General features: G+C 39.4%; 25 protein-coding genes, 1 long non-coding RNA gene and 1 other non-coding gene across 51 annotated transcripts; 17 read left to right on the top strand and 10 right to left on the bottom strand.

The window, feature by feature from the left end:
• The first annotated feature begins 7,697 nt into the window (after window positions 1–7,697).
• On the top strand, window positions 7,698–8,684 carry LOC116265968 (pectinesterase inhibitor 7-like). Its single transcript, XM_031646989.2, has one exon. The coding sequence runs from the start codon at window positions 7,743–7,745 to the stop codon at window positions 8,370–8,372; it is 630 nt and encodes a 209-aa protein (XP_031502849.1). The 5' UTR covers window positions 7,698–7,742; the 3' UTR covers window positions 8,373–8,684.
• An 8,531-nt stretch (window positions 8,685–17,215) lies between these two features.
• Window positions 17,216–18,092, top strand: LOC116265307 (21 kDa protein-like). Its single transcript, XM_031645860.2, has one exon. It carries the CDS (start codon window positions 17,310–17,312, stop codon window positions 17,934–17,936), a length of 627 nt encoding a protein of 208 aa, XP_031501720.1. The 5' UTR covers window positions 17,216–17,309; the 3' UTR covers window positions 17,937–18,092.
• A 2,870-nt stretch (window positions 18,093–20,962) lies between these two features.
• Window positions 20,963–23,216, top strand: LOC116266158 (uncharacterized). Of its 2 annotated transcripts, none has more exons than XR_004175280.2 (4): window positions 20,963–21,637; window positions 22,243–22,428; window positions 22,650–22,833; window positions 22,922–23,216. It is a non-coding gene; the product is annotated as an uncharacterized LOC116266158 (long non-coding RNA). The 2 variants fall into 2 exon arrangements; XR_007575035.1 differs by having other exon boundaries at window positions 22,618–22,833.
• Window positions 23,217–24,246: 1,030 nt separating this feature from the next.
• LOC116266067 (aspartic proteinase CDR1-like) lies at window positions 24,247–25,772 on the bottom strand. The gene has a single exon (XM_031647145.2). It carries the CDS (start codon window positions 25,740–25,742, stop codon window positions 24,372–24,374), a length of 1,371 nt encoding a protein of 456 aa, XP_031503005.1. The 5' UTR covers window positions 25,743–25,772; the 3' UTR covers window positions 24,247–24,371.
• Window positions 25,773–35,404: 9,632 nt separating this feature from the next.
• On the top strand, window positions 35,405–36,239 carry LOC116265441 (21 kDa protein-like). Its single transcript, XM_031646033.2, has one exon. It carries the CDS (start codon window positions 35,560–35,562, stop codon window positions 36,178–36,180), a length of 621 nt encoding a protein of 206 aa, XP_031501893.1. The 5' UTR covers window positions 35,405–35,559; the 3' UTR covers window positions 36,181–36,239.
• A 3,843-nt stretch (window positions 36,240–40,082) lies between these two features.
• Window positions 40,083–43,472, bottom strand: LOC116265340 (uncharacterized). The gene is made up of 2 exons (XM_031645895.2): window positions 43,294–43,472; window positions 40,083–41,226 (listed from the first exon to the last, which is right to left on the bottom strand). Exon 2 carries the CDS (start codon window positions 41,205–41,207, stop codon window positions 40,287–40,289), a length of 921 nt encoding a protein of 306 aa, XP_031501755.1. The 5' UTR covers window positions 41,208–41,226; window positions 43,294–43,472; the 3' UTR covers window positions 40,083–40,286.
• A 10,650-nt stretch (window positions 43,473–54,122) lies between these two features.
• On the top strand, window positions 54,123–55,047 carry LOC116265391 (pectinesterase inhibitor 9-like). Its single transcript, XM_031645969.2, has one exon. It carries the CDS (start codon window positions 54,243–54,245, stop codon window positions 54,840–54,842), a length of 600 nt encoding a protein of 199 aa, XP_031501829.1. The 5' UTR covers window positions 54,123–54,242; the 3' UTR covers window positions 54,843–55,047.
• Window positions 55,048–62,704: 7,657 nt separating this feature from the next.
• LOC116265782 (mediator of RNA polymerase II transcription subunit 13) lies at window positions 62,705–92,496 on the bottom strand. Of its 3 annotated transcripts, XM_031646692.2 has the most exons (26): window positions 92,293–92,496; window positions 91,818–92,110; window positions 91,508–91,615; window positions 90,909–90,957; window positions 90,497–90,617; window positions 86,795–86,868; window positions 86,534–86,673; window positions 86,362–86,448; window positions 84,634–84,721; window positions 84,451–84,525; window positions 83,382–83,459; window positions 83,200–83,282; window positions 82,671–82,749; window positions 82,199–82,540; window positions 82,037–82,120; window positions 77,340–77,523; window positions 76,710–77,030; window positions 73,849–75,198; window positions 71,974–72,247; window positions 71,718–71,853; window positions 71,488–71,575; window positions 71,306–71,384; window positions 69,904–70,196; window positions 64,484–65,576; window positions 64,003–64,371; window positions 62,705–63,848 (listed from the first exon to the last, which is right to left on the bottom strand). In XM_031646692.2, exons 5-26 carry the CDS (start codon window positions 90,518–90,520, stop codon window positions 63,229–63,231), a joined length of 5,961 nt encoding a protein of 1,986 aa, XP_031502552.1. In that variant the 5' UTR covers window positions 90,521–90,617; window positions 90,909–90,957; window positions 91,508–91,615; window positions 91,818–92,110; window positions 92,293–92,496; the 3' UTR covers window positions 62,705–63,228. The 3 variants fall into 3 exon arrangements, with proteins under 3 accessions (XP_031502552.1, XP_031502551.1, XP_031502553.1); XM_031646691.2 differs by lacking the exon at window positions 90,909–90,957; XM_031646693.2 differs by lacking the exon at window positions 90,909–90,957 and having other exon boundaries at window positions 91,818–92,003.
• A 2,271-nt stretch (window positions 92,497–94,767) lies between these two features.
• LOC116265751 (uncharacterized) lies at window positions 94,768–99,237 on the top strand. Its single transcript, XM_031646610.2, has 3 exons — window positions 94,768–96,373; window positions 97,355–97,544; window positions 98,702–99,237. Exons 1-3 carry the CDS (start codon window positions 94,805–94,807, stop codon window positions 98,827–98,829), a joined length of 1,887 nt encoding a protein of 628 aa, XP_031502470.1. The 5' UTR covers window positions 94,768–94,804; the 3' UTR covers window positions 98,830–99,237.
• Window positions 98,968–102,284, top strand: LOC116265306 (pentatricopeptide repeat-containing protein At4g25270, chloroplastic-like). Its single transcript, XM_050080901.1, has 2 exons — window positions 98,968–99,109; window positions 99,239–102,284. The coding sequence occupies exon 2, from the start codon at window positions 100,375–100,377 to the stop codon at window positions 101,989–101,991; it is 1,617 nt and encodes a 538-aa protein (XP_049936858.1). The 5' UTR covers window positions 98,968–99,109; window positions 99,239–100,374; the 3' UTR covers window positions 101,992–102,284.
• Window positions 102,285–102,836: 552 nt separating this feature from the next.
• On the bottom strand, window positions 102,837–105,613 carry LOC116265426 (uncharacterized). 2 transcript variants are annotated; one of them, XM_031646014.2, is made up of 8 exons: window positions 105,353–105,613; window positions 105,083–105,229; window positions 104,889–104,986; window positions 103,759–103,831; window positions 103,603–103,663; window positions 103,423–103,508; window positions 103,253–103,342; window positions 102,837–103,177 (listed from the first exon to the last, which is right to left on the bottom strand). In XM_031646014.2, exons 1-8 carry the CDS (start codon window positions 105,452–105,454, stop codon window positions 103,115–103,117), a joined length of 720 nt encoding a protein of 239 aa, XP_031501874.1. In that variant the 5' UTR covers window positions 105,455–105,613; the 3' UTR covers window positions 102,837–103,114. The 2 variants fall into 2 exon arrangements, with proteins under 2 accessions (XP_031501874.1, XP_031501873.1); XM_031646013.2 differs by having other exon boundaries at window positions 105,338–105,598.
• Window positions 105,614–106,101: 488 nt separating this feature from the next.
• On the top strand, window positions 106,102–111,099 carry LOC116266054 (pentatricopeptide repeat-containing protein CRP1, chloroplastic-like). 8 transcript variants are annotated; one of them, XR_004175243.2, is made up of 6 exons: window positions 106,102–107,632; window positions 108,484–108,636; window positions 108,906–108,977; window positions 109,735–109,837; window positions 109,955–110,060; window positions 110,764–111,099. XR_004175243.2 is itself a non-coding variant. In XM_031647126.2 (5 exons), the coding sequence occupies exons 1-5, from the start codon at window positions 106,352–106,354 to the stop codon at window positions 109,960–109,962; spliced, it is 1,617 nt and encodes a 538-aa protein (XP_031502986.1). In that variant the 5' UTR covers window positions 106,102–106,351; the 3' UTR covers window positions 109,963–110,433. The 8 variants fall into 8 exon arrangements, 2 of the variants coding, with proteins under 2 accessions (XP_031502986.1, XP_031502985.1); XR_007574971.1 differs by having other exon boundaries at window positions 110,707–111,099; XR_004175242.2 differs by lacking the exon at window positions 110,764–111,099 and adding an exon at window positions 110,164–110,433.
• Window positions 111,100–113,397: 2,298 nt separating this feature from the next.
• On the top strand, window positions 113,398–116,980 carry LOC116265920 (vacuolar-processing enzyme beta-isozyme). Its single transcript, XM_031646919.2, has 8 exons — window positions 113,398–113,885; window positions 114,020–114,184; window positions 114,421–114,577; window positions 115,172–115,457; window positions 115,553–115,601; window positions 115,702–115,920; window positions 115,995–116,201; window positions 116,626–116,980. Exons 1-8 carry the CDS (start codon window positions 113,412–113,414, stop codon window positions 116,764–116,766), a joined length of 1,698 nt encoding a protein of 565 aa, XP_031502779.2. The 5' UTR covers window positions 113,398–113,411; the 3' UTR covers window positions 116,767–116,980.
• Window positions 116,981–118,763: 1,783 nt separating this feature from the next.
• LOC116266044 (plasmodesmata-located protein 8-like) lies at window positions 118,764–121,375 on the bottom strand. Its single transcript, XM_031647113.2, has 3 exons — window positions 120,590–121,375; window positions 119,202–119,309; window positions 118,764–119,056 (listed from the first exon to the last, which is right to left on the bottom strand). Exons 1-3 carry the CDS (start codon window positions 121,305–121,307, stop codon window positions 119,052–119,054), a joined length of 831 nt encoding a protein of 276 aa, XP_031502973.1. The 5' UTR covers window positions 121,308–121,375; the 3' UTR covers window positions 118,764–119,051.
• Window positions 121,376–123,102: 1,727 nt separating this feature from the next.
• On the top strand, window positions 123,103–128,114 carry LOC116266315 (hsp70-Hsp90 organizing protein 3). Its single transcript, XM_031647476.2, has 7 exons — window positions 123,103–124,256; window positions 125,876–126,164; window positions 126,939–127,024; window positions 127,217–127,440; window positions 127,529–127,595; window positions 127,700–127,759; window positions 127,856–128,114. The coding sequence occupies exons 1-7, from the start codon at window positions 123,342–123,344 to the stop codon at window positions 127,967–127,969; spliced, it is 1,755 nt and encodes a 584-aa protein (XP_031503336.1). The 5' UTR covers window positions 123,103–123,341; the 3' UTR covers window positions 127,970–128,114.
• A 1,469-nt stretch (window positions 128,115–129,583) lies between these two features.
• LOC116265193 (uncharacterized) lies at window positions 129,584–133,625 on the top strand. Its single transcript, XM_031645738.2, has 4 exons — window positions 129,584–130,117; window positions 130,434–130,487; window positions 132,245–132,370; window positions 133,143–133,625. The coding sequence occupies exons 1-4, from the start codon at window positions 129,701–129,703 to the stop codon at window positions 133,308–133,310; spliced, it is 765 nt and encodes a 254-aa protein (XP_031501598.1). The 5' UTR covers window positions 129,584–129,700; the 3' UTR covers window positions 133,311–133,625.
• A 1,155-nt stretch (window positions 133,626–134,780) lies between these two features.
• LOC116265731 (pentatricopeptide repeat-containing protein At1g71210, mitochondrial) lies at window positions 134,781–139,486 on the bottom strand. Its single transcript, XM_031646564.2, has 2 exons — window positions 136,511–139,486; window positions 134,781–135,362 (listed from the first exon to the last, which is right to left on the bottom strand). Exon 1 carries the CDS (start codon window positions 139,296–139,298, stop codon window positions 136,578–136,580), a length of 2,721 nt encoding a protein of 906 aa, XP_031502424.1. The 5' UTR covers window positions 139,299–139,486; the 3' UTR covers window positions 134,781–135,362; window positions 136,511–136,577.
• Window positions 139,487–139,630: 144 nt separating this feature from the next.
• On the top strand, window positions 139,631–142,672 carry LOC116265732 (phosphatidylinositol N-acetylglucosaminyltransferase subunit P-like). Of its 2 annotated transcripts, none has more exons than XM_031646565.2 (5): window positions 139,631–139,782; window positions 140,039–140,291; window positions 141,588–141,660; window positions 142,117–142,235; window positions 142,308–142,672. In XM_031646565.2, exons 1-5 carry the CDS (start codon window positions 139,726–139,728, stop codon window positions 142,424–142,426), a joined length of 621 nt encoding a protein of 206 aa, XP_031502425.1. In that variant the 5' UTR covers window positions 139,631–139,725; the 3' UTR covers window positions 142,427–142,672. The 2 variants fall into 2 exon arrangements, with proteins under 2 accessions (XP_031502425.1, XP_031502426.1); XM_031646566.2 differs by having other exon boundaries at window positions 139,678–139,894.
• Window positions 142,673–146,494: 3,822 nt separating this feature from the next.
• On the top strand, window positions 146,495–167,779 carry LOC116265936 (DNA replication ATP-dependent helicase/nuclease JHS1). 3 transcript variants are annotated; one of them, XM_050080707.1, is made up of 34 exons: window positions 146,495–146,907; window positions 147,032–147,199; window positions 148,024–148,263; window positions 148,379–148,441; window positions 148,603–148,812; window positions 148,923–148,976; window positions 149,055–149,116; window positions 150,256–150,388; window positions 150,534–150,644; window positions 150,749–150,845; window positions 153,879–153,961; window positions 155,536–155,628; window positions 155,912–156,067; window positions 159,535–159,590; window positions 159,709–159,766; window positions 161,375–161,485; window positions 161,574–161,630; window positions 162,316–162,450; window positions 162,534–162,785; window positions 163,116–163,190; window positions 163,420–163,541; window positions 163,629–163,701; window positions 163,798–163,902; window positions 164,059–164,226; window positions 164,647–164,716; window positions 164,808–164,956; window positions 165,258–165,335; window positions 165,421–165,513; window positions 165,629–165,766; window positions 165,875–165,914; window positions 166,018–166,091; window positions 166,333–166,470; window positions 166,573–166,692; window positions 167,441–167,779. In XM_050080707.1, exons 1-34 carry the CDS (start codon window positions 146,626–146,628, stop codon window positions 167,603–167,605), a joined length of 4,029 nt encoding a protein of 1,342 aa, XP_049936664.1. In that variant the 5' UTR covers window positions 146,495–146,625; the 3' UTR covers window positions 167,606–167,779. The 3 variants fall into 3 exon arrangements, 2 of the variants coding, with proteins under 2 accessions (XP_049936664.1, XP_031502806.1); XM_031646946.2 differs by having other exon boundaries at window positions 164,805–164,956; XR_007574833.1 differs by lacking the exons at window positions 166,333–166,470; window positions 166,573–166,692; window positions 167,441–167,779 and having other exon boundaries at window positions 164,805–164,956; window positions 165,421–165,508.
• Window positions 167,780–173,197: 5,418 nt separating this feature from the next.
• Window positions 173,198–179,681, top strand: LOC116266295 (two-component response regulator-like APRR2). Of its 2 annotated transcripts, none has more exons than XM_031647445.2 (11): window positions 173,198–173,747; window positions 174,151–174,374; window positions 174,860–174,939; window positions 175,192–175,258; window positions 175,486–175,532; window positions 175,644–175,721; window positions 175,855–176,574; window positions 177,029–177,169; window positions 177,542–177,859; window positions 177,946–178,014; window positions 179,308–179,681. In XM_031647445.2, the coding sequence occupies exons 2-11, from the start codon at window positions 174,245–174,247 to the stop codon at window positions 179,458–179,460; spliced, it is 1,803 nt and encodes a 600-aa protein (XP_031503305.1). In that variant the 5' UTR covers window positions 173,198–173,747; window positions 174,151–174,244; the 3' UTR covers window positions 179,461–179,681. The 2 variants fall into 2 exon arrangements, with proteins under 2 accessions (XP_031503305.1, XP_031503306.1); XM_031647446.2 differs by lacking the exon at window positions 173,198–173,747 and adding an exon at window positions 173,772–174,044.
• A 1,347-nt stretch (window positions 179,682–181,028) lies between these two features.
• On the top strand, window positions 181,029–191,985 carry LOC116266487 (tobamovirus multiplication protein 2A-like). 5 transcript variants are annotated; one of them, XM_031647748.2, is made up of 7 exons: window positions 181,029–181,177; window positions 181,505–181,825; window positions 182,924–183,023; window positions 183,864–183,944; window positions 184,020–184,124; window positions 191,229–191,435; window positions 191,629–191,985. In XM_031647748.2, exons 2-7 carry the CDS (start codon window positions 181,593–181,595, stop codon window positions 191,737–191,739), a joined length of 837 nt encoding a protein of 278 aa, XP_031503608.1. In that variant the 5' UTR covers window positions 181,029–181,177; window positions 181,505–181,592; the 3' UTR covers window positions 191,740–191,985. The 5 variants fall into 5 exon arrangements, with proteins under 5 accessions (XP_031503608.1, XP_031503607.1, XP_031503605.1 ...); XM_031647747.2 differs by having other exon boundaries at window positions 181,099–181,177; window positions 181,483–181,825; XM_031647745.2 differs by having other exon boundaries at window positions 181,111–181,220.
• A 2,964-nt stretch (window positions 191,986–194,949) lies between these two features.
• LOC116265371 (type I inositol polyphosphate 5-phosphatase 2) lies at window positions 194,950–205,274 on the top strand. 6 transcript variants are annotated; one of them, XM_050080704.1, is made up of 12 exons: window positions 194,950–194,993; window positions 195,417–195,639; window positions 201,064–201,396; window positions 201,481–201,580; window positions 201,674–201,748; window positions 202,182–202,269; window positions 202,375–202,479; window positions 202,650–203,478; window positions 203,564–203,748; window positions 204,171–204,279; window positions 204,500–204,648; window positions 204,779–205,274. In XM_050080704.1, the coding sequence occupies exons 3-12, from the start codon at window positions 201,367–201,369 to the stop codon at window positions 205,047–205,049; spliced, it is 1,941 nt and encodes a 646-aa protein (XP_049936661.1). In that variant the 5' UTR covers window positions 194,950–194,993; window positions 195,417–195,639; window positions 201,064–201,366; the 3' UTR covers window positions 205,050–205,274. The 6 variants fall into 6 exon arrangements, with proteins under 6 accessions (XP_049936661.1, XP_031501799.1, XP_049936663.1 ...); XM_031645939.2 differs by having other exon boundaries at window positions 194,962–195,639; window positions 204,745–204,877; XM_050080706.1 differs by lacking the exon at window positions 204,779–205,274 and adding an exon at window positions 204,357–204,428 and having other exon boundaries at window positions 194,962–195,639; window positions 204,500–204,623.
• Window positions 205,275–208,026: 2,752 nt separating this feature from the next.
• On the bottom strand, window positions 208,027–208,110 carry LOC116266496 (small nucleolar RNA snoR14). The gene has a single exon (XR_004175393.1). It is a non-coding gene; the product is annotated as a small nucleolar RNA snoR14 (small nucleolar RNA).
• Window positions 208,111–209,947: 1,837 nt separating this feature from the next.
• Window positions 209,948–211,444, bottom strand: LOC116265394 (uncharacterized). Its single transcript, XM_031645974.2, has one exon. The coding sequence runs from the start codon at window positions 211,193–211,195 to the stop codon at window positions 210,098–210,100; it is 1,098 nt and encodes a 365-aa protein (XP_031501834.1). The 5' UTR covers window positions 211,196–211,444; the 3' UTR covers window positions 209,948–210,097.
• Window positions 211,445–212,201: 757 nt separating this feature from the next.
• On the bottom strand, window positions 212,202–218,756 carry LOC116266437 (protoheme IX farnesyltransferase, mitochondrial). The gene is made up of 7 exons (XM_031647657.2): window positions 218,338–218,756; window positions 217,127–217,256; window positions 215,906–216,043; window positions 215,674–215,807; window positions 214,264–214,389; window positions 214,055–214,158; window positions 212,202–212,913 (listed from the first exon to the last, which is right to left on the bottom strand). The coding sequence occupies exons 1-7, from the start codon at window positions 218,619–218,621 to the stop codon at window positions 212,525–212,527; spliced, it is 1,305 nt and encodes a 434-aa protein (XP_031503517.1). The 5' UTR covers window positions 218,622–218,756; the 3' UTR covers window positions 212,202–212,524.
• A 2,842-nt stretch (window positions 218,757–221,598) lies between these two features.
• LOC116265523 (pyruvate kinase isozyme G, chloroplastic-like) lies at window positions 221,599–234,911 on the top strand. The gene is made up of 12 exons (XM_031646186.2): window positions 221,599–221,966; window positions 224,305–224,580; window positions 225,699–225,864; window positions 226,772–226,906; window positions 227,043–227,153; window positions 227,237–227,325; window positions 229,190–229,252; window positions 231,284–231,459; window positions 232,393–232,495; window positions 232,633–232,781; window positions 232,907–233,015; window positions 234,540–234,911. Exons 1-12 carry the CDS (start codon window positions 221,730–221,732, stop codon window positions 234,651–234,653), a joined length of 1,728 nt encoding a protein of 575 aa, XP_031502046.1. The 5' UTR covers window positions 221,599–221,729; the 3' UTR covers window positions 234,654–234,911.
• A 255-nt stretch (window positions 234,912–235,166) lies between these two features.
• Window positions 235,167–239,854, bottom strand: LOC116265522 (protein NRT1/ PTR FAMILY 7.2-like). The gene is made up of 5 exons (XM_031646185.2): window positions 239,684–239,854; window positions 238,808–238,928; window positions 238,072–238,289; window positions 236,576–237,129; window positions 235,167–236,459 (listed from the first exon to the last, which is right to left on the bottom strand). Exons 1-5 carry the CDS (start codon window positions 239,729–239,731, stop codon window positions 235,607–235,609), a joined length of 1,794 nt encoding a protein of 597 aa, XP_031502045.1. The 5' UTR covers window positions 239,732–239,854; the 3' UTR covers window positions 235,167–235,606.
• Window positions 239,855–240,327: the final 473 nt, after the last annotated feature.

Below are 240,327 nucleotides of genomic sequence, written 5' to 3'. Positions count from 1 at the left end.
AAATATGAAAGAAAAAAAAAACCTTATCTACAAAACCTGATTTTACAATTGAATCTGATGTTTACATTCACATCCAAATATGAATTTTGAACTGAATTTGGCTGATTTTCTATGTGTAAGGAGGTTGGTTATAAGACATTGGTTTAAAAGTAAATCCTGAATCTGAATCGGATAAAATGTCACTTGTTAATTCTAATTCTTATCTAATTTCTTATTAAATTTCTAATCTTTTTTTCATATTACATTTTTTTGTTAATTTTAATTCTTATCTAATTTCTTATTAAAATCTTAATCTTTTTTTCATATTCCATTTTTTTAAATCGTTCGATCGTATGTCCAACGCAAATTAGATATATTGACATCCCTATTTCTCTTTGAAATATGAACATAACATTCTTGAAGTTTAGATGGGAGACCTTTTACTCTTCAAATTTGACACAAAAGTTAAGTGGGTATGAATATTTAAAAAAATAAATAAATGTAGTAAATATAACACGTTGGTATGCATATTACACAAAGAAAATGCGCTTTTCAAAATTTAAAAAGTGGCAACATTTAAACAATAGTTTTGAAAACCTCTCTCTCTCTCTCTCTCTCTATATATATATATATATATATATACCTTGCTTTCTCCGCATATGGCGTTTTGGAGATGAACAAGTCTCTTTAGTCAAAAAACAGTTTCTCACTTTACTAAACGAGAGAGTTAGTGTGAGATAAGGGAGTCAGGCCCGAGCCCGAGCAAGGCCTCTGAACACTGGACTGGGTTTAGGCACAAACTTGTGTCAGCGTCTTTTTCGCTTGATGGTATTGAGGAGTGTTGATCTTGAGATTATGTGTGCCATTGTAGATGCCAAATGAACCGGTTCTTGTCCCTACTCTTTTCCCTCTCTTTTCTCCAGAACAACTCAAATTAACCTCAGAAAGAAGTTCTAGATATGCTGTCATTTTTCTTGTTAAGATACTAGCAACGAATCCTTAGAACTATAAAAGCATACACTTGCTCACATTGCAAGTGCTTATTTAAGAACATATTGGCATTCACAAAACATATATTCTTGATGAAATGCAGTAAGTATTCCCATCCTTTCAGCATATTTATGAGATTTGAGTTATTTGGTCGATGGAATCGATGAATGCACTAAATATCATTGATTGCTTGACCCATTATCATGGACCTGCAGGGATTTGAATTCGATGGGACCGCAACCTTAAGAAACATCGCAGGCAACAACCATGTAAAGGTCTCTTCTAACATCATTTGAAGATGAAAAATTTTCTTCAAGGACAACGATTTTGCATAACCCAGCCAATTCATAAGCAGATGTAAGTGAATCAACTCAGGTTTCATGTCAACTACCAAGTTGGACAAATTAGAATAACAATCCAACTGGACCCACACCAGCTCATGTGTAAGTTCTTGGTCTCCGAGGGGGTTGGCGTAAATCCGAACGGGGTTTGGTAGGCGGTCACTTCCTGTTTTGAATCTCTCGAAGCATCAAGTTTCTTGTACTGTAAAAGAAAGGCAATTGATGCACAAGTTGAAGCAGATTGGCTTGCTTCCCCATGTCGGCGGTCAGTTCCTGTTTTGAATCTCTGGAAACATCAAGTTCTTTATACTGTAAAAGAGAGGCAATTGACGCACAAGTTGAAGCAAATTGGCTTGCTTCCCCATGTCGGCGGTCAGTTCCTATTTTGAATCTCTCGAAGCATCAAGTTCCTTATACTGTAAAAGAGAGGCAATTGACGCACAAGTTGAAACAGATTGGCTTGCTTCCCCATGTCAGACCACCAGGAAGTGTGCCGTGCTTTTGGTAATATTGTGGATTCAAACAAGAAGTGAATTTGACCAACTTTGCAAGTCCTAAACCCACATCATCTGGAAGAACTCCCCATAATTTTGAAATTTATATCATATTTAATAGGGATGCAACAAATAAGATTTGAATAAGATGTACTCCTTACAATATTTAATTTATCACATATTCACATATTTAGATATAACCTTCTAATATGTGAAAAGAATATCCTATATCATATTTAGCTTCAATTCTTAAATTTACAATCCAAAATCCAATCAAATCAGACTTTCAAAGTGACATTCAAATATGAGTCTGACTTCTAAATACACAACCAAATTTCAACTGCACCATGATATGTTAAGATCTGAATTTCAAATTTTAAAGGTGTTTTATATAGGATATTTATTTAAAACCGACTCTCAATCCCAATTCAAACTGTAATTAGCCAAAACTAAATATAAATCCTAGAAGATGTCATTTCTTAACTATGAATCTCATCCAATCTCTTAATAGGGTGCTAATTTTTCTTTTTATATCCTACTTTTTTTTTTGAAATAAATTGGTCGAATATCTAATTTGAATATGATCCTAGCTTAGTAGCAATCAAGAAGTCCTCTTGCATCATTTTTATACACTCATAGCTAAAAAGATCTAGGAAGACATCTGCATTCCCTTCATTCTTACTTGACGCTCCTTTGTGGAACTTTTGTTATTTATAAGCCAATGTAAGACGCTTACCTATGAATGTCAATGGATTGAATTCAAATCAGATGTATATCCATAACCACTTCTTTAGATATCCACATATTGAGATTCAAATTCACATTCGAATTTGGATGAAGAAAATCTTATACAATATCTGAATCCGGAATCTGAATTCATTTCCAAATCCATTCCGAATTCAACTTTTATATTAACATCTGAAACCTATTCAACTTTTAAATTGAACCTAAACTATATTATAGAACTTGAAAATTTGATATTTATTTAAAACAATATCTGATCTGGATATGAAGCCAGTTAATATTTACTTAAATTCGAATATGTTCAGATGTGGTTTCTTATATCTAAATCCAATCCGAGTTCTTAATAGGATATCAAAATTTTTCGTATCCAAGTTTTTCATATGGTTCAATTGGATATGGAATCTAATTTGGATTTATTGACATCCCTAGCTTTCCCACTGCCAAATTCACTTGCTGTTCCACATTGTCTCATGGAATTTGATTGCATCCTCTTTTTTCTCCAATGGCAGAAACAAAAATGGATGTGAACCTCAGTACTCGATCCCACCAGCAGTGGAGGTAGAAAATTTTAGCTAAAGGGCACCAGTTATAAAATTTTAATTTTTTAAGTGGCATTAATATGTAAATAAAAAAAGTTGCCGTAAAGTATGAATATGAAAAAAAGTACTTTTGTTAGGTTTATGTGGGTAATAGGGCACACCTGCCTCAGCCCCTGCATCCTACTAAAGTTAATCAGCAGAGAGTTTAATTTGTGTTTAGAGTGGAGACATGGAAAGAGAAAGAAGGACTAAATAAGAATAACTTTCTCAACTTTTGATTTCGTTTGAAGTGTATGGAAAATGGTTTGCCAGGAAAGAATTTCTCTGCTCAAGAAGCAGCGATGTCTGAGGGAACTAGGGGTGCACAATGAGTCGAGCTACTCGAGCTCGCTCGTAAGCGAGTTCGAGCTGCTTCATTAGTTAGACGAGTCGAGTTCGAGTTCATGAGTCGACTCGTTTAACTAATCGAGTCGAGTTCGAGTTCACTCAAGTGGACTCGTTAAAGCTCGACTCAGCTCGATTAAAATGCCAGTTTTAAAAAAACCGGTTCATAAGCTTCTCACTTCTTCTCGGGCGGGAAAAAAGTTTAGGGTTTCCTTTTTTTCGTTCTCCCTCTTTCTGACTCCGACTCTCCCCCTCGGTCTCTCTGACTTCTCCTTCTCTTCTCAGCCTCTCCCCTTCAACCTTCTGGCCCTTCTCCCTTCAACTTTCAGCCCAAGGTTCCTGCTTGTGCAAGTTCTCTCTCTCTCATGCTTTCATTCTGCATTCTCTCTCTCGTTTTCATAGCGATTTCTATTTTTGGTTCCTCCTGACCGAGCTCAAGCTCGACTCGGCTCGTGTTCAGCCCTAGAGGGAACCCTGCATCACCATCAATGTTCCATTGTCACCCCTGCAAACATGGGGAAGAAAATCCTGGGCAAACCCCATCTTTCTTTATGGTTTTAAACATGTTTTCATTATTCAAACCCAATCATAAAGATGTTTCATTTCAGAACTACAAATTTTTTTTTGATACAGCCGTCAAAGAGGCAAAAGTAGAGTCGCCTGTGCTCTGATCAATGTCATTAAGTTTGATATGAATGAGTTTTAACTCGAGAACAAGAAGCAATGGCAAGAGTAGGCCACTGGACACAGTTGTTCATAATGTATCTCCCAACATGCTGAAATAATAAGAGAAAATGCTCGTCACGGGAATTAATCCCAAATGGTTGTCCATAAAATGAAATTTCCCAGGGTTAAATCCTCCTGGGCGGGTCATTGGAAAGGCTGCTTGCTTTCAAACTACGTCAACGTTACTTGTGTCTCCTAGTCGTTGGAAAAAACACAGTCTATTTCTGAGATATATCAGCCATAAAAGATAATTAAAAACATATTTTTATTTGTTAATATTATTTTATCATAAGAGACCTATTTAGCCAACATAATATACTTTTAATTTGACGCAGGTAGAAATTTTTAAAAATATTGTTATGTACAAATGTTGAAAATAATATTCGACCAAAAATTTTTTGGCCCTGCTCCTAATGGTCGGTGGTCAAAAGAAATGCAATCAGACAATGATAAGTTGCGGGATCAAATTTGTTCGGAAGTGAAATTAAAGTAATCTAATCAAACACCTCAGAATGGCTTTTATATTTCTTGGCTTTCATGCTTTAGTCATCGTGGCTTTTATGCCCAAGCAATTTGTGGAAAAATATTTCTACTTATGAAGCATTATACATAACAAGGCAGAAATTTTTTTCTTTTCAGTTTGCCACGAGATTTTGCTAGCGTGCGATTTACGTTATTCATTTAATAAAAAAACAAGCTCCCAACATACGAATATAAACGTATCAAATTGTTAAATTAATTTCACGATTAGAAAAGGACAAAACTTGACCCATAAATTCATGTTTTTACTAAAAAATAATCTAAAGTTTGAAACAGAAATAAATTTATTTACCACATCATGAGGCAAATCTATTTTCAGCCAGGCGATAAAATTAACATCTATATATGCTCTGGCATGACAAAAGGAACCTGATAAGGAGATTGAGTTGAGTGCACACACTGTGTACGCAACAATCATGCACCAAAAAGAAAATGAAGTATTTTTTTAATTTTTTTAAAAAATAATTGGCATTGTAGACTTTTTATTCACAATTCCTTCTTACCCATTTCACAAGTTTTTTTTTTAAATATTTTAATGGGACCATTTTTATCATTATGCACGGAAAAAGTTGTGCACTTAAGCAGGTGATAGCAACCTTTCGGGGCCTCGCCGACGACGGAACACACAACCCACATGCCTGCACGTTGTCCATTTCATATATATATATATATATATATATATATATATATATATATATAATCCAAGTGATAAATTTGTTTTCTTGATTGCTTCAAAAATATCTTGAAAAAAGTGATCGGTCACAAGTATATGAGGGGACCATGCATAGATGATATCATCCATGTGGGCACACAATAGCTTTGCCTATCTTTCAAGGATTAATAATGTCTCGCATGGTTATATATATATATATATATATATATATATGTCAACCTTTGATCATGCATCTCTCTCTCTCTCTCTCTCTCTCTCTCTCTCTCTATATATATATATATATATATATATATATAGCTAATCCCCCCTAGGACTGCCTCTCAAGGTGGGGAGGATCATCGTGGCAAGTGTACGTGGATAAGGTGAGAGGGAGTCTTGTATCTTTGAAAGGAAAATATCTCCACCTGGCAGGCTTTCTAGCTCTCATGAAGCACGTGATTCCAACGCATTTTATGTCTTTAGTGCCGATGCCTGTTAAGGTGATCAAATCCGTAAACTCGTCATTGACAAAAGAAATGACATTCGATTGGATTTGGCTTCTGGTATACAAATTTTAGCTACGAATTCTGATCTTACACTTGAAAATTGGCTAAATTGGGATCACAATGCAGTTTCGGATTGTAAAATCAGATTTCGGATTCTAAAATATTTGGATTTGTATATGCGAATATCGAAAAAAAACAGGTGGTATATCCAATTCGAGTCCGATCAGTTGAGATTTCTATGTAGAAATATCATCTGCCACTGGATCTTAGTAGCGCCCAATCAGCCTCTGCAGTTCTCAAAAGATCGCATCTATTGAATCCATGGTTGCAAGGTTTATCTCAATTCATAGATATACTGGTTTGTACTCCTTTTTCATATCAACAGATGGCCTAGACTGAATGTTTTATTGGGCAACGATCCACCTCACTGGTTCATTTCTCGTTGCTACTGCCCAAGTGAAAGTTTCCTTACGATGATTAAGAATCCTACAAATTTAAGGAGCTGTGAATGTTTTATATATAACATTTTAAATTATGTCATTGTCATTGCCATTTGTCTTGTATGAAGATATTTTTTGAGTCCATTCCACTTTTTAGGATCAGCTTCAATATCATGCTCTCTCGGGATATTCATGTTAGCATGAATAATTAATTAGAAACCGTTTCCTTTTGTTGCCGACCAATTTTATGTTTGGGCCCGAACACTCAAGCCCAGTTTTCACTTAGTGGCAAATTTTATAAAATGAATGTTCAATCTCTTTTTCTCCTTTTTCTGTCCAAGAGAGATCCATTTCTGACTTCTCGGTGAATAATAAATAGATACAAATTATTTGGCTTGGATCCCCTGGGTGGTTCGTTAATCCGATCAGTTCATCGATGGTGAACAAGTATGATGGATGATCATGCACGTATTTCATGTTTATCTCACAAAAGGTGGTTTCTAATGGCTCTCTTTGAAAGGTCTATACGTATGCCATTTTTCAACGCATTTCTTTAAATAAAGATTTTGTTTTTTTGCGGATCATAAATCTTTCTCAGAACATGGAATGTGAATCAAACCCATGTTTGAATTGAAACTGAGATATTAATGCATGTTCTTCTTTTCTGAATCAAATAGATTCATATGAAAGATGTTGTTTCGTCACCACTTTGTGGAAAATCGTTAGGTATGAATATGTTATATACATGTGACTCGATTGGTAGCTTTTACCTAAAAATGAAAGATCATCATCCTCAAGAGCTTTGTAACACGACTTGCACCTCTTTTTGGTGAGAGTTGTTAAACATGGGCTGTTTCTTAATGATGTTTGAAACATGGTGTGCTAATAACACACTGTTTTTCTTGTCAAATATCTCAAAAAACCTCGCCGTAAGCTCATGATGGTTCATCTCCACTCGGGGCCCTGAAGCAGATCTGGACGAGAGACCTCCGGATAAGGAGGGGGCTTCGGCCTCGTCGGAATATCTCAACCACATAATCACCAATAATGTTGGATATGATTTCTGCATCCGACCCATCCACGCGTCCAGTTCAAAGTTTACAAAATGGGACATGGATCTTACTTTTTTGCATGAAACACAAAACATCAATCACCATCATACTCCATGAAAGCAAAGCAACGAATTCAATTCAGTAGTGGCGGTATCCTATCTTTCCATGTAAACATTATCAGCTAGATAATCTTTTCTCCAAAATTATTCCTAAACCGCACGATGAACTTATATGAATGCATATCATGACTCGTGAACATATATGCATGCATGCCAAGGCATATCTCCATCCACACTATAAAATCCCACCACTTGGCATCTTCAACATCCCCAAGCAAAGGAAAAACCATTGAAACATGGTTTCTCTGCGGATATCCACCGTCTTTTGTTTCTTCTTCATCTTTGCCTCACTTACTAGCGCCAATGGTGCTACAACAGTACACGGAAAGCTTTTCCAAGCTACCACAAACTTTATTATGACTTCTTGTCAAGCGACCCATTACCCAGAGATTTGTTACAACTCATTGCAGAGCTATGCTAGCCTGGTTCGGCGCAGACCCAGGCAGCTGGCCCTTATCGCGCTCTCAGTGAGCCTAGACCGAGCCCGGTCCATGTCGGCGGCCTTGTCCAGAATGAAGGCGGCTAACAGGGGATCGATGAGCCGCAGGGAGGTCGGTGCCATGAAAGACTGCCTTGAGACCTTGGGCGACTCCGTATACTTGCTGAAGCAGTCGGTTAAGGAGATGGAGGGAATGGGCAATACCGGCAACTGGGGACTGCAGATCAATGACCTGCAGACTTGGGTGAGTGCTGCGCTCACTGATGAGGACACATGCATGGAAGGATTCTCCGGCGACGGGGCCGTCGATGTCGCGGAGATTAAGTCGGAGGTCCGGTCTAGCATCCTGAGAGTGGCGCAATTGACAAGTAACGCACTGGATTTCATCAACCAGTTGTCTCAAGTTGGGAAGAAAGTCCTACCATGAGCAGAATGCATGTGTTACCACCATGAACATTAATCTCTCTCCCTCTCTGCCTCAAGGCGTAGGGCGATGCTGGTTTTGTGCGCTATGTTCTCTCTTTCTCATATGTGTGTCTGTGTGTGCACGCGTCCGCTTGCAGACTTGCCCTACTAATTGGTAGCTGTGAGTGTCTGCGCGTCTGTATGTTTGTGTAATGCACGCACGCATCATGTACTGTTACATGTTTGTGCATCAAAGTATCTGGGTGGTGTTCTAAAAATCAGAAATCGATTGAATTAGCTCAGTGGTTCAGCTTAAGTGGATGTGAATTGTTAATATTGTGTTTATTTTTAAGAATATACATTAGTAATTACAAATAATAAAACTTTGAAATGTTTAAAAAATGATAAAAATGCTCCTGTACCAAGCAGAAGCATTTATAACGCTGCCGTGTGTGTGTTCTCGTGCTGTGTTTGTAAAAGAGATGTGCGTGTGTGTATATATATATATATATATAAACGCACATCTATATATGAAGTTATGAACGCACATCTATTTCAATCATCCAGCCATCTCCGTCCGATTACAGCCATCCGATACAATACATCGGACGGACGTGACTAAACACGATGCATCAGGGCATCTGCTGTCCAAAACTTAACCGAGAGAAACAACTAAACTATAGCTCTGGCTGGTTCCTGTTCCTCTTGTAAATATTTCATCGACGTGTTCACCATGTCAGCACGAGAAGCTTCCATAATGAGATGATGATTCTCCACATATTACAGTAAATGCGATGCACACTGATCTTAATCCAATTAAGAGGAGGGCGGTCGACTTGGCCCATCAACCACCACTTGTCAACATTACGATTGCCACAGACTCCTAAGCAGTGCAGAGCCTGAGATTTTAGGCACTAATGTACCAATAGAAACAAAGAATTTCTTTGGGGCTGGTGTCGGCAACTGCCTACACCAGGCCTACACCAGCCTATGACTCAAAACTTTAACACCAGAACTTCTCTAACTGTGAATGCTTACCTCCTCTGCATCTCTTGATCTTGATCAATAATTTGATCAAAATGGTTGTGATTTCTTGTCTTCCGCAAATTCCATATGAACAATTGGAAGGACGCGAATTAAACATTCATTAAGACACGTTGTTCCGTCTTGTTGCCTTTAGTTTGTCTAGTAACCCCAAATTTTTTTGCGGACTTGAGCCGATAGGACAGGTGAGGAGCATTCGCTTCCTGTAGTGACCGACCAAAGTTCACATCTCAAAGCAAACTGCTAACCTGTGCCATCTACTTACCATGCATTCACAGATATAGGATGCAAACAGCTCTTTGAGGAAGGTGAGAGTCGCACCAGCCGGGTTATAAAACTCCCACCTTGGCCTCTTGATGCATATAAGATCCCAAATAGAACATCTGTTCAGGAAAATTCTTTACTAGTGGTCCATTTCACTTTATCACTTTTAGATAGGTCTCTCTTTATTCTCTTTAACAAACAATCCTAATGTTTGGAGAGAGGGGATCAAGCAGACAGTGTTTGATTACAGCAGTTATCTTGACAGAACCCACACATAAAACATTTTGCAGTGCTGAAGGAAGGAGCTGAATGGGGATGTCACCTTCTTCCCATGGCTCTGTACAGAGAGAAGCGCCATAAGCATCCCCTGAGTCTAACTGAATCCCTTCAAGCAAAGTAGTTGCTCAAACATGTCCCCAACTGACTTAAAGGTTGTCTACTTTCTGCAGAGTCATGCCAAAGAAAGTTTTCTTGTCGTCTTCCCAATTATTGCAGGGGAATAATGAAGGTGGACATACAGTGAGTTCAAGATGAAGTACAAACAGAAATTATCAATACAATTCTACCTCAAAAGTGCAGGAGTTTCCCATTTCATCTTTAATTTGGTTGTAAAATCTGTCTAGCAAGCCAAGCCTGCACAATGGCAGTGGGAAACCCTCCTTAGAGATATTAGTCTTTGTTTCAAGCTTATGCTCAAGGCGCTGATCACTCCTTAAGAAGTAAAAAATTTTTCATGTTTGCTTCTTCCTTTTAATAAAGATTTTTGCCGAGGAGAAATTAATCGGCTGAAAATCTTCTTTGTATTCTCCCCATCATCGCTGTAGTAAGGATTTTGCGTATAAATCGGCACAAACTTTTTGTAACCCCTTTTGCTTGAGGATCAAAACAATAAGGTGTTCACATATTTCTTTCAACTGTTTGCTTTCACTAAAGAAATTTATGATCGTTCCCCACAATCTCACAATAAAATATGAAGAAATTTTCCTTCATCAACTCTAAGCCACTTCTACCATCTATTTACATTGCACCAAATTTTTTCAATTTCCTCATCTAATACTACTAGGAAAAACATTTCATTTTCTTCTAGGTTTGGCCTTCTCAATCTACTCCCTTAAAAAATTTTCTCACCACTTGAGGACTCGAACCACAATCACAGAAAAACGCGTATTTGTTCCCAAAATATGTATTAAAAACACAAAGAATGAGCCAGCCGGAAAAGGCAAAAAAACGATACCGTTTTTTTTGAAGCGCCAAAACAAAAAATAGTGAAAAAGCACATTCTTTCGCACTTTGTACCCTTTTTTTTCATTTTAGGCATTTTTTAAGTTTTTTAATATTGGACTACTTGTTTTCTATCTTTCTAATATTTTTATTTGTTGCTTTTCTACTTATTTCTTAATGTTGTTGTCTTATTAGTTTCTCATCTATATTATTTTCCCTAATTTTTATCATTTTTGAAACTTTTTAAAATTTATCATATTTTTTCCTTTTTTTCAGTTAGCTCCATGTATTATATCTAAGGAAAATCTCCAAGTTTTAAAACCGAAAAGTGATATTTGTGATTATGCACTTAATATAGACTATAATTGCATGCCCACAATGAGGTTGTCTTGCGACAACCTTTTCTATCTAAGGAGATTATGGTCTTCCACATATTGTTATGACTTTAAATTAAAGGGAATATTTTTTCTAACAACCCCTCATTCCTTGGTTTTTTACCTTCTATTAGGTTCCTCCATTTGAAGAAGAAATTCCAGTTCTTCTCTTAGTTTCCTTTCTCGCTGTGACCCAGCACACCATCCGCAGGTTAACAGTGCTTGCATTGAGACCCTAAAGATGAGCACAATAAATCGCCATAGTGACCACGAGATTTGAACCTTAGACTCCTTTAAAGTACACCACCTTGCCGCCAAATGTGCCCCAACCCCTCAGAGTAGTCATTATTCCAAAAAACAAGGCATTTGTAGTCTCTTGAAATATTTTTTGCTACTTTAAGTATAGGAGTGTCCCTTATCTTCATTTGGCAAGGTTCTTCTATAACTTTTGTGCAGCAAGGAAAGTTATCTCGAAATTTGATAAGAAAAAATCGAAGTTGGCTGTTGGGCATTTGATAGAGCTGGTGTTACCAGAAGGATGCGACAAAGAGTTCTTCAAGAAGTACAGTTCCCACCTGAATCACAAAGCCAGTATTAACAAGAGCTGTATCAATTCAAGAACACCATGTTCTCGTTCCAGAAAAGTTGATGGTATGGTTGAAGTTGTATTTAGATCCAACAATCAAAAGTTGTACATTTTTTGGAACAAGAACGTGATGTACTCTTGTAACACTTGTTCTATGAGTGCGTGTTTCAAGAACACATTGTTCTTCTTAAAAAAAAAAATACTTTCTTAAGTTCCAATCTCAAAAAACTGTGTTCTTATTAGAATGTCGGCAAGGAAGTTTTCCAAGGGGTCTTCACTTGTGTACACTTCCACTAAAGACTTTCCAACCATATTAGGCCATCATAAAACTTAAGCCTAAAGGGGGCTGGTGAACCGGGGACATGACCTTGGCGGTTTAAGGCTGGGCATAAGGCCGGTCTAGCCTACTCCAATTCAAAGTCAGGCTGCGGCTAGCTTGGGGCCTGGGCCTGATCCTAGGGCGAAGCAATGATTTTTTTCAAGGGCGAGTCAAACAGTTCGACGAATTTATTCAGGTAGGGCCAAACTAAACTCGAATAAAAAAAAAAATACATTATAAACTAAAAAATTTTAATTTTTTTAATGTATTTTTTTTTCAATTACTTGGGTGGGGTCATGGCCTAGGTGGCCCCCCTAGCCTGACCATCGAGGTCAGGCTTGGAGCTTGACCTGATTTTAATAAAAAAATATTTAAACTATGTAAATTTAATATAAAAACACATATTTATAGTAAAAAATATTAAATATAATAAAAATAAGCCGACCCAAAGCCCATTTTACAATGGGGCCTGACTCAACCTTGGTCAAATACCTAAAAACCGGTTTGGTACCCAGTCCGGGCGATGACCCATGCTGGATTTTCGTCCTTTCAAAAACAAGCTAATTGTACACCAGAAGTGGATTTTTTTTTTTTTTTTTACTGCCACTTTTACTGCACACAACAGTTTAAGGCTTAGGGTAAAAAGGAAGAAACAAAAAAGATCATTGTAAAATCCACGGAAAGGATTCTGCCACTTATAACGTCACAATTGCTTAACAGCTGCACTTTTCTGGCCAGCCAATGTACCACTATAATTGTCCTTCAATATGGCATCATCTGACCTATTTTGTCTAATGTCCATCATGCATATATGCGCGCCATCTAACTTTTCCTGATATGTAGATAAAACTAATCCTACACAAACTACTGGGAATTAATCGATCAATTTAATGCGGAGAGCTAGGAAAACGAATAAAAAAGGAAGATGGCCGTCCTTAGCAGCGTGATTAATCACCCTTGGTTGGATTCAGGTCTGTATTGGATGCCAGCAGGCCTTCATAAAAAGTCGAGTGATTCAAGCTCGACTTGAGTAAGCTCGGCTAGACTCATTTTTTCACTGCGATAGATCCCCAGTTTCCTACACGCTTGGAAACTATGGGGGATAGAAGGAAGGCCGGCTTCAACTCTTTTGTTTGATAATAAGATGAAATATTCCTCTTACTCACCTAACACCATTATACTTGAAAACTTATTATTAATAAAAATATCTCCATGTTTTATTTGTTTATTTCCCTTGATAAATTGTTTAACATGTAAAACTCTGTAGTTTCTTAAGCAGCAAAAAAAAAAGAAAAGAAAAAAAACTACTTACCTGTCTATCTCTTTTTCTATAAAGAAAGAAATCTCTCTCTCTCTCTCTCTCTCCACTAACTAAAATCCACAAGTTGGCATAGTTGAGCACATGACTTCTGTCCCCATTAACGTACAAAGAGGACATTTTGGTCCACTTCAAAATTAATTTTAAACCTGACCCCAATTTGGCTCCTCTCCTTTCTAGATCTCTCAACCCAACTACCAAGTAGTTAAAAGAATTTAAATAAATAAAACAAAATAAAATAATTAACCTACCCTACCCCAATCTCATCACCACCCAACCTTTGCTTAGAAAACTATTATTTAGACATTAACAGATGTCCTCCAACATATAGTGATTCGATTTGGGACTTGTGTAAACTTATAGTTATACCCATCAACTAGAGTGTTGTGTTTTCTAATATCTAGCAATCTAAGTGCAATACAAATATTTGATTTTCATGCATGCATATCCAAGTTCAAAAGTAGATCATGAATCTCGAAGAATTACATCCAATGCAAATCTCATTCATTTAAGAATTGTTTGGTAGCAAGGAAATTATGCGAGTATCCAATGGAAGCAGATTCATAAAACACTAAAACTCATTTAACATAAACCTTCATCAAACACTCACAGAGTATTTATGCTGCCAAACTACCACTATTCTTGGCTAGGATGTAGGTGGTGCCGATCAAGTCGCTAGCATCAATCAATGACATTAATGAAACCAGATCCGGCCGCGAGTGGTCGCAATTGGTCAACCCAAACAAGGCAAAAAGTTGAAGTTAATATCATGAGGAGTTGGGATTTATTATTATATTGATTCCAAACAAAAATGTCGCACCATCTACACGGGCCACCGTCAAAAAGCAGAAACATGATTCCCGCAAATTCAGCTTCTCATCTGTTGCTTCCAATTGAAGTATCCCGTGCTCTTTGCTTCTGCTCTCTAAAACTTTGTTATGTTACAATGAGTAGGAGTGGAGCCAGGGGGACAAATTATAGTTTGAAAATTTTAACAAAGACCAAAGTATAATTTTTTGAAATTTTTAAATCAGGTTAAATAATTTTTAAAAAAAATTGCATGTAATTTTTTTTTAATTTTGAGCGGAGCCAAAGCCCCAGTTGGCCTCCCCTTGGTTCTAACCCTAACAATGAAAAAGACCAGTGACTTGTACTCCGAAGCAAGCATGTCACTTTTGAAACTTTTAGATACTGTTTGGGAAGAGTAAAAGTATGTTATTGTTTCATGTATTTACCACTAAAGTGTCTAATAAGACCAACCGATGTTTGGGTTAGATACATAGGACAATACCATAATATTACCGTTCCTAAAAAGCCCATTAATAATGTTTGATTACATCATATTTTAGAATTGTGGATTTGATATGGCATGCAGCCTATGTGACAAAAAAAATACAAACTAACGTCTTTATGTTTCGTCAAATTAAGGATCTTAGTCATATTTGATTTAAGATCAAAGAAGGAAGAACATGATCTTCAAATATAAGGATCTCAAATCATGTGGTTCTTAGATCAAAGCAAAGATAACCAAAGATATTTCTGATAGAAAATACTATGATGCTATTTTTGTAATAGTAGAAAAGAGACCGAGCAAGTAAGTCATGTCTGATTAGTGAAACCTCTCATTCTCAAGTAAGCTCATGAATAAAGTAAATTTTTAGTTAACTTGATTCCTTTTTCACTTTCATCAAGGCTTTCAATACAACTAGACTTTTTTTTTAGCTTATAATTTTTGTTACACATCAAATTAACGCCATTCTTTGCCGTTGATTTCAAGTTTTTTTTTTTACGTTGTATAAAAAGGTACATGAACATTCTCTCTGTGATTAATATTGTAAAAAAATCATATACAGCCAAGATATTCAGCTAAGTGACATTCTCTTGCAAGGCTTGAATATACGTGTGGATTACAATGTTGCACGGTTTTTAGCTTATTGAATTATATTATGCATCTTATTTTCTAATAAATGTTGTCAAGTCTCGAGGAGCATTGAAAGGAATATCTCAATATATAAGGCTTGGTCACGTGATGGAATCCCCTTTAACGATTGGGAGCCATTCACGCGAGACATAGTTACATGCCCTGCTCTTGGTGAAAAAAAAGGGGCATGATTTGAAATTAAATGTAAAAAAAAAAAAAAATCTTTTTAAGTATTTTTTCCTTTTTTAAATGAGGCCATTTTTACTGTATTGATGCACAAAATTTCATGCACCAGCAGAACTTACATAACCAGTTTCGCATTCACGCAGCAGTTTATCTACCTGGCCTTGGAGACTCGAATACAGTTCAAGCCACCAGCATAAATATCGGAGATATTTTGACGTATTTCAAGCAGCTTAAATTTCGCATCGCGATATTATATATGCTCATGTGAATTTGTATTTTCTTTTCATATAGTTGTAATTAGTTACTCTTACACATAGTCTTTCCAAAAAAATTAATTCTATAAAAACTTTGAGAAAATGAACTGCTCGAAAGTAGAAATGGGGTTGGATGGAGCTAGTTTGTCCGTTCGACACTTTTGTCACTTGGTGCCAGCCTACCTTGTCCAATGCAGGGGAGGCTATATGTGTGTGTATGTGTATGTGTGTTTGTGTGTGTTGGAGGGTTAGTCTTGTTCCACCTAACGGGAGCCTCATCAAGATACTAAGCCGTTCGAAAGGGCGAGTTTGGCAATAGTAACAAATTGTTTATGTCTTCGAAAGGGCGAGTTTGGTAATAGTAACAAATTGTTTTTGTCTTATGAACGGGATCCAAAACTTATTATGGTAGTGTATTTCATGAATATACTTCAATTTTTAGAATGGGTACATGAAAAAAAGCCCCAATTTATTGGGGGAAACCATCCCTAAATAGAGACACTTAGTTGGTTGCCTCCTTATGTAAAACCCAAGGCTATTTAAAGTCATAGCATGTATGAACAAGATCAAGAAGCTGATATTTAACTTGCTTCAGCAATTGTTCGTGCACTACCAGCGCTCCATCTAAATTCTAAAGTAAAGTAGCTCTAGACCCTAAAAGATCGGAGAAAAGAGGGGGCGCCTCGTTCATAGAATGAACTCAAAACTAACTAGCAACTTTACCTGACCAATTAGCATGACATTCAGGTGAGATGCTTTTATCATAGGTACTTGGGCCGCTCTTTGCCAGTTATATTTATGGGTGTTTTGATAGATCTTATTCATTTTCTGCACCAAAATCTTTGGAGTTTCAAATTCAAAATCCAAGTTCAAACTTCAAGACATGTAATGAATTATTGGTCTCCAGGTGTTCGACTCAGATTCGAATTTAGAAATCCTGCCCAACTTAAGTTCAAATGGGAAGTCAAACCTGTTTGAAATGTTCTTCTCCAAACAGTCAAACATGCTCTTGTTGGAGGGCCCCCTTTCATTTTTTATGTTTTAATTTATAACATATATATCACGTTATTATAATGATTTTCAGTTAATTCTCATTAAAAACTTTAGTATAAAAATATTAACAGAGATGTAATTTTCTTGTCAATGTCTGTATTTTATTTTGGAAAAGAAGAAGAAAAAGTGAATGGAGCCCATGTCACGAGCCGTCCTATTCATTCATATTAACTTTAATCGTGAAGAAGCGGCAAGGGTAAAAGACTGCCGACTGGGGAGGCATCGGCCCTCAGGTCTTCTCACAATCATTTCTTGTAATATAATCACTCTGGAAGCTAAGTAACTCCAGTTAATCCAAAACCACTATAAAAACCCTTCCTTCGGATCCGCTTCCACAGAAGAGAAATCAGAAACAGAGAGCTACAGAGAGAGAGAGAGAGAGAGTTTCTTTCTACCAATTTCTGAGCAACCTGTCTGCCATGGCTATGGCTTCTCTGATACCATCCAAGCACTTCCTCACCCTCATCACTCTGGCCTCCCTTCTTTGCGTCGCTGCCGCCACGGCAAGACCACACCGCTCCATCTCTACCAGAAGCTTCATTGTGAGGTCCTGCCGGAAAACCCACTACCCAAATGTGTGCCTCAGCTCGTTGGAGAAGTACGCCGGCCAGATCCAGTGCAGCTCCACGGAGTTGGCCCGGGCGGCGCTCTTGGAGAGCCTGGCCAAGGCCCGGTCGACGTCGGACAAGGTGTCGAGGCTCAGGATGATGACCAAGGCCGGCTCCTTGAGCCACCGGCAGATCAGCGCCATCAAGGACTGTGTGGAGAATGTGGCGGAGTCCATAGACATGCTGAAGCAATCGCTTGGGGAGGTGGAGCACCTGAAGAGGAAGAGCTGGGGGCTGGAGATGAACGACCTGGAGACGTGGGTGAGCGCCGCCCTGACCGACGAGGACACCTGCACCGAGGGATTCGCCGGCAGGGCCATGAACGGCTTGGTAAAGCAGGACATCAGGGCATGTATCAGAAGCGTTGCTCAGTTGACCAGCAATGCCCTGGATTTGATCAACAAGTTGTCTCACGCTAGGGGGAGAGTTTCTCCATGAGCTCTTCCTTAATAGGTACTCGTTTCATGTATATGTATACATATGCCAGTGAGCTACTGGTTTGCTCCCCACTTTCTTGTTCCTCTTTTGTCTTGTTGATATGCTTCTAGTGTGATGTATGACAACCAAGTTTTCCATGAAAGCTCTTCTCTTTTCTCCCTTGACTAAGTAAAATGTCATCTCCATATTTGAGCTTTTGCTTGGTGAGTTTCGTCACTGGTTACTGGTTTGAGTAGTATGGATGTTCACTCTCATACCATTATGATGCTAGCTGACTTACATTGGAGCTCTTAGGATGCTAGCCGACATACATTGGAGCTCTGTGTCAGATACAGATATAGTTTTGGACCTTGGAGGTAAAAGAAAAAAAAAGTGAAAGAAGAAGAAAGGGGAGAAGGGGGCTTCGACTATAGCTCGAGTAGTAAGATATTGTTTTTGCTCACTCAAATCTAGGTGAGTACTGACCACCAAATCTTGCAACAACAAAGACAACACCAATAAAAGTTTGGGTAAATCGAGACTTAATGAAGGTCTTAAACATGCTCCAGCAACCACATTCTCCTTTCACCACCAAATCACTGCTTTTGGTGGTTTTGTCCGGCCATAAACTTTGATACTTTTACTTAATTTTGCGTTAAACTAATTGAGGTCTGATATTTTTCATCAATTAATTGGTGAAGTTCAACTTTTATATACTATTTGGTTGTGTTTGTCTCCATGGATCTAAGATCTGCATTTAAGATTGAACCCCTTTCCCTCAATATGATCTTAAGTATATGGTTTTTAACATGTAACATGAATTTAAAATTCACAAAAGTGAGATCTACCAAAACACGTCTTTTAATGCTAGATTCGATGCTTTACCTCTATGTCCCTTGCCAAAGGGGTATAAGGAAACCAAAACAAAGCTCCCACCCATCAATAATCATATGTGTCGGCGACAACTCGGCACATTTCATGGCCACCGATAGAGAAATTCACGGGATCATTCAATGACAGTAAGTTGGAAAAAGGAAAGATGGAATCATGGAAGAGGCCAACACTGGAGAGGGCCCCTTGTAGCACTTAATCCCACTCACTCCTCCCATTGAAATCCTATAGATTCTAAATCTTCTTTAGAAAACATAATTTAAGTGGGAGAAGAACCGAGAATTATTATACCTATTTAGTAAGAAAAGAAACCCCACCATGCAGAAAGAGATTCTTAGTCGCTCATGACGGCACAAAAGTTCAAAGACTAGCTCACTCATGCATTTTGTAGCTAGTAAACTGCCATCAGCAAATGGAAGGTCGAAAGTTTTTGCTTAAAACTTTTCATATTGGCCAAATATATTTCTCTAAGATTGTTAGATGAGCCAAATTAAAACTTTTGAAAATTTCCACTTTTCAAAATCTCAAGGGGTCCATATATATAAGGAAGGTTGTATAATGAGTCGAGTCAACTCGAACTCGCTTGGTTAAGCCTGGCTTGCAACTCGTTTGCAAATGAGTCGAGTTTGAGCTTAAATGAAAACTTGAGCTTATAAATGAGTCGGAGCTACATGAACTCGACTCGATTAAACTCAAGTAAGCTTGTTTAATCGAGTTGAGCTGACACGAGCTCGATTCCCAACACTGCCCTGTATTATGCAGAGGGCAGCTGCTTGTGAGAGTCCGGTTGCCTATATTTCATGAGTCATCACTCTCACCTTCTCGCGTCTACCCACCAGCTAGCTCTAGGCCAAAAGGAAGGTTCACGGTTCACCTAGCCTAGAGATCTTATATTTCTCGAGATTTTTCGCCTGTTCTTATCCCTTTCTTTCTCTTGAGCTGCAGCTTTTTCCAAACAGTTGGTACCCCACTTCATAATGCATGTATTTATAGATTTCATATTATAGATCTTCAAAAGTACTTGCATTGATGAAACTATATAAAAATAGAACAGGCCGTCCCCACTCTAGTCTTGGTCTGCACGTGATAACTGGCCTTGGGTCCTATCCTGTCACGCCATCGATCACAGTTCAAAATTGGCTCCCTCTCCCTCACAGTAAGTTCTCAATCAATGTTCGTCATTTAGCCTATCGATCAATTCATTTGATAGAGATCTGACGGCATAAACAAACAAATGAACTGTTCATGCCAAAACCAATAGAATCTATTGTGCTCTTCGTTAAAAAGTTAGCGAAGCAAGAACACACCGATGTCTATCACAAATTTTGGAAGAGGGTCCAGTGGATGCTCAAAAAGATTCAAAAGTGCAACATAATATCTTCTAGGATAGCGATCGAGGAAATCCATGGAGGAACCTTTTCCTAATCCTTTAGAATTGGGACCATGAACATGTTTATAGATTTATAAGAATCCAAACGATGGTTTTGTTCATCATAAACCAGATATGGATCTGCTTAGGTTTCTATACATATTTGATCCAATCTTATTAGGTGTCTTGGACCTATTTATACAAATAGCCTATAATGTACTATAGTCGATCAACATGTATAGGCTCAGTAAATAGATTTCTAATAACAAGATCTTGGTCTGAAGATATCAAAACCTTATCTGAAGAACCATCTTTCTTTTTGCCTCTATTTTGTTTTTCCTTGGGCAAGCTGGAGAATGCTGATCAATTCACAAGGTGCCACCTTATGAATGTGAAACACCACCAAGTGACGACATTGTTAATGTGAAATACCAATCTCATTTTGTACTTTTTTAAGCAAAGTTTTAGCTACCTTGTGAATATGTATCATCAGCTAGACCATGAAGCTCCTTGAGTAAATATGTAACAAGATGCAACGATGTTTGTTTGAGTTTAACCTTCATCATTGTCTCTAAGGGGGTGTTTGATGAGGCAGAAATTATGGAATTCTTGAATTAAAATTCTTGTTTTTGATGAAATGAGAATTGCATTATCAAACAAAGAATTTTGATATGAAATTATAAGTTCAGTCTTGAGTTTTTTAAAATTCTGGATTGTGATTCTGTATGAACTTACGATTTCTGAATTTTAGAATTTTTTTTCACCTCTCTTTAAGACATATGTTATATGATGGTTTTCATTCATGTTTCATCAAACACATCATTTTCAAACCTGGAACCAAAATTTTAGACTATCAAACACAAAGGAAAACAATATCCAATTTGAAGTGAAATTTTGTTTTTAAAGTTTTAATTCTACAATCTAATGTCACCCTTAGCTTCATCCTCCTCTAGCTAACGAACGAGACTGGACCGCTCTCGGTTTGTTTGATGTGGGCGGCGACCCATCCAGGATGTTGGAGAAGAGGGCTTCTCCTGCATACATCGCTGCACTTTTGACGGCTGCGTTGGATAGTAGAAAGATTTTGATGTTATCTATGTGATGATGCTACCATTGTTCAGTAGGATTTTCTTGTGGGCCTGTGGCCATCAGAATGCAGAAAGGAACATCGAAGATATGCATCCACTCTCGCAGTTAAGGGCATTGGGCGTCTCGTTCGCAAGCGCACCGGTGGGCGATCTTTCCTTAGATGAAGTGTCCATTTTTGCGACGATCTTGTCACGTGATTTGGTTTGCGCCCCTCAAATTTGCGATGATGCGTTAATTGAAGAGCGTTACTGGGTTGATTGATTTGTGACCATGTGTTACTATCGTCATTGACTATTGATTTTGGCAGTGGAATTGTTGCGACGATGTTTAGGGCCACAAGGTTCCTTGGCCGTTGTGTCATACAACAGCCGTGGTATGTATAGATATGTTTCTTTTGTCGCGTGATTCACAGGGTTTTTGTTACAAATGTATCCCGATTTGGTTGTTGCTATTGTGTTCTGCATTTAGCAACTTTCTCAGTTTAGTTTGTTACAAACGTATCCCGATTTAGTTGTTGCTACTGTGTTCTGCATTTAGCAACTTTCTCAGTTTAGTCCTAGGTGCTGGGATTCAGCATTATGGCTTTTTGGTGTTCTGATGTTATTTTATGACTTGATATTCTTGATTGATGGCAAAATTTCTTACCTCCAGCCAAAATGGGATCACAAATTTTGGTTCCGTTCAGAGGTTCAGAGCATTCCCATAGATATCTCAACTTGATGGGTGTAGCTTGTATTAGTGCCTGCTGATGTTGGTGTGATCTCATGTATTAGAACCTATACAGTCAAAGGCAGCAGCTGCAGCCTACGCATTGAGTGGCACATTAAACATGTTATACAAATAATTAGAAATTCAAAACATTATCTGGTTACCTGGTTATTGACATGTTAATGCTCATATGTTTTTCCATCTATAACAATTGTTGTTGCATTGACCATTTCAAGTGAATACACCTTATTATTAGTTGTTTATTTTCAGGTTTTCAACATTGTTTAGCATGCATGATGCTGTTTTAATGCCCCTTATTTGGATTGTTAAGGAAGATATCCGATCAACTACAAAAACTGGTCGTTTAGGCTTGATCAGTTACAAGGAACACCTTGATCATGCAGTTGTTGACAGATAACCTTACTCTCTTGACTTCTATTCTACCTGAAGATGAAGGTATCTTCTATGGATCTTGAACTTTTTGAGCTGCGAAATGGATTTTGAATGATCATATCATCTGTAGATCTGCAAACCATAGGGCGACTAGTTTGCTTCTTTTTTTCTTTTTCTTTTTTGTTTTCTTAGCTTTTATCAACATTCATGGTTTTCTTTTGGGTGATCCTTTTTTGGCTCTGTTGGATGCAGATTGTTTGATGGATTGTTTGGCATTGCTGCAGAAAATCAAGAGCAATAAAGTAAAAGGTTGGCCTCCAGACATGGGAGGCTGGATTCATTCGTGGTAGAGTTGTTTCTGCTTGATCAAATTTTCCTTTCTCGGTTGAGCTGCCCATTGACGAGGGGTCAAAGAGCAGGCTGAAGTTTAAAGGAGAGGGTTCAATTGGTTGGCTAACTGTTTTCAAGGTGGGCTGCCATTGGAATCTAGACATCACATGCCCATTTTTCTGATTTCAATATCTAACATCTACCGTGTGTTTTTTGCTCTCCACAGCTTCCATCCTTTATGCTGATTCACTGGAAAATGAAGGGTCTGAGGAGAAGAAGGGATTCTATGTAGTGATCTCTCTCTTCTGCATCACTTTTGTTCTGTCCAGCCATGTCCCCTGCTCTGTTTCAGCACTGGTGCTCGTTGCTCTCGTTGAGACTTGTTCTCTGCCCTCCTTGTGTTTTTACAGCCATGTCCCCTGCTTTGTTTCAGCAGTGGTGCTTGTTGCTCTCCTTCAAACTTTTATGTGTGTGTGTGTGTGTGTTACGACACAAAATGTACAGATGCATCAGATTGCCTATTTCTCCTTGTCCACTAATTCTTTTTTTAGTTTGCCAAGTTTGATAAAGCAGAGCACATTTTGTTTTATTTTAGCAAGTCAGAAATCTTACTTAGATCAATCTAAAACTGAAGTTTTTTGAGGAACACTAGTCTTTATTCTTTGCCAAGATCGATCTTTGAGTTTATGCAAAGTCACATACTAATATTTTCAGCTATTCTATTGGTTTTTTCATTTCCTAACTGAAGCTTCTAACCTTGCAATTATGCAGATATCCTTTTTATGACTGTAGCCTTTGGCCCATGGTTTACAATCAATGAATAGGAATTGATGGATCAAGACAGTTCAACCAATGCTTCTTAGCTTACTGGAGGAGGAAGTCTATCCTTTGCCAACTGTAATTGCTCTTGATTTTTTTTTTTTTTTTTTAATCTGAACTTTGCTAAAATCAGCAAAATGTTAAAAAGTTTTTCTTTTGTTGCTCACAGTTCATTTAATATTTGTATGTAATTTTGAAATACGTAAACAATATCTCTTATAATACAAATACTTAATTTTGTGAGGACTCTCTCTCTCTCTCTCTCTCTCTCTCTCTCTATAACCATGACAAAAGATCAATAACCACAAACAAGGGCTATTAGCCTATTACCACAGTCATCTTAATTAATAGCTACAACAAAAACCACGGCTGAAGGTAATTTTAGCCACGGTTTTTGGGTCTTGAGCATGACTGATGACCCTTTTCGTTGTAGTTACAAATCCAATCTTGCATCCGAATTGGATTGCACCAAAGAACGGAGATTCAGTTTTCTGGAAATACCCCATTACATGTTCAAATTGTAGTTATATTAAATTCAAGCCCAATAAGGTCTTCAAATTGTATCTAAAAAAAATCTTATGTTTGAATGAAGAAAATTCGTTTTCGCAAGATGGCCATTGGTAATAACCTATCTTATGTTTAAGATATATAATATATGAACTAATGTTTGCATCTTATGTTTGAGATAATAATGCAATTTTAACAAAATTAATCTCCATGAATCACTGGATCTATCTTAAACGCCAAAGTCTTTATATATACCATCGTCTCCTAGATTAACTACCGCTAATACAAGAGTGAAACTACTGCTGAACAGAGAAGGAGACAAGCAGAAAAACCAGGAGGAGGAAAATTCATTAGGCCTTGGTACAATCAGTGGGAGCGAAGGAGAGCACCCCCTTCCCAAGATCATACTCCACGTACACGTTCTGCTGCGCCACGTTCCCAAACACGTTCACTCCGTCCGTGGGCACAATCGCCAGGCACATCACTCCCTCCCCTGCTCTCACGAACGCGTTCCACGCCGGCACCGTCCAGTCGGCGCCCTCGAAGTTGAACGTGATCGCCGGAAAATTTCTAAGGTCGCTGGGATCCGCTCTGTAGCAGAGTTCATAACCGGCCGGAGGAGGTGCGAATTCGAAATTTACAGCGCTAGACACTTGCTTCTCCACCGCCGCATACACGGCTTTCGTCAGCATCGTCAGAGTGCTGCCCGAGTCTATCACCATCAGACCAATCCCGTTCCCACTTCTCTTCATCGGTACAATGCTCGGAGAAGATTTAGATTCTATGTCGAGCCTTTTGCCCCCGACGCTGATGTCAACGAGGTGCAGCACGTAATAGGTTCCCTGCTCGCCTTGTCTGGACAGGGGCGTCTGTTTCAATGCTCCGGAGCCGGGGAACACGGCGGCCGCGCCGAACTTGAGCTTCCCGGTGGCGCTCCCCGCAGTCGGCGGAACGAGACAGTAAGCGAATTTGTTGCCGACGGAGTTGCCCAACTGAGAGATGAGCGAGAGAGACCCGCCGCCAAGGCCTACGATGCCGGCGACCTGATGCAAGGCCAGATTACCGCGTTCGTCGTGGACGCATCCGAAGGCGACGTTCGAAAATTTAACGCCAGCGTCAAACCAGATGGTCTCCGACGCGAGGTCCCCGCCCGCGGAGGAGCCGTCGCCGTAGGTGTGACGGAAGCCGCACACGCTGTTGGCATTGCAGTGCTTCTCTCGAGCAGGGAGGTCACTGCAGGCAGTGGAGGCGCAGCCCTGGTTCATGTAGGTGGAGGAGGCGAGGGGGTTGAACATGGAGAGGATCCGGCCGGTGCAGGAATCGCAGGGGCGGCACTGCGTCCAGGTGAGGTCGCTGCCGGTGTCGAGAATTGCCCAGTATGAGTGGGACGGAGTGCCAAGAGAGAAGGTCACCAGGTAGTCGCCGTTTCCCGGCCTGACGGGGCTCTGAGCAACGCCATTGGTAGAAGAAGAAGGCGTTGCTGTTAATCCGGAGGCGAAGTAGCCTGAGCGCGATATGGAGCGAAGAGCAGCCTGCTCGGCTTGCTGAGCGGAAGTGGAAGAAGGATCATAGAGAGGAGAGCGAGGAGAGTCCCGGTGAATGAGTTCTAGAGAGAAACCATTGGGACCAGTGCTGAGAACAGTTCTAGCAGAGTTGGTAGGAGAAAAATGCAGAAAGAAAAGAACAAGAAAAAAGTTGAAAAGGATCGTGTAGGCGTTCATGGCGCTAGAATTTTCACAGTGATGAGTAAGAACTTTGTGGTTGTGCAGATGACGATTCACAAAAAAAATATGGTGGTATTTATGGCTGCAGATTATTATAATTAACAGAATTTGAAGGGATGAAAAATTACTCAAGTGATTAATTGGCACTAATCACAAAGAAGACGTTTTGAAGATCAGGTTTATGATTAGAAATAAATTAATCGTTAATCATTGAATTCCAGAATCTAACTTTTTCTTTCGTCGATCATTTACGGTTTTTGAATTGATTTACCACACGATTTATTCAATCATTTATTGGACAATTGTGTGAATATAAAAAGAAAATATGACAAGTAAAAATAATACAAACTAAAAATAATGAAAATTTAAAAAAAAAGATATAAAACTAACGAAGAATCAACATACATAAGATACATCTATAAAAGAAAAGTAAGCAGCCAAAAAAGGTTAGAACAATTGAGTATATACAAAAAATGCAATAAAAAAAGTGTAAGTAAATATATATATAAAAATAAAAAAAGTAGAAAATTCAAGGAAATGATCCGAGAGTACTCTGCCCAATGAATATAGGACAACGTCTTATGTATTATTGGAAGACGATAACATGTATAAAAGGTCAGTAAAGAGTTGTAGACAATTAAAAATTAGAAGAATCGATTAAAAAGTGAAATACAGTAGCACAAAATCTTGGAATAAGTAAAAATTATAAAAAAAATGCCATAAATAAGATAAAAGTTCATGCAAAATCAAGCGCATTTACATATCCTAATTAAACATAAGGTAACGTCACCTCCATTGTTGTTAAAATTAAACATAAAATCCATAAGAAGAAAGTAAGAAGTGCAGTAAACTTCAGAAGATTAATCGACAATACAGTGAAAATAATTGTAAAACAGCAATTGCAAATTAATTACTAAAAAAAAGAATAGCAAACAACGTTTGAAATTTAAAGAAGAATCAAATGCATATATACTTTAAGATTAAAAAAAATGTGTCGTACTTATAACTTTGAAGAACAGAACACCAATTACCAAGAAAAAGTAAGCAATGAACAATGGAAAACCAGGAGATCAATATTGGAATATAAAGTTAAGAACACAAAAACGTATCGTATTAGAAACGACAACTTATTTATATTTCCTCGATCAGGATTTCCCAGTATTGCCCCTCTGCGCAAGGATGAAACGCCAAGGAATTAATTAACGGAGGGCCAGGTAAGCGTCACCAGGGACGTGACCTAAATTCTGCTGAAACAAAGGGGCAAATTAACAAATAATTATATACTCCTTTCTGCCAACGGCGACCCCAAGTTGAAACTTGATCAAACAGCTGATTTCGAATGGCCCAGTTAATATTCGGACATTAAAACAGGATCCAAATTAATATAGTTCTGATCAGATTTGGATTACATCATAAATAAGCCTTAGATTCGATCGGGTCGTTACTTATTCGCTTTAATCTGATTCACAATCTTGAGCATCTAAATGTAATTGCACGTAAACTGCAGCTCCTTTTTTTTAACAGGCTCCATATTTCCTGACATTTTCATTTGATTTGGTAATTTCACCAGGTTTTCTAAATTTGGATTTGGTTTCAATTGGTTGGATTTTTAGGTCCAAATCTGATTTTTTTCCCACTTGTATAGTGTTTCAGTGTAGTTTTTCATAACTTAGAAGTAGTAGAATTCAATTAGATACCCAGATTCGAGTCTTTATTGTAAAATTAAACAACCAGCTGAAGATAAGACCGTAAAACTTTAAGATTTTAAGTTTCTGGACCTTGTGTACTTGCAATTTTATAAAACATACTTGAGACTTTTTATTAGTTTTTAACAGACAAGTGTCTCATCTATTGGAAGATAATATTGGAGACCATTTTCATAAAAACCGGTTTGAGATCAATTGAATGAGCAAAGCTGCCAATTTGGTGAATCATCCTCACCGACGCATTAACAAAATTTTATTTTAAAAAAACAAATGAATATCATATAAAAAATAACAAAAACAAGAATATACTAAATTACTTAAAATTGTTAAAAATTTGTGTCACTCTTGAATCAGCCATCCATTCAAGTAATTTGTCACTAACTCTGTTTGAATCAACTGATTTGAACCGATTTTGCTTACATTTGCAGGAAACAGAGGTTGCAGGGAGAAACAGAGGTTACAGAGGCAGAAAACAAAGGAATAAAGGAAACAGGGAAAGAGCAGAGGATGGCAACAATACGATCACTGTTATTGAGCCTTGAAAAGTAATGTTACATTTATATACATCCAAGAAAAAATCATAATTAAGAAAGAGAGAGAAGACCAATCACGTTAGAGCAGTAATACACATCACCAATCACTTTAGATGCAGACATGCATTATAAATTGAAGGTGGCAGACGTTATGCATGTGAGCAGAAGAGAAGATGGAAAATCTCCATCAAAAAGGGATTGCAGAAAGCGAAAGCGCAGTGTCTCGCCTGCACATTCCAGGCATGGCTGCAGATTGTTGTGGAAAATGACCCAATATGTATGAAATTACAGAAAATTTTTGGCCGCTATATTTCTTGTTTCTCCAATTACATGTAATTAGAAGTCAGGTAAAATGGCAACTAAAACCATACCAACTTACCAAGCAAGAATCTGAACACCATAATTAATTGGAGCGTATGTGCAGTTTACTTTTGTTTTCTCTTTCTATTGCTTCTAATTTGTCCTGTGCTCCAGTTTCCAGTTTGAAGAAGGCTGAACACAGGATTGTTGATGGGGCTAGAGAAGGCACCATGAACCGAGAGAACAGGTTTCTTTTGACCCGGAATACGAACAGCAAAAACCAGCAGCTTCTTCTATACCTTCTCAGAAGCGATGGCTATCGAAGTAATCTTGCAAGATTTTCTGTTCAACGAGGGAGAGGTTCCTGTTCAAATATGTACAAGCTGCAACATCACAAGATTTGTTGGTTTTGGGATTCAGGAACTTTGCAACGTTATGACAAGTTTTAGAATCATTGGGATTGTTTGGTATTGATTGTATCTGGTTTATGATTTTATCCACGGTGTCTTCGGCCAGGCTTGTTTTTCTTGTAAAAAACCTCGAGCTACCAAGAAGTTTTAGATTTAAAAAATGTAAGAAAAGGGGAGGAAAACCAGGCGATATTGTTGGTGTATGGAACTTGATCTATACTGGACATTTATGTCATTTTATACAAATGCGAGTTTCGCCCTAATCCTTATGTTGAGAGGAGGGCCGCAGTTTTTTCTTTGTCTTCTTTTCTGAAAGTGTTTGGGTTTATCTGTGAGTGTGAATAGAAAAAAGATCTGTGCGATCGTAGACGTAGGAGATTATTGCGGAGAACCACGTAAATATTTGTCTTCTTCCTTGTTGTTTTTAACCCTCTCTTGAAAGTGCGAGCAAAGAGTTTTGTGTTGTTCCTTTCCCTCCACGTTCATACTGCTCTTAAACAAAAGGAAATTACTGTCAAACATTTTTAAAAGAGCAAAGCAGAGTATTAGTTCATTTCTCATACATTACCAAATGGTGTTTGTTATCACACAGTGTACAGAAAGAATGGAATGGACCAGACAGTGTACAGAAAGAATGGAATGGAATGGACGAAATTGATAAATAGTTAAAACGAAAAGTAAATTAGTAAATGTCAGACACAACGAACAGGACAAACAAAATGTACAAAACTGGATAAAAACAAGCAGTGTTTTTTGTTCCTAAAACGATCAATTAATAGACAGAGAACGCTATGAATTGGATGGACAGAACGAAGATGTAGTGGGCATCGGTGGGACAGTTGCCAAACAGCCATAGAAAATGAAAAAAGGGGAAAAAATTGTTTTCTTTTCAAAAAAAAATGTTTTTTCTCGTTTTATTCAGCTGACCAGTTGTTAATGTTTTAAATGTTTTTTTAAAATAATACGTATTTTCTGTGGCTATGCCGGCTATACCTAAATCTACGCTCGCTTCATATGTTTTTGTCGGCGCCTTACCCAGATATCTAGATCATCAAGGCACTTTAGCATGGAGCACTCTTCTTGTTCGAACTGGAGTTTGAAACCAAAGTACTGATAGCCGGAGCTCTTCAGTTTCATTTCTTCTAATCATGCTGGATCCAAACTTGTTGCCCTTGGAAATAAAAGATCCAGATCCAACCTTTTGACAGACCCAACTGCCATGAATGAAGGAAAGTATCATGGAATGCTTAAATTATCAGTTAAACACGGCAAGAGATCAATAATAACCCGCTTATACAGTCTACGAATTTTGGGTGAGCAAGGTTTCCTACCACCCAGAAGAAGGTCGAAACCTCCGCCCAACCCCTTATTTCCTCATGGTATAGGACTTCCTTTCAGTGACTCAGGTGTCGACTCCACCGTACTTCAGCATTGCTTTACAGTCTACAAACTATCTATCTAATCGTAGTAGATACTTAATTATAACGTATGCTCTCTTTCGTATATGAACTAAGAACATGATCTTGGGGAAAGAACGTGATAAAGCACATAGAGTCGGCTTTTTCTGAATAAGCACATCATTGAGAATAAAGGGGCTGGGCTGGCTGATCAAGTAGACGATCCCAGTTCATCAAGTTTAAACTTTCGGCTCATGAGGAAGAAAAGGATATTGGAATTAAGGTGACGTTCAAGCAAAGCAGCCCATCCATGCTGCTCTAACACGTTTACCCCTCATATGCAGAACTCTTGAACTTCAATTCAACGTCTCAAAGGACTTTATAAGCTCTTTTTCCCAAAGAAAAAGGGATAATGAAAATTCATCATCTTAGCCATCTTTCAAGTGGAGGTGGGTGAGCATAATTAAAATAACAGTATTTTGAATTATGTTCTCTCTCTCTCTCTCTCTCTCTCTCTCTCTCTCTCTCGTGCACAATATAATTGCACAAAGCTTTGGCTTATAATTGCATTTCATAGAATCATTTTGTCAAAGATCACATTATATGCTCTTGGGTTCTTCACAGTACAAAACCTCAAAATGTTTGAAAATCTTAACCTTATGAATTTTGTTTGAGCGTCTAAGATTTTATATAAAGAACATAAATTCAGAAGTTACCTTTTAAATTTTACCTGCTATGGAACTTTAACTATGACCACTATTGGACTTCAAACATTATGAATCAAAATCACATTCGGCATGGAATATGGGTGCAACAAAAATCCGGGGGAGACAGTTCCGCTTCTGGCTCATATGTGGCTCATCCACTGCCCTCTATGACAAAAACCGTATCACTACCAGCGAGTTTGCGCAGACTTAGTGTATTTAAAACTTCAATTCTTTCAACTAGAATGTCTCAAGTTCAACTCACTTAGGTAGACCAAAATCATGTTTATTCATTGTTTCATGGGGCATCCCTGAGGGGGTTGGTGCAACGGACTGAGTGTATCACTGATATGCTAATTGAAGCAACGCCTGAAGCATTGCCCCCAGGCACCAAAAGTAAGCTTTGTACCACGGGGGGATGGGGAAGTGTGGTGGCTTTAACCCTTTTGAAGATGAAATACTCCTATATTTTTTCATTGAGCATATTTTTATAAGACCCTACCTGTGGTGCCATTGTGTTTTAAGAGGTCGTCAGACCAAGAATATAATGCATATAATAACAACAATGAAGTCATCCGGAACTTATTGCCAACAAGTGCTTCATCCACCCGGCTAAGCGTAGGACTCTGGACATTCAAGTGGAAGATCAAAATCAAGAGCTGGATGCTGAAGGCATGCCCTTAAGATCATTAATTATCTGGTAGATATTCGCCTAACCAGTTTCCATTACCTGGTGATTATCTGCCATTAGAAGGCCTGTATCTTTTTGAAGCTAAGCATTGTAGCTATCGAAAAACTAATGCAACATTCATTCACCATCGAAGCTGCAGGTTTAGCATTTGTGGACAAACGTCTATGATCAGACAAGCTTGTTTATTCCAAATATGGGAGCCCAGCCCGATTTGAACTCGGGTCCCGGCCAAGGCCCAAGAGCCCGGCAGACTCTAGCAAGGCACCCACTCTTACCTTAGGGGGGTTTGAGTTCAAGTCTCAAGATCTTCCAGATTTGAAGAATTGGGTCAACAGAACAACTGTGATGCACCTCTAGAAGCAGCGGCAGAACTATATACATATAGGCCTGTGTGGGCTGTTCGCTCATGCATTTTAAATGCAAAATAGACTTGGTCCCTGGCTGCAGCCATATTAGCTGCCCCGACTGGACCCAGGTTCGCCATACTGTGCCCTTAGCCAGGAATTCCTGGATCTACCACTGTCAACTCGAAGCAAAATTGTTAAGGATCTGTTTGCCTATATATTCAACCCAAGAAAATGGGATAAGTGTTGGATCCCAACGAAACTTGATTCATTATGATATGCAATTTTTCGTGAAGAATGCCTATTAATTGTGATAGCATAAAACAGATGTATGGCATGTGCAGATTTGAGAGTTTATTTTCATACCAATGATAATGTCATCAGTATGAGTCACTCAATCACCTACATGGGACTTGTCTGACCCACCTGAGCTAGTAAGGTGTCTGACTCAAAATACTCAAGAGCTCAGGAGTTTACATACATCTATATGGCATAAAAGCTGTCCTGTCTAACCCAGCTTACTCATCAGACAGAAAACAAATATCAATGAAAATGAATGACTAAACGAACAGTAATTTGTGGGGAACATCTCTTGCTAGCAACTACATGTAGACTTGGACTGGATACAAATGTTTTCATATCTAATGCTGCATACGAATGTTTACATGAAACTGTATTGAAAAAAAAAAAACCATGAAAATTTGAATAAGCATTGAACTCAGTAAGAAAAAGTCTATGCAATACTACGTACTCCCATCCAGATTCCTAATCACATTGAACTTTTTTATTAAATCTAATTACTTAATTTAGATTCGAATTAGATATTGAATTGTATCAAAATCATGAGTACCTTTAATCATCAGGTGAATTCATGTCCTGCATGTCTAGGCTCACATACACGCCTATATCTACCTTGATGGCTAAATCTAGGCCTTCCTTTATTCCAACTTCGAAGCCAACCTTTTCACTCCATTTTGAAACATACACTTCAAATGTTCTAATTTTCATAGACCTACTAAACTTAGAGTCGGTGGCGGAGCCACATTATGGCTGCTGCGAGCAATTGTCAACACCAGCCTATAGAATCTACTTTATGTATACGTAAGAAGTTCATTAGTTTTCACTTTTTTACATATAAGTGCCCTTAAAAATATAAAATTTAAAGAACCCCTTATCCAGGAATTTCTCCACCACTGCTTAGAGTGATTAACAGGCAAACACATCCACCAAGTTAAGATTATCCCTCCAAAACACTCGACTTTTGCAACTTTTGGTAGTATCTTTACTGGATCTCATGGTTATCACTCTCCTTTACAGGATTTCATTCATCCAAACCACAGCCACGAATGGACTTGAGGAGTTGCCTGTTTTTAAAAATCCAACTTATTGGAAGCTGGATATATGCACAAGTTTGTGGACTTGTACACAGTGCGGGTCCATGTACATGACAATTGACATGTAGCCCCAATAAATGGGCTAGAAGGACACCTGTCATGCACTGGGGGTTGTGCACCGGGTGCATATAACTACTCCTCCAACCTTACAGAGACAATGTAAAAAAGAAAATAAGATGTGATCAAGGGAATCGATCATGATGTAACACCCTTCGCTGCTTATTAGTGACCACCTCATCTATCATCATCATTTATTATTTTTCTAGTTGACTCCAAGGCAATTTTGCTCATCACGAAATGTTTTCCTTTCCTGCATAAACAACTAATTTATTTTGTCTAGTAGGTCTATGTAGTGTGGGCTCTATCTGTGGGACGTCATGGTGCCATTGTTAAACACGACTCTTCATATGTAACATATGTAAAGATAGAAGATAAGTAAAGATAAAAGACAAGTTGCTAAAGATATAGATGCCTTTCTTTTTCTTGAAGTAGAGTTGATTTTGATGCTTTTACCACTACCCAATAACAAAAGAGTTCAATGCGAATCATGCAACAGACCCACAGATCACTTGTGCTGATGTTTGCCTTCTCAGGAACTGACATGATTCAAAGCCATCTGGCCCAAGTCGAGGCCCACAAATGGGCCTTTAAGTTTTCCTAATTAGAACCAGATGCGACGTAGATGGTATGGATTAGAATCGTCTAAATATGTAGAAAATCAAATTTGACATAACTCTGTGTGGCCAATATATACCATATCCTGATAGTTTCCTTTCTTGGGTTTAAATCAACTTTTTTTTCTCTTAGTTCTTAAGTTGGAACAAGATACCGTGAGCCCAGATTTGGACATGAAGTAGTTGAGTATGAGAGATTTCATTTGTTTAGAAGATTTAATGATTCATGTGAAGATTCGGCAAGAAGAAGCATGGTATCATGAAAGGCATTTTGGGAGGTGGGAGCAGCTGAATCGTCTTCATAGGAAATTATACTTCCTTATGTGGCAAGCAGATTAAATGTTTCTTTTTAGATAAAAGTTTGAATGGAAAAGTGGGGGAGGACTTGTTCGCCGAAATTAGTGACCAATATATGTCGGTTGGATGCATATCTGAAATGTCACCATCTCTCTCTCTAGTAAAGCTCTTAGAACGAATCAATGATCTCTCTCTCTCTCTGGCGTTATATATATATATATATAATATGATAATTCTAGTTTTACGAAGTCACTCAACCATTTATCCAATGTCTTGTGATCCAACATGATAGACAGTTAAGAGAACAACAATGAAACAAAAGTGATAGACATCTTTGCATCTAATATTAATTCACATTTTTTTTATTTTTTTCTCAATCATCCATCTGCTTTGCTTTAGATAAACAACCTTGGTTAGATGGTTAGTGACTCTAGATAACTAAAATCATCATTCACTCACATTTGGCTTTTTATAGTGAGAATTTAGCCATCAACCTAACGATAAAAGACAAAGAGCTCGGTCAACAAAAATCATAGAGTTTTTATTAAAACCTTCAATTCAGCACCCTTCACATTTTCTCTACCATCGTCATAAAACAAAAGGTCAAAAAAAAATGTAAAAGCTATTGCCCATTTGACGTACCTTAAAACATAAAACAAACAGGGTAAACTGGGTCAATCTCAATGGAGATTGTAAGTCCAAAACTAAAAGGAAAAAGAAAGAAACCAATTAAGCTTTTAAGTTGAAATCTTCATGCATCTAGACCGGTAGGATATCCTTATCCTTAAGATCTTTATATGTAAGTTGCAAATGGCATTCCTATTATTGGGTCTTTTACTTAGCTCTGTATTTAAATGAGAAAAAACAAAGCAGGAGAGCGTGCCATTTTGTGCAAGCATAGTTTTCAAATAAAATGAAACTAATACATATTTATTACGGCATTTAATTGTCAAATAATGGGCTTTCTCCATTACAAGCAAGATCATAATGAGCATAAATAATAGTAATAAACTACATCGTGATAGTTTCCCATTGAATCCTGGTTGTTGGAGTCGTCTTCCCATATTATCCTTCAAAGATCTATGGCCATTTACCAGATTCTGCGCGAAAGTGGATCAATGGCTGAACTTCTTTACCCCCACGTACAAAACGCCATACCCCACCTAAAAATCATCAACATAATGGCACAGTGGTCTTCTTCCCCCAATGGATACGCATTTTAATTATTTTCCCCTGTGGTCGCGTTAGAAAGGTAGAAAACTCCAAGCCAGCTACTTTTGAACAGTACCTATACCTATATAGTACTCTCCCCTCTTCCTACTGGCCGGTACAGAAGGAAGAAACAAGGAAGAGGAAGAAGAAGAATGAGTTCCCTCTCCAGGTTTATACTGGTAGTTTTGATCACCATCATTTTCAATGCCGGAAATCCAGTGATTGGTCATGGAGCATCCGCCATGGCCGGAACTCCAATCTGCCATAGATGTACAGATTACATCATAGCCGCCTGCAGAGTGACCCTGTATCCAAGACTCTGCTTCAAGTCCCTGCAAGTTTTCGCTACCAACATCAACCGCAACCAACATAGGTTGTCCCACGTCTCCTTTGCCGTGAGCCTGTTCCATGTGAACAGAACCTTGGGGACGATCTCAAGCATGTCGACGACCACCTGGAATGGAAGAGGACAGGGCGCTTTGAAAGACTGTATAGAGATTCTTGCTGACTCTGTTTATCAGATCGAGAACTCCATGAGGGAGTTGAGGATCATTAGCAGGGGTGACGTGATGTTCCATGTCGGCAACATCCAGACTTGGATGAGTGCGGCGCTCACCGACGAAGATACCTGCGCCGACGGCTTCGATGGCGTCGATGGCAGATTGAAGTTTACTATTAGGAGGATGATGAGGAAGCTCGAGAGGCTGACCAGCAATTCCTTGGCAATCTTTAACACCTACGCTACTAACATCACAAAAAATCAGGTTCACTAGATACAGAAGAGTTTGTGCTCTGTTATTTCTATAATTAAATGGTGTTATACAATGTTTAATCTTCTGTTTCCCTTTTTCCCCTGTTTAACTGCTGCACTTTCTAAACTGCATGAACTTGGAACTGCATGAAATCATACCTCTTGGGTGTATGGTGTCGGCCATGGCACCAAAGTTCTCAATTTAGGAAATACCTCTCTCTGGTTCTCTGATTCCTGCAAACAACCACAGCAATGTTTGGTGAGTCGCTGGACACACCAGTAGTTTTGAAAATTGATAACCGCCACGGGCATTTCTCCCAAAAACTAAATAAAGATTAAACTTCAGAAATCGTTGGTACATAAAGCGGATAGATATTTCTGTGATGCGTGAATTTTTGTTTAGTGTTTAAAAGGCTTTGATGATATCCAAACTGCTTCGCTAATAGCTTCGGCAATGGCCTCTCGGCTTGTTCCATTAGTTCTTTTGCCTCTATGTGAAGTTTTCTTCCAAAAAGGGGGAAAATGAGGGTGGCATCTAGAGGTTCTGAGAAGAATGTTGTTTAGCATATATGATTACCAGAGCAAATGATCTGTAGAGTCCCTTGTTCGGTTTCTAATTTAGATTAACAATTCAAAGGTAAGATGTTCAGTGAAGACTGTCTACGATCTTTGATTGGCTAGAAAGATTAGAAGACAGGTCGCAATTCAGTTCAGTAAAGTAAAAAAATGACAAAACCATCTTATAAACTCGGCATTGGTAACACGAGCGCTGAAGGTGCGCATCTCTTTGACAATGTCTTTACATTGGTTGTTTCATGGAAACTGCTGGCCCTGTAAAAATGCAACGCCAAATTACGAAATGAAGACGTCCGAGATAAATGAAATCAATAGTTTAAAACTCCAGGAGGGTTGTATCTCTTGGCATAAACTGGTAAGAAATTCAAGATTCAGAAGATGGTTTTATTCTCTTGTGAAAATGCAAGAAAAATTGAGTGTCGGCACCAAGAAAAGGGGTCCCTTAATCCCCTGTCCTGCATGTTTGGTATTGCTTCAATCAAGTCAGATCATATGAATTGATTATTCATAGTCCACTTTGTAATGGACATTTCCCAATCATTGGAATCCATTCTCTATTTATAATTTTGCAGAAACGGAGAAAGGCCTTTACATGTTCTAAAATGAAAGAAAAATCACTTATTTTTGTTACTGAAAAAAAAAAGAATCAAAAGTTCGAACATTCAAGAAATCGACGAGGACGAACCACAATCGTTCATTAGAATTTAGTTAAGACTGCATTAAGTACGACAAATAAGGTTGAGGACAGGAAACGAAAGAATCATTCTCCATCGGCATTGGCAATTCATTGAGGGACTCTACATGGGCTACAGTATGATGTCACCACCAACGGACCCACCAGCTTTTACTGCAGTAAACAAAGAATTGTTTGCATATGGATATACTGGGACACAAGGACGATGAGCACGTTGATGGCCATACTTCTTCTGCCTGTTCATTTTTCCTGTTGGTAAAGCAGGTGCAGACTGATAATGGTAGGCCTGGAAGTGGAAGTTTATGGGGATTCAATACACTTGAGTCGCTTCTCGTGTTCATTTGTAAGGTTGAAACAATGTTTACTCAAAGATTTCTCAAAGTGTTGCCTCTCAAAATGTATATCAGAGGATGGGAGCTGTAGATGTAAAATAGAAAAAAGGTTGAGAATATTTGGATGCTAATAAGAAAAGGCAAAAAAAAAAAAAACTTTGTTTCTTGTGCCATAGCCCACATGAGCTTCTCTGCTTGCAGATTCGCAGTTGGGAACTTGTACTGTCCACATATAGATGAAAGGATGAGAGCCTCTCCTCACGCATTAACTATTTTTTCTGCATCCGAGCTTGGCACGTACAGTAGAGACAGAGAAGAATCCTGCATAATCTTCCCACCCCCTCTCTCTCCCTCTCATATCTCAACCCTGCTTATCGGTGCTCTCTCTAAAATTTACTTCTGTAATCCAACAGAACAACTCATTGTTTGGCTTGGTTCGGCACGTGAATGCTCATTTGGGATCATGTCCCAGTCTTCCTCAAAAAAAGAAAGAAAAAAAAAAGTGAATATTTTTTAAAGTTGATTCATGATTCCCTTGAAATTGTTAAAGCGCATTGAACATAGAATTTTCCGGCTTTGCCTCTGCAAGCAAGGCTGTGGCGTTTCTTCCTGTTGTTTCTGGTTAACGGCAAGAATTTGTTCTACATCAACAGTAAAAGGGCCACGTGAAAATTGGCAGACAATTGTTGAGCTTACTTTAAAACCAGATGGATTTGTCTTTATCAGTCTTAGTCAAATTCCATTTGAACATACGTTAGGGGAAGTGCTTCAACTATCTAATAGAAACTTGGATAAAGATTACAGCACCGACTGCAAACTACAAATTACCATCTAGTCAAAAGGATGAGCGATTTCACAACCATTATCCCGTGATCCAGCCGATGTGAAAATAGATTTTCTTTTTCAGTCTCACTTTTAAACTATGATCTGTAAAAGGTCAGAACGGTCATGTAGTTTCTTGTAATGAACTATTCAAACAAGGTCTAGATTTACCATTATCACTTGAGGTTAAAAGAAAACAGTAGCTTGGTTTGGATGAAATTACAATACTATCTTTTTTCTCGTGAAAGCACACACGTTTTTCACTTTAAAAAGAAAGAAAATTACAGGATTTCGTACTTCTCAAAACTATATAAAGCCTTAACCCCAGGCCTCTGATAATTGGTCAGTGTGGCCTGTCAAAGAGGCCAATTCTCAATGACCAAGAAAATATGAGCCTAAAACATTTCTATAATAAAAGAAAAATACAACTGAAGTATGGGAAGTCCATTCTTCAGTATGACTTCCCAAAAATACTGCCCAATAAAAAGCAGTCAGAAAAAGTAGATTCTGACTTGGACCAAATAAATGAATATATAACAAATTCACCTTTCAACGAGTAGACCAAAACTGCATCAATCTTTCCCTTCCAAGGTAATGGCCTTCCCACATTAAAACTCAGGATACATGTTTCACCAACCAAATCATAGTGCTTCATTTTTTTTAAGACAAGGGGGAGTCTCGAACCATCAAACTTTTAGGAGGACAATACCATGAAAAAGCTCAGGAACAACAGGAAGGTATTGGGATTTAATCTAGGGTTTTCAACTTGGCAACCTTCACATTTCCCTCTTAGCACTTGCAACTAAACCAAAAAAACACGAAAGCAATAAGGAGACCAACACATTACCTAGCACCATCACCATCAAAAAAGCCTCAACCCATCCAGTTAGGGAACAATCACTGTGACGGCCAATAAAAGCTCTTGTCTACCTCGCTAAGGTTTGGGCTTATGGACCTTGAGTTGCAAATAAAGAACAAAGGCTCAATGGTCAACGTCCACACATGTTGTCAGAACCTGATAAAGGCCAACCTAACCACACCCTATCTTACTTAAAGGGAAATTTTTGAAAATACAGTTTTAAATTTGACTATGAACAAAAACACAAAGACCTAACTGTTTTAAGTTATGCAAAACAGACCGAAGTTTCGCACCATTCATCAAGATAATGTTCCAAAGATTAAACCTTATGTTATCACTAACTTAGCACTAATCAGACAAAATAATGTAAATGTTTTTAATTATGAACAGTTTTCATATAGTTCATTTTGTTTTAAGGTATATTGTTAACAATATAGAAAAATTGGTTTTTTTTATTACTAACAAACTTCAGGTGTTTCTTTGAAAATTTCCCTTGCAAAATCATTTTGATGATCCTTGTTGCATCACTAAGTGTTACCTTATGAAAAAATGCCTCTCAGTTACAAAGCTGCAGTTTGGTCAAGATTCAAAGAAACCTTGAAGGAATAAGTAAGCCAGAAAAGGAGAAAGAAAAGCAACTATAATAGGGAAGAGCTGCAGAAGCGACAGAAAATCATAATGGGTCTACAAAAATGGCGTATTGGACAACAGAATGAGGAATCATAAGCGTGTGAGTTCAGAAGAAAAGCACAAAACATTTTTGTTAGTGAACCCACAAAAACTTATTACTAGTCAACCCACAAAAATTATGAGTGACAAGCCATCGGAAGTTCGAAACTCCGTGCTCAGTACTGCCCTCGCAGTGCATACCATTTCAATTTCAATTGAAACCATAACGGAGAAATGCCTAAGATACCTCTACTTAACCCTGGATCAAACACATTAAAATGCCTCCGATGTAGCGAACGCATTAAGATCTCAGCAGGAAAAGCAGGTAAAAGGACTGGGATAGCCTCCTTGGGCACAGTTGCAGCCAACTGTCTAGCCTTGTTTAAATGAAGGCTCGCTACAGATGCCATCTCATAGACTGCTTCCTCCAGCCCCCTGCTTGGCCGTACGTCAACCAGCAATTTGCCAGCTTCCTGTATCAACAACCCATGCTTCGCAGCCAAGTCAATTGGTATGTATGGAATGTTGCGACCAGAGGATGCATGATGTGGGAGTGACCTAAGCAGTAATAGCAGGCCACTAGCCTTTCCGATGTGTGATGCAGCATGATCAGCAGCAGCAGACCGAATCCCACCTGCCTCAAGAGTTGAATACAGTAGTGTTGACGCTGTGTCCTCTGCATACTTCTCAAGGTCTTCAATGGCCTTTGGAATGTCATGCTCCTCCCTCTTAGCATCAGCTATCCGAGCTTCCACAGATCGCTTAAGCCAAGTCTTGCTTATTTTAAGTTCAGCAGTTAAAGATGATAGAGCCTGGGCAACTGGATGCTCAATGACCTTCTTGGCAAAGATCTTGTCAACAGCTTCTTGCCACCAGAGCAGACGCATGAGTCCAAGCTTAGGGTCGGACTTTGCATCCATGGCTTTGGCAGTTTCAACATTGAAAGCACGTAGAGCAAATCCTGCTTTGCGCATGGAAGGGGGGAGTTGTAGCAAGCAGAGATAGTGGTGATAGTCATATCTGCGTACCTGCTGTACACAATAGGAAAGAGCTGCACCGATACCAGTGCTGCTTCTGGATGAAGAAAAGCCATTCATCAAAACCTACTGCAGAATCCTATTTAAAGAAAAAAAAAATCATTAGAAACCGCAGATGAAGAAAAACCCTTGCCTTTATGCATTAGTAACTCATTACATTACTTAAGACTGCCTCCAAAATATGTTTTGATTTTTCTTCAAACCAAAAGGAAAAGTCAGTGTGCGTGCATGTATGTAGAGAGAACCCAAAGAAGCAAACAGAATTAACGTGCACAAAAGGTCTTCATGGCCAAGTCCCATGCGCAAATAGCTTAAGAGGCACAGGACATCCAAAGGAGTTAAAAAGCGTTAAGACCAGAACAGCCGAGATCCAAAGGAGGGAAAATACTCAACATTAACTTATACGAGGGATAGAACTCCAAGTAGCCTCTTACAAAAGCCACATGGACAATATGGTTAGAGTTAGTGGACCAAGTGGCTGCTACTAGCCTACTACCCTCTTGCCATGCAGATAGCATCTGAAACAAGCAAATCGGTATGAAATGAATGAAACCCCACAAGAATGCTCCTGCACTTATAAAACCTACATTACTATTTTAAAAGGGAAAAGAGAACTGCTATCTATGCATTTTTACTTTTTTCTCCTTGAAAAATGAAGGGCCGTTTCTTTAGGAATACATTTTTTCATCTTCAACCTAGTATTTATTTTTCTATAAGTACACGGTGTTGTTTGCTCCATGCATAAAATAAGGGTCACTAATGCAATTCACTAAAGCAATTCAACATACTCATCAAACATCAATTTCTAGGTAACCCATTCAAATCCTTCAAGATGGATCTACACGGGTGAGTCGGCATTACCAACTTTCTATATAACAAAAATTAAAAGATATACTTCCCTAAGTTGATCGCTCAAGTTCCAGAACCCCCAACTATGCAGCTCAAATAAGTAACATTAAATGACAACATCCATAAATGTGAAAAAACAGCACCCATGATCAAAATAAAGGAAACCTAAAGATCACCACATTTCTGCTTATGCACCCAATCCACAATTAACTAAAGAAGATAGGATCCAAGTTTCAACAAGATCACAATTAGAATCAAGGTTTTGATTCTAAAACAATAACCATTTTAAAAATCACTTCCCCAGCAGCATACTAAGCAAATATTACCCCAAAAGAGAATTAGAAGGTTCTTATCAGGAAGGTTCTTATAGACATCGCCATGAAATACATGAGCTATTGCACAAGCACTTCAAAATTTAAGATCTATCTACAAATTTGAAATACCAGCAATTTTTGAAACTTTGAAAGCACAAAGGAGAAAATTCACATAATTGTACGAAATGACTCATAAAAAAGGCAGGATAAGCTTAATACCGGATCATCTAAGCATTGGGAGACAGCAGAAAGAAACAAATTGACATAATAGAACGAACTGACTCATAAGGGATGGAGGACAAGCTAAAAACGGAATCATATTACCATTGTTTCATCACGCAAAGAAACAAATTCACATAACTGCACGAACTGACTCTTAAAGAAGGCAGAATATGCTAAGGTTTTCCTACCATGCTCAACAAAAATAAACATCCCAGACCATCCCGTTCTTCTGGGTAATCCCGCTTTTATGCACAATGCAGAAATTATGCAGCGCTTCTTACAAGCCACCTACATTCTACCAGAGGTTCAGAGTTCAAAAAATGCTGAAATACGATCTCTTTCGGAAAGCGGGTGAATTTCAGAAAAGCGCTGTCGTTCCCATGCAAAAACCTAGCTCATCTCATCTTTCAAGAAATCGGTGACGCAATTGTCTAATTAGTGAGGTCAATTGGTCAATAAAATCAATCTATCCACTACAGCATTCTTCACTTGGTCGGCAGAGGCTCATAGCCTTGGGTAACGGGAAATGCCGTCGTGAGGTAATTTTCTCACCACGCCTCGCCCCGTCTTCAGATATTACGGAAAAAAAAAAATCAAGAACAAGAACTAATCATCACCACGGCTCAGAGAGAGAGAGACAGAGAAGAATCATTAGAGACACTCGCCGAGACGAGAAGGCTTTTGAAAGCCCTCTATTTTCCGGCGAAACAGAGTGCTGCAGCCGGCCAGTTGAGAGAGCGAGAGAGAAAGAGAGCTCTTACCTTCTTCCAGCCGGCCGTCGCCGGTCGCCGCCTGCAGTCGATGAAGAGAGAAAGAGAGAGAGAGAGAGAGAGAGAGAGAGCTCGCCCGGTGAAGCCCCTCTGTCACAGCTTCGAGAGAGAGGGAGCCGAGAGAACGTTCACCCTCTGGCGCCCCCATTCCCAACAAGCAAGTCCATAGCCCGCACCAAAGCAAACGGATCTCGACAGGAAACAATATCGATTGGATCCGGATATGGTACAAGATCTAGCTTCGACTCCCGACCCATCCGCAGCTCTCTCTCATGACCACGTGTGACACACAGGCAGGGGCCAGGGAGGCAAAACAACAGTTCGGATCTTTTCGGTTCCTATACAAAATTTCGTATCCAAATCCGAATCCGAAACCTGTCCATCCAAATATATGCGAACGATGGATCTTGTGTTAATCAGAAACCATTCTGAGATCTGGTTTCAGGAAATCACATCCAAGTTTAGATCCAACTAAATCGGATTCAATTAGGTCCAACTTAGATGCTTATTTATAAGCTGGTGCATCTTCTGTATTATATTACTTGTTGTCTCGACCTCCGACCGAGGGGTTGGCACAATGGATAAAATGGAAGTTGGTACACAGTCAGTCTTTGTTTATGTTCGAAAAGTGAAACACTAATATGTAAATTGAACAAGGTACAAAAAACAGGTGATGGGGAAGAATGGAAGCTTTGGGTCTCAATCGGGCACTAAGATGAAATACTCTTCTTATTCACCTCAATTAAACCAGAAGGTCAATTTGTTACAGATCGATCGATTTTATCTAATAATACTGAAAATAATCAAGAGTTCCAACTAACCATCAGTTTGGTTAGGTGGAATGATTCACGCCTTTTAAATCGGGAACTAGTTAATGTGGTTCATTTATGGCAAAAACTTGGAGTACCTTCTCTTTCAATCACATTAAAGTAATGTGTGCAGGTCTCACTAACTGCAGTAGAGCTCACCTAATACCATAGTCACAAAAAAAAAAACTTTTTTTTTTTAAATACGATAAATGAAATTGCTGTTTAAAAACCTCAAAAAACGCATTTTAAAAAAAACACTTTTTAATGCATTTTTTCACTTTTTTCATTTTTTTAATGCCAAACATTTTTTTTCATTTTCTATTTTTATTTGTTGCAAATCTACTTATCTTTTGATATTTGTGTTATTAGCTTTTCACTTATTTTATTTTTCCCTCATTTTTAACTTTTTTAAATTTTGAAAAAATTACCCAATTTTCTAGTTGTTTTCAAGTTTATTATATTCGAGAAAGACATCACCGTTTAAAACTCCAAAACTTTATTTGTGACTATGCCTAATTTGAAAGGTTTAAATTTGAAAAGTTGATTTCTGCCCACGCTAGTGTTAAAGTCCTTCTTTCACACCTTTTCTTTATTGGGTTTAATGTGAAGTGTGAAGAATGAAGTGCAGTTGGAAGGAAGAGTTGGCTGAAATCTGATATGTTTCCCCAAATTTCCAAAGGTGAACCACAAACAGAGTTCATGTGTTAGGTCTATATCCATTGTAAAGTTTAGGCCCATATGATATGTGCCAAACTGAGTTAACTCAATCTTGGAATGACTAGTCGCTGCCGGCTTTATAATCTGTTTGCTTTTCGGCAAATTTGATTAGATTTTCAATCTTTTAGATGAAATCTTGACCATGACTTCCACATGTCTTACCAGAATCAGCCTTTTGAATCCTTAAGGTGGTGTTTGATAACCTCGGATTTGATGTCTTTAGGAGTTGAGAACCATGAACTTAAGATTAGACCCTCTACCCACTGATGTTAAATCTGACTTTTTCTCAATGCAAAGAAGTAAAATAACCATCATAAATATGGATATTAAGATCGACATAAGATCTTTAGTTTGATGAACTATAGATTTCATGTCATGCCAGTACAAGCTTGACATGGCAGATCCTTAGATTTTATGTATGTCAGTTTTTGGGTCATAATCCTAGCCTAAGGTGTGAACTTTCATACTATCCCATATTGTTTTTTTCACCAAGGGCCCGTTTGATGGCCTGAAAATCTGAAATTGGAAATATATTTCTGGAAATAAATTTTCTGAAAAAATGGAATGAGAAAAATCTTTCCGATTCTCATTTTGATGTGTATCTGTTGACTGAGAAAGATATTTCCAGAAATATATTTCTGTGTTTGATGATAAAGAAATATATTTCCAGATTTCCAGAAATATATTTAAAGAAGGAATCAACACAAAAGTTTTAAGATGACTCTAAATTAATTAAGAACAATCTTCTAACTTATGAAATCTAATCTATAAATGAAAGTAGCAGTATTCAAGTTTAGATGCAATGATAAGTCATTGCTTTTAAACAAGCAAAATACAATCCAAAATAAAACTTCAAGAATCGGGTTCCATGTAGACCTCGGCATCAAGCTGGCATGTCCAAAACTCTTGCCCGGGCCCAACCCGGCTTGGTTATAATAAAAATTTAGTTTTTAAAATATAAAATAAATTTTTTAAATATATAATATATTTTTAATAATAAAATATATAGTATTATTAATAAAAACATTATTTAAAAGTTATCGGCCAAATCGAGCCCCCCAACGGGCCAACCTGGGCCGGCTTTTTCAGGCCCATACCGGGCCAGACCGGGTTTTTCGAGCCTGGACCTGGGCCCGGGCCGGGTACCTGGTACCCGCCAGTGGCTCGGCCCAGCCTGGCACCCAGGTCTAGTTCCATGTCGACGATAACGATGGGGAGTTTCACCCCCATATGTTTCCCTAGTCTGCATGTACACGCATCTATCGTTGTCCTAATCAATTAAGCCTGATCTACACTGTGGACTATCAACTTTCTTTCGCATTCTTATTTATAACCAGTTGAGGTCCAGCTAAAGATTTTTTTTGGGCAGCTTGTTACTGCAGAGTTAGTTCATTTTGTCATGAACCTTCCAACTAGGGGTTTCCAATTAACTTTGTTTCACTCTGATCTTTAATTTAATATTTAAGATCTATAAATTCAGAATCAGACTCTCCTCCTTCTGATGAGGCCATTATTAAACAAAGAAAAATTAAAATGTCAGATGTGATAATAGCTAGTTATATCAAATTGAAATCCAATCCATTCACACCCTTACTCTTGAAAGAGAAAATATCACTATTTTAACACTGCCAACTGAAGACTGACCAAAATAGCTGGTAAGCATAAGGCCTCCTTGGATTATAGACACCTAACTCTTTGTACTACAAAAGAATGTTTGTCGGTACAACAGCTGCAGTACATTTTCAGGTGAGTGAGAGTGTTATCTCACTACCCGAAGCGACGCTCGAAGGCCCCCCATCCTCCCTGCCTCCTAGGGTCCTAAGCTGTTTTAGTGTCAGAAGACACAAGAACATAACGCCCACGGAAATCAAACTAAAGAGCTGCCATCCACAGGCCCCTAGCCCGACCAGCAACACTATGCCCCTTGAGGCAGCTGCAGTACATTAGGGACAGCACTACAAGATACCAAAAGCAGAAGAAATGAAAGAGGCTTCGGCTTTCACTCGGGCAGTGGGATCTCCTCCCTCTCGCCCTTACATTCCTAAAATTTAATACTCTTTTGTAAAAGCTTCATAATCTAATATCCTCAGTTCTTCTTGATGTAAGTAATAGCAATGGGATACATCAATCAGTGCATATAAAATGTAATTTGATGGATAATATGTGCAGCATTGCATATATGAGATCCACTCTCCTTTTTTTCAGTTGGCGCCATTATATTTATCATCCCATGTGCTAAGGAGTCTTGCCCATAGTAAGTAGCTATGCTCACAAATGGATTGGATTTGGTCTTAGGGTTTTGTCATTTTATATTATATTAGATTCTACTTTATCTGGATTTTAGCGTATCCGCTATATTTTAGATTTGGCTCCAGTGCAACCCTAATTTTTGGGAGAATAGCCAAGTTCTTATACTTGAAATTTGTGCTAGATTCAAACACAGCTAACCAAGTGGGCTATGTCCTTTTCGTTTCAGCTGAATGATGTAGAAGTAGGCTGAGTCGCTGACCCACTTGCCGACTGCACCCACTTTCCCGGAGAATAAGGTCAATGGAACCGAGCCGGGCCTGGGCACTTGGAGCCATGAGTCATGGTAGACAAGGTGAGCCCACCTCTATGTGGAAGAGTGCTCGTCATAATGTTACTACTCCTGGTGGGGCTAGTGATGGGTTAGAAGCACGTCGTCTTCAGTTTCATTCAGATGGGCGATACTCCCTATCAGGGGTGGAGCGCATGGCCCTTGGTCCCACCTCTAAATAAATAAATAAATAAAATACATGAAAATTTTAAATAAATTCACTTGTTTTATATAAAAATTTTGAAAAATGATATTTCGGCCCTAGTCAAAATTTAAATACTTTAATTTGGGGTCCCTCATGAAAAATTTCTAGCTCTGCCCTTGCTCCCTATGTTTTGTCGACATAGAATGTGACCCAGGCACAGACGCAACTTTAGATCAAGATGTATTGAAACATGGGGGCATCCGCCCTCTAAAAAGTGACTGACCGACAATTTAAAGATAAATAAGGACTTGACTATATTTGCTGTGGAAACTTAGTTTTGCCAAAGTTAGTTTGTGTAAAACCTGGTTTCTAAAAGAGAAGCCAATAAATTATGTTTTGGGTGTGTCACCCAAATGCAAAAATTATTTTTCAAAAACTCATTTAGGTTGTGTTTGTTTCATTGCTGATCTCACATCTGCAGTGATCTAAGATAGATCAATAGGATCTCAAATCCTTTGATTTAAGGTCGGACCTTCCCTCCCTTCTCCCCTGACCCAACCTTAAGTCCATGGTTTTTAACATGTAATGTAGCTTTTAAATCCATGTTACTGAGATTGGATCTCCCAAAACACACCTTTGAAGCAGTCTCGGATTTAAGGCCCGAAGCTCTCCAACACAACCTAACTCTTACAATTTGCCCTTATAATTGGGCATTCCTTTTTCTTTTTCTTTTTGGTTCAGGAATTTTCAACTTTTAGCCTTAATATTTACTTGAATCCTCAATCCTCATAGGATTCAATTCTTTTTGGGAGTTTATCATTGTAAAAATACTACACCCTTTAATTTCCCATGAGTTGAATTCAGGATCCTCATTTGGTGGACCGATTTTTTGCTTCATCATCATGTGCTTCTCATTCAACACCTAAAACAGAATATATCCCTTTCAAAAGTTGTCATAATCAGTTTTTGGGGCCTACTATTTTGCCTATAATAATAAATTTTTATATTAGTTTTTAATCATAACCATAATTTTTTATGTAAAAACTCCAAATAAAAGTCTCAATTAAGATTAATTTCATAAGCTAACAATTTTAAAGTTGTTATCACTGTGTTTTTCATAGCAGTATCTACTAATATTGCGTTCTTACTCTTTACTTTTATCAATTTTTAGCACACTACCACGAAGATTAAGAATATAATTTAGTGGTAAAGGGAAACATTGGAAAAGAACTACACGAGGCAGTTTCTTTTATCAGGTAAATGGATGTTCACTTCAAGCTTTTTTACTAGACAATTTTCATGAAAAATGAAATTTCAATAAAAATCACATAAAATAATTCGTTTCAAATTAATATAGGTACAATTAAGGCTGGAAAATGAAAAAATTCTCGAAACTAAACTCCCTACATATCCAATCCTCTATTGTTGCAAAAAAATAGAACTTTACAAACCATGTACCATATGGAAACAAGGGGTTGGATGGGACTTCGGCATTCTATTGGGTGGTGGGTCTTCCCGCTCACACAAAACACTTTGAGATAGATTTTTTTTTTTTAATCCCTCAAGAAGATATCTATGTTAACTTATATATGAAAAAACTTTAAAAACTATTTTATATATGAATAAATTAAGATGCCCTTAACATGTTCCCTTTTCTTTACAATAAGATCATATTTTAATGTAAGTCAATGTATCATAGCCTCACTCAAAGGCTATAACTTGGCATTAACTATTTGTGACTTAAGCAGCACGAGTGCTGAAGGTATTGAGTATTTTAATAGTTTCCCTGTTTATCTCATAAAATGCTGGGCAAAGATATCAGCCTAGCCAAATCATGAACGAGATAAAATATTGTTTTCGATAAGTTTATCTGCGATTATTTTTTCCAACAAACAAGGGAAAACCAGGTTGAGAAATTCCCAGTATAAACATATAAAGGATTTATTATCTTTGTCCCTCTGACTACAAATCTTAATATCTGTGCTCTATTATTTCATGCAATTGGTAACATCATGCGTTCACATCTCTTAAGCGTTTGTCCCCCAACTTTCTCATGTAGTCGTATGTAGTCGTAGTCGTGTGAAAAGAAACGGCAACTTCTCGCGCTTCTTGGGATTAATCGGGGGAGGTGACGTCTGAGGGCGTTTCTAGTTGTCATATCGTTAACGTGTTTGCAGTTGCAAACAAATTTGGCTTAAATTGGCTTTTGACTCGTACACTTTTTTTTTTTTTTTGTTCAGGAGAACAGAAGACTATTCCACCACTCTATAGAAGGCTGAAGCCTCCTCCCTTTTCCTCATCCTCGTAGGGTTTAAGCTAATTTGTGGTGCCTTAAGGTGTCGTTCATGCTATGCTTCAACTTGCATATTAGTGACTCTATTTGCAGCACAGAAGGTTTACAGGGTTTACAGTACAAGAATTCAAAACAAACCAATCCTCACTCCAACCGTTGCACCAACCCCCTAGAGGTTGATCTTAAGTCCGACTCGCAAAGCCAACGGTTTGTTGTTAAGGGGCATTAAAATAAGACACCTTAAATCTGTGAAGAACCAATATGTAGAAAGAAACAAAATGAGCTCATGTGGCAACTGCCAATACAAATACATACCTCATAGTTGGCAAACTCATGGCTCAGAATCGGATCGACCGAAGATTGGGTCACTAGGCCAGAGAGTTGATTCAATGACTCGACTAGGTTAGGTCATAATTTTATTAGTGCATTTTCTCTATAAAAGAAATGAAGAAGATAAGTTTGTTGAACTGCATGCTTGATTTTTTCATCCACTTAAATGCTATTTGCGTGTGACAATAATACTTGTGTAGAACTAGTAAAGTTTGTGATATTTCACCAGAAAATAACAAGCGCACATGACAAAAAAGAACATGTAATTAGTTGATGAGTCCAAATGATTCGACAGGCCCCGATTTGTGACCAATAAACGGACATTCCTAGTCAACTCGAATGAACCTGTGTGTCTCGTCTCACAGATCTCCACCCACCCCATATCCAAAATCAGTTTGAATCACGCAATTGAAATTTTGAATATAAGACTACAACAAGTGTTTGAATATGTTATTACAATCCACCGCCTTTAAAGCGCATGTAGATCCATGTACATAAGACTCCGAACCCGACTCTGCATGCAGATCCATGTACATAAGACTCCGAACCCGACTCTTAACAATAGATGCAAACCTAATTTAAGAGATCTACTCGTCTCATCATCAACAAGCTATGACTAATGGTCATAAAAGGACGTAATGTGGGACACGAGTATTTAATTTGAGCTCTTCAAGATTCATTAAATTAATCAACATAAAACTATTCACAAGTCATCACATATAACGTGTAACGATGTATCAAGTTAGATTGTCGAGGGTTTTGATTTAAAATTAGAGAGGAAAAAAGCAGTAGATCTTAAATCCATGAATCACAAAAGACGTAAACATGAGGCAATAAAAGGCTCTGCCGGGAAAGCTTTAACTTTGGGATCCGATGATTTCGTGATGCAAGGGATTAAGATTCATGACGTAATCCATCTCATTTTCAATCAGAAAAGAAAATCATATCCCTAGAAATCAAGGATTTGATGTTTTAGAATCTAAAATCCTATAATTTCAGGTTTGTGGTAATCAAACAACCCTTATTGTTGCCTAATTTTTATATGGACCCAAGTCTAAGTGGTCCAACATTGTGCTAGCTACTTGTCAAGAGAAAAACAGATCTAAGCATGGATAAAGTACTCTTGGAATTTATTTTGAGACACTCTTACAAACAAGGGCAAAAGCGGTATCTACCTACGCATCGAGATCTGTTCCGGCCGCTGTCCCCTAAAGCATACAAGTGTCGGCAGACGGAGCCATTAGCTTAACTCAACCTTATTAGACTAATTCACTGTTTAATCACTGCAATGGACCAACAAGAGCTCAAGATGCATACCATCTTCTGAAAAAGCCAAATTTTGATTAATTATTATAAACATATCACCTTGATGGCCCATGCATTTGGTGAAATTTGTCATTCTACTTTAGTCACGGGACCCATACCGGATCTAAAGAAAATATGAAAATAGTGATGGAAAGAAACTGAAATTCGTAGTTTCGAATGAGTTTAAAATAGTGAAGGAACCAAAACGTTTTGCAATTCACGTAACTTGAGCTTCGATCAAAGGCCGATATTGAGACAATTAGTGTTCGAATTGAATTGTCTCTAAGCTTCGACCAAAGGCCAATGTTGATACAATTAGTGTTTGAATGGAATTGTCTCTAAGCTTCGACCAAAGGTCACTATTGATACAGTTAGTGTTTGAATGGAATTGTCTCCAGATGGGTCAAAAGGGATTAGCCAAACCCCTTGGAAACCATCTTTGCCTTGGCTGCTGACTTGATAACAAATAGAATAAAGGTCAGAATTTAAGGGAAAAAATGGAATAGAATTACGAAACTGCGTCCAATTCGCCAACTATGCGCTCAAATCATTTTTTCATGTGTATTCGGCTCAAATCAGATATTTGGTGACTAAGATGAGTATTTCATCCTACTATCCAACAAAAGGGCCAAAACCCCACCTTTCTCTCCATCCACTTAAGATTTAGGCCTCCTTTCGCTGCCTCTGGTAAAATACCCCGCTATGTTTCAGCTTGCATATCAGTATCTCCTTTTATTATACAAACAGTTGGGTCTTTAGCTTTGAAATGAAAGCTTGCTAACTCTTAACTTTTAAAACAACATGTACTTTAACTATCTAGATTTTTTTTTTCGTTAACTTTTTAATTAATATATCGGTCTATATCAGCCAATATTACCCAAATTAGCCTCATAAAGACCGAATCTTTTAGAAGAGCCAGATAGGCCCATGCTTATCTAGAGGGGCGAATAGGACGTGTACAAGCCAATACACGCCATTATCTACAAGAGAGTTTCCAATAACAACACCTCTTCCTTCCCCTTGTCATAGATGCCTAATGAAAAAAAAAAAAAAAAAAAATTGTACCTCCATCTCGACTCCGAACTCCCCTCCATACAAAATAAGAACAAAGCGCCCATGAGGGTTAACCATTCAAGAAGTCCGAGAAGTTCGACCAACTAGGCTAAGTTCCTTAAGACTTTTAATAACACATTCAAACATCTCACCTTCTCAGCACTCTGGCCTTTACTCATCTACATCCTTCATGAAAGAGAGAAGAGAAGACTGGCACACCATATGGGCAACTGGTCCAACACATCCCCTTCATAAAAGCCACACTTAGAGAAAGAACCACCTCACTAGAAAGAACGCTGTGGAGTGAGGAAAGCTCATCGCTCATCTCCCTGGGCGAATGTACACCAGTCACGTGATGCCACGAACTCGCATTCAAAGAGGCAGGGGGCCCACCGCACAGTGCCACGTGACTGGTTCCCGCAACTCTAGATGTGACAGAGCAAATCCGGGAAATTCAGATTTAGCACCTGCGTTTCCGCATATTCCCGAAATCAGGCCCACCGTTCTCGATCTCTCAGGAAACAGCTTTCCCTAACAATCATTCTTGAAAAAGAGACTAAAGACTTTCTCGTTCTCCTATTTAATTATAATATTGTGATTTCACTTTTTACAGTCTGAGAAAATAACGCCCATCGAATTCGAACCCATGACGTACCTCTTCCGTGACCGCATGTCTGACCAACTAACTCCTCTTCCCCTTCAAGCTAACAAAAGGGCTCTAATTTTTTTTTTTCCTTTTTACAGAACGAACTATACAATAAGGTTGCCGCCGAAACTGTATTTTGCCGGATTTCAACTGGTTGTAAATGAGAAAGCGAAAGAAACTTGTACCTTACAGCTAGGGATAAGACCTAAATAATTAGAACAATAATAGATCTGACGCGTGTTTGGTTGGAAATTAGGGAATGATAGGGCTTCATAACTCCCCATCGTTATCCCGTTTCTTGATGCTTTATTTTGATTATGTTTTACCTACAATGAATTGATCGCACATGGACTCGCACCATTTCATTTGTAGATTAGATTTTTGTAATTTAGAAAGTTTTAGTTCCCAAATTTTAAAAACTTTTAGTGGCTCAATTCAACAAACACCATCGTATTAAGATTATTATTAAGATGATTATGCTTCTTCTATGATTCAACTTACATGTTCGTGTCTTTCTATCTATGAAAAATTAACATCTTGTATGAATTTGTAACGGATTCTGGCAGCCTACCAACTACCAAAAGTGAGAAGTACATTCCGGAGTTATTTCTCGATTGAGTTGACATGCAAGCATAGGCCAAGTTCCATTAAAAAGTTGTGTTGGAACTTTAACGGACCTAAGAAAATGTCAGACTTAATTAAGAAAAAATATCATCCCCTCAAATGAAATATTTTCATTAAATTAGGAGGTCCCACGATGCAATAAAGAGCCTCCCCTTACTTACTGGTATTCAAGTGCTCATTTTCTTATAAAAAACTTCTAATAATGTTAAATAAATCGACAAAGCACGGGCCATGTCAACGTTGGGCACATGCAACCACAATCTTCTTCTTTTAGATGACATGTCTTCCTTCATATTGCCCCTATCTGCACGTAGCTTTTGCTCACTCCAACTGCCTAAATTTATGGGCTCAATCGCCTCCAACCATTTCTATATAAACTCCGACTCTTCTCCGTTGCGTTCTTAGTTTTGATCTAGAAGCTGCTGAAATTTCAGAAGAGAATGGAAGGTCCCCTCTTTTTCTTCCTCTTCCTCCTCGCTCTGGCCTCACCAGCGGCCTCCGGAACGCCAGCGCCGAGCCCCGCGTCCGGCCTCGCCTTCATCAGGTCCTCGTGCTCGGCGACTCGCTTCCCGGACGTGTGCTACAGCTCCCTGTCGTCCTACGCGCCGGTCGTCCAGCGCAGCCCGCGCCAGCTCGCCCAGGCAGCGCTCGCCGTCAGCCTGAACCGCGCCAGGTCCACCCACGGCTTCGTCACCTGGCTTTCCACCCGCATGACCGGCCCGCGCCTCACCCCCCGCGAGGCCGGCGCGCTCAAGGACTGCGTCACCACCATCTCCGACTCCGTCTACCGGATCGGCCAGTCGGTCGGCGAGCTGAAGCGGCTGGGGCGGTCGGAGTTCCTGTGGCACATCAGCAACGTGCAGACGTGGGTGAGCGCGGCGCTGACGGATGAGAACACCTGCATGGATGGGTTCAACAGCATAGAGGTCAAGACCAGCCGGGTGCGGGCGATGGTGAGGAGGCACGTCGTGGGCGTGGCTCAGGTGACCAGCAATGCGCTGGCCCTTGTCAATAAGATCGCTGAGGAACACCAAGGTTAGGGTTCCTAGGGAGATTTTGATGTTTCTCTTTCCCTTGTTTGTTACTTTCTTAGGCAGTTGGAAATATGACAGAAGAAAGATGAAAGATGATGTTGTTCTTAAGAGGGGTTTTTGAACATGTATATGTAATGTTCATCCATATAATATGTATGAAGTGGTTTGTAAGTATCTGTGGTTTCAAAGAAAGAGCTTGAGTTGTTCGTAACTTGGGATCAGATCGATGGATAAGATGTTGGAAGCTCAAAATCCTTAACCTGTCCGAAAATCGAAACTGGGTATTGTTCTTGAGAATGTGAACATGGTGTTCCTCAGAGATTCGCAAGGCATTTCCAGCAGATTCCAGTTCCAGTACTTTACAAGTTCTTATTTTTCTCCCTATTTCCAGCCAAACTCACGAACTTCCTGGTTTTTCTTCTATTTTCCAAACTCCGGAAAGATCGAGATCCTTGAAAAACCCCGGCCCGTCGGTTGTCCCGGCATTAATATCCCGGTGCCGTGCTTAGCCTGAAAATCCACACGGAAAAGGAAAAGGTTGATGTTAGTGCCGTTCTGGTGTATTTTCACCAGCATTTAATGGACGGCAGAGGGGAAAATGCCTTAGGTCAGATCCCAATATCTAGATATTTTTAGGCGCTGAATTGTGCGCGGTGGGTGTTATCCAAAATGGGGAGTTCGTTTCCTGTCATTTTCTCAAAACGCCCGACTTTCCCCATTTGAAAAAATTTTCCCTGGGGGAGAAAATTTTTCTCAGGCCACAAATCCCGGAACTTGAATTCGGGATAAGCACGGAACTGGGGCCCTTGATTTTACTGTGAAGGAGCGCCTGCAATAAAACAACAAAAGAAATGAGCAGCCTTTGTCTGTTGAACGGAAGAAACCGTACTCTTCTATCAATGCTGTGGGTCCCACACGTAGGTGAAAAGAATTGAAAAAAAAAAAAAGAGAACTAAGGTTTTGTGGCCAACGGCCTTGCGATCATATCTCAATCGGGCGGAACGCTGTTCATATTGGAGAAGGTTCGATGTTCGAATCCTACGGTGGTTGTTACGATGGGATCTGCTAATTCTATGGGTTGCAAATGATGGTAAGCAAGAGAACTAATTTTCTGACATCCTGAAAATAAATACATTATACTTTAAAAAATTATAGGAATCAAAGTTGGATAAAAGCATATCCCACATTATCCACATAAAAGATGAAATGTCAAGAATATTGGTAGCCTAAAGGTGGTGGAGGCAGCATTTGATCAGCATCCACATATAAAATTCAATTTGCACAAACCCTAGGTAGGTTGTATTTGTTTTATGTGAGCAGAGGCTAACAACTCATCACTTGGAAAAGAGGCTTGAAGGCGTCTCCATATTCCATTCTTTAAGATACATAAACATAGTTAGCGCCCATTGGAATCAAACTAAATGCATGGTTCTGTATATTTTATTTATTAAGATTTTAGCAACTTTTGCATAGTTTGTCGGGTTGGTATCGGAGAGAGTCTCCCGTCGTCACTTCATGTATGCGCTAGGGTGAACAACGAGTTCGTTAAAGCTCAGCTCGTCGACAAGTTCGAACTGAGTCATTTACTTAACGAGTCGAGCAAAGGTTCATGAGTTGACTCATTCAAATAATGGAGTTGAGTTTGAGCTCAACATGTAATTGTCGAGTCGAGCTTGAGCTTTAATCAAGTCGATATATTCAAACGAGTTCACGAGTTTGTCGAGTCCTAATCGAATCGAGCTCGAGCTCAACACGTAATGATGAATAGCAATTCTATTCAAACGAGTTTGTTGGGCTTTAATCGAGTCGAGCTCGAGCTCAACATATAACGATGGATATCAATTTTATTCAAACGAGTTTGTCGAACCTTAATCGAGTCAAGCTCAAGCTCAACACGTAACTGCCAAGTCGAGCTCAAGCCGCGTCAAGTTCGAGCTCGCTGAACTCAGACTCGACTCAACTCAACTCGTGTTCACCCCTAGTCCATAACAAGCACCAATGCAACCCTAAGTGTTTGGGTCAATGGAAATGACGGAGTTTTGGCTCTCCATCTTGGGAAGGGCAAAGGTAAAAGGGGTAGGTGCCATGGCCCCTCCTTAGATTTTGAAAAGGAAAATTATATTTATAATTTTAAAAATTTTAGGAAAATATTGTTTGGTCTTTACAAAAATTTAGTAAATATTATTTGGCTCCTAAAAAAAAATTGAATCTTTCCTTAGAGTCGCCTCTTGCATACTGAGGTTTTGCAGCCTCCACAGGGCTTTTCATTTGTGGAGTTGAGAGTGAAATTCTGAGACTTACAAAAATTTTAGAAAAATAAAGCCCGTCCTAGAATTATAGCAAAAAGGAAGACTAAAAAGAAATTTCACATATCTTTTATTAAAAAGGTAAATAGTACCTTAGATAGGAACGAGGTAGAGTAATGGCTCTTGGCCCTTTGCCCCTTCTTTAGACAACCTCCTTAATAACGATAGAGACCAGAAGCTCAAAAAAGTGTATTACTTTATTCGATTCCTCGCCTCCTTTTTTAAAAAAGAAAAAAATGGTTTTTTTTTTTTAAATTAAAGGTGTTATTACGAGTGATGTTGAAGCTTTCTTGGCATCACATACATGCATGGACATGATGATGATAATCAGGGGTGGAGGGAGGGGAGGGTCCGCTAGGCCAGTATTGTTTGGATTCGGGTTCAGTTTGGCCCTACTCAGATCTAGAGGTCGGACTATTGGCTCGCCCTTAAAAGAAATTTTGGCTCCGCCACTGATGATAATGATGATGATTAAGCATGTACTTAACTTTTTACTTTTGCTCGTTTGCAGTAAAAAAAAATCACTGTAAATAAGACAAGGTAGAAGATCAACTTTTTATTTTATTTTCAGTATTTTGGCTCAAAGTCAAAGAATTTGAAGTATAGGGAAACCGCTTTAAATGAATCGAAAAACCCAATGTTATATCCTTATGCTTCTAAGGTTCTAAGTTGTTGCGCCTATGTTTCATGGCCACGGATTTTAGATCCATCCTCCAATTTGATTTGAGATTCATAGCTTTATCAAACATAATTTTGGAGATCTAGAGATTTCAAGTTACTCGTTTTAAAAAGAAAACTTAACCGTCGAAATTCATCTCTTTGAAGCTAACATCCAACAGATCTCCTGAATCTTTGGTAGCACGCTTTGTAATGCCTATAAAATATTGCAGGCGACAGAAGGGGGTTCACTACTTTTGGTTCCCACTAATCAACAGCCAAATATTTTTAGTTGTTGATTCTTCTGCTCAATCTTTACCATCCTACGCTTGGTTTACATTCCACAGACAAATATTTCATTTATTAAATCTTCTGTTCAACCTTACTGTTAATCAGTTAACTGTTTTCTTTCACAGATCCATCAATGGAGATGAAAAAAAAAATCCCTCAAATTTTCTGAAAAATCCCTCAAATTTTCTGAGTACTTTTTGTCTCTTCTTCATCCGCGATCTCCCGAACCGGTGATCTATTTATAAACAATCATTAGTGAAGTATACTGTAAATGGTGGATGCACGATACTCTAGTTGACGGGTATACGGCTTTTCACCCAAGTCCTCAAGTAGACAGAGACTGTGGGGCAAGGGAAAAAGGGAAGGACTTCAACTGGTGTTGTTCAATGAGCTAGCCGAGCTCAAGCTCAGCTAACTCGAACTCGACTCGAACTTTATGAGGTTGGTTCGAACTCGACTTGTTTAAGCTCGCGTCCTTTAATATATATTTTATGCTTAAAATGTTTATATTTTTATTTAAGCCATTTTAAGTTTTTGAAATTATAAAAATAAGTATTAGTGTTAAATGAGTCTAATCGAGTTAATCGAGTCGAGTTCATCCAATTCAAACTCGACTCATTCACAAACTCGAGTCATCAATTAAGCTCAAACTCGATTCATGTAACTTACGAGTTGAGCTTAACCGAGCGAATTCAAGTCGAGCCCGAGCTGGCTGGACTGGTTGAACATTCCAAGCTTCAGCCTCTTTTGGGTATCTCTCTCTCTTTTCCCCATTGCATCAATTGCATCAAGTAGTTCGTTAGATCACATAAAAAATGACTGGTCATGTTTCTTTCGGAAAAACAATGATCTTCTCTTGGCTTGTGCAAAGAACATGGAAATAAGACAACGTTACAGCTAGCTAACGCAGTTGGGTTGGAAAGAATAATAATGGCGAGCCATGTGCTAGTTGCAGAAGCTCGTGGTTGATTACTGCATCTTGGTTTTCTAGATCGGAGTTTCCTTCCATACCTAGAATTTGGAATGCACACACAGAGTTAGTCTCTCATGGACGAATATCTGATTCAAATTCTTCTTAAGGAACTTCCTTTTCTGGATTATCACTCTTAAGAAGGATCAGCCTTCAAATTGAGAACTGAGATCAGTTTCACAGAAAGAAAAAAAGAATGAATTGGGCGTCCTTGTTAATCATGATTGGGCACCTCCCTAACATGTCAAGTCTACATTACAGATTTGCATAGGGAGAAATGAAACAGTATCTCAGAGAAGGAAAAGATAAAAAAAACATCTACAACCTGAACCAGCTAAGCGGATGATCTTCGAAAATTTTAAAGGACTTTGTGGCTGCCACTCTCTTCAAGCTGGTGCATGCAAGTTGCACTCACCGCCAGATTCGTGAAATTGACCATTGCTCAAAAGCTTTAAAAAAAACAGATCAGCAAATCTTGATTTTTGGTGTGAACATGGACCATACGACGAACCAGAATCTCCCTCTGATTTTTTATATGAATACGTTTGATTAAGCTGGCATAGCCTCTCTCTCTCTCTCTCTCTCTCTCTCCCCTCCGAAAAAAAAAAACAACAGCCAACAACAGGGTGTTCTGGGACACTGCTTCACATATAGCTTCAGTCGGTTCCCCTGTGTAGGCAGATGCCCACCTTGCCCTTTGCATTGACCTGCAATTGTATCCTGCCTTAGCTTTCTCTACACCTTCCTTCTCCCTCTTCCTTTGAGCTTTTCTTGTTTTTGTTTCTTTTGTGACCGCTTGTGACCCAATTTTTAGCATATATATATATATATATATATATATATATATATATATATATATATATATAGGCTGAAATCCTCTGATCATCTTGAAGTTCTGTCCAAGCACAAAGGTCAGATGCAAGAAAGGCTTCTGATATTCAACAGAGGCTAAGATATATGACTTTGAGATAATGTGCTTGGAAATACACATAGCTGGACATTGCTGAACTCAAGGAACGATGGGAGTTTAAATTTCATGAGGATCAAAGTTTTGCCGTCAGGCTGAAGTTGGGTGGAGACTAATAGACAAAAACTTCAAAAACAGTATTTTTCTTTCTCATCTCGAGGAGAATAACTAATGCAGAACAACGATGGCAGTCCTCCATTCGCTGAGCAGCAAGAACTAAAAGAAGAAAAGGTAGTATGTAGAGGAAGGCGTTTTCTCCAAATGATCATTTTCAACGTCTAGAACAGTATCCGAATTATGTCTAAACTTCTTCCATAGTGCATGTCCCTCGTTTGTCAGAAGACCTGCAAAGAAGCAGATTAAGAATCAAAACAAATATCATTGGAATTCGAAATCATAGGTCTTTTCTTGGAGAAAAACGCCCACATGGGACGCTTGTCCTGACAATCAATAGAGGTGACCAAACAGTAATTTCTCCAAGGAGTTTATCATTTTCTCTTCACAGAATTTCAAGGGACATCTCTGAGACAATGTGGGTTTAACTCTTCCAGCTGTCTTCTTCTCGGACCAAAAAAACACTTGATGGTTTATTTAACGAAGGCAGATTCTTTCTTTCTCTGCACCATTGGATCTATTGTTGTGGCATGAAATGCTGACAGTTTCATAGCTAAGAGCCATCTGAACGACCACTTGAAAATATCTAAAACAAACTTCAAGGGCATCTTCTTCCTTTTGCTTTTTAATTGGAGCTCTTCAGCCAATAAGTTACTGACTGGAGTATTTTTCGATTTTATACTCGAGAATTGGCTTTGCCCAAATGCGTAAAACCATGCTGTCCTTTCCCAACCTTAAAGTTACTGCAACATTTGAATGGCAATGCTGCAGCTTAGTTTTTCTTTTCTTTTCTTTGTCTGCGTGTGGCTGTGCTGATAGGACGTCGGCTACAGTCTCCATATGCCGCAGATATTTCTCCATATTTCGCCACTGCAGATTCTTTAATATGCTCGTGGAGCGTGTCATATTTATGTTCGCTGAGCTCTTTCTACGCGGCTACATTAATGGTGATTTTGATAATCAAATTGAAGCTGAACATGTGAAGGTTTTCAAAAGGAATCCAGAAGAGGGTAAAGAGGAAGTGGAGCACATTTATTACAATGGCGTACAACATAGTTAAAGGTTTTCTTCTAAGCCACACTGTTGATGATTATGGCAATCGAAAGAAGAAAAACATGCCAGGTTTTCAGGGAAAAAGGTTCCAAAAGAGAGCCAAGAAAATGAAGTTGCCAATGTCGCATTCTCCCTCATGATCCATTTCAACAAACCCAAGAAGAAAAAAAAAAAAACTGCATTCACAACAACTGCATTGTGCAACTTAGTGAAAGGGACCTCATTTCCAACTTAATGTGCCATATGGATGCAGAGACCGAAGCAGGTTATTTATGAGGGCATTCCACCTACAATGCCGGAATGCCCCAATCGCCCGATGCCACATGGCAAGCTCTGTTGTATAATGTGAGGAAGTTGAGACTTTATACCATTGCAGGTGGAATGCCATAACATCTAAGTCGCCCACTGCAGAGACCATCATTAATGGATCGGAAGAGTCTTTTGCAGAATACAGTTGTATGTATCAGTGCAGTGCAATCTCAGTCATATTATCTAACATAAAAATTGTAAAAGAACTGTTTTTCAGCTAGCAAGACTAGTATTTCATTCCACTTAAAAGAATTGCTTTTCAAAGAGCAAGACAAGTATTTCATTCCACTGTCAAAAGAGCAAAAGTGCCCTCTTCCTTCCACTACTAATAGAGCCAGATTAGTACTATTTTGTACTTGGTGTATTTGAACAAGTAAGAAGCTAAAGCCTTTTTAACAAGCTGAGCCCAATAATGGCCTGACCCGAATGTTGTTAAATGCGGAGAAGTGAAAGGAACTGTTGAGTTATTCATAAAGCAATTCATAAGCCACAAGGCATTGAACTGTAAGCTCCATAACCAAAATGGTGAAAAATAATAAAATTTTGAATAAAATAATAATTATATAAGTTAGAAAGGTACAAGCACATTGCTATAGATGGCAACATAATAATTTTGTAAAAATTATTTTTACAAGAGCTTGGAGTTAAATGTAAGAAAATGACTGTTGGTGACAATGTACTCGATGGCTCATTTGATGGTAACAGTCTCTCTCTCCCTCTCTCTCTCTCTCTCCCTGGACATCTCTCTCTCTCTCTCTCTCTCTCTCTGGAAAAGAAACGAGATGCTTTTCATATAAAAAGGCATTGGGCGCCCTCACTTCTTGAGATGCTTTCATGTAAAAAGGCATTGAGGCATACGCTTGGAGGCGGGCGAAAGCACACGCCTCGCCTTCGTGCCTTGAGGCGTTTTCACGTGGGGAAAAAAGGAAAAAAAAACTATGGAATGGTACGCCTAGGTTGCTGACAGAAGCTTAACCTCAGTGGGTTCCTTTAAACAAAAGAAAGAAGAAACACAGAGATTTACTAATAACAGCATTCTACAGACATCGAAATCCCAAAAGGAAAGGCTGGGTACGGTCAGGAAGCGGACATGACCACAACCTAAAAGAAACGCAGTTGCCCATATAAATGTCAAAAATGCAGTCCTTAGGAACTACAATACCACAAGGAGAAATGAAATAAACTACTAAAAGAGAACAAATTTTCAGTCAAATGCAATTTGCATTAAATGAGGCACAAAGGCCTAAAAAGTATTACAAGAGCTGGGGCAAGGGCTTCCACTTCCAGCAGTCACCCGCCGAGGGACATTCCGAGAGTGCAATGCACGAAGCCCTTGAAGGACTAGTAACTACTCCATGGTACAGAAGAGGTAAACCTGGAAGAACCCTAACTAATCAGTGTGCACCAGTGCACGGCTATACAGGGGTTGTTGGTTATGGTACAAGGCCAATGGGGCCGTAAATGCCACGCATGGCTGTCACGTATAAAATGCTAGAAAAGGTTACAAAATGAGCGATGATGTGGTTTTTGGTCTTCGATTCAGCACAACAATGGCAAAATAGTCGGGGAGATACCTTTTGCAGGGAGCAGCTTTTTACACATCGACCCACCTCATCTTCTGCTCAACCTGTGTACAATGCGCCCCCCCCCCCCCTCCCCGGTGTAGACGAATTGTTGAGCACGCAGGAAGCGGCACGCTGAGACCAACTTGCACAATGTTTTCAGTCAAACCGTCTGCAGCTTCCCTAATTGGCATAGCTCTTTGTCAGCATGATGAAGAAGCCTTCTGAGCCTCTGCAACATATCACAATGAAAAGGCAGAGCAGTTCGCCTTTCCATATATGCTGGGCTAACAGTCATCCAAGAAAGCGCATGTATTTCAGCAGACAGACGCTCTAAAATTTGATGGGTCTCAGACAAAGTATCCCGCAACTCTGTGCTCGGACTTCTAGCTTGTTTGCTGATATTTCCAGTCCTCCCTGCTTTATCATGAAAGGTGCAGTGGCCACCATAATAGTCAACCAAACTCACAGAAAGCACTGAAGGCCATTCATCTTTAGCACAATTCCTCACGGAATCTCTCCTGGTCGAGGTAACTGACTTGGACACCACAAATCCAGTTGCAAGGGGGACAGCAAAACCTTTACTATGCAAAAGATGTGCAAGCGGAGGAGATTCAGATGTGAGTGTCGTGGGAAGCTGCATTGGCATTGGTGGAAGAAAGCGCATGCAAGGAGAAGGAATTAGCACATATGTTGATGGTGACAACCCAAGGGATCTCACAGGACCAAAACCTTCCAAACCCAATGTCCCTGGTCCTCCATTGCCACCACTGCTAGCTGAGCCTGCATATGATAAACAGATCACTCACAAGTGTCAGCACAAACGCTCCTTCCACCTGCTACCAGAGAAAATTTAGCATTTGAAACAACCAACTTGGGAAAATAAAAAAATGAACATGAAGGTTCTGCTTAGATTCCTCATAGTGCAAACCATTACCAGAAGTATCAGCAGGAAGAACAAGACGCAGAGAATGGTCAACACAAATTCCAATCAAACTGATGCTCTGAACCCAGTGAAGAGCACCTCTGGAGGACTCCATCATAGATGGCCCAGACAAAAGCTGTTTGCGCATGCTGGCCTGTGGAATGCCACTTTTCATGTAGCCAGGTGATTTTGACTGGCAGCCATAGAGAGAGGGGTTAGGCGAGGAAGGAAGAGTCCTCTCCTGAATCAAACTCAAATCCTGTTGCTGCAAAGAACTTCCATTGCTGCTTGTGGAGTTCCCATCTGATATAGACTGCCGCAGCTGCAATGGCCACTTCTTGACTTCACCTCCTCCAACTGCAAGGATGGCTTTCTGCCATTCTGTTTCACACAAGGTTAAAGATTGGAGATTTGGTGACATGCCCAAAATATCGCCAATGAGGTTAGAAGTATATAACAAAGGAAAGGATTTATGTAACAAATATCACCATACCTTGGCATTCAAGCTCATAAAAGCATCCAATGCGTGAAATAACAATATCCCTTGGTTTAGCTCCACTTGAGTCAGAAGAACTGCATATTTGACATCCCAACTGCAGAAGTTGCATAAATAGTTGCTGAAGGCCCATTGTGTCTTGCCGACTGCTGATGCCACCAAATGGAAATACATGACTATCTAGTAATTCGCCCCTGGAGTCTGTCCATATGCAGACAAGCCACCGCCAATCCTCAGTCCACCCGTAAGAGCAATGGAGGCTAGGTACCTTCTGATTGCTGGACCCTAGCATCTCCATATCTGATCCATCAATAACAGCATTCGGTCCAGTATCTACACTTCCAGAAGAATTGGACATTTGCATATACATGCCACTACCATCATCAACTATAGATCGAGTAGATTCAGACGCAGCATTAGCATATAAAAGTGATGGCACTCCGTGCTCCACAGAGCCAGCCTCTGCCAATATAAAAAGTGGTTCAAACAAGTAACTAAATTCTTCTTGGACTGCAGATTCACCTTGTGCTATTAGGTCACAGTTTGATTCGACAGGCCTTGATGGCAGCCAGGAATTGTCCCAGGAACCAGACCTCAAGCTTCCATCCAGGCCACCTTCTCTAGGGAGGGATGGCCCAGTCGTTCGAGAATCCTTCCAAATGCCAGGAACAGGAGAGGTAATTTGTGTCATTGCTGATTGAGGCCTACTGGAGAATGTTGTTGATTGAACCACAGCATGTGAGACAACTTTACGTTGGGTCCTCCTGGCCTTGTTATATACAGTGAAAGCCATCTCCTTCAGAGTGATTTGCTCTGTTAATGGTGGCCTATTAACCTTCAGAATGTTTTCTAAGGTTACAATCTGCAAAACTAACTTTGAAACACTAAAGCCAGCCAATGTTACAATGCTAGATACTGAGGTTTCATCTGCAGTTGTTGTCAAAGTTAGAGCTTTCTCAACTTGTGCATGTATTGAAGACCTCTTGTCCTTATCATGTGAATGAAACACAGATCCAATAGCAGCAGAAGCTTCAATCAAAGTACGAAGTATGGCACTGCAGCTAGGAAATGGGCATACTATGTAAATTACCTGAGAAAAGAACATTGAAGCAAATGAGATGGCCTCCCCATTTAGATCTGTAACTATGGACCCTAAAATGTAAGGTGTATTGCCATTACTCAGAACATTTTACCAAAAGCGTATACAGACCATCAATTCTTTGCAATAGTTTTTGGGGTTCACAAAGCATCTAAGACACACAAGAAACCCATGTGGACATGTACCTACTCATTCACCTTTTTTTTTTCTCTCCAAAAATTTTAGTACCATGTACCAACTACGACAGAGTTGCTTGTCACACTAATGTTATGACCAACACACGAAAACACTAGCTTTCAGAGTTTCATCATACGCGAGGTATGCGAGGTGACTTCCTTTTCAGAATTTCGTTTTATGAGAGGATGATCCACGACCACCAAGCCTTCCAAGGACAACAACTAAGGAAACACAGGCAACAGAATGATAAGGCAAGCACTTGATGCAGGACCTCAAGTTCAACTTGACACCCTTCACTGCTAGTGCATGCTCGTAGGTTAGATCAATGCCCAATCTATCCAAAACTTGGTTTGCATGTCTCTTTCTGTGAATCTCTCCATGCATAACCAATTAAAGGGTAATTTTTTTCAATGTATTCCTCCTGTATTCAGTTATGTCTTCCCTTTAACAAAGGCCATCAATTCCTTCAACGGTGGCCTACTTCAAGAGAAAATGATAGATTCCTTTGTCATGTAGGTGGATGGTGAGGGTACGAACACAGAATTTCATAAGAACCTAGGTATGTAACATGGACACCCCTGTTGGGGGCACTACCCGTGTCGGCACAAGTCGACACAGGTACTGGTACTGTTTATGCTGTCAGACCAAAGTGCAATGAGGCGAAGCGCTAACCCTATGAAGTGAAACGAAGCCTCATGAGGTGAAGAGAAGCGCAAGCTTCAAGTAAAAAAAACGTAAATTTAAAAACAAAATGAAAAGCATGTCAGTGTTCGATACTATTGAAATCATGGCTAATACAATGAAAGAAAAATTGCATTAAAATCCAACCCACTAAACTAAATCTTCATAAAAATCAAAGTGAACTACACTTGCAAAGACCTAAGAACCTCCAAAATCCAAATACATAGGGAATTAAGAATTTAAGAGAACAAGGCAAGTAACATGTATGCTATGTTCAAAAAAAAACAAAAAAGGAAAAAGGAAAATAACCTGTGCTAAAAACAACTACCCTGTTAAAAACCAGAACGACCTGCTAAAACCTCAAGAGTAGCTCGCAAAGGAGCCTTGCATGGCTAAAACGTCAATTGAAAAAGTGGAAATCAACAAAAATCTTTAAGATGAAGGTCGAGGAATCAACTAACTAGATGCAGCAATATGTCGATGATAAGCTGTTGCACGAGAAAAGAGGAACTAAATTTGTTTCCCTTTCTCATGCAGCTAATATCTTAAATATGTTCCTGTGCTCCTCAGTACTATATTGTGTTGGTCGCTATGTGTCAGACAAATGCCTGAAACACTATGAACCCTCTGCCTCTCAAAGACAAAAATAGAGGCTGGGTGGCAACTCATCAGACTTTAGCATCTTATACTGTGAGAGGAAGAGTGCAGAAAAAATTAAGAATAGAAAGGACGGGTGTCTAATGCGCTTTATTTTTTTTTGTGTTTGACGCATATGCCTCAGACACATACGTACGAATGATGAGAGGCGTGCACTTCAGCCAAGTGAAGTGCATGTGCGCTTCCGCAGAATGCCTTAAGGCGTTTTGCTTTGAATTTCAAGCGTACGCATCACGCCTTGACGCATACGCTTTTAACAATACTGTGTCAGACAGCCCACACATGATGCTGACCGTGTTGGGTGCAGCCAATGCACCCAGGGCTGTGAACGTTCTTATTGAGAACTTTGTCTTAAAATTGGGGCATTTTTTTTTCAATTCCATCATGTACATAGGTAAGACAGTTGTTTCGCTTATATTTTCTTTGAATTCCTAGATAATATAAGCTTATAACAAGATTCAGCATACGTGATTGAACTGTCTATGTTAGATGAACTGAGCTTATTTCCCCATCATCATCCTATCATTTTATTTCAAACTTTCTTTGTTAGTTTCTTCTTCATAATTTATAAGTTATGAATCATGAATACATCATTTGGTTTCTAAAAAATCTTATTTTTTGTTTATATATGTGTACACATACACATACATATGTATGTATGTGTGTGTGTGTGTGTACGGTAGTGTCCCCGTATGCCCTTTTTTTCAAATCCTCTGCACCCATACTCGTACTTGTGTGACATGGGACTGGGTGTAGCAAGGATATGTGTGCATGTGTGAGTGAGTGAGTGTGTGTGTGCATGTGTTACAACATACTGAATACACATATAGCCAACATTATGTAGCTTTAACAGACTAGAAACAATAACAGCAGATACATAACACGTTATAAGTGATCGCTTATATTATAAACAGCATATATACCTATTACCGATTAACAAATCAGAAACGTGAAAACTCATGATAATGCTACTTATTTACTAAATAAACAATTCTACGCAAGGCCTATATCCAATGGATATATATACAAGATGGTGAAGAGGTGAGGTGTAACAAGACATTTTTTAAGAACATGAGCATGCCTATAGGCTCCAACTGTCTTGACATGAAATGTCCTTCAAACAATTAAATTTAAATCTCAAAGCTCTAGAGTCTAGAAAGAATTTTTGGGAAAAAAAAAAAAGTTTTTGACAGATGAACACAAAAAAGCAACAATCTGTAATTAAACAGCATTAGACTTCAGTCTTATTTGTTATGAAGTTAACTAGCCGAACTGAATGATTACTACAATAGCTAGATAGTAACGTACCCATTCCAAAGAAAGAATGCACAACAAAATCTGATTATTAGTCACATTTATAATTATATAACAGCATATATGTGTAACAGTTGATATGAAAAGATAATAAGGTTAGACCTAACAATCACGTTCACTACCCCTCCCCTCCCCCTCACAAAAAGACACGTGAACTCCTACTTGGCACACCCACACATGCACCAGCACACGTTTTTTTTCTTTTGGCTACTGAATTGGATGACCATTGAATACCACTACAATAAAATGGCAAATTAAGTTGACCATGGTGTTCAGTTTCCTCTATTTTGTGTGTAAAAGTTTAGTGCCACATCAACCATTCGTCGTTGGCGCAAATCTTAAAAAGATACCAATTATGTTCTCTTCATGAATATGACAGGCTCAATGTGGCATAGTACCTATAAGAGCCCTATGTGTTCACATTAACAACATATTCTACTTTTTCTTGCTTGTGATATCTTCCTTGCAACAATGGTGCATCAAGCTTCAAAGCATAATATATAGATAATAAATATTATGAAGAGAACTGACATGAAATGCTACAACCTTGTACTTCTTATGGTACAGTATCTGGAATATACAAACCTAGATAAAGAAATGCCAAAAACCAAGTTCACCAAAGATACAACATGCTCAGAAGATACATTGTCTCCTGAATCCTTTCTTCATTTCACAACATAAATGCATCAGAAAGGAAACTTAACGCCTATGGCCCTAAAATCTTCATAGAGAGAGCTTGTTTGATAAACAACAAACAACCTAAAACCAGCAGTAGTTGAGTAAAATTACAATAATAGAATTTCTATAATGCGAGGATTCTAAAATCTTAACAAAATCATAAAATTTTTCCATCCATGAATGACTAAAAAAGATGCTGACATGAAGAAACAAAACTACATTATCAGGCAAAGAGAACTTAATTTACTGATGGATATCATTAAGGCCCAGAGAATTTGCAGAAAAGAAATGGAAGGCATGAACCAGAAAGATACGCCCTTGCCAATATAACCCTAGAGTAGAAAATCTGACAGTTAACTGACCAAGTATCAAGCCCATTTATTCAAATATGAAACAACCTAAAGATAAGTAACTAACATCCACTTCCTTTGACTGTATTTGTCTCCTCAATTTCTCTATTAGGTTGAGGGTGCATTCGCTTAACACTTACTGAACAAAAGGCAACCAATATCCTAACAAGGTCAATCCATATGCCACATAACATTTTAACCCTCAGCTTATGGTAAAAAATCACCAAGTTTCTATCTGATGGTCATAAGTATGATAAATTGATGAACGATGGTTGATTAGCAATGATTTGAGCAAAACAAATGAACTACTTGAATGACCACAATAAGTATTGAATATCATGCATAAAGGCAAAAAATAATGTGATCACCCTTGAGAAAAACTAAAATGGCTGCACATATAAAGACTAAATTTTCACATGAAACTGGAAAAAAAGGAGCCCAAGGATGATCCAGTAACTTACAGTACAAGGCACACCACTGCCTTCTTTAGGACTTGTTGAAGTTGGACCTAGTCGAATAGCTTTAAGAACTTTGCAAAGAGAATTGCAATAGCTATCCAAGTCCCAATCTCTTGATACAGACATTACATATTCGTTAATAGAATTCAAAAGCGATAAACCGCACCCTGCTTTTGCCACTGAATGGGGGCAGTCAACAAGAAGAAAACCAGAAGACGACCATTTTCCAGAGGCCAAACCTGTCTGACTTCCTACTGTTTGAGGTGTGTGACTTCCCAATTTGCAGGCTTCATAGACTGCAAGCAGCATGTTAGGAACAAGGTTATTGATCATTGACACTCGGAATAGTCTCAACCATAAACTTATACACAATCTCTCACTGGAAACAATTAAAGATGAAGTAGACCAAAAGGACGGCTACAAGAGTAGAATGAGAAATAGGACCCTAAGACGAAACTTTCCCTAGTGAAAATTTCTGTGTCTCAGCCATGTTCAATGGACACTGACATCAAACACGCCAACACGGTCTTGAAGAAGCACGCTTGGATGTGTTTAAAGTTTATATATCGGTGTTGTAAATATCAGTATCGGAAACTTACCATTTTCTCAAATATTACAACACATCAGCCCATATTCACCATGTGTTTTTCTGCCTGTATCACTAATTTTAGAACATTTTTATGTTACAAGAATAAACAAGTATATATGTGTGTGTGTGTGTGTGTGTGTGTGATATTGTGTGTTGTGTGTGTGTGAACTCTATGGCTGGATGGTTCTTTTATATTTTGTGGTGCTAAAAACCGTCGCAAATGGTCCATTTTGCGATGGCAGTTGATTGGCCACAGTTTTTAGCCATGGAATGCACCATTTACAGAGGTTTTTAGTGTGTCAAAAAATTTTAGAAAAAAAAAACACAACCAGCCATAAAGGTAGCCTCTGTGTGTGTGTGTGTCTAAAAAAAAAAAAAAAAAAAACAGCCATAAACGTAGTGTGTGTGTCACGAAACAATTGATTGATAGGCTAGGCTGAAGTTCAGATAGAAGTTTCTACCACAAACAAAAAGGTCCCAATGCTAAAAGAATTACATTTGAGACACTGCACCAGAAATAGTAAAATAAAATAACCTTTATTAAGCAAATACAAATATATATCTGACAAGTGACAATCACCAACCCACCATCTCACCCCCCATAAGCATGTACACCATGTTCCCAACCATCCCCCTCCCCCAACCCCCACAAAAATCAAAACCCCACAAAGAAAAATAAAACATAAAACATAAAACAAAGAAAAGAAACAACTACAGAAACACAAACATGCGACCCAGTCATTCCTTCGACATGCAAAAGGAATTTCAAAGCCAAGTGCAGACAGAAAAAAATTCCACAGATCTTGCCATACTCACCAGTCCCCAGTTGTAGGAAGAAGTCAGAGGCAGCAGCTGCAAGGATATCTATGTCAGGGCATGCAACATAGTAATTTACCTGCATCAACAAGATACCAGTATTTTGTCACACAATTACAACAATCAGCACAAAGGTGACCAAGGAACACTAATAGTTGCCAGTGCTTCTTCAGGATCCTTACAGGTTTGGGTAAAGCATATGGTTCAAAAGGGGCTTTTTCCCAGAGTTGTATTGCATTAGCGGATATTTTGAGCCAATCATCCTGGTACCTATCACACCAATTCACCAAATTACATGTAATAATTAACTGCACATCAGAAAAAGGTTTACAACAGTAAATTTTATCATAACCTTCGCCATGAAAAGTTTCCCATACAATATTTATGAGATAAAAATGAATGAACACCTTACCCAAGCAGTATAGCAGGCACAGGTAGTACCATCACTGTCGATCGTGGACGGGCATGGCATGTTTGCTGTTCCATCTCTGAACCACAAGGTTCTTGGTTTGATTTTCTTTGAATTGATTCATCCAATCTTACTCCATCTGAAACAATAACCAGAGAATCTTCCTTGTCACTTGTCAGTCATCCAACATCACATTATATGTGAAACATTACGGTGGTGGTTGACAAACAATTTATTGTATGCAAAATGACTGGTATACCTCTCAAGACGGAAGGCCCGCTAGTTGACGACAAAGAGGGGCTTATGGGCTCTCCAGTAGCAATGCCAACAGAAGTGGATGTGTCTCTAGTCTCACTCATACCACATTCAGCAGAATAACCATCACCAAGAACCCCACCATCAATGACTTGGTTGTGGCTCTTGCACCAATCAGTGACTAACAATGGACCATCTATATTTCTATCACCAAATGCAGATTTTAAGGCAAGCTTCAGGTCTGTCTGCAGCAAACTAGCCACAGAGGATGGGTATACCTGATCCAAGAACAAAAAAATACATTACGATAATTTGAATACGAGTAGATAATATATCATGAAGCTTACTACGTCAAGAACACAACAACAAAGAACAAAAGTTTGTAAAAAAAACAGGCAGTGTATTATGCAGCTAATGCTAATAACATCTCACAGGATATGCTTAATTGATGCTGCATTTAAAGAATTAAGAAGCAGAAACATGAGATTTACGGAAAGTTGGCATTTATGGGACATCATAAAAGTGATATTTGCACCAAAACTAGATTCTGCATAAAATGGCAAAGCTACATCATGAACCCATAGACATGCATGTGCATGCATATGCTACAGATTGTACAAATTTAGTTGGACCCTTCATTATTTGATCTTTGTACGTCCAACCAAATAGATGTGAATCATGAGATCTATGTGGTTGATTTACTTGAGATCAGCTTTTGAATTATGAAATTCAACATGCATTGATGTTTTTCTCTTTTCCCGCAATCCAAAAACAATCACTGAAAACGCATCCAACTTTACAGGTTGAAAATAATTTTCTAGTTAAAAAATAAAATAAAGAGTTGATGCATAAGTTTTTAATGATGTGGAGCACATTTATGCCACCAGATCAGGCCAAAACAATGTAGGCTACAAAATCCAAAACTATATTACATATATAAACCATAGCCACAAATATTGTTCTTGGGTTTTTATCGGTGAGGTTTTCCTCAGGTATTTATCGGCAAATTTTGTTTTGGGGGGTGAAAATCTTGGAGTTTTTTAAAAAAATAAAAAATCAAAATGTTAGGTAAAATTACAAGAAATGAAAAACTAATAAGTATTGTATTGCATTTAGGAGGTCATGTTAAATACCTAAAACAAGAGGAAATAAAACAAGGAAACAAAAGTTGAAATTGAAAAGAAATAAAAACAGAAAAAGAAACAAAAAATAATTGAAAAAATTGTAAAAAATTGAGAAAAATTCGCGAAAATCACCTTCAAATAACGATAAATTCATTTTAATGATTTTTTCAAGCAATATTTTCCACTTTCCTTATTTATTTCATTAATATCGCGATACTTTTGAAAATATCGTGGTATTGTAGCTATGATATAGACATTGTAGCAAATACACAGACAAAACATAGAGAAGTTAGTTCCTGATTATAACAAACATGATGCTTCAAGCTTTATCTTCCTTCATTGAATGCCCAATCTTTGGCAATAATAGACATAAAAAAGGCATGTCAGGTTTGCAGTAGCTAGGACTTGGTTACCAGATGTAGTGGAACACATTCAACTAGAGGTATTATGGGACTGGTTGGACCAGCCCCCTTGTTCTCTTATTCTTCTCTCTTCCCGCTCCCTTTCCCATCTTTCCCGCTTATCCTCTCTCTAAATTATGTCCATTATTGAAGAGACAGAGGAAAGAGGACGTGTGTAGGAGAGGGAACAAGAAAGAGGAATGGGAAAGAGAGAACGACAGAAAAAAGGGGGCTGGCCCTAGCCAGTCCTAAAACAGGACTGGCTGAAAAACTCCCTATATATATATATAGCACAGTCTTAATGTCTTCATGTTTTATTCTAGGAAATAAAGTTCAAAAGCAAATAAGACTAACTTCAGCAGAAAGAGGGTCAGGCAGCTCTACTCCAGCATTGTCCAAAGAATGGCATGAAGACAACAGTCCTCCACATCCTGCATGAACCATATATGGACCACAAGAAAATCCACGCCTTTTCTGCTCCTCAAATGCAAGCCAACCATAGGGACCATCTCCACAATCAGTATCAAGTGACAGATCAACAAAGGAAGCAGACTGCTGTACTAGCAAGCCTAGTGCATCAATCAGCACTTTAATCTGTTGCCTCTGCCCATTTGAAACCATGCTTTCTTCTTCAAAAGCACCACGCAAGGGAGATATAGCATCATTGTTAGGTGTTATAGATGGCTTCACTCCCCTAGGAGCTCCCACAGATCGCCAGACACCAATTGGAGCAGAATGGTTCCCATCAAGCACTCCTCCATCCATTTCACCAGATATTCTTACTGGTACAGAATCCGCCTTCTTTACTTCAAGGTTTCTTGATATCTTTCCAGGAAGTGCACTGGTTCCCCTAGAGGGATGATCCACGACTGTGCAGGCCGCTAACTTGTTCATACTGGGAGGAGCTAGGTTGTTGAATGATAACAATGTATGTCTTGTCCTGCACATAGAAGCCTGAAGCATAAGACATTCAACTTCAGTAGCGAGCATACTCTTCAAAGAGAAGATGAAGCTTCCTGCATCTATAAAATTCTCTCCTTTTGAAAGGGATAAGCTGGCATTTGAGGACTTGAAATCTGATAATGATGAGAAATTTCCTTCTGTCTTGTATGGTACACCAATGTTGCTCTGAGAAGAGTGCACACGGTCAGATTTACTACTTCCACTACAAACATGGCTATAGTGTTTCATTTTTTCAGCAGACCTTGAATCACGCCTTGGCTGAGCTTCCTTCGGCCTCCCTGATGCTTCAACTATATCTTCTGACATGCCCACATTTGAAGGCGGTGGTGTTGCACTATATGCATACAAGGAAGAGGTTGCTGATGAAGTCTCAACTTTTTTTGTTACAGGAACATAGGGATTTCTAAATAGCGAAGAACAATCAGAGTCGGAGGTTTCAACAGCAGTATACTGTGGAGCAAATATCATCATGGCTTCAGATTTAGATAAATGATCAAACTCTCCAGTTGTTGGTAATGAAGTGCAGGACCCTATGACTGATGAAGGAGTGTCTCTTACTGTCTCCTGGTTTCTGTTGTTCGTCTCCTTTACAGATAGAGGTGTCTGATGCAAACCTTCACAGGGTGAAAGATCCACAGGCAAAAGAGCCTGATCTGACACATCTATAGTGGGACTACCTATCATATCAGCACCGTCAACTAGGGGAAACATAAAAGCCTCAGATTCCGCAGCACTTGGGGGCTGCACAGGAGGTACATCAAAGGCCAAGTATGAGCATTTCTGTTAGTTTCAAAAATGACTTACAAACTTTAATCACAAGATGAACTTGCAAAAAGTAGCAGTATATAAAACCCAATAGAAGCACAAAATAATTAAAAAAAGTGTCACCGTAGCAGACAAAGAAAAACATATGTACGAGGATAAAGCTACCAACCAACTTCTTGGATACAGCAAAGCTTTCAAACACCAGGCAGTCATGCAAAGTGCCGATTACCAGTCAAACATACTTATGCATTTCAATATACTAATAGATTGCATTAATGATTGAGTTCATATAATAATTTTGGTTAAACATTCAGCACGAACAAAGCATTCAATAACAGGAAATCTTATTGGCTGCATGGCACTAAAGTTGACACAAGAATCAACAAACAATCTGCAGCATATTGCTTCAACAATATTTGCGAAATTGAGAAATAGTGTTTGCTAAGGTTTAGTCCTTGTCAAACCCACGTTAAATGATCAAAACAATTAATTTCATACCCAAGACCCAGATTGGTTATTTAGCTATGAGTAGCCATTACAGGCCTGTTCTACACAGATAGGCCAGGTCTCGGCTACTTCTGGGAATGAGCAAAACCAGGCCTTGTGTTGTTTCAGTAAACAGTAGTCATACTATAGTTACAAATATCATCCTCAGGTTTTTATCAGTGATATTTTTCTCAGTAATAAACAGAAAGCTCTTTTTCTCAGGAGTTCAAAAAGGTGCAAAATGGATAAAAATAATAGAAAGAATTTTGATGTTTTTTTATTAATTTTCTTACAAATTCATTGATAAAAATTCAAAATAATTGTTAAAATGTAAAAAGAAACCCAAAGAAAATAAAGTATATAAAAACAGTTCTTTTAAAAATACAAAAATATTGCAATGTTAACACAAATATGAACTACTGCAACATTTTCCATTTTTTGTGCCACTTGTTTTTTGCATTTCGATCAGGATATTTTGAAAATATCGCCAATATTTGTGACTGGTTGGTAAAATGCATATCAGCCACAATACACTGATACTGACAGCAAAGCACTTCCATGTCCTAAAACATTGACATAACAGCAAGAATGTAAACGAGAACCAAAATAGAATAAGAAATGGTGTAACAGAGTAATAAAACCTCAAAACAATATGAACTTTCTACCAATAGATTTCACATGATCATGCATGGACTTCACATGATCATGCATGTAAGGAAGAGACAAATTGCAGCATTAAGCCATTTAACTTGCATTCACATAATCATCGTCTGCATATGATGACCTTACCACTAACTAAGAACCAACAGAATCACAAAGTATAAAAAAAAAATAGTTCTTAAGAAAAAGGATCAAGGCTAGAGATCCAAAAGCATATATGCATACACAGACGCACACAGGTACAAACATTAGGACCAATCAGTATGCATGATCAGACAGTGCCACATGCCATTCCGATAAGAACTCTTCCTTTTGATAGAATCCTTTTGATAGAATATCACCTCTCCAAAAGGAAGAACATCATTTTGGAACAGGTCACTGAAATCTCCAAACTCGGATAGAAGTGTTTGCACATCCAAAACCACTCCAGCATCATCATCATCCCAATGCCAATAAGTCCCTAGATGGTTAATTGTTGCATTCAGAATGCCAGATGCAGTATTTGTTTCAGTTAAACCGCATTCTTGTTTAAACTCATTATGGATAGCGCCATCTTCTGAACAAGGAAAGCCTTTTGTGCTGAATTCATAGCCTTTCCGTGCAACCTTGTATGGCTGGTGCTGATCAAAAGACTCTGCATCTACCCGTGCTCGTTTAGAAACCTAAATTCCCAAAACACATTTGTTAAGCACGAACAATCAGGATTATAAGAGAATAACTTAATACACCAGGAAGCAATAAGAACCAGAGAGCAAACGTACAATAAATTCAGAAAGTTTCTTAGCAAACTTCTCTCTGCAAGCTATTTTATGAAGAGAGGGTGACAATTTAACATACAAAAGCATGTTCTTGCCACAAACATCAAAGCCAATCTATTCTCCAAAGTGCAATAGGACTGTCCATGTAATATGAAACTATTTAATCATGCTAAGGCAAATGTACATTCATTTCAATGTAGATAAGGATCTTACCACTGTTTGGCCATCCGCACCACACTGGTTACTTGAAGTTAAGCCAAACTCCTTACATGCAAGGGAATCAGCATCAGCTTCAATATCATTGATCTGGTTGCCTCTAGCACATTCACTATCACTAGATGTAGTGCTCAGGCTACTGGTACAACTGCTACTATTACTATTGCGACTGCTGCTGCAACTACAAGATGCATGAGCGTTCAGATTCCATAAGAATAATAGAAAGACATTTTACACGCTGTTCATTCTTACCAATGCCAAAAAGCAGGTAAGAAAGACAGACATAGATAACATTTGAAAAGAACCACATACTCTTAACACATACAGAAAAAGTTGTAATTATCCAGGAAGTAATGTAACCTAGGGGCTAGGCTGCCTGCAAGATAAAGGTCTAGGGTGCAGAAATAACTGCAAAGATATAAGTCGGGAACCTGGTCCAGGGTGCAGAAATAAGTAATTGCAAAGATATAAGTGGGCATCCCAAAATAAATTTTTATGTCCCAGCATGCCAAAGTATAGAAAGCCTAGCTCCTTGTTATTAGATGAATCGATCACATTTCAACTTCAGTCATGTTGTCCCTTTGGTACAAGGCTTGTTGCCTATGCTAGTTCTACCTATGTTCACATGACTCAAGGTCAAGGGCTGTATGCCCATATTTTCAGGCAAAGCAAACAAAACATATTGATGGCTTACTCCTGAGGACCAAGCTAAGCAGCCATAAAACTTACTGCTAAACCGTACAAGAAAGTGAAAAATCAAATTCGTACAGGCATTACTAAATGCTGCTGGAAATGGAACAGCTGCAAGTCCAGTCAGATAAGCGTTCCCATATTAGTGAAAACCTAAATGCTGCTCTTCTCCTCTAAATATAGTACATACCTTTTCCCGCCTCTTTCTTTCAAAAAATTCCTAGGTACTTCATCTCAAGAATCACAATACAATTTTTAAAGTATCAACAAGGTAAACTATTAGCTGGTGAAACAAACACAAAATGAAAATTCCAGAACCAAATATATGATCCCCAAACTGATCACTGCAGGTCTGCAGCAACAAACAAAGGCTATGGTTCCGATGGGCCACAGGAGACGCGAAAATTCACAGAACAACAATTAAAAATGCAGAAATACAGACGAAGATGTAGAAGCTTATAACCCATATTGCCCACGACAAACACATCAAAACACCAACAAAAACTAAGGAGTAAGAAGGGGCTGAATCCAAGGATCCTTCTATGCACTGTTTGTATACTTGTGCATCATACATGCATGCGTACAACTGCCAAGAATTGTGCATTTTACACTTCATGTGCAAGTAACCCTTTCATCACTGATGAGTGTGGCCATCCACACAGAATTTTTCCACAACCCTTCCTTCTTATCAACAAAATTCAAAAACTTGTTCAATTGATTTTTAATGCCAAAGGCATGCCTTCTCATGACCAAGTGAACTATGTCTTTGGTGAAACTTCATGATTCCCGTCCAAACACTCACAAGCACTGTGACAGACACAGACACATGAAAGGAACTGGGAAGTTGAAATTGAAATTTATAACCAACAATATTCAACGTCTCTCAAGGCTTCTGCTGGTTGGCTGAGGTCCATATTTAATTAGTACCTGGTGAGATAGAGAAAAAAGTTTGAATGGTAATGCATGTGCATTCCTAGAAAACAACGTTCCACATTTCCTTTCTTGTAGACTGAAAGGAAAAAGGCAGTACAGTAGTAACGAATGGCATTGATACCTTGCACCTAGAGAGAGAGACGGAGAAGAAGAAGAAGAACACGTTTATCCCAGACCACTCGGGATATATATATATATAATTTTATATATATATATATCACTAGTGTGAGACAGAGCGAAAGAGAGGAATAGGTATATCGCAGACCACTCAGGTGATATATATAGCACTACCAACTTGTATGATTGATCTCAACAGTCTGATCTATGTATCAGACAGTAACAAAGCAAGCCAACTCATCAAAAATGCCAACTCGAAAAGGTAATATCTATTATCTATTGGATCATTTTGAATGGTTCTTTTATAAGCATGCATTCATGAACCATATGATCATGTTGATGGAAGGTTCAGAGTAATGCATCACAATGTTAATATTTGGTAGTGCTCAATACTCCAAGAACCCTATACATATGTACTAGTGTCTATCCGTGAACCACACGATTATGGGCTTATGGCAATGGACGGTTGTAACTAGTGCACCATCAGTGTTCACATTTGGTAATGCTCATATTCCAGGAAAGAGAGAAATGAAAATACCATTTAGGTCAATGACAAAAGCTAGACTACTTAAAATAGATATCCAAAGTATTTTTATGAAATATAACCTTAAAAATCTAATCTTTAAAATAATTTTACAAGAAAAATGTATTAAGTTAGTCATTTTTTATTTTAAATGTGATTTTTTATTCATCAGAAACTAACGGCTCCTATAGAATAAAAGTTTGATAGCAGAAAAATCAAGATTTTTTCAAGAGAACAAACTTGACGTCTTGAACTAAAGCATGCATGATATGGAATCAGTATAAACAAGTGAATGTGTTCATATTTTGTTGAAGTAATTTTTAGCAAGACTTAACTGGTCTGCCTTTTCTCCCTGATCTATTCTGGGATATACACATTCCTCTCTCGCTCTCTCTCTCTCTCTCTCTCGCTCTCTCTCTCTATCTATCTATCTATCTATCCATCTATATATATATGATAGAACTTAGAATCATCCAAGTTGACCAAGTATGAAACTGGACAAAAGCATCCAAGATACGTCAATTGAGCTTGACACGGTTTTGGTCGAGTCATAAGAACATCCCATTTCTGCACCCATCTCTTGAAGTTTCTACACGAGTAGAGCTGCCCCTTGGGCATGTTCTTAAGACACAGAACTCAAGTTTCACATGTTTGAAATTAAGTTTCATGTACAAATATCAAAATATCTGAATTCAAACTTCAAAATTATACAAATACATGTCACATAAGAATATATATGGAGATCACATAGACACATAAGCATCAGTCAACCTGTTGGAGTAACCAAAAATCTTTTGACCAATTATGGTTTTAAAATGTATGGTTATTGGTTACTTGAACACAAAGCTCAAAGGAACTTTGACTCAACAAATTTAAAGCAACAACACATCTCACAATCAAGTGTCTGATTGCTGTCCAAGACCTACGTGACACGGGTACGTGGGATGCACGCACGTACCCACTCCGGTACACCGGTACGCGGAACAGGGTACGGCATCGATGTTGGCTACGGGTTGGATCGGGTATGAGTTAGACCCGATCCAAACGATAAAAAACATTCTTTTTATGTTACAAACCTACGAAAGGTCGAGCTCTTCAGCTCGACCCCAACCGGCGTTCTTCCGCAGTAGAGCAGTAGAGCGATGACTGGTGGTGGCGATGACGACCGGCGACTGGCGGCCACGTCCGGCGGTGCACGGCTGCAACTGGCTGCAGCCAGATAAGTGTTTTTTTTTAATTAGTTTCACTATTACAACTTAGCGTTCTGTTTTTTATTGGGGGTTTTTTTGTTTTTTTGATTTGGGGATGTTTTTGTTTTGAAGATTGAACAGTAAATCTATAAATTTATATACGTTTTGATGTTTTGTTTGATTTATGTGTTTATCTGTAGCTGCCACTTTTGTAAAGTTTGGTTACATTTTATTTCTATCGGCTATTTCGGGCCTTCGACTGCCAGTTTTGTTTGGTTGCTGCCACTTTTGATTAAAAGTTGATGAATCTATCAGCTATTTCTTTCAATTCTCTTCATCAACCAAAAAAAGTGATGCAGCCGATCAGCCAAGCTTATGCACAAGCCTAAATGAAGAGTGATAGCCTGATCATGGTCAGTTTTTTTACTTTTCTGCAACATCTAATTGCTTATTGTTTTATTCTTTGAATTTTATGATCATTATATATTGTTTGTTTTGCATCTTTTTATTATTTTATTTGTAGACTTTTTTATGGAACTACACTTATGAACTACTAATGTTTTTTTCATTTTATCATTTTTGAGAATTTAAAAATTTGTTGTCCGCGTACCCATAATTTTCAAAATCACCGTACTTGTACCCGTAGTACCCGCACCCATGTGACATAGTCCAAGACAGATGACTTGTTCTATCTCAAAAAAAACAATTGTGTCCACAAAAGCAATTAATATACACATAAACACAGAGGAGAGACATGCATAGACATGTCCCCTCACACACAAGTGGACACAGAGGAGAGACATCCATAGACATGTTCTGACACACACACAGTGGACACATAGGAGAGACATGCATAGACAAGTACCCACACACACAAGTGGATGCAGAGGAAAGACATGCATAGATATGTTCCCACACACACAAGCGGACATGATGGAGAGACATGCAAAGACGCAAAGACGTGTTCCCACACACACAAGTGGATCTAGCATCCCAAGCTCATCATTTTACTACCAAACATTGTCCAAAACACTTCAAGCCTTACATTGCATTACATACGTTCAGATTTTCAAATGCCATTTTCCAATAAAGTTTTTGAGGGCCACCAAGCAACAGCACATAACAATTAGACATTTAGTGAAAATTGGATCCACACCATATGCACAGGTGAAACGTTACTCAGGTCAGGAACCCAAAGGTCTTCAGTACCCATTTTCAAAAAGAACAATAATTTTACATACCATCGAGTAGGTAATGAACTGAATAAATCCAATAGGGCGCCCGTGTCAAGCAATGTTGCATCTGCAAAATCTCTGAACCAAAATCTGTAACTTCAAAACATCAGATGTTAACTATTTCATCTGTGACAACTGGATGAGCAGTAATAAGAAAAAGAGACGTGCCTTCTCAGAGATGATCTAGCCAATATTGTCTGTGGCACCGGGACAAGCACTGCCTCAGCTGGATAAACAAATGCCTTCTCAAGAAATGCTATGTGATCAGATGACCCCTGCTTTTGCTCACCTTTCCCATTCGCACCAGAAATTGCTTTGTCCACAACATCATGCCTGGAAACCTTTACATGGGAACTTGTGTTATCCTGCGATGTCCTTTCTGTCTCCACATAGGGAAAATCCAGACTAACTTCAGCATAGCAGTTATGCCCTCGGAGCATGCAATAAGAAGACTGAGAAGCACTGGGAGGTACAGATGCCACTAAGGATCCACTTGAACCTTTACTTTTACTGTCAATTCAACGAACTGAATGCTATTAAAATTTGTGATAAAAAAAATTAATTCCATCAACCCATTGATGACTAGGTCTAGCATTATCATGTAAAGTGCATGCATTTAGTAACCAGTAAATTACACTACCTGCTACAGACGTGCTTGACAAGATCACCTGGACAGCAACCTGTAAGTCGGCCCCTCATTCCATGTGGAGAAACAATGACTGCCAAAATTACAATTTGTCATCCACTCAAAAAAAAAAAAAACACTGGTGGAGGGAAAAGTGCAAGAGGCTACATTTTACACATTTGCACACTTGTGATGTCATAAGAAATATAAATAGAATCTAATAACACATCATGGAAAAAGACATTGACATGTTTGTCACAATCAGGAAGCACAACAGAAAAAGAACAAAGAGTAATGGTACTATTACAAGTGCAAGAATTACCATTTTCAATTGATTAACAAAACCAATAAGTGAACAAACAGAAAAACGGAAGATCAACTCCAATGAAAGGTGAAAACTAGATGACGAGTTCTCTTTGAATCAAATAATCAAAGAAAGGCAACATAGATGGAACATTTATGACACAGATAACATTTAATACATTCAAAATGGTCAGACCACTTAAAGTCATAACCCTACATAAGTATAGATAGAAAAGAAAACCTGGAAGCTTATCCTCAAACTTCACAGAAGAGCGATGTCTCAATACCCTTTCTAAATCATCACCTGAAAGCATTCGTACCCGTCTGCAAAACCAAAAAATAAGCCAGTAATACAAAAATTGTCACACTGATGACCTTTGCCAGCAAACCATTGAAGGAATAAAATTTATATGGCACACTAACTTTGCAGAAATAACTGCGTGGACAAAAATAGCATCTTCTGTGGCAGCGAAGACAAATTCACAACTAGGGAAAACCCTCCTGCAACAGAAAAATTGTGACATGAGATCAAAAATAAACAAAGACAATGCAATAAAAATATGAATAATCAGTAACAAGGTCTAGAACAAGCCCACAATGCATACATCAAGTCCTGTACATGCATTGCACATATAGAACTGACACAAATAAGCCAACAGAGGGTCAACAGATCATCTAGACAACCCCAAGATAAGTTAGATAACAAAGACGATCATGTTTAACAAACTATTGTACTATGACTGGACATTATGGAAATTGGACATTTTTGTTTTATTAGTACACAACAAAATGTGAATTCGATTTATTAGATGGACAAATAACAGTCTGTAACTTGATCAAAATAAAGACTCAAAAAATACCAGATACATGGATGAGTTACCCATTCAAATTAATAGACAACGAAACGCAGCTGGATTTCCAAACAAAAGACTACCCAGTTCCCCCATAGTTAAACCACAGATAAAAGATTTTGCTCTGTCCAAAAACAAGATATGGAAGCACTCGAGGAGAACATGTTGTACAAGTTAAGGATGCTCATCTTGCTCCAATTTAAACTTGATAAGCATTTGAAGTGTGATATGGCAAATCTTCTAACAAGGCCATCAAAGATAGCTATCAGTGAGAAAAGACTAGACAAGTTTCATTTTATTCCAGCATGCAATGTTCATTAAGGAATGTCCTAAATAGCTAACAAGCAGAATGCACTTGTGAAAATATATATATATATATGCATGGTCCTTGTATAGACACATTTGTTTGTGTATTTATTTTCATATAAATAAATCTATTCTTTTATTGTCAATTGACTAGGGTGAGTAGCCCCTTGTGTGACCATCCGATTTTGACAACTTAGGTGAAAACACACTAACCAATTAGTACCTAGAACGTTCTGCATAAGACATTGACATGAAGATATCTACCATACATCTGGTTATGAAAAAAAAAAGCAGGTCAACAGATAAAGTAATAAAGCCAACCACAATCAAGTTACCTATCATTTTGTGCAGAAGAGTGAACTTTTGAAAACACATCTCCAAATCGGACATAGAAAAATCCTCTTAATGTCCTGGCATCCACAGAAATTTAAAGACATCCAAAAATAATATTAGACATCAGTACATCACTAGATTCTATCAAAGGTAAGGAAAATGAATCCCTCCTAGAATGAATCCACCTCTCAATACGATTTTTTAAGGCTTGAGATAAAGCAAATGCAACTTCTTCTGAATCCCCAGGTGCTGACCAAAGTCCTGTAGCAACAACTGTAAAAAAAAAAAAAAAAAGAATAAGTCATAACCAAAAGAGAAAAAGAGACTCTTCATAGAGAAGAAAAGCCCACAAGCTATGTAACATGGGTACTTCTGAAGGAGCAGTACCTGCACCGTACCGGTACAGGTACGGATGCAGCATCGGGTGCCGCTCGTGTATGCCGTTGACCGTGTACCCGAGGTCGAATCCAACCATTTTCGGACTCGGTCAAAGTTGACCGAGTCCAAAATTGTCTGCTTTCGGTTTTTAATGTGTTTTACATTTTAACGTTTTTTACATTTTCATGTTAAAAATATTGAAACCCATCAAAATCTTTCGTCAACGGTTCTTTTTCACTTCGTCTTCACTGAAAAAGACCGACGGTGAGCGGGGAGCGGCGATTCACCTCGACGGTTCTGCTTCTTCCTCTTTGGCAAGCTCTTTCTTTTGGTTTTGCTTGGTTTTTAGGGTTTTTCGATGCAGTGATTGGTTTCATCTGAAGGATCTTTCTTTTGTTTTGTGAAGATCGAGCTCCTTTCTTCATTTTTTGTTCTTCTGTTTTTTATGTGCCTTTCTAATCATTCTTGACCGGTTGATCGAGCTCTGTTCTTTCGTTAATGCATAAAACTGTATATTTTGTGGTTGCTGCTGTGTTAATAAGGGAAAATGGTGTTTAGAAGATATCCAGTTTCCTCTTCGTTTTCATTTTTCTTACTCCCCTTTTATATATATATATATATATATATATATATATATATATATATATATATATATATATATATATATATATATATTATATATATATATATATATATATATGTGTGTGTGTGTGTGTGTGTGTGTGTACGACCGTAACCCCGCACCCAAATTTTTTGAAAATGGTCTGTACCTAAGTCACATGGGTACTTCAGTAAGGTCCCACGTACCCGTGTCATCGTACCCGTACCCAAAATGGGTGCTTTGACATTTGGGTACTTATAGATCCAAACTGCTTAATTTTACTTTGATTTAATTTCTTCCATCTTACTTTTTATTCTATTCTTTAGATGTGAAAATTCGATTGATGTTCATATTTGACTAGGGGGCTGCTTGGTTGTCCATATGTTTAAAGTTTTTCATAGGTTCTTAAATACACTGCTGCAAGAGCAGTTGATATATATTTTCTATGTTTTTTATTTGTTTATGTTGATGTATATTCTTTATTTTGATACATATTTTTTAAGTATTTCTTATTGATTATATATATATACGGCCGTACCCACGCACCCAAGTTTTTTTGAAAATGGTCAGTACCCGTACCCGCACCGGCACCCGTACCCGTACCTATGTGACCTAGGTCTGTACCTATACCCACACCGGTACTCGTACTGGCACCCGTACCCGTACCCGTACCTATGTAACATAGCCCACAAGTCCACAACTCCACGCCAACCACTCACTTGGGACAACAGAAAAGCTCTTGCTTGTTGCAAAGGTAAGGTATTGTTAGTAGGAGACATGGATTTGAGTCCGGAGGTGGCCAGATGACCACTTGCACAAAAAAGCAGAAGGTTAGGAACTTGGGACCATCCTCTATGCCAACAGCAATGTGTGTGAATTCGCTGGCTGTGGTCCACTATTCACAAAAACAAAAACAATAGTAGGTTCAACTTACCTCTCAACTTTGACACTGCAGGTTGAGCAGCTTCCACAATTGCTGAATGTTTTCCAGGAAGGAAAAGCCAAAGCTTGATTTTCTCATCTGTATTTCATATAATGAAATGTTAAAGTTATTCTTAATACAAGAGCTGAAAACAAGATGCAGACATGATGGTTGAGATCTTTACCTGGATTGTGGACACCCTGTGAAGGATCCCAAGGACCAACAAAAGAATTGGTCCATGCACTGAGAAATCCTTCACTCTGCAACTGAACATGTGATGAGAGAACCAAAAAGGTTGCAGCATCTCTTTGTTCAACCTTCGCACTGATAAAATTGATGAGTATAGCTTAGAACAACAACCAAAAAACTGTAACTCAACACTCAACAGCATATATTTGTATCTTCATAGGTACACAAAGAACATATAAGATACGAAGGAATTTGCCTTTTCTCGATGAAACTACCGGAGTCAGACTCAGAAGGAAGTAATTGGAACCAAGAAATATGATGTAGGCCGCCCTGTCAGATTATTTGAAAAAAATTCAGGACTGCATGTATTCATGTAAGTTTAAATTCACACAGGCAATCCCATAGCCACCTTCTTAGAGAACCTAAATTCAATCATCAAGTACTCTGTCACAAGTCAACAATTTTACCAACATGAATTATCTAGATTTATCTTCATGACCCACCCATTTCCAGATTTTCTAAATGTTTCGATAGTCTTTAGAGTGACTCTCCATGGACCCTCAAGGAGGTACATAAGCAACTTCAAAATAGTATATATTCCATCTTCCAATTTCTTGGCTTAAAAAAACTTCTATGTGTTGCAAGAAAAATGCATAAACATCCTAACAAACACACTTACGATATTCCCATTGCTTCACTCAGAAAAATTCTTAAAGGAGCCGAAAGAACAAATACAAGATCCGAACATTTAAGCATTGCAGTTGCAGAAATCATTTAAGTTGGATTCTGGTTCAAGATGAGAAGGATATGAGACATGAGAAGCCCAAATGCTCTTGTATTAGACTAACTGCATATCACATCCCCTCAACAGATCGACTCAAATTTCTAACCTGTGCTGACGAGTCATGACACTTCCTTAGTAACAACCCAAATTAACATCAAAACAAACCCTAATTTCCCCTCCACGTTTTCCCCCCAGAAGCAGGCATATCTGCACATACCCTAAAAATCATGCATGGCGCTATTACATGCCTTTATAAGCTTATAAAGAAGACTATTGGCCATTTCGCAGTTCAATGAACAGTTATAATCAATGTTGTAAAAGGTGTATCGTAACACGTATCGGTTGGGGCTGACCTATACGTGTGACATGATATATCGTAAGTGTATTGTAAATGTACCATAAATGTATTTTTTTAATTCATGAAAGCTAGAAAAATCAGAAAAATAGATAAAAATTCAGAAAAATCAAGAAAAATGTATTTTATAAAAAAAAAAAACTCATTACACACATAATGAATATTCATGATTTATCGTTCATAAGTAATGACACATTAATAAAATATTATTGTAGAATACACATAAAATTGGTTATAATAATCACATCTTTGTATAGAATTCAGTTTCTGCATACAGAAAAATCTCTACATCAAGACCCAGAAAATTTATTAGTGCCAAGAACAATTTAATTGTAAAAGAAATTTCAGTAAACATACATCAACTCTGAAAATATGAGAAAAGAGTTAGGATTTGGTTGATTAAAAGAAGGAATCAAAAGCTAAAGAAACGTGCGGTTAATATATTCAAATGAACAACTTGCTATCCATCCATATTTTCCTTGTCATTTAAGCTCTTTATCATTGAAAGGGAAAAATGTCAAGACCTTCTCAAGTGTACTCTTATTACTAATCCATGCCTATGATCCATTGATCCAAGAGAACTCGCATGTTAAGTGTACAAAGACAATCCTAATTTCATATCACAGGCTAGGATAAGATTGATGAAGAATTCAAGAAAGTGATAACAAGAAGCTGGATATACAAATAAGGTTAGAAATCGGAACCAAACGTCAAAGAGAACATTTGATCAACATGGGAACATTTGATCAACATGGCCCGATAAGATGCAAATAGGACTAGGTTGTACCTGTTCAGATTTTGGCGCCAGCTTTAGTCTTATGGTTTACTAGATTTGTTAGTATAATATATTAATATTTAGAACTATTATCTAGTCTATCAAATTCACAAGTTCCTAGCAATATATAAAATATAACTATAAATAACACATAATAAAAATAATAATTTTTCTCAGTAATATTTTCATAATAAATGGAACAATTTCCAAATGTGCTCCTTGAAAGATTGACTTCACCATGATCTGATGTGGAAAATGAATTAAACTTCAAAAACAAGGTTAGTTCCTGAAAAAGTATTTTCCTAATTGTTGTTGTAGTTTATACATCTAGCAAAACATTGCTATTATTCAATTAAGAAAAAAAATGAGAAACAGAATAAATCCACAACAAAAGGAAGCCATCCTTTGCCTATAAGCAGAATCTAATACAGAAATGGGCATCTATGGAACTTAATATTTCTGGAACCCGTAGTCACAAAAGCCAGCAATATTGTAAAAGTATCATAATTTTATCACCAAAAAAGTAGAAAAAGATACCATTGAGAAAACATTATGATATTTTTAAAATATCACAAAAATTAACTATTGCCATATTTTTCTTTTTAGTTTTTTACAAAAGAAAAAAAATCAACTTCACTGAATGTTAAATTTAAGTACTTTTACTGAATGTTTTTCGGCTTTTTGCTTCTTTTAAATTTTAAAAACTACCTTTGAATGCTGCCAATATTTTTGCAAAAAACTAGCAGATAACTCATACATTTTCCCATTAATTTTATATAGATCAAATTTTTTCAATGAACTTTCACATGGATGAAAACCAAAATTTTAGAAAATACTTCTGAGGAAAAGTTTCTCAATAACAGTATGTGCAGCTATCAAAGCGTGTTTATACCCTCACAAAAACCTATTCCATTGCCCCTTTATTCCTCCTATTATCTCTTCTTTCTCTCCTATGGAGATGCTGACATATCAACAATAAAACCATCCAAACAATAAAGGAAAAATGCAAAAGGCAGCAAACTTGCAATTTGAACCCAAAGAAACTGCAATAAACAAATGGTTGAATAGTCTAAGAGGTGATTAATCAACTTGTTGCACGATAAGATGTTAACAACTTAGCAGGTGAAATAGAGAAATAACTTAAAGAAGATATATATTTTCAGATGATGCCATGATGGACACTTGCCGAATGAAAAAAAGCAAATAATATGAAATCTGGCAAATGTACTACTATATTGTTAACAAAATAAGTTACTAAATAATTATTTATAGTAATCATCCATCTTGTGCAACATGTTCAACCAGTGTTATCCATATCATATGATACGTGATACATATCATATAGGTCAAAGAAACCATACACCACTGTATCGGTTGTATCTCACGAATTACGATATGGAATGGCTGATACACCTTGTATCTTATGTTATGGGTCTAGGGTAATTTTTCTTTCCATTTTGTTTCATTTTTTGTTTTACAACTTGCTGTTCCCTCTAATTCCAAACACTTTTAGAGCTTGGAGAGGACAAGTGTTTGCGGGTTTTTGAGAGAATCACTGATTTGAGTGATAAATTTTAAATTTGAGAGAGAATGCAGCCAGTTTGAAGGAAGATTTGTGTGCGAGAGACCGATACATATTGATAATAATCATGGATCCATGATATTAATCACAAACATATTTTCAATTCCCATTTGGCAGAGAAATTATATGTTGTGATGTATACTTATTAAGTTATTCTTAATGTGTTGTTAACAATTAACATATTATGGCTTATGAATGATAAACCATGAATTTTCATTATGTGCAATGAGTTTTTTATACAGGACACATTTGTCATGAATTTTCCTGATTTTTCACGAATTTTTCTATATTTTTCATGTCATTTTATTTTTTATGAATTTTAAAAAATTACGATACATTACGCTACAGCATATAGGTCCCAATACGGTATGCCAATTACCACATTTGGTTCAATGAAAACAACAAAACAAAGCAATAGGAACAAATTAAAATACTTAAGCATGACTAGGTGCAGAAAATTACAATTCTAAAAACATTCGTCCACATAATCCCAGTACACTTTTGTTAGGAAATAATGTCACCGAAAGTTTGCAAACCAGTAATCAGAACCAAAAGATTTCATTTCTGGAAATGTCTGCAATAACTGCAAAAATAAGAGAACCTGGATCAGAATGCTTAATAGGAGAAGGTCAAAGTAATGAGAATTAATATGATAATACAAATGATACACAAAATCAGGTAGAGAACTTCTATAAAAACGAATCCGACATAAGATATAGGCCACAGGTAATACTAAATAACCTAACTTGAACTTAAATGGGATTGGTTGAACTGAAACATATAGCCCTGTGCTGCTGCAGAAAAAATATGCCAAAACCAGAATTGCAACGCCTTACCAACTAACAAGACAACCAGCTTCCTCAATGGTTCTTACCTTCTGCAAACTGGGATGGCTTGCTTGAAATGATGTTGGCACACCTTTCCTGATAAAATGCATATGCATGAATCATGAACGCCAAGTGTAGGTTAGGAACTTAGGACTGTTAACTTCCATTTCTGTATATACCAAAGCATACTAATAAAACAAACATGGTTCCCAGGCTTGAAATTTTTCTCTAACAAGGGAAACCATAGAATTCTTTAGAAAAGCAATTTCTCCTTAAGATTGTCTCAACAAATGAAACACGCACCTAATATGCAAAGACTCTCTCACCGAAGTTCAAGTGTGGTAAATGCAGACGGAATCTGGAAAGACAACCACATGGATGATTATCCATATTTACACAAACTAACATCAACCAAGGGAGGAAGCCGAAGGAAGAAGGAGATCCAAGCATCACTGGGGAGAAAACTCCGTCCATTTGAACCAAAATCCTCATAATGGAAGTAATTTTAATAAAATAAACAAATCATAGATTCTTAATAAATCATAGATTCTTACTGTAATAATAATAGCAAAACCCACAAAAGATAAAAGGCAAATGCCGAAAATGAAAATCAAATAAAATAAATGTTGACGGATAAAAAGAGAACCTATTTGGAGCGACAGAATGAAACTCCGCCTCGGCCAAGTGCGAACTGATCGTTCTTCTGTCTTCTCGCTGATCGTGAAGGTCCTCAGCTACAACCCCGAAAAGACGACTGAAATACAGATAAATCAAAAAGCACCTTTAGTTAGCCATCAAAAGAACACAGGGAAGAATCTTTCTCCTTCTGGACGGGAACCAGTAAACTTGGGTCTGAGTGATTTCTCATGGAGCTGTTCCAGACTCCTGGAACAAGAATTTCGCAGAGAATGACGTCTACGGGAGAGATAAAGATAGAGAGAGAGAGAGAGTCTTACCGCAAGTCCACCGGCCTTCCACGTTCGTATCACAGAGTGAGCCGGTGAGGTCACCTGTGAAGCTGCCAATAAGAGGTTGAGACGATGGGCGAAGTCAGCACATGAAGTTTGGTATCTGCGAACTGCAATCCCTTCCCCTGTTTCTGCAACGACGCGCACTCCCACACTCGAAACAATGAGGAGAGTCTTGGACAAGAACACGATAAACTCCAACCCGTCAGAAAAACATGCCAACTTGTCGAAAGCAGAAGCTCGCAAGAAAGAAGCAGCAGCCTTCCCAGAAATCGAGAACCCTGAAACCCCAACCCATCAAGAAACCCAAACGAGCAAAACGGTGAAAGACCACCCAAGTATGAAATTAAAGCCCTAAAATCAAACCCACACTGAATTACACATCACAATAACTAGAACCTTCCCACCGTGAATCTAGGGCACAGGGAGAGGGAGCTGTGAAAATAGAAAGATAGAGAGCTACCGGTCTCCGATTGTTTCCGGCTCAAGCAATTGATCGTCCGGTATACGAAAACGATGGTCGGAGCACTTAGTGAAATGCCGGTGCTTCCGCCAGGAAACAAAGACACGATGGGGACGGGAAGAAGGCTCTACCGGATGCGATCTAGGAAGCGAGCTCCAGCAGGGACGCGAGTACGGTCTCCTCGTTCAGCTACGAACTTGACTCGTGGCGGTGAAATACCAGTTTGGGTCTGAACTCTGCCTTTATATATTGGGTCTTTATTCGGTCCGAGCAGCTAACATAGTTACCCTTAAATCGGTCACATGCTTCTTTGGCCAAACTTTATTCAGAATTCAATTGTTTTTGCAATTAGAATCATGAGCTCACAATAATACCTTGGGAGTTATAAGGTGGTATCCGAGGTTGAATCAAATTAAAAAAAAATCATTTATAAATAGTCGTTTTATGAACAGCATTGTTGAGTTTATGAAACCATAATAGTTCATAGTGTTTTTGGCGACTATTTATGGTACTTTTAACGACAACTTTTTAGTTTTTTTCTCGTCTAGCATGTTATAATACCTCTGTCTAATTAATAATACATTATGTTTTATTCTATCCAAAATAAAAAAATAAATACTTCACCTTTCTAGACAATTACAAATAATATGACTTATTAGAGAAGGTGCATTTGCAACTGTTACGAGAGTCCTTCGTTTGGTTGGCAGTATCTTCATTAGGAGTGTAATAATAATCTATAATCTTGGGCAGCTCGAGATTTAATCTAAATTCACTAGTGTCGCAGTACATAAGCGTGTTTTAATTTTGCTACACTTTTCTATGTCATTTTTTATTTTCATCTCACTTTCTATGCATTCCTTCACAGTTTTTATCTATAATTTCCATACATGTCATCAAGCAGCCACACGTGGCAAGGGGCACTTATCCCTCCCTATAACTTATTCAAAATTTATGTTGGTACGTTTATTTATGTATTTGTGCACTCTCTCAACTATAACTTCGCGTATTTGTGCCTATCTTCACTAAAGTTTGCATTCCAGCCGTTAAGAATAAAATTGTTACAACATGTTGTTGGCATACATATAAAAAGAACAAAAACAAAAACAAGTTTGTACATTTCAAATGTACACATTCATCCTTATTTAATCCTGACATCATATGTTTTTTCTTTTGGCACGTTTCTCGCTGCAACTTTTGGCTAGCTCAAACCTAACATTGTGTGAACTAGCGCCCCAAATTCAGGTCAGCGTCACAAATTGAAAAGAAAAAAAATATACATGTACGTACCGTTGTCTTAAATACAAAACAATTCCTCACCTTCTAAGAGATGGATGCATTCATTTTAGAACAAAACATTTTTTGTTTGTGCTAGTTAAACCCTTCAAAAATCGTTTGGCAACACTAACACATCGTTACTATCTCATGAATTTGCTTTGCAAAATGGAGAAAATTCACGACACATCTGTTATAGTGTCCTATGAATTTGTTCTTTTTTTTTTTTTGTAGATTCATGAACAATAACAATTTATTACTGTTGTCAAACAACTCTTAATTGTAACTTACTAATTACAAACAAACCGTAACACCAAAAATTTTCATGAACTTGTGATATGCAGAGACATGCCACCAAATTAAGTATCTTGAAGGATCTAATGGATTGACCAGATACCCTATGACTATTTTTGTGGACTCGACCTTATTGTGAATGATTTCTCCAATTCAAAATGCATTTATTTGGGAAACCTATAAATCGTGACAACGTTATTGTGGTTCACAAAACAATGAATGCCAATTGCAAGCTTGAAACGAGATATTTCCACAACCTACACTATACTGAATTGGCATTGCATACTACAACCTCTTATTCTGTCTGGCCTTCGGATTTTATCAGTGCACAAGATACTAACGTGCATTTCAACCACGTCATTCTCTATTTTGATTAAACAATGTTGTTAGGTGGTGTTTGATAGCATTGGATTTAAAATCCTCGTCATTCAATAAACTTTGATTTTAAACATGACCCTTTCCTCTACGAAATTAAAACCAACTTCATTTTTTTTTAATACAACAACGTAAAATAAGGATTTTAAGTGTGGATCTTGGGATTGACCTAAGATACGTAGTTTGATGAACAAAGCATCATTAATTTGTCTCAAATCTCAGATGGAGTATCGTCTCAAATCTATTACTGTTATCAACAAAGCATAATTAATTTGATTTGATGTCTAAATTGGGAGAATATTAAATTATAGACAATCAAACATATTTCTTCAATACTTGATTCTTTTTTTTGAAACAAGTTGTATCGTTTGCATTGTTCTCAAGGTCCAAATTATCTAAAGTTTGATTGAACCATTTTTTTTTTTTTTGGTAAGAAAAAGGAAAAAGGAGCAAAAGCGTCTTAACAATTAGCGGCAGGGAGCAACCGCTGGCGGCGATGCATAATAATAAAAGCACTCTCCTGCAGGCCCGGTACTGAAAGCGTGCATATATAAACGGAGAGAGGGCGGAAATGAATCCGGCGACCATGTGCTGCACTCTTTCCTTCCCGCCGTCTTCCCTCCTCCTCCGAGCCCGCCACCGCGCCAAGACCCGCACCCACGGCGTCTCCCTCCGGACCATCATGTCCACCACCCACCCTCACCCCTCCCGGCCGTCGCCGTCGCCGGACCCGGACTCACTTGGTGCGGTTCTCAAGTACCACAACCAGACCAAGCACTCCTTGACCAGGTACGCGAAGGGACCGCACGGTCTGGACTGGGCGAACCAGCCCAACCCCTTCCGCCGCTACCTCTCTGGCCCGCTTGTCCCTCTCCTGCACATCCCTCCCACCCGAGACGACCCGCCGTATCCGGCCATCTTCCGCGGCCTGCCGCAGCCTGCGCCGCTGTCGAAGCTTTCCATCTCGCAGCTCTTCTACGACTCGCTCGCCCTCTCCGCCTGGAAGACGACGGGATTCTCCACCTGGTCCCTTCGCGCCAACCCGAGCAGCGGCAACCTCCACCCCACCGAGTCGTACCTCATCTCCGGCCCCGTCGCCGGCCTCGCGGACGGGCCTTTCGTCGCTCATTACGCACCCAAGGAGCACGCGCTCGAGGTCAGGGCTGACGTCCCTGCTTTCCTCTGGGACCGCCTCCGGCCGGGCCTCCCCGAAGGGTCCTTCTTCATCGGGCTCACGTCCATTTTCTGGCGCGAGGCGTGGAAGTACGGCGAGCGCGCCTTCCGCTACTGCAACCACGACGTCGGCCATGCTATCGCGGCCGTCGCCATGGCCGCGGCGTCGCTTGGTTGGGATACCCGACTGGTGGACGGCCTCGGCCATCGGGAGCTTGAAGCATTGCTTGGAACTCGACCGCCTCCGTCCGAGGAGAAGGGACCCCTGAGGGCGGATTTTGCCAGAGGGAAATTCCGGGAGCTCGAACGTGAGCATCCAGACTGTTTGATCCTCGTCTTTCCTAGCGGTTCTGGTGAGTTCGCGATCAATTTCGATGAATTGAGTGCCGCTGCGGCGGAATTCTCCGGTCTGGAGTGGAAGGGAACCGCTAATTCACTAAGCAAGGAGCATGTTTACTGGGACATCATATACAAGACGGCTGAGGTCGTCGAGAAACCATCCGGGATCAACGGCGAACAACTCCATATACAGGAATTCTCCGGCTCACCGGTATTTTCGGAGAGTGCGTACCTTAAGGGCGTCTCTGCGAGGGAAATTGCGAGGAAGAGAAGAAGCGCAGTTGACATGGACGGAGTTCATGTCATGAACCGTGAGGTTTTCTACCAGGTTCTTCTTCACTGCCTTCCTTCGCCGCAGGGTTCCGGCAGGGGACAACAGACACTTCCGTTCCGGGTTCTTCCATGGGATTCGCAGCTGCATATGGCTCTCTTCGTTCATAGAATCGCGGGGTTGCCTCAGGGCCTATATTTTCTGGTGAGGAACAGCGATCATTTTGATCGCCTGAAGCAGGGCATGAGGACAGAGTTCGAGTGGGCGAAGCCGGAAGGTTGTCCGGCAGACTTGCCACTTTACCGGCTTGCTAAGGGCAATTGCTGCGAGCTCGCCAAAAGGGTGTCCTGCCATCAGGTTGGTTCTGAATTTCAGAGTCTCGGCTCACGGTCTCACCAGTATTTTGTATTGATGTTTGTGTATATGATGCATAACATTTCTCATCGTTGGCAATCAAGTAGTACTGACTATGTAAATTGTGAAATTCATGAAGCTTGTTTAGTTGGTCTCAGTATAGCCATATTGCGAAACTTCTTGACTCTGCATGTTTGCAATGGCTAAGTTCCTTTCAATCATCTGAAAGAACGTTGTCCATTTATTTATTTATCTCTTTGTAGTTCTCATATCTCAGATGGATTAATCTTTCTGATAGAACTCTCCCCTCAATGACAAAAAGGAAGCATTGCAATGAAGTTCATTTTCTTTTCTTGTTCATATCTGTTTCGTCAATTATTAGTCGGCAGTTATAACTCTAATGTTGCATTTTTTTGGATCGAGTCAGTTGCAGTTGATGGATTTTATATTAGTATAATATTCACACTAGCTAGAGAATTAAGTTGTTCCAACGTTGTTATCTCATAATTGTAATTTGTAACTTGTTAACTGAAATGTGCCCATATATATTAATCGCACTTCATCAGCTGGAAAATAAAGTGTTCATACGGATGCTTCCACGTAATAGCACGTGGGCTTTTGATTAATTTTCTCTCTAGCTAATATGCACGCTTTGGGTTCATTTTTCTTATTCTGCCATTACTGTTTCATGCTTTCCTTAATACAGCCAAATATGCCATTTGTAGTTATAGATTAGAGAGAGGGACATGAATAAGTTATAGATTGAGCAGAATCACATGAATAATGGATTATCATTTGTGAACTCTGTTATTCAAAAAATATGACATGATTGACTAACTGGTGCACTGGTTTTTAGTTTTTTAATGGAAGCATTTCATGCATATTGAAAGATAATCTCTCGGATTCAAGAAAATTGAATTTCTTGTGTATAGTCAAACAGGTTTCTGCTTGCTGAAATAGTATTTTGGGGTTGCAAAAATGCAGGACATTGCAGGTGATGGCTGCTTCAGCCTAGGGATGGTCGCGCACTTTCAACCAACTCTGCGGGACAAGCATATTTGGATGTATCCTCGTCTATTTTGGGAGTCAGGAATTCTCGGCCAAGTATTATATCTTGAAGCACATGCAGTAGGCATCTCTGCTACTGGGATTGGTTGCTATTTCGATGATGCAGGTAATGTTGCATTTATCCCTTTACCTTTTCAAGGCTTTATATTTGTTGCTCGTGATTGCCTACATGATTATCTGTCTGACCCTAGGTTGCTAATTAACAGAAAAATAATCGGGACACAATCTATTGAGATATTGCATGATTTGGGATCAAATTGATTGCTTGAAGCGAGTTCTGCACTTACTTTGCTGACAGGACATTTTAATCTCGCGTGCATCTAGCTTCTTTGGGACTTCAAGGGGTTTGGATCCCATGAGGAGCTATTATTAACTCTAAGAATGGGAATAGCACAATATTTTAGTTCATATAACCTTGACATTTTATGTTATACAAGACCAGCTGTTGTACTTGAAGTTGGGAAAGGAAAAATGTTTTCACAGCACTAAAGAGCCACTGATGCAGCCAGGTTTTTCTGACTTGAACTATCATCATGCTAGAAGATCAAATAACAGAGTTTGTTTGTCCCTGACATGAACTATCATCACTAGAAATTCAAGTAACAGGGAACATAATGATAAGGCCAAAGACAGGAAGTGAATGTGATTGCCTGGCTACTTGAAAATGTTTTTCATCCAGCAAAGCTACTGAACTAATCCATCTGGAGACAAATTAGTTGATTGAATGAATTTAAGAAGGACAATCTAAATATCAAGTAGAAAGCGTCCCCTTTTAATTTGCACAGAATATGCAACCATTCCTTTTTCATGGCCTGAACAGAAGGTAGAAAGTGGCCTCTCTTAACCGATTATCAACTAGCTTTGCCTCTGTAAGTTTGTGATATTAATCCTTTCTTGTGCCTTGGTGATATTAACCATATCTTCCTCCCAGAAACCGTGCATGTAAAATCCATGCGCTAGAATTGCTGATGCTGCTGAGGACATACGTTGTAGTTAATGATGTGGATTATTTTAATATATATCTGAAGCTTTTTGTACCTTACTCGTGAAGAAGCATTTCAATTTAGTGTGTCTGGCCTTAATAGGGTTATTTCTAGTGCGTCACGTGGTCCTTGTAAAGATCATCCGTGTGCTAAATTTGAAAGATACGCAAGTTTTCTGCTTTTCCATTGCCGAGGATATTAAAGAGCTTATATGCGCTTGAGTTGTGCTTTAGGTTCCAGCTCTTAAGTAATTATGTTTTTTTACTTTGATTTCTTGCAGTTCACGAGATTCTTGGGCTGAGAGGGTCTGAGTTCCAGAGCCTGTATCATTTCACCGTGGGAGCACCAGTTCTGGACAAGCGGATAATGAATCTGCCTGCCTATCCGGGCCCAGCAATAGATGCATAGTTTGAGGCTAGTCTGGCGCTTCTGCAACATTTGCACACATGTACACTAAAAAGTAGCGGAAAAAGAACAACCAAAGTTTTTGCTTCTGGAGGGTGGATTGGGCTACATCCGACATGCAAGGAATATCACAATAGCTTGGACTGTTGGACATGTTAGTTTCTCTGTTCTGCAGCAATTTATATCTTAATGCATCTGATTTCTATCCAGTAGGCTCTGTATGTATGTTCAAAGGTGTATGTATCTTATAAGCTCTCAGGTGTTCAAAAACGAAGTCTGCAAGGTGACATTTCTTCATGACTTGTTTCTAATGGGGATGCATTTTCTCCATCCCTTTTTTTGAATACTTCATCTACCATCTGCTGCTGTTCTCTCCAACCATGTCTAATAATAAACCAACTTTGTGTGGCAGTGATTCCGGTAGTGACACCAGCTTTATTGCAGCAGAAAGAAATACTATTTCTCGTTATTAATGTGAAGTTGCTTCAGCAAAACTTATCAGCCGTCGGCATCAGCATCGCCAGAAATTGCTGCAGCAAGTGAGTGTCTTATTGTACCCAAGTCACCCGAGGCCAGGCTTCATCATCGCCAGAAAATGCGTTGATTTTGATATCTTAAAATCTGTTTGCTTGGCCAAATTTTATTTTTTCCAAAAGTTATGATACCCTAAAATGCCGATTATCTGTGACAGCACAAGTATCATTTAATGCAAGGCTGCAAGCCTGCTACTATACCTATCTAAAATGTAGATGTGCCATTATTTTCTCAATTGACAAACAGCTTAATATTCCACTAGATCAAAAGAAAGTCCTCACAAGTTGCGTGACTGTTGATCCAAGTTGAGCTCCTGAGAAAACTGTCGACGGAGCTGGTAGGCAAGCTGAACGAAGCGTTCCATCAATATCAGTTTTGGAGTGTATGGACGGATACGCATCGTATCTACTCCTTATACAACTCAACGCTGATGTAGGTTTTCATTGTTTTGTTTTTATTCGTTAATTAATTTAATATTTAGTATATTTGTTAAATTCCTAAAATAAAAATGGAAAGCTAGACCGGCCGATGCATGATGATAACTTGAAAAGTAATGCAGCATCAATACTGTGACTGACTAATGGTGTCGAGGTTATCCAGTCGAGTAAGACACGTCGGCTGTTACAGCGAGCTGAGTCCAGCTTAAGCTCACAGAGAAATTGGGCTAAATGAATCTAAACCCCAGGCCTGTTAAGCTAAAGCTGAACTGCTTTGTATAGAGCAGAGGCTGAACCTTATGGAAACCAATCACTCCCTATATTCAACTTGTTGAGCTCATTTTCACAAATTCACTGGCCAAAGCTGTGCCGAAGCGCTGGCTGCTTTATGTACAGCTAAAAAGATCAAAATCTCAGTCATTTTCGAACTGTTTGATCGAGACAAATGGTATAGATATTTGTTTAGGCCGAAACCTCTTATGTATCGATGGATTATCTTCTTTAGTGTTGACACTGTGAGCGTAGGGGAGGAGTGGATTGTATGATGGTGGCCATCTCGGCTGCAACGGCCAACTAGATGCAGACCCTTTCATCACCGCTGCCGGTATCTGCATGGGGTCGTTATGCTTGCCGCTACCAATGCCACCGGCGAAGCAGGAGCAAGAAGAGCCAGCCGCAGCCTTTGTTTCCTCATCAGAACAAGAGCAGGGGAGGTCTTTTGGCCAAGCCATCACCGGCATCAACTCCCCTTCTTCGCCGCGGCCCCCAGACCATGACCAGACTGCAAATGCTCAACGAGACAATCAAGGACGTTCAGGATAGCATCGAGAAGGGTGTTCCCGTGGGGCCTGATATCTTCTCCTCCCTCCTGGAGACCTGCTCTCAGATGAGCGCCTTCCAACAAGGCATTCAAGTACACAGCCTCGTTCCCCCACGTCTCCTCCGTAAGACTCCATCTTTATCGGCCAAACTCCTGAGATTCTATGCGGTCTGTGGTCGTCTTGAAGATGCCCACAAATTGTTCGACGAAATGGCTCAACCACCTTCTGTTTTTGCATGGAACTCCCTCATATCTGGGTACGTCGAGCAAGGCCACCATGAGGATGCTATGGCTCTCTACTACCAAATGGATGAGATGGGTGTCGAGCCTGATAACTTCACTTTTCCACGCGTGCTTAAGGCGTGTGCTGGAATCGGGTCGTTGCAGAGGGGTGAGGACGTCCACAGGCATATTATACGCTGTGGTTACGGTGGAGACCAGTTTATTATGAACGCCCTGATCGACATGTATGCTAAGTGCGGTGAAATAGTAAAAGCCAGGCGATTGTTTGAGAGAATGCCTGAAAGAGATATTGTCTCATGGAATACCATGTTAGTCGGGTACATTCGGCATGGGTGTTTGGATTTTGCTGCTAGTGTCATTCGTCTCATGGTTTCTAAAGGTTTCGAGCCAGACTCTGTTGGGATCTCTGCAATGCTTTCTGGCTGTGCTTCTGCTTCCCGCAGTTACGGTCTTTGGATGGGGACTCAAATCCATGGACGAGTCATCCGACAGGGGAATGACCTGGAATTATCAGTAAGCAACTCTTTGATTGATATGTATGCCAAATTAGGCTGCACCAGTAGTGCTCGCGCAGTTTTTGATCAGTTGAGAGAAAAAGATATCGTGTCATGGAATTCAATTATCTATGCGTACGGTAAAAAGGATGTTGAACAAGCATTTGCCATGTTCAAGAGGATGATTGAATATGGTATTGCTCCTGATAGCATTACCTTTGTAGCATTGCTGTCGGCATGTGTTGGCGACTCAGCATCTTCTCGATGCCTTGTTGATGAGGGTCGGTATTTCTTCAACTTGATGCTCAAAAGATATGGTATTCAGCCACGCATAGAACACTATGCATGCATGGTGAATGTGTTAGGAAGAGCAGGACTTATAGATGAAGCATATAAAATGATCACTAAACAAATGCGGCCCTCACTAGAACCTGGACCTAGCATTTGGGGAGCATTGCTGTTTGCCTGCAGTATACATGGGAATGTAGATGTGGGTGAGATAGCAGCTGATATGCTGTTCGAATTGGAGCCTGATAACCTTGAAAACTTCAACCTTCTTTTGCAGATATATTGTGGAGCTGAGAGATGGGATGATGCAGAAAGGGTAAGGGAGATGATAAGAGAGAGGGGATTATAGCAAGATGCAGTGGATTGTATATGTGATCACAGTGCAGACCCTTAAACTTCTCCCATCGTATTGGCTTGGCTAAGTCCTATTTTTTCCTTTATTTTTTAGTGAAAAAAGGAGAGCATCGAGAGCCTCAGATTTTTCCATTTAAACTTGCTTTGATTTCTTCAAAGTAACAGTACTGGAGGCACGACCTGTCCAGTTAATGCAAGGCATGCATCGTCCAGAGAGCAGCTTGTATGTCTGAATCGGACATTTGTAAGAAGACGAGTGAATTAATTGAGATTCTTTCCAAATACAAACTGTTGCAGCTCATAATCCTAGAATGCTTTCCAAAGGTGGTATTCACATCTGCCCGATAGTCTTTTGGCTGCTTGCAGCTTGGCACATGTTCATAGGTTTTAATTTACAAACGGAGAACGTAGTTTACATTCTAGGTGACATACATATCAATGTTTATATATGCTTCTCCAAAAGCAGTTTGGGTTGTACATTTGATGTCTATGGTGGTAGTATCCAACAAAATTCTGTGTGTCAATTAATCAATGCTGAAAATAACATGCACTGGCCTCAACTCTTGCACACGTAACAAGCAGATTTTTTTTTTTAAAAAAAAGAAAGGCAGAAAACATGGATACATCAGCAGCTTCTCATTAAGGTGGTTCCAACCTTCATAATCTGATTCAATCTCAACAAATTTTCTATAAGCACCACCACAGGGGTGAGCAGGTGGCAGGTGGAGAGTAAAGGGCGTCAAGATACCGGATAAAATCTCATCCCTATTGTTCAGCTCACTTCAATTGAAAAGAATAATTCACGTCCGCTGCACAAATTAATGACAGCAAGTCCCAAAATTTCAAATAAATTCATGGTAATTCCTTGCTAACGGAATTGCAGCACTAAAAAATTTATTCCACTCAAGTCACAGAAGAATTGGTACACCATTCTGGGCATAAGCTAAGCTACTGTTACAGTTGAATATAGGTGAACTTCAATTACTCGATTCACGGCCTACAATTGGCAACTATCTGAACCACTTTAGTTAAGTTCCTCGTGCATCAAAACGAAGTGCTACTACATGATTTTGACAAGATAACACAATTTAGCGTCCACTCTCTTTTGCAAAGCATCTCTATGCTGTGATGTATTTCAAAATTGCTGACCTGATCTTCTCCATGAATTCTGCTGCTTGTTTCTATAGAAGGGACAGAAGAGACATGAGAAATAGAGAGAGCCACGTACTCTAGCCTCGGATCAGATAAGCTTTTACCTGCTCATTCTCGTGAGCACTTGCTATATTTTGATCGAGAAGTGTCAGTAGCGATCTGTTGATCTCATTTTTTTCAACCATATCCAACAACTATGTCAAGGAGAGAGTCATGTCAGTTGCAGGAGAAAGACTTTAAAATACTGCAAGTAGAATTCTACCATCGTACATACAGTTGCTTTCTTATCCTTTGACTGCAATATTCTGGACAATCTTTCCTTTGCTAGCACTAGATCTCCTTGCATCTTGTCATACGCATCTGTTCCAGGAAATGTGGTAACTTTAGTATGTTTATGACCCCATGAGAATTCTTTAATAGCATCAGGATCCAGATTAAGATGATAAGAACCAACCAATTCCTTCCACGAGGACCTTATGCATAGCTTCTAGCTCAATCAGCCGATCCTCCATATCCTGAACAAAATTAATGAACATATAAAAAGGAAGTTGGCAGTCCTGTTGAATAATCCAAGAGCATTCAATTTGATTAACTATACGAAGAAAGAAACCTTTGTTTTTGTAACAGCAAATCTTAATTGACCTATTTCAAGCTCCACATGTGCAAAAAACTCCTTGGTTAACCTGCAGGAATTTTAATAGGTTGGCAGTCAGTAAGCATGTCAGCAAATTTTACAGCTCATACATTTATACGTATGGGAGATCGATTTTGTGATTTCATGCTGGAGTTTCGACGCGATTCTGAGGGTCAGCACCTGGGTGGCGTGTTTGTACGGTGTTGTCAACATCCACTTAAGATTACTGCTGTGTCCGCCTTGGATGCCCTCGCATTGTTTCCAAAAGAGCCGTAAAATGAAATTCCACCCTATTGTTTCAACTCAATAAGGACCACATCTAAGTGATTAGGGACAGAACAATTTTCCCTAGAAGACCAATCGCTGTTTCTAGATATTCCTGGAAATCGAATATTAGCATGGTAGAAGAGTAATAATTTGGGTTAAGTGGCATAATTTTTTGCTCAAGCAATCTAATCTGCAGTAACTGAAATACTAGGCGCGGGTCCTCCTCTGATCTATAACAACAAGAAGGCTCGCGCCTGGAGAATTCAGGTCAGGAGGTTTCAAGATTCTTATAGAATGTGCAAGGACCTTTAATGGTTGCCTGTGATATTTTGATCACACCTAAAAGAACACGTTCTTTCCTTTTTCTGATAGGCCAGCCAAGTTTCAGCACATGCCTACCAAGTTATGCCAACAAAGACAGACGTGAGTATTTTGAACTCGTTCAACTTGAAAGGTCCAAGTCCAAAGGCCTAGGCAGGTAGATCGAGGTCTTTCCGACAAAATGCCGATTCTTTTGTAGTTTCTATTTTTGGAGTCAGGGGTCTCTGCGTGGGATGGGCTGCAAGTTGCAATCAGTAGCAGAGGTTTCATGCCAAGAAGATGGGACTTCTTAGCCAACATATGTGCAGCTGGGAAAGGGAGAAGGAGATAAGCAAATATTAGCTGATTACCCACAGTGCACATATGTCCGTCCACGACTACTGAATTCAGATTAGGAGCAACGTACCTCAAAATAACAATCTCAAAGGTTAAGACTACTCGTCTCAGTCCAAGCAAAATACAAGAGCCAAGAGCCAACTAAAGAATGTTAAGAGTCGAAAAGGAAGATAATGGCAGACCTGGGTCGCAATCGTGCGATTTCGAATTCAATCTCCTGAGCTTCGGTGTCGAGAAAGTATTCGACGAGGCCGGCATCCGTCTCAGGCACAACCCGAGCCTGAAAACAAGAAGGCAGAATTGGAAATTAATGTCCACAAGGATGATAAAATTAAAGGCGAAGGACGAGCAGGATGGTGAAGGTGGTACTGGAAACCTGTCTTTTCTCGGCGCGCCTACGCCGCTCTTCTCGGACCTGCCGTTGGAAGTCCTCCGTGGCGTTGGCGTCCTTCTCGAGCCTTTTCTTGAACTCCAATCTCGCGATGTGCCCTCCTTGAGGCGGACCAAGTATCCCCTCCGGATCCTTTTTCATTTTCACAAAGTTGGTAATCATCAGTATCAACGGAAACAAAAAGATGGTAATCATCAGTATCAACACACACACAGAGGGGAGAGAGAGAGAGATAGAAACCCATCCGATGCAGACCACCGTCCTGCTGCGTCTGGAACTCGAAAGTAGTCGTCCAGTGGGACGGGAGGAGGAGCGGCCTACCGAAAGCGCACCGCCTGAGATGCTAAGCGACGCCATTGACTCGCCGGACGGCGTCCCTTTTCCTCGTTCACTGCGGTTCTGTCCACTGAACTGTTTCCGTTTCTAAAAACTTATCCGTTTCCCCAAAAACCTATGGTTTGAGATGACGGCGGGCCTGGTGTTATTTCAAGATTAGTGCTTAGTCTAACACAAAAACAGAAAAATTTTCTCTCCCGACAAGTATTTTTCAGAGGGGCAAGTAAAATAGCAGAAGAGAAATTGCTCAATGATATTAAAAGTTAAAGTGCCACTTGCCCATTTCCTTTTAAACATTTCAACAAAAATGATTTCTGCAGGTTGACATTCTTGTCTATAATTTAAATTTTTGACAGGTTTTTGCACTAAGATCACAGTTCCGCGGGAAAACTAAAAAATGAGGTTTAATTTCCTTGAGAGAAAGAAAAATGTTAGCTAAAGCAATAAAAACCCAGTTTAATTATAAAAAGTAACGTTCGGAAAAAAGCCGCAATTTTTTTGTCACAGCTTCTTATTTCAGACTTTTATGGAAGGTGTAATTTTAATTAAGATTATGAAGAATTTGTTTATTTCATAAAGAAATGGTGTTCAAAACTCAACGTCGGAAATCTGGAAAAGAAACCTTTTTTTTTTAATACAAATTAATTCCCCAAAATGCCCTTAAAATCTAGCCGCATTGTCTGCAGAATGGCAATTGGCTTTACATTGGGATAATTGCGGCGTCATCACTACATTTGATCAAAATAGAAAACCTGGCTCGTCCCCTCACCATTGAAGGACAACGCAGTCCTGAGAAGCGGCAAAAGAAAAGACCGAACCGGCTCTCTGCCTTCCATAGCTGCGCTTTCGAGCCCATGTTTTTACCGAGGTCGGGATCTTGGGGACGCGTTGAATGGATTAAGCAAATTGCGTAGTGTAATGGGTGCTCTAGTTTTCATCGATCTGCGAGCTCCTCAGGTGTCAATGGGCTTTCTTCTTCAACATCTTGGTTCCTATTGCTGTGGTTCTTCGCATAAAGCCCTCGCATATAGCGGTGGATTTAAGCACAGCGGCAGAAGCAGCATGCTCGCAAGGACCAGAAACAACAACGAGAATGCTGCATCCTCTCCTCCAGACTTCTGTAACAATAGAGCTCCAACTACCCAATCTAATTCATTTCCCACTGCGGATGCCATGAATTCTTTCCCTAAAGACGGTGAAGAAATTTCACGTGAATCGTACAACAATTTGGTTCGTTCCTATTGCGAAGCCGGCGAGCTGGACTCCTCAATGAAAACGGTAGCACTTATGGAGGCTTCAGGAAAGCAACCAAGTAATTCTAGCTACAATTATCTAATTGGGGCACTAGGCAGCGTTGGTAGAACACTGGAAGCAGATGCCATCTTTCAGGAGATGAAGCTGTGGGGGGTGCAACCCAGTGTGACGACCTACAATCTTCTTCTACGTGGGTTGTTGAGGAAAGGGCTGCTTCAGTTAGCAGATTGTTTGCTCTTGGAAATGCAGGAAAGGGGAATCAGGCGCAACTGGGAGACTTACAAGGTGCTACTTGAGGCCTATGCTCATGCGGGACGGTTGGCAGATTGTTGGGAGTTACTGGTCGAGATGAAGAAGAAGGGATTCAAGGTGAAATCTTCATATGTATATAGCAAACTTGTTGGCCTATATAGAGATAATGGGATGTGGAACAAGGCTATGAGTCTTATCAGAGAGATTCAGGAAAATGGGGTTTTGCTGGATAGAAGGATGTATAATTGTGTCATTGACACGTTTGGGAAGTTTGCAATGGTGGATGAAGCTGCAGAGACTTTTACGAAGATGCGTTTGGAAGGGATCGTGCCAGATGTCATGGCCTGGAACTGTTTGATCAGGTCGTATTGCAAGGCGGGGAAGCTGGATAAAGCATTGGAGTACTTTACGGCAATGCTCGAAGCAGGGATGTATCCTGACCCCAAGATATTTATCGATATAATTAGTGGTTTGGGAGAACAAGGCCAATGGGATTGGATAAGGAAGAATTTTGAGAATTTAAAGAATAAAGGGTTTAGAAAGAGCGGGATCCTGTATGCGGTTTTGGTTGACATTTATGGACAGTATGGTAACTTTGAGAGTGCTGATGACTGTGTGGCAGCCATGAAAGCAGAGGGTCTGCAACCTTCTCCCAGTGTGTTCTGCGTCCTCGCAAATGCTTATGCTCAACAGGTGCGTGACCTTATCATATCTTGGTGTGTAAGAAATCTTTAATTTATGTTGTTTTTTGTTAGCTATAAGCATCTGTTGCTTCTCTAATTTGTTTCTAAGTTGATTGTTGAAAGATCTTTGCTGTGACCGGATGAACCTCCATGATAGGGAGACCCCATGACATAAATGAACGATACTGTTTCTTTTCTCCGCGGAACTAAAACAGCAGCTTGGTTTCCTCTCTGAGCTAATCGCAGGATAAGTAGATCTCGATACCAGAGTTTTGTCTGCGGAGGAAATCCTTACGATATGTAACATTTTTTTTTCACATAAGAATTTGGAATCCCGTTGGGGTCTGAAAAACATATATATTGGTTAGAGGAGAAGCGGAAAACATGGAGTTCAAGAAATAGTTTGAAACTGCATTATATTCAAAATGGTGATTTTCTGAATTTTGTAAATTTTCTGATATTTTTGGCTTTTGGGAGCTTGGCGAGCAAATTCTGACCAAATGAAAATCCATCATGTTTGATGGGCATGTTGAAACTTCTGTAATTTCCTAAGTCCTGTTTCTTTTTGAATTTTTCCTCGGAAATGGATAATTATGGCCTTATAATGTGTTCATTTTATCATTTGAACGCATATATCTATAGCGCGAGAACCTCATAACTATTATGGAATGGAAAGCAAATGATTGCTATAACCAAAACTAGTGTGTGGAGCCCCACAATGCCTTGATTACCTGCTCTAAGAAAGGTTAAGCAACAGCAGATCTTTCACCAAGTTTGAGATTGTATCTTTCTCTGAAATCTTCCTGAGCTGCATAATTTGGTCAAGTTCATCTGTGCTGAACGGGGTCCATATTCCTCCAGGGAATGTGTGAGCAAACAGTCAGAGTTCTTCAACTCATGGAAGCTGAAGGAATTGAACCAAACCTTGTCATGCTCAATTTGTTGATCAATGCATTTGGTATTGCTGGGAGGTACTCAGAAGCAATGGCAGTTCTTGAACACATAAAAGCAATTGTAAGCATTTTCGTACTTGGTATAACTTTCCTTTTGGGTTCAACCAGTCCATCTCAACCCCTTTTTCTCTCACACTCGACCTATTTTTTTCTCTCTTCCCCTTCTTTTTCACTTTTTCTTTTCACAAATATCCTCTCCACCCTACGATTTATGGATCCTATAGAGGGAAAGGGACTTCAAGATCCAGCCCCATATATATGTATAATGAATTTTCTTTTATATGCACATTTCTTTAGATGTCATTTACAAGAACGTGTTCTATGTTGAAGGGAATCAGTCCTGACGTGGTTACATACACTACAGTCATGAAAGCCTTAATTAGGGGAAGAAAATTTGATCAGGTTTGTTCTGCTTGGGTTCTTTAGCGTAACTCTTTATTATGATAGCCTGCTCTAATTTTTTTCATTATGACTATATGATAATTTACTCTAATCTAGTTACCTACATCGTTTGCAGGAAGCGCAAAGTAGTCTAGTCTTTTTATTGTAGAGCATGGCTATATTAAGAGTTTTTCCATGTGGTATGCAACAGAAAGCTGACCATTTCGGTTATAATAGTCAGATGTCAAGTTGCAAGTGCACATCGTGATTGTAGTTTCTCAGATCCCTATTGGGAAATTGCAGATAGTTGCTGCTTCCTAAACCAAGATAATAAATAAGTACAGTCCTACAGTATGGATCTTTTTTTGGGAGTCACGTTTATGTAAATTCCCAAATGAAGAAGGCTCTAATCTAAAGTTATTAACTTAAGTTCTTCAAAGCTATGGATGAAGTCAATACAAGTTAATTTTGGATAAGAAGATTTTTTGTTGTCTGATTTTTTTGATGTATTCTGAAAATAATTATCACCAATTACCCATTGGCTTAATGCAATTGTGATGCACTGTCTCTTATGACTAACAAGTGCGATCTGTTTGTGCAGGTAACACGCAGTTATTTCCCCACAAATTTCTAAGAAAAACATGTAGAATAGAAGTTGCTAATGATAAGATTGACTGCCTATTGATGATTTCTTTTTGCATATACAAGTATCCTTCTTTGTTGGAAAGTCATGTACCTTCCATGCAGGCTTACCTTATTCAGTTTTGGCTGAGATCAGGTCCCAGGAATATATGAGGAAATGGAGTCCAATGGTTGCACCCCAGACAGAAAAGCAAGGCAGATGCTGCAGACGGCTTTGTTAATATCAGAACGAAGGCATGGTAAGCTTGTATGCAAGTACATGTGTAACCACTCGAGAAAAGTGCATGTGTGTGGTATATGTTTTTCACTTAGCTGATTGAATATTATTTTTAAATGTCTAGCTGGATCTTTGGCAGATCGCTGAAATTGAGGTATTCATCCTAATGATTCTAGTGTCTGAAGGTCAATGCATGCTCGTAATCATGGGTTCTTCAACTGTTTAATTATGAGTAAAACTTCAAGGTATTCACTCATCTCCTTTTTCTCTGTATTTGTTTCCATTCGTTTGCCTTTGCCAAACCTTCTTGCATACTCTGCTGTTCTCGTTTTTAATATCACATTGCAGTCCTCATGCAAAATGAAGTGTAGATTTCACCTATCCTCTGAACTCACTTTCCTGCTGGTGGTGAAGTTGCCGTATGGGATCTTTTGCGAGTTTAATGATTGATCAGAATTTTTTTCAAATTTTTAATTGTTGGGTGGGCATTTTAGCCACTGATTGCAATCTGAGACTTATAGTTGCATTACTTTTCCAAAGAATTTGCTGAAATGCAGCTGCCTAAGTGTTATTCAGTAGAAGATGGAATGACTTTTTTCTTATTTATCATGCTTTCAATGCTTGGCACTTTTTAGTTGTTTCAACCTTTGACATCCCATTCATTGGAGTTTGGACAATTTTTCTTTCCTACTTAAACATGCAATTGTTTTTTAATTTAGCACTCAAGAATATAAGATGAAGGCAAAATTGGTCAACAGGTTTGCCTTCTTAGGAATTATCCACGTGAAAATTTCATCCAACATGGTTGTTCTAGCTTCAGAGCTTAGACTGGGTGCTGTTGTGCTAAAATACCCATCTGTAACCTGACTAGGACGTCCGTTTGATGATTAGGTGGTTGATTCAGAAATGGTACTGAGATATTGAACTGAATGGCTGTGCACTGTGCAGACATCAAAGTGAAGAAGTTGCAACAAGTTCAAGGCAGTCTCAGGTTCATGCCATCTCACTATTTTCATCACATTGTATCTTTGACGAGAGCACTTCATGGGCAGAATTGTGAAAAATAAGGAGCTGCTTTTATTTATTCCATTAAATGGAATATCATCTCATCAGGTCTGTAGTGTGTAGTTATCCAGCCTTCACTGATATACCACAGTTCTTCCCTTTCGGGTGAGTCCTTCACTGTTGCTGTAGATTGCAAAAGCAATCGGTTTTCACTTTCAAGATGGAGATCATTGGAGGATCGGACAATTCAGGCACAATGTCCAATCCATCCTTAGCATATGGTCATGTTGGTCACCTCTTTTTTTTTTGTCGGTTTCGTTTTTAATCATAGACAAGCTAGGTTAGGGAAACCCCTAGCAGATTGTCCAACAGAAGCGTACTAGGTATTGAACTCTTGATCTTCTTCTTCAAATTGAAGATTGCTTCCCCCGGATAAACAGAGCTCTTTGAAGGCCATATTATTCGGGTCTTCACGTTGGCTTCTTAAGTTCCAGCCACATCTTCATTGACGTAAGTTGAAAGTTCGAACCTGAATGAAAGCTGCAACTTGTTTTCCCAGATATTCTGGGCTCAATGACCAGATCATGAATAAGAAGAAAGAAAAGTATCTCAAGTTGGTTAGTTGGTTAGGCAGGCAGACATGTAAAAGACACAACACGTCGCCTGTTCATTCCCGTGGGTGCTACCCCAGCTAGTTTTACGCCATCCAAAAATAAACGTAGGTTAGACAGGTTATCCAATCCAGAGAATGGTTTCTTCATTCCGCAAAAACAGAAAACAAATGTATCAAAGAATGCACAATGTAGTGAAACAAATCAACATTACGAAGATTTCTAATTAAGAAATGAAACCAAATCCGAGGTTGGGTGTTACAAGTTTCTTACCTATTGCACGATTCCTCTGCAACCGATTTTATTCGCTGATACTTCTTGCAGAATTCGTCTGCAACAAATCTTTTTTTCTGATATTTTTGGTACTTGCTATGGAAGGGAACGATGGCCAACCAGTAGTAATGCCATGCTTCTGGTCCTGAACAGCACAGGCCGGTGGAACAAAATAGACCAATTGCTGCAACCAACATATCATCTAGCCAAACCGTCATGTCATAGTTGATATTGATCGCTGAATATGGTAAGAATTTTACAAATTTCAGAGAAAGTGATGTTCATAACAATACCGCGACATTGGTAACACAAACGTAAACTGGAGGGATTATTCAACAGGGCCTATAATTTCTAATTTCTGCAGTAACTCTTCTTCAGCTTTAGTAAGCAATAAAGTTAAAGCAGCAACTCTCGTTCGGAGCAATAGCATGAAATACTCTTCTTATTCATTCGTAAAAAAAAAGTCAAGTATTCCTTAGCTACGTCCCTTTTAGATCATGCCACTCTAACCCGCAACACTGTTTGTGTGGAATAGAGAACAGATGTCCAAAGTGTTCATTCCAAAAACACGGTGCACTTCCGTGGCCCCTATGCACATGGGTGCAGAACCACTAGACCTACTCCAAGTTTGACTCATCTAAACTTGACTTGAGAGCTGTTCGTTTATTAAACGGGTCAAGTTTGGGTAAAAAACTAAAGCTAAGTACATTTTGATTTGAGTAAATTGGTCAAAAACTTTTATTACATTTTTTGACAATACTAACACAAACAAATTTTTTTGGGTGTATTAGGTGCTTCTTTGCTTATATGAAATAAGGTCCTCACTTCAAAATCTCCTTGTTGTCCTATTTTAAAAATAAAAAAGATTTCTTTAATCCTTGACACGGCAAAACATAAGCTTGGCCGATAAAAATGTCTTCAATAAGTAAGTTCTAAATCGGATCAAAGTTGGCATCTCACAGCCTGAGCCAACCCACATGGCCTGACTTAATATAGAGTGAGCTTTCAAACTTTATAAACCGTCATCTTCATCTTTATCTTGGTGTTAATCTTAGGGTTTTTGAAGGTAAAGATTATATTCATATGGTTAGTTTCTGCGGCAGGAGCTATATACAGCCTTCATTGTTTCTCTATTTTTACGTTAACTTCTTCAAATATTTGCTCTGTTATATAACGGGTGCTTTTTAGAATATAAAAGTATGTAAATAAGTAGCTCTCTTGAAAAACTTTTTTGGCTCTACTACTATGAACAATATTTGAGAAAATAAGGTTTTAAAGTAATCATGTATGAACAATATTTGAGAAAATAAGAGTTTAAAATTTAAAGTAATCATGTTCTACCACCATTCCGCTTTGCCATCTTGCACGGGTTGACGCTCATGTCACTCAAACCAACAACCGGCTGCACATCAGCACCGGTCCAAAAATAATTGCCAAACAGGTTTCTTTTAAATAAACATTTTAAAAAGAAACTATATGTTATCTAAGTTGTTTTACTTTTTTTTCATATTTCTAAATCAATTTAATTTTTTTGCACTATACACGTCCGGCTTGGTAGAGTAAAACCAGCCGGAGACCTGTAAAATCACCAGCCATTACAAAAGATGGTGTCCAATGAAAGGGGTTGGCCTTTTCAAGGCAATCTGCCACCGCAGGCGTGAAGGAAGAAGACCCAAAAGTGTTCTAAACTTAGGGTGCGGGACCCAGATGGTCGCCATTAACGCCATGAACTTTCCTTGGCCTGACCTGCAAGCTTTCTCTCTCTACGTGCCCCATTCTCCCTGTACTTTACTTGCATGCTGCTTGACACGCCACTCTGCAACCATTATATATACCCTTCAACATGGTCCCCTTTCCTCTCGACTCTTTCAGCGGCAGCGCCGTTGTTATCAGAGGCTCCCTGGGAGTTGCCCCTCTCTTTACCAATCAATCTGCAGCACCACCATGTTGGCCGTCCCTTACCCCAGCCTCTGCCTCTTGGCCTCAATGGCCTCTTTGTCGCTCATAGCTATGGTGGCAGGTGGCAGGAGGATAAGCGGCGCCACCACCACCACCGCCACTGCCACTCCTCTGAAGATGCCGTGGGAGAAAGGAGAGCAAGACGACCCGGATGATGCCGTGGGCACTAGGTGGGCCGTTCTGGTTGCAGGGTCTAATGGCTACTATAACTATCGGCACCAGGTGGGCTCGGCCAAGTCCTCTCTTTCTTACTTGTTTTCCTCTGAGTGAGTTTGTTTAATGGCTCCATTCCAGGCTGAGCCTGGACTCTGTGCGAGGAGAGTTCTTGGTTTAGTGTTCTTTTTGTACTTGTGCAGGCCGATGTCTGCCATGCCTACCAGTTGCTCAGAAGGGGAGGGCTCAAGGAGGAGAACATAGTGGTGTTCATGTATGATGATATTGCCTACAGTACAGAGAACCCGAGAAGGGGCGTCATCATAAACCATCCCGAGGGCAGAGATGTGTACGCTGGTGTCCCCAAGGTGAGCCCTCACAGTACACCTGTTTGTCCCGATCGAGTTGTTCGGTACGCGTGTTCAGCTGAACCCAGTCAGTCTGGTCGTTCATTTAGCAATTAATGGCATCCTTTTTCGTGCTTGGTCTTAGTCCAGCATGTTGGTGGTCGTCGTTTTCGAATTCATAGCTTGCTTGATCTGTTGAAACTTGGAATCGAGTGCTGATGGGTCGTTTCTATGCTTGGTTCTGTGTTTGTGCGTAGGACTACACTGGGGTACACGTGAACACGAAGAATCTTTATGCAGTGCTTTTGGGCAATAAAACAGCACTAGATGGTGGGAGTGGCAAAGTTCTTAAAAGCAAGCACAATGACCATATCTTCATATACTACTCGGATCATGGTGGCCCTGGTGTGCTGGGTATGCCAATCTTCTTCTTCTTGAAGTTAATCGGTACAAGTATTTGGACGAATTGATTGCATAGTGAGAAACAGGGAGAGAATCTATCTCCCCAATATTCGAGAAATAGGTGAATTAATCTGAAGAAGAATTCGAAAGATATACTTAAGAATGATTTTTTGGCGGAATGCTTGTTTAGTTTGTTCTGTTACCTATCCAAGTTGCGAGATCAGATTTTTTTAAAAAATTATGAGTATTTTTAAATCTAATGCGCTTAAAGTATCTGTAAAGTGTTTATAAATGGTTGTCTACATCAAGTTCTTGACTGGAGCAGTTTCTTGCTTTCTAAGAAAGTTTTTGGCAACTCTACAAAGTGTTCTCAAAGCTACAGAAAGCAGCTCAGTGTTGCCAGAAAAACTGGATGCTCAACTTTGGTGACGTAAGGATGTCGTTCTTTTTAACTGTCTGTTTTCTATGTAATTTAGACGGTTAAGTAGAAAAAAAAAAGAATTAAGTGCGTCTTTTTTTTTTCGGCAAAATCTCCATACAAAAATGTATACAAAATTTTCATCTGCAGAGAGAATTGGGAGCTGAACCTGCGTGTTACCTTTGCAGGGATGCCCAACATGCCTTTCCTTTATGCAAATGATTTCGTGAACGTGTTGAAGAAGATGTACCACTTGAGGCGGTACAAGGAGATGGTGATATACGTTGAGGCTTGTGAGAGTGGGAGCATCTTCCAAGGACTACTGCCTAAAGACATGAACATGTATGTCACCACAGCGTCGAACGCAGAGGAGAGCAGCTTTGGCACCTACTGCCCCGGCATGTCGCCTTCCCCTCCCCAAGAGTACATCACCTGCTTGGGAGATCTCTACAGCGTTGCGTGGATGGAAGATAGGTTCGCTTCTTCCTCCTGTACCTTCCCCTTCCTTGTTGCCTTAATCTTCTCTTCTTCCTCTTCTCTAATGGTTCTATTTTACGTATTTTTTGCAGTGAAACTCACAACTTAAAGAAGGAGACTCTCAAAAAGCAATATTTGAAGGTACAACCAAATCAAACAGTACTTTTTTCTCATTATTCTCTCGTCTGCCCGGCAGAGCCAGAGATGGAGGCCCTCACTACTGATTTTGTTGGTCGAACAGGTGAAGAATAGAACATCAGACCGCAGCACCTACAATCTTGGGTCTCATGTGATGCAGTATGGAAACAAGAGCATGAGGGTGGAGAGATTGTATCTGTACCAAGGCTATGACCCTGCAAATGCCAATGCCACAGACAATGCCCTGCCGCAGCAGCAACACCTTGCTCCCATGGAAGTTGTCAACCAGAGAGATGCTGATCTCGTTTTCTTATGGCAGAAGGTCCGTTATCGCTTTCTCTGTCTCTCTCTGTCTGTCTCTTTTTCTCTTTCTCTTATGGTGGTTCAATGGAGCAGTACATGCGTGCCAAGGAAGGGACGTTGGAGAAGGAAGCAGTACAGAAGCAAATCGCAGAGGTGATGGCACACCGAGTGCGGGTAGACAGGAGTGTGGAAGTGATCAGCCATCTTCTATTTGGCAAGGACGTGGCTCCTAAGCTCGTCAACGTCATTAGATCACCTGAACAACCGATAGTCGATGACTGGGATTGTCTGAAATCTATGGTAATTCAACTTCTGTTCTTGTCATACATTCTTGTAAAAATTTCCATTCATCTTCTTGTGCTTCTACTAAAATTTGGTATCCCTCTGTTTTCTCTAGTCTTCCAAACTCGTCATTTGAACTTAAATTGTCAAACCAAAGCTGCTTTTCATTTCAACTAAATGACATTATCATCCACAAGGAAAAAGGGATAGATGAGTTAATGCTTGTCGCCAATACATAACCATAGCAAGTATCCAACTGGCTAGGCCCGAGTTGAACCAAATGGAGCTCAAACCGAAGCGAGCCAGCCGGGCTCCAGCCGGGCCCTAGCTGGGCAGTTTGGGTTCGAGCCGAGTTCGAGTTGATCTAGTCCGGGTTGCAGTTCAAAATATCTAATTATTGTTTTGGTTAGAATAGATTTGATCTTTGCAGTTATGTTTGTAGGTTGAAGCTTATGAAGAGGAGTGTGGCTCCTTGGGCCAGTATGGCATGAAGCACATGAGGGTGTTCGCCAACGTGTGCAACCAAGGAGTGCCCATGGGAGTAATAAGAGCAGCGTGCGTGGAGGCCTGCACCACCCTCTGAATAGTACTTAGAAAATAAAAGACCTTTCTTAAAAGGGTGTTTATACATAAAGGGCAATCATGTATAGAGCATACATAAAGGCCTCCTCCATCTTCTATTACGGACTATTCTTGTAAGCAAATGACCTTAATTGTGTCATATAGATGACGTGTATGTGCGTATGCCCTATGTCTGCATAGGCTTTGTGGGATTTGAGTTCCAGTGGTTTATATATATATAGGCAAAGTTTGTCAATTTTATGTTAGCCAGGTGCCCAGGTCGATCGAGCTGGTGCTAGAGACAGCTTATGTCGTCAAGTTTCATTTTCGTGGATGCGGCCTCTGTTTGATTCCCATGGATGCGATATCGATCGATGTGGCCTTTTTGTGTGTTTGATTTCCATGGACGCAAACACACTTTGGTTTCTCTGTGCATGGCACAAGGGCGTGTGGATGCGACCACTTTGGCTTAGCTGTGCCTTGCAGGGAGGATGGCACAAGGGAGGATTGTACACAATTTTGGACTCTTAAAAAGAGGCATTGGGAAACAATAACATCGTGAAGTACTACGTGACAGCATTCCAATAATCTTCTTCAATCTTCGTTCTAATCTTTAGATATGATAGATTTATGGAAGAGTGACTTTAAATATGATAGATTCATGGAATAGTAACAATTATTTCTTTAACTTAGTAACTGAACAGTACTGCAACAGCGTGAATGATTTCTTTAACTTAAACTAAAAAATAAGGCTTTTTTTCTTTTTTGAAGTAGTGGGCGTTCCTTCCAGTCCGTGGGGATGGGACACACCCCTTGCTCATATGAACATTTTAGTGCTGGTGTTTGCCAAGAGTAATATTACATTGTTCTTGTGTCTAATAAATCTGTATTAAGATTCATGGAACAGTGCGAAGACAATAACAATGTGTTCTTATTATCAAATAATTCCTAAAAAATCAGATTTAATGCTGCGTTCCAAAGAAGTGATGATGCTTGCTAAGGGGTATTAGAAACTGTTTCACGATACAATTTTGGAGTAGATTTATGTAACACTTGTTTATTGTTTATATGTTAAATAAATTTACTTGAGTACTGCGGCACCTTAATAGCGGCTTCTCGCGTAAAATTTATTTATTTATTTTTTAATAGATGCAATAGGAGGCATTAGCATATAAAATTTGACAAGTTGATGGAATTTAAAATGGTACTGACGTGGTTTAGGTTTGCTTTTGCAACTTGGGACTTTTTGAGTTTCGCCTTAACCAGTTAGTTTTTGGCATCCAATTGCTGGTTCAAGTCATGTGGTTCAGAACTTCGGGTGAGCAAGGGGTATGAAACCCATCGCCCGAAAAAGGCCCGAAGGCCCCCCCATTCTCCCTGTCTCCGGGGTCCTGAGCGGCGTCGGTGTCAGCGATAGCAACGGTGCACCCTTCAGCTTGGGTGTCGCGCCCTACCGCCTTAAGACACATGAACATAGCGCCCACGGGAATCGAACTTGAGACCTGCCTTAATACAAATACAGGCCCCTAACTCGACCAGCTACGCTATGCCCCTTGAGGCGTGGTTCAAAACTTAGTCATCTTAGCATGAGCTGGTTCTTCAATTCAACATCTCAGTACTCTCGACCTCACCTCATTTATTTTAAAAGCACACGTTCAAAATCTAGGGGTGGAGCCAAGGGATGGCAGCAGGGGCCACGGCTCCCTTTAGATTTTTAAAAGTAGTTTGTTCAAATTTTAAAAAAATGAAAAAGTTTAAAATGTCTATTACTCTTAAAAAAAATTCAAAAATACCTCCACCCTTCTTTGGTGCATACTTGCAACTCAATCTACTAATGCTTAGCCTGGTTCTTCTCTTTAACTAAAGAAAAAGTTCACAATTAGAATTCTAAGTTTCCTTGGAAAACAAGTCAGAGCTCATACAAAGTAGAAAAGGTTTGTTCATGAACTACTTTCAATGTTGTCTAAAATTTCTAACCAAAAAAAGGATTCAAAAAAAAAAAAAAAAAAAACAACCGCCTGTCAAACGCCCCCTTAAGATTCAAATGTCCCACTCCTCTCTGTAAAAAAGAAAAGGAAAAAAAAAAATCTAAAACCCAATATAGAGAGTGACATGTTCCCAGCATCCCATCTTGAATAATAAAATCTGGATTTGGGCATGAATAATAAAATTTGGATCTGAAGATTGTTTTTTTTTCTCTACAAACATTTGGAACGAGTGGAACTCTTTTAGTACCCCAACAAAAAGATAAAAGAGTCTGAGTCGGACTGCTTTACTTTGGAGCAGAGGAATAAACGTTTCCGCTTTCTAGCCTGCAAAAACAAAAGAAAATATGTGAAGACCGACATCTTTGCTCAAGAGAAAAAGCAAAAGAAAACCCAACCACTGGCTTTTGCAGACAGCACTTACAAAGAAGAAGAATAGGAAGAAGACGAAGCAAGATAGGTGGCAAATTACCTAATGATCTTACTAAGACAGCCATGGCAACCACCAGAAGCGTTACTCCTGCTACCACTCCTATGATTATAGCAACTGTTCTTCCAATTTCATCTTCCTGTGGAGGATCTGCAGCACCATCCATGAGGACATAATCAAATTTGTAGTTGAGGGACACTAATATAAGAAATCTTAAACTTAAGGGACAAATGCATGTAATGAACTAAGTTGTGTAGGAATTAAGATACAAATGAATGAGATTATGCGGTTTTATGTGGGCAACTGCCCACACAAACCCTGGCCTAGCTCCAATTGCCCACACCTAGCTCCGCCACTGCTTCGAACCACCTTACCATAATCAAAGGTGTTTGCGGACCACAAGCTTGCAAGATTATGCGGCTCGATTACGCAACCGCTAGCAGGATATTCTCATCCACAACTCAGTGCAGTAGAGGTCACTGATCGCATTTTTTTCATGGCATGGCAGCATCACTCCACTAGAGAATCATATTCTCCTGCAATGGTTCATGCTCTCCTATCAGCAATTTGATAGAAGATGTGATTCTATGCCAACTTCCCTTGTTTCACATATAATAGTAACTAATTCATTGAATTTAGTTGGGAGATTTTGAATCTAATCTGACCAAGGCTATGCTATTTGGGAAAGGGATTCTAATGGGGAGCAATGCCACCGAGTTCAAACATCTAAGCAGCTTTCATAACACGGTGGGCCATGCCTACCACTTTATCACGCAGGCCCCAAACTTTTTTGACTGGACTTCCTAATCATGCTGGTGTATATATATATATATATATATATATATATTGAGAGAGAGAGAGAGTGTTTGAATAAATGATAATTCTGGTTACCTAGAATCACTTAGTCATTTAAGTAGGTTGTTCATGCAAAGCAAATAGATGATTGAGAAAAAAATAAAAAGAAACAATTTCGTATATATATATATATATATATATATATATATATATATTAAAAGATCTTTGATCTTTTTTATTTTTTATTGCCAAAAAAAAGGTGCTTCCATCTTGTCCACGTCAAACAATGAAGCAATACATAAAGAAGATAAAAGGTAGCACGAGTTAATCGTCCCTTTCTTATAATAAAATTGGTAGAATGCACCCATGACGTCCAATATATGTGCAACTCACTGTTCTTAAAGCATAAGTAAGCCGAATTGAACAGTTTTTTTTTTTTTAATAAAGTTATGTTAACAAATTTAAAGTACTGGAAATTGCCCCTTCTAGCGATTTTCCTATGAAATAATCAATGCCCAAGAAACACTCTCACAAAAGAGTGTTTGATGGAATCAGCCGGGTCTATGTGGAGTAGGCAAAAATTTTCAACCAGGAAGTTTTAGATCAAAGATGATGCTGCAAGTCTGAATCTTTACCTGGAGAATTGTTCGGGTAGTATCCGGCTGCCCAGTACCGTGCATAGCACTTAGCCAGGTACACATCTCCGGCCATGGCCGGTCCGCAGACGGTCTTAAGCCGTTCGACGGCGGTAGCCAAACACGGCGTGCAGTCGCTCGAACTCAAGTCTCCGAGGCACTGCCCGTAGCCCTGGACCGAACTGGCCGAGCTCACCTTGAACCCTTTCCCGGACTGCAGGTCCCCAAGGACATCATCCCTCCTAGTGAAGAACTGAGCATCATTGGTACTGCTCTTGCTACACTTGCTGTACACCATAGACGTATCAAGCTTGCCCAAGAAGTCGAAGTTCTGGTACCTAACAAAGCAGCCATCAAGTTGCAGGCCGCCCCCATAAGCATTGGCACAGACCAAGGTGAGCTGGGCTATGGCGTTCCGGACACAGTTGGAGCAGTCGTCTAGGCTCAGGTCGCCGCGGCACTGGTAGAGCCCGTAGATCGGCGCGGCCGAGTCGGGGATGGAGAAGTTGTTGTAGGAGTAAGCAGAGGCAGAGTTGATGAAGGATGTGAGCATGGAGTTGAGGTTGTTGTTGAAGGGGGAGGCAGGGTCGTACCTGTCCTGAGAGCACCCTGCATAGATGAAGGCCTCAGACTTTGCCTCTAGTGATGTGATCAAACACTGGACACAGAGAACCATCAGAGGAATGCTTCCCCACAGCCATGGCTTCTCTGAACCCATCTCCTCCTCTCTCTTTCTTTCTCTGTCTCTCTCTCTTGGACCTGAATTGTTCTTCTACTTCTTTTGGCTTGTCTAGAGACTGGTGGGATCCTATTTTATAAAAGCAAAAGCAAAAGGGTGCCTTGAGGTTGGCCATCTTCTACCATGTTAAGTAAAGTGTGTGTGGTGCAATTGGTTCGGACTCGGGTTGGACCCGCACTTTATCGGATTTGTTTTAGTTTTGGGCTTGGATCTGAACTTTGAACATGATCCATTTGAAACATCAGATCTCGAGTGCAGATTTGCTATGATCGGATCTGATTGACAACATGGATCTAGATTTGAGTGTGAAATTGGATAACCGGATCCATGGAACACCATGCATGAACTCTCGTCTTGCATGCCATGAAAAACTCAAATAGACAACAAAAAACTTTAATTGGTATTTTAGTAAGTGATATATATTTTTATACTAAGCTTCAGAAGATGTGTTTACTTTATAAAATCTGCCTGCTGATGTCTTGATTCTAAAAGAAACTGCGAATTTTTTTTCGCATTCTTGTGTTGAATCCACATCTTTGTTTTTTTTAATGACAAAGTAGGATAAGGAATACTATACTAAATAGTGCTAAAAAGGAACCCACTTCGGGGTATTCATTTATGTTTTTCAATTTGAAACGAACTTTCTGGATATTCAACCAGATCCTGGTTTCGTTTTCTAAATCTAAATCTTGACATCTACCAAACATGGCTTTGTTGTTAATGGAAAGAGAGAAAAGGAGCAATAGAGAAGGAACTTTTTGGTGCACCAAAAGATCACTGGAATTCCAATGCGTTATTAAAGATTTCAAGAATTATGGGTCCAGTTTGGCATCCAAATGTTGGTGTTGCAATGATTTATAATAGAGATTAATAGTCTACCAACCCCAGTTTAAGCTATTAATTCCTACACATATAAGTTTATTTGGATTTAGCGGTGAACAACGAGTTGAGCTCGAATAGCTCAACTCGTTAAAGTTTGGCTCGTGAACGAGTTGGAGCCGAGTCATTTGCTTAATGAGTCGAGCTCGAATTCATGAGTCGACTCGTTTAAATAATCGTGTTGAGTTTGAGCTCAACACGTAACAGCCGAGTCGAGCTCGAGCCTTAGTCGAGTTTGTCGAGCTTTAATCAAGTCGATATATTCAAACGAGTTTACGAGTTTGTCAAGCCTTAATCGATTTGAGTTGAAGCTCAAGAGGTATAGGTGAATATCAATTCTATTAAAACGAGTTTGTGGAGCTTAATCGAGTCAAGCTCAAGCTTAACACGTAACAATGAATATCAATTCTATTCAAACGAGTTTGTCGAGCTTTAATTGAGTTCAACTCGAGCTCAATACGTAACTGTCAAGTCGAGCTGCTTTCATCAAGCTATTCTTGAGCTTGAGTCAAGTCGAGTTCGAGGTTTCATTAGTCGAGCTGAGTTAGAACTCAATATATAACTGTCAAGTCGAGTTTGAGCTGCTTTGGTCGAGTTATTCTTGAGTAACAGTCAAGTCAAGCTCGAGGTCTCATTAGTCGAGCCGAGCTTAAACTGACTCAACTCGACTCCACTCAACTTCGTTCGTGTTCACCTTTGGAAGACGATTTTCGAAAGGGTTCGAATCGGTATGTTTGTCAAGAAGGAACGATACAATAGTTATCAGCCAACAGGCATCAATGTTTACAACCGAGACAACGTTCGGCCCTCACAACCGTAGTCCGTGACAGAGGCCTAAGGCCTTGCAGAACCCGATACGGAATCGTTTGAACCGTGCGACTCGACCTAGAACGTTGGAAGAGAGCTGCCAGTTTCTGGTTTTCGCCGGAAGCTTCGAGAAGGCGGACGCCAGAACGCTCACTCTCTCTCTCACCACCTTAAGGACGGCGGCCCTTCTGAGACGATGATCGCATCGTTTTCTTCTGCATCTTCTCTTTGTTTGCTCGTCGTCAATCGTCATTCCCTTTCTCCTGTAACGCGCTCTTCTGAAACCCTAGCTTTCTCTTGAACTCCCCGGGAGTGAGAGGAATTCCCATGGCGGAAGAGGCCAAGGCCAAGGGAAACGCGGCGTTCTCCGCCGGGCGGTTCGAAGAGGCCGCCCGGCATTTCTCCGACGCGATCGCCCTGGCTCCGTCGAACCACGTTCTCTACTCGAACCGCTCCGCCGCCTACGCCTCCCTCCATAAGTATTCCGACGCGCTTGCCGATGCGAAGAAGACTGTGGAGCTCAAACCCGACTGGTCCAAGGGCTACAGCCGGCTCGGCGCCGCGCACGTCGGCCTCGGCAACCTGGATGAGGCCGTCGCTGCGTACAAGAAGGGGCTTGAACTCGATCCCTCGAATGAAGGCCTGAAATCGGGGCTCGCAGATGCGGAATCGGCGCTCGCGAGCCGGAGGCGGAGCTCCGGCTCCAGAGGCGGGGCGGGAGCGTCGCCATTTGGTAACATCTTCCAGGGACCGGAGTTGTGGGCCAAACTCACTGCTGACCCCACGACAAGGGCATACCTCCAGCAGCCGGACTTTATCAAGATGATTCAGGACGTGCAGAAGAACCCGAACAACCTCAGCATGTATCTGCAGGATCCGCGGATGATGCAGGTTGTGGGTTTGTTGCTCAACGTGAATTTGAAGACGGCGACGCGGGAGGACATGGAGCGAGACGTGCCGCCGATGGCCGCCTCTCACGAGGCGAAGGAGGAGCCGCTGCCGAAGAAGGATCCGGCGCCAGAGCCCGCACCAGAGCCGGAGCCCATGGATGTGAGCGAGGAGGGAAAGGAGTTGAAGGAGAGGAAGGCGGAGGCTCAGAGGGAGAAAGAGAAGGGTAATGCAGCCTACAAGAAGAAGGAATTCGAGGAGGCTATCGAGCATTACACGAGGGCAATGGAACTAGATGACCAGGACATTTCCTATCTGACCAACAGAGCAGCAGTTTACATGGAGATGGGGAAGGTGTGTAATGCTTCTACTTTAATTGGTCCTTTTTCATTTCCGAGTAACTGTTTCACCCTTACATTAGACATTATGTGGGACTGCATCCATTGTTTGGCGTATGTTGGTCCATTTAGTAGATTATATATTTATAGAGTTCCTCTCTTTGGTATATAGCGATTGTTGTGCATGAATTCTTTGACCATTTATCCTGTTATAGTTTTGTTTTCGTGTTATCTGGGGCCTTTGGTGTATGAAATAGACTCTAGACTTATACAACCTTTTTTGCGTTAGACTTGTTAATCAGAGTAATTATGGTGTCTAATATCTCATCAGAATTGATTTTACGGCATCATCCTTGGCTTGTTGCTGGTAGTTGAATGCGTATCGTATGTAACATATGGCAACCATAAAATAGAACTAAATTCAAGTTCCTGTTCACCTTCTTTGGATGGTGTTGCATCTTTAGGAGGACATGAAGTTGCAAAATGGGGTTAATTTGGTTACTGTGCTTGTAGCTTTGTTATTTCCTGGAAAATTGGTTTAAGCCTTAAGGCTGTTAAGCATGAATTTGTTTACTGAGGAATAGCAAGAAAAAGGAAATTGTACCTGGTGTTGGTTATTTCTCTTATCCACTACTTTCTGGGGTGCGATTGTTGATATTCAAGATCCCTTTTCATTTGCGTGCTTGTTACCTTTGCCTCAAAAATGCCAGCTTTTAAAGCGAAATTTTTAGGTTAGATATCGGTTAGGTGCAGTTTGCATTGGAACTCCCGCTAGTTTTGGGTATGATGAAAAGCAAATTTGTTTTGGAGGGTGAGTGGCTTAGATGTTCGCTTCTATTCAAGATATGGTAAAATAAAGTATGGTCCAAGTTCAACTGCATAAGGAGGCTTACGGATAAACGGTCAGATCAGATGAGTTTCTCGTGATTAGCTTTTGGCTGGCTGTTATTATGAAGTATCTGAATTTCAAGCAAATGTCAAATTTTGATCGGATAGGATATGAGGAGCTATAATTATGATATCATGATAGCAGTAAGGCTAGGAAGGACATTGTCAAAAATTTTACATTATATAAATGAAAATGGGTGGACCACTGCCCACTTAAAAGGCCAAATCGATTGATTCAGTAAAATTCAGGCACCTGGTAGCGTTGCAATTTAGATCCTCCGGTATCATGTTGAACTGTAGTGATTTATATGGTGATATAAGAAATGTATGTGTGCAAGAGAGAAAGAGAGTCAGTATGCTTTTTGCTTTGAAGAGAAGACGACTTCTGTCATTTCTAATGTAATTTCTAATCTAATCATAACAAGAATCTAGCTATATAAAACTGACTTTACTTGAGAGTCATATTCTCTCTCGTCAGGCTTTAGGATGATGCTGATGTCTGCCCTGCATGTGCCAGTTATGGACTTGTAGATAATCTACATATTCATTATTCTGAATTGGGAGGAGTGTATAATTTAGCTGCTCTTTAGGTCTATAGTGGAAACAGGAAGCTCTTCCCTTTATCCTAGGTTTACTTGTTTCTTCGAAGTTGTCTCTGAACTCTGAAGTCATGCATCTCTTTTAATGATGATTCTTTATGTTTCTTCCTGTGATAATCAACCAAGATCGGTTTCCTTCCTGTTTCAGTACGAAGATTGCATTAAAGATTGTGACAAGGCTGTGGAGAGAGGACGAGAGCTTCATTCAGACTTCAAGATGATCTCAAGGGCTTTGACTCGCAAAGGATCTGCCTTGGTGAAGCTGGCAAAATGTTCAAAAGATTATGAGCCAGCTATTGAAACATTCCAGAAAGCATTAACTGAATATAGGAACCCAGACACCTTGAAGAAGCTTAATGATGCTGAGAAGGCAAAGAAGGATTTAGAGCAACAAGAATACTTTGATCCCAAACTAGCAGACGAAGAACGTGAGAAAGGTAAGATGTTTACTTTCAGGATGGTAAACCGATGGTATTTTTGAATATCGATGTTGGACCCTGGTAAAAATATCCTTTAAGTGCATGATTTGGGCTTGTAATATAGACGCTTGATGCTTGTATGGAAATTTTTGTTAGTTCAAGTTTTCCTCATTCTTCCCATGATTGTTCTCAATGGCAATTAGTTAGCAGGGGATGAATAGTAATTTGGGACATTGAGATCAATCTACGGCACTTTCTTTTAGCTCCGTTGGGCTGCCTTTTCAGCCTTGATGCATTTTCATAGCTATTGTTCTTGGATTGTTATTCGTGGTAGAGTCGGAAAGTCGTCTTCTTCTTCTTCTTCTTTTTTGTGGAAAGTCTTGAGAATTTCAAATAACTAAACAAAAAGTTGAAAGAAATGTCAAGAAATACAAGAAATATATATTTTATAAATAGGGGAAAACAGGAGAAAGCAAGAGATCTTCATTTTTTTCAAATAGGTTTTTTTTCTTTTGTTTGTATTTTCTGATTTAAGAAAGAATGGAGATATTTGTGGCAATGCCTTGCATAGTATGACCTTATATCATATATCCTTAAATTTGTTTATGTTCTTTAATTTAATGCTCACAATGTTGGGCTGTCAGCTTTGCATCTTGAAAATTGGTCATGCTGTTCGTTTAGCTACCGTGGTGTCATGAAATTCGCACCGCGCAGCATTTCCGTGTTGGATAAGTTCTTAACCTTTGCCTTCTCATAGCTTTGCCTGAATCTTGTTTTTAATCATTTGAACAGGCAATGAATATTTTAAGCAACAGAAGTATCCTGAAGCCGTGAAGCATTACACAGAAGCCATTAGAAGGAATCCTCGTGACGCAAAGGCAAGTCATTATGCTACATTCTTCAGCTTCTGTTTTTTGTTGGTTTTCAGAGATAATGCTGGACTAGTTTTTAGACACCAAGTCCATTCAGTTACCTGCACTTATTCATTGGGGAATTCACCTGTTTCGGAGTTCGAGCTAGCTGTTGACTTGTATCCCGTTTATGCGAACTGATGAATTTGCCGAATGCAGGTCTACAGTAATAGAGCTGCCTGCTACACTAAGCTGGGAGCGTTGCCCGAGGGATTGAAGGATGCTGAGAAGTGTATCGAACTTGATCCTGCATTCCCGAAGGGGTACTCGAGGAAGGGTGCGATACAGTTCTTGATGAAGGAATACGACAAGGCGTTGGAGACATACCAAGAGGGGTTGAAACACGACGAGAACAACCAAGAGTTGATGGATGGTGTTCGGAGGTATCTCTCTCTCTCTCTCACACACACACGTTCACTTGCATGCATGCTTTCATGCACAAGTTCTTATTCAATCTTTGTCCCACCGCAGGTGTATTGAGCAGATTAACAAGACCAACAGAGGTGAGGTAAGCCCCGAGGAGCTAAAGGAGAGACAGGTATGTTATGGATTTGAACACTATGCACATTGTGTTCAGGACACAAACGCCGTTGGTGTGATTTTCTTGCTCCTACTTATAATTCTTTCTTTCCTTTTCCTCAGGCAAAGGCAATGCAGGATCCTGAGATACAAAATATCCTGTCAGATCCTATTATGAGACAGGTAGTCTAACAATATCTGCGTATTTGGGGGTTTGTTGCGTGTTTGTGCCCTGTGCGTGTCGTGTGATTATAATGCTTTAACCGGGGATGTGTGCAGGTACTAATTGATTTCCAGGAGAACCCAAGGGCCGCACAAGAGCATCTAAAGAATCCCCAGGTGATGCACAAGATACAGAAGCTTGTAAGCGCAGGCATAATTCAGGTCAGGTAAACAGCCTGGCATCGCGTGAACGGGTTTCATTGAAGCGAGCATCAAGTGCGAATTATCGCTCTTTTCTCAGTCATCCCGGCCAATTGGACATGGAGACTATAATTTTTTTGACAGCAATATAAATGTCCTTCGTTCTTTGGATGCATGTATATGTGCATGTGTGTGGTGTGTGTGCATGTGTGTGGTGTGTGCGCATGTGTGTGTGTGTGTGAGAGAGAGACACCAGCCCCTCTGAGGATGCTTCTTGTTGCGGCTCTTGAAAGTTTCGCTCCTGTAAGTGTCGTATAACGTGGATGCGTCACAAGCGACTTTACTTTTGAGTTTGTGGTCAGAAACACTTCGTGTTTGAGTTTGTGTGGAGGGAAGTGACACACTTACATCCCCAAGCGCTTGTTTCCCGCCTCTGTGTTGCCATCCAAGAGCTGGCTGAAAAAAATAAGAGTCAGTACGTAAAGCTTATAAAAAAATTTCATTTAGCCCCAATGAAAAGTTCGGAAATTATATACCCGCCCCCTTGGGAACAAATCGTAACTCCGCCACTCACACTAGCGTTCGGCCCGTTCTCGTCAAATCAAAAGAAGAGGGGCCAAGCCTGTGTCTTCTGCCACCCACCCTCGTCAAATCTAGCTTCCTGTCAATCCAGGAAGAACGGATGGTTTAGAAGTAGACTGCAGATCGACTTTGGACGACAGCAGAGACAGTCAGGGTCTTCGGTTCTGAAATTTTATCGGTTATTCTAGAAAATGGATTGGTTGTCTTAAGTGGATTAGTTGTCTTGAGCTTTTATCGTTCGAAGATTTCTTGGGAAGAGGACTGGATGGCACCCTTGGAGCCGGCAGTTTTAAATTGACCTGCTCTTCTACTCGCTCCAGCTTAATTTGAAGTTGAATTTATTGAACTCTTTGGAATCTATAGTCGGCAATGAAAAAAAGTCCCGAACTCTGATATTTAAGCATGTTAAATTCGAGGTTGAATCTATTGAACTCTTGGAATGTACAGCCAGCAAAGAAAAAAAAATCACGAACTCTGATGTTTAAACATGATAAATTCGAGGTTGAATCTATTGAACTCTTGGAATGTATAGTCAGCAATGAAGAAAAGTACCGAACTCTGACATTTAAACATGATTTTATGAGACAGAAGAAAGCAAAAACGAAGTGTAAACTTATAAAAATTTCACTTCTATCTGCTTTTCATGACTTTTTTAATCATACCAATTTAAACATTAAAACAAGTGTTTCATTAACCTAATTTAATCTTTATAGGAAATTTATACGGCGCTCTAAGGTACAAAAATGATTGTTAGCTAAATTAGTGGAATTGCCGATTATTCAATCCATTGGGATTTCTCAATTGAAAATTTGATTTAAAAAAAATAAATAAATTTTTTAAACAATTAAAAGTAAACCAGATTAAGCATTATGAAAATTTGTTAAAATCTTGAAATCGATCAACACCGGCCGGTGAAAACCTTTTTTATTCTAGACAATGAGGAAAAGAATCAACGGCTCACAAGCCACGGCCCACGGTGACCCGAACCTTCGTGGCTTGGAAAGCGCATAGTTTTCCCCGGGCAAGCCGACTGCGACCGGAAGTGCGTTGGCTGGTACGATACCATCTACCGTGTCCAAATATCCTTTTCATGCGTGTGTTCAAGGTCCGCCGTTGCGTCTCCTGACTCCTCCTGATTCTCTCTCCCTCTCCTTTGTGTTCCAGATTCCGGCGGTGGTGATGGCCGCGGCCACCGCCTTGTCTTGCCCTAATACTAGACAATTCTGCCGCTGGGACACTCTCCGCCCCATTCCCTCCTCATCCTCCACCAGGCTGTCCTTGGTCCGTCGTGGCGGGCCGCGGCAGCTCTCCATTCGCGCCTTCACCAGCCGTGGCGATTTCGAGGACTTCGCTAAGCGCGTTGTCTCCGGCGAGAAGTTGAAGGATTTCGCCCGGGCGGCGAATGATGGCATCGACGAGCTCGTCTTCAACATACGGAGGGCGGCCGTGAGGCTTGACCGCCGTTTTTCGATCTCCGATCGGCTGGAGGACGCCACCCGTACTGCTTCTGATGGATTCAAGAGGATCGATCGCGAGTTCGGCATTGGGCAGCGGTGGAGAAGTTTCTCCATGGACTTCCGCCGTAATTTGCCTGGGGTATGTGGATGTTTCCCTCAGTCTCTATTGATCTTTTGAGATTGTGAGAAGCATGAATCCAGTTGTTCTGCCCATCCGAACTTTATTCTTTTTATCTATTGAAGAATTACCAATCAATGATTTTAAAGAATTTCTGCTGTTGTTCTTCCCTTTCTAACTTGGGGCATAACTTTTATTTATTTATTTTTCTTCACCGAATTTGATTGTTCGAAGATACGGTCTTGTCGTTGACTTCCTTTTGAATTTCATTTTGTCTGATAAAATTAATTTATCTGCTTTAGTTCACTATTCTGTTTTATCTGATTGGGTTTCGCAGTACAGAAGGCAGTTAAAGGGATTTCTTGAGACCCCATTAGGCAAGAGCTCTGCGGTGAGTACTGTCTTAACTCCTAAGTTCATCTTGTTATTCGATTTCGTCCTTCTGTTTCCAGAAAGTTGTGCAATTACTTAGCCTCATAGTAATTGAATGTCATTTCTTGAATTAATGCTATCTTGTATCGCTCCCTCCCAATTTGTTGCCCACACTACTGGGACATTGTACGTGGACTAGACAACCTTTTGCACTGCCCGATTACTGCTTTTGGAATTTCACTGCTAACCATGGTGGTTTGGAAAACAAGTTTGTCCATCTGCACCAGGACGTACATTGTTTGGGCTGTAATTGTACAAATGCGATGATTAGAGAACTTAGGTATCATTTTTTCCAATTGGCATTCTTGGAGCTAGAGCTGGGGCTTTTCTCTCGATGTTGCATATGACTGGATTTAGCCCCTCAATATAACACTTCTTCCCTTTTTGGTATATTTTTAAAAAATTTTAAAATTTCTACATTGGAAAGGTGCTATGCTGGTGTAGATCTCAGCACTAACTGGTGCTCTTGTTTTTGTCTTTCTTTTGTTGTAATACATATATGCATGTTTTTATGCTGTAGGTAAACCCTTTCTCGATTGCAGATAGCTTTACGTTTCTCTCTCCCAATCTTTTTATGGTATTTTTGACTTTCTTAAGTGCAACTCTACCTCTGGTGCATTCGATGGAATTTTCTTCTTTCCAGAACTTGTTAGTATTACTTTCTTCTTTCGTATATTCTATCCTCCATAATGAGAGCAAACTACATAAAATATCAAAAAAGGCTTCCTAACCACCAATTTATGCTTGCATTTTTTTTGCTGTTCAATCCTCGTTGAACATCACTAAGTAGGATACAGTTGTGAAAGCGTTAAGTGCTTCTAGCTTTGTAATTTTGTTTTCTTGTCTTTTGTATATAAAAAGAAGGTTAATCCAGTTGCAGCTTTGTGGTGCTACAGTTTCCTAATATATCTCAATCGTAAGCAAGTGCAAAAAATAATTTACGGGAGACTAGGGGCCTTATGCAGTTGCAGTAGATATACAATTATACATGCATTCGTATGCTTAGCTTGCAGACGTGGTTGGAATTGGACACTTTAGTTAAGTACAAGGCAATTTAGAGATATTCTATTGTTTATCATCCACATCAGATATCGGCTATATATCAGCAACATGTTATAACACTTGCTAATTAGGGAATAAGTGATTATAATTAGGTATCATTTACATTGTTTCTTTTGACCAGGAAGTAGACTAACTAATTTGTGGCTTCCATATCTGGACCTAGTGGGTGTTGTTTATAGATCTGACTCTAAGTCTCAAAGCACTAAATGATACAGTAAAAACTGGAGTATCTATGCATATAGGAGACTATGTGCTTTTTCATGTCATGATCACAAACAGGTCTTGTGCAAATGTGCTTGTGATTTGGTAGGTGTTTATTTGTATCTTCATAATTAAATATAGAAGGAGAAGGAGTGCATTCATGTGTAACTTAATGCCGACTTCTGTGCCCCATGTGGCACTCGTTGTGAGTAGCCTACTGAAAATGAGGTGTTCATTTTTTAGCTCAGCTGGCTTTTGTAGTTTTAAGTACATAATCATTGATTAACTCTGATGGTTGAAATTTGATTTTCTTATGTCTTAAAACTAGTGGAAAATGCTGCTGCATCTTCCAAGTTGTGCAGCATCTGGAGCCTCTGCTTTTCTTTTGGCATCTTTAGAATTTGTCTAGATACATGATGTCTGTGGTTGTCTAATATTTCCTTCTTGTTGTAGACTCTTGCCTTTCTCTGGTTAGCACTCTCGGGATGGTTATTCAGGATCGTGATCTTGGCCACGTGGATATTGCCATTTGCTGCTCCTCTGCTCATTGGCACTGTTGCCAATAACTTTGTCATAGAGGTCAGTATTAATGTCGTCCATCATTGTACAGGATCCTAAAATATTTTTGGTCTGTTATAAAAAAATGGTATATGATTCTATTTCTACTCTCTAATAACATAAAAGGGTGTAATTGTTGAATTTTCCTGCACCGCAACAAGGACAGGATTGTTCTCATATTCATCTCAAGTATTAGCCTAGTGCATCATGTCCAGCACATAGGAAGTCAATACGTATTAGGATATTCCATTGTTTCCCGTTGAAAAAATGTTGTTTATCTAAAAAAATGATTAAATCAAATAGACCGTGCATGCTATGCAGTGAATGAACAAAATAAATTGATGATTGCCCACTTATGTTGGTGATGAATGTCTGTCACCCGAATATAGTTATGGCTGTTCTTTGATGTCAATGGATTTGATGTGAATGTCATCAAGTTCGTTATTTCTGAGATGAGTCCAAATGTGTGGATCTAACTCATACAATGAGAATAAAAGCTTATCCACTTGCCTGCCAACTGCAGAAAAGATGCAACTACCTTGCTTGATTCTCATGTCTCACCTCTATCTGTTCTTCATGTATGGACCCATGTCGACATTAAGTCTGACAAGATTCTTAGATGATTCCAAGTATTTATTGTCTGATTTAATCTCCTCAGTCATTTTTTGTTGGTTCTTCTACTCCAATTCTTCCTGTAAGTCTGGAGAATGAGCTTCAGAACATATTTCTTTTGTTTCATCTCTCTGAGTTTTGCTTGTCCTTTTCTATGTCGCTTGGATTTTCATTTTTACAGGGGTCATGCCCAGCTTGCAAGAGACGATTCATGGGGTATAAGAATCAAATTATTCAGTGTACAAATTGCAGAGCTGTTGTTTGGCAGCCTAGAGATGGCTTCTCAGGCGGAAGACAAAACTCCACGTCAAGCCCAGACATCATTGATATTGAAATTGAGGAGAAGTAACTGGACTACTACCAAATGCCTTCTCTCTATGACTAGCCTTGTTACTATGTACATTATCTTGTTCTAGGATGACGGATGAACTGCTCTTGTATAATGAGTCCAACCATTTTCTGTTACGTGAAGTGCATAAAAGAAAATGCCTCATTTTGTTACCATTACTTCATATTAGAACTTGTCGATGCCTTTTCTTTTATGTAAATAACAGTGGTTCCACTTATTTCTCCTAGCCTTTTCTAGGTGCTTATGATAGCCTGAGTATTCCACATTTTAAGACATCATTATGTGGAAATTTTATTTAAGTTTTCAATCTCCTTATGTTCTATCTAAACTTTTACATGCACGATGTTTGCATTCTGTACGTGCTCATTGTTTGGTTATTTCTCCCTTTGTGCCCGAGAGCTAAATGAACTTGAGCTTTATAATGTGCCTATGGTAACTGGGGAATAAGCGGGTCAGGTTTGGACCCTTGGATGGGACATAATTATTTGATCTAAACATCAACCTTAAAGAGCGTTAAATAAGAACATTTGATAAAAACATGATGTGATTATGAATGTTTTCAAGTTCAACAACTAAACACAGGACGCAATCACATTATGTTTCTGAAACAAAGATAGTGTTTTTTGAACATGTGCTCTAAAATACAACGTTCGTGGGAGCCTTTTTTGCATCCCTAATGGAGCTATCAATTGTTAACTGCGAAAAATATCGTATTCAACAGGTGATAACCGAAGTTGTCATTGCCATGTTTGCCATGTCTCCCTCTTCACATCCACTGACCATACTAGGGCGACTGACTCTGATAGAGAGATCACAACTGAAAAGTACCATCAAACCACCATGAGTCCGGTTGAGCGAGCCAGCTACCATTCTCCTTCCATTTTTTTAAGGACGAGAATCTTTCGAGACTTGGACTAGTCAAGGGTTTTTCTTGTTGAGAAAAAACAACCACGGTTGAACCACAATCACCCTGCCTTAAGAAACAGGTCAAATCATGTTTGATATCTGCGAACTTTTATAGCTACCCTGTCTACCCTAATGCCCTCTGCTTTTGAAGCTCAAGGACTAATAGATCTCTCCTGCAGGAAGAAAAAAATAAAAAACAACAATGGTTTCCAAAAGTCCCTCAGCGAAGGTTCGGAGACCTGATCTTGTTGGTAAGCCTTCAGCATGAAACAGAGTCCACTGCAAGATCACAGCTTTTGGATGCAACAAGCAACTGCATTACCCCGCAAAAAACCTAAGTGCTCACACATCATAACTCCCGACGTAGCTGTACAAGAATTACTAGAATGTAAAAAGGGCACCAAGCACGAACAGGCTCCATCTCAAGCCCGCCCCCTGCAGCATTTCTCAAGTGGCGGCTTGTCCCGTAAGAAAAATAGACATTAAGATGAGGGATATAGTATACCAGAGATGCAGTCTGCTCGTCTCCCCAGAGCTAGACTAAAAGCAACACATAGCAGAGGGTTATGCAACTTATCTTTATTGAGTGGACAAGTAGTGTTACATCAGCATAAAGTATACAGACAAGGGCATCAAGCTCTCCAGCTTTACAACATAGAGAAGGATAACACTAAAAGCAAATAAGTAGCATGATCCACGTCCAATATTATGTGAATATACAAAGTTGCTTCTTGTAAACCTGAAAAAATATGGACTTGTGATAAACAGTAATTACAGAAGAACAAAATCAGCCCTGATATGCATTCCAGTGGAAAAAGGAAAGCTACAGGGCTATGCTATTAAGTCGAAGAAACCAAAGCAGTACACCTCCCTCAGTATCATTTCGAGTATTCAATAGCATCTCAAATACATTCAATGGAAACATGTTAATCTTGAAGGCAGTGGCTGAAGAATAAGAGGGGAGCAACTGGAGTATCTGAAACTGAGTAATTGCAATGGCGCTGTTGTTGATCATTGAAGCATTTAAATGGGAAGGAGAAAATGTCAACTTCCTCAGCATTTACAAACCCACAGATATAACTCTGCTCAGACCATGGGTTCAGGGCCATATGCCCAATTCATGCATGTGAGCTTTCCTCCCATCGTCTGTGGAAAAGAACATGCTTTAATCAGTTCCAAATCCTTCCGTAAAAAGAACAAGAGTTAAAAAGTTCCAACATATTCATAACGAATATTCATACCATAAAGGCATAAACTGGACAATACTATCATCCATTCATCCACTCAAAAATGTTGAAAACCAGCACAAGCATGAAATTCATATGGATAGTCAACAAAATTCAGCCAACAATTATCCAATTTAAGGAAACATAAAACAGATATTTGCTCAATTGGTGCTATTGTAGTTGCAGATGTAGTCAGTTTTGAATAATGTTAAAGACTGATCATGGGACCTTTCTTATTACTAAAACCACCTATTCTCGAACTTAGTCAGCACAAACTTGAAGTCTTTCTTTTTTTGTGAAAGAACTCAATTATTCAGTTGGGTGTCTTCTCAGCCGATTCTACCCATTCATCAGCTGAACGATGGTTGGATCTTGTTGCAGCTAGAAGCAGTAACATCAGCCATTTTGCAGCCACTTTGACCTTATATGTTGCTGAAAATGGCTGCATATATATATATATATATATATATATATATATATATAGAGAGAGAGAGAGAGAGTGAGAGAGAGAAAGAAAGAGAGAATAAGCTGATGACAGGAGAAAGAGGAGAGGATGGTTCCTATATTAACCAGTCCTGCTTCAAACATATGCTGTATGTTTGAGTTATCTTAAATGCATGCTGGGATGCAATCAAACCTGTAGCAGGTAGAGGTTTCGGTTACTTGAATGTGAACAGTGCAGGTGCAATTTTTACCCTTGAGGAGATCTGATTTATTGTTGTTGGTCACTACTAGTGCAAACTGCAAAGTAAAAAGGACAGTTTCTGCCGCATTTCTACCTGAAGCAGAGAGCCGAGAAACAACAGCTACCCAACTAGTGACAAAAGCATAACGGAAGATTTACGAAAACCCCTGACAAGCATCGAAGGGGTTATAACAAGGTACCATTTCAAGAGATCATGAAAGAAACAGAACTCAGCACCAAGTGAAAAGATTGATGCCTAACAAAATGAAAAAGAAGTTTGACTGCATCATCTTATAGCAACAGGAATCGCAAAATGAAATGATCATAAAATTAGAAGACATACATGTACATGAAAAACAAAAACATTCAGAAATAGCCGTTACCTGACTAGACAGAAGGGTGGCAGCACCATAGCAGCTTAAATCTCAGAGTATGATTACCACAAGATAGCTACTGCTGATCCAGTACTCGGTATCTCCTATATGAATCAATCAGACATGGGTTATATCCCTTCTGAAGCATTTCATCCATCCATACCTCAGCGTCCCTAAGCCTGCCATATCTCCGAAAACCATTTATGAGTATGTCGTACGTCCACATGTTGGGAGGATGTCCACTTTCCCTCATTCTGTTTACCCAATTACAGGCATCGTCAACCTTTCCCTCTCTACAAAGAGCACGCAGCAACATGTTGTACGTAATGGTGTTGACAGGGAAAAGCTCTTCAATCAACTCTCCCAAATTCTCCGAAAGTATTGGTAACCCCTTCGTACCATCCCCAGTAGCAAATGCATTAAAGAACCTGCAGAATGTTGTGACACCCATTTGCAAGTCCCCGCCAGCCGACTTGAACCATGCTCGCGTTAGTTCCACAGACTTCAAAGCATGACACAACAGAATATTGTAGATATAAGAAGATGGTGAACGACCTGCTTGTTCAAAATCCTTCAGAACCTCTACAACAATGTGGTACTTTTGAGTTTCACAAAGCACATGTATGAGCGCTTCATAACTGTCAAGCTTCGGAACTATCCCCTTCTCCCTCGCTTCCTTCCAAAACAACAATGCCATATCTATCTTACTCGCTTCACAGAGCCCTGTAATCATGGCATTGTACAATTTCGCACTTGGTTCTTGATTCTCTAACAGATCAACGAAGAAATTTATGGCATCGGATATCCTCCTCCTCCTTAAATAACAGTGCAGCATGGAAATTTTAGTGTCTAAATTAGGACTACAATCGTCTGCTAACATCCTTTCAAAAATTTGGCTAGCTAAATGAGGCTGCCCAACGGAGACCGCACCATCAATCAAAGAATTATAAACATGACGAAGATTAACAGTTTGACAAGAATTTCGAATAACATCTAAGAATTTCAGAACTTTGTCTTGGTTACCTCCTTCTGATAAGCAATATATAACGGCTTTGTACACTCCGCGACTTGGGGAATGGCCGTTGACTACCATTTCCAGAAGCAACCTGGAAGCCGTTTCCCCTCTATTAATGGCACTGAACCCATAAATCAAATCAGAATAAGTATACATATAATCATCGTTCTCAGGCTTTTTGAGCTTAGTGAACAGAAGATAGGCATCATCCGCCCGCCCAGCCCGACACAAAGCGGCAATGAATCTCGAGCAGATGCCGTGACTTGGCACAATATGACGCTCGAGGGCCGCGTCGAACAAGCTGAACATCTTCTCCAACTTCCCGTTCCTACACAGAGCTTCTCCCAGTATGTGGAACGTCCATTTCCCAGGGAAGTATCCTTGTTTCAGCCCATCCTCCAAGACTCGGAACGCGTCGTCGATCCTCGAATTCTCGCACAAAGCATTGATCAATTGGTTGTAAGAATAATCATTTGGGGAAAGCCCAACAGCAAACCTATCATCAAACAACTCGATCGCCACATCCACCATTCCGGCTTTGCAAAAGAACCCAATGGTCGCGTTCATTGTGTAAGAATCGGGCACGATGTTCCTCTCACTCATCTCGATCAGGAGGTCATAAACGTCCTCCAATCTGCTCTCCTTCAGAAGCCCGCATATTAGTGCGTTGTAGCAGCTCAGGCCCGGAAAATCGCCGGTCCCCAGACGGCCATTCCGTCGGAAGATGTCCATGGCGATCCCGACCTTCCCCTCCCTGACCAGGTCGACTATCCACGTCGTGCAAGTCAACGACCTCGACAACTTCCCCGCGTCCCGGAACTCCCTCACCAGCCGCTCCGCCTCGGCGTGCTTGTGGGCCTTGCAGAGTCCATCAATGAGGACAGACACCACGCTCTCGTTGGCGGCGTCCCCGAGCCCGCGGAGATATTCTTTCGCGTCATCGAACTTCCCTTGCTTGCAGAGGCACCTGATCTGGATGCAGGAGGTGATCGAATTGCGGAGCCCGCGGGCGCCGGCCTGCTTCGATATGACGTTGAAAACGTCGAAGGAGCCCTCCTCCACGAGAGAGTTGAGCAGGACGTTGTACGCGAAGCCGTCGAGGTCAATCCCCTGGAACCGCATCCGGGAGAAGATCTGCAGGGCGACGTCGATGCGGCCGGCAATCGAATAACCCATGACCAGCGTGTCGTGGAACCGGACGACGAAGACATCCGGGCGCCGGTTGGAGAACCGCTCGAGCCAATCGAGCATCACGGTCATCAGCCTTGCGCGCGAGAGCATCTTGAATATGGCGTGGTAGCAGTTGCGTGAATGGCGGTAGCCCCTCTGCCGGCCGGCCCAGTCGAAGAACTGGAGCGCCGGGAGGACCTCCCTCTGCGCCCTCAGCACCTTGAGTACGCACTCCTCGTTCAGTCTGACGCCGAGAGCTGAAAGGGCGCTGTCCATGCCGACCTCTCCGAGGGCGAGGACGCCGCAGATTCGATCGACGTCGGCATCCACAGTCCACTTCCAGAGTGGGCGCGGAGCAGCCGGAACGGTGCCGGACTTGAACCAGTTGCTGATGGAGTCGACCATTTTCTTCCGCTCGACGGGACCCAGCGGCAGGAAGGGGGGAACGATCTTGGGGAGCGTGGCAGGTGACGTATGGAGATAGAATGGGGGAGGGAGAGAGGAAGGAGGAAGGCTTCCAGCCGGTAGGGGTAGGAAGACGAGGAGGACTCCATGGCGGAGAGAGGAGGAGGAGGAGCTGCTCCGCCTGGTTGAGCGGAGCAATACCAACATGCTTTGACGCGCCGCAGCTGAATCGAACGATGGGAGGAAACGAATGACATAGAAGAAGGACCCTCCGGCAGAAGGGCGGCCGTAATTACTAATTACTATTCATTATTTCACTGCTTCCATAAACTCACCAAACTCTAGCGAAATATAGTGATTATATGAAAATTATGGATGGATGTAACTAGAAAAATGATGTGTGCATGTAAGAAAATAAAATATAAATCGAGAAAATCATACTTAAAAGAATATTTTGAATGAGAAAAATATTTTTTTAAACTAATTAATTATATGCTGGTGAAATTTTGAGGCCTCAACCCATAAAAAAGTGTCGCCTTATAGGCATTATGAGAACAACGTTGTATGATGAGAGAGGATTTTGATACTAATTATATACTTAAAGCCCAATGGTGCCTTCGTCCCTCCCTCCTATATGACCTGCTTCGTCTGCATAAAATTTATCTGGTTCTATCAAGGCCCTACACTATCGGTAGGGAGTTTGCTTGCACCACCTTACGTTATTTGCAGAGAATTTGCTTAAACAATCGGTTTTTAGCTCACAGTCCCGCTGTTTTGCTTGTCCGGAGCTCTTCTTTTAGTTGGTGAGCACCAACTGTTTGATAAAATTCCTGTGAAAAGTTTTATGCTTTTAGTATTCATCTGTAATGCCAACAGTAGCTTAAACTCAAATAGAGCCTAGGCTCGTCCTCTTGGTAGTAATCAAGGCCCGAGCTCTTATCTTGCAGATCGGTCAACGACCACCGAACAAGTATCCATTTTTTCGAGGCGTCTCAACGGCGATGAGCGCAGAGAGGGATATGGCGGATTCATGGATGGTGAGCAGCCCAAGGCGACTTCTCAGCCTTTCCAAATCGAAGGGTAGGGCGCATTTCTCCATATCGGACTCCGAGGAGAAGAAGGCTGGTGGATTCGAGCACGGCACCAAGCCTTCTGAGGTCTACGGCTTCGTCGGTTCTATCTCCACCGTTGTCGCCACCGGTGAGTTTCAATCTCCTCCACCATCAAGTTTGTTGGTTTCTGAGTTCACTGGTAGCTATGCACCTCTTCCTGGTTTCCGTTGCCCATTTATTCTTGTTGAAGAAGGTTCCTTGTTGCATGATCTAGAAAAAACTTGGCTAGATTGGAATATCGTTTTCTCCATACTTATTCAATTTTTCTTAGATGAGCAAGTGCTTGCGAATGTCTGTTTCTCACTTAATCTCATTTCTTCGTATGAGAAATTTTCACTTTTTGGATTGAGTGATGGCTGGTGGATTTTATGATTGATTTATTCTACGTCATACTTGTAAAGAGTGACATATGAGCATCAAATTTGAAGAACGATAAACTGAATGGATTAGATTGCAGAAAATGACAGGGCAAAAAGCCATTACATCCACGGTGTCTGACATCATTTACACTTATACTCACACTGCTGCATTTTTCCATATAGGTTGATCATTTTGAAAAAGCTTAAATCTGTTCAGTTTCACTCTTTTATGTAGGTACTACACTTAGCCCTAACGTTTTTATCGCGAATCTGCCTGTGTCCTCTCCGTTCTGGCCTATGCCACATAGATTCTTCCATCTTGTCTCCCAACCCCCTCTATGAGTCTTACTGTGACTCTATACTGCCACTAGATCATTTTGAATTTCGACAAAGTTGCTGAATCTTAGAATACACTGCTCCGTCTATGGGACATAGCCTTTGTTAATTCACAGCAACTGTGATGCTAGAAGCCAGGTGAGGTGAGGGATTATGTTTATTATGGATATGTTTCTTTGGATACCCTTGAGATGAATTCTTGCCTCAATCTAATATAGCTTGGTGGATGAGTGCTTATCATGTTGACTATCATCAATTTATAATCAGATTGCCTAGAAAGAGGTAATGCCAATTAGACAGCAACCAAATCGATGCTAAACAGGCCAAAAAATGGATATTTACCTTGAGAATACTGTATTTTTTTATCTAAACCTAACTTTCATAATACACCGCATCTCGTTTTAGCTATAGATCAGAAACTGCCTAAGTGCATTGCAATTCATAACATTTTCATTTCCATGTTTTTAACCACAGAGTCAAAGGATATTTTCTGTGTGTTGGTTCCTTGGTAAACGCTCATATGTATCAGAATCTTTGTAGGGAACGTTCTCATGGTAAACAAGTATGTATCAGAATGTTTTCTGTGAATGTAATGGGGGTACCTATCTAGGATATTGATTATTTGTATGTCAAGTAGCGACTGGCTTTGCATTGCCATTGTTGGTTGATTTGCTGCAATCTTTTCACAGTTATCTTTCTGGCATGGGCGTATACTCCTGAACACTGGCTTCAGTATGTTGGTATTGCATACTATCCTAGCAGGTGAATATCGAACCATTTGGTGCAAGTAGTATGGGAAGAATGAAACATAAATCAACCAGTGAAAAAAAAAAAAAAAAAGAAGGAATGCTGGAACAGAGGAAGAGTTTTTTGAGCTACGGAACATATACAATATTGTACAAAATTATGTGCTGCGATTCTCCTTTCTCCTTGTTCCATTTCCTACTAAAAGAAATGATAGGTTAGGATTTATGCTTTCCAATTGTAGAATATATTGCGCCTATTTGATTTTATTTTGCTGCATGGTCATGGATCTTCAGTTCACGCTGTGTTGTTTGACTGTCATGATGATAGAACACATTAAGGTCATCCTTACTTTTATTCTAACAGTCTTCTTGCAGCCTGGAAACTGAGGTTATATCATGGTTTCATAATTCATACCCTTCGCAACCTTTTTCTGCTGAAGGCATGACCTTCACAACCTTTGTGCGCTTTCAGATATTGGGCATTGGCAGTACCAACTTATATCATTGTCACCATCGTTTTGGCAATGGGATTCTACCTTGGTTTGAATTTCATGATAACACCTCCACCGTCCTCTTTAAGCACAATCTTTGGTAAGGCGCCACAACTTGTTTCCTGTACTTAGTTTCTTCTCTCGATGTTCAATCTTTTTCCTCTTGGACCAGATGAATACACACGAGAACCATCTGGGTTCCCGGCCCCGTGCTCGTCAAGCAAGGAACAGCCTATTCAGCCCATATCCGATATCCCCATCTGTGAAATCAATGATAAAATGTTTGGGTGAAACACTTATGTTGCGTTATTTCACTTTCTTCTGGTACTTCCTCGTTATGACGATGCAGCAGTTGAGTTTTCTGCGATTGCTCGGCTGCTTCGGCAGGCTGACCTGATAACAACTCAGTGCTGATGACGTCTTCGGATGCGGCATAGTTTTCATTTGGTATTATTTGCTTGTTTCATATGTGGTAACAATTAATAGGCTGCTCTTGTGGCTTGACCTGCATGTCAAAATATCTTTTGCCGTATTTCAGTTCCCTCTTCAAAATGCTTGACTATGCATCAGACTTCTGCGTTCGTGCAGCTTAGATATTCATTACCCCTTCAGAACAAAGCATTCTTGTGGTTCTTAACTGGTTCGAGTTTTCTTTAAAGAAAATATCGCTGAACTTACAATGATGACAATGAATCTCTCTCTGAACAACCCATGATTAGCCATTCGCACGCTGCAAGGTAAACCTGAGCAAGGACGTGAACACCATGCAGTTTAAAACCTGTCGCTGAAAGTGTTCAGCCACACGAGTATACCAATGGTTTATAATGTGTGTACGATTTATGACACTTTTGATGGTGGTTATGATCCTTTTAGCAACAGGTTTTAAATATTTGGTCATCTTTTTTAGTATATGTATATATATATGTATGTATGTGTGTGTGTGTGTGAGAGAGAGAGAGAGAGAGAGAACATTGAGGCTGACAGACGTTATTGAATGGTTAAAAATTTGCCACTAAAAATTATGATGCAACAACGGTTCATGGTGTTTTTAGTGACGATTCGTGATATTTTAGTGGCAGATTGTGTATGTATACTTATCCTATGCCATCGTCACACAAGAGTGGAGCCGTAAACTTTTTTCCGTGAGACACTATTAACAAAATTTCAATTAGCCTTGTCGATCGAGATCAACATATAAATTCAAAGTTTCAGATTGAGCTCTGTGGAGCATGCCTCATGGAGCCCCCACCTAAGTATGTGTGTCTGGCACACAACAACATATAATCTTCCTATGTGTGTGTGTTCGAATCTACTATATGTGGGATTGCAATTAATTAAAAATTTGTTGCTTTCAAATTGAGATCCATGGCAGAGCCCTCACCTATCTACGCCTCTAGCACACAACATATAATTTTCCTATATATGTGTGTGTTTTCAAATTTGTCAAATGTGGGGTTGCAAAATTGCTGCTAGAAAACAGCTGCTATAACAATATTAGCTATGGTTTGTGGTGTTTCAATGGTTCATTGTGCCTTTAACAATGGGTTGTAATTGATTATATATGTAGAGACATTGATTATATATGTAGAGACAGAGTGTGTGGGTGTATGATGACTTTGACTATTCAAAGTCACCATCTAACCAAGACAATCCATTTGAGACATATGGATGGTTGATAGAGAAATTGTGAACTAATACTAGATGGTGAAAATACTAATCACTTTTTTTTCTTTTATTTTATTAAAAACCATTTTTCATGTTAGATTGAAAGTCCTTGGTTAGATGGTTGAATTATTCTAAAAAGCTAGAGTTAAAAATGGAACCGTTAGACGCAGTCTGACCGATTGGCTTACTTTCCAACTCGTCTGGTTCTTAAAAGTGAAACTGTTTGGGTAGGTTAGGGGTGTTTAAAACATAACCACCATGGCACTGGAAAGTTTAGTCCACTTTTCGTAAGGGTCGTAGAACTTACAATTCTGATATTTCTAGACTCATAAAATTAAATAAGAACATTAGATTTTATCTTTTCTCATCGCACTTAATGACTAAAGCCCTGTTTGATGCAAATAAAAAATCATGTGCATCGGGTGAAAATGGTACAGGCGGGTGAAGTTTAACTTGGTGAGTGTAAAACGCTTCAAACTTCGTGAAATTTCACCCAAAAAAATAGTAGGAATTGGTAAATTTTAATGCAGAAAAAAATCTGACCTGTGCAGGTCGGACTTTTCGTGCATATTTTTTTGAGAGACGTTAGGGCTCTCTCTTTCTTTCATTTTTTCCCCTCTTTTCCTTACATTGATGCCCTTATTCCCCTCTCCACTCTCGCTGTCTCACCTCTCTTGTTCCTCTCATCTCTTGCTGCATCACCTCTCTCGCTGCCTTTATTCTCTCGCTCTTTTGCTCCTCTCCTCTCTCGCTGCCTTTCCTCTCTCGTGCCTCTTCTTTCATGGCTTCATTTTCTTACGTACTGAATGCTTCTTGCTTACGTGTATACCTCTGCAATTTGTTGTTTTGGAAGATCATTTTCCAATTTGTACCCACATGAAATTGGAGGAGAACAACAAAAAAAAAACTTATGTATTTTATTCTGTGCACCAAACATAGTTAATTTTCACCATGCAAAAAACTACAATGTAAATCAAACACAATTAATTTTATCCAACAAAAAACTACCCTATTGTCATGTATTTTTTTCATGATAAATTTACCAAAATTCTTTCCTGCCATCAAACGAGGCCTAAATGTAAGTTTTCGTATTCATATATATGCCGAGAAAGTTTTCGTGTTCAGTGGAATACCTTTTGTTGTGAATAGGAAAGGTGGATAGTGGGAGGCAAATTTTGAACTGTCGATATGATTTGATCTTGATTTCCTAAATGCATAGACAAGAAAGAGCAACCTTTTGGTGCCTTCCTTTGTCATCTCCCAAGTTAGATTTGGAATACATAAAAAAACAACATTTATCATGTTAAATTATTTCTGAGCATTAAACATGGTTAAATTTACCATGTTAAATTATTCCTGTGCATCAAACATGGTTAAATTTACCACGGTAAATTCTTTCCGCCCATCAAACAGGGCCTCAGATTGGAAGAAGGAGAAATTTCATCCTGTAAAATTTTCCAGAAAAATTTACCATGGTAATTTTTTCGCGTTAAATTTCACCCGCCCATCAAACGGGCCATAAATGTACGTGTTGAAATAAAGGTCCAAAACATTTTACTTAATTGTTAGACAATTTACATGTGATATATATAACAACTCGTACATTAACCAGAAAAAAAATCCGACATTGTGAACTATCAAAAGGTCAATGAGTATTTGGATGTTGGCCCTTGATGGGTTGGGCTAAGCAAGGGCTTGTCTTAGCATTTAATCCATGTCTTTGAGTATAAATAATTTTTTTGTTTATTTTAATAGTCATATTCATCGGCAAGCAGGCATGTCACCCATGGGTTTCATAAAAAGGAGCCAGCAATGATTTTGAACAAGAGTAATATTAAATCAAATGCCTGCCTCATGGATATGAAGTTGATGGTTGAACATGATATAATAATTAAACATGTTGGGTTTGTGTTACCAACAAGAGCTTTGGACTTACCGAGCTCGGCTTTATCGAGCCTTAGGTCCGAGTCCAACCCTAGTTCTAGCTTGGACCTAGCTCCGCTTTGTCGAGCCTTAGGTTCGAGTTCAACCCTAGTTCTAGCACTGCATTCATCAAATGCACAAAAAAAAGAAAATTTGTAAAAGGGTCAGATCTTGCCATGAATCTTAACCTGACCCGAACTAGAGCTTTGGACTTACCGAGCTCGGCTTTGTCGAGCCTTAGGTCCGAGTCCAACCCTAGTTCTAGCTTGGACCGAGCTCCGCTTTGTCGAGCCTTAGGTTCGAGTCCAACCCTAGTTCTAGCGTTGCATTCATCAAATGCGCAAAAAAAAAAAAAATTGTAAAATGGTCAGATCTTGCCATGAATCTTAACCTGACCCGAACTAGAGCTTTGGACTTACCGAGCTCGGCTTTGTCGAGCCTTAGGTCCGAGTCCAACCCTAGTTCTAGCTTGGACCGAGCTCCGCTTTGTCCAGCCTTAGGTTGGAGTCCAACCCTAGTTCTAGCGCTGCACTCATCAAATGCGCAAAAAAAAAAAAAATTGTAAAAAGGGTCAGATCTTGCCATGAATCTTAACCTGACCCGAACTGATATATCGGATCTGAAATTAATCGGACAAAATGCGAATCTGATCTGGAGCCATATTATGGAACCGAAATATCCGACCCGTTGGAAGCCCTCGTCTGGCGGGAGATCAATCGATGGGACCAAAAAAAACAAAAAAGGAAAGGGATGGAAAAATACGACGGCCTTTCCGTCTGGTGGAAATGGCGGGAAGGCTCTTCTTGGAAGCTGGGAGCCAAGAACTCGACCGAGGTTCTTCTTCGAAGCCCTAATCGCTCTCTCCTGCATCCGACGGAGATAGGGAGGAAGAAGATGTTGGCATGGCCCCCAGAAAGAAGCAACACCCCTCCTCCTCCAAGAACGGCTGTTCCCAGCCGTCGAAGTTCGGCATTGAGCACTTCTTCGCCCGCCACTCCCAAGCCGTATCAGCCTCCCAGGCACCTCGGCAGGAGCCCGACCCCGTCGCGGTTTCTCAGAACCAAACGCCCCCGGCCGATCTTCCTCTCCCTCAGTCTGCCGATGATCGCGAAGAGTTGCCCAGTGGCTCTTCCGAGGCCCCCGATGGCGTCTCGGTCAAGCGGTTTAAGTTCTCTCCTGGAGCCGTAAGTCTGTTAAACCTTCAGTCTGCATTGTTGTGGCGGTGTGCCTGCCTCTCGTTGTGTCTGTGTTATTTGTTTATTGATTGCCGAATCAACTTGTCATTGACGTTCTGTGCCCGTGGTTCAGTTGGTGAAGCAGAGCCAGGACGATGGAGGGGACGAGGTCACGTGGAAGATCTCCCCGTTGACCGAGAAGCTTCAGGCGCCACAGAAGAATCTGTCTGATATGATGAGGATTATGTCGGATGCGTCTAGGCTTAACGTCTCCAACATCCGTCCCTGTACGCAGGAGAAGGTATGGTTTGCTTTTTTTCGTGCCACTTTGAGCCGTTCTGCTCATTGAACCTCTTGAATCGAAACGGGGAGGATGAGTCATTCGTGCCTGACATAACATTGAACCTCTTGAATCGAAATTTCCTTCATCCAGACTCCACGTTACTCTTACCACATTCTTTTGCGTAACAATAAATCGCAAGCCTCGTCAGTCCATCTTCCATTTAGTATGGTAATAATGTATCTTTCTTTATTGGACTTCCGTTGAAACAATTTGGAATAACCATCTGGATGTCCGACTAGGCAATGTTAAGGAAAAACAGGGAAACAATAATAGCTACAGAACAGAAAAGCACGAGGACACGATGAGATGGACCCAATGTGAAGGAAAAGAGGAAGCTCAACATCTCAAACGCTCCCTGCATTTCAAGGAAAACATGGCCAACCATATCAAAATATCGACTACTCGCCATTGAAGTTAGAACAACGGTTAGGAAATTAACCTGGTATTTTCTGTTGGTTTGCGCATGGTTCTTCATATGCGCAGGCTAGGCTTTGCAGTGTTGTTGTGTTTGACTCTGATCCATTAATTTTCCAAGTTTCCTGCATTCTTATTAATCAATTGGTTGTTCATTTGCTCGACATGAAGTCCTAGAACTCGTTTATTCCTTACGCGCACACGCTTCACGGCATTTACACCGACTTAGATTATGTTTGCGGAGGGAACGCTATCTGCTGGCAGAATAATTAATCCCTAGATTAGGCAGCTTGTTGATGCCGGTTTGTTATGTGAGCTAGTTATTTATTGTTTTACTCAAATATGGATCATTGACTACATAAATGCAGAAGCAAAATTCATCTGGTTCACTGGGGAAACTTGAGAAATGGCTTTCTTCTCCAACCCTGAGAGCCCATGGAAGATCGGCAAAATTTTCAAGGAAAGTTTCATTTCAGGAGGTCAGCTCAGAAAAGGAAAATAAAACTCAAGACTCTGAGGTTGCAAATGGGGAAAACGCAGTTTGTCCTAGTGCCATCGGGCAGAGTCCATTTCGAACACCACCATCAGCGTTATACAGCTCCCATGAGGTACTTAGTGGATTTAAGCAATTTGTCATGGCCGCAAGGAAGCATGGTACTTTTATTTTCTTATGCTTTGAATTCTAAAAGCGAAACCACTGTTGCTGCTTTCTTTGACGTACAGTACATTAATGGTGGCATTGGCAAAACATCACCACACCCGCTCGCCTCAAGGCTACACAGAAAGGTCTGTCTTGAGAAAATTTGAAAACGATGACGCCTTGTTGCTTACTTAGTATTCTACTTTTGGTCGTTGGTGTTAACTGTTTCCTGAAATGTTGATTCGACTTATGCTTAAGATAATACAGGTGCAGCTGCAAGCTTATGAGTTTTCTTTCATATAAGCAGGCACTGTTTGAACTCCTAGATCAAGTGGAAGATGTCATTACCATTGATGAATCACAGTTTGATGATTCAGGGACTAGTTCACTCAATGATGAAGGTGCATTCGGTGATGTTAAGGTCACCAGAGAAATGTCTACTGTGAACAAATTGGCGAGTACGCCATCTGTGGGAGTTGGTTCTTGCAATTTGGGTTTGCATTTTCTTGTGCTTGAGGTTTGTCGGTTAAACTAAGATTTTAATTTCTTTTGAGATTTCTTCTTTAGTTGTCCTTTTTAATTTTTTTTTAGAACATCTCCTATTTTTTACATGTTTGCTTTTGTTAGGTCACTGAGAAGCACAAAAGTGCAGATTCTTTGGGTGGAAAAAGACCATCCAAGGTGACATAGATTTGTGACAGATTGGCTTGGTTTGTGACAAAATTTACACATTTTATCAATAAGTTACTGCTTTTGCAGGTTCTTCGAGTTCTCAATGAACTAAGTGGACTAGAAAGGACGGTGCTGTTACATGATGAATGGTGAAATCCTCATCACCCAAAACTTGTGCTCTTACTGGTTTTGATTGAATGTTGTTTTCTGTTCTTCCCATATTTGTTCCTTTATGATGATTCTTTCGGATAAGCTTATGAATCACCTTTTTGTTATCATGATCTGTAATGGAGGCTTTGTTGTTATTGCTGCATGGTTATTATCACCACTGAGTTCTACAGTAACTGGTATTGGCATCATATCGGTTCGACCATGGCAAGGTCTATTTTTATTAAAACTTATAGTTGACAGACATGTACTGGAATATATTTTCTACTCGAGGCTCCATTCATCACTGGTTAAAATTTTAACGACTACTTTGAGTCAGTAGATGATAAGAGGATATTTTGCGGTTGCTGCTGGTCTGCTGCTTGATAAATACAGATTGATTATTCCCGCTGCTTTTTCTTCATTACTTTTTTAGTATGAATTTTTGTCAAATTATCAGTTCATCCACCAATAAATTGCACTAAACAGGTGCATACAACATTGACCAGAATCTGAGAGGAGCCAGGCATGAAGGGAGCTTGGTGTGGAATCAGGTGTCTAGTTCAAAAAAATTTGAATTGATTGAGATTTTGTTGATATCAAGCTGCATGTTGGTCCAAGGCAGCAGAAACTCTTGTGGCTTAGCTGCTGCAAAAGTGGGGTTTTATTTTTTATATGGAGTCCAGCAAGACATCCCTGATGCTGTTTTTGATGGCCAGTGGAGACAGATGCCTTGATGTTCATGGGTTTGGTTCCCCATATGGCCATTCCTCATTTGTGCTGATTTTTGGTTTCAATGAATATTATGCTCAAGTTCATGTTCTCAGTGATCCTATGTTAGTGTAAATTTAAAACTATTGTTATTTATGCTATATCTTTATGTTTCATCTCCAAATATAGATAATGTAATGGAATCCTTCTTAATATTTTTTGCTATAAGGTTGTGGGATTACATGTTGATTAGGTCATTCTTTTGATTGTACTTGTCATTTATTTTATCTCTTACTGCCTTGCTTTAATCTTTACCAGCAGTTCAGGCTTTTTCATCATTAAGATCTTTTTCAGCTTGTTGCTCATAAGGAAAGAAAGGATACCTCAGTTCTTACTCATTTTCCTTGTTCTCTTTTGTTTTTTTCCCTAGGTTCTCTAGCTTGATTGGGCCTGGAGATACCATAAATGTTATTGGTGAATTTGACAATGAGGGGAAATGCATTATTGATCATGAGAATAATTTCGTTATCACTCATCCAGATATACTGGCCACTGGTACTCGTGTAAGTAGCTGGTTGTCGTCTGTCTCTTATTGGTATTAATTGACTTCTTCTTACATATATTTGTCTTTATTAGGAGCACATGGTGTGAAAGCTGGAAAATTCTTATGTTTTAAGTTCAGTGAAGTGAGTAATCCTTTTCTTTCAGGTCGCAGCTAGCTTTGGTTGTCACAGGCGGGCTGTCCTTGATGAAAGGATCAAGTCAAGTGGGCAATCTGCTGCTGCATTAATTGGTACTTTGCTTCATAGGATATTTCAGGTTGGCAGCTTAATTCTATCTTTTAAAAACATCCGTTCCTTGATAATATAATATAACTGGCATCTATTAAGTGCACTTAATATAAAAAAATACTTGTTCTGCAGGCTGGACTAGTACATGAGTTGCCAACTAAAGAGTACTTAGAAGAATATGCAAGGTTGGTGCTTCACAAAAGCATTGAAAGCTTGTATGCCATTGAAGGTGGATTGTCAACATTATCATCTCTCATTTTCTTTTTCCTGATTTTCTTCCAATGTGCTTTGTCATTCCTTTTCATTGATTTGCTTTTTCCATAATTGGATGGTATTGAAATGGTTGGACAACGAAAAAAGTGTGTCCATTGTGATAAAAGTAAAAGAACCAGTTTGTGAGTTCAAGTGTTCAAAATTTCAAAATTTTCAGCAACATATTTGAAATTATGGAATGGATGAATACATGGAATGCATGATAAAGAAGACCATGATCGGTTTTGCAGTTTACTTGCATTGTATTATAGACATGGCAAGCTCATATTTTGGCCAGAACTTGTTTTTGATTAGTATGGTTTGTGCCAAGACGCCGAAGCACTTACTGAAAAACTTAACTGCTCCTGATATTGATGGTCCATTTGCTAAAATGGAGGTGTGTAGTATGCATATTTTTTACTACATATTGGCTTCTTTGGTCTAAATGGAAACTATGAAGCATGCTCAGCCTCAGCACTGAGTTGAGCCTAGAGCCCACATTAAGCAGTTCCGAAAAAAGGAAAATGAAGCAATATAATACAATAATATTTTTCTAAAATTCATAATGGAACTGAATCATTTCCCAATGAAAAGCCTATGTTGATCAACTTAAAACAACAAAAGATTAAATGCACGACAGATCTCATATTAAACATTCCATTACATTATAATAAACATAATTAAAAGTAAAAAAAAAACAATTTTAGTAAAGTTGAACAATTGAAGTTGAGGGTTATATAGAGCATAAAGAGAACAAGGTTGCGGATTAACATCACTGCTTTGCAATGTTTTAGAGCATCAAAAGTCTTTTAATTTCCTAAATACAGGTTACTAAATCTCTACCCATTTTCAAAAGAAAAAAATCAAACTAAAGGTCCTACTAATAACTTTTTCCAAAAGGAGGAACATAACTCCTCAACATCATCATAGTTTTCCATGTTGATATTACTTATCCTAAAACCCTCTTCTACTATAGTTTAATAGTGTGTGTGTGTGTGTGTGTGTGTGTAGGTACATGTAGTTAAGAGCCCAAAAGGGCCAAAACATCATTAAGTTCTTAAAATGTAGATGATATGAATTAACCATAATAAATACATAGACATACATATGTACATGTGTACTTCTAATGCAACCATATGTAATAATGCAACATAAAAAAATGACAAGACAATTTGCACAAAAGCAGCAGAAAAAAAAGGAAAAAGGATTATTTTAGATGACAGAAGAAGAAAAAAGAAAAAGGAAGGAAAATAAAACAACAGAAGAAGAAGCCAAAGAAAGCACAAAGTCAAGAAGGACATAAAGAACAACAAAAATCTTGGGTTGAAAAAAAAATAAAGTGTGGTTTGTTGAAAGAGAAAGTACTGTTGTGTGCTAGGCAATCTCATATTTATTTTCAAATGGCTGGTTGCAAGGGAATAGCTGCCCTAAGCGATGCCAAGACTTGGTTCCTGGGCTCAATTTTGCTTTAAGCTATGTATTCGCTGCCTTGTCTGTGATGATGCTTTCATAGAGGCTACAGCTGACTTGGCTCCATCAAAAGGCCAAAATAAACCTGTTGGCTTTTTATTCTGTGAGCCTTTTCCTGTGGACACTACTGGAGATGTCTTACGACAACTCATCCATTTTGTTTCTGTATTTGTTCAAAACTTTGTAGTTTATAACCCCACTCAGTCAATCCATCAATCTTGAATATAAGCATATGGATCAACTTTACATCCCATTAGGCTCTTATATTAAAATGGAATGTCTCCCATATCTCATCCTTTTGGAACTCATCTACTTTATCTAGTAAAACACTTTTTTCTTTGAATTTTGCATTCCAGCCCTTTTGACATTGATCACCTCCAGCCCTGCTGGGGTTTATAGTGCCAGGCATGCCTGCTGTAGTTACCTCTATTTGATTATTACTGCAATTATGAAGGATGTTCAATGGTCTAATCATTGTTACAAATGTCATTCTCAGGTTTTCACTTTTCATCAGCAAAGTTTTTCTTGAGTACTAGAAGTTTATTTTTCTCGAGAAAATATCTGGAATTCAAACTTTTTAAATTATGAATAAATAATAGCAAAAATATGAAAATTTTGAGTTATTATAATAAATTTTTATGAAAACATTGTCCAACCTTCATAATGTTTAATAACATGTTCAAATCAACCTCAACAAGATAAATATATTAAAGATCTTTTTTTTTTTGGTAAATGGGAAAAAAATAATAGAAATTTTCTTTTTCATTTTGATGTGTATCAGAATGTCAGGATTTTTTCCCCATTGTTTTTTCCCTTTTCCTTTTCTGCGTTTTTTTGACAAAAAACACTGATGTTGTGATAGTATTCTAATATCTAAATAATTTTCATAAATATTATTGTTCTATTTTTATTGGCAAGTTTTTCCTCAGGTATTAATTGGAAATTTATTTTTCTTTGGAAAGTTTCTAGAACTCAAAAATAAAAAATAAAAATAAAAAATAGAGAAAAAGTATGAAAGCTTTAAGTTTTTTATAGAATGCTTAATAATAAGTTAAAAGCAACATAAAAAATGTAATTTTTTTCCCTGAAAAGCAAAAAAAAATGACGAGCTTTTTTAGTTTTGGCATTTTATGAAAATGTAGCGGTTTCCCTATTTTCAATTTTTTTATCTTTCTTTATTTTCGTTTTCTTAAAAAACACCAATATTATGACAGTGGCCTAAAAGGACCTTACCGTGTATTTAATATTTAGCCCTTATTGTATGTCCAATGCTGCTGATTTCAAAAAAAAAAATCTGCCTTCTATATTGAAGTAGGCTAGCAGGAGACTTCTGGACAAGGCCCTTTTTTACTGGACAGAACTTTTTTTTCTCATAGCCACAAGATAATGGAACATAAAATATGTTATGACTATGTGATAAAGATATTATTGCACTCTTTTCATGTAGCTGTCTTATTGCGAGCCTTGGTTAGTAGTTGACTATCTTGTTTCTTTATTAGGAAATCTTCACATGCTAAGGCCTGTATATGTATTTGTGCAGCTGATGAAAATGACATGCTCTTGACATTGTTTGAAGCAATTCCAAAGATGCTGACATGGATATACCAACTTAGGAATTTAGAGGTATTTCATCGGTATGCTTTTCTCCTCCCCTTGCCCATGGTCATATTAAACAGCATATACCCTTGTGTGTGTGTGTGAGAGAGAGAGAGAGAGAGAGACATACAGTTTGCTTGGGAGAATTAACTGTTTTTCATTGTTTATTACTTAAAGTGAGGCCAAAATAATTAGAATGTCTTCTCATGTGAACAAGTATGATCCATCAAGCATGAAGAGTGCCAGTAGAGAACACATTTACCATCCCTATCATGACATTGTTCATGCTTGATAAGCAAAAAAGAGAAAAATCTCTTGCTCCTTTAAAAAAGTATGCCATTAGATTCACTTATTGCTATGATGACATTATGAAACTTTCAAAAGAATGGTTCAATAATTTTGCCTGCACAAAACTCAGAGCTGACCTTGATATAAGCAAAAAGGAAAAATGGAAGTCCTAAAGTTGAAAACTACACTGTGCAGAGTATGATGTTTTCACAGGATCCAAGATAACTTCCTGTTTAACTTTGTTTATTCAGTTATAGGATTGGTTCAGGTTGGTGCTGGTGTAAAAGACCCAGCCCTGGCAAGAATAAATAGGCCCGTCCATAAATTGCTAGACATTATTCAACTTTACATACGAGGAGATATGTAGTTGTCTAGAACCATGATACCTTAGTGTACAAACTCCTGTGTCCACGAATCTAGGCTTTTCTTTGATTTTTATTCATTTTTCATGTCGTAAGTCTTCTTTCCTTCAATTCACCACAAGGTTCAAATTTTGATAAGTAAAAATGGATGCCTACCAGTTCATGAACATGATGATGTTTCAAAAAAGTTTAGAAGTTCTTGTTGGACTTAATCTTAACACATGGGTTAATTTTGTTAAATACGATCCGAAGGTGTTTTCCTCTTTAAGGGCAGATAATGTAAACTTACTTGAATACCAACATAAGTGATGGTGGTAGCAAGAGAATGAGAGAGAGAGAGGTCAGTTTAACATGCTTATTTCACTGTGTGCATGAACCAAGCTTAGCACTTTGCCATATTATATTTCCTCAGCTTCATCACACACTACTGTTGTTTAAACCTTAAAGAAGAGTTATATCAACATGTGGGATGTTCTCTTTCCTGGTTTAACCAGTCACAAATATTGACATTTTTTTTCAAAATGTTGCAATGAAAACACCAAAAGCAGATGGAAGGGAGAAAAGGAAAATATTCCAATAATTTGAAAATATTCCAAAATAGAAATATTATGGTCTTTTTTGTGAGATTTTGCAAAAGATCATTTTTACTTTATTTAACATTTGAATAATTAATTTGAGATTTTGCTGATTTTTTTTCTAAGAAAACTAGTAGAAATTCATAATTTTTATGTAATCCTTTATTTTTTTTAATTTCTTTAGTTTCGGGACAAAACAAACATTCTGATGAATACCCAAGAAAAGCCTCGCCTGAGAAGAATATTTCTGACTGGTTTAACTATCTTTATACTATAGTTGCTATATATTTTTTCATTCTAGGTAATCAAATGAATTTGTAGATTTCCTATATGCTTGCAACTTCTCAACAACTGTGTACTGACATGTATATTGTAGGATAATTCTGGAAGTTACCGCTTGCGGAATTCTACATTGCCTTCAGTTGATTTTGGATCAAAAGGTGGATCAAAAGAGGTTAACCTAGTAGAGGTAATCTGTCATTCCATTGAATTTGTTTACATCCCAATGTTGTTATTGGCTTGAGATGCTGATCTTGTTTATGCTGCCAACGAAACTTTTTTTTTGGTAACACCTTGTTCAAACCATCAGAGCTACAAATTTTATGCATTCCTTGTAGGTTGTACTAGATGGTACTTTTTGGTATTTTTGATGATGTACTTCTGACATTTTTTGAGCGTCCAATTTGGTAATTGTTGATATATCTGATAATTCTGTTTTTTCTCTGAGACAATTATTTAATGACTTTTTGAAGATTGTAGACATTGAGGAGATGGCTTGGTCACCAAGGTATGGTTTAAAAGGAATGATTGATGCTTCGGTTAAGGTTAGATTAAATCCAGAGATGGAGAGTGCTGAGGAGTGCATGATGCCATTGGAGTTCAAGACAGGAAAGAGAACCAATGGGCAGGCAAGTCCAGCTCCATTTAAGTTGCTTATGACAAGAACAAAGCATCACGTGTTCCTTCATCCTCTAGGATCCTTGCTTTCTCTCCAAATTGAAATACCATATAGCTTTACATATTAAAACAACAATCAAGTTGCTTATTGTTAGCTACCTTTGAAAGAAAATGTTCATTGTATTTCTATGATCATGTTGTTCCCTACTGCTTAGGACAATGATATTATCTTGAATCAGCGTAACTATTATAACATCTCAACTTAGAGAACAACTTAGAAATGATCTCATATCTAAGATTGTTACTGACCGCTATATATGCATGTGCCCTATACTACCATGTATTTTGTTCCATAGGTCTTTTTGGTATCAATAGTAAAGCTTGCCATAGGGTGGGTTGCAATCCGTTAGATTGGCAGTTTGTGTTTGTTTTGCATCACACTTGATATCATACTGATATAAAACTCTTCAGGTTTGATGTTTAATAGATAAGGACCTGCACTAAGGAGTGAAGATTGTAGCGTCCAACTCCCAAGTGTGATTGACTTGGACAAGTTTCATATTTAAGGTTGTCAAAAATAATGATGACCTTATACTTGACTCTTACACTATAGGCCTATCTTACATATGTCAGACTTGCAATATTCGTCCCCCTCCTCTTTCTTCCTCTTCCTCCTCTTTCCTCCAATGTTCTTCTTTTTCTGGTAAGGACTGCCCCATCCAGGTAGCACCAGCACCTTCTGCATCTTTCTCCCATGCAGGTGTGGCTCCCAAAATGGCACGTCCATGTCACATAGAATGTTCCTATTTGCTTCAAATTTGTTAATTGAGCTTTGACAAATTGTGTGATGTTCCTCGGCTGAAAATGCTCATACATATCCTTCTTTAGGGTACTCTAGCCTCTAGGAGTCTACATAATCCAATCCTTTTCTCATAAGTCATATCTTGGTAATGATGTTTCCACCATGGCAGAGCATCCTCAGGGAGAGAAATTGTGGCAATGCTTATGCACCCTCTATTCAATCACTAGTGATACTGGCAGCAATCAAGTACTTATCCAGTTCTCCAATTCTTTAGTGTCTCCATCTTTGTTGCATTTCGGGCAGGGAAGTCACTTGATTGGTGTTGCAGTAGGGCACTAGCTCTGCTATTATTTGGGGTTGGCTCAAATGCCAAACTCTTCTGTTTAGATTTTGCACGTTCATGACCATGCTATCAGCTAGCCATCAATTTAGTCAAATTACTGCACATAAAGACAATTTATGCCATTTTCAAATATAGAGTTGTTGGGTTTTTGTCAGCAAGGTTTTCCTTGGTAATTGGTACTAATTGGGAAATTTTGTGTCTCAGGAAAATATTGGGAATTCAAAAATTACAAATAAAAAATTATGAAAACCTGAGTTTTCTACAAATTTCTTAAAAAACATTGATAAAGATTGAAACAATTACTAAAATATATGTAAAGCTCATAAATTCGAGATATTAAAATATTTTTGAGAAAAAACAGAATAAGAACATGGTACTTTTGTTTTTCATTATTTTTCTCTTCTTAGCTTGATATTCTGAAAAAAATGATGATATTGGTGAGAATGAACTATGCACATATTGAGCCCATCAATTCTTTGGGAGGCTCCATCCATGTCCTCTTTTGTCTTGGATATTGCAGCTAAGAGTTCGTCATCTGACCCACTAACATGTTCTTCAGCTTCATTGAACTTGAAGGGCATAGGTTTTACATCTTCCTCCAGATGTGTGTGTTTCCGTTCAACCCTTACATTGGGCCCTTCAAAGAAGTTTCGTCATTTTTTAAAGTTTCTTTTTTTGGGTCTTGTGTTTCTCCTTCAAGGGGCTTCACTAACTTTGACCATCTCCATACTGGCCAATAAGGTGCTTCATATTCTTTTTGATCCAGTTGACTTGTCTCCTAGCTTCCTGCTGGATCGACAACAGTCAGAGTTGTATTATCGTCCACAAAAATATCGACACCGAGTCACATGCCTGTCTGACACAGTCCTTATCATTGCAAACTTTTGTTTGGCCACTTTGTAGGAGTTGTGGATGAGTTTGAGAAGGCAGTGAAAAAAGGAAACACAAAGTAAGGGAACAAGAAAATAGCATAGTAAATTTGAATTAAATAGCAGAAGATTACAAAGGGTTGATCGAGGGCTCTTGAGACCTGACCTTAGGGCATGTCCAACATGACATGTCTATCTGGTCCATGCATAGATAGGGATTACTCTGTAATTGACAGTCTCCTTGGGACAGGTCGGAGTCCCACAAATCAGGCACCTGAGATCAGAGTCATCTTCAACTCTCATGCTCGGGTGTCATATCTGAGGGTCCAGATCCCTTAATAAAAGTATATTATAGCATTTCAATAAAAGGACTTTCAAGGAGTCTTACATCTAAGAACTTGGGAAATATTGATCATCATGTATACTCAAATCTCTGACTATCATGTGCCTTGATTTGTGAACCTGGAACTTAAGCTGATTGTAGGATAGCATTAAGATTTGCTTTGGGCATGGCTGTCGCATTAACTATCTAGATTTTATACTAGTAAATTAATACATCTGCAGGTAATCTTTGAAGAAATTATTAAGGTGGAGGTTTTGCAACTTTTACATCATCTCTGTCATTTGAGTTTTTTATAGGGAGTTGTTTGTTTTCCATGGGGTTAGAAACTGATGCAAACAACTTGTCCTGCATAATATTGTATTTACAAGAGGACAAGAAACCATTTTGGCTGAATCCTGTTGTATTACATGTCATACACTTGTCACGTTTGATAATTTGCAAGTTGTTGGTCATTGACCTCAGTAACCTCAACTAATGATGGGATGAATAGGAAGCCATTGTTATCTAATCAGATGTATCATGTTTTCTGTTCCAATCAAACATCTCTTGTCGAGCTAGTAAATGTTCTCTTCTAGATCTGGTCTCATCCACCCTTTAAATGCCTGGGGCCTTTCTTTTCCTTTTCTCTTGTTGATGATGTTTACAAGCTTTGCACATTATGAGATATGTTTTCATGGGTAAGGAAAACAAGCAATTATTGCTTGCACGTGGGCTTGTGAGTTATCATTCCAAGTCAACTTTGTCTGGACTCTGAAGTGGATAATAAGTCTCAGACTCTCAAGTGAAATCAATGCATGGGCTATCACAATACTCCTCGAAGGCATCACATTGGAATCACTTAATATAACTTGTTTTCTCTTGTATCTCCTCCAAATGTCTTCTATTTCTGAAGTCCTCCAACAAACTAAAATCTACTAAAGCCATCTATTTGGAATAGGAATGGGCACTAAGAAGCTATGCATGCAGTGTTGGGCTAAACTGTAGTTTCTGTACTTCGATGCCTCTGATGGTTTAACAGTTTCAATGTGCCTGGGTTTAACCATTTCAGAATCTTTTATGGCCAAATTCATAGCAGATGTACTATGATTATTAACTTTTTTGTTTTGCTTTTATCATTGTAGACTGCATTGGAACATTACGCTCAAGTGGCCCTGTATACACTATTGATGTCTGACAGGTCTCCCCTATATTTTTGTCTCTTTCATTTTGATTTTCCTGATCCTGAGCAAGTTGAAATATTTATTTGCTTGTCATTGTGGTTCTGTATGATGACTTTTTTAAGTACATCTTTCCAGATATATGTGCAATATCCAGTCAGGTCTTCTATACTATCTCAATACAGGTCAAACACAGGTGTGGTCAAATGGCTCAACAAAATCTTTGCTTTCTTAACATGATCATTCTGTTGCATGCACCTAGTTGTTGTGTATTGAATTTCTTATGCCAATGCTCTCTTTATATGATACTAAAGTTACATGCCTCTAGGTCTTGCAAATTGAATTTCTGTTATGCTACATTCCTGTTTAGTGTCAATGGTTGAAACATGGTCTTTGGATTTTGATCTCCTGCAGGCATGATTTTGATGGAAACCATAATTTTGTTGATTATCCAGTGCTGCTTCTACGGGTCCTATTTCTTTCTCTCCAATGTTTTTATAAAGAATGACGCACACACACATATATATGTGTGGGTGTACATGGACCAAAAGACACTAAAGGGGCTTTTGATACAATGTGGTGTATGATGTCTAGAAAAAATTAGTTGGAACACTCCACATCCATTCTTTCCCTAGATTTTAGACCATGATGGTTGTACTAAACTTAATATTCCGGAAGGTTGACACATTTAGTTTAGAGGTGTAAGCGATTATTTTAAGATCAGTTTTTTTGACACCCCTCAAGTTCAAAATCAACAACTAATTTTATCTTTGCACAAGGTTGATTTTTTAATTTGAGGGTGCAAGCGAGTACTTGAGGATCTGTTTTTTTTTCCTCAGGTCTTGTCAGATCTGTGCATGAACTGGGTCTTAATGTTAGTCTATACAGACTGAAGGGGTTCCTAGTTGTGTTTGGCTACACCTGAAACCTCTAGCTACACACAAGTAAGTAGTTTGGACTTTGGAGTATCAACTATGTTGGATAAAAACAGGTCAGGTAGAAACTGGTTCCTCCCTGAAAACAGGTCTTGTACTCATCAAGTTCAAATAGGTTTATTTTATCCTAGAATTTGTGACCCATTCGAGTCAAGCACCAGAATTGATTGGGTTCTATCGAGTTTTGATCCATCCAGTATTTAGTATTTACCTAAAGGGCCAAAATAGACCTGTTCTTTGTGAAACGTAGGCCAAACCTGGTCATATGGGTCTATCAAGTGGGATTATTGGGACTAGTGAGGCTAGTACTTAATCCTAGTTATTTGCTTGAGCTCTCTTTTGTCATTTTCATTGTGTGTTGAATGTTGATTAGCCTTATTTCCTTAGAAGCAGAGAAGCAGGTTGGTGGTACCATTATGTTTCATTTTCATGGTTCATGGACCTCATACACTGGAATATGAAGTTACCCTGACTATCAAAAAGGAGTGCATCACAATGATTTATAAAAAAGATGGTTTCACTGTTCTAGCCTGAGATTGCATGGTGTTCATATGGAACTTAGATCTACCTTTTTCCTTTGGTCAAATAAGGATTTTCTGATCTAACTCGGTTCATTTGGAAATGTTTGATGCTTATAGACTTTACACAGTTATTTTCCTCTAAAGAACTTCCCTAATTCAGTCTCAGTTGTAATGATGGCAAGGATAAGATTCTCCCATTCAATTCAATTTAAGATCTGTTCAATGCTGTCAGGCATGTGTCCGGCACTGATGTGTTTTGTCTCATAATCAATTTATACAAATTCCTTTTCATATGTATCCTTTTTGTCTTGGTCACTGTAGTGCTCATAAACTTTTTATTTGGTTCAGGGAGTTTCAGTTCAGAGAGCTGATTTGGTTGGACTGATAATGCGCCGTAATGAACATGCCAGTGATGTTCTGAAGGCCTCTGTTACCCAGTGTCTCCCACCTATGTTAAAGGTATTATTCAGATAGTATTCAAGGAGCTAATTTCGATGCTACCTCTGTCTTGCAAACTTGTAATGAGATCTTATATATTCCATTTCAGAATCTGAAAACATGTGAAGGTTGTCGCCACCTGAAAGTGTGCACAGTATATCACAAGGTAAATGTGCAACCCTTGGTGAAATTTGAGGTTGCATGTTTTGTTTTTTATATGACATTTTCCTTTGAAATTGCATGAAAAAGCTTTTTCATGCTCATGTCAGCTGTATTTTCTGTACAAAATAAAATTTATTTCTGATTCCATTTGGTTTATGTTTTCATCAGTATTTTAGGAAAGTGGCATACAGCCCTGAAGCTTCTACCCTTCTGTGCATGGTTGCTGCGTAGTACTCATGACTGTTGTGAGGTTTATGGCCTGTAGATATGTCCTTTGGGTCGTACATTATCTGTCCACATTGAATGACTTGAATGATCTGCCAGTAAGATGCATGAGTGTATATAAAAGTTACCTTTATCCATCTTAACAATTTGGTTGGATATTTGGAGGGTTAGACACATGAAGCCATACTAATAAGGTTCATGCTTGTGTGTTCTCTGTTTGCTGCATTGTTATTGTTCAGCTGTTGTTATTATGTTTCCTAACTGCAGGGGGTAGAGGGAGGGGGTGGGGAAGGGAGGAAGTGAGAGGATCGTTTCATTGAATGTAAATACTGCATTTGAATTCTAGCCTTCAGTTTTGTCAGTGAATATTTATTGCATTTGATTTTGAGTGGATAAAATTCTGGTTCCTGGCATTTAAATTCTAAAGCTTGTTCTGATTGTAATGTGGTACTTTGCTATTGCAGGCACATGGTGGTGACACAGCAAGCAGTGGACTTGGTGATTTATTTGATTTGAGCGTTAACCATCTAAGTGGTTCTCATTATGATTTTTTTCTTCACTGGGATCGATTGATTGATTTGGAAGCCAGAGAGGCCCATGTAATGTAGCCATCCTTACAAGGGACTTGTAATTTTGAAAAAGTTAACTAGATATTGCTGTTGATTTTTGTTTTACACTGCAGGTCTCAAACGGCATAATTTGGCACGTGGACAATTCAAAGAGAAATAACAACTCAAGCATTTCTTTAATTCTTGATGTCTCAAAGGGCCTTAAGCATACAGAATCTCCAATTAATGGTCAATTTATTTATAAGTTTCTTTCCAAGGAACTATTTACTCACGGCATTAACTTGGATGACCAAGGTCCTCTGTATGCTCTGACGTCTGCATCCTCATTGTCCAAAATAGGTTCTTTCAAACGTGGTGACTTGGTGGTATGAATCTTTTTTCTCCCTCATCTTCTTGATTCTCTAGTTTGATTAGTGAGTCATTAATTATGGTGAATAATAAGATAACATGGATTCTGTTTGTTCATTTTGCCTCAATTGAGCTTCTGTTGTTAATCTGATATATTGGTTCATTCAGTAAGCACATTTTGATGACTTTTTGAATGCAAACTTTGGTGGCAACATAGGTTTGATTGCAGCATTGTTCAAAAAATTGAGGCACACACTTGCACACACACACCGAGAAACCTTGAGTTGGTTTTACTTTTATTCAGCTGCCGTTTTGAACATACTGATGTGTTTCCATTTTATATGCAGATACTAAGCACCAATTCTGGACATGTTGCTGTTGCAAGTGGCATTGTTGTTGACATAGGCGACTATCATGTAGCAGTAGGATCTTCTTTTCTGATGTGAAGTCTTTGATTTTTATCCCTTAAAATTGAACTAGATACTTGAGAAATGTTTGCTGCATGATAATATGTCTGTTCCTTTATGAAATAACGAAAAACAACGTTTTTGGAGATTTTTTTTCAAGTTATTTATGTTTGAGTTTTTTCTTTTCATTCAACTAATCTTGCCTAATTGTGAATTCCCATTGACAGTTCTTTAAATGGTGCAGGTTTCTTTATCTCGTCGCCTTAGGATTCCGGGGAGCTGTTCTAATGTTAAGATTGAAGAACTCATCCATGAGGTCTGGCATATACACAAGGATGAATCTTCTTCTTCATTTGCCATTATGAGGTTTTAACCCATAGCTATCCTTGTTTTTGTATTGTCTTTTCAGTATGCATACTGCTTGTGTTTTCAATAGTTTTCTTTGGTTTTTAGGTCAAACTTAGCAGAACTATTTTTTCAAAGCAATGAAAGTGCTCAACTCAGAAGGATGATTGTTGATCTTGAGGTGAATGTTTTTGCCTCAGTTATAATCTTGTGTTAGGAGTCATTATGCCTGGTAAGCCCTTGCTTATCGGTATTGTCTGCTTCATTTGGTTTGCAGGTTCCAAGGTTTGATAGTGGCATTATTTTTAGTCAAGATCCAGCAATATCCTATATCAAAACAGAAAAAAGTTTAAATGATGATCAGAGGAGAGCTATTCTGAAGGTATTCACTTCGCCTTATTCTCAAGTGCACATTTTTCCAATTAGTAAGCATGTAGTTTTATATTTCACATACAGATATTGTCCCTCAATAGTCCCACAGTAGCTTGCTAGATGTTTATTGCAGGTTCTGAGATTCTGAAATTTTTGATCTTTTCAGATACTTACAGCAAAGGACTACACCCTTATTTTAGGAATGCCTGGAACAGGGAAGACATCAACTCTTGTGCATACAGTAAAAGCATTGTTGATTCGAGGTGCTTCCATCTTACTCACATCATACACAAACTCAGCTGTTGATAATTTGCTTATCAAATTGAAAAATCAGGTTAGTCCGTTTTTTTCCCCCCTTTCCCAGCATGTGTACCATCCAGACTGTTGGAGGCAACACCATATCTATCCCTTTTTGGTAGGTGTTGCCCCTGAGACATAGGCAGAAAAATGCAGAATATAAATTTTTTCAGTGTACAGTATACTATATGAAAACAACTGAGTGAAGGAGGAAGTTTGTTCTGCTAAAATGTGACATAAAATGACATGATTAACAGGTGGATGTAGGAATATTGTATAGTCGATGGTTATTGTCTCACCTGCGCCTGTAGTAGAGAGATGTCTCTTGCCAGCTTCTGTCTTGTGTTAGTGTCCACACCAGCAGCATTTTTTTATTGAAGACATCTTTCCACGTTTGGTGTTTTGTTGATATTTTTTCATTTCTTCTCCTTATATGAGTGATTTTTTTATTTTACAGGGCATTGATTTTGTAAGAATTGGGAGAGATGAAGCTATTCATGATGAAGTTCGTGATTATTGTGTATCAGGTGGACCCATCCCCGTCTTCAGCATTATTTCTTAAGTGGACTTCCTTTTCTGGCACTTGGCCATATATCTGATCCTTTCATTCTTCAGCAGCAAATGTTAGATCTGTGAAAGATCTTAAGCTAAAAATGGATGAAGCTCGTGTGGTGGGAGTCACATGTTTGGGGACAGCTCATCTGTTACTCACAAATAAGAAATTTGATATTTGCATTATGGATGAGGCTGGACAAATCACTCTTCCTGTATGTGCCTTTCCCTGTCATATGATGACATGATTTTCTGTTGTTTCATGCGATTCTTTTTGTTACAATATTCTTGAATGCATATGGTGTCAAATTCGATATTTAGGGATTAAAGCACCCAAGCAAACTTCTTTTTGCTTATATGAGCAAAACCATACGTCTCCTAGATGATTAGTATTAGGTTCTTTTATCTTATATTACTTGTCAGCCACATGGAAAATGTTAGTTAAGGTGGCTTTCCATGACTCATAAAACCTGTTCTCTGGAGATGTTTTTCCACTTATCTCTTTTTTACATGCAGGTGTCCCTGGGCCCTTTGATGCTTGCATCAAAATTTGTTCTTGTTGGAGACCATTACCAGCTTCCTCCACTTGTTCGAGTATGCATCATGCGTTTTTTTCTCATGAAAAAAAATGTCTTGCTTTCTGTTGTCCATAAATGTAACTGTACCTGGATTTTTTTAGAGCACAGAGGCTCGTGAGAATGGAATGGAGGTCAGCTTGTTTTGCAGGCTTTCTGAAGCGCATCCACAGTCTGTTTCAGCTCTGCAATGTCAGGTCTTAAGTTTGATAGTTCATCAATATTTGATGAATGTTAGTTCTTTCAGATGGTTTTGCTCCATAAGTTAATTGTTTCAGACTCATAATTCTTGGTGGGTGTGTTATTGAACAGTACCGAATGTGTTCCGGAATTATGGAATTGTCAAACACTCTTATCTATGGGAACAGGCTCAGATGTGGATCTGTGGAAGTGGCAAATGCTAAGTTAAATATTTCCAATGTCAAATCATTTCCTTCATGGTTAAATGAGGTAATGGTTTTCTTGCTTGTTTAGTATCATTTATAAGTATGTTGTCAATTTCGTGCTTATTAATGTGCATATCCTTAACTACTTATTTATCTTTAACTGAGTTTATAGGCTTTGGATCCAGACAAGTCGGTAATATTTATTAATACAGGTTAGTGTGTTTTTTATCACTAAGATATTCTCTTTCTGTTATTTATACGGCTGTCCAAGCATGCTTATTCATTCATGAAGGCATAACCTTTCTTTGCTTGTAGATGGCTTGCCTGCTCTGGAAGTAAAAAAGAATACAACCATAAATAATCCTGCAGAAGCTTTTATTTTATCAGAGGTAGCATTCTTATTCTCCTTCATTTGAGAGTAATTTGTGGACTATCTAACTATGAAAGAAAACATAAAATGCAGAGGTATCCTCTTACATACCTAGATACATACATACGACTTGGTTCCAGTGGAAATATTATGGCAGTTTCTCTCCCTTTAATAGTCTTTTCTGCTCAAAACTTGGTTTGCAGATTATCTGCTGGTGATTGTATTTGGAAACTCATGCATTGTTTCTTACGTATGCATAGATTGTTAGGAGATTGCTTGAAGGAAGGATACTGGGGAACGAGATTGGGATCATCACCCCTTACAATGCGCAGGTTGATCTCATTCAGCACATCTTATGTGTAACCTCAGTGGAGATACACACCATCGACAAATATCAGGTAATTGATCATTACAATGGGGCAAGGATAAATGCTATGATGACCCTTCTAGAAAAGGGTTCCGACTATGTAAAAGCTTACTTCTCATGTCTTGTTGGGCAGGGAAGAGATAAAGACTGCATCATGGTTTCCTTCGTAAAATCAATTGAAAATCCACGGGCGTGTTCATCTTCTATAATTGGAGACTGGCATAGGATTAATGTTGCTATAACACGTGCCAAGGTACAGAAACTGATCGATCACATGTTTCCGATTCCGTGGATTCGTCATTAGTTTCGCAATAGTTTGGCCACTACTGATCTTTATTCGATTCGCATGGAAGAGTTCGGGCAAATGTGCTTAAAAAACTCCCGAAGTTTGCTTAATGGAGGGGCAGGCGCCCTTTACTGGCCCCTCATGATGACAAAAAAAAAGAAAAAAAGCTAGGTTAACCATAGAAATTACAATGACTTATCTACAGAACTGCGTAGACAAATGCACATATTCCCAGAGACCCGGCCACATCCAGTTCAATATTCTCAGTGCTGGAACTATCGCCAAAAAATGGGTTCTTCGATCCATAATTTTATGTTTTTGATTTATGTGATCGTGTGGAAAACTCAACTCAATTGGAGATATTTCTTAGATACGGTTCCAGCATGGTAGGTTGTCTATGAGAGAATTGACCAAGGGCCCAAGGGTGCCGGCGCGTGGCATTTTTTCAATTAGGTAAAGACAACTATGGTAGATCTGTAATAGTAGGAGCATTCGTCCTCGTTCTAAACCTGTGGTACAGAACCCCGTACTTGGGTGCTCCGACCTTCTGAGTCTTGTCTAGGCGCTAAGCCTTCACCTCAAGTCCTCACTAATACCCATTGACCACGGAAAAATTAGCCCAACAGATCTAAGTGGCCATCTCAAACGAAATTCTCATATTGCGGCTATATGGGTCTGTTTAATGATACCCCTAAACGTTATGATTATGTTGCAGAAAAAGTTGATCATGGTTGGTTCAAGCCGAACCCTTTCAAAAGTTCCACTATTGGACCTCCTAATAAAGAAGGTTGACGAATTGGGCGGAATTGTAAATATGAGCAAGGATGATCTCCATCAGATAAGAGAGCTCAAGAGATTTGCTCAAATGAGTGTACAGTAAGTGTCTTATTCCATTCTTGTAATCATTCTTTTCTGTTGTAAATTCTGCTGTTGGCTCAAGTATCAATTCTTAGCAACAGAAGGGGGTATCAATAGGCCAATCGGTGTTATACATGTATTAGTCGAGAACCTTTTATTTCAATGAAGCGGAAAAAGCACCCTTTCTGATGCAGAAGTGGAAATCCTTCTTCCATGTTTATGTCTTCCTATTCCGTTTTTAGTTAAAGCTGGTAAAACGTTCCTCCGTCTACTGTTTTTCTTTCCTTCAGCGGTTGAAGCAGTCGTGGTCAGTGCTCTCTCTTTCTGTGGACCTATTTCTGATTATGCATTTGCTAAATATCGCAAGGTACGTGCCTGACCTCTTTTGTGGCAACAAAAAGCAGAGGAGAAAGAAAAAAGGCACCTCAGCATCATTCCTACCTGGGACCAACAACACCCTATTAGGAATATACTCCGATCGTGGCTTCAGAAGCATACAAAAGCACTGTAACCCTGCTTCTTTAGCTTCCGATAATCCGTCTTCAATATTCTGATTGCCTAGCCGTCACACCATCTTCCAACCCTGAAACCGAGGTCTTCCCCAGCATAACACGCCATCCCGTCACTTGGGTCTCTTCAACTGACCTGATCTAAATTTGCCCCGGATAAGCTCTCATGGGATGGGGATAGGCTAAGCCAGCCAGGAGTATTATCACCCTCATTTAAAGTTTTATCTTGGAAGTGAAAAGACTTGTGACCGCATTTTTTCTATCCAGAGTCTACACCGAAGACTGACTGCAAACATTTAAAACTTAGAGATTAGTAGTCAGCTTGCTTTTTGCCAGTTGGGTGAGTAGAGGAAAGCACCAAGAACCATTGGAGAGTGAAGAACATTTATTATGATGCTTTTGGGCATTTGGTATGTGGCGTGGGTAATAGCTCTGCAGTTCTGTTTTCCTTTAATGGTGCTAGGCAAGACAAGTCATAGGACGTCTCTGAGGGGTTGTCTGTCGAAATATGGCCCACAGTGGATGTGTAAAAGCCGCTCAACTGATCTAGAATTTATTTTAGGGGGTGGCTATTGGGTATGCAGAAGGTTTTTGCAGGTTAAATATGACCTAGTTGTGAACCCACTGAGGCAGCTTTAATGAGCACTGACTTGTCATTCTTTTGGTGGTCCTTCCCACTAAGATGCGGGCACGGCCAGGCTATGCATCTCCTCTACAGGATGGCTACAATGGAAGTGAAGGTTATAATGGAGTTTAATTAGGGATAAAGGTCAAAAAGCAAAGGAAGGACTGAGTAAGTCGATGTATGCTTCAGATTAGGCAATGAAACTAGCTTTTTTTGAAGGTGGTCTGCTCTTATTGGGTGAGTAAGAAGAATATTTCAATCAACAAAAGGACTCTGATCTCTTTAGAACTTAATACCTTGAGAACTCAAATTGGAGATCGGCCACCTGTTAGTCCCTGCCCCATTTGTTATGCCGACTCCCTTGGGGATAAGGTTGGTCTCCTCTTGTGATTTAGCATCTCAAGTGTTCGGTGCTTTTATGTGTCAAAAAAAGAGATTTGGTCTCGTTAATGGTGAAACAAGGCAACCATGATACGGCAACCACAATATAAGTCTAATAAACGAGTCCCTGTGTCCATCTGTTGTGATAGAAGGTGATCATCATGCATTTCCAGTAATCCCGGCAGAGTTTCGTTGGGAATAATGGGATGAGACCAACAAAGGTTGAGAATGCCACGCATTTCTGAATAATTTTTTTCGCTCTCGCTTGCTGCTTATCTAATAGAGCAAATGCCATTAAATCGTCTAGTCATTGGATGTTTCTATGTCATAAAAGGCAAGCGTTATGTCAAAGTCGCTGCAGTTGGGTGGGGATTTCATAACCACCACCGGCTTCCATCGCCTTTCTTTATCATCTGATCTGAATTTTCTTTCCCATATATCTATCTCTCCCGTCTGTCCGGTTCAGTTCTATTGTTCATGGTTTTCCATAGTTGGACTGAGGTTTAGAGATTGAACTTAGATTTGTAAGCTGTAAGCCGATCCAGCAGACATTGAATCTTTGTGATATCTGTAACTCCGGTTTGGATTTGAAAAAAAAAAAAACTACACAAATGAATCCGATTTCTACCGGACCTGACTAAAAGGATCAGAATTCCGGTGAATAATGAATAATACGGACCTTATCACCCTGACTTGAAAACCTTAGTAAATTTATGTAGAAGTCCACTAAAATAAGTTCTGATGGGGTTTTCCAAGTACGAACAGCTTTGCTAGCCGCGGAGATAATGAATGGTACGAACTGCTGCTGCCTGTCGGTACTGTTTTTGTACACTTGGAGCTAAAAAATGTGATTCATATGTAACCTTGGAGGGATTTTGACTATAACCACGGCTTGGATAACATTAGAAAGAGAGAAACGAAGCTATGCCTACATGTTTCTCTACGTGTCACAGTTTGTGCCTCAGAACAGTAGAAACTGTTTCCTAATCATGAACCTAAATACAAATATCTCTGTGGATCGGATATTGACAGGTCCAATTGAATATGAATCCAGAAATAAACAAAATCCAACTCAATCAAGGACCAACATCCCCCATATTTAATTAGTGAAATTTAGAAAATTTTACTTGTTTTATATAAAAAATAATAATTTCCTACTAATTAAAATTTAAAATTTTAGTTAGTTCCTTCCTCCTCTTATAAAAAAAATTTATAACTCCGCCCCTACTTCTTCATACCACCCAAGGTTTAACTACGATACAAGATACCAAATCTCTACATAGCATTTTCAAAAACACAATAATCATCCTCGAAATACATTTTTATTTCTTTAACTTGCACCGGGGCCGTCAGGGGGACGTGTTGATTTTCTGACCTGTTATTTCTTCTGCTGCAAAATACCAGCAGTCCACATGGCAGCGTGTAATGCGGCAGCCGTTCGGAATCTTCAGACGCAATTTGAAGATTTAATTACTCGAGTCGGATGTGAAAAGATGCAATTCCAATTTCAAGCTTTCACTTTCCTGCTCTTCAAAGTGGTGCCTCGTCACCTGTTATTGATTTTTTAGCCTTAACAATTGATGAGTAGTAAACTTTCTACTTGGTGGTTCTATTCATTTGAAGCTTCTTTCCTCAAAGCAAATAATGTGTTGGAATATCTATTCCTTTCAAAGATTTTTTCCTTTTAAATAGTAATGTAAGTTCATTTACTTTGAAATGCATTCCATTCGAGAGCAAAGCTGCAAAGTTTTAGATAAGGAGCATTAATACATAAATAAAATTTTAAATTTTTTAAAAGCATTAATATATAAATAAAAAAAAAATTGTTTAAAAATATCAATATAAAAATAAAAAGTTTTTTGGGGTTCATGTGAGTAATTACCTACACGTAGTCCACAACTACCTCCACCTGTGATTGTATTTCAACTCAAAATATGCAATAATCGTCGGTTTCAAAAGAATGCTCATTGCTTACCAATACCAATTGGACTTGTTTTCTGAAATTATCTCCAATCCATAGGACTTCAGGTGTCAAAATTTTATTACTCAACTTTTTCTCCTATGATTTGGCTTTTCGTATTTGGTGGATTCCCCTTTTTCGTATCCAAGCATCAACACTCTTTAACAGACTTTTCATAGCTGTGGATCTTAAGTGAAATTACAAATTCCGGCTAAATTTTATGAAAGGATACCAATCCGGTTCCTTAAGAAAACCAAACAGATCCGACCCGGATAGTTGATCAAACTGTTTCTTTTTCATACATTTCTCAAGTGCAATCTTATTCAGTACGGGTCGGGTCAAATCATACCCGATATCTGGTTGACCTCATTCAAGCACATAGATTTTCTGTACTTGGGAGACTATTGCTTGATAGATCCGGACCCCAAATGTGGAACTCCAACTTCACCACCATCTTTACAAGAGTGGACAAATCCAAAGCGTCACATCTTCTTTTTCAAACTCATACAATCACCAACTTGGGATCATAATGAATATCGAGAAAGGCTACAGTTTCTTTCCCAAATCCTTGCTTTAGATCCTCTTTTGAAGCAGAAGATTCGAGTTTTAATTCTTTTTTGTAAAGAACTGTTGCAGAGAAGAGGATTCTTCTTCGTCTGTTTCAAGAAAAAGAAGGCCGGTCGGTATCTTATCCTGACCGGAGCCAGTGCAGCCTCTCCCTGAAACTCACAAAGTTTTACCTGCACGGTAAAACTTTTTTGAAGGTTTCTACTGAATCTTTTGTCATGTTTCACTGTTAAAAATATGAATAGAATCTCTTTTTCTAAATATTGACAGAACTTCGGCAGTAACCATTTATTGAACAGTGGTAAGTCGGAACTGAGAAGGTATCGAGTTGGCAAGTCTTTGATATTGTGATTTTGTTGCATGAGTTTTCACATGGAATTATATTCCTAAGTCATTCACTCCAATTAATTGAACAGCAATGAAAGATGGTCTAAAGCATTTAAACAAGTGAAGCTCAAGAATTTTAGAAAAACTTTTGCCAAAAACTATCTGAAGAGCATAAAAGATTTTAGAGCATGAGTATAGATGTCGATACCATTCAATATTGTCATTAACTATGTGTATCCATTTATATACATGATATTGCCGGGAAAAAGATACAATAAGAGATCAGAAATACCCACTTCAGATACAAGGGAATATATGGTTTGTATCAGTTGAACTGGCTTATATCAGCAAATATATAGACAAAATATGTTAAAAATGAGTTTATATTTCATTCATTTTTATGATTGATATAACTCAACAATGTCAAATGTTTGTCTCTAGGTAAGTTAGAGGATCATGACTTACCATTTGGAAATGAGGGCCAAAAACCATTTTCCCCATGTTTGCAGGGCTAAGTCGGGTCCGGACGTGACATTAGTACATCATCAATTGAATCTCATGACTCACCCCACATGGCCCACGGACTGACCTTATATTATATCGTGTTTCAATCCGACCAACTATGCTAAGCTCTTGAAAGCACAAATGCAGGATGGAGATGAAATCCAATTCGGACGATCTTCCTGTCGTTTTGAATATACCATTATTGACTGTGAGACAAAAATAAAAATTCTAGAACGATGGTGAAATATAAGAAACTACATTGACAATATCACAATATTTCCATGAGAAATTCATTTATTTGAATTCATGAAAATTATTTAATAATACAAATTTTGCGACTCGTATAAATGGAGACGAGCGTCGAGGCCGACATTTATGGCCCGCGGGAACGGCAGAAAATTAATTGAGTCCAATTTGAAAGGGGCATCCACAGGGGTATTTTGGTCATTCTAACGTGCGACGTACCCATGCTCGTGAACTCTCTTTACCCTCCGACTCGCTGCCCCTTATCGACAACAGTTTTTTGGTAATGAGGCGTGGATGGGAAGGAAATTACGAGGATGCCATGGATATTCTGTGGCCACGGTTAACCGACAGCAACCGCTCAGGAGCACAGCGTTGGTCTGCACTATCTTCTTCCCTCTTCTTTTTCGTTTCCGTTGATCGTCTGCACATTTTCTCTCTCAAGAAAATGTTATACAAGAAAATTTGGCAATAATTGAGACACCCACCTTTTCTTTTATTTCAGAAAAAAAAAAAAGAGACCACCCGCCTCTTCTCTGTAATTATATCTCTCTTTCTCTCTCTCTCTCTATCTATCTCTTTCTTGTTTTTCTGTTTATTACTCTTTCTGGCATAGACTTTCTGAGGGAGAGTACTGACTTGTCTCCAAAATGTGCGTCCGTAAAGCTGATCCTTTCCACTGAATCCTTACGGAGCTTCATTTGGTATCAGGCTCCTCAGGTTCTCCCTTGAGCTTTTCTTGAGCACCACCGTTGTAAATTTTTTGACATATGGTGCAGAGCCGCAGAGAGGGAGAGAGAGAGGCTCTTGAGAGCTTTCTTGAACACGAAGTTGTTACTTTTAGATGAAGTGCATATGAGAGAGAGAGAGAGAGAGAGAGAGAGAGAGAGAGAGAGATTTTGGGAGGTCTCTCTTCCTTTCTCTTTCTGCATGTGAAGCCTTTTAACAACATGTAGATTAATGGTGCCCGGTGAAATAGGTGAACTTCCTTTCAGTATGCTGTGGTGAATAACTTTCCGAGGGAAGCTTTAAATGGGTGTCTGCTGAGGTACGTCTCCCTCTCTCTCTCTCTCTCTCACAAGTAAACTTTCATTTCAGTCAGGGCCTTTCTAGTTAAGAGAAGATTGACCATTGCCGAAGAAGTGCCTTTTCAAGCTAGGATCATTAGTATCTCTCATTGTGGAAATCTTTGCCAACAGTTTCGTTCTTGTCATGGGAGTTCGTAAATGGCTCAGGCGTACCTTGTGGAACACGGTGTTGTATAAGCTGTAGCCTATTTCTCCACTTTTTTTATCAGAACTCTTCAGTAGAGAAACGATGAGATAGTGACCCTTCTGCCACTCCCGTGCGGCTTCTACCTGTTTGGTTTTCTTTGTTTTCCACAGCCAGTTAGTCCGTGATGTTCTCTAGTTTGGGCTGAGAAATGACATACTTGTCTGAAACTTTTCCAGTGAGCCATGGGAATCTTGGATGGTTTTTGGTTCTGTAATGGATGAAGAGGTCAGTACTCTTGGGGCCGTTGAGTGTCAATGATCTGAACCGAATATGGTTTGCTCTGCGGATGACTTGTCTCTATGGAAGGATTTCCCCAAGGGACTCAGGGTTCTACTTTTGGAAGAGGACGATCACTCTGCTGCTGAGATCAGGTCTAAGCTAGAGGGAATGGATTATATTGGTAAAGTTCGATTTCTGCCCTTGCTTTAGAAGTACAAGTGTCTTGCTCTTTCTTTTTCCTGATTTTTGTTCGTGCGCTGCTAGGCCACTTAGATAACATAAACGCATATGGCTTTTAAAGGCACTTTCCCCTATTTTGGTCTATAAATCAGTTATTCTGTGGCTGCTTGTAGACATGTGTTTGATTTAACGATTTTGGGTGAACCAGGAAGAACATTAATACACTCTTTGAGTTCGTCGGTTTTTGGTTGAGGTGTAAGGCTTGGATAAGGACTCAGTTTTCATATCACTTTTTTTTTTCTTTTCCACGCTCACTGTGGCCACCAATTACGTAAAGTATGGTTATTTCAAGTTTGGTGTTGAGATTAGAAGCAGCTTGTTAATTTGGCTGTCAACTATTGAGCAGTCAGTGGTTAATATCTTATGGATTCATATAATTTCTTAAATCCTTTGAATTTTGTTTAATTCCAGACCTGTTTTTTGCAGTCTCAGCATTCCAGAACATCAGTGAAGCTTTAGCGGCAGTATCTAGCGATGTTGGCAGCTTCCATGTTGCTATTGTTGAGGTAAGAAATTTCACTTCTGTGCAACGCTAAAACTTTGAGTGCCACCCAATCTTCTGATAACCATATCCCGAAAGCACAATAGAACATGCCCAATGTGCCACCTGATTCCGAATCACATCCCTTTACCTTGCAAGGTACTCTTCGAATGAGTGAAAAATAAAACAATTTGTCGCATGGTAGCAATTGACTGATATGCTTGTCACAGTTTTCCTGCTTTTGCATCTTTTGTCAATAATTTTTTTGCTTTTGTAGGTGAACAACGCTAATAGCCAAGGATGTTTCAAATTCCTTGAGACAGTTCGGGGCCTGCCTACTATAAGTGAGTCTCAGAAGTTAAAACTTAAAAAGTTGTTGCTTCATTTTGGAACCTTTATAATTTGCCTGATGTCTGTCATTCAATGATATATGCTTCCTGAGTACATTTTTTTCGGCTCATTTTTACTGTGATGATAGATGAAGTGGTTGTTGACATATATAGTTAATTGTAGGACTAGTACATGCTAAGATCTTTCTTGTCACATTCTTAGACCAAATTTTCTGTTGCAGTGATTTCAGATATAGATTGCCTGAGCACGATGATGAGATGTATAGCAGTGAGTTCTCAATTTAGTCTTGGATGCCTTCCTCAAATATGTTTGTGCATGGGATCTGTACAGCTCTGTCATGTATTTCTAATAATGTTTGTTTACCTTAAAATTTTTCAGCTCGGTGCAGCAGAGTTCCTTCAAAAGCCATTGTCTGAAGACAAACTTAAAAATATATGGCAGCATGTGGTTCACAAGGTGCCCTTGCACATCCTCACTAATATATATCTGGATTCTGGAATGATGTAAATGTAACTGTTTCTGAAATTTTGCACGTCACATTATTGTGTTCTTAGTTCAAAATTTTCTAAATGCTATTAGCCCTGAACAGGCGTTTAACACAGGGGCAAGTTCCCTTTCAGCATCTCTAAAACCAGTCAAGGAAGCAACAGCATCTATTCTGCAGTTTCAACAGGGGGCAACGGAATCCAATAACTCTGACCAACCAGTACAAGAGAAATGCCTGCCATCTTCAGAGGCATTACTAACAGACCAGGAACTTCATATTGACCCTTCGATAACAACCGAACACTCTCAATCGCCTTCAACTCAGTTAGATCAAGAAAGATTTCAAGCACCTTCAACTCAGTTAGAGCAAGAAGGATTTGAAGCACCTTCAACTGAGTCGGATCAAGAAGGATTTCAAGTTCCTTCTACTCAGATAGATCAAGGAGGATGTGTCCTTGATGACTATGAAATAAGTGACGGATGTCAGTGGTTAGTAGATGAGAAAGCGAATGATGGAATATCAACTGAACTGAAGAACTGCACTTTCTCTGATTCTAAATCTGTCGAAATTACTTGCAAGAGTTCAGTATGTGAACTTGCTTCTTGCATGGAAAATTCACCTCCAAGATTGGATTCCACTGAGAATGATGAGGAAGTAAATTCAGCTGGCGAGTGTATGGTTGATAAAGCAAATGATATCATGCATGCTGTTGATAATTCACAAGGTGTAGAGATCCTGGAGCAAAAAATTGAAAAAGCCAACATGAAAAACGGAACTCCTCCCATTACCTCTAGTATGAAGGCCTCGAAGAAAAAAACAAAGGTGCATATACCCTATCTTCACTTTTTATTTTCAGACTTTTAATAAAACCCTTTACGAATCTGTACCATACAACTATATGTTTTTTGTTTGAGCTTCAATTTGAGTTTGAGGGAAATAGTTTGATGATTGAGATGTTCAAGTTCTGGTGCACTTGCATCTGAAGTTACTTACAGAAACCAATCAAGTATCAGTCCCATGAAGATAAACTTGTGCGCGTAGTCTGTTTCATGCTAGCTTCATTTATCAACTCCTAATGATATCTTGAGCTTCATATGTACTACTAGTTCGGCTGAAAATGGCTTATAGCTGGATTGGTTTGGGTTCCTCATGCCTTTGATGTTGAAGAAACTACTTATTTCCATTATTCTTCCCTATCTTTGTTTTGGTTCATATCTGCCAACCCTTTTTCGTTCACGACTAGTTCTAACTCATGAAATTGTCAAATCTATTGTAGGTTGATTGGACGCCAGAGTTACACAGGCGCTTCGTTCAGGCTGTTGAGCAATTGGGAATCGAGCAGGCCATACCTTCCAGGATACTTGAATTGATGAAAGTGGAAGGACTAACCAGACATAATGTAGCTAGCCATCTCCAGGTTGGTCTGTCAAGAAGAAGTTTCAAGTCTGTTTAACATCAAGAAAACCCACTGATGCTTCTATAGTTAAATGGAGTTGGCTCTTGTTCTTTCTTTCTCAGCAAGATTGGCCGATCAACTTTGCCTGAGTAACCTCATCAACTCTATGAAAATTGCCTTCTTTAGAAGGAAAGGCAAGTAAGACCATTCTGTTAAATCTCCAAAAAGTGAGATATACTAGTAGGGAAGCAAGGGACTATTCTAAAATTTCTTTGGACTTCATGATTTAAGCACTGAGTTTCAGTCAAGCAAATAGATGATCGGAAACTCTTTACATTCTCATCTTGCTCCGTTGTCTACCCAATGAGCCTCACTGAATGATTTGTTAAACAGAAATACAGGTTGCATAGGAGACATACCATCCATAAGGTAGATGATGCTGCAACCAGAAGGAACTGGCAGCAGCACAGAGAGGCAATGCAGAGATATTTGTACACTAACAGGCCAATCATGGCCTTTCCTCCAATGCATGCCAACTGCGGAGTGCCGAGTCCTTATTACCCTGTCTGGGGCCATCCCCCTGCTCAGCCATGGGCTCACACTGGCTTCCCACCAATGTACCCACCAGAAAGTTGGCCATGGACGAGGCACGCTGATGCATGGGGTTGCCCTGTTGTTCCCGTCCAAAGTCCATGCTCCTTCTTCCCTCAAGTGAGCGTTTTGATCTTTCTGCAGTCAATGTGCCTGAAGTATCGATCTTCACATTGTATAACCCTTTCTTCCGTATCTTGTTGCAGAATCCATCACCTGTACACCAAGAGGAACATAATCAAGAGTCATGGAAGGACTTTGTAGATAATTACCCGGTACGCCTTCTTTCTTTTGGCATCTAATATTTTTGTTTCTTCTATATTTGCATGCATTTTCGGGTACTGCAGCTACGCTCATACCAGAGAACAAGAGAGAAAAAGAGAGAGAAGTTTGAACTGTGGGCTGAAGATGCAGCTATGTGTAATTGTCAACAAACAGTTCATACATTGATAAACAAAATATCATAAAGGTGTTCATATTTAAAAGAGACCAAATCAGTAAGAACTTCTAAAATCTTAAAAAACTCTGCATGCAAATCAGAGTCAAGACCACGACAACTTTTAGAAGAGGACATGGGACACTATCATGAAAGCATTTACGAGAAGCCACAGGACAATCTCTGGATTACCTCTTGTCATCGCCTACTTCACGTTCACAGGTTCGACAGTGAAAATGGCAACGCTGTCCTTTCTTATACATGAATCTACTTGTTCTTGTCACATGTCGAGGGAATCAAAGCTGTGATTCCTTGAAGGGCATGCCGATGGGTCGGGTTCTTTTTATACTTGATCCGGCTTTGGCTTTTATTATATGGGGTCTCATCGGGAAGATTTGAATCCGGTTACTATTTAGATTTGGTATAGAGCATCGGTTTTGAGTTTTGAGTATGAGTTTCAGATTTGATCCATGATGTAAATGTTTGATCTTGGTCTTGTGTAGATCAAAGGATTAAATGCAAACTAGATACTATTCGCTCAGACTGAATTTTGGGCGGAGTTCGAGCTGAGTTAAGGTGGCTGAGCTTGGCTTGAACTCTAGTTGAGCTCAATGTGGCTCGTGCTCGACTCGGCTCCGTTAAGCTCGGGCCAAGCCGATTCCAAATGTGCCTCTTTAAATATTTTTAAATTGAAGATGTATAAAGTACAATGGAACATGGGATTTAAGCATGTAAGTTTGTAACCACTAAGATTCACAAGTTGTAGCTGCACCAAACAGACATACGCAAATTGGAAGTGAAGAATGATCGAGTTGAAAACTTGAAATCAAGTTTGGTAAATTAGAGTTTATTCAACATTTTTTTTCAAGAAGCTGAATAATAATTAAAATAACAACAACAAGAAGAAGAAGGATAATAATAAACATGGGTCATGGGTGCATCTTATATGAATTTTTTTTTTATGTACCGTTACTTTTTATATATTTATATATGGGTACCCTTTAAAATTTAACATTTAAAAATATTAGTGCCACGGTATTTTCTTTGATGTATCGTTATTTTTTGTATATTTACATATGGGTACCTTTTAAAATTTAACATTTAGTATACTAATGATGGGATACTGATACAGACGGATGAAGTAATAGACAAAGCGGTGAAGGAAGCGATCAGCAAGCCATGGCTGCCGCTGCCCCTCGGCCTCAAGCCGCCCTCCGTTGAGAGCGTCCTCTCCGAGCTTCACAGGCACGGCATCAGACGCATCCCGCCCTCCAATCCCACCTAGCCACCTCCCATCGTACGGCTCCCACCCAGGTGGGACCCTCAAAGTTTTGGGGGCCCCACTGTTTTGTATATCAGATTTTAGTACTCTTTCGGGTCCCACCCGATCCGGCTCTCTCTCTTTTATTTTATTTTATTTTATTTTTTTTGGTTGGTCTTACTGGTTTGGAAGAGAAATAATAATAAGAAATCAGGAAGAAGGGGTTGTCATGAGCTTATTAAGCATGAGAGCGAATAAATTGCCAGTTTCAACCGCATAGTGGAAAATATAATATATATATATATGATCTCAGTGGCAGTGTTTTCATGTGCAACGTTCATTTATCAGAAATTTATCAGTCAAATTAAAGTTTTTAAAGTTTGATTAAGGCTGAGCAGACCCCCCCCCCCCCCCCCCTTGACTTCCACAAAATAAGATTAAATCGCAGTCCTATCATTGATACCACTCTCCAGCATGAGTTTCTTTCTTGTTGAATCTATACATGGAAAAACTACTTATGTTGGGGTGCGCACATTAAGGGTGAACACGAGCCGAGTCGAGCCTGAGTTTAGTTAGCTCGAACTCGGCTTGATTAATGAAACAACGGCTCGAGAATAGCTCGACAAAAGCAGGTCGAGCTCGACTCGGCAGTTACATGTTCAGCTCGAGCTCGACTTGATTATGATTTGACAAACTCGTTTGAATAATATTCATCGTTACGTGTTGAACTCGAGCTCGACTCGATTAAGGCTCGATAAACTCGTTTGAATATATCGACTTGATTAAGACTCGAAAATTCAATTAAGGTTCGAGCTCGACTCAGCACTTACGTGTTGAGTTCAAACTCAACTCGATTATTTGAAGGAGTCGATTCATGAACTCGAGCTCGACTCGTTAAGCAAATGACTCGGCTCGAACTCGTTCACGAGCTGAGCTTTAACAAGTGAACTCTAAGAGCTCAACTAGGTGTTCACCCCTAACCCACACTTACACACACCCCAACAATTATATCGTTTAAACCAATCCTTTCTGAAAATTTTATTGTTTACCCCCAAATTTCTTATCGAATTTAGTGAAAAATAAATCTCAACTACCAATTACAATAATCTTACGACTCTTAGGATCTTCAATGTATTCATTTTTTTTTATCGAAAAAAAAAGAGTATACATTAAATGAAAACGACATAAAAAAAGAGTTGTGAAAACTGTGGTTGTTCCATTTTAATTTTTTAAAATTCAACACATATTTTTTATTTTGTAAATATCTAGGGACTAGAGTTGCTTCAGTGCCGTTGCTGAAACAACGGCAGAACCGATTCTATGTGGACGATACGGTCTGGTTTGATGTTTTTTTTTTTAATTATTTATTTAAACGGTTCGCTTCCAATTCAATATTATTGAAATTCATTTGAAGATCCGAACGTTCTCCATTTGTTTGCCGCCTTTGTATACTGAACCGGGTCAGACCTGCAAGCCTCTACCGATTCGACTCGTCGGAGTTCGTACCGGCCGAGCCGATAGATCACGGCATGACTTCCGTGTTCCCGCCGATATCTACGCTTAGGATGCGCGCCACGACACTGCACGCCTCCCTCATCCCACGTGTTCCACGGTGATTGGTGGTACCATATCTGAGAGAAAGAATTCAAAAATGACGTCCAGGTCCGTCCGCCCTTCGTCCTTGATCTTCTAGCTGACTCCACTCCCTACCCTCCGCTTCTACGACTCAGAAGATCCCAAGGTTGGTAGAAGGAAATTGTGTCTGAAAACTCTGAGTTTATCTGGTAATTGGATCCTACTCGTTGAATTACATCGTCCATGAAATGGTCTATATTCAAGAGTTCGAGTCCGATCTTTTTGTTTTTTATTGGCGTGTTCTTTGTGGTTCTCCATTCGGAGAAATCAGTATTTGTTTCTCTGTATCTTCCTTAAGCGCTAGAAGTGTATCTTCTGAAAGCTAGTTCGGTTGCTTTTCTTCGTGATAGTTTTGCTGTTGGTTTCTTGATCGATCTTACTTTTTTCTTCTCTTTTTTTGCGTCCGTTTAGTTTGTTTGATTTTGCTGGCTAGGGATTTTGAAGTTCTGGAAGAGCTGGAGATTCATGAATTAGAGTTTGGAATCTAGTGGCTTTTGAAGTGATCGCTATCTTCTGGAGCTATGGCGTGCCGGGGATTCTGGGAGTGCTTGTTGAAGTTGCTGAATTTTTTGCTCACGCTGGCGGGATTGGCTATGGTCGGGTACGGAATTTACTTATTCGTCGAATGGAATAGGAGCTTGGATGGGTTGAGTCCGATGGTGGGCGAGAGCTTAGAGAAGATCACTCTGGGGCGGCCATTGTTGATGAGCGTTTCGTTGTCGGACAGCATCCTTGATAAACTTCCTAAAGCCTGGTAGGTGCTCCTTTGTCATGAAACTGTAGGTTGATTTGAGATTATTTTGGTGCGTAGCTTTGGTCATGTTGTTACTGTTAATCAGTTCGATGACCGTAAGATTATCGAGCATGTTTCTAACTTGTGGAGGATGATATTGTTCTTCTATTCGTTCTGTGTGGAGGGATTGTATGTTATTGGAACGAGAAAGGTACCTTTTAAGCATGATGACATTAATCTTTTTATTCATTCCATCGGGAGGGAGTTGTATGTTGTGCAATAAGAACACTACCTTTTTTAGGTACTTTTAGGAAATTTGTCCCATTAAATATTGTTATACGTTTTTTAAGGTACACATGATTTCACATGGAAACCAGCTTGATAAGTCTAAAAATCTGGAAGAACAGAAAACCATATTCAGTGGATAACTTGCGTTATATATAATTTACCATATATATGCATAACTATCTGAGCCTTGAGAATCAAGCTGCATGTGAAAAGAAGTTGGAGAATCATATGCTCATCTGCCTACATGGGAAGTTGATAGCCATATCGAGAAGTGACAGAGCTAATAGCTGTAATTGAAATCGCAAGGGTTCATATACTGTACAACTTGAAGGAACTAGAAGAACGGGTGGAAGTGGAAGTGAATGAGACTACAAGGGAATTATGTACTGTACAAGTTGAAGGAACTAGAAGCACGGGAAAAACCTAAGAATCCGGAGGGAGGTAGCACAGTTATAAACCCTGGGAATATACAGCAAGTTAGGCTTTAACCTCAGATATAAGTTATAAAACGAATGCAGAAGTCAGGTAGTGTGGCTTGGATGTCATCCAGTTTAGTTGGGACAAGGCTTGGTCATAGAAGGGAAGACAATTGTTACTCCTTGAGGTGATACCATTGAACCAATGAACGGATTGTACAGTATTATGATGTGAAGAGGCATGTCTAGTCAGTGTAAAGTGAGTATCTTTAATAGTGTAGTTTGATGCTGCAATTTTCAGATGCTATTGCCTTGAGATGTCATGTTTTTCATTTAAAATACAAATATCTCTTGTGAAATTTCAATTAATTGTCTCAATGTAACAGCTGATAATGCAAAATGCTTTTCATTGCAGGTTTATTTACTTATTCATTGGCATTGGGGTCATCCTCTTTATTGTTTCAGTCTTCGGCTGTATTGGATTGGCAACAAGGCATAGCTGTTGCCTATCATGTGTATCCTGCTTCATTGCTTAATTTGTTCTTTTGTTATTATAATGTTTAATCTAATTTTTGTGTCTCACTTTATGAACCAGTATTACATGATATGAAGTCTAGATCCATAATTGTAAATTGTAATTATACTGTTCTTGGTTGTTGGAAAACAATGTATGCTATTATTCTCTGCCACAGGGGAATAGTGCCATTTCTTTTTCATGGATTGGAAGGAAAAAGCCATTTTGTTGTTTTTTAGAAGGGATCTTCCAAGAGTAATCTTGAAAGCTTGTTCCTGATCTTCTTCAACCCATCAGGAAAAATAGTATAGCGCTTTCCAAAAGAAGTCTATTTTTCTGGCTGGCATAGTTGATCAGCACAAAGTTGTTTTATAAGGTAAAGTGTGTTTGAGTTTTTGGTCGTATGTTAACTGTATCCCAATTCAGAAGAAGTTAAAATCATCGATTCATCTTGTAGCTAAGACAGCTGATTATGCTGTTTTGTTCTGTTACCCCTAGTCATAACTTCATGTTTAAGATCTGAAAATCTCGGGTACTTACGACAATGGAACCCCAGTTATTGTGTCCGAGTGAAGAATGACTTCTGCAAGGAGTCTCTTCTTCTGTACCTGTGTGTTTGTTCAACATGAAGTGGTTAGACATGAAAGTGTGTTTTCATGCTTGGCGGCAAGAAGATTTCATTTAAGGTGTAAGCATGGGAGGTTGTGGTAGACACTCTATCTAGTCATGGTTCCCCTCATAGTCTTTATTTATTCATTCTTAATACTGGATTAGCAGTGAGGGAGGCTTGTCAGACATGGTTCTTCTTTTTCCTTGTGAGGAATGTACTTAACAGAAGCAGTATGCTGTCCTCGTGCTGTTCTTGATCTTGGTGGAGCTTGCATTTGCAGCTTTCATATTCTTCGATCATAACTGGGAAGATGTGAGTGTTATATAATTATTTCCAGGGACAAATTATTTTCCACTAACATGCTTGTGCTATGAATTGCATTTATAGGATATTCCCACAGATAGTACCGGAGATTTCGACATGATATATGATTTTCTGAAGGACAACTGGAAGATTGCTAGATGGGTTGCTCTAGGAATTGTTATTTTGGAGGTACTTTTCTTCTTTAGTCTTAGTGAATTGATGGGCTGCATTGGCTTCCCTCTGAATACTGTGCAGTGAAATTAAACAGAGATCTTAGATGTCTTAATATTTTGAAGGTCAAGCATATGAATATTCGAAGTTCAAATATGTCTCATTTTCACATAACTATTATTTTACTGTAGTATGCCCATAATCCTGAAACCGACAAGCTTTGATATCTTAATACTGAAGTTCAAGCATATAAATGTCTGAAGTTGAAGCGGTTCTGATTTTAGTATAACTGTTCTTGTACTTTACCCGTGTAGACACAGCATATTTGAAGGCGTAAAAGATGGAAGCTCCTCTTTCTTCACTTTTGTTTTTTTGTTGTACTTCTCTTCATAAGCTTTGAAATCCATGTGTGAAAAGTATCATTGGCCTAGGTTGTTAAGCTTGATATGTTAAAATATAAATCCTTCACCAGCACGTTGAAGAGGAGTCTCTTAGGATTCCACCTCCTTGTAGAATGTGTTAAAATATTTAATGTCCTTGTAACATGTGAAGAGTCTCCTAGGATTCTATGTTATAGTTAATATCCTTGTTATATGGGAAGTCTCCTAGGATTCTATGTTGTAGTTAATATCCTTGTAATATGTGAAGTCTCTTAGGTTTCTATGATGTAATTAATGTCCTTGAAGCTTGTGAAATCTCCTAGGATTCTACGATTGGAGACTCTTAGAATTCTGAAAATGAGATTATAAATAGAGGCCGTGCAAACCATTTTGGCTACGGCTTCTTCTCCTCAGTTTCTTCTTGTTTTCATTTTCTCTCTCTCTCTCTCTCTCTCTCTCTCTCTCTCTCTCTCTATCTTCCTGCTTGAGTGCTGTTTTCGGGTTACAGATATTGGTGCTACATTTCTATCATGGTATCAGAGCGCCAGGTTACGTTATCTCTACCAAACGAAATGCCCAAACAGGTCTGATCTGGTTAGAACTCTTTTCTCATCTTGTCTCTATCCTGAATTTACTTTTCTCTTGCGCAATTCTTGTTCCTTTTTTCTTCTTGCTTACCAAGGACACATCTTGTTATATCGTGTCTTCTTTCCCTCTCATCTTCTACCTATATACCATTCTTTTCTGCTGTCATGGAAAACCTTTCGCATTCTGGCATGTCCTCAAGTTTTCTTCCTCACCTTATTACCGAAAAACTCAACCATGAGAATTATCTGATCTGGAAAAGGCAAATCATGCCTTTCATAAGAAGTCAAGGCCTCTTTGGACATCTCGATGGTTCAACAAAGGCTCCACCAATATCCGTCTTACAGGAAATAAAAAATGAGGCAGGAGAAGTTATTGCTGTTCATGAAGACAACAATCCTGAACATGCTATGTGGATGAGACGTGATCAAAGTCTGGTTGCGTATATTTTGTCCACTTTATCTCAACAAGTGTTACTTTCAGTTTCTGATGATTGTACTGCAGAAGAATTATGGGAAACCCTTGCTGATACCTTTTCCCAAATATCAGAAGCTCGAATTATGTACTTAAAGAAAGAATTTCAGAATTTGAGCAAAGGTTCAACGTCTATCATGGATTATTTGGGGCGTATTAAGGCCGTCGCAGACCAACTTGCTGCCTCAGGGAATAACATTTCTGATAAGGAAAAGGTGCAGCAAACCTTGAATGGACTTGGGCATGATTATCATGCTTTTATTACAGCTCTTGAGGTCCTTCCTGTTCTGCCTTCCTTCAACGAACTACAAGGTAAACTTCTCCAACATGAAATGAATATGAAAAGAGTCATTGAAAGGACTGATCAAGGGAACTCCCAAAATGTGTTGGCTATGAATGTAAAGTTTGGTAAGAGCCATGGGAACTCCAACCATGGTGGTCGTGGCATTCTACCAACACCACATAACCAAGGTATGTCTCCTTTGGATACTTCAAGAAAAATACCAATTTGTTTTCAGTGCAACAAGAAAGGACACATGAAGGCACAATGTTGGTTTAATCCTCAAAATAAAAACAAAGGAGTAAGACATGATTATAAACAAGGAGGACAAAGTTCTAAATCCACCGCTGAAGATATGCAACAGCTATTGATGGCCGCATTCTCAAAGATGACTATAAAGCAAAATGAGCAGGGAGAATGGTTCTTGGATTCAGGTGCAGCTACCCATGTGACAGGAAATGCAGGTAAATTGACTAACTTATCCCCTCATTACGGTAGAAGTTGCATTATAACAGGTGATGGAAAATCTCATCCTATTACACATATTGGAAATGCACATATTCCATTGTCATCCTCGTCTCTATCACTGTCTAATGTTGTTCTTGCTCCCAATATCAAAAAGAACATCATATCCATTTCTAAACTCATTGATGATACAAGCTCTTCTGTTGAATTCACACCTTCTTCTGTCTATGTCAAGGACCTCCAAACGAAGAAAATGTTCGCTAGAGGGGAGCGTCAAGGGAATATGTACGTCCTCAAGGAATGTCTACCCAAGGATTCATCCACTTTTGATATAGGATTGAAGACATTTTCTCTTTCTCATAATGCGTCATCAGTGCCAAGTTCTTGCCATTTTCAATCAAAAGTAAGGGGCCCTAACCAATTTTTGGAGTCTGATTTGTGGCATAGTCGGCTAGGACACTGTGGTCGACATTTCATTGAAAAACTTGTCACAGATAGTCTCATTCCAAGATCAAGTTTACCTCTTACTTCAAGTGTCAAAAAATGTTCAAGTTGTGGACTTTGTAAGAGTCATGTTTTACCTTTCCATAATATAAATCAAAGGGCTTCCAAACCTTTTGAAACTATTTTTTCTGATGTATGGGGGCCAGCCCCTATTGATTCCATGTCTGGGTCAAGATATTATGTCTTATTCATTGACTCTTACTCACGTTTCACCTGGATTTACTTCATGAAACACAAATCAGAAGTACCTCACATATTTCGAAACTTCTATGCCATGATTCAAACTAAATTTTCATCCAATGTGGTGCATTTTCAATGTGATGGAGGGGGAGAATATTCCTCGCTTGATTTTATTGAATTTCTACGTGAAAAAGGGATAACTAGACAAATTTCCTGCCCTTACACACCACAACAAAATGGTGTAGTTGAGCGGAAACATCGACATATAGTTGAAAGCGCCATGAGCATGATGCATGATACTAATGTGCCCATTTCCTTGTGGACTGAAGCCTTCCATACTGCTGTATACATAATAAATTGTTTGCCTATGACACTCTTGATGTCTAAATCGCCATATTTTACACTCTTAGGCAAACAACCTGATTACAAGAACTTGAAGGTTTTTGGTTGTGTATGCTATGTTCACGTTGATGCTGCCTTGAGGAACAAGTTTCAAGACAAAGCTATTCAATGTAGATTCGTTGGATATGCTGATGAATATAAAGGTTTTCGATGCTATGATCCAACAACTAAACGTATCAAAACTTCAAGAAATGTCATTTTTGATGAACATAGTTTTGATAATACAAATGAAATGCCTATGACCATTGAATCTTATGATCCCTGGACCAGTACACAGTTATTCAATGCAGATCCTGTTATAGAAAATGATGTGCCTCAAAGTGAAGATTCAGAGAGAGCAATACAACCGTCGGATATGGCTCAAAGTGAAAATCAAGAAGATCCAACACAGTCATTAAGTCATCACGAAAACAATAATGAACAGAGCAACGATGCACATCGGTATTCGGGTCTTATCTACAGTCGACGACTAAGGGACAGAGATGCTCACAGTGAAGAAGACAACATGCCCCACCTTAGAAGATCCCAACGCATTCGTCATCCCATTCACAGGTGGGTTAGCTATGATTCTTTATCACTTGATTTTCAGTTATTCATGGCAAAAGTTGGCAAGGAGGAAGAACCTACTTCATTTGATGAAGCATCAAAATCACATCATTGGAGAAAGGCTATGAAAGAAGAAATGGATGCCTTGCATGAATGTGGAACATGGGAGATCGTTCCGAGGCCACACGAAAAGAACGTAGTGGGCTCCAAATGGGTATACAAAATTAAATACAAACCTGACGGCAGCATAGAAAGACACAAAGCAAGGTTAGTAGCAAAAGGGTTTACACAACAATATGGAGAAGATTATGATGAGACATTCAGCCCTGTGATCAAAATGGGAACAATTCGCGTGATTATATCATTGGCAGTTGAATATGGATGGAGACTACATCAAATGGACGTGAAGAATGCTTTTCTTCATGGTGATTTAAGGGAGGAAGTATATATGGAACAACCTCCAGGATACACGAAAGGAGACTCTCATGCATGGGTTTGCAAACTAAGAAAATCTATTTATGGACTTAAACAGGCCTCACGTTCGTGGTTTGACAGTTTCTCTTGCAAGATTCAAGAATGTGGTTTTCGGAGATGTCCTCTAGATCACTCTCTTTTCATTTATCGAAAGGAAAACATATTTACTTTACTTCTTATATATGTTGATGATATTGTTATCACAGGCAATTCAGAAAAACACATAGAAGAAGCTAAAGTTTTGATGATGCAAAACTTCAAAATGAAAGAGCTTGGTGATTTACGATTCTTTCTTGGAGTGGAGATTGATAGGCACAATAATCGCCTCACATTGACACAACAGAAATACACGTTGGATTTGTTGAAAAAGTCAGGTATGTCTGATTGTAAGCCTGTTGGAACTCCTAGTGTTCTAAATCAAAGACTAAGTGCTCAAGATGGGGAGTTATATGAAGATCCTACGCAATATCGAAGTATTGTTGGGGCACTTCAATATCTTACATTTACTAGACCAGATATTATATATGCTGTGAATCAAGTATCCCAATTTATGCATGCACCTAGAGATACTCACATGGATGCTGTCAAAAGAATATTAAGATATCTTAAAGGGACAGCAGGAGATGGCTTAGTTTATGGTAAGAGTGAAAATATAACTACTGGACATCAACTTATGACATTCACAGATGCAGATTGGGCTGGAGATCCCGATCAAAGAAAGTCCATTTCTGGTTTTTGTATTTTCATTGGACGTAATCTTGTGTCTTGGAGTTGTCGAAAGCAAAAGGCAGTAGCAAGATCCAGCACTGAAGCTGAATACAGATGCATGGCTGCAGGTACTGCTGAAGTTACATGGGTTAGACATTTGCTAGAAGACATTGGAGAAAAGATTAAAACATCAATGTTAATGTGCGATAATCAAAGCGCTATTAACATTGCCTTTAATCCCGTACAACATGGTCGAACAAAGCACATTGAGATTGATCAACACTTTGTTAGACAAAAGGTGGAAGACAAGGAAATTCAGCCTATTTATGTTCGTACAGATGAACAAGTTGCAGACTTATTTACAAAAGGATTAACAAAGGAACGATTCTGGTTTCTAAAAGGCAAGTTGTACATGGTGCAAAACCATGCACAACTTGAGGGAGGGTGTTAAAATATAAATCCTTCACCAGCACGTTGAAGAGGAGTCTCTTAGGATTCCACCTCCTTGTAGAATGTGTTAAAATATTTAATGTCCTTGTAACATGTGAAGAGTCTCCTAGGATTCTATGTTATAGTTAATATCCTTGTTATATGGGAAGTCTCCTAGGATTCTATGTTGTAGTTAATATCCTTGTAATATGTGAAGTCTCTTAGGTTTCTATGATGTAATTAATGTCCTTGAAGCTTGTGAAATCTCCTAGGATTCTACGATTGGAGACTCTTAGAATTCTGAAAATGAGATTATAAATAGAGGCCGTGCAAACCATTTTGGCTACGGCTTCTTCTCCTCAGTTTCTTCTTGTTTTCATTTTCTCTCTCTCTCTCTCTCTCTCTCTCTCTCTCTATCTTCCTGCTTGAGTGCTGTTTTCGGGTTACAGATATTGGTGCTACATTTCTATCAGATAGAGTTTAAGGGAAATGTGAGTGTGGTTTCAATCAGCCATATCTGAAAACGATGTGAGTACAGAACTTTTTGGCAACCAAAGGCACACAATGTCACCAAATTCTGATGATATGAAGGTCATCGCACCCCATAAGGTGCTTCTCCAAGCTACCATGTTATCACCACTGTTCATTCTTTATTATTTGTGAAGTAGACTTCAAAGAACAAATTCAAACTTTTGAGTATGTACTGTTCTTGCCTTCAGGTTAATTTAGCCAACTTATGCTGTTGTAGTGTTCTAAGGCTTGTATACTGCGAAAGTTATTTGATACATGAAGGGCTTTCACGGGTTTGCCTAGTTTAGTTCTTGGAGTGATGGTCAAAGTCTAGCCAGTTTCTTATAGCAGCGAATAGGAGAAAATCTAGGTCAGCTATAAATGACTTGAACCAATTTCCGGATTTGAATAACCTGAATCCATGGATTTGAGACGGCACAAATATGGATACCCATTTTAGGTTAAAGTCAGTTATTATGACTGAAAAATAGAGTTTAGCCCACTTATGACCGACCCACTGTAAAGGGGAAAACTGTTAGCCATTTAAATTTTAATGTCTATGATGTTTGCTTTTGTCACTTGGACATCTTAAGATAATTGTAGGAAATTTCTGGTGCTTGTTTTACCTGTCAAATGCCTGTCCACCTCTAATCATATTTTGACGCAGCTTGGCTGGTGATCTTTTTAAATGATGTAATACATTAAGGAGAACATGCTTGGCTACCAAAATATAACTGTTCCTTTTTACTTTATCTACTACTTTGTCCCGTGATGCAAAAGGGTCTCTTGAAAAACTAGTCGTTTGTCTCTTTGTGTGTCGTTCTAAGATTTAATGAAATATGTCGTATTCAAGTGTTCTCACTTGCCTTGGCTGTGGTTTATCTGTCCGTGCTCCAAGATGTTTCTGTTAGCAGACCATTTACTTTTATATTGGGGATGTGTTGGTTGCTCAGTTTCTTTGGTGAGGATGAAGTAGCATTGCCTTGTGCCTGCATATGCTTATTAAATTTCTGCTGATGGACATGTTCAATTTGGTGTTCCTAAAATGCAAATTTTATAACCTGATCGGGGGAGGGAGGCCTTTTTTGGATTTGGTTTGGTCTGGCGCTTACAGGATGGATCCTGTTTGGCTATTTATATCTGAGAACATAGGGACTGCACATCTAAAATTTTCTTCTGGTGCAGGCTTTCACATTCTTGTTAGCCCTTGTGGTCCGAGCAGCAAATTCCCCAGGCTATGATAGTGACGATGAATATATTTTTCCAAGATCTGGAATTCGACAGCCATTTATAGGTAGACAGGCTCTTCCAGCAACTGGAGTACCTGTTCCTGCTGCGCCTGATCAGCGCATTGGTAGAAATGATGCTTGGAGCGCCAGAATGAGAGAAAAGGTACTGTCTTGTTGTTTCATGCAACTAGCATGTCTGGTATCAAATGTTTTGTTAAGTTTTCAATTTTGTTCTTCTCATTTATGGGCATCTGATTTAGGAGGCAGTTCTAGTCTCAGCTTTAGGCTCCATCTTGTGTTACCCAGTTTTTATGCATTGATCCTGTCTTAATCATCTATTCCTTTCTCCATTGTAGTATGGTTTGGACACAGCTGAATTCACCTACAAACCCACTGACTCAAACCGGTATCAGCAACAGTTTGCACCACCAACTGAGGAGAGGAGGAGTCGCTGCACAATCATGTGATTGTTCATATGACATCTTTCTGCAACATGCCTTCTGAGGCAAGGAAAATCGTTCAGCTGGACAAATGCTGCCTTTCATGCTTGAAACACTTTGGTGCACAAAAGATCATGGGAAAACATGGGTGTATAAATTTCTCTAGCCACTTCTTTGTAGTATTCATCTGTTTCCTGTTACTGTGTGATGCTGGATTCCTTTGCATGAGCTGTCTTGCTGATGTTTAACTGGAGGGGGAGGGGTTCTTTCGCACGACTCTTTCTGTGATATTTTCACGATTGCAGAGGCTAAGAACCATGTCCTTTTGCTTCCAGAGTTGGATAGCAGTAGTGACATTATAGGCAAACCTGCCACGGAAGCCACACCATCCTTCATTACCAAAAGAGAGAGATATATGTACATCGAGACAGTAAAAAAACACGTTTTTTCTAAAAAAAAAAAAACGATAAGTCAGCTGTTTAAAACTGTAAAAGAACGCTGTCTTTTTTTTAAAAAAAAAAATCCAGTAAAACTCGTTTTTTCATTTTTTTTATGCCAAAAAGCTTGTTTTAAATTTTAAAATTTTATTTTGTTGTAAATCTATTTATTGTTTGATGTTTATGTTATAAGTTTCTCACTTCTTTTATTTTCCATTAATTTTTAAATTTTTGGGTATTTTTCTTGTATTGTTCAAGCTGGCCCTATTATACCCAAGAAGAAATTTCGCTAGAAATTTTTTTATGACTGTGCATTGAGAAGGTTGCAGGGGAGTCTGCCCTCGTCTATCCTGTTCTCTCAGGGGTTGAGCATCCAAAACCATGACCTACGCTCGCTGGAGGCACTGGAAGTAGTAAGAGACCAACTATATTTACAATTGTATTCTGTCAAGATCTTCAGGAGGGGGCCGTGCTGCAGAATGTTTCTCAATTGGTAGTTGCAGGTTCTTCTTTCCAGGATTGGATCCAGCCGACATTTTCATTTCCCCCTATTAGCAACCACGCCTATGTGTCCTTAGATAGTATGTTTAAGGCCTAAGAGAGCATTAAGAATCATCATCCGGAGGCATAACATGTTCTTCGCTATTCTTTCCTCCATTCATACTCTTAGAGGTAGTTTGGTTGCTGGACAGAATGTGCCGTTCCAGAGTAATGGAGTTGCATGAAAAATTCACTCGGTGGCACGCATCGAGGAAAACAACATCTCCTTCTTTAACCATACTCTGCCTATGGAGATCCAACTAGCTTTGGTTCCAAACAACCCGCAACTATCTCAGCGTAGCCGAGGGCTTCTCACTACTCTTTGAAACGCTATTCAAAGTTAAGCCTGGGCAACGGGCTGGGTACCCGGTACTCAGCCCGATCGGGCTCGAAAAAGCCGGCCTGGATATCGAGTATTGGGGTCAAGCCTGGATTTGGGTATTGGGCGTCGGGCCAACTGGAGCCCGACTCTTATTGGGCCAGGCCGAGTTGATGCCCAAGTCTACCTATAGTTGCAAAACCTTTCTCTTCACTATAGGGTTTCTTCTTTTTTTAAATAGAAAAACATTGCGATTATTTTATTTTAAACCTAAAACCATGTTCAAGCCTAAACATGTAATTTTCGTCTAGCGTAATGTGATGTGGATACGATGTATAAAGTGTTGAACTCAGTACGACAGGGACATCTTTCTTTTGATTTTACAGTATTTTCCCTTTTGTCAAAAGTAATTTTGTTTTTTGAAAAAAAAATATATTTTTTTTTTCATTTTAACCTTAGAAGGCCTGATTTTAAGTTCAATCTAACGGATGGTCGGATTGAATCTTCTTGAACCTCGTTCGTCTGACTAAACCTAAAAGACCTTGAATCCCAATGACTTTAAGCATTGGTAAAGATGCTCATGATCTAAGCGTGTTTATCAAACAACTCACAAAAAAATTGAGAAAAAAGAGAAATCATATTATTTTTGGTTGATAGACCACATATATATTGCCGCACCATCACCACTCATTTCTGGTAAACGCGTGCCAAGAAGATGACATCCCACATTCTTGACATATGCCTTTTGCCTGAACTTTCATTATCCTACCCATCCTTTGTTATTAGCTCAGAGTCATAGCTATTGTGCCTTGTGGGTCTCTCCATGATTTACTTCTTTTAACAGTCACAGGGGCGGAGATCGGAATTTTTTGTTGAAGAGCCAAATTATAGTTTTAAAATTTTAATAGAAGCCAAAATATAATTTTTGAAAATATTTATACAAATTAAACTATAGTTTTTAGAACTTATAAATAAAATTTTGACTTTTTTTTTTTTTTTAAATCCGAGGGCCGGCCATGCCTCCTAACGCCCTCCCAGTCCCTGCTACCAGTTCCATTTTCACACTTTATTTGCCATTTTCCCCTTCGCCAAAGTTGCTTTGCCTCTTTTAAAGTTTCACAACCAGCAGAAGACACTTTTCTTTACTAGCGGAAGGATCTTTGTGTCAGATAATCTCTGTGGAAAACCATATTCTCTTTATCTATCTCCCTTCATCCCAGCCACGGAAACGCACCTTGGCAGCTTCTTCAAAAATGGTGCTCATCATCATTGCAGCGACGGATAACACCACCTCAGCATCATGGACCATTCGATTCCTCCACCGCCACTAAAGTTTATAAACTACCACATGCAAACATAAATTCCGATATCATTGGAGTAAGGTTGGGCATTGGGTCGCCTCCTCTATTAAAATTTAAAAATATTTTTACTATAAAATAATATATAAATATAATTTAATCATAATATATATATATATAATTATATATAAAAACAATAGAAATAATAATTAAAAACAAGTTATCATACCGAATCGGGCCAACTCGGATCTATCCGATAATTTAATGGGTCAGCCCAACACTCAATTTTCGAGCCCAAGTCAGACCTAGTACCAAGCACATGAGCGATTCATTTTACTGTTTTTTTTTAAAAAAGATTACTGCTCCTCTACGTTCTTCCTATGTAAAATTTATAAAACTTGTTTCGACACTTATTACACGAATGAACATTCAAGGACTTCGTTGGAAAAATAGACCAAAAGTTGTTGCCAATTCCTAGAAGAATATCATAACAACGGTGTGGAAATCCCAGAAAATTTTAAAAAACCTGAGCATCTTTTGGGGATTGATCGCAAAAGGCGCGTCCTAAGAGAAATCCACTCTCTCCTGGAGCTCCTAAAAAACAAGGCGGGAAAATCCCAAGGCGGCATATTCAGGAAAAAGCCGCCAAGAGATCTTCCATTGATGAAAAATACCCTCAGAGAGATTGTGAGTTTTCCCTTCTTCTTTGAGAATAGAAATTAATTGTTAACTCGTTAAGGATTTCCAATCAAAATAAGGAAGCGCTTCTATTCCAGAGATTTCGGTGGTGTCTACTTCACCTTCGTGATTTCGTCATTCCCTTTCGCGGTTTTCAGATCGTCGTTTGTTTATTTTTCTGATGCGTCCTTTTCCTTTGAGTTTATGCCTAGTTTCCAATCTGTTGCTGGAAATCCGTTTTATTTATTCACTTTGCGTAACTCCGTAGCCCTTGCTTCTCTCGAGCTCCTCGAGAGAGTTCGTTTTTGTATCTGCGTCAACTAGATTTCTGAATCTTCTGCTTGCTTTCATATGTGGGAAAACTGAAATAGTTTTCTTTCATGCATCATGATGTCCTCCGAGAAATCTTGATGGTGGAAGATGGAAATGTAGGTGGTTTACTTCATTGGATTGGAAGAATGTATGGTGGACTGAACGCAAACAATGGAGGAGGATTTCAATCACGAGAAGGCAATGACAACAGTTTTGAAAGATCCGTCGACATCGATCGTTTCTGGACAATTGGAGCCACATTTCCCTGGGCATCGACATCTATGCTGAAATCAGAAGGCTGCTCGTTTTTGTCGTATTGGAGCAGGTCTTTTTCCCGGAGAAGGTAACAAGTGATCATGTTCTTTTGACTTGTTTCCTTAATTGTGTGGGCGATGAATCATGTTGCCGGTTATCGTTTTATTTGTATTATTTTTGTGTGTAAACTGAATTCAATTCTCTGTTCTCCTTTACTGCTCCTGATGTCCATTATTTAACTGCCAAGTGTTCTGTTCCCTTCACCCTGTTCAGAGAAAATAGTTAAATTTCGTTAAGTTTGTCTACCAAAGGGTGCGCCCTTTTTAATTTTTCGGAGAGTGTCCATACACCGTAACCTATTAAAACTTTTAGCTCCCGGTTAGTCCTATAAAGTTATTAGGAAGAATCTTCGATTAGAGAAAAATGACTTGGAAGCGTAAAAAACAATTCTGTAAATAAATCAGTGGTGCATGTTAACGATAGTTGTAATTTTTTGTTGAACGCTGTGATTAGACTGCTCCAATTGGGCGTCTATTCTTAAATCTGCTACATGCTGAGCAAGAAATGTGGGAATCGATCGTCAGTCTCGTGCCTAATGCACTTTCCCATTTTCAAGAGGACACTTAACTTCATATGAAACCAATATTTCTAAATACAGATTAACGTAGGGAGGAACTGTTTTTCTTTTCTATTATTTTTTATTTTCTCCAGACGATAACCATCTTCAGTGGAGTGCTGTTAGCAATATGGCTGAACGTAGGTTTGGTGCAGTCATTGCAGTCATCTTCCTTCTTGCTTATTGGTTTGGTGGATGCTGTTAGTTTGATAAGCAGCATTTGTGATGAGCGAGATGCTTCTGTATCAAGTGCCGAATTAATAATGTGGCGTTTGAAGGAACCACCAATCTAATATAAGAGGAACGCGGAGTGGAAAGCTTGGAAGCACAGAGAGGAATGTCCATGTATTGGATAGCTCGAAGAGGATAGATACACTAAGACACCTGCGAGTTATGCATATTAGGGGCTGGAGTATTGTGGTTATTGAGGTCTGTGAGAAAGATGACAAGTTGGTCTGTTGGCGTGTGAAAGTTGTTTTGCCAAGATTCATGAATCAAGTGTGTATCATCAAATGCAGGAGAAATATAGACATTGGCTCCCGTTGTTGCTATTGTGAATGAGAAGAAAAAGCCTGAATGGTCCGTCCTTGATGTGAAAGTGAAAAAGGTTTACATGGTCCCCCATGTGAATCCTTTACACATGAATCGTGCATAAACTGTTTCGTGCTTGAATTGCTTAAGCATGATTGCATGGTGAATTTGAATTTCATTAACTAATTACGTGAATTCATTTTCATACTTTTGTCGAGGGAATGTGTGGAGGTGGAGGTCTATTTCTACCATCTACAGAAAAGATGTGTTGTCAATTGTGAAAGAATCCATGACTGGAGGCCAATCAATGTGCGGTCGGTGACGATGGGCTTTTTTCCTTGCTTGGCCAAATAAAAAGGAAATGCGTTCGACTTGGTGATGGTGCAGTTCCAGCAGGCCCTCTTATGACCACAATAAGTGTCGGTTACATTAACAGAACCAGCAGGCCCTCTACAGCATCAAGGCATGGAGTATAAATATAGAAACATTTCGGCAAGCTGGTCTCCATTAATGAGAAGAAATCCGATTATTTATGAAGCTGGAAGAATCTAGATTAGCTGTTACAAAAGTAGCCGAAGAGTTGGTATCGTGGCAGGGCGACTGACTTTCCCAGAAAATAAAGAATACGTTGGTGGTAAACGGCAAGCTCTATTTGGTGTCTGTATGGAGAATGTATAAACATCACGAAAGAACATTGGAAGATGTGAAACATCAAGAGAGCACGAGGTTGCAAAAGAAGGAAAAAAGATCAAAATACGAATCTTAACATTCGGAACTGTATCTCCGGCAAAATACCGCTGATTTCCTTGGCTAGTTTTAGAGTTAACATATCTTCTGGGAGGAGGTTTGCAGTTTAAACTGAAAAAAAAACCCATAAATAAGAGTAAGTTTGAGTTCGTATGTTATCTATGAAACCACATCTGACTAGTTAATGGAGCTAAAATGTTTTCCTCAACGCAGGAACCAAGAGGTTCCGCTTGATCGAGTATCTGACCTTTGATTCAAACCACTGTTAACATTCCTATATCAGGCACTACGGCTGGAAACTTGCCTTTTGCCAAGCGGTTCACCGACTTATCCAATAGCAGAAGTTTGAAAAAAGTGGTGGCACGGATAAAATGAAGTTTGCTTAGACGTTCTTTCTATGAGTGGTGCTTTGAACTGCTTTCTACTTTTCCAAATTCCAGCCATCAGCTTTCGCTTCATCTCACCATCATAGGTGGAGAGTAGGTGTTGAGAGGCGAAATGTGATGGGTGCTGAAGTAAAGAGCCTGGGTCAAGTCCAAGACTTGCCACTCTGCATCTCAACTTTTCCCATGGTCTTTTGCCCTCGCAAGGCGTGATGGTTGGTATTCACCTTGCAGAGGACAGGCCCACTAAGTTGTGGTTCTCCAAAGGTTGTTCATTGCCCCACCCAAAACCACACCCGGTACCCATCTCAGTAAGAAGCCATTCACTTACTTCAATTACGTGGACAAACAGATTTGCTCACTAAGTTTACTTTCGCTCCTAGGACGCAAAAAAATGTATGAGAGATCTGTATCAATGTCTGAACATGTCGACTCTATAATATTGGAAGACATATCGCTTTCATTGACAAAATCTCAATATGCACTTCCATCATCCACTGCCGTAGCTTATCTCAGAAACCGGCCATTCTTATTTTTTAAACAGCTTAGGTGTAACTCATCAAACAAGTTGGCCGGCGTTTTGATTCTTGAGGTCACTGATATCACATTTTGATTTTGGCTTCTCTCTCTTTCTCTCTTCTTCCCTTAACGTTGTACAGAGTACACATTCGTGAGAGCCACTGTCTTACTGAGATGAGCCGATGCTTCGAAAGGATTATTTAACCTCTAGAGCTAGACCTGCCGGGGAGCCAGAAAAACATCACCATTGATTTTCCTTTGGCCAAACACGACATGATTTGTTTATTTAAAGAGCAATCATCCCTGTGCACTTTTTGTTCCCCTTTCGCAAGTGGAGAAGGAAGAGTCCGCAAAGATTCATCCCCTTTAAATTTTGGTCGACGTCATTAGATCTTGCTATAAAGGAGAGGAAACCACCACGCCCCTGGTGAAGTACTCAGCTTCCTGGAAGAACCCAAGTTTGTCGAATGGATTGCAGTGCAACGATTCTCCATCTCCTCCCGCTTCAGTTCGCTTCTGATCGACATCTCCCTTCCTTTCTGTCAACTTCAAACCAGCGGATACTCACCAACGGAAGATCTACGGGGGCGTTAATGCGCTGCGTGGCCCATGGCCATCGTTCACACTGCCATTCCCCCGACCATTTCCTGATTGTCGCTTCTAAGCAATCTTCGTGGTCACCATTTCTTTTGATTATGAATTGCCTTTGTAGATATTCTCCCCCTCTCTTCTCTCCCTTTCTCTCTCACGTGCGTTCACTGCTGTTGACGCGTTCAAGAGAGGGATTATCTGAACAGATCAGGTACAACGTAATCGCAGCCTCTGTTAAACAGTGTCTCAGAAATCTATTAATTAAATTGTTTTAAAATTTTAATTATACAAATGTTATTACATGGTTAAAAGAAACTTCATATGCAAGCTTGCATTAGTTTACGCAGAGGCATAACTGAAATTCTAACTTTGAATAGTCCTTTGATGACTTTTACGAAACCACAATCTTGCGCGAGTCTGGACCAAGTACCTTACCGAGACAATGGAAAATTTAGAGAGGGATGGTACTTAATTTTATGGTCTTCAACTCAACACAATTCACAAACTCTCTCTTTGTTTATTAAAGTTTTATCCTGATAAAATCTCAAGCCGAACTAAGAATTGAATTTCGGCTTTGAACCAGGCAGTTCATATTTGTAAGATTAAAAGAAGAAAACCAGACCATGTTTGTCAGACTAAAATAAGTGAGTTTGAAAATTAGTTCTAGAGTCTACCGGGACAAATGATTGCACCTAATCCTTCTTCAGTACCTGTGCTGCAAACCAAAAGGAAAATCTCTGTCAAGGATGAGAGGAAGGAATAGCTTTGGGGTTTGCTTTTGACTGCCTTCGGCCTCCAACGCCAGAAGAAATCTCTAGATGCATGGGATGGTATACACACGTGGAGAAAGCTAATTGGCATTCTGGTGGACTTTTGGTACTCCTGGACAGCCGCGTCAAGCTCGTACTGCTTTCGAGCTTTTCCTTTTTTTGACTAAAAACAGCAGATCTTTTTTCATTAGCGTAATCTTGCATCTCCTCTTGATGACCACGCCTGTTTGATCTTTCAAGTGACAGTGCCTGGTGATCGGGAAAAGAAATTCAAGCGACAATGTCTGTGGACCCTTTACCAAGACCGCGATTGCGCATCCACTTTAGACATATATGAGAAGATGTGGGTGGCAAAGTTCCTGCCCTCTGTTGGGCTTTGAGTATGACAGCTAGAAGGTGTTCCTTTTCTTCGCCCATAACCGTGTGGTCTCGATTCCTTTCCACCTTTTCTCTGATTTTGCTCTTCTGTTTTGCTCTTCTGCTTTGGGTTTTTTCTGTCGACGAGCGATACTTTCTTTGGAGCTTCATTTTCCATATGCATTGGTATTTTCTGTTCGGTGGTTTTTTGTCTCTCTCCCTTTCATGGAACGATTTGGTGGGACTAATTGTCCACCGGAAGTGAAGAATATCACTACCGCATGCATAAACATTTTTAAGGTCTATCCCATGAAAGTACTTCTGTGTGGACCTGGTAATATGAACCCAAGCACGACCGGGAGTAAAAGAGACGAGTGGCAGGATTTAATTCTTATTTCACATTTATCAACCAAATTTCTGCAGGTTTCATTTCAAGGGATGAAAGATCATGCGACCCTGCATTTGAATAAAAATACAGTTCAGATTGTTACCAAGAGAATATGCTTTTCGGGTGGTTAGAGGACCAATGACAATAAACTTCATATAGCCTACATTGAACAATTCCATTTGCCTATGTATAGCATGAAAGAACATAACGTTCTAGCTTTTTGACATAGAAGTGCTTCGGCACAATCGTCTTTGAATTGTAACTTACTCTTTCAAGACCACTTTCCTAGTTCTTATGACGAGATTAATCTTGTGACTCTGAATTATTGTTTAAGGCCTTGCATGTGACGTTTGACTGAATTTCTCCGCTTTTGTTCCTTCATCAGCTCACAATAACTAAACCCGTTTAACTCTTAAGTAGCCAATTACACATTGCCACGTGATCTTTCTTTGAACATTGAAAAGAAAAAATAGATGCAAAATATCATACATAGTTAAATGGGTTTGACTCTGAAAACAATTCTGTGCGCCGGGACTGCTCGTCTCATATCTGAGCATTTAACGTCATTCCCCACGTCGGTCTGTTAATGACCATGCATTTTTCTGTACAGGTGTGCATTCTCGTCCCATATTCAACCTTTCCTTGGTCCTGTTATAAATATGGCATCTTGCCACCCAATTCCTTCTTGGAAACCCCAGTCCAACTAGCTTGCGTTTAATTGAAGCAGCATGGTTCCTTCATCTGTCTCTATGTAAGGATCATCTGGCTGCTGTGTTACCATATTGTTTCTGTTTCAAGAGAAGTCTGTCTTTGCTTTTCATAGCCATTCCTCAGCCTCTTTCCTGAGCTTGGGCTCTTTGCGAAGTCCTGCTTTAACTGGCTCCTCAGACTTGATTCTCTGTCACCACCTCCAATGAGAACTCGTACAGCAAAGCGTTCAGAGGTACAAGACCGCAGTATCCAAAAGGGACCTGTTCTGGCTGGTTTTTTGTTCCAACACTTAATGCTAGTTTTCTTTTGTCTGCAGCCCTTTTGGCCATCAATTGTGATGAAGAAGTGGTTTAATGTTAAGCCTAAGGTGAATGACTTCAGTGAGGACGAGATCGATACTGAGAGTGAAGATGGTGGTATGCTAATTTCCCGCTAATTAGTGGTCTCAATTTTTATTGTTCAGCTTTAAATATTATTGGTTCTAAAATTTCTGTCGCGCTTATCCCAAGATGGAAGCGACCTGGAAAGGGATCTAGTTGGGACAATGAAGAGAAACCAAGCTGTACCAAGAAACCGAGAATCAGGTAATCGATTAGCTCTGTTGGCAAGATTGCCGCTTTATCCATTTTGCTTGGTGTCATGACCTTTAAACAAGAGAAGGAAAACATCATCCCCTTGCTTGTTCGTGTTTCTAGTTCTATGTGTCTGGACTTTTCTGTAGGTATAGATGCTAGGACCTGAAGGGGGAAGGAAAGGTTAATGTAGGTCCATGGAAAGAGCTTTTACATCAACTGTACTTCTCAGAAGAATTACAAAACTTGCAAATCTCTGAGTACGATTTACTTGAAATATATTTAGTTTGCTTTCAGTTCACCCATAGAGTACTGGAACCTTGTTATAACATATGAGACTCTTTTGTTTACATTTACTGTAGTCGACTTGACGCTGCATAGCTTCGATTTATACCTTTTTATACTCTAATTTTACCATCCAGTGTCATATTCCTGTATCTTTCAGGGCCACCATCGAGAAACCATCTATGGAGGTTGAGGAGGAGAAAATCAGAGACTCTCCGTGTTGAATACATAAGTAGTAAGGAAATAAGGTCTGCCTTCGGTCAAATGTTGATTTGAATTTAATACGAAGCCCTATTCCTTGAATTGGTTGCTTATGTCTCAGAAAGTATATTAACTGTTAGGGAATATTGCAGAGTTGCTATAGGGACATGGAATGTTGCAGGAAGGCTTCCACATGATTCCCTTGATATTGATTGCTGGCTTGGTATAGAAGAACCTGCAGATATGTATGTCATCGGGTGAGTAATCTAATGTAACTGATGCAACATCTGAGTGTTGCCATTCTTTCATTTATATACCCGAGGGGTGTTGGCATGGTCAGCCACCCTTCGAATTCATTTAGAACAAAAACCTTTTTTTTATCCCGTTTCCTGTCCATTATCAATGAACTTAACCTTTCTTATTGCAGGTTTCAGGAGGTGGTTGCTTTGAATGCTGGGAATGTATTAGGTGCAGAGGATAGTAGCCCAATCCCCAAATGGGAGGCCATCATCCGAAAAAGACTTAACCAGACACAACAAGAGCAAACAAAATGTAAAAGCTATAGCGCTCCTCCCTCACCAGTATTGAGTGCGTCCTCTACTGCTGATGTACTTGATGATGGTGGAACCCTTGACGTAGATTGCGCAAGCAGTAAGTGTGATGTGCACTCTATTGATCCCTTTGGACTACAAAATGTTGGGGACTTGAGAAACATGGCTAAGTTCCAGTTGAGAGGCGCTTATGGCCCCGATGGGGACAATAAGTTTTGCTGGCCAGAGCGTCCATTAGATGCAGCAGTGCAAGGTCCCTCAACTCGGAAACTAAGAAGAGTTTTAAGCAGTACGGGGAGGTTGGGTTCCCACAAGGTTGAAAGGCAACTTGATTTACCTTCTCGAGGTTCGGAATACCACGGCAAGTTGAAAAGGGTGTTCCACAGCTCAGGAAACCTTGGATTGATCTGGCCTGTGGAGGATGAGAACTCAGTTGCTCCGGCGAGCAATCTATCAAAAGTTTCTTCTGATATCTTAACTGATAGTGATGATGACACTGATCACTCCAACTTGGAGGAGAATCCGTCTAGTGTGACAACTGAACAGGTTTGCAGAAAAAGTCGTGCCAGATATGTCCGGATAGTCAGTAAGCAGATGGTGGGGATATACATCTCCATTTGGGTCCGCCGGAGACTTAGAAGACACATAAACAACCTGAAGGTTTCTCCGGTGGGAGTTGGCTTGATGGGTTACATGGGCAACAAGGTTTCATATGCATTTGTCTCACCATCATGTTGGTGATTCACGGCCATCTTCGTCACTAATCACTTCTATGATGTGTGAATTTCAGGGATCTATTTCGGTCAGCTTGTCTCTATACCATTCGAGACTGTGCTTTGTTTGTTCGCATCTGACGTCCGGCCAAAAGGATGGTGATGAGGAGCGCCGCAATTCTGATGTGCATGAGATCCTGCGACGTACGCGCTTCTCATGTGCAATTGATGACAATCAGCCACAAACGATCCCTTCTCACGAGTAAGAAATTGCGCTTTTCTTTTTCATTTTCTATACTTTTGGATTCACGTACGGCCCAAGAATTTGCATGTTAATTTGTGGGGCCAAACACGCATGAACATGAGCCCAAATCGAAGATAGGAAGCCTTTCAGTATTCTAGAGGTATTAGATTGCCGACTTCGGTAGTGTATGTTAACCTGTTCCAGTTCTTCGACATAAAGCCGCTGGGTAAACCGCACCCTTACCCGCTGAGAAAGTCTCTCCGCTGTCCCAAAGTGTCGTATACGTTGCTTTCATCCAGTCGGAGTTCCAATCGCCAGAGTTCAAAAGGAAAAAATTGAGGTGTTAATATTGCTCCTGAGAATTTGAATCGTTGGTTTGCTTCGTAAATATCCTTCCTGACCTGCCATTGTTCTGTTCTTCGGCTACCCAAATTTTGCAGTCAAATCTTTTGGTTTGGGGATCTAAATTATCGCCTTAATATGGATGATATGGAAGTAAGGAGCCTTGTTGCCAAGGGACGATGGGATGAGCTCATCGATCGTGACCAGGTGAGATTCTAGTGCCTGTTGCCACGACATTAATTATAAAAACTAGACCTTGAGGACCAAATAACTGTCAAAATCAGGAAATGCCGGGGGGATTCCTTCTTAATGGCGCCATGGCGGACTGACCGCAGACAAGCCCCATGCCCTTGAAGGTTTCTTTTCTGGGCTTCTCTGGGAGGTTTCTTGATACTTGGTAGTTATTAATAAAAGCAGTCTCGTGCAGCTATGCAGAGAGTTTCGGAAAGGTCGTGTATTTGGTGGATGGAAAGAGGGCACGATAGATTTCGCTCCCACATACAAATACGAATTCAACTCAGACAGATATGCTGGTGAGACTGCGAGGGAAGGGGAGAAGCGTCGATCTCCAGCATGGTACTACTCTTAAGACTTATCATACATCTTTCTCTCTGTCTCTCTCTCCACCCCCCTGCTGATCGTCTTGGTGGTAGCTACCACCTTACATATTAGGGGCTCACTGGTTGCTGTATGCTGCTCTGGTTAGGTGCGACCGCATACTTTTTTTCGGGAAGGGAATCAAACAACTTTCTTATTCCAGAGCCGAGCTCAGGCTTTCCGACCATCGTCCTGTTAGTTCCACCTTCCTGGTGGAGGTCGAAGTTTTTAACCGTCGGAGGCTTGAAAGGGTACTTAGTGTAACTAATGCAGGCGTTTATACTGAAGATGGCTTCGCCGAAGATATTGACAATGACCGGTATCCAGTCTCATTGGTGCAGGGCAGCTCCTTGTCTAAAATGCACAATGGAGTAAGCTAGTGAATCTTCCGGAGAGCCTGTTATTTGTTCGGTTTTTCCTTCGTTACATCTAAGTTTAAAAATCTGGATTCAGATAATTAATCCTTTTTTTCTCTACCTCTATTTGTAAGATCTAATACTTCAAATTTTGTGAACATTGTATAGATATGGTGCTTGCTGTTTTTCTAGCTCGAGTCACCATATCTCATTGTTGAGGTGCGGACTAATTTCTGCAATACATAAGAGAAGTTCCATTTCCCATGGCTGTATCATAGTTCCAAAGGGAGGTGGGGGGGGGGCATGAAAATGAAAATATGGTTGCCAATTTTCCTGATTGTTTAGGTTGCAAGGATTATTTCCGATCATAAGGAAGGCCGCTTTGCATTTGGTTATCCCTCCTTCGATGCCCCTCGCACACCCAACCATTCAGCCTTGTGAGTTGTGACAAAGGCTGCGCAATCTAATCCTCCTTCAACTTAGTCGCGATGATGCTAAACCAGTAAACTACATAGCTAGGTGTGCACTGTACAGAGCGCTTCTGGTCTAGGCTGCAGGGATCTATTTGAATTACAACCAGTAGCGGAGCTACTTGTTGGTTGGGGTGGGGTACTGCCCACACCAGCTCATCAAAAAATTCATTATAATGTGTTAATTTATATTGTTATGAATCTAAATTTATATGTAGTGTCCACACCAAAATTGTGTCACCTACATAAGTGCCCCACGGATAAAAATTTTGGCTCCGCCACTGATTACAACCCCAGTCATGAGGTTCTAATCTCCTGTCCCTTGGATATCTTTGTCTTGGATTATACAAAGTAATTTCCATCAAATTTTTCCATGGCATGGTTTTCGAGACTGTAGCAGTATGATGCAGGATATTTACAAGTGCAAACTTCGGCATTTAGAATCTGCATATAACAGGAACTTTATATGTAAGAGAAGCAACTTAGATAATCAACAGTTCGAGGCAAACAATAAGAAAAGAAAAAATGTTTTCTTTTCGGGTGGATATCACGTTCCGATGTAAGGTTTATAAAATATCATTTCAAGAAAGTTGGTGCTCATCTACGCACCTCATTCAATCTTTTAAGCCTCCATTACCCTCACTAGTTTTCGCTCTTCTATTTGCTTCCCAGCATTTTTCAGTCTCGCTTCCTTCATTGTCCCGAATCACAAGTTCTCTTCCTTTTTCTGTATCACCTTAATCTTTCAGATGACTTTTCCAATTTGACTTCTTGGAATTGAAACTGATGTTCTCCATGCATTCCTGAGCCTCTAACACTCTGCCTCCAGTTGACATTCCAGTTTATCGATGAATAGTGCACTAAGGCGAATTGTTTAAAGGGCTCCAATTGTTGCATGAAACCGTTTCCTTGACTGCTTTTTTGATGATCTCACACTAGAAACTGTTTGGAACCCCATATGAAGAAGTGGGTTCGACTCCTTGTACTCTGTAGATAATGCTAATGGCGACAGTTGTGATTACTATGTCAGTCAGTACAATGGCTGATGTTGATGGTGTGAGTCGTCTGCTCATGGAGAGGCAATATAATTGTTCTTGGTGCTAATAGTGATGGAGTTCAAGAGAGAAGATGAGAATCCACTAATGGGGGGAATGGTGGTGGTGACTGTCGCCTGGTCCAATATAAAAGTTGATGAAGATTGTCACAGTAATTGAGTTAATATAGACTTTTAACAGAAATTTGAACCGAAAACTCGCTTCATCAAGTTAACTCTTTGATATCACTTGGAAGATCATGCCCTTCTCAAGATTTTACAGTAGACTTTATGTTTTTTCACTCGATTTATAAGTGGAATACAAAGTGAATTTAGCAGCAGGTTATGTCTTCCAACAGATAAAGCAAATGATGGTAATTTGAAATCACTTGATAGCAGATAAATTACACCACAGCTTTAATTAACAAGATCAAGCTAGCAAGCATGGTGAGAGCGGGTCCTGACTTGGAGCAACAATAGAAATTTGTCATGGTGACATTACTGAGACCGGACGGAAAGTTTTTTTCCCTTTCAATACTTATAACGGCAACTTATAATGGCAGTGGTAAGTGTTCAATTCATCCTTGACTGGGGCTTTTTAAAGCAACTTATTACCACTTATCAATTACAAGCTATATAATCTTGCATGTATAATTTCACCCACCTCTTAGCCCTGGCCTCCCTGAATCTTTTCCAGGATTTGTTGTCATAAACATTGTCCGCAATCTTATAGTGGATGGATTAAGAGAGATTGGTTCGCGGTCTATAAACCTGAATTTGCACCAACTTGTCATAAACATACATAGCAGTAGAATTTTCATTCCATCGACTCACATTTCCGAGGCTAATGAACATTTTATCTGAATTCCATCTTTAACACCATTTCTTACTGTCAGATAAAATGAATAAAAGATCAACTCGTTATAAACTTTGACACCATTTACATGGCGAAGGACTATTTGCCCGACATTGTTTTAGTCGAACTCCACCTTGTAGATAATTTTTTATTATCAAATACAATGTATTAAAGATTATCCCCCCAACCATCAGATGAAAACGAATAGGAAACCGAACGGTGAGAGTGAGGATTTTAACCACAGAATCAGCCCTCAGCTAGCAGCAGCCAGTAACATGTACCTCCTCGATTCAGGTTTACGCAAAAAGTATCACAAATGCCAACCGATAGATGATTCCCTTCCTTGCGCATATTTCGTACTTTTCGGGCTTAACATTATATGTTTGTGATTAAAATTATGACCAATTGAGTTCATAGATAGAAAGCCTTTAAGGCTTCGCTGCGTTTTTAAGCTATACAGACTATCAGTTTAGGAAAAAAGTACCCGGAGTACCAAAGTTACAAACTTGAAAAAAAAGGGAAGAAAAAGGAGCTAAACTAAATCTCAAAAGGTGAAACACAGTTTCTTCTTGTATGGGCACTGATAAAAGACGAAGAAGAAGAAAAAAGAAAGGAGAGGAAATGAGGTTTGAAGTGATGGAGGCGATCAGAACCTATAAGGATTCAAGATGTACATCACTGGAAAACTCAGTGGATTGACAGACATGAATTTCATCGTCACTTCGCCTTCCAACCTCCCCAAGGAAAAGAAAAGGAAAACACTCAAACACCACCCAATAAAAGAAACCCGAAGAAATTGCTGCCGGAGAGAAAAACACAGAAACAACAAAGAGAAAAAAAGGGGACGACAAAAAGAATTTCCAAAACAATCAAAAATAGAAAAACAACAACATATTAAAAGAGAAAGAGAGAGAGAGAGAGAGATGCTCAGAACTTCTTAGAGGGTTTGTGTAACCATCACATAGGGAGAAACCAAATGGTCCCTACCCTTCTGGCACGAGAATGAGTTCATCACCGCAACACCAACATTCAAAACAAATGACCACGCACACACACACTAACAGAAAGGAAGAACATGTGAACAAGAGAGAAAGAGAGGGAGAAGAAGAAGAAGAAGCGAAATGAGGAGACTCAGACGACGACTTCGACAGCGAGAGTCGGCGGCGGACAGAAGGTACAAGGAAAGGGAAGGGAATGCCCTTTTATCGATGGAAAAGCGTCATGAAACCTAATTGACCCTCGTCTGCCAATTTACCGGAGCTACCCTCTGGAACTTAAGAAAGGACGATAACGGAACAAGGTATGGATCCACTATCTCCGGTTCGACCCGTACCTAATTTGGCTCGAACTCGAAGTGGACCTGGACCAAAAGCCCAGCTCTATACGGGCCGGGTCGTAAAATTAAATTCAACTCACTTATAATTGGTCTAAAAGCATATTTTTTAATGACATACGACCATATAGAGTTTAATCTCAACCTCAATTGCATGCTCTATGCTAGATGCTATAAAGAAACCAATGAACCTACTTTGAACTCTAATTGAGAATCACGACCATAGCTATTGTAGTCATAGCGCTTTGATCATACATAGTCAGTTTGATCATTGTGGGTCTATGTATTGGGTTTTATAGGGTAGTCAATGCAAGATCAAGTTAATGTTACACCAAACCAACTCCTTGTCCCTACACAAGCCCCGATTTGTAAAAGCAAGGGCAAGGAGAGGAGGCCTTTGCCATCATCTAGGTAGATGATCTGCCTTCAAATTAGCCTGAAACCGTCTCCTTAATCAAGCTTGACCTGGAGTTTTCCAAACACCAATAGGTTATCATATAAATCCTTGAGGGAGTTGTCGCAATGGACAAAACAGGAGCTAATGAGTGGCCAATCTCTTTAAAATCACCAGAGCATTAACTTCTTATACTACAAAACTAAAGCACGAAAGCATTGATATGCAACTTGAACAGCACCCTTGGATGTCCAAGGGTGCCTAACTCGAGGCACCAAAAACAAATCTGTATCTTGAAGAGATGCAGAAAAGAGTGAGGGTTTTGGCTTTTTTTGGTGAACAGTAGAATGAAATTACTTCTGCTTTCATGACTTATTAGTATATCCATTGAAAGTAAAAGCACCCTGTTGTTAACATCCAACCTGTAGGCTGTAACTGTACATTCTTGTTAAGAATGGTCTCCTCCTCCAAAACTGACCTGGGGATCCCATCTTGCGGATGCTCAAAAGGGTTAAACAGCCAATGCCGTCAGTGCCTGCGCCCACGTGTATATGGTTATGAACACCCCCAATATTACACCCCGCATTCTCGTGATATTATGCAGCAGCTTGAGGCTTCCGGCAAACAAGAACATCTTGGACATGGCAAATTACATGAATACAGTGGGGCACATCGCAAAGTCGATTACAAGTAACTCAAAGATAAACGCAGGATGGGTTTAAACAATCTAATGCCAATGCAGCAACTACTGTTTTGGGGAGCAGCAGCAAAGCAACATGTTGCCGGTGAACTGTGATATCATACAAAGAAATCCTTCCAGGATACCAGATACAGAGTAACAACGAGAATAAAATGCAATTCCTTGACCTCAATTATGATACAGAGAGAGCGTTTGTCCCAACATTTTAATTAGCATATGGGTGGGTAAAGAAGAAGCGTAAATCGGCAGAAATATACACTGAAACTTCGCAGAAAGATGGCAAAGGTTAGGCGCCAGTGGCACCTTTGATGGCTTTCTTCAACTCTTCACTCACATCTACCGCCGACGGGGCATTCGAGTTCCTCGTTCTCCCTGAATATGCAGGCGACTTCCGTTCCTGAATACCATTATCTACGCCGCCTGTTTTCTTCTTTGCCCCATCGTCCATTTTATGAACCTCAATTGACGGCAGGCTACCACCATTCTCTTTCCTAAGTCTCGACTTCAGCTCCTGAATGCTATCTCTGATCAGACCATTCTCTCTCCGAAGAGTTTCCAACTCCTCTTTCATCGTGTAGAGCATCACCTTCGATATGCCCGTTTCCGACGGTTTCCCTTCTATCTCCAATGGTTTTAATGGCGGAATACTACTGGTGGGTTCCACATTCTCGATGCTGATCTTGTCCACAGTCAAGAATGGGAAGTTCGCACCAACGAGGTTGCCGCGGAATCTAACGCTGGCGCCCTGCCAATCCGGCGGCAGATGCATCCCCCACCGGACCTTCAGCGCGACGTTTTTCCTCAGAGGGAACCTTGTCCTTGCCGTGATTGCCGTCCCGGAGAACAACTCTCGGATCGTCGCAGCAGCAGCAGGCTGCGATTGAGCGTCCTCGAATTTAAGCAACTTCTCCACTGGGACCTCCTCCGATAACCCTTTCTCGAACGCCTCAAACATGCCATTTGCTCTTGAGCTCTCCATCTCCGTGGCTCCAGTCAGTCGGCTAGGGTTTTCGGACTGAGACGCAACCGACTTCTTCGCTGAGAAGTCGCCGAACTCCGGCTTCATCTGAAGCAAAAAACAGGGGGCCCCTTTCCTCAGGAGGCTGAACTCAGCGGCCATCACCATGACGGGAGACCTCTCCGGCGAGCTCGAATGTCCGATTCCGGACTTCACCGCGAAGACGAAGGGTCTGTGCGCATCGTTAGGTCTGTAGGAAACCTTCAAAGAGAGGCCGGGGATCCAAGCCGTCTGGAGGCTGAACGACAAATCGCCGGGGTCCCCACCTGTAATTCCAGAAACGAATGGAAACCCTAAGATTCCTACTGGAAACTTCGCCCTGAGGAGAGGAGTCCGGTCTTCACGCAGCTTCAGTGAAGCTTTCATCCTCTCTCGCGTTCCCTCCTCGACGTCGGCGAATCGAAATCTCCGGCAACTGGCCAGGAAAAATCGAGCTGTGGTTCCCTCTTGCGGGAAAAATGGGCTCCTTCTTCGTCAGACCTCGCTGGAAAATGGCGGTTGGCTCAACGAGTCCTTCGCCAGACCTCGCTGGAAAATGGCGGTTGGCTCAACGAGTCCTTGGACGAGGATAAGATCGGTTTACATGTTTACCTAAATAGTCTTCTATTCTTGCAACAATCTCCAAGACACACCTGGAGATCAATTGAAACCGAGCGGTGGCCCCATACGTCTCTGCATTTTTTGGCCGGCCAGCCCGAAAAAACCTGAACTCGAACCTGGCCCAATAAAATTTAAAATTATATTTTTAAATAAAAAAATTTATATAAATATAATAAATTATTATATATATATATATATATTAATACAAAAAATTTAAAAAAGTCATTATCAAGCCCACTAACTTATCAGACCTATCCGACCTAACTTACTTTTTTTTCTAAGTTCCTTTTTTTAGCCGACGACGGCCTGGTGCCCAGGCTTACCAACACGGCCGTATATTCCAAGGACGACCTACTACTTCGGCCAGCCAAGAGTCTTGCTGAACCAAAATCCAACCAAGTAGTGTATAGTGAAGGGTCCGATATCTATGAATGGATATTGGATCCACCAAAATGGGAATAAATGCATGAAATGTTTACTTGATCTGATAGTATGATTGCTAGATCCTTAAAAATTGCTGTCCTTAACTCCGAGAGAAAATACAACCCGACTTCCGAAGGGAACATTTCTACGAGGCGTTATTATCACAAACCCGACGACAAGCCCATAGGATTTTTGAGAACTTGAATTTTCACCAAGAATCGGTCGCCAGTCGCCACAAAGTCGGTCACGTCTATCAATGAATTTAAGATCCTTGGCTTCCAAACACACCCCATGTCAAAAGAGAATGGGGAACGAGAGAATTTCATGAACTACAGTAGAGAGAGAGGTGTTGACTATAATGATGTACATGCTTTTGTAAATAAACATCATTCCAAAAGAGAGAGAGATTGTTCCGTCTGTATGCATAATTTATTCTCTCAATAAGTTGAAGGAACAAAAACAATGAAACACACTAATCGCAAGAAAGAGAAAACAAGGGAAGCTTACAACCGGAAAAGGGAAGCAAAGTCAAGAAGTTGCAAAGCACATCAAAGCACTTTTGGCATGCGCACTTGAAAGATTTGTCGTTCAAAGACCAGAACAAGGGCATCATGTTAAGCTGAAAATGAAATTGATTATCATGGTAAAGGCATGTCCAGGAAGTCAGCAAAATCATGAATCTAAGGATGCATATATTGGAGCAGGCAAGAAGGGAAATGGAGCAATTGAGGCATGAGCAACAGGAGAACGTGCTTGAGCAGAAAGTGGATGTTTCAATGGCTTCGTTTTATTCTCTGTGTCATGCTTCTCCTCCACACACACACCCACTGAAGGGGACTCCGCAAGCCCTCTGGTCTCAGCTGTCATAGTGTCCTCCTCCAACTTTGGCAAGCGATGGAAAAGAAATCCTGCCATAAATACTGGAAGGTAGAGAAGGCTCGCATGAAACATCCTTCTTGCATTCTTTGTGGTGCGATTAAGGTAAAATGACAAGGCAGCAGCAGATATGAATGACGTAAGAAGTGTTGACTCAAGACAGAACCATCCTGAAGTCATCCCCCTGCAACAAACTCGATGCTTTAGGCAGAAATTTGATGTTGAAAACATCCAAACTATCCATTGATGCATATACGAAAGCAGAATGCCCACTTCAGTATAAAAGAACTCCCCATAAAGATAACAGTTTGATTCGGGTTGTTCAAGGTCACTTCTGAGTGGACAGCTTCCAGGTTGACAGTTCAAAGACGCACAAATTTGAAAGTTTATTTAGTTTCCAACAGCAAGGTATGGTTATTTAAAGTGTAACATTTCCAGTTTCTGCGGACAGCCTAGGACAGTAGCAGAAACAAATGCACGGCATAAGAAATTCCAAACTCTAAAAAATTCATGGAATGGCAACATGAAAAGAAGTCCGCCAAACCAAACAATGAAGGATTATAAAAGACAAGGAGGACCTACGTTTACTAGCAGAACCAAGGACAAGGTCTATGGTTATTGGTTAGTCTGTTTGACTAAAAAGAGGCACCAGCATCCTCTTAGAACAGTTTTAGATATGACCAGTTACAAGAATCATCAATATTGGTGAATTTTCAGAGATGTCCACTCCTCAAGCAATTTAGACATGCATGGTGTATACATATTTTTCAGTTAAACCATTGCAGCATGTATCAGTGGTATTTTGGAAATACTGCTATTACCAAAAAAAATGTGTTTGTATCCAGAAAATATGGCGATATGTCCAAAATATGACCACACACACACACACACATATATGTATAGTGATATTTTTTGTTCAACATGAACCACTTTTATGTGTACTTTAATTGTATGTTTTTCCCTTTTTCTTTCCTTTGAACTTTTAAAAACGATTTTGAATTTTGTCAATATTTTTATAAGAAAATCAGTAAAAAAAAACTCATAATTTCAAAACTTCTCTATACATTTTCTAATTTTCTGAATACTCGAAGTTTTCCCATGGAAAAGAAAACTTAAAAGCCTCCTAAAAGACCTTGCCAAAATACCCAAGAGTGATACTGGTGACAATTGGTTAAACTAATTACAGAATAACCACAGAACAGATAAACCACAACCTTTTATAAGTAAAATGTCTAAGAAGAAGATGATGGACCACAAAAGAAGTATGCACGGGCACGACTTCATTAAATAACTTTGAACTTTACTGATGTCTAAGCCAGGACTTACAGTCATATGCAAAGTACCCCATTGGAAGCAGATACAGGCAATTGCGCAAAGCCACCAATGCTGTTCGTTCTCCAGAGGCATCAGAAAAGGAGAACATTCGGAACCTGTAAACAAACAAAGGGACAAACAGAGTAATAAGAACAAACCAGTTTCATTTTAAATGAATCAGCCAAAATACCATGTTATAGATCTAAAAGACTAAAACACACCCTCCAGCAACATAATCATTTCGACACAAATAGGCAAGAGCCATAAAATGTGGTATCTGCCAAAAGTACAATGCAGCAGGAAGAATCATCCCCCCAGGTGTAATATCCCCTGATGCTGCTACCCACCTGAGACATCACAGTATACATTTTTAGCACATGAAAAAGAAATATGTAGAATTTAAAATAGTAAGAAACAAGAAAAAGATCAGCTCAACATGTTACATAGAAGACATGAAGCACAATAAACAATGACATGAAACCAGACAATAAGGTATATTCAACGTTTTCATTATTGTTCTCGAGTAACTTAGTTGTCAAGGCGCCCAGGCAGAACCTAGCGCCTAGGCAAAAAAGGCGACCTTTTTTTCTTGGTTTTTTTAGTTACGTTAAGCATTACATAATAAAATATACTGACTGACTGAACTGTAAGCTTCTATTCCAAGTAAAACTTGAAAAACTGTTCTGTTCTTGTTTACATGACAGATTAACAGTACATTTCCAGCTTGTTTACATACTGGAAAACTGTGCTGTTCTGTTCTAGCTGATAGCTTAGTTTGATACACAAAAGAAAACACGTCAATTCTTGTTTACATACAAATCATATCAAACCAGTACATATAATATACATTACGAGTTTACAACAGATTGTACATATAATATACATGTAATACACAAAATACCCTCACACATGAGAAAATAAATTTGTATTCAGGTTGCAGTGAGCGCTGCTCGCATTTCTCTGATTACTAGACATGCACTACACATGAGAAACTGGTGGTCTTTTTACCATAAACCTAGGTTTTAACATGGGTAAGAAGGCTGGCATAGGTTCCACAAAATATGTTTCAGAGCACATAAAATATATACAGAAATTCATTGGTTTTATAGAACATGTACTTAACGTGTGGTTGGAACTTCCACTTGATGAGTTGATATAGAATATGTAATTATCTTACAGCAAACTTTACTTAAAGAATAGAAATTATATAATACAACTGCATATAATATAAGTATATACAGTAGAGCAGTGTACAATAAAATTACAGGACTTAGTTGAAGGGACGGTGACTTTTCACCTTCCCATGGACTAGGCGTGCTAGCACCTAGTCCAGACTAGGCACCAGTCTAACACTTGTTGCCCAAGTGATGGACTTAGGCAGCGGGTGTGGACTCACGCCTAGGCATGGAGTAGTCCACGCCTTAACAACTAAGCATGTGAACCACCCAAACCGAGCCTAAATGCATCAAATTGATTATGTGCTAATGGCAAGATAAAGACACATCCACTCAAGGCTAAATTCAGCTTCATGTGGCATGCTAAAATATACCAACAGAGTCCCAAAAACCAATATGCAATCTTGACATCTAGTATGAAATATGCAGCAAAAGACAAAAAAACAAAGTATTTACCCAATGAGTGGGGGGATGGCTCCAACAATTGCTCCAACCCATGTATTTACTGGATGTAATTGCTTCAAAGGAGTATAAACAAAAGCATAAAGTACAAGATTTGAAGCTGCCAATCCTGCCGCCAAAGCATTAGCCTGCACAAATCTTGATAAAGAAACTTCATAAGGATGTTCAAATAAAATATCCAAAAAATATCCTAAAAATCCAAAAAGTTGGTTAGATGATTAGAAACCTTCCATGCCAATAAAGTAGTGCCCGCAAGTCCAACAGAAGATGCCCACATGACCGCGTGAGGAACACTAAGACGCCCAGAAGGTAAAGGTCTTCGCATGGTTCTTTTCATCTTAGCATCATTAGATACCTCAAAAACCTATCCAAATAGACAATATATTGTCAATTCACAATTATCGCACAACCAATGATAACAATAAGTGCAAAAGTATAGATACCTCAAAAACTTATCCAAGTAGACAATGTTATTGTCAAGTCACAATAATAGAAGGGCAATGCTAACAATATGCCCAAACTATGGACAGATAGTTTAAAAAATGTATGCATCGATATCCAAATTGTAGCAGAAGTTGACCACAGCCAACACATGCCAAAACATAACACACACTTATAAGAACAATTGTTATAAGCTTTCATACTTTGGTCAGGTAGCTTGTGTGCTCTGTCCAACATCAAAGCAACTATCGGAGTTCAAAGCTTCAAAGGAGTCAAGTAGAAGTTAGTGCTAGTGAGTATTATGACCCCACAAGCCTAACAGTTAAACTGGCCTTGACATGACATTGATGGAAGCCACCCAGAGAAAACTAAAATGTCCATAAGCACATACAGATCTGTCAAAAACCCAAGCTGCTTACTTCTTTGATAAAGAAAATGGCTAAAATTTGTCCTGATTTTCATTTTTCTGACAAAATAATTAAGATGATTTTGCTAATAGACACACTTAAAAGCAAACATTTTGCAACACTTTATCAGTTTGTTTGACACTGGTACAATCCTAAAATGGTTTGCATGTGAGGAATATAAATGAAGGACATTCACTCATTAGGATAGCAACATCGTAATGTTGTTTACTTTACTATATAAAAGCATGTGATAGCATGCATGCAGCATTGGCATCATCATATAAATTGTAAAATAGTGACGAAGTAATAGCAGTTGGCAGAAATGGTAGCTGATATACAAATGGCATATTGATGGCAATGCAACTGTGCAGGAAGTATGCCAAAAGGCATAATTTATATGGTGCAGAATGGAGTTGCATAACGTGGGAAAATAGTGCAGTATGCGTTTGCTGGGATATTAAAGAATGTACACAGAAACATGATGTATGCTACTATTAGTATTCTTTTCTTTTGTCCTTAAACACTTTTTTTCTTTGTTTCAAGAAGATTTCATGCCACAAAATTTATGCAAACTACTAAACTGTCGGTAGGAGCAATACCTGATTTAGGGAGTTCGCAGCAGCAGAAACCATCATTGTACCAGCACATGTCCAGCATAATCCAGCAAAATCAATTGTAGTGCCGCTGCCAAGGACATAACCGGCTCCAGAAGTAGCTACTACAAGCATGCTGGATAAAATGAGGTTTCAGTATGTAATTTGTGTGAAACGAATGCACATATACATACAATCAAAACCATCAAGAACTATAAATAACGGGTATATTAATTTAAACGAGACATTTAGCAAGCCAGTACAAACTAAATTATGTACAGTTTAAGAAATGACCCCTACTATTATGTCATTATGCCCTTTAATATAGTACACAGGTCATAAAACATGGTCGAAAACTTATTTAGTTATGCGACAAATAGGTATCCTACATGTACTTCCCTTCCGATGTCATGTCCAGTATTATATCAATCAGTCCCTGCGGATGCGGTTTTCACAATGCATCACCCATTTAAAGCACCACTTCCTAGACTCAGAAGCTGCACGTCAATATGTCGTGCTTGTGGGAATCTGGGATAACGGCTTAAAGAAAATACTGATGATTCTGGCCTACTGCAATCTCCCTCCGGCCCCGTATGGTCGTGAAGAAAGGCATATTCTAAGCTATAATTACATACTTCAAACTAGCCGTTAGCAATGAATTCTAAATTTCTTCTTCAGGTAGATCAGTCATCGGACAGCAATCATAAATCCCCATAAGTACCAACCTCCGATGCATACTCACGATTAGCTTCTAGTGGATTTTAGCATTGACGAACTCAAAACAACTACCAACTAAAGTTCTGCAATCAAAATGGTGACCACCAGTCCCTCCACGCAGAGTAAAGCTCTTTCTTCGTTCAATAGATAAACCTAAACCTCAAATTCACGATTTGAATCACTGGAGCAACAAGCGAATAAAGAAATAAGCGACGAGGAAAATATATCCGATCAACTCCCACATATGCGAACTCAAAACCAGCAAGCAAGGGGATACTAAACAGCCAAGAGAAAAGAAAAAAACGAAATTATTTATCAGCTGGTAGCCTGGTACAGTTCCCACAAGATGGCAATTTTATGGGAGATGGGAAAACTCGTCTAACTTGCTTTATGAGGCAAAATTTGTACAATGGAAACACAAAAACAACGAGAACAATGGAGTTTCGAATTCCAAACAAAAAAAAAACACACACACACACACACACACACAATCGCCTGACCTAAGCCGGGCCTTAGAGAGCTCCCAGTAGCAGCGGCCGTAGTGATGCAGCGCCGAAAGTGGACCCCCCACCCTCCCGATCTCCGACCCTCCTGCGATCCCTATCTCCACTGACGAAGGATTGGACGCGATTCCTCTCGGCCGTGGAAGCGACACGGCCGCCCGGTGGTGGAGACTGCCATGAATGAGCGGCGAGGACGGCGAGTTGGCGGCGGGTTCGATGGCGAAGCGAGGAAATATCCGGTGGAAGGAACCCGGGGAGAGGCGCGTGGCGTTCCTGAACATGGTCACATGGGTGGGGGGGAACGCCTTCCCCGGGAAGAGTTTCTACCACTCCCGAACAGAGAGAAGGAAAGAGGGAGGACAAACAGGGAAAGTCTCTCCGAAGACGAAGACGTCCTCAAGTTTGGTTCCTCCGTGCACCCGGAAAATGTTTGTTTAATCTCAAGTTGGTCGTGTGCGCTTGCGATACGCTGAGCATGGGTCGTCTCGGTTTGGTTCGGATTAGGACGGATCATCTTTTATCAGCCTTATCCGGCAACAAATGTGGCGGGCGGATATCAATTTCTCCGTGTCGTCGATTCAATCTCATGGATGCTGCATGTTGTTGAGTGTTAGAATTTAAAATTTATTCAAATATGTCTATATATTGAATTCGAATTAGATGTGCTTTTAATTGTGTCTGCTTTACTTTTATGTTCACATTTTTGTATGTGAATATGAATAAAAATATATACATGTGAATCCAAATAAAATACTAAATATGGTTCCATAATCGGAATCTAATTTTTAGATTTACATCTAAATTCAAATCCAATTTTTAAACCAAATCTGACCACTTTCGACATGTAAGGGCATTGGGTATAAGATATTTGTTTAAAATTAAATTCAATATGAATTCAAATCTAAGTCTGATCGGGTATCTAAGTATTATGAATCCAATTGCTTGTCATTTCTTATATTCGAATCTGATCTAATGCCTTCATCGGGTGTTATATTTTTTACATACTTGATTTTTGTAAAATGGTTTGACAAATATCATGTATCTAAATCATATATATTGACATCCCTATATTTGTCACTAAAAAACAGCCACTACTTTTGTGTTAGCATTTGTTTATGGTGGTTTTAGCGATGAATTGTAGTTATTTTAGTAGCAATCTTTTAAATTTTAATCATCTATAACATTGATTATGCATATACATGTATAATTCCAAAGTCATGAGATCTACGTGCAATTGATTATGGATCCTAAACATTTAAATGTTAATCATTCATGTTGTGTCTGATTCTAAATATTCGTCTTTAACTGTTTGAAAAAATTGCCGTATTTGGTACAACAAAAAATGACAAAGAATGAGATCCCAGCACTGTCACAAATCTAAACATACCATATCTAACGCGCTATTATTCCACGATGGAATGACATCTATAACTTGTCGAGTAAAGGATTTTGAGGTCACGTTTGCCATAATTTAAATCGTGACTGAAAATATGCATGCACTGTAGGTTTGACACGAATAAACAATGTAACAAATTATTTGGACATGACCTTATTAACGCCAGCGAACATTCCTGCAACAATCCAAGTTGTGTTTCATCACCAATTCAACATTCAGTTTCCTTCAAACATTGGATCATGTGGACAAATGTATGAAATTTGAATAAAACAAATTGCAGATGCATAAGGCCCAAGAGAATTAAAGAAAAAAAGTATACTTTATTTTTTATTTATTTTTGGTTGATCACCGCAAGCTATCAACAACACAAGTACATGGTAAAGGCATCGAAATACTACGGGAGGGTCTTCCAGCGTGTTTTGACGGGCCGCGTTGTGCATAAGTGAATTGTCTTCGCACCTTATACCCATCAAAACTCGAGACCATTTTGGTATTTAGGTTTCATACAAGCTTCAATACAATAAAATCTGACCACATGATTTTTTTTTTGTTTTACCTGCAAAACCAGCCTTGATGGTTAATTATGGTTAAAAACAGTCATACTTGGCAAGGGAAATTTATTATTATTTGATTTTTTAACTGAGATTTAGTTATATTAAATAGAGGGACTCCATGTGCTACACATGCACTCCATGCGACTTGTTTATATATATATATATATATGTGTGTGTGTTAAGGCTTTATTGACAGATAAAACAATAAATAATTATTTTGTAAATATATCAATATGACATAAAAGATCGAGGAAGGTTCATAAGAAGTATTTTACCATTTCAACTTTAAGGTAGATTCATAAAACAAATACAAGTCGTTTCATTTTGCAAATAAACCCTTATGTTTCTAAAGACTTGACTTACTTTGGGGTTTGAGGGGATTTGTGACATAAAACATAAAAACATACGGCCATGAGATTCAAACTTCAAACCCTTAAATGTGAAAACGCTCCTTCCTTAAATACCATTATGTTGACAAAACAACATTTTGTCTCCAAAATAATTTTTAACGCGTGTATCCGTGATGGTCTAATTTGAGTTTGTAAAAGACAAATTATGAAAAATAAGAGACCTGATTTAGAAAACATTTGATTTTAATGCTGTCATTATAACGAAACCGGTTTGGAAAACTATTCCTCACAAGATATGATTTTAACAAAATTTGGTTTTCTAAGGTGTCTTCCGAATCATCTTGTTTCTAATGTTTACTAAATCTTAACGGTGTCCGTTCTCTTCTTTAACGATTCAAGAAAAAAGAAGGCGTTCATTTGGACAGAACTAATAAAAGAGAGAGGTCTGTTCTAGCAATATCCCTATAAGAAAATCCTTTCGGGAAAATGATCTTCGTTGAATCACGGTCGCGTCTTCAACTAATAATTTTAAATATCGTTCGACACGTGCCTTTATCAGAGAGTGGTCAGAAATACGGATTCTTTTTCAGAAAAAAGGACGCACAAGTTTTTTTTATATCGTGTAATCGACTCTTCTGAATTATGTTAAACTTTATTCGAAAGTTTTCCAATACACGTATGCCAAAATACAAAAATGCAAGACCCGATTAGTAAATACAGGAAAGATGCGAGGACCTAATTAAATATTCAACTTTCTCGCTTGACCGTTCATTGCGAGGGTTTTTCCGGAACGGAAAAAGCGGGAGGGGGAAGTGCCGGACAGAAGAAGCGCGAAAAAAATATCGCAAAATTTTTTTTTTTTTGGTTTTATTTTACATTTTATTGTTTTTTCTCTGCCATATTTCCGTTTCGTTCGTTTGTCCCTGCCCGTTCAAAACCGACTTTCAAAAAGGGTTAAAAAATGTAAAAATATTATCGAGGGGCGTGAGAGAGAGAGAGAGAGAGAGACTCCCGCTAACTTCCTGCTGCCCCCCTCCCTCGTTGTTGTCGTCGTCGCCGCCGCCGCCGTCACTGTCTTGTTCTCTTCCGATGGCTGCAGCGGATCTAACGGCTTCTCCGATGACGTCAGTCGCCCGGGGGCGCGGCATTGCCGCTATTCGCCCGTCCGATCGGTTGAGCTTATTGCGGCTGAGCGGCGATCCAGGCCGGCTCCGTACCGCCGGAAGCAGGAGGTCGCCCGGGAACGTCCTTAAAGTGAGGAGTGTGAAGACGAATGACGTAAATCGGCCGACCGGACCCGCTTCTTCTTCTGATGGCTTTGGTTATGTGAGTCTCTATTATTCCGTTCGTTTTCTGTTCGCTTCAAGGCTCCAAGCTACGAGTTCGTGTTTCGACCCCTGTTTTTCGAGCTGGTTTGGTTTTTTTGTGCATGTGTCTAGTGTGCTTTGTGCATTGATCTGCTGCAGCTCGGAGGTTTTTTGTTTCCTTCCCTTCCGATTTCAGGCAACGAGTTTACATGTTGTAATTTGGTTTTGTTTTTCGTGTGATGTTCCCGATGACGGGGGAAGGAGGTGAGTACGACTTGAAGTCATCGTGTCTATGGTCTCTGTTGTCGCTGGCGACACATTTAATGGAGGAAAGCGTTGGAATAATGCAGTCCGTCAGGAAACCGGACCTGGAAGCGGTAGCACGATGCAGTACCATGCATGACGCCAGATTGATTCATAATCTATTATTTTTTTGTCTATGTCGAGATCTATCTGAATTTATATATCACGATAACGGCGGAGGATTGTTTTATGTCATATGGAGAGGGAGGAGGATAAGGAATTTCTCCACTTTCCCCGCCCCCGCCCCCCGCCGGGCGACGGATACTATTAATTTTCGTTTCACATCGATGTTAGCTGAATTTCTCCGTAGGAATGTTTTGTTAGTGAAGGATGTGCTGCAGAATAGCTTGTCTAGGCTTTTGTTGTAGAGTTAAAGTTAGCAAATATTGGAGGCGTTTATACGAGTCGTTGGAAGCCCATGACATGGTTGGATGACAGTTGAGAACTATGTTTCTTGTCTGTCCACATCAAATGGGTGTCCTTTGGGTGAGATTCTGGCTTAGTCTTTAAAATGAACCCCAGGAAATATAGAAACTTCATCAGGAGATAAAAGATATTTCTGACGGGATTAGACACCTTTATTGGGGTCGACTGCTGCCTCCCTCATCTTTCTTTTCTATTTCCTTCTCGGTACCCTCAATTTTTTTACCATTGTCAGATTAGGTGGTGGAAAATGGTGTGGGAATGCTTTCTTAGGGAGACAGCAGCCTTGCAACCTTCCGAACGTCCTTTTCCTGGCAGATCGCTGAACAACTAATAAACATGTCAAAGAGATGAAGGGATAGGGTAGAAGGGCTACAATGACGGTTGCTTGATGTCAATGGCAGCAGCATGGTGGGAAGGAAGAAGAGGGTGGTGGCTGGGGCTGGCATGGGTGAACAGCCCAACCCTTGGGTTGTACTACCGCTTTCTATCAGTGAATCATTTGTCCAATCTCCGGATACAATTATAATGTGTGAAACACTTCCAAATGCCACTTCTTCCCGTTGCATCCGTCTTACCTAGGGGCGCAAGACAACTCTCTCTAAAGTTGTCCCTGAATTTGGTGCCAATAGGCGAATTTCAATGCTGACCTCTAAAGGCATCATGTCACAAGCACAAAATGTACTTCTAAGTAATTGCTCCATAGATCCTATATCTATCTATTTGAAGAAGACATCATGTGAGGAAGAGGATTTTTATTTGTCCAAATGGTACTTGGAACTTGGAACGAGCATGAAGAAATTAACGATACTTCTTTATCTTTTGAGTTGTTTTGCCGGATCGGTCGCTCAAGATCTTTGGGGACCCGATGAACAAATTGGATCACTTCTTATGGATTCGTTGAGAATGATGCTGATCTAGTTCATGGCCTATTAGAAAGCGCTCTGGTGGGATACTCACGGATAGAATGCAGTCAGTCTGATAATGATCTCCAATCAACCATTTTTCATTTAGAAAAATCTAATACATTATTTGATTGTGTTGACTGGATGAATTTCCAGTGGTTTATTGTGGAGAATTGAAGAAAAATTAGTGTTTGGCGATGATGATGATTGAAAGACAGGCATTACAATCCTGTGAGGATGAAACTGAGAGTTATGCAAGCTAATTTCCTATTTTTTGTTGACCAATTTTCTACATTTGATGTGCGGTTTTGCACACAGTGGCATAAACTGTAAAAAATGAGCTAGCTACCTATAAAAAATACACATATATTAGCTTATCTAAGCTATTGTTTGTTTGAGATGCACTAAACTCTCATTATTTGAAACATTTATCTTTGAGATGCTCCGTTCAATATGGGAACTTTTGAAGCATTCTATGATTTGTTTGTTTTCTTTTAGTTATTTTTATAAGATTTTGGCAGATGTTACATGGTATGTAATCCCTAATTGTTTTGAAAGTCAGTGGCTTATTTAGTTTTCCTGCAAGATTCATTTTGTTGCATGTGAAGTCAGGGGATGATTTGTGGATCTTTTTTCAGCTTGACAAATTCAGCTACTTACAATCTCATTTTTCTGAAATCTTTTGTAAAAATCTGTAGGAAACTAATGTTTATTTTTCTTGTGCAGATATCAAATTTTAGTTTTGGAAATCAAACAATTGATTCAAGCTTGGAGTCTTCCAGAACCACAGATTGTCGAAGAAAAACCAAGATAGTGTGTACTATTGGTCCATCAACAAGCACACGAGAAATGATCTGGAAACTAGCTGAGGAGGGCATGAATGTTGCAAGATTAAACATGTCCCATGGAGATCATGCATCACACAAGAAGACAATTGATCTTGTTAGGGAGTACAATGCTCAATCGAAAGATAATGTGATTGCAATAATGCTTGATACAAAGGTATGCTAATTGTTTGTATCATCTTTGCCATTCACAGCCTCGTTTGCGTCTTGTTCAAAGTGGTAGACATACCTTATGACTTATGATTTTTTTCTTGCTTCCAAATATATGCTTCTTTTGGCGTAAAAATATGAAACTAAGATTTAACAGTGGGAATTCAAATTTCAGAATTCCTATTTGCTTTATTTTTCTGCATGTTCACTAGTGTTCAGCAGCACTATGGTCGTGGTGCTACTGCTTTACCTACTTATGCATGTCTTTCTGCTCCAGGATTTTGTGGGTGCCGGTTTTGTGCCATTAGTTGGTAATATAACATGCTAATTCAATTATCGTGCAGTTGCATTGGAATTTTTCTGTGCGGATGATTCACTTATGGCTTAACAACATGGCATTGCATGGATTTTTCATTGGACTGCTTGAGAAAGTTAATGCTGTATGCTGATTTGTGTGCAATTATTTTATCTAATGCAGCATGTTGAGTGCATACTAGAACACTTGGTTGTTTTGCAGATACTGTCAGCAGATAAAAAATTGAAAGGGCTTGACGTTTATGACCGCGGTGATTATTGTGGGTTTATGTGTGTGTTCATGTTAGTAGCTGTATGCTAGCATAAATGAGATTCAATGTTATATTGATATATCAGGCCCTATAATTTCTAAGGTTCAGTTTACTTTATCACTGCTTTTCTTATTCTCCATGTTTCTTGTTTCTGCTGGAATAAACCCTTTGATTTAGTTATAAGGATTTTAACAGTTATCGGATGCTCATGAAAAAAAGAAAACTCACGATTCATGCTAGTTGATGGTTCTTGTGCACAGATTCTTAATGATTCCTTTATCTCATGCTTTTTCCAATGTGAATTGAGCAATAAATGTTTTTTTTTGCTTTTTGACTACTTCACACCAAATACTTGTGAGCCTTAAGCCTTAAACTGGTGAACTAGTACTGCATTTCATCATAAATTTAATTGAAAAGATCTGCAGGAGACAGACTTTAAAACTTGAACTTTTTTAGATTGCATGGTGCATGTTGACTACTTTATATGATCTGTTATTTTCAATCTTTAGACTTGGTTCTGTACTAGCATTTGACATTTGATGTTGGAATTATCATTTAGGGCCCTGAGGTTAGAAGTGGAGATGTTCCCCAACCTCTCATGCTTAAGGCTGGCCAGGAGTTCAGTTTCACGATAAGAAGAGGTGTCAGCTCTGAAGACACCGTCAGTGTGAATTATGATGACTTTGTGAATGATGTAGAAGTTGGAGATGCACTTTTGGTTGATGGTATGCCTCAACTTTTATTTTGTATAATTCTATTATGTCTTAATGAAAACATGCTACAGCTAACTGTCCATAAAAAATTAGGTCCACAATTTATTGAGGATTGACCTCCAATACCTTCATAAACAGGATGACTGATTGGATAGAGGCCATTGTAATAAGATCACCAAGGTCTGACAGATTTAGATCTCAAAAGATTAGGAGATAAAGGGGGGCTTTTTGTGAGTCTGATGACGAATAAAATCACTGGGACTTGATTGGCCCAATAGAAGTACAGGTGATATTGAGAATGGTGAAGCAAGTTTTGGTTGAAGATTCATAGTTAAGTTTTATCTGCAAACTTAAGCTGTCCGGTATCAACATTGGACTCTATATGTCAAATATGCTTATTTTTGCATTTTGTGCTGAGGTATTTATATATGTTTTACTTTTTCTTAAGATTAACCTTGGCAGTCGGGGATCCTGAGCCAATTATGACTATGCAATACATAAAAGTGTTTGTTGTCAAGCAATTGTCAGTGAAAGGCCTTTGATCCGTGGTTATAGTTATCCATGTGACTATTCTATTGCCAGTGATCAATTTGACCCTAGCTTATATTGGCCTAACTTATCACACGTTGTGTTTGAGCCTTTGGAGGTGCTATTTTTTCTTTCGTTTCTCATATACCAGTCAGTTTTGAGATGGAAAGTTGCTTCCTTTCTGGAACGAAGTAGGAACAACTACGAGACGGCCATGTCTATCTAATGTCGAGTAAGATAATCATTGGTTGTTGAATGGTGGTGGGCTTCTCATTGTGGCTAATTTTGTCCTGAACACATATCACTGTCTTGTTTTCCATGCAAGATTCACTGGTTAACCAACTGGCTTTCACATGGTTCAGCACTAACAGTTGTCCCCTTTCTAAAATAGGAGGTATGATGTCATTATCTGTGAAGGAAAAGACAGCAGATACTGTTAAATGTAAAGTTATTGATGGAGGCGAGCTTAAATCAAGGCGACATTTGAATGTTCGTGGAAAAAGTGCAACCTTGCCATCTATAACAGGTAGAAAACTATACAGGTAGAAAGCTATCACCATATGTTGAGGGATTGTCTCGCTTGTTGATGATACGATCTTACTGTTTTCAGGATACAAAATTGGCATGTTGCCTTTAACGTTATTTGATTTTATTCATTGCAGAAAAAGACTGGGAAGACATCAAATTTGGGGTTGATAATAAAGTTGACTTTTATGCTGTTTCTTTTGTAAAGGACGCTAAAGTGGTTCATGAATTGAAGGATTACTTGAAAAGTATAATACTAAGCCCTACCTTTTGCTTTTTCTGTTTTTTTCCTCCCTTTCTATCATTGATGATATTATTTGTGTCTTGTTAGGCTGTGGATCAGATATTCATGTGACAGTCAAAATAGAAAGTGCAGATTCCATACCGAATCTGCATTCCATAATATCAGCATCTGATGGGGTATGGCTTTTCGACATAACTTATGTCACTCTTTCAGTTGTCCCTTTTCTCTTTTCTCTCAAGTGAAAGCATATTGCTGGTTTTATGATGCCTGTGAAAATCTTACGATTTTGACATTCCAGCAAGCTTTATTTGCATCTGAAAAGTGTCTTTCTACAGTTACTCTTGCCTTTCATCCCAAAAGATCGTGTTCTTATAATCTGCTTTCGTGTTGAATGTTCTAAAACAGAAGTGTGCTTTTCCTGTTATCTGATGTGCTGGACTGGACTTTATATTGGTGTTGTATTTTAATGTAAAATCCTCGTTCTTTATTGATGTTAGGGTAGAGGAAAATATCAGAAAAATTTGTTTTCCTGTAAAAAAAGGTGCCTCTGTGCCCTTCACATTTTTGTTTGAGTTTTTCTTGGAATTTGGTCAAAAGATACACAATCCTTCAAACAGTCTAAGCATGAGAGCCCTTGGTTTATTTTAGTTGGCACTATATTCACAACTAGTAACATCATTTAACCATGAAGTTTTCATGACGGAAATGGCTGATATCTGCAAAAGTTTCATGTTCATATTCTTGGTATCTTTTGCTATTTTACTTTTTCCTGTTCTGCAATATGTACTTTTGATAATGAGAAAATTTTGTGGAAGTATATCCTTTGGTCTTTGTTTTTTGAGTGCCAAGTCCTTCATGGAAAATGTAAAATATCTTGTGAAAATGTATCATCAAATTGTTTCTGGGGCCAGTATCGGAATCTATGATCATATGACTTGAAGGTGGAAAACTTGTTCTTTCAGGGGACATTTGCTTTTCCTGTGATTCGTCATCTTTGTTAATTTTGTTCTTTTTCAGAAGCAACATGAGGGTCACTTGCGAAGTAAATGTGAAAATCTTTGTTATTCTTAAACTTGACAAGTGAAAGTTGAGACCTTTTAAAGATTGCGATTGTTGGCTGCAGGTGGACTTGTGGCTGACACACAGTGTGTAAAGTCATTCTGTAACTCCTTGTCTATGACCTAACTAAGTACCCTTAGTGCTTTACATTAACACATTTTCTAGAGAAAAACTGAAAACCATATCTTTTGGTTCAGTGAAGCAAAAATGTGATGGAAATTGATTCTTTTGTATTATGTTGGATTTTTAGGCAAATTATGAAAAATACTGGGAGTTAGTTTGCAAAATGTTATGTAAATTACATGGAAAGGTGCCCCAATTTAGTTTTTCAGCAAGTAGCCAATGAAAGTCCAAATAGCTATGATAGAATTGTGATCTTCTCAGCACTCATGATCATTTTGTGAAGATGAAATAGTGACGTGATGTTGCTTTACTATATCCTTGTTATAGTCTCTTACATTTGTCACTATGATTAGATGGTGGATGCATATTGTAAAGTCCCTTATCGTTGGGCATTCTTTATGTTCTATGTCAGACAAGTTATTGCTGATTGTGATTCCTAGAGATACACAGTTCGGTTGGGTTTTCCCTGCATCTCTCAAAATGCAAGAAGAGCATGGTGTGGTATGGGATCTCTTTTAAGTTTGAGGGGGTTCTAAATAATTCATGTGTTCAGTACTTAAAGCTGACTGCAATCCCAAACTTGGCCCCATGCGTTGATCTCCACATAGACTCTACTCGGTGAGTCTTAAGCTGGTACATATGATGGTAACCAAAGCTTTTATTCCGAGAATAATAGTGAAGACAACCAAAACAAATTTGCAGACCTGGAGTTTACACTGTGCTGTGATCTGGTTGTAAGCTTTTATTTGATGACAACATCATGCTGGTTCAAGTCATTTATGTCTTTCTGTATATTTTTGCAGCTAGATAGATATGCTTATTTTATATATGCTCAAGTCACTTGGAAACTTTTTCTAGGCAATGGTGGCACGTGGAGACCTAGGAGCAGAACTTCCAATTGAGGAGGTCCCTCTACTACAGGTATGCCTTATAGTTTATTCTAGATCTTCTATTTGACTCATGAAGATAATTCATGATTACCTCCTACTTGTTTTGATTGTATTCTACGGCAAATGCCTACCTATTGTGATTGGGATGTGGACATTCTAGCAATTGTCAACCTCATTTTCTGACCAGATTAAGGTGAAACACAGATTGTCAAACAGCTTTTCCTTCTATTTTGCTTCAATCACTACTTCTACTAACATGGTCTCATTCATCCCTGTCTCTGTATCTGTCTCTCTCATATGCACACCCACACACACCCACACCCACCCACACAGAGACTGTTAAGTGACTCTCTCTGTCTCTGTCTCTCTGCCTCTCTCTCTCTCTCTCTTTCTCTCTCTCTCTCTCTATATATATATATATATATATATATATATATATATATATATATGTTTTTCCAAATCACTACTTTTACTGGCAACATGTCATTCTGTTCCCCTCTTTCTCTCACTTACACACATACACCCGCCGATACATGAATGAGATATACATAAGCCTGGGCACCGGGCCGGGCTGCTGCCGGGCACCCGGCCCGACTTGTTATCGGGCCAGCCCGGGTGGGCCTGATAATGATTTTTTTTTTAAATTTTAATTAATTATATATATATATTTATAATATTTATTACAATTAATTATTTTTATGTCTTATTTTATATTAAAATATATTTTTTTAATGTAATCGGTCCCTGCCTGGGCTGGGCTCAGCTCTGGTTTTTCGAGTTGGGCCAGGTCCAGGCCCGAGTTTTAGATGTCGGGTCGGCCAGGGCCCGACTCGTTATCGGGCTGGGCCGGCCCGATGCCCAGGCTTAGATATACATTAAAGTGCACCTTACAATGATTCTATATTTCTGTTAATGAGTCATTTAACTAAGGATTGGGATGTGTTGGGACCAGATTATGGAAAAGGAAAATATAAATTAATATGCTAAAACAAGTTGTTCTCTAACTTTCTGTTACTGGTTCCTAAACATGCATCTCACTGTTATGATGAGTCCAGACTCCAGAGTGCCATTGACATGTTCAAGTCGCCTTTAATCTTTAAGCTGCAGAAATTTCAGAAGTTGGAACTTAAAACAATGGTCATGTTATCTTTAGCATAACTTGAAAGAACCTGGTAATCTTGCATTTCCAACTTTGATTGTTGTATGAAATGTGTTCTGTGATATATTTATGACCCTGGAAGATACCCCATGTGTACACTCACACATACGTATGCATATAGATAAAGTGTGTCTATGTTGTGCAGAGGTTCCTTTTTCTTTTGGTGTCTTATTGCCAAGAAGATCTCCTTCCACCAGTTTAGGACAATGAAGTTAAGACTTTCCAGATGAGGAAGGTCATGAGTATTGATCTGGGTGTATCTCTTTGCATTAATGGATACTGATCTGCCTACCTCAGCACGTTTATCAGGGACAAAAAGGAAGCTGTCTTGACTGAATTATTTTGCTAAACTTAGAAACTACAAGCACTATTTTTTTGGAAATTAGTCCATACTCCATAGCATCCTAGGTCTGTTCCACAAATTGTGGACATTACTAATTTCTAACATAAAGTTCCGTCTAGCTGAAACTAGAGTGTTGTCTCTCATGAATGATTTCCAAATAGAAGTTTAGCTTACTATTTGTTATTAATCAGTAGAGCATGTCCTTGTACCATCTTGTTCTTAACCTTATGCCAAGCTCTATTTATAGTAATTGGAGACTATTCTGGTAGAGTGTTTGTTACTTAGTCTGAGGATTTTAAAATGTAAATGGAAGCTTTCTCATTGCTGCATTTAGTTTCCTAGTTGATGTTACTAATGAAGCTAAAATTTAAATTTTGTGGGGAATCCACACTACTATGGGAGGCATCTTATCAACTTTTTTCTTTTTCACCTTGAATTGCCCCACCTGATGTTAGAAAAGCATCACAATTGTTCTTCTTGTCTTGTGTAGAGATCAGAACTTCTAACTGAAAAAGAAAATAGTTTTAACCTTAGTCAAATTTCTCACTGATGCAAAATAGGAAGAGATCATCAGGAAGTGTCGTAGCATGGGGAAACCAGTAATAGTTGCCACCAACATGTTGGAGAGCATGATAAACCATCCAACACCAACAAGAGCTGAAGTTTCTGATATAGCAATTGCAGTGAGACAAGGAGCTGATGCTGTCATGCTGTCTGGCGAAACTGCCCATGGAAAGTAAGTATACTTTACCAATTTGAGTGTTACCTTAGGCCTGAAATGTTGGTGGTATTTTAAGTTAATCATGAAAATGAGAACAAAATTACTCGGCACTTATGTAGGTTCACTACATTTCCAAATATTAATTTATCAGATTTGAAGAATGTGATGAACAAAATAGAATGTTCTTCCATCTCTGTTTCCTTGAAACACCTACTTTTGTAAAGTGCATGACGGGTCATATCTTTCATCACATGATCTGCATATGGTTCATGGTTAAAAAGAGAGGAAGGTTCTTTGTTTTGTAGCTTGCAGGAAACTCCCCTTTTCATAAAATATCTGAAGATGCGTCTGCCATGAACAACCAAAAACAAGACTGGTGACTATGGTTATACTTTCTTGGACTGTTGTGAGGGGGTTTGTTAGCTTGAGATGCCTAATATGGATGAAACTGTGTCATGAATCCCTTTGTTTTTGACTTCCATTGATCTTTAGCATGATTGTCAAGAAGAAAAGGATTTTTTCCTCTTGCTTTAAGTTGTAAGAATCCTATATATGCTCTCTAACTGGTCGGTGAAATTGGGTAGACAGCTGGCTTTGCTATTCTCGTTGCCGAACTTTTCATCAAGTACATGAATATGTTCACCTATTCTCTATTGAAATTCTGAATGTTTAATCATAGTGTTGGGTTCTGGCGAATTCTGAACATCTTCATTATTCAATTGCTTTGGACTCACTGTTCGAATAATTATTAATCAAATTACTGAATTCTAAACAAGTCATTCTTGAAGATTTGTCCACCCAAGACTGCAAAGGGAGTGGAAGTTCTGAATACCGTATTCAGTACTATATTCTCTGATTTTTTTGTCTGATTCTTTTGCTAACACCTTTTGCCTTGTTATCATCACCTTTTTGTTGATGCATTTCCGTTTGTTATAATTATGTAACTAGATATCCTCTAAAAGCTGTTAAAGTCATGCATAGTGTGGCTTTAAGGACTGAGTTATCTACTTTTGGTGCAACAATCTCTTCAAACTCTGCTACGTCAGCCAAGGTACTTCTTCTGTTGTGAGATGGAATTGAAGATTGTTTTGTTTGACTGATAAATTGAATAGGAAATTGTTTTCTCTTTATTGATTTCAGTAAACTACATGCACATGCATTAAGCTCATTCTTTGAATCTTTTTCCAGGGTGACATGAGTTCAATGTTTGCTTATCACACAACTACAATGGCGAACACTCTTGGGACTCCCATACTTGTTTTCACAAGAACTGGATCCATGGCCACACTGTTAAGCCATTATAGACCTTCTTCTACAGTTTTTGCTTTCACAAATCAGTAAGCTCTGTTGATTAAAGCACAACGTCCTTTTATTTGCGCTATTTTGATTGAACTGGATTTTCTTTTTATTTTTCTGCTCAAGGATTTTCTTTCTAAAGAACAGGCTGCTTGGCATTTTGCAGGGAAAGGGTGAAGCAGAGGCTGGCACTCTATCATGGAATCCTCCCGATATACATGGACTTCTCAGATGATGCAGAAGAAACATTTTCCAGGGCACTCTCTGTCTTGGTGGTAATAACTCTCTCTCTCTCTCTTTCTCTGATTGTATGTGCCTTCATTGGATACAGTTTCTGGAATCTAATTGGTTCTTGCGGTGAACTATATGGGTGAACTAGCCTTGTCTATGGTTTTCCTTGGATGCCAGACCTAGTTATTGATTTTTGTAACTTTTCCTATTGCATAAGCCATGAGTGGTCTCATCATGAGTTTGACTTATTTTAAGCTTGAGTTTAGAATCTACAAAACGTTCCTATGACACTTTTTGTTTCCTTCATTGATGGGAATGCCAATGGATAACCAATTTGCAGAATCTCCTTAGCCTGCCTTATTTTTGTTTTTGCATTGGCAGAAATCTTAAACTTTTTATACCAAATTTACAGTACCTCCTTCATCCGCCTGGTTTTAGTTTTTACTTTGAAAGAAATGGTAAATATTTTAGTTCTTTGCAAGTCCCCAGAGGTGGATGCAGAAATTTAAGTCAGGGCTCCAGCACGACATAGACAATGAGAAAAAAAATACTTATTAAACGGTTACTTACTGCTAAAAGGAAGGTAAAGTAATCTATTTATTTATTTCTTATTTAATTAACAATTTATTGCAATTAGAATGTACCTAGACCTCCAAAATGGAAAAAGGAAACAGAAGAAAAAAATGGCATGCATCTGAATATTGGATATTGTAAAAAAATCAACTTTTTTTTCGAACCTTAAGAAAAGTTCGTACTAGATAGACAACAAAACGTGAAGATGTGCGACTTGGTATGTAAAAGAGAGAGAGAGAGAGGGAGGAGGATCTTGGAGTGCTCAAGTAATTGAGTGTTTCTTATTGCCCCTTATAAATTTAGTGTTTTAAGGGAAAATTTTACATTGATAGGTTGGGTCTAAGGGGGCACCAACCCCGTCCAGAAGGGCATTCCATGTATGTAATGGACCCCAGCCCTTTCTTAAACGTGGTTCTTCCATTTTAAGACCCCCAATGACACCACCACTGCATCCTACGGTACCCTCATCTCCTCTCTCCTTCCCGTCCTCTCATGGTTGCAGATACCAGGTATTCATCTGTTCAAATGGGATTTGAATGGGTAACTTTCAAAGAGCTGGATTTTGGTTTTATAATTAGTTGTCAAATGCCCCCTTTTTTTTAAAAAAAAATCACGTATATAATATCCACCTAGGTTATCCCTAGATTTTCAGGTTTTCCTTTTCTTTGATGTGCAGATTCTGTTAAGAATCTGTTTTTGCTGCATTTAACTGATTAGAGTTGATCCGTTAACACCTTTTACCTGATACTATATCCTTGAAGCTTCTGTTTCCATGGCAGCTTCTCACAGAAAATTATTCAAATGTGTAAAATATCCTTTGTCTTTTCCATTGCAATGTCTAAATTTATTGTTAAAAGATGGATAGAGCGTCTCCTTTTCCCTAATAGACTCTTTAAAATTTTTCGTCGGAAAAAAGTTCGGCAGGTTTCTTTGCCCAAAAGTGAATGTGCATCTATTATCAGTCTATCTGATATGATATATGTTTGTTATTTCAGACCCACAGTCTGTTGAAAGCAGGTTCTCAGGTCACTCTTGTGCAGAGTGGGACTCAGCCGATCTGGCGTGAAGAATCCACACATCATATTCAAGTTAGGAAAGTACAAGGATGACAGTATGGTTCGATCTAGTTTTTATTTTTTATATTTATAATATATCATTTGCTTATTCAAATATCCTAATGTGGTTGAAAAAATTAGTTTATGACAGTTTTTTCTTGTCATTATTGTTTTTTTGGTTGTAATAATAATGTTCTGGATGGGGAAAAGAAGCTAGTGAATTAGCTCCGCAGCCTGGACAAAACTGTTTTTGTTTGTATGCATAGACAGCGCAAGTCAAATATGCATATGAACCCATTAATTTTTCTCTTACTGCTTTCAACTACGATCAACACCGATAGATGATGGTAGATGGTTGGGACACAACTCCTGTGGTTGCTTCTTTTCAGCACTGGAGCTGGAATGAACAATTTGCAAATGGGGGGTCATTTCCATGCCTATTTTGATGTCTCCTCCATCGTTGCAGTTCTTATCTGCTTTGAGCGTAACACTGAAGTCTGCTATCTATGCGCGTCCACATGCACAAATACTCAATAATCGCATGTATGCTGATTTTGACTGTGGGCATGGAGCAATTGCAAACAAAAATTACTTTCTTATTATAAACGCCTGATGCGTTACAGTATGCTTCCTGATCCAAGTGTCAAGAAGCTGTGCATATTAACAAATAACGTGCATGCAACAACAGACAAACAGAACTTCTTTCTGATTTTGAGTCAGATAAAATATGCTCCTTGATCTAAGCAAAGCATCAACCGATTGCTTTTGATGGTTTCAAACTGTTGATGACCTCCCTTCTCTGCCACTGCAATTTGTACCTACTGCATCCCATCTCTTCCCTCCTTCCGCGTCTTTATATCCCTATCTGACCCGATCCCCACTAATTATGATGCTCCATCACCTCATTCGCGAATCTGGTCTACCATCCTGTCATTTTCATCTGCTCTTTAAGAACGTAGGAGGAAAGTAACAGTGGAGTAGATCATCAGCCCGTCATCCGCGTGGGTTCAGACGCACTGTATCCCTTCCTCTGCTTGTGCAGCACATCCCCTTTCCTCAAGGGAAATGCCCTTGTACCACATTGCACATCCTACATAAACCAAGAGGTCAGTAACAGCCAACAAGGCCAGCAAAAAGTAGAACCTGTCCAGGTGCCCCTCGTTGAGATTTCCTGGAATCCATCCTGGACTATTGTTTGTTGTTGTGAACTGCATGACTATGTTCACAATGATGGTGCTGAAGTAATTGCCAAAGGAGATTGAAGTCATGCAGAGTGCAGAGCCAAAGCTCTTGAGCCCATCAGGAGCCTGCCCATTGAAGAACTCCAGCTGACCAACGTACATGAACACCTCAGATGCCCCTATCAGAGCGTACTGAGGGATCTGCCATAAGATGCTCAGTGAGCTCGGTTCATCACTCCCTTTGTTTGTGTGTTTTAGCCTGTAAACTTCCACTGTCCCTGCACAAACCATGGCAGTTGCTCCGATTACGAGGCCAGCTCCCATCCTTTGGAGCTGTGTCATGCTCTTCCCCCTGACCCTCAAGTAGCAGGGGAAGATGAGTCTCCTGTAGAGAAAGATGAAGAATGCTACACTCAGTATGTCGAAGCTTGACATGCTTGCAGGAGGGATGTGGAATGCAAAGACGGTGGTCTTCATGGCTGCTCCTTGTACGACAAAAAGGGAGGCCATTTGAGTGAACACCACAGAGTAGATGATGGTGCAAAGCCAGATGGGGAGGAGACGGAGTATGCATTTGACTTCTTCCACCTGAGTTACGGTACACAGTCGCCATGGATTTCGAGTCGAGTGGTCAGATACTTCAGTGCCTGCTTTGACTACTGCTGCCTTGTCCAGAAACCTGAAGAAATAAGAAAGTGCCGCTGGCTTAGTAATTGTTTGCAGTACAGACATCAAGAAAGTGTCATCTTTTTCAGTCATCAAAAACAGGGGTATGGGTGGGAGTGTTTTATGTACTTGAAATCCTCTGTGTGGAGTATCTTTCTGAAGGCAGAGTCATCCTTGCCCACCTCATAGAGTTGCTTGCCATCCTGTGGGGTCTCAACCCTCCACTTCTTTGCTGCAGCAACTATGACTTGACAAAACCTGCGGAGGGGGTTCCCCTGTGGCTCGAAATGCCTGTACCTTGGAGTTCCACAAAGGAAGAGAGTCAATGCAAGGGATGCAGAGGCAGCCGACATCCAGAACCCCAATGCCCAGCTCCCTGAATCTTCATAGTAGACCAACACAGTATTGGAGACAAGCGACCCGAGGTTGAGGGCCAGGTAGAAATAGCTGAAGAAGGCAATTTTGGAGAGCCCCTCAAGTCGGTCCTCTTCGTCAAACTGGTCTGCACCGAAGGTGGCAATGGATGGCTGGTACCCTCCATTTCCAAGGGCAACCAGATAAATTGCAACATAAAATATGCCGATCTCTAATGTTGAATGATCTTGACAAAGGTGGTCTGCAGTTCCACACCCTTGTGGCTTGACAAGGAAGAGATGAGTTGACAGAGACAGCAGCACCAAGCCCTGTACAAGTATCGAGAAACAATGTCACGCATATTATTCAAAGGGGACAACCTTTTTTTTTTTTTGCGGTTCAGATCTCACAACGTGGATCCTGAGAAACACATTCCTAAAAGAAACTGCCGAAGGATCAGATTCAGATCTGCTAAAATATGTTCGGTTTATACGACAGCCAAGGATTCCAAAAACTTTGCGGTCGATCATATCCATTTGCATCCCTGGTTCTTGCTGTTTGGAAAAGTTGGGGCTCCTATTCATAATGTATATGATTCTTCAAGTGGGTGGCACTGCAGGTTGTTCCCGATGTTGGGAAGGCAAGGGTGACGGAGACAAGTAATGAAATCATGCTCCTAGACATGGGAAGGATTCGAATCTCATTTTTATTAGTGTCAGCACTAGGAAACTAGGCAGTCATGACATAAACGGAATTTTTCTCCTGAAGCAGGACTAGCCTAGGCATAAATCAGATTTCTATTTCCTAGATATTCTGCGAATAATATTATCCTCTCTGATGAGAATATGTCAATTCTCATTTACTGACGCAAGCCATGGTCTACATAAGCATCTTTAACATCTGCTGAATGTATTCCAGACACAAAAGAGATGGATAGAGAGAGAAAGAGGGAGAGAGGCCTTTAGTTTTGTTCTTCACTAATGAAAAAGCAGAATACCAAACTTGGGTTCTGCTAGGTTGGAAGCATGGTGGGGGTAGGCCTTCTGTACTGTATGGTCCAAGTTCAAATCTCATGGATGTCACTGCTTTGTGCAGCGACCCCAACTATGAGTGGCTAAATCTCCCTACCCTGATGTCCTCTCCCCACGTGAAGAAAAGAGGAGAAAAACTGAAAAGCTAAGCGAATGCTACTAATACGTAATTGAGCAAGGGAATTGAATAAAGAAGATGTGCGCCATCTATTTTTCTGGAGGACGGGGATGAGTACTTGCCACGACAAAGATGAGTTGGAAGACGGCACAGGTTTTGTATCTTCCCCAGTAGGAGTCGCTAACAAAGGCACCAACAAGAGAGAAGATGTAGACCGTTCCCGTCCATTTGCTGACGTTGTTGGCGGCTTCTGCGTTGCTCTGATGCAACACCCGTGTCAGGAACAGCACCAAATTGACACCCAGTCCGAAAAAGGCAAGAGTTGCCAACCCTTGGTTCACTGATGAACAAATGCCAATAGCACAAGGCAAACAGTCAGCCAGCCAAACGTCAGTAACTTTTTCAGGAAAATGAATCCAAATTGTGCTGTAAAATTGAATTATGGGGACTCCTTATTATGCCTTTCAATCGTTTTCTCTACAAATAGAGAAAGTCTCTCTCCTATAAGTAGCTTACAGTAGACGCAGCCTTCCAAAACATCATATATATATATATATATATATATATATATATATATATATGATGTATGCATTTCTTTTTAAGGAGTTGGAAGGGCTGGCCCGTTGCATTCATTATGATTTCATGGTACATGCGTAATGCTTTCTTATAGATGCGGGGAGACACTCTACGTATGTAGAGGAACTTCCATGCATGGATGCCCATGTGAACATGAGCGTCGACAATGATTGAATCATATCTGAACAAACTAAAGAGTAAAGTCTTTTCGTTATAAACTCGGAAAGATGCGATGCAGGAAAAAGAGGCAGAAAAAAAGAAAAACAAAAAAATTGGAGATACCTAGAATGAGAATTCCAGTTTTCCACCCTCCTGTTCTTCCTCGGATTGCAGGCCTGCCATGCCTATCGACAGTCCCGTCTCTGGTGTAGTCCGCGTCCTTCCCACTCTTGGTTTCCTTCTCCTGCAGCACATAATTCAGACACGGCCAATTTTAGTTCGCCTCCACGTATGAGGTCACAGGAAGAACCAAAGCACAACTTCAGAAATTGAAGTTGAGATGATTTGGCCCGGCTTCATAGACAAAAGAAGAATGGTTTACAGAGGAAGATCTCCAATCGTTTGACGATTAACTACAACAGTTTCAGAAGATTTGTCAAATTATATATATATATATATATATATATATATATATATATATATATATATATATATATATAGAACAGTTTCAAAAGATTTGTCAAATTATATATATATGTAAAATTTGAGAGAAAGAGTCAAATGAATGTTAATTGAAGACAGAATTTTCAATTCTTTTTCCTTTCCTTAGGATCTACCAACGTTGAGGAGGAAAAGATGGTTATAAAAGATTGAAGAAAAAAAAGGAGAGCGAGAGCATTGGAGAAAGTGAAGAACAGGATGCTATATACATGCATACATATACACTTTTCTGTTATACGGTATATATAGACACTTTGCTGTTATACAACGCTGTCACGGTGTCTGTCTCCCCCTCTGTGTGTGTGTGTGCGTGATCCACACCCAAATGGACATACCCGTTCCTGCATTCACACACATACTGCCCATACGCACGAACAAAGACGTCTATGCTCACATATACACAAAGAGACAACAGACACACAACACATGACTATACGGAGATCAGATTTGAAGAAGGAAGCATAAAGTAAAAATTCAAAGTGGAGAGCAACCGGGCACCTTGAAGGGAAGTCGGCCGAGCGAAGCAGGAAGGTCACAAGCAGCCATTGCCTGTGGAGATGATAACACGGTGAAGATGAGGACGATGGCAGTTAGAGTTCAGTACCCAGAAAAATTGGACAACTCACGACGTAAGAAGTGGGGAGAGGAATGTGAGAAAGTGGAGAAGTTCTCGTGAATTTATAGACGTGGAAGGAGAGAGCGGAAGATGCTGCGGGCAAAGAAAAAAGGGGTCCGTTAGAGAGACAGTTTTGCCCCGACAGAAAGAGGAGAGACCTGTTGATAACTTCACTTTCAAAATAATCCCTCTTTTATAGACCATTTTATAAGATACTCTCATTGTATGCACTTTTCCGAAACTAGTCGTTTAACCTTTGCAAATGAACCGCGATTTATAGGCCGCGTTAAATGGCGAAACGTTTATATCCAGAGTACACTCCGGAAACGAAATTGTGATGTTTCGTTTAAAATTCAACGCATGTGTATGTGATTTCAGAGGTTTGACAAACTTAGAACTTGAGATCATTAGGAAATTCTATTTATATATTGAACAAATCTGTATTTGGGTATCTAAAGGGTAGTTTGACAATACTAATAGGTTGTCAGTGTCTCGTGAATTTGCTTCATTAAATAGAGTAAGTTCA

This window comes from Nymphaea colorata, chromosome 12 (genome assembly GCF_008831285.2).
Source record: "Nymphaea colorata isolate Beijing-Zhang1983 chromosome 12, ASM883128v2, whole genome shotgun sequence".
In the NCBI taxonomy this organism is placed as follows: Eukaryota; Viridiplantae; Streptophyta; class Magnoliopsida; order Nymphaeales; family Nymphaeaceae; genus Nymphaea; species Nymphaea colorata.
This window is presented reverse-complemented; position numbering and strand designations above follow the sequence as displayed.

Bases quoted from the DNA above. Each gene is read 5' to 3' on its own strand.
- LOC116265968 (XM_031646989.2), top strand. From the start codon at position 7,743: ATGGTTTCTCTGCGGATATCCACCGTCTTTTGTTTCTTCTTCATCTTT.
- LOC116265307 (XM_031645860.2), top strand. From the start codon at position 17,310: ATGGCTATGGCTTCTCTGATACCATCCAAGCACTTCCTCACCCTCATC.
- LOC116266067 (XM_031647145.2), bottom strand. From the start codon at position 25,742: ATGAACGCCTACACGATCCTTTTCAACTTTTTTCTTGTTCTTTTCTTT.
- LOC116265441 (XM_031646033.2), top strand. From the start codon at position 35,560: ATGAGTTCCCTCTCCAGGTTTATACTGGTAGTTTTGATCACCATCATT.
- LOC116265340 (XM_031645895.2), bottom strand. From the start codon at position 41,207: ATGAATGGCTTTTCTTCATCCAGAAGCAGCACTGGTATCGGTGCAGCT.
- LOC116265391 (XM_031645969.2), top strand. From the start codon at position 54,243: ATGGAAGGTCCCCTCTTTTTCTTCCTCTTCCTCCTCGCTCTGGCCTCA.
- LOC116265782 (XM_031646692.2), bottom strand. From the start codon at position 90,520: ATGTGGACGAATGTTTTTAGAATT. The intron at 86,674-86,794 runs GCAAATTCCTTC...CAATTTTATCAG, and splicing joins GGTAGTTTCATCGAGAAAAG to TGCGAAGGTTGAACAAAGAG. The intron at 84,526-84,633 runs GTGGATTCATTC...TGTGGATGCCAG, and splicing joins TTAAAAAATCGTATTGAGAG to GACATTAAGAGGATTTTTCT.
- LOC116265751 (XM_031646610.2), top strand. From the start codon at position 94,805: ATGAATCCGGCGACCATGTGCTGCACTCTTTCCTTCCCGCCGTCTTCC. The intron at 96,374-97,354 runs GTTGGTTCTGAA...GCAAAAATGCAG, and splicing joins AAAGGGTGTCCTGCCATCAG to GACATTGCAGGTGATGGCTG. The intron at 97,545-98,701 runs GTAATGTTGCAT...GATTTCTTGCAG, and splicing joins TTGCTATTTCGATGATGCAG to TTCACGAGATTCTTGGGCTG.
- LOC116265306 (XM_050080901.1), top strand. From the start codon at position 100,375: ATGCAGACCCTTTCATCACCGCTGCCGGTATCTGCATGGGGTCGTTAT.
- LOC116265426 (XM_031646013.2), bottom strand. From the start codon at position 105,454: ATGGCGTCGCTTAGCATCTCAGGCGGTGCGCTTTCGGTAGGCCGCTCC. The intron at 103,664-103,758 runs GTTTCTTTCTTC...AATTTTGTTCAG, and splicing joins TTGCTGTTACAAAAACAAAG to GATATGGAGGATCGGCTGAT. The intron at 103,343-103,422 runs GTATGTACGATG...TCCTTGACATAG, and splicing joins CAAAGGATAAGAAAGCAACT to TTGTTGGATATGGTTGAAAA.
- LOC116266054 (XM_031647125.2), top strand. From the start codon at position 106,352: ATGGGTGCTCTAGTTTTCATCGATCTGCGAGCTCCTCAGGTGTCAATG. The intron at 108,637-108,905 runs GTAAGCATTTTC...TCTATGTTGAAG, and splicing joins TTGAACACATAAAAGCAATT to GGAATCAGTCCTGACGTGGT. The intron at 108,978-109,734 runs GTTTGTTCTGCT...GGCTGAGATCAG, and splicing joins GGGGAAGAAAATTTGATCAG to GTCCCAGGAATATATGAGGA.
- LOC116265920 (XM_031646919.2), top strand. From the start codon at position 113,412: ATGGTCGCCATTAACGCCATGAACTTTCCTTGGCCTGACCTGCAAGCT. The intron at 114,185-114,420 runs GTGAGCCCTCAC...GTTTGTGCGTAG, and splicing joins TGTACGCTGGTGTCCCCAAG to GACTACACTGGGGTACACGT. The intron at 115,602-115,701 runs GTACAACCAAAT...TTGGTCGAACAG, and splicing joins TCAAAAAGCAATATTTGAAG to GTGAAGAATAGAACATCAGA.
- LOC116266044 (XM_031647113.2), bottom strand. From the start codon at position 121,307: ATGGGTTCAGAGAAGCCATGGCTGTGGGGAAGCATTCCTCTGATGGTT. The intron at 119,310-120,589 runs GTAAAGATTCAG...ATGGTGCTGCAG, and splicing joins CTACCCGAACAATTCTCCAG to ATCCTCCACAGGAAGATGAA.
- LOC116266315 (XM_031647476.2), top strand. From the start codon at position 123,342: ATGGCGGAAGAGGCCAAGGCCAAGGGAAACGCGGCGTTCTCCGCCGGG. The intron at 127,596-127,699 runs GTATGTTATGGA...CCTTTTCCTCAG, and splicing joins AGGAGCTAAAGGAGAGACAG to GCAAAGGCAATGCAGGATCC. The intron at 127,760-127,855 runs GTAGTCTAACAA...GGATGTGTGCAG, and splicing joins CAGATCCTATTATGAGACAG to GTACTAATTGATTTCCAGGA.
- LOC116265193 (XM_031645738.2), top strand. From the start codon at position 129,701: ATGGCCGCGGCCACCGCCTTGTCTTGCCCTAATACTAGACAATTCTGC. The intron at 130,488-132,244 runs GTGAGTACTGTC...TTCTTGTTGTAG, and splicing joins CATTAGGCAAGAGCTCTGCG to ACTCTTGCCTTTCTCTGGTT. The intron at 132,371-133,142 runs GTCAGTATTAAT...TCATTTTTACAG, and splicing joins CCAATAACTTTGTCATAGAG to GGGTCATGCCCAGCTTGCAA.
- LOC116265731 (XM_031646564.2), bottom strand. From the start codon at position 139,298: ATGTTGGTATTGCTCCGCTCAACCAGGCGGAGCAGCTCCTCCTCCTCC.
- LOC116265732 (XM_031646565.2), top strand. From the start codon at position 139,726: ATGACCTGCTTCGTCTGCATAAAATTTATCTGGTTCTATCAAGGCCCT. The intron at 139,783-140,038 runs GTAGGGAGTTTG...CTTATCTTGCAG, and splicing joins ATCAAGGCCCTACACTATCG to ATCGGTCAACGACCACCGAA. The intron at 142,236-142,307 runs GTAAGGCGCCAC...CTCTTGGACCAG, and splicing joins CTCTTTAAGCACAATCTTTG to ATGAATACACACGAGAACCA.
- LOC116265936 (XM_031646946.2), top strand. From the start codon at position 146,626: ATGGCCCCCAGAAAGAAGCAACACCCCTCCTCCTCCAAGAACGGCTGT. The intron at 161,486-161,573 runs GTATTATTCAGA...ATTCCATTTCAG, and splicing joins GTCTCCCACCTATGTTAAAG to AATCTGAAAACATGTGAAGG. The intron at 163,903-164,058 runs GTATTCACTTCG...TGATCTTTTCAG, and splicing joins AGAGGAGAGCTATTCTGAAG to ATACTTACAGCAAAGGACTA.
- LOC116266295 (XM_031647445.2), top strand. From the start codon at position 174,245: ATGGTTTGCTCTGCGGATGACTTGTCTCTATGGAAGGATTTCCCCAAG. The intron at 177,170-177,541 runs GTTGGTCTGTCA...TTTGTTAAACAG, and splicing joins ATGTAGCTAGCCATCTCCAG to AAATACAGGTTGCATAGGAG. The intron at 177,860-177,945 runs GTGAGCGTTTTG...ATCTTGTTGCAG, and splicing joins CATGCTCCTTCTTCCCTCAA to AATCCATCACCTGTACACCA.
- LOC116266487 (XM_031647748.2), top strand. From the start codon at position 181,593: ATGGCGTGCCGGGGATTCTGGGAGTGCTTGTTGAAGTTGCTGAATTTT. The intron at 183,945-184,019 runs GTGAGTGTTATA...TTGCATTTATAG, and splicing joins TCGATCATAACTGGGAAGAT to GATATTCCCACAGATAGTAC. The intron at 191,436-191,628 runs GTACTGTCTTGT...TCTCCATTGTAG, and splicing joins GCGCCAGAATGAGAGAAAAG to TATGGTTTGGACACAGCTGA.
- LOC116265371 (XM_050080704.1), top strand. From the start codon at position 201,367: ATGAGAACTCGTACAGCAAAGCGTTCAGAG. The intron at 201,749-202,181 runs GTAATCGATTAG...TGTATCTTTCAG, and splicing joins ACCAAGAAACCGAGAATCAG to GGCCACCATCGAGAAACCAT. The intron at 202,480-202,649 runs GTGAGTAATCTA...TTCTTATTGCAG, and splicing joins GCAGATATGTATGTCATCGG to GTTTCAGGAGGTGGTTGCTT.
- LOC116265394 (XM_031645974.2), bottom strand. From the start codon at position 211,195: ATGAAAGCTTCACTGAAGCTGCGTGAAGACCGGACTCCTCTCCTCAGG.
- LOC116266437 (XM_031647657.2), bottom strand. From the start codon at position 218,621: ATGTTCAGGAACGCCACGCGCCTCTCCCCGGGTTCCTTCCACCGGATA. The intron at 214,390-215,673 runs GTAAATACTTTG...GTGATGTCTCAG, and splicing joins GCCATCCCCCCACTCATTGG to GTGGGTAGCAGCATCAGGGG. The intron at 214,159-214,263 runs GTGTGTTTTAGT...GTTTGTTTACAG, and splicing joins AATGATTATGTTGCTGGAGG to GTTCCGAATGTTCTCCTTTT.
- LOC116265523 (XM_031646186.2), top strand. From the start codon at position 221,730: ATGGCTGCAGCGGATCTAACGGCTTCTCCGATGACGTCAGTCGCCCGG. The intron at 227,154-227,236 runs GTATAATACTAA...GTGTCTTGTTAG, and splicing joins ATTGAAGGATTACTTGAAAA to GCTGTGGATCAGATATTCAT. The intron at 232,782-232,906 runs GTAAGCTCTGTT...GGCATTTTGCAG, and splicing joins GTTTTTGCTTTCACAAATCA to GGAAAGGGTGAAGCAGAGGC.
- LOC116265522 (XM_031646185.2), bottom strand. From the start codon at position 239,731: ATGGCTGCTTGTGACCTTCCTGCTTCGCTCGGCCGACTTCCCTTCAAG. The intron at 238,929-239,683 runs GTGCCCGGTTGC...TATGTGCTGCAG, and splicing joins TCGGCCGACTTCCCTTCAAG to GAGAAGGAAACCAAGAGTGG. The intron at 236,460-236,575 runs GTACATAAAACA...TTATTTCTTCAG, and splicing joins CTCCACACAGAGGATTTCAA to GTTTCTGGACAAGGCAGCAG.